This window comes from Pogonomyrmex barbatus, unplaced genomic scaffold, assembly GCF_055798465.1.
Source record: "Pogonomyrmex barbatus isolate J1 unplaced genomic scaffold, ASM5579846v1 scaffold2, whole genome shotgun sequence".
NCBI lineage: Eukaryota > Metazoa > Arthropoda > Insecta > Hymenoptera > Formicidae > Pogonomyrmex > Pogonomyrmex barbatus.
The window spans coordinates 21,956,827-22,244,276 of NW_028297116.1; the positions used below are offsets into that span (position 1 = coordinate 21,956,827).

The 287,450-nt window shown below is 37.6% G+C and overlaps 21 protein-coding genes, 5 long non-coding RNA genes and 1 pseudogene across 70 annotated transcripts in view; 16 read left to right on the forward strand and 11 right to left on the reverse strand.

The window, feature by feature from the left end:
* Positions 1–29,036: 29,036 nt before the first annotated feature.
* LOC148936753 (uncharacterized) lies at positions 29,037–30,618 on the forward strand (annotated as a pseudogene).
* Positions 30,619–39,339: 8,721 nt separating this feature from the next.
* Positions 39,340–60,331, reverse strand: LOC105430212 (uncharacterized). 4 transcript variants are annotated; one of them, XM_011643654.3, is made up of 9 exons: positions 60,201–60,331; positions 59,501–59,857; positions 54,287–54,447; positions 50,814–50,971; positions 45,426–45,582; positions 45,055–45,351; positions 44,650–44,963; positions 44,228–44,586; positions 39,340–44,149 (listed from the first exon to the last, which is right to left on the reverse strand). In XM_011643654.3, the coding sequence occupies exons 3-9, from the start codon at positions 54,438–54,440 to the stop codon at positions 43,369–43,371; spliced, it is 2,220 nt and encodes a 739-aa protein (XP_011641956.2). In that variant the 5' UTR covers positions 54,441–54,447; positions 59,501–59,857; positions 60,201–60,331; the 3' UTR covers positions 39,340–43,368. The 4 variants fall into 4 exon arrangements, with proteins under 4 accessions (XP_011641956.2, XP_011641958.2, XP_011641957.2 ...); XM_011643656.2 differs by lacking the exons at positions 59,501–59,857; positions 60,201–60,331 and adding an exon at positions 58,683–59,492 and having other exon boundaries at positions 44,228–44,550; XM_011643655.2 differs by lacking the exons at positions 59,501–59,857; positions 60,201–60,331 and adding an exon at positions 58,683–59,492 and having other exon boundaries at positions 44,228–44,574.
* Positions 60,332–62,694: 2,363 nt separating this feature from the next.
* On the forward strand, positions 62,695–64,843 carry LOC105430213 (uncharacterized). Its single transcript, XM_089077064.1, has 7 exons — positions 62,695–62,986; positions 63,124–63,249; positions 63,312–63,422; positions 63,687–63,945; positions 64,039–64,230; positions 64,309–64,457; positions 64,537–64,843. The coding sequence occupies exons 1-7, from the start codon at positions 62,733–62,735 to the stop codon at positions 64,667–64,669; spliced, it is 1,224 nt and encodes a 407-aa protein (XP_088933190.1). The 5' UTR covers positions 62,695–62,732; the 3' UTR covers positions 64,670–64,843.
* A 126-nt stretch (positions 64,844–64,969) lies between these two features.
* Positions 64,970–68,369, forward strand: LOC105430211 (acetyl-coenzyme A transporter 1). The gene is made up of 8 exons (XM_011643651.3): positions 64,970–65,754; positions 66,330–66,619; positions 66,707–66,861; positions 66,930–67,117; positions 67,193–67,377; positions 67,456–67,573; positions 67,664–67,879; positions 67,963–68,369. Exons 1-8 carry the CDS (start codon positions 65,536–65,538, stop codon positions 68,140–68,142), a joined length of 1,551 nt encoding a protein of 516 aa, XP_011641953.2. The 5' UTR covers positions 64,970–65,535; the 3' UTR covers positions 68,143–68,369.
* Positions 68,370–69,240: 871 nt separating this feature from the next.
* LOC105430208 (cationic amino acid transporter 4) lies at positions 69,241–76,780 on the reverse strand. 3 transcript variants are annotated; one of them, XM_011643649.2, is made up of 9 exons: positions 76,646–76,780; positions 75,112–75,264; positions 73,899–74,147; positions 73,380–73,712; positions 72,893–73,139; positions 72,158–72,545; positions 71,688–71,910; positions 71,448–71,609; positions 69,241–71,330 (listed from the first exon to the last, which is right to left on the reverse strand). In XM_011643649.2, the coding sequence occupies exons 2-9, from the start codon at positions 75,251–75,253 to the stop codon at positions 71,146–71,148; spliced, it is 1,929 nt and encodes a 642-aa protein (XP_011641951.2). In that variant the 5' UTR covers positions 75,254–75,264; positions 76,646–76,780; the 3' UTR covers positions 69,241–71,145. The 3 variants fall into 3 exon arrangements, with proteins under 3 accessions (XP_011641951.2, XP_011641949.2, XP_088933187.1); XM_011643647.3 differs by lacking the exon at positions 76,646–76,780 and adding an exon at positions 75,682–75,842; XM_089077061.1 differs by lacking the exon at positions 76,646–76,780 and adding an exon at positions 75,682–75,816 and having other exon boundaries at positions 75,112–75,236.
* Positions 76,781–77,265: 485 nt separating this feature from the next.
* LOC105430210 (armadillo repeat-containing protein 1) lies at positions 77,266–82,068 on the forward strand. Its single transcript, XM_025219069.2, has 4 exons — positions 77,266–77,405; positions 77,874–78,209; positions 78,325–78,534; positions 78,679–82,068. The coding sequence occupies exons 1-4, from the start codon at positions 77,274–77,276 to the stop codon at positions 78,844–78,846; spliced, it is 846 nt and encodes a 281-aa protein (XP_025074854.2). The 5' UTR covers positions 77,266–77,273; the 3' UTR covers positions 78,847–82,068.
* Positions 79,660–102,127, reverse strand: wnd (Mitogen-activated protein kinase kinase kinase 13 wallenda). 9 transcript variants are annotated; one of them, XM_089077053.1, is made up of 12 exons: positions 101,656–102,127; positions 94,670–94,839; positions 86,361–86,635; positions 85,808–86,012; positions 85,530–85,721; positions 84,694–85,120; positions 84,305–84,531; positions 83,743–84,178; positions 83,127–83,521; positions 82,638–82,811; positions 82,090–82,288; positions 79,660–81,851 (listed from the first exon to the last, which is right to left on the reverse strand). In XM_089077053.1, the coding sequence occupies exons 2-12, from the start codon at positions 94,807–94,809 to the stop codon at positions 81,732–81,734; spliced, it is 2,790 nt and encodes a 929-aa protein (XP_088933179.1). In that variant the 5' UTR covers positions 94,810–94,839; positions 101,656–102,127; the 3' UTR covers positions 79,660–81,731. The 9 variants fall into 9 exon arrangements, with proteins under 9 accessions (XP_088933179.1, XP_088933183.1, XP_088933185.1 ...); XM_089077057.1 differs by having other exon boundaries at positions 82,638–82,814; positions 85,808–85,991; positions 101,656–102,125; XM_089077059.1 differs by having other exon boundaries at positions 82,638–82,814; positions 83,743–84,073; positions 101,656–102,125.
* Positions 102,128–102,245: 118 nt separating this feature from the next.
* Positions 102,246–104,471, forward strand: LOC148936754 (uncharacterized). 5 transcript variants are annotated; one of them, XR_016139314.1, is made up of 3 exons: positions 102,246–102,347; positions 102,709–102,794; positions 103,286–104,471. It is a non-coding gene; the product is annotated as an uncharacterized LOC148936754 (long non-coding RNA). The 5 variants fall into 5 exon arrangements; XR_016139318.1 differs by having other exon boundaries at positions 102,271–102,494; positions 102,709–103,090; XR_016139317.1 differs by having other exon boundaries at positions 102,271–102,494.
* On the reverse strand, positions 104,404–106,687 carry LOC105430205 (tubulin delta chain). 3 transcript variants are annotated; one of them, XM_089077063.1, is made up of 3 exons: positions 106,227–106,687; positions 105,845–106,147; positions 104,404–105,775 (listed from the first exon to the last, which is right to left on the reverse strand). In XM_089077063.1, the coding sequence occupies exons 2-3, from the start codon at positions 106,052–106,054 to the stop codon at positions 104,711–104,713; spliced, it is 1,275 nt and encodes a 424-aa protein (XP_088933189.1). In that variant the 5' UTR covers positions 106,055–106,147; positions 106,227–106,687; the 3' UTR covers positions 104,404–104,710. The 3 variants fall into 3 exon arrangements, with proteins under 3 accessions (XP_088933189.1, XP_088933188.1, XP_011641940.2); XM_089077062.1 differs by having other exon boundaries at positions 104,404–106,147; positions 106,227–106,310; positions 106,391–106,686; XM_011643638.3 differs by having other exon boundaries at positions 104,404–106,147; positions 106,227–106,310; positions 106,387–106,686.
* A 1,247-nt stretch (positions 106,688–107,934) lies between these two features.
* LOC105430204 (mitochondrial ribonuclease P protein 1 homolog) lies at positions 107,935–109,562 on the forward strand. The gene is made up of 3 exons (XM_011643636.3): positions 107,935–108,380; positions 108,472–109,036; positions 109,191–109,562. Exons 1-3 carry the CDS (start codon positions 108,004–108,006, stop codon positions 109,509–109,511), a joined length of 1,263 nt encoding a protein of 420 aa, XP_011641938.2. The 5' UTR covers positions 107,935–108,003; the 3' UTR covers positions 109,512–109,562.
* An 829-nt stretch (positions 109,563–110,391) lies between these two features.
* On the forward strand, positions 110,392–111,691 carry Pfdn4 (prefoldin subunit 4). The gene is made up of 5 exons (XM_089077359.1): positions 110,392–110,519; positions 110,667–110,819; positions 110,920–111,024; positions 111,137–111,253; positions 111,398–111,691. Exons 2-5 carry the CDS (start codon positions 110,781–110,783, stop codon positions 111,551–111,553), a joined length of 417 nt encoding a protein of 138 aa, XP_088933485.1. The 5' UTR covers positions 110,392–110,519; positions 110,667–110,780; the 3' UTR covers positions 111,554–111,691.
* A 1,346-nt stretch (positions 111,692–113,037) lies between these two features.
* LOC105430202 (protein-lysine N-methyltransferase SMYD4) lies at positions 113,038–117,645 on the forward strand. 3 transcript variants are annotated; one of them, XM_089077355.1, is made up of 6 exons: positions 113,038–113,107; positions 113,370–113,662; positions 113,780–114,422; positions 114,913–115,199; positions 115,277–115,563; positions 115,662–116,328. In XM_089077355.1, exons 2-6 carry the CDS (start codon positions 113,476–113,478, stop codon positions 116,154–116,156), a joined length of 1,899 nt encoding a protein of 632 aa, XP_088933481.1. In that variant the 5' UTR covers positions 113,038–113,107; positions 113,370–113,475; the 3' UTR covers positions 116,157–116,328. The 3 variants fall into 3 exon arrangements, with proteins under 3 accessions (XP_088933481.1, XP_088933482.1, XP_011641936.2); XM_089077356.1 differs by having other exon boundaries at positions 113,052–113,107; positions 113,459–113,662; XM_011643634.3 differs by lacking the exon at positions 113,038–113,107 and adding an exon at positions 116,441–117,645 and having other exon boundaries at positions 113,332–113,662; positions 115,662–116,142.
* On the reverse strand, positions 116,880–140,223 carry l(2)gl (LLGL domain-containing protein l(2)gl). Of its 6 annotated transcripts, none has more exons than XM_089077351.1 (16): positions 139,358–140,223; positions 129,813–129,910; positions 127,174–127,264; positions 124,856–125,097; positions 124,411–124,549; positions 123,617–123,804; positions 123,255–123,543; positions 122,421–123,180; positions 122,015–122,171; positions 121,818–121,957; positions 121,231–121,747; positions 120,861–121,144; positions 120,287–120,422; positions 119,841–120,058; positions 119,333–119,415; positions 116,880–119,016 (listed from the first exon to the last, which is right to left on the reverse strand). In XM_089077351.1, exons 1-16 carry the CDS (start codon positions 139,439–139,441, stop codon positions 118,909–118,911), a joined length of 3,534 nt encoding a protein of 1,177 aa, XP_088933477.1. In that variant the 5' UTR covers positions 139,442–140,223; the 3' UTR covers positions 116,880–118,908. The 6 variants fall into 6 exon arrangements, with proteins under 6 accessions (XP_088933477.1, XP_088933476.1, XP_088933475.1 ...); XM_089077350.1 differs by having other exon boundaries at positions 119,841–120,040; positions 123,617–123,831; XM_089077349.1 differs by having other exon boundaries at positions 123,617–123,831.
* Positions 140,224–140,250: 27 nt separating this feature from the next.
* LOC148936755 (uncharacterized) lies at positions 140,251–145,433 on the forward strand. The gene is made up of 2 exons (XR_016139374.1): positions 140,251–140,390; positions 143,682–145,433. It is a non-coding gene; the product is annotated as an uncharacterized LOC148936755 (long non-coding RNA).
* On the reverse strand, positions 141,828–144,372 carry LOC105430201 (glutaminyl-peptide cyclotransferase). Its single transcript, XM_011643633.3, has 6 exons — positions 144,130–144,372; positions 143,790–143,933; positions 143,051–143,314; positions 142,808–142,969; positions 142,426–142,651; positions 141,828–142,346 (listed from the first exon to the last, which is right to left on the reverse strand). The coding sequence occupies exons 1-6, from the start codon at positions 144,370–144,372 to the stop codon at positions 142,192–142,194; spliced, it is 1,194 nt and encodes a 397-aa protein (XP_011641935.2). The 3' UTR covers positions 141,828–142,191.
* LOC105430200 (uncharacterized) lies at positions 145,420–171,185 on the reverse strand. 2 transcript variants are annotated; one of them, XM_089077358.1, is made up of 7 exons: positions 170,566–171,185; positions 160,269–160,392; positions 152,484–152,594; positions 151,821–151,958; positions 151,379–151,476; positions 150,624–150,789; positions 145,420–147,574 (listed from the first exon to the last, which is right to left on the reverse strand). In XM_089077358.1, exons 1-7 carry the CDS (start codon positions 170,689–170,691, stop codon positions 147,471–147,473), a joined length of 867 nt encoding a protein of 288 aa, XP_088933484.1. In that variant the 5' UTR covers positions 170,692–171,185; the 3' UTR covers positions 145,420–147,470. The 2 variants fall into 2 exon arrangements, with proteins under 2 accessions (XP_088933484.1, XP_088933483.1); XM_089077357.1 differs by lacking the exon at positions 150,624–150,789 and adding an exon at positions 150,325–150,490 and having other exon boundaries at positions 170,566–171,181.
* A 1,454-nt stretch (positions 171,186–172,639) lies between these two features.
* Positions 172,640–174,704, reverse strand: LOC105430199 (nudC domain-containing protein 3). 5 transcript variants are annotated; one of them, XM_089075925.1, is made up of 6 exons: positions 174,532–174,702; positions 174,349–174,454; positions 174,068–174,180; positions 173,283–173,853; positions 173,001–173,189; positions 172,640–172,866 (listed from the first exon to the last, which is right to left on the reverse strand). In XM_089075925.1, exons 3-6 carry the CDS (start codon positions 174,163–174,165, stop codon positions 172,774–172,776), a joined length of 951 nt encoding a protein of 316 aa, XP_088932051.1. In that variant the 5' UTR covers positions 174,166–174,180; positions 174,349–174,454; positions 174,532–174,702; the 3' UTR covers positions 172,640–172,773. The 5 variants fall into 5 exon arrangements, with proteins under 5 accessions (XP_088932051.1, XP_088932054.1, XP_088932053.1 ...); XM_089075928.1 differs by lacking the exon at positions 174,349–174,454 and having other exon boundaries at positions 173,283–173,848; positions 174,068–174,182; positions 174,532–174,704; XM_089075927.1 differs by having other exon boundaries at positions 173,283–173,848; positions 174,068–174,182; positions 174,349–174,703.
* A 133-nt stretch (positions 174,705–174,837) lies between these two features.
* Positions 174,838–176,283, forward strand: LOC105430198 (protein C10). The gene is made up of 3 exons (XM_011643628.3): positions 174,838–175,265; positions 175,385–175,561; positions 175,655–176,283. The coding sequence occupies exons 1-3, from the start codon at positions 175,226–175,228 to the stop codon at positions 175,786–175,788; spliced, it is 351 nt and encodes a 116-aa protein (XP_011641930.1). The 5' UTR covers positions 174,838–175,225; the 3' UTR covers positions 175,789–176,283.
* Positions 176,251–186,422, reverse strand: lqf (epsin homolog lqf). Of its 5 annotated transcripts, none has more exons than XM_089075922.1 (15): positions 186,274–186,422; positions 184,784–184,838; positions 183,825–183,950; positions 182,332–182,424; positions 181,915–182,173; positions 181,548–181,747; positions 181,434–181,485; positions 181,071–181,233; positions 180,841–180,970; positions 180,511–180,598; positions 180,094–180,224; positions 179,720–180,014; positions 179,443–179,625; positions 179,209–179,229; positions 176,251–178,626 (listed from the first exon to the last, which is right to left on the reverse strand). In XM_089075922.1, exons 3-14 carry the CDS (start codon positions 183,837–183,839, stop codon positions 179,213–179,215), a joined length of 1,626 nt encoding a protein of 541 aa, XP_088932048.1. In that variant the 5' UTR covers positions 183,840–183,950; positions 184,784–184,838; positions 186,274–186,422; the 3' UTR covers positions 176,251–178,626; positions 179,209–179,212. The 5 variants fall into 5 exon arrangements, with proteins under 5 accessions (XP_088932048.1, XP_011641924.2, XP_011641927.2 ...); XM_011643622.2 differs by lacking the exon at positions 179,209–179,229 and adding an exon at positions 180,386–180,394; XM_011643625.2 differs by lacking the exon at positions 179,209–179,229.
* On the forward strand, positions 186,225–186,663 carry LOC148936756 (uncharacterized). Its single transcript, XR_016139007.1, has 2 exons — positions 186,225–186,366; positions 186,422–186,663. It is a non-coding gene; the product is annotated as an uncharacterized LOC148936756 (long non-coding RNA).
* Positions 186,664–187,061: 398 nt separating this feature from the next.
* CDC50 (cell cycle control protein 50A) lies at positions 187,062–192,100 on the reverse strand. Of its 3 annotated transcripts, XM_011643615.3 has the most exons (5): positions 191,805–191,945; positions 190,310–191,146; positions 190,003–190,168; positions 189,617–189,674; positions 187,062–188,703 (listed from the first exon to the last, which is right to left on the reverse strand). In XM_011643615.3, exons 1-4 carry the CDS (start codon positions 191,857–191,859, stop codon positions 189,662–189,664), a joined length of 1,071 nt encoding a protein of 356 aa, XP_011641917.2. In that variant the 5' UTR covers positions 191,860–191,945; the 3' UTR covers positions 187,062–188,703; positions 189,617–189,661. The 3 variants fall into 3 exon arrangements, with proteins under 3 accessions (XP_011641917.2, XP_011641918.2, XP_011641916.2); XM_011643616.3 differs by lacking the exon at positions 189,617–189,674 and having other exon boundaries at positions 191,939–192,100; XM_011643614.3 differs by lacking the exon at positions 189,617–189,674.
* Positions 192,101–193,505: 1,405 nt separating this feature from the next.
* Swt1 (Swt1 RNA endoribonuclease) lies at positions 193,506–198,283 on the forward strand. 2 transcript variants are annotated; one of them, XM_011643619.3, is made up of 12 exons: positions 193,506–193,909; positions 194,021–194,540; positions 194,618–194,785; positions 194,910–195,163; positions 195,594–195,836; positions 195,925–196,146; positions 196,225–196,452; positions 196,531–196,726; positions 196,798–196,916; positions 196,992–197,149; positions 197,284–197,424; positions 197,558–198,283. In XM_011643619.3, the coding sequence occupies exons 1-12, from the start codon at positions 193,769–193,771 to the stop codon at positions 197,775–197,777; spliced, it is 2,610 nt and encodes an 869-aa protein (XP_011641921.2). In that variant the 5' UTR covers positions 193,506–193,768; the 3' UTR covers positions 197,778–198,283. The 2 variants fall into 2 exon arrangements, with proteins under 2 accessions (XP_011641921.2, XP_011641920.2); XM_011643618.3 differs by having other exon boundaries at positions 193,508–193,909; positions 194,615–194,785.
* On the reverse strand, positions 197,144–206,427 carry Phyhd1 (Phytanoyl-CoA dioxygenase domain containing 1). 2 transcript variants are annotated; one of them, XM_011643620.3, is made up of 5 exons: positions 206,389–206,427; positions 199,477–199,620; positions 199,127–199,240; positions 198,886–199,036; positions 197,144–198,718 (listed from the first exon to the last, which is right to left on the reverse strand). In XM_011643620.3, exons 1-5 carry the CDS (start codon positions 206,410–206,412, stop codon positions 198,300–198,302), a joined length of 852 nt encoding a protein of 283 aa, XP_011641922.1. In that variant the 5' UTR covers positions 206,413–206,427; the 3' UTR covers positions 197,144–198,299. The 2 variants fall into 2 exon arrangements, with proteins under 2 accessions (XP_011641922.1, XP_011641923.1); XM_011643621.3 differs by lacking the exon at positions 206,389–206,427 and adding an exon at positions 205,376–205,664.
* Positions 206,428–212,547: 6,120 nt separating this feature from the next.
* LOC105430192 (uncharacterized) lies at positions 212,548–219,719 on the forward strand. 5 transcript variants are annotated; one of them, XM_089076056.1, is made up of 5 exons: positions 212,548–213,077; positions 216,506–216,736; positions 217,961–218,212; positions 218,650–218,829; positions 219,014–219,719. In XM_089076056.1, exons 3-5 carry the CDS (start codon positions 218,004–218,006, stop codon positions 219,213–219,215), a joined length of 591 nt encoding a protein of 196 aa, XP_088932182.1. In that variant the 5' UTR covers positions 212,548–213,077; positions 216,506–216,736; positions 217,961–218,003; the 3' UTR covers positions 219,216–219,719. The 5 variants fall into 5 exon arrangements, with proteins under 5 accessions (XP_088932182.1, XP_088932183.1, XP_088932184.1 ...); XM_089076058.1 differs by lacking the exon at positions 212,548–213,077 and adding an exon at positions 214,251–214,390 and having other exon boundaries at positions 216,688–216,736; XM_089076055.1 differs by lacking the exon at positions 212,548–213,077 and adding an exon at positions 214,293–214,390.
* Positions 219,720–223,934: 4,215 nt separating this feature from the next.
* On the forward strand, positions 223,935–243,430 carry LOC105430191 (uncharacterized). The gene is made up of 10 exons (XM_011643605.2): positions 223,935–224,361; positions 225,224–225,620; positions 232,850–232,911; positions 237,854–238,056; positions 238,749–239,029; positions 239,826–240,269; positions 240,560–240,763; positions 241,099–241,349; positions 241,433–241,563; positions 242,140–243,430. Exons 2-10 carry the CDS (start codon positions 225,531–225,533, stop codon positions 243,249–243,251), a joined length of 2,778 nt encoding a protein of 925 aa, XP_011641907.2. The 5' UTR covers positions 223,935–224,361; positions 225,224–225,530; the 3' UTR covers positions 243,252–243,430.
* A 2,242-nt stretch (positions 243,431–245,672) lies between these two features.
* LOC148936757 (uncharacterized) lies at positions 245,673–259,287 on the forward strand. The gene is made up of 2 exons (XR_016139178.1): positions 245,673–245,781; positions 256,792–259,287. It is a non-coding gene; the product is annotated as an uncharacterized LOC148936757 (long non-coding RNA).
* Positions 259,288–275,050: 15,763 nt separating this feature from the next.
* The window catches only part of LOC148936758 (uncharacterized), a 103,142-nt gene continuing 90,742 nt past the window's right edge, over positions 275,051–287,450 (forward strand). For both annotated transcript variants that reach the window (XR_016139098.1, XR_016139099.1), the window contains exon 1: positions 275,051–275,833. This is a non-coding gene — a long non-coding RNA (uncharacterized LOC148936758). The remainder of the gene's footprint in view (positions 275,834–287,450) is intronic.

Sequence of the window (287,450 nt, forward strand, 5' to 3'; positions counted from 1 at the left end):
ATAACTTTCTATACGTCCTCACCGAGATACGGTGCGCGTATTATTATACCGGGATAGCTTTATTACAGCTGAGAAACCGGATTTTTGTAAGAGAGACTTCGGTGATGGAGAAAGCCTGAGCACCACGGCCGCGAGCGGAACAAAGCGACCTAGTTGGCGAAGTGTCCGAAGGGTCTGACACATGGCAATGGCTCTCGGACTAATGCCCACTTACAACCGAAAGTCCGCTCAGAATCCGGATCAGAATTCACGTCTCTGTGGGATCACTATGTAAGAGACGATCAACATACGTGCGTCGGAATTGATATCGTACTTTACGCGTAGATCGCCGCGAGTTTCGAGTTGGAACGGCGGTCGTCTTCCTCGTTTTTGACGTGTGTCCCGTAATGCACCCTCTGAGATATTATAATTTCGTTCCCGTTGCCAGAATCCCATTTTGAAAAGTTGGCAACGTCGGTGCCATTGGGGGTCGGCGAGGGGTGGCTCGGGCGCGTTGTCGTGCGAGGGTGTACGTGTAGGCGAGTATGCGCGGGTAAAATGTACAGAGAGAGAGAGAGAGGTGCGGCGCGGCGCGGCGCGATGCGCCCGGTAAGAGGAAGACGTGATCGATGCCCGTGGGATGCGAGGGCGTTCCTGGTGCGGGAGGCGCTCGAGACAAATGGACGTCGCGCGTCTACCGACCACGCCTTCCCGCGGGAGAAGAAACTCCGTTGCGTGTATGTACTCTCCCGCTTCGCCACGGATTCTCCCGGCGCGGCGTCTTCGACGAGGTTCCGCGGCTGGCCGGTCGGTCGATCGGTCGGTCGGTCGGTCGGCCGACCGACCGACCGACCGACCGCTCCACTCGCCTCGCGGTGATGACCGCCGCGCGGAGAGGGGGGTTTTTCCCCTTGAAGGTTCTTCCGACCCTATCTCACTTCACGCGTCCTGGCGAACTTCGCGCCGTATCTCGCCAATCGGGAATCAGATAATTCGCGCCGATTGTGTTCCGGTAATTAATGTCAATCACGCAATGAATGAAAGGATCGTTCTCGCGAGATGATAATAATAGTTCCACTCGCGGAAATATTCCGCGGAGTTATTTTATACACATACTGAAGACGAATGTAATTAGTAAATTAAAAGAAGAACAGTTTAGGTAGAACAGACTACTTCGCGAGTTGATTATCGTAGTGTACGATACGTTGTTAAAATGCGCTTAGTTATTAATAGATGGAATCGCTTCGAAAGATGCACGATGTCGGGTGTAACAGGACGCTCGTCTTCTATAGATAGGAGAAAAGAGATCGCGTCGCGATGAGCCCGCGTGATGATGACTTCGCGAATGCACGTGCGAGCCGCTCGTTTCACGGCTTTTCGCTCGACGCGCGAGAGAAGCAACAAGACAACCGGCCGCGCGCTCCCGTCACCTTTCTATAAATAATCCCGCGCGAGGCGAGAAAGAATCGTTGCTTGTGCGAGGAGGGAAACGCACGAGCGGAGGTACGAAAGGCACGGTATTTAAATTCAAGCGAGGCAGAACGGCGTACAAACAAGGCGAACGGCGATAAATATTCAACGAGCCTCGGGAAGTTACGTCAATCCCGGTCTACGGGCCCCTCTCGTTACTCCGTTGCTGCGTTCGTTCGCCACTACTCGTCCCGCCGGACGTTGCGACCGTCACGAAACGGTGCCTTGGAGGAAGACAGCTCGTGCATATGAGAGAGAGAGAGAGAGAGAGAGAGAGAGAGATCTTGGCTCTTACAACGCGAGGTATCGGTATGCCGCGCGGGGAAGTTTCGAAAATGACACGCTATCGAGTGGCAGGTATTTAAAAGCCGCACACGCGGAAACCGCATACGTCAGCTTGGTGCTCGGTGGATCGGAGGCGAAGTCACGATCGGATCGTTGGTGGTGATGGAAAACGACGCGCGGGAGGCGTCAAGAATTGCGTCAAGATTATCGGCGATGTAGGACCACCCAAAGCGCTCAAGAACTATCGAGCATGCGCGGGGAAGGGCTAACGATAGCGAAAACCTGTCCTAACAGCGGGATCCGCGAGATAAGGTGGTGAATGCAGGTGTTTAGCGGCCGTCCAGTCATCGTATTGTCATTACTTACGACTGACACGAAGCGGTGGAGCGGTCAACGTCGTTGAACGCGCCGCGGGGGTCGGACACTCTTTTAAATTTCGAGAACACGCGCCCTCGGCCAGCGTCGTTTTTGTCACGTCATCGACAGCCAAAGCCGAAGTGTCTCTCTCGCCCGTAGCGGCGGCGTGATCGACTATCGTCGAGACCGTGCTATATCGCGGATGGGCAGGTAGACCTTGTAAGGGTGAATGAATTATCGCTCGAAAGGGGTAATATAGTAAATACGATCAGGAGAGAAAGCAAAAGCTTCCATGATCATAAGACATGTAAAACATACAAGTCATTTTATTATTATACGAATACTAGTTATATAAACTAATTTTCAGGTTCAGCTATTCAAGTAGAACAACTTAATTTTCATATTTTTTTTAATTCTACTTACTTTTTTGGATTTTATTGAGAAGCAGAGAATATATCACGTCGGTAGAATATATACTTTCTAAACCTCCGAGACAATCACAATGCACAGATTGCTGGCGTAAGTTATGAGAATCATCTTTTTCGACATCGATGAAATTTGTATGGACATTAGACGTGTCGCGCGACACCTGTGCGTCGAGATGCCGTTGATGATTGATGTCGGTGCATACACAATGCGCATACACAGTTGTTCGACAACATGGATCGTGCCCAACCCAGCTGGAGGTGGGCCCACGATAACATAACGCGGGCCTTTATGACCCGTCAAAGATGTTCATCCGACAAGGATCTCGATTCTGTCGCTTATTTAAAGATTATTCGAGTAGATAACGCAATATTAGCCTCATCTGTTTTAAATTATATCGCGATTGCACCATCATAATCGTTGCATTATTCCAAAAAAAAATTCCTCTTTAAAATAATGAGATAAAAAATCGATCGGTTATCGTAGCAGCTACTTATGCTAATCATTGCTCTTCTTTTTGCTGCGGCTGATTCATATCACGGTAATTTTGCAAGATATAATTGTCAAAGACATAAATCAACAATTTACAATCCTTATAAAATGTCACTTCTCTAAACATCGCATTCTTTAAAGTAAATATTTTTTTCTAATAAAGTATGCAATTCTTGTTTATTTAACATTGAGACAGTTTAGGAAGAAGAATCGATGCGAAACGATGAGTCAAATCGGAGATAGATTTGGGATGTTTAAAATCTTTGCAACTTCATATGTATCATTTTGTTACATTTTATCTCTATAATATTTTTTATTCGATACACAACGCAAACACCGTGCAAAAGATAAATATCGTAGAGTATATCCGCTTCTCGATAGGACGATGATTTATTAACACTAATCAACGTGTTTGCGGTATCATACGGTCAGAGTGCTAATGCAAACGAATGATTAAAAATCAATTTCTCTAAATCAAACTTTATTATCAGCGAAGCGTGTCTCGTGTCACGCGCTGGTTCGCGCGCGCGCGCGCGCGCGCATACACACGCGTAAATAAACGCACGCTCGATGCGTTGCGATCCTCTGATGCCGGACTACCACGCCCATTGCGACCACGTTCGTCCGTCCGTGACGCGTAGCAAAGACGGGACGCTCTGCGGCGCGAGCACAGAAAGATAACGTATAGTAGTTTTTTCATAGCGTTCCGTCACCAAAAATAGCGTCCGCGTTATGAAAGATAAGACAGCACCACGCAGAACGGCAAAAGAAGAGGTGTTGGTGTAAAACATGAAAGGACGCGCCTTGTAAAATAAACGATTATGATAAAGCGAGTCTCATAAAGGCAACGTACAACCACGAGCACGTTCCTTACGATCTCCCATCACGACAGTGATTCGACGATGTATCGCGATGTCGCATACGTTCTCGGCCAGTGTAATTCGTATCTCTCAAAAATCAGACGTAAACTTGTTAATTAACCGCAAAAAGGTGATGGTGTGCGAACAAACGGTTCCGCAAGACATGCACACGAACGGAAAGAGAGAATGGTTGCGACATAGGATTTTTTCTTGGAGCACGCTTTTCGAGTCGCTCGTTTTCAGGTCCTGGTTTTTCACGCGTCGGCACGCGCGCGCGGGAAATCCGAGTGCTACCGAGTGCGAGCGAGGGAGATAATATCGGGGGCGCGCGTAACGATCGAACACCGGGAGCCTCTTCGGGGCATCCGCGCGAAGCGCGCGCGGTGTACACGCTATATCGAGGAGGGGAGGGCAGGGGCGGAGGGGCAGGGAACGCGGAATCGGAGATCCCGGCGCCGGATGGCGATGGGGAATAATTGCGCGTTTGCGCTCGTTGCGGGAGGAGGATTCCGTGGGCCGCCTCCACGACTCCCGGTAGTAATTATCGAATCCCTCCTCCCTCCCCCGGTCGACCCCATCGAGCCTCCCTCCCCCTCCGTCCCTCTCCCGTCCGTATCCCCGCGACTCGCCCCGTGTTACTTGGATGTCTTACGAGCAGAGCGGAACGGCTCTTCTCTCCTCGGTCTCGTGTGTTATTATTCGGTGCGCTCTCGCTTAGATCGGCTCCTTCCGTCTATCGCGCCAGCATCCAGGCAGCGGCGGCGCATCGCCGTTCGCGGCGCGCACCGCCGCCGCGGCATCGGAAGCAGCTCTGACGCGAAGATTACTGGAATTAAGGCCGTAGCCTCCGCGAGATTCCGTGCCGACGAATCGCTGTAACCTCGCGCTCCGGGGCGACATCCGTCGTCCCGTCCGTCCGCCTCGTTTCCCCTCCCCCTCCCCCTTTCTCCCCCCCTCGCGACGCGATAATCATCGAATTGCAGCGCGTATTATACCGTTACGCGTCTTGTCCCGCGTCCCGGAACATTTTATTATTCAGAAAAATGTACCAGAAGTAGATCTCGATCTACTTAACGATTACCACACGAAGGAGGAGTAGGAGGAGGAGGGCGAAATTTATTAGCCGCTAACGGCGACGCCGCGATACAGATTGGTCCGGTGAGGTTTCGTAATGCGTTAGCGCGGTTAATGCATTCGAATCATTCTTAATTTTCTGACGACGATTGAATCGCACGTCGAGATAACCGTCGCTGGTTATCGCAAAGGCTCCTCCGTCGGGGTCGCCTGGATGGACAGGAGAACGCATGACGTTTTAATTGCTTAATTAAGGGGTGCGCGGCTCGGGTGGCGGAGAGTCGCCCATCGATTCCGCCGTAGCGACAAAGGAGCGTACTGTCCTTCTCGCCGCGAGGCTACCAGAGGCTGCCTATGTAGATCGAAATCGCCGACGAACGACTCAATCGAGATGAGCGCGCGCGTTCTTTGCCGATAGCATCGCCTTTCCGGCTGGTGGCATCGAGGTTTCTACCGCGAGGACGACGGCCGTAAGCTCTTTTTTCCAGCCGCGATCGCGACTCCTCGATTAATTCGCGCCGAATTACATTCGGCGTCCGCTACGACGGCCGTACGTCGACCTCGTAAAACGTCGAACATTTACTCGCGCAGACATTTACGTATGCGCCCGCGTTCGCTCGCGTTCCTTTGTGAGAGCGATGTGTCGCGGCGGGAACGAATATCGCTTCCGAATCGCATTAGAAACGAGATCTAGGCCCCCGAGGCGCATTAGGGAGCGTGTAACCCCCCCGAGAACTCGCGCACGTACGCTGTATCCCCTAATCGTGGTTGGGAGTCAATATCGTCGCCGCGATCAACCTCGTTGGCCGACGCTCGCTACCGCAAATGGAGTCCCTGTAAATAACGACGCCACCCCGATGTTGTCATTATATTACTTACTCGGGATGGAGAGCGAAGGAGAGAATGAGATACGCGAGTTGTGGAACGGGAGAAGAAATAAAGAAAGAGAGGGACGGAAAGAGACAGAGAGGCACAGAGAGGGTGGTCTCTCGAGGGAGTCCGCGGTAGATTAAATCTTCGCCGGTTAGCGTTTGATTAAACCCGGGATCGGGCTGGATGTTAATGTTCGTACTAAGGCCGATTGCGTACCAACGAGATTGTCGGCTCGAGAGTCACAACATCGTAACAGCGGCACGCATGCGATTTATTTCTTCCCCCGGATGAGATTCGTGTTTAATCTGCTTTTAAATTTAGGGAAGACAAGGCGTATCCGTCACCGTCACTTTTAATCGAGATAGCAGTTTTCAATATCTAATATAAATATGTTGAATATCTCAATATTACTTTACATATTCATAACATAATATCAGATTATTGCGAAAGCTTTGTTAAATAAATCTGAAAACAATATTTTAAAAAAATTTAAGCAAAGTGCATTACGCTTTTTGCTATCTAACAAAAAAATTTCCAATATCCTATTCATAGTACTTTAATTTTTTAACTATATATATATATATATATATATATATATATATTTAATACAAAGTCTATATATAGTTTTAAGGGCAAGTCTTAATATTAATTAAGAAAAACAATTAGTCATTCTCTTACGTTTTATTTAGCAAAACGGGTGCAGATATGATGTCGCGAATAAAAAGTATGTTGAAGTATACATACATTCTCGACACAGTATTTCATACCTCTATACTTTATATTACTTATATTAATCACCGGTTAATAATTACGTATGAATATCCAACGGGACTTTTGAGTAATACGATCATACGTCTTTGGCAACGACTTTACTCCCTTCGTGTATTACGAGTGATCGTGAGGCGTGCACGAACTCATTCGTAACACCTTCGACAGATTTGTTTAATTACTTAATTGCCATGCCGCGGGCAATCGATGCATCGTGCATGTACCGACGTCGCAGATGTCGAAACCCTTCAGGCAAGGTGGAGATGAAATAACCGTCTTATCTGCCGTTCCTTAGAATTAATCGTACGATTCTCATCTCTCGCAGCCCTTTTCAGATTTCGCAACACCTTCAACCGTCATATTCCTGTAGATTAAGAAAGCGAAGAGATGATGTTCTTTCTTGTTTTAAACGTTTTATTAAGGAGTTTATCTTACAGACAATGATAACATTACAGTGATACGAATCGGATCGGATACCTCAACAATTATTCTCCAATTTGCAATTAATTTACATTACTTCCTTGCACCTTCAGCGCGGTAAGGAAACTCATTTTGCGTCACTCATCGCCGGTTACTTTATTATTACCGCGTAATAATAGCTTTAATTCACGAATGCACGTTGCACTCGCAGAGCGGACGATTTCGCAAAACGTTTCCCGGCGGAGAGGAACTCGGAATATTGAATAAAAATTCTTGTCCGCGGCAAAAACCGGGCGAGTGCGCGAAGGAGGCATATCCCCGATGAGGCACGTATACGAAGAAAGAAAAAGACACGCGAGGCGGTTGCGCGCGGAGCGGCGCGGAGGGGGCGAGGAAACGGAGGAGACTGGGTCTTCGAAGCGAAGAGGGGCCTCACAATTAGCGCATACATCACCGCTTGAGAGGCCGCGAGAGGGGTAAGAGAGGGCCCGGGGTACCCTGGCAACCTGTTATTATATACGCGGCCCGAAATACGCATGTATCATTCACGTACACACGTGGGCGCGCGCGAGCGCGAGCGCACCAACGGCCGCTGTCGTTGGATTAATTCACACGGGCGGCGGGCCCGATCGACGAAAACGACGACGGAAAGCTCGTACGTACGACGAAAGTCGATTTACGATCGATCCGACCGGCTCCGACGCTCGTCGCTCTTTTACCCATCTCGGCGCACCACCGCGAGCGGCACCGAATCGAAAAGACGCTTCGCGGACGCTCGCGTGGAAAGTCCCGATGGTGGACTGTGACGAATCGCACGACGGGACCTAATGTCCCGACGCGGGCCGATTACCCGATGACTTACGGCCCGAATAACCGGCCGACTAATGGCGAGACGAGACGGGTTTCCCTAAGGATCCGCGTAATTGATAGCTTCGTACAAACGAGCGGATGCGTGTGCGATAAGTGCGAAAGATAACTGCGAAATAGTTATTAACGCACGCCCGCCGCGAAGTAAATAATCGGTGATGCAATCGCCGCGTCCGATAGATTCGCCGGGCTCGTCCGGGCCTTTCGATCGTTAACCCCCGCGCAACGAGTTCCGAATTAAACGCGCGATTGGCCGCGTCGTCGTCACCGCGAGCGATTACGATAGATAGGGGATAGATAACGCGCGAACGGATAGTCCTTAGGCCCCGTACTTTAATAATTAACCGTTAGAAACGTTTTTATGTGGCGCGAAGTGCCGATCTCCTCTGTCGGAGTCGCGTTCCGTATCCTCCGCGCGTCGTTACGTCGATGACGAGATAAAAGTTCACGCTGGTCGCGAAACTGATAAATAACCGATCCGTGGTATTAATAACGGCAACAGCATCGAAGTACCCGGGCTCGTGTCAAGGACCACCCGCGGCGAGTCGTCCCGACACTGCAGGGGACAGACGACACGACACAATCAGGAGCTCCCCTTCCGCCGCTTGAGCTCGCTAATAAATTATTAAAGGACAGCTTCTGGAACTGACTGTTCTAGCGGGAACGAGCAACGACCAGTTTCTCGCATTGTCGCTCGATTCACCTCTTCGACTCCACTTTGCAGCGAAGAAACGCATAAAGAGTTTTAGCCGCACGATGAAAAAAAAAGAAGAGAAAGGTAGGTCATTTCGCAAGTTGATTAAATCGTAGGGCGAAAGAGATTTTGTTTCTCTTTATTGTAATTTAGCTTGAAATTAGCCTTTTGGAGACAGTTTTCATGTGCACAGCTGCGGTATTATTTACTTTACACTAGTCGCGATATAAAAATCGAATCGAAATATTGCGCGTGGAACGCGACGTATGGCGAGTTAGTTTAATGGACGGTTTAAGAAAATTGCCGGGAATGTCGGTGTATCAACGTTTCACGATCGGAATGATACGAGCGAGTTTCGGATCGCGAGTCGCTTGCATCCAGCTAGTTCTCTAGATTTGCCTCGACGACGCAATGCGTGTGGTTCCGAATTCAAAACTCGGTACTCACTCCGCAGGATCCACGAGAGAGAGAGAGAGAGAGAGAGAGAGAGAGAGAGAGAGAGAGAGAGAGAGAGAGAGCACGCACATAGTGCTCCCCTCTCTCGCAAACTATAAACTCCGTCACTATTTTGATTCCCAGCATTCGGCATGATCGTACGCGCGTTCGGCGGTCCCCTCATGCAATATTGATGACCCGCCGCGGATCAAATGCCCTATGATAGCCCCCTCACCCATCCCGTCACCCTAACCGGTATCCTGATTGCGAAGCGGGTCAGAGCCACTGATTTTCAATGGATGGGATCCGAATTTAAACTATGATTATACCCCCGCGTCGCCTAAGTACCGGGCACGATGTCGGGTTAATGAAGCTTTGCCGAATTAGTGCCGTGAAAATTACCGCTCGAACGCTCACTCCACGACCAAACTCGAATGGGATACGTCATTGTTGCGAGCGTTATTTGCCGCGACTCGTGATCCGCCGACATATACGTACGTCTCCATCCTGCGAGAAGCGGACTGGAGAGACGGAGTACGGAATAAAATATCGACCCCCTCCCCCCCCCCCCGCCCTTCCTCCGTCGATATCCTAAGATACGAACAATGCAATTTATATTTGATGGCTAATAACTAATTTCCCATCTGTACCTTCCTACGTCCGTGTATTTTAATGAGGTACAGATAACGTCATTGTGTAAGTCATAGATAGAAATTATTCCGAGAAAGCCGTAACTCACTCGCGATTTGCCGCGAGGGTGAAGATGCCTCGGATATAGCGCGTTAAGCCCGAGAAGATCTCCGACGATGTCCGGAGATGGCGATCTCCGCGTCGGCCGTGGTGGTGCGCGAGCTGGAGGAGATGAATGACGGCCCTCGAGAGCACGTTCCACTAGCGCTACGATAGCTTCGTGTAAGCGCTTTGGTCGGCCACCAAAGTGGAGGATCGGTAATACGGAGACGGAGAGGGAGGGGGGGGGGGGGATGGTGAGAAAGATGAGGAGGAAGACTTCGCGGCAGACGGTGAAAAATTCGGAAGGAGAGGAAGACCGCGAAGGAAGATGAAAGAAAATTAATAGCGAGCGAGGAAACGAAGCGGAGGGTTATTCGGAACCAAGTGACCGGAAAGGGGTGACATGCAACGAGGCTGGAATTACGAATTTGTCGCGACGAAATGCGGAATGCGCCTCGGTCTCTTTTATCTTTCGGAATCTTTTATTTCTCTAAATCTCTGAATCTCCCTCTCTCGTCCATTCACAACACATCAACGGCGCATATCCTCGATTCGTTTCCTTCTCACTCTCTTCGTCCTCCTTCTCCCCCCCTCCGCATCTCCGCCGCGTCCACTCATCGACGCAATGGCGCGGCCAGCGTGGTATCCGTTCCCTCTTAATGGCAAATAAACCAGGTGGAGCGCAGTTCAGAACCGCTCGTGATTGCCGGATTAATTGGCTGTAGCGTGGCTGCAGCGGTAACGGAGAGGAGATGTACACGGCACGGATTATTATCCGGCCGTTCGACGGAGAGCTATCCTAAACGTTCTTTCCGTGCCCCCTAACGGCCACCCTCCCGCCTCGTCCCGTCGACCCCTTTTCGCTCTGTGCTCCGTGGCATCGATCCTCCGTAAATTCTCGAGTCGGGAGAGAAGACGCGGGAGCGCGAAGGATGGCTCGATCGATTATCCGCGAGCATGTCGCTCGTTTCTTCGGAACGGCCTCGTCTCGCCAGACAAATTTTCGGTACACGAGAGAGGGTAACAACGGGTGTCCTGACATTTTGCGCAACCGTAAAAGATTCTGACGAGGATTCTGAAATTAAATCTCTCTATGCTTCGAAATTACTTCGGGTTATAGCTAGAAAAGCGAGATGGGATAAACGCGATGTCCGAGTTGGTAATTATCGCTTTATCAAAAAGCGTAAGGAAGAAGAATTACTTAATCGCTTGTTCTTCTCTATGATTTTCTCGAAAGAAGCGCAGGTTTGCGCTTCTAAATTAATAAATAAGGATCGAACAAGCATGCCGCGTATACATCAAGATCTCGTCTTTTTTTTCTTTTTCTCTCGAAGAAATTTTCTCGAGAACGGAAAGGCGCGTCGCTTGTCGCAACGAAATTGCAAGCAAATAGGGTTAGTCCGAGATCGTCTCGGCGTATATCGCCGCCGGGTGGATACATCGAAACGATCCTCGAGAACTCAAAGTGCTGACGCGGGTAACCATCTTGGTTTCCCTGAGTGGCACTGTCGGCGAATGCCGTTGGGTGTCACGGGGTGGATTTTCATTCCGTTTGGATGGTGGCGGTGGAGGACTCGATTTCGGTGCGGTTACAGCTCGAGAAAGGGAGCCGCGCGGGGGGGGGGGGAGGAAAGCGTGACGAGAGGAGAGGCGGAAGAGGTCTCTGAGCGACGTGACCGCAGGAATCGATGCGGACATTCCGGTAAATTGTGCGCGCCGTTGCTGATGCGGTGTTTTCGTAATTCCCCGCCGCATTGGCCGATCGGCTCATACCGCGGCCTCGTTCGCGAGGATATAAAGAAATTGCGAAACAAACGCGTAAGGTATAATGCAAAGCTTTTCACTTCATTAAGTTTTAAACATTCCCCGACATGGTCTCCCGCCGAGTTTTCCAGTCCAGAAATCGATTCTCTCGCGAGTCCGTACCAAGCGAGGCGAGCTCACGAGCTTCAACAGCCAGTTTTTCGTAAAATGTGTCTCGTCATCCGATGAAAATTTAAGGCAGGGGTTCTCCTCATTCATGGCGACGGCGGGAGAGTGGTTTCGACGAAGATTGAGTCAATGGAATTCATGAGGGCGGGACAGACGCGTGCGCGGAAATCGAGAACACCGTATATCACTTCGGGATTCGAGTGGACTTTTATTTTTTGCCTCAGCAGCATCTTCCCCCTTTGCGGCGGCTTCACTTCGCCATGACGCAGAGTTGAGTTTTTATTACTCTGTTTGCGCTTTTTTTTCCCCTCCCTTCCTACTTCCGCAGGAAGTTTTTCACGGAGTCGTAGATACTCTGTGCATGTCTTTTTAAACGGTATAGGCTTCGTATTGTATTAGAATGTACCATGTTTTATTAGAGCTGCTTTCAGGAGTATCAACTAGCCACTCCTCTCACGTTAATATTGCATATCGGCTAATTGGTGTATCAAACGCGAGCAGAGTAATTGCGCTCGCGTTCACGAACCTTGTCACCTTGTTTTGCCACATTCCTGCGATGCAATTAGAAAACGTGTCGAGGGAACGCGATACCGAAACTCGCAATAGTCCGCTGATAATCAAACATAATTATCCGCGATCGCGTTTCATAATCGCGATCGGTTTAGTAACCGTATCGAATTATAACAACGATTATGCTAATCGCCTCTGTCTCTAGGCAATCGCGTATGATTGGCCTATTATATACGAGGATCAGAAAAACGCGTTATCGGCTGTAACACGCACCGATAACTAACTCGTCGGGTGTGTGTTCCCCATTCGAATTTTTCCATGGGAGCCTTTACACCTTTCATTTGCGAGACTTTGAATTCTCCGTCCGAGAGAACGCGCGTCCTCTCGAACTCGCATCCGCGGGAATGCGAGTTCTCGATTTTCTTCCTCGTCGGCCTCGTCGCTTTGTCGCACGCTACAGGTCGGGGGCATTCATAACGGCAATCACGCAACGGCGTGCGTGTGCGTCACTCAAAAGCCGACGAATCTCCTTCACGCGCGACCTACCTTCTCACCCGGGCAACTTACAAGATCGTGCCGGTATGCATCGACTTGTGCATCCACGATCAGAATTCTCCGTATTTTTTTCAGGCTCGATATTCTTAGCCTGAAAACACAATCTGGCTGGATGCTACGTCTCGCTGGATTAAGCAGTCCCCTCGTCTCGAGATACCGAGAAATCCAACGACATCATTATGAGAATGACGTCACGCGTTCCTCCTCCCGCGCTTCTTCGCTCACGACCGATGTTGCGTAAGTCGGAAGTAGAAAAATGCTCACGAAGATAATTTCAATTCTGAGAAGTGCTGCTAAGCGACAATACAGGAAGAACTGTAAGACACAGAGAGAGAGAGAGAGAGAGAGAGAGAGAGAGAGAGAGAGAGAGAGAGAGAAAGGAAAAAAGAAAAAATACGTCGATACGTTTCCGACATATAGATCGACACTGAGGGTGGGAATTAGTTCTGTTTCAAGGACGCCATAGGAGAGATTCGTAGATTGCGTGCTTGTCGTAAGTTTTCGCTCGTCGATATACACACACGAGGCCTCAAGGCATATAATGACGACGTTTTCTGTCGGCCCCTTTCAAAGCGTCACGATCGGACAGCGGCTATGTTACGCGGAAGCCACGTTCGACAAATATCCCGGTAGTCCCCTTTCTTTCCCGAATTCACGCCACCTCGCAATCACGCGCGCGTTTAACCGTTTATCTTGCCGAGATAACAACACAGAAAAAAAAAAAAGAAGAAAATTTTTCTCCAAAACAAATTGATTTACGATCGCAAATTATAATATAATTTGTTATTTAATTTAGTATTATAATAAGCAGATAAATCATTGTACTTATCCGATTTCGTTATCGCCTTAATTAGCACGAGTGCAAAAATTGTGGAGTTTTCATTCTTACCGAGCAAAAAGCAGGTCTTTATGAATATTGAAAATAGGCCGTTCAAGATCAACCTCTTGCTACCTATGTTAATATCTCGTTCCTACTGCGCGTTTAATCGCACCACGTCATTGTTAATCAAAGTCTCGGCGTTGTCGCTCGGCGTCGCGAAGCGATCGGAATTGCAGAGTTGCGGAACAAAAGCGCGCAGTTTTTTCGCGATACCGCGAGAATTTTTGCTCGGAAATTAGGTTCGACACAGCGACGTTCGCCGCTGGCGTCGCTTATCGTTTTGCATTACCCGCTGTAATCGGTCAACAAAGTTGCAGAGCGAGAGATAATGGGCAATTACCAGCGCAAGAAGGGGGAACGGTGTGCGTACCTTCCTATGCGTTCGGAGGAAACCGGTCACGATAATCGCGGGACCCGACGCAATCACGGAAATTGAACTTTACTTTTTTTCTTCCACTGATAAATCGTATCACTCGACCCAGATGCTCCGCCGTAGGAGTTCCGCCGCCGCTCGAGTCGCTACATTTCCCTTTTCACATTTGCAGAAAGGATTTCGGATTTCGGATCGCTGAATTTAATAGAAAATATCGTTTCTCGTGCGTGAAAATATCGCGTTGAATTATTAATGAAACTGGTTGTTTTTATTTTTCCCTTTCGAAGAAAACGTTGCAGTGACAAACTGGAACATACGATTATCCAGAGTTTCTGGAAAGAGAGAAAAAGGAGAACGAACTCTCTCGCCCTGCAACTCGTTGCGGTCTACATTGCGGAAAATCGACGAAGGAACGTTGACTGTGATATCGAGATATCGGAGTGTTTGCTAGATCGTTAGTGGAGTACGTTCTACTACGTCGATTAATCGCATCAAGTCCGGCCGACTGGTACGCAAAAAACTATCTCGACTACGATTGTTACATAAATCTAGCTCGCAGTTCGATTTATTGGTAATTTCCGATGCATCGCGCACGCGTGACGTCGTTCAACGTAGATTAAAATCACATCTCTCTCTCTCTCTCTCTCTCTCTCTCTCTCTCTCTCTTTCTGATCTTCGATATCGCCACATTGGATCGGATTAAATGAGCATAATTTTTCTAATTACTCTAATTAGTGCCAGACACGATATTGATTATCCGTTTCCGGTGGCGGTATCTGTTATTTATCCTATTAAAGATGTATATTTCAAAAGAGTGAACATTAATTTCTCCTATAACCCAGACAAAATATTTTCTTCAAATATTACGGTTTACAGCTTTCTTTCGTGATACTAAAAACTGCGGATGGTTTCTCATCCGGTTCTCTCGTTCGTTCGTCTAAGTCGCCGCGCGCGCATCGTCTCGAGGTTCGCCTCGAGAGCACGAGAGAGTCGTCCTGGCGTTCTACCTGAAAATTTCGCCGTCCCGATCGCGTGTCCATCCGCGCCGCGACCTTGGAGCGATTAAGTCGACGGGAAGGTCTAAATTCGCTCGTGCGACCGTGCTTCAACCTCTCCGTCGTTCAACCGCCTCGCGCGATCCGCTTCGTTCGGAATTCCGCGAACCTTCCGTTACCTCCCACACGCAGATCGCGATGCCGAGGAAAAGCCACGAAGGGTATCTCAGGTACGACCCGGTAAGGCACGATAATTGCGCACTTCGCACCGATAACGGCAACCAAGGTGGCAATGACGGAAAAGTCAGCGAGTGGGCGAGCTCGCGCGCGGCCGTTCCGAGAGAGAGAGAGAGAGAGAGAGAGAGAGAGAGAGAGAGAGAGAGAGAGAGAGAGAGAGAGACGAGTTTCCCACGTAGTCAAAGTCCGAGTCCGCGCGCTTGCCGAGCCGAGGGATCATCGGCATGAAAACGGGGATAATTGTGGCTCCGTAAATACCGCTACTTAATACCCGGCCGTGGCTCTCCCGTAACTCGTATAGCGTATATGCACCTTGTTGCGCCGCGCCGCGTATTAGCCTCCCTTCTCGCGTTCGTGCTACCGTCAATCTCCTTTAGAAAACGCTTCTCTCCTCGCGCGGCGCGGCGTGTAAGAAAACAAGGTAATTGTACGCGGCGGTTGCATACCCGGCCGCCGATATGCACTTCCGCCGCGGATCTAGCCCCGTGTAATTTCGCGCGATCTCGGCCGCCGATTTCGTTTCTCGAGCCCGCTCGCCGACGCCGCGCCGCGCGCGATCCGCTCTTTGCGCGCTCTTCGGTGGCGGCGTTCGAGCTACCCGATGACCGTTTACGGACACGTTTACGATGCACTTCAATAATATTGAATAAAACGGTCTCGCGATACCCCAACAAGGAGTCTACCGGGCAATGCTGATATTCAGGTTTATCGCGAGTAAAAATGAGCGGGAATGTCGCGGATTGGGATCGTCCTTCGACATATCCAGAAGAGACACCGAACACATAGTCGATCGATTATCGATGTTGTTATCACCGTCGCCGCTCGCCTCTCGAGCGACGAGTCTTATTTGCGTTTGATCGTGATTAAGAGCGAACTGGAAAAGCGTGCTCTTTTACGTGCGGGTCAATGCACCGCCTGCAGTCGCGTCCTTCCTTTGCCAGCGCGCCGGCCCGCCCGGTCATCTTGATGTCATTCTGCATTCTGTCCAATGCGAGGAGTAATTAAAATGTAGTCAGCGCTATCTTAGATCCCTTGGCGATGATTAAGCTCCATCTGATGAGCGCACGCTCGGTCCGGCTGTACCGCATCAACGTGTCCCCATCATAACGTCCGGCACGCTGCGAGATGGGAGGATGACTCTCCCACGAAATTACGGTGGAAATTCGACTCATTCATCGGGACGTTCGAGGTTGTGGTAGCGCATTTTTAATAACGTGTCGCTCGGCCGTCGACTCAAAACAAAGCCGCAGGACGCGAAACGCGAAACGCGCGCGGCGCGACGCGGCGCGGCACAATTAATTAATGTCGAGTGCCTTACTTTTTCGACGGCTCGACGATGCCGAGCGCCAAAGTCGTGTATTATTAGCTTAATGTCTTGTTACGAGAATGCATTCCGGGAAGGCCGATCCTGTCGTGGCAGAACCTCGGTCTCTGAATTTCTGGAATCCGGAGCTTGTCGCTTCGAGCTAATTCGTTAACGCGATGAATTTACTGAACAAAGCGGCGACATGTCCACGCCTCGTTCTCTCTCCCCCCCCTCTTTTTCCCCGCTCCTTTTCTCCGTCTCATGACATCTCTCAGCATCGTGGAAACGCGGGGAAACGTGGGAAACGATTCTCGAATGCGAGAAATGGCATAGTGGAACGAAACGTGGAGTGAGGAAACGTAATAAATGATCTGATTAGCAATCAAATCATACGCATATTGCTTCCCTTTCAAAGCGACAAGTCGCAGGTCCCACCAGGAATCGTGGCGACTGAGAAAGTCCGCGAGAAAAGTGACTTTTGCCAGCAAAGCGGGAAACTCGCGGGTGAATGCAGGGCTCTCGTAACGCGCTTACATTAAGCCGACGCATTTAGAAAATGGCGAATGGTGGATAGTGTGTGCCTTGGGCCTGGCGATTACTCAGGAATGAAGGGATACCGGTATTGCCGCACCAGGAACACGATCCGGCTGTACCAAGAACCGCTGGCGCCTTCCTCCACACCCCCACCCCTCTCTCCCGCCACCTCCACCTCCGCTGGCGTACGAGCGATCTCGTACGCTACGTATTCTTTCGGAAATTGCGTAAAGTTCGGCAATGCACCGGCGGTGCGCGCCGAAAGATGCCTGATAAAACCGGTAATTGTTATCCAGGCGCGTTCTAAAATGATACCCACATCGAGGCTCGACGGTATTTGCAAATCTGAAAATGATAGCTCCAAGAGCGCGCGGCCAGTATCTTGGACGTTATTCGCATTATTACACGCGCGAATACTTTACGCACGTATTACGCGCCGTGTAATGCGAGTTTTATTACCTCTGAACGCGGTGCCACTTTTCTCGTTGCGTGCCAACCAGGCGAGGCTCTTAACCGCACAAGCCTTGCCGTGCTGAACCCTATAAACCACCGGGTTTAAGAAATCGTCTTGTGTCTTTTCGCGCGTGCAGAGCCGCGCGGGGACATCGGTAGACGCAACGGCCTCGCAATTCGGCGTTGATCGAAATGTTTGATGTTAAAAACGGATGATGACGATGACGATGACGATCAAGCCGTCTGATCGTCCGATTCGCCCTCGTCATCCGTAAAAGCGATACGCAGGACGTCGGACAAATTGTTGCGGATTAGACGCAACGTTTGAAGGTGTGGGCGTCCATCGTTTATCGCGTGGCGCGTGATAAAGGAGCCTCGTTGCGGCTCGCGACGGCGTAACGCGGACTCGCGTTGACGATTTATTTGCTTTTTATGCCGCGCGTAGAGAGCCAATATTAATTAAGGCGCCGACGCCCCGTGCAAATTAACGACGTCATGCGAAATCGAGCGCGGCGATTCTACGCGATGCGCTGGAAAGTAATTATACCTCATTACCGGCCCGGTAACGGGTACATCACCCGTCGCCGGAGTCTGAATTCAGTTTGCGATGTGATTATGTTTATTGTCCCTTCCGGCCGACTTCTCGGAAATCTCGGAAACGACACGTAAGTTGGCCACGCGAGATCTGCCGATCGCCGCTCCCGTCCGCCCTTAACGTTTTCATTTCGTTCCGTTCCTACGAGGCTGATAAGAGCGCTAATTATCCTCCAGTTATTCCCAACAGATATTTTCTTTTTAACTTACTCAATTATATACTGTATTATGCTGTGTATTAAGTCGTGACCGAAAACTTTTGAAATTCGCATTTAGGAAGGTAGGAAGGCTCTTTATCATTGAATTATCAAGACAATGAGTTTCTCGGAAGTTTTTCTTCCACGCGAGACCAGGTTCTAATTCTTTTCGTGCGCACACCGTGCTGAAATGCAATTGTATATTTCGCGACTTTTAGAAATATCGACTACGAAGTAGTCTTCTTCGGCAGTGCGACGACTCGCTATCAACAAAATTGCCTTTTGCCGAGGCGAGCTACTCGTTCGCTACTCTCGGCGAGGTCGTGCTCTCACGACTTCGCGCGATACGCGAGCACTTAACTAACGGACTCTTCCACGAAGTGGAACGACGCTTGTCCGCAGTTTTTCGAGCTGACGCGACGGAAACTGGAAAGTTTCTTGAGATGAGCTTCAAATGTCGCAATAAGACGAAGGCGAACTAATAAATCGAGGAATTAAGGAAAGTAGATCCAATTCCCTTAAAAAAGAGATTTTTAAAAAAAAAAAAATCATTTTATACATAATTGCTACAGCAACATAAATATACTTCTGTGTTTAAAATAATTACTTGGAACGGTATAACGAGCTTCGATCGTTGTATCCAGTTTGCCTTTATTATTCCTACCGATATCGCCTAGTTGTTCTCCTATCAGACGGACTAATGCTGATAGGAAACACCAATATAACACAAACAATAGTTATCGAGTGACACGAAACTATAATGTCTTAAAACCAGGTTGTTTAAAAGTACGCGTGTAAAAATTCTAAGGTAGCACGATAATAATTTGTAGTATATTCTAGTTTATTCCATACAAAAATTTTTACCCATTTGAGATTGATATTATTCATTGCGATAATTCATATTTTTTTTTTTTTAATATTTTTTATAAAAGTACGTAAACGATGCGGATGTAATTTGCATTACGTCTTGCGTGTGTGAGTTTAAGTATTATTTAAATATTATTTAAACTTACATATTAATGATTGAAAATTACGGTAATAAAGAGGAATCATCGTTCTTCCATTGGCGCTCTTGATAGTAGTCATGCATTTCTCTGAAGAAACACAAGGTACAGGCCGACGCAATGTTCGTCGCCGCGAGAAAATGCGTCTTCCCTCATATGCCTTACATAACATTCTTCCGGTAAATGGTGCGAACGTGGCAACCGCAATTATAATGTACCGCAAACTCGTTCGATGATTATCAGCGATCGTTCTGTTCGCGTTGCTCACATTTTCTTTTCAGACAATCTATTTTAACGCCCGGTGTTGTCTGCCATTATCCCCAATTTGAGTAGTTAGTGAAAATCGCAGTCTCGATCAAGTTCACTTGAAACGCACTTAATCATCATATTGCAACGTAGATAAATTTGGAATGGGAGAGAGTATCTTTTAGCATGTCATAAATTTATTATCGAACTTTGATACACTCCTGTGCTAAAGAGAGAACTTCCTCCCGCTAGTCCTCTTCCTGCTCTTCGAACTTCCGTCGAGATGGATCTCGGAAGGCCTTGCGTAGAGTCGGAAACTGCTCTGACTGGCACACACGAAGTCGAAAGAGGCTTCGCAGGTAATTGCCAGGCCGGCGGGTCGATAATGAGCACTGGCTTCGGGGAACCGATTACGCTCGACCCGAACCAAAAGCAAAATCGGACCCCAAGAACCGGAGAAGAGCAGAAGAAAGATGAAGAAGAAGAAGAAGAAGACGAAGAAGTAGAAGAAGAAGAAGAAGAAGAAGAAGAAGATGGAGAAGACGGAGCAGAGGAAGGGCTGGAGGAAAGGATCCATTGGGAGGAGAGGATCAACTCGGCGAAAGGAAGGGAGGGGGAAGTGATGAAGGAGAGATTTTAAGTCGCTTATAATCCCCTGGACCGTAGCTCCGCGAGAGCGGCATTCATTGGGTCTCTTCGCGATCCGATAATTCAACGGGCTCGGAGTTCGATATTCCGACTAATCTCGTATGATGTGTGTGCAGAAGTTTCTCCGCGTGCGCCCTTTTCGGGCACCGATAATTGCGGTCGTATCTTCTTATTTTTGTTTCGTGCTGCAAACTGTCTGTATCCCGACAAATGCTCGCGAAGCTCGCTCGGACGTGCTTGTACGCCATTAATCGCAGCACTCCTCTACCTTCGTCGTGTGTATACGTACCGGGAAAAGTTTGCGGCACATTCATTATTTTACTTTACGAGACGTCTTTCCGCGTAATTTCGCAATCTGAAATTATTGTAGAAATTTGCGCAACGCTTCCTCCATTTCCGTTACGGAACGATTTTATTTAGCTTAAGGTATATATATATATATATATATATATATATAACTATTACATTATATGCCACTGGATCTATGTACTCTGTTTCATCAATAAGAGCATTGTGAGTTAGGCGTGTAAAATATCAAGCATTATTATCGATATTATTGACAGCGGATAACGGATTGCACATTAACGGTATTGCAAATTTATTGCAGAGAGAAATTGCGAGGTCCAACGAGGACGGTGGAGAAAAATCTGAAAAACGAGTCAACATCATGTCGATATGCATCAATACTATGAGAAATAAAAAAAAGAAACGTAACTAATTGCTAAATCGCCGGCAACAAGTTGTCGATGTCAGGCGATGTCGAACGGCCACCTGCGCGGCTGGAAGGAAGAGAGCATCGCAATGGAAAGTGGACGAAGTATTCTGCCGATGAAGAAGGGAAGGAGGAAGAGAGAGGATGGGAGGGGGAGGGGGGGGGGCGAGTCGAACGAACAAGAAGAAAATGAAGCGGAAAAATGGACGAAAGGAGAATAAGAAGTTCTTCCTGTATCGCGCGATGAAACCTGCCTAGATCTCGCTACCGGGATGAGGTAGAGGTAGGTCTGATCTAATTTCCCGGGCAGTCGTGCAGAAAATGATCCAGGCCGCGATTACGAAACGGCTTCCAGTCTTCGCCGGGGGCGACGAAGGCGCAGTTTTTGCCGCTCTCTTTTCGTTTCTATGTGCCGTGTGCTACGATCGCGGACACGATGTTGTCAGCCATACCTTTACTAAATGGAGAACGACATCCTGTGTGTGCGAGAAATTACTTCACAGTTAGGAGAAGAGAGTTTTTGAAGATCGTATCCCGCGATGATGAGAATATCGCAAGAGAAAAATGATATTGTCGCCGTTAAAGTGTCCTTTGCGCCCATTGAAATTACAGCCTCGGAGAAGAAGACCGATTGTAATTTCGGTATTCATCTTTTTAGCAAACGACTCGCTTCTTTCTGTAACTCGTATACAATATTTTGGAAGATAAGCGTAAAATACACGAAGCCTGCAGCTTCGTGGACCGGCAATGGTGGCGACGATGCGATGCTCCTTCGTGGCCTCGAGGGTCGCTGATCCCACAATTAACATAATGAGGCAGAAAACGTAGATATTAGCACGAGGCGTTAGTTAATAGTGCACTTATCCGGAGAATGTAAATAGTTGGTGATCGGCTGTAGCTTTCTCCCTCACATCTCGCGACAGTGAAAACAACATCTCTCACCTTCCTACGTTAATTTACAGTCCGCATTTTCCGTTCCTTTCTCACCGTTAAAACACCGCCGCGTCATTAATCTCGCGCGTCAAAAGTGACAAAATCGAATGCCCGTTTGCATAATGTGGTCGTTGTATTCCGCGCGCGTGTCGTCGGATCATAGTGCGAGGCTTACGAGGCCCAAAACAAATTATTAACTGACATCATTATTCATCATCAGATATTCCTAAATTTCAGCGGTGCAACATGCAGCTTGCGATCGATGATTCTTCGATCGATATGATCTTTCGATTAAAAAAGATGCCCCAGCGAGAAGATAACGGCGAATGACGACGACGAGCGATAAAAGCAAAAAAAAAAAAAAAAAAAATAAAGCGTAACAAGAGAATTCTGCGAAGAAGAAAAGATGCGGTCGATGATGACATTTTAATTAGTATCGCTATTGCCATTATCCTGCATGAATCAGAACTCAGAAGAGGTAACTAGCAGAAGTTGGAAAAATAAATACTAACTGCGAAATAAATTAATTTTTTTGTTAATGGCCACTGTAACGAGAGGCGTTATTACATTTTCAATGATATTTCCTACGTTATTGCCGTAGCTCGAATTTTCTTGTTCACTTCTCTGTATCATTTACTTCGTACTCTCTTCCTTTTTGCTCTTTAGTCTCGTTGCTTCTCGGTGTTTCTCCAGTGTCGTTATGTCGTTACATCGTGTCTCGTCCGTTCGAACGCACCGGGCGCATCTCTCCGCGGCCGATGATGGTATCTTCGTAATCTGCAACAGCTGCAACTGGGTTCTCGCGGCCACAAGACCATTTTATCCGTTGCACCCTGATTTCTAGACCTCCTCTACCCCTCCCCCTCCCTCCGCCGCGACTCTGCCTCTCCGCGCAACGCAAATGGCGGTGGCAATTTGCAGGTGCAAAGTTCACGATGGAGGGAAACCGCTAATGAGGGAGTGGTACCCGGGGTACCCGATGCGCAACGCAGGGCACGCGTGGATTTTCAGAGGGACGGGTTAATTACCGTCCGGCTCTCGGCCGATCGAAATTGTGGCTTACTCGCGCGCGCTTACCGCTTTCCGCAAGCTGTCGTGCGCTAGCAGAGTCGCTAACTTGTCTTTGACAGCGCTAATTCTCCCGTCGCGGTGGCCTTTTTGCAGTCCGGAGATCGAACTAGCCAATGTTATTTTGCCTTAGCCCGCCTCTTCGAGACCGTAACTGTCCGATGGCGCCTTTCACTAGCCATAAATTAATTAAACTAGCGCGGAGGTGTGCGGACGGGTGTCAGTGCGGCGTTCTTCATCTTTTGACCACCTTGCTCCCATGATCGAGTGGTCTAAACTCGAGTTGCGCTACGGTTTGTTTCATAATTGCCCAAGAGGGCAAATTCACATCGGATCCCCAATGTGAAATCAGAAGAATACTGTTCTCGCAATACACTTCTCTATCCCTGCGTGTAATTTTGATCCGTTTTACAAAGGCATTTGTCAATATAATTGCTCTATAGAGCGGCAATAATGGCATACATAACTTTGCGTTGTAGCTTATGTAATTTCTTTGGCACTGTGTCGTGCCACTAATTACACCCTGAACGGGTGCTAATCGCTTCCAAGTATATATGTACGTCGTTATTATAATTATCACTGTGCAGTTTATGGGAATGTATTGTCATAATAACGTCATTCGTCGTCTCTCCACGTGCACTTATCTTAAATAACTTCGTTTAACTTTAAAATACAACGGCGTTACGTATCGTGCTCGTTCTTTTAAACATATAGACATATGTATGTGAGCGAATAAGATTAAAACCCCGTCACCGAATCTGTTACGATTCAATTTTATTCTTGTCCGTCCCGACGTCCGTCTGAACTGGCGGTTCTCGGTCCTTCGTGCAATTAAAGCCACAAACGCAGGGGGACGGTCAGGATTTTTATCACACCCGCGCAAATTGTCTTAGGAACGGCTTATACGTCGGCGCATAGTTGTTCGCATAAATCGCTCTTCGGCCGACGCATGGCAGGGGGGCGTGAACGGGGCGTAGCAACATAGTAACGTTTATTACATTGGCTGGCAACTAGCGAGAACTGTGCGACCCTCGACGATTTCTCTCCGAAGGACCAGACGCGTTAAAACTTCGCGGGACCCCCATACACGGCCACTCATCGCGGCATTTATCGATGCCATTCCATCTCTCATAAGATACTGACGCCTGACCCTGGTCGCGAGACGGGAAGAAAGACATCTGGATGATGGAAGACGCTGTCGGTATATCGCTATTGTGTGTACTATTCTTAAACGAGCCTAGGACGGGATACGGGAAATGACGATAAAATGTTCGCAATGATACGGTCTAAAATAAAACACACGCCAGGGCTTCGTAGTCTCCCTCGTCGTAGATAATGGCGGTCGGTTCGATTTGACGTAAAAACGAGCGAGCGAGGTAGGTAAACGAGGTAGTCGATACGCTCACGACGAATGTTCCATTCCCATTGTTTCGCCGTGTGTGCAGGTCACTTCCACGGCTAAAGATCGATCGAGTGGCACGGGATGGCGAGTGCACGTCGTTTTTCGCATAAGCTCCTCGTCGCGTTTAACTAGAGGTGACTCCGCGATGGGGGAAAACCGGATGCGGTAAAGAGACACCACCACGTACGTCGGATGCCAACTCGCCGGCATTAATTTCTCACGACACGCCGTGCAATTCCCTTTTACGTATGTAGGGCCACCGATTATACGCACGCTCATGGTAGAAGTACGTGCATTCGACACATCGTACGTTCGAAAATCATTTAACGCGATTACTCACGTGCATGCGATCTGAATTGAGAAGGAAGGAATAGGAGGGAGTATTAATTCCCGATTTGACTACGTTTTCCATATGCCTCATGAATGACGAATTCTCATGGAGGAGAAACCGAGGTTGAAAACAATATTAGGAAGTCGTAACGGGATCGAAATTATTGGTGAGATTCTCACAAAGCAAGGAAACAATGAAGGTGGCGGCAAAGATTTATTTCAAGTCTCACAAAGCTCAGCTATCAGGAATAGAAACGCTTGTGGAATTCTCGCTCAGGTGGTGGAGAGATAAAGAAGAATTTCAAAATAATCTTCACGCTACTAAATCCGAGATCCCATTTAAAACAATCGTTAGATTCTTGTAATATCAAGATGATCGGTGTCGGAGCGAGATTAACCGCGATCACGGAAACTTGAGGAAATTACAGGGATTTTAAAGGCAACCGAGAGATTCTCGTAAAATCATGAGAGTAAAGGTGATCATGGAGAGTTCTCGTTAACTTAAGATGGCGCTATAAATGATGGCGAAATTCTCGTAAAAGCGAAATGTTATTAAAGCGATCGTCAAACTTATACACTATTCGTACAATAAAATTTATATCCGCGCAAATCGAAGCAATACTCGCGTCTCCAGAAATGTGATTACAAATGCAATTGGAAAAAAACGTAAAAAACGCAAAGTTTTAAAAATCTCCCGCATAGATAAAAAAAAAGTTGGATACCATACGATCGTCGGATTATGTGAAAATACTACGATCGAACGTTAAAACGCGATGATATTCGGGAACGGAATCTCTGTACGATCAGAACGAGACTGAGACTCACGTTTATACTGCTGAGGGGTGTCGGGCTGACACCCCTGCGGCCACTGCCGCCGCCGCTGCTGACCTCCGCGTCCAGTTTGCCGATTTGCCTAATCGCTGGCGATGCGGACGAGTCCCCGGACCCGAGTCGGTCCCACGATCCTGAAAAACGCGCGAAATCACGCGAAGGACGAGATACACGCACGAGTATCGGCCGCGAGGCGCGTGGACACCGAACCGGGTCTCCTTGGTGTCGGAGGGGCGCGACTTCGATCACGACTCCATCTCTCGAGTGTTTTCAATGATTTCGCGTATTCTCAAGACGGATCTTTTCTCTCGTGATCGCGAGATACTGTGTGTGTGTGTCTCTCTCTCTCTTTCTCTCTCTCTCTCTCTCCCTCTCTCCTTCCCTCTTTTTTTTCTCCAGAAAAACGCGTAATCGTATTCCTCGATCGGTAATGAACGAGCCAGCTACGACACGTCAACGTTGCATGCGAGTCGCGCGGAGTAGCCTCCTCTCGGGCAGCCGGCTACATTCATCGCGACGAGCGCACTGGCTGGCTGAATGGCACTCGTACGTAAGACGTTCGCACAGTACTCGCGACGCTCGTCGGGGCACAGAGCGTCGACGCGCGGCGGCCCGCGCGGCCGGCCGAAGCCGCGAGCTTCATATTCACTGATGCGCTCCAACAGCGTGAGCGGCGGAACGCAGTACGTGGCCAACACACGGTTGATCAGGCGCGTGCTGAAGCGCGAACGTTAATCTTCATAGACACTACACCGCCAACATGCGTACCCCCTTTTCGTTCGATCAATTCGTTCGCGCAAAGATGAAGCATCCGTGTATCCCCACTTGGGTTCCTCTCCGCGTGGATACTACCTGATTCCCTGGTAAAAGAAGAGCATTCGCGACGGCGACGACGACGACGATGACGACGACGATGACGACGACGATGACGACGACAATGACGATGATGATGAAGATAATGATGATGATGATGATGATGATGATGATGATGATAATGATAATGATGATAATGATGGTGATGCGCGCGCGCGCGATTAAGGTGGCAGCAGCGGTGACGGTGACGTCGACGGCGACGGCGACGGCGACGGCGACAGCGACGGTGACGACGTAGGCGATAACCGCGACGAAGGCGAGTCGGCGTGCTGCTCGTTCGCCTTAAGGGCCGTTCGTCGCAGACGCATGCTCGCGGCACGTCGCAGCCTCTCGCACTGACCGCACGTAACACGTAAGAGAGAGGTGCGTACTTGTGTGTCTACCCCCTCCTTCTGTCTTTCTCTCTCTTTCTCGCTCTCCTCGCTCCGCGTCTTCCCTCCCGTCGCGCGCGCGGCGCACTCGCCCTCCGAGCGCTATCTCTCCCTATCGTGCGCTCGCTCTCTTCGTCACTTTCTCGTCAATTACCGCGCGCGCGGAAGACGACCGAGGGAAGAAGAAAAAGAAGCGGGATTTTCACGCACATACGCGCGCGCGCGCGCGCGAACCCTCTTTGAATCTGCTTTGCGCGCGCCGGCCTCTCGCGGATATCCTCGTGCGGTAACTCCGTAGGAAACGTCGAACGCGAGTCCGGAACTGCCGTAGCGCTACCCCACCTCCCTTCCCGGTATCACCATTCTCTTCTTTCACCTCGTTCTCGTCCTCGTCCTCGTCCTCGTCCTCGTCGTTGTCGTTGTCGTCCTCCGCCGTGAGTGAACGAGTTGCCACCGCGCAGCCACAGAGCTGCCTCCTCTTCGGAACGCGGCGCCGCACCGCGCATCCCACCCCGTTTTTCCCTATAATTTGCTTGCCAGCCGGTCTTTTTTTTTCCTTTACTCCATTTTCGTATCTCCTCTCTACCCCGCCGCTCGTCGCGACTCAGCCGTTGCTACCCTTCACGTCTCTTTTCCACCCGTTCGCCTCCTCCACCATCACCTCTTCCATCGTTCATCCTCTGCGACGTCGCTCTTTTTCTCTGTCTTTGCCTCCGCTACTGCCACCGCCACCGCGACCGTCACTGCCTCTATCTCTGCCTCTGCCTCTGTCCGCCTGCATGTACCTCTTCCTCTCGATGCCAGCCATGAATTCTAGATCGGGCCGAGGGGTCGGGAGGGTTGCACGGCGCGCCGCCCCCTTAATAGCGCTACATCGACCTCTTCCATTCACCGTGCCTCCATCTAGTGGGAAAAATCGGAAAAGAATCATTGTAACAGTACTGTACGCGATTACATTGTCACCTTGAGCAAACAATATTCGTGAAAAAAATCACACATTTTTTATAAATTTTTATAAGAAGAAGATTATAATTATATTTTCTTTGATTAAAGTTTTATTAGATAATTTTAAGTTTTATAAGATAATTATAATAGAAAATACTTTACATAGCAATAATATTGTAAACAATAGACAATTTTGTAATTCATAAATAATATATTCTTATTTGTTTGTAATTTTTATTCAATTTTTACTAAAACATCGTAAAGCAAAAGCTGTTCGAAATTTTAATAGCAATGTTTTATTATATAGGACATTTCTATATTTATGATTTAACAATAGGTTGAATTATTTATCAGAAAGCGAACAGAAGAAAGATGTTCCAAAGATACTTATCATATCGATAAAATTTATTTGATCTTTCTCTTGAGCGAAACAAAGAGTGAACAACACATCAAGTGTTAGGAATATGTTAAGAGACAACTTGATATATGATATGTGAATAATTCTTATAAAAGAAATTTTTATAATGCTGTTCAATTCTTTTTGTTTAGCAATAAAAGTCTGTCATATAATTACAGATAGCATCTTAAATGTACCAACAGAGGAATACCAAATTGTTTGCACGAATTACTATATGTATCATAAGAAACAAATCATTTTATTCAACATAATTTTTAAAACTAATTTTACTTTCTATTTATCACATAAACTCATAAAGTTATTTGATGTATTATATTTATTATTACAAAATTATCTTTTTAAAAAAAGTAGAAAAGAGTACATACGTGCCCTATAAGCGGAGATATTGCTACGCAAAGTCCAATTCGTAAATTTTTAACTTTAAGAAACGTCGTCATTATTATTTGTATAAAAGATTTGATCAATAACTGGCGCCAAGTTATATCATACTATAAAAATTGCGTATTATAAGAAACATTTACTAAACCCAAGTGATATATAATAATATGTATTATTTGTATAAAATAAAATATCTGTATAAATAACTGTAAAAATAATTTAATATCTTTTCTTTCTTCTGTAATTGATATTCCGAAATATTTTTATATTAGAAATCTTTTTGAAAGAAAGCAATGCATTCTAAATTTTTGTAAAAACTGCATTTTAATATTAATCAAAATAACATAACAAACATAATAACATAATAACATATAATAATATAACAACAATAATAATAATTATATATAATAATTACATATAATAATTACATATAATAATATAACAACAATAATAATAATTACAAAATAATTTTAATATTAATCAAAATAACATTTTTTCAGATGCAAATATACTGTCCATACATTTAAGGTCTTTTTTATCTTCTTCCATAATGTTGTATGTACATTTGTTTCGTTATTTTTTAATATGAAACATGCAGTATATACTTGTTGCTAAGATATGAAAGACAAAATGATTAGTAAACAGTAACCGTGAAAATCGGTATAAAGATACATACAATTAATTTTTAATTTAATTTTATAAGAATTAACGCGCTTATGGTAACGCAATATTTTACAATATACAATAAATTAATATCTTATAATGAGAGACATTGTTAAGAAACAAAGACGTTTATTAATGCAAATGCGCGTGCAATGTTTTCGTAAATGGCGTAAATTTCAATTAAATACAAATTAAATTTAGAGAAAGTCGACGATACGAATATACATAAGTCTTCAAAAAAATTGATTTAAATACACACGATATAAACTGTAAAATTCAACTGTAAATTCATGAAGAATTATGTGATGATATCTTATCTATCAATGAAGACGAAGAATCTTATTCAAACTCTCTGAAAACATCTTTTGGAATATAAATAATTCTACTGAAATGTATATTGATGAAAATAATAGTAATGTAAAATATAATGAATTAAAACAATTAGCAATAAGCATTTACAGGAACAAATTATTGATATATCTTTATTACGACAATGGACTCTTAAAATATAAAATAAAATAAAATTATCTCGATGATTTGCTTAAAATATTATGAAAAAAGAGTTTGCCTGATTTTCCAAAGACATCAAAAATATATTTTTGAAAATAATGTTTGCAGAATATTATATTAAAAACATTTCTGAAGGAAATCAAGAAGATCAATTTGTCTATTTTGGAATAATTAGATATCTTCAAATCACAGTTATTATTAATATACAAAATAGAGCTATTAATATCGTCGGTGTTCCGCTTTTTAATTCTAATAGCAAACAATTATGGCCAATCTTATGCAAAATATATTTTCAACCTGATGTATATGAACCGTTGCTCGTAGCAATATATTGTGCCAATCACAAACCATCTGATATACATAAATATTTTGAATCTTTTATCGAAGAAATGATTAATCATGAAGGTATTTTAATCATGAAGATATTTTAATAAAATAAAAGGCATTTTCACGTTCGTATAAAAGCATTTATATGTGATAGATCAGCGCGTTCTGTAATTAAATGTATTAAGAACCATGAAGGATATCATGCTTACGAACACTGTAATGTTCCTGAAATAAGAATAAATAAACGTGTTATTTAGCCTTTAAATAATGACTGTCAGCGAGCTGATCAAGTATTTCGTAATAAAGAAGATCCTACAGGATCATACAGGAACATCAGGTTCATCTTATTATTTGAAATAAATATGGTGACGATGTTTGTACGTGATTTCATATATTTATGTTGTCTCGGTATACTGAAGAAGATGTTTATGGATTTTTGATTTAATAATAAATCAGCACAAAAGCTCAATAATGTTGCCAAATTTGCGCAAAATTTACTCAAACTACAAAATTAGGTAACCAGTTAGGGACCAGAAGAATTTCAAAGAAGTACTGCGATTATTGAAATAGCAAAATGGAAAGCTACCGAATTTCGTTTCTTTCTATTATATTGCGGACCAATTGTTATAAAAAAATGTTTGGCAGAAGACTTATATAAACATTTTTTACTATTGCATATAGCTTGCCGCATACCGTGTTCTCCAGAAATAGCTATAAAATATAATGAACATGCAAAACTGTTTCTTTATTATTTTGTTGCAGCATATCAGTTGTATGGCAAAGAAAGTCAGATATTACATATAATTTTGTTCATTTAACCGATATGCAATGTTAATATGCAATATTCTCTTAATGAAATTACTGCTTTTCCATTTGATAATACTCTTGAAAAAATAAAACCTTTAATAAGAAGTGATAATCGCTCATTGACACAACTGCGTCGCCGTATACATGAAAGATTTTTTATTTTTAAACAAAAAGTTATTATACCTTCATCTATTGAAATTTTGAGAAAAAAAGAAAAACAAGATAAATCAAGTGTTGATATAAAAAAGCTACGATACAAAAATGCTATTATTACCACAAAATCTCCAAATAATACTGTATTACTTTTGAATAGAAAAATTTTGCAAGTAAATAATATATATTGTTATTCAGATGAAAGCGAAATTTATTTAAATGGAATTATTTTAAAAATTATAAAATCAATTTATTAATATCCATGTAATTCATCAACATTAAAAATGTGGAAAATAAAAAATAGGATCGGATATAATATCGTAACACAATCTCTGACAAATGTGTTGCAGAAAATGGTCACATTTGTTATTAATGATAATGATGAAGAAAAAAACGCCTCTTCTTCACAATATGACGAAGAAACACACGATTTATTCACAAAATTTATTCTGGACAATTCTAAACAAAATCTTATTGAATTGAAAAATTGTGTGAAAGCTGAAAGCTGAGCCCCATTAAAATTTTGGGCCGCGGTTCCGTATGCAGGGAAAAATTACGCTGGTAAATAGAAAAATTAATTTAACATATATATTGTTTATTAATACATATTATTAATTAACAACTATTTTTCTTCAGAAATATACCATGCCGAAAATTATCAAAATTAGAAAATGTGACACATGCCTTCACCACGGATAATGATGAAGTAAAAAATATAAGAAAGGAACTTCAACAAAAAGAAGTATACAAATTAAAAGGAAAAAAAAGTAAAAGAAAATACATATAACATATTACAAATGCCTCAAAAAAATGTCTTAAAACAAATGTCTGTTATTGTGTATTGGCACATTAATAGACTACATAACGGCAGGTTACTAAACAAACAATTCCATAAATGATTATTAAAATTTGTCACCTAATAACGGAGATAAGCATGGCCATAATATCTATACGACTCAAAATATCATCTTTATCAAATTTATATAGTCTATTAATCAATATATATTAATTTTTTAAGCTGTTCTATTATATTTCTTTGTTAATAAAAATTGTTAATAAATGATATAATAAAAAAAAAGGAAAAATGTCTTCATTATAATAATTATTGATAAAAGCTGTCAAGAACCGTCTAAAAAAAGAAAAGTTGAAAACGAATGAAGTAAATATAATTATAAAGCTGTACATATACAGAAAACAAAAGGTAATAAAATAAAAATAATCCCAATAAACGGGAATGACAAAATAATTTCTTTTGATTAAAAAAATAGGAATCACTCGACAAAGAAAGTAATGTTCAATTAAATAAATATTTATTTAAACATCAATATATTAAATTCTCTAAAACGGATAAAGTTTAAAAAATAATATATAACACGTTAATAAACAAGTACATTGATAATAATAAAAATAATACTTTGTGTCTGGATGTGTAGCAAAGAATAAATTTATATATATGATTTTTACTCCTCTATCCCCAAAAATTTGGGCTTAGTATTTTAACCAATGATCCAAATTATTTGCACATTTTGATCCGATTCTTATATTTACGGCCATTGTTTACATTACACTGTATCTTCTGTTAAATAGAAACATTTTTTCTGAACAATTTTTTTAGCGTTTCAAAATTTTGTATTTATTGTTTAGAGAGAAATTGTTGACATTACAAAGAGGTATTGTAATGTCAGTTTGACAGAAAGTACATTTTCATTATCTTTATAATTCAATCACTTATAAAGTAGGATATCAAGAGCATAATTTCTTTTGGCGATCAAGACTCGAGTGTTAAAATGAAAAGTGAATGTTATCTGGATAGTTACAGATAAAGTAGTTACTGTGTACTGAACACCTCAGAATTTGACAAATACAGAATATAATTTTATTAAACCATCAAAATAATTATATTTCACGTTCAAATTGATTGCTAAAGAATACAAAAGTTTAGCAATATTATAATCATGTTTAAGCATTTTATTATTTTATATTTTATAATAATTTCAAAGATTCAACAAAATCATTTTCAGATTTGCGTCTGATATATATAAACTTTTAGATATATATTTCAACAAAATTTTCATGTACAATTTTCAATGATTAAAAGAAATTAAAGCAATGGAAAATAATAATGACTTATTTTTTGCTGTATTCTTTTATTGATGTTTTACTTAATGTAATATGTAAAATAGTAATTTCACAGATTTTGTTAACCATAATGCAAAATCGCTTTTCCTGACAATTATCTGCTAAAGACATTAGCAATATTCATATAAATAGCGCTCCAAACAATATCAAGATCATCGAGGCATAATTTCTTATGTCTATTTACAAAACATGTTTTTATATATACTATCTCTTTTCTTATTTATTTATATATATAACTATCTTGCGTCTTTGAATAATTTATATTGAGAATTATCTCTTTAATAATATTCTTTTTCATTTTCTCCAAAAAATAAAAATTTTTGTTTCGAACTTTTCATTTCTAATGGTAAAATTTCAAAAAAAAAAAAAAAATGCATTAATGACTTGAAGTCGTTCATAGAGTACGTCAGTTTAAACATTTCAGTTTGATTATCGTCAGAATCGACATATAAAGTTCTAATATAAGATAAATAAATAAAATATTTTCACGCAGCTTGTAAGATTCTTATGCGTGATGACAGTTATATATGTTTTATTAAATATAGCTTCAGTAAACCTTTTCTTTTCCTTTTGTCTCTCTTCATCGAAATTAACTGCTTAAAGTTAAGACTGCTCTTCCCCATCCTGTTCCCTCTCATTCTCGAAAATAATGAAATTTACGCACGTATCAAGTCTGAATAGCGATCAAACCGCAGGCGAAATCATTGCTTCGCATTTTGACCGCCCAAGATTCGAAGAGCGATCGTTCCGGTAGGTAATAATTATCGATAAAGGCGGCGAGGGAGGGGGGTAGTCGCACTGGTAGGGGAATAAGCTTAATCGTTTGGATTTAATTAGCGGATGAGGCTTTTCGGTTTAATTAGAGGTCCTGCGAGCCCAATGTCGCTTCGTTTAAAGACGCGACATGCCATCGCGCGAAGCTCGTATGTCGACGTAATTATACGATGGCCAATGATCGCCCGTAGCGTTGCTCTTTATTTCGCTCTCCGATCGCGTATGCTTGCGTGCGCATTTTTTATGCGTGCGTGAAATGCGGCGGGCCTCCGCAAGGCGTTACATTTTCATGGCCAGCCGATTTAAGTTTTCAGTTTGAGATGTTAATCTCTCGTACTGGACTCGTACCGGATACGTCAAAGACAATTATCTCCAAGTTGAAAAATAAAAATATTTGTTTATTCGTATGACATATTTTTTGACCGGGAGATTCAGGGAGATTGAAATATATAATTTTACGTGTATAATTTCGTAGAAGAAATCGCTTTGATCGCTTTTTCAGACTTTTTTCAACATTATTACGGATCTGTAATAATCATAAAAATGAAAAATACGTAATATTTTATATTAGAGACTATTAATAGGATTTTTTCGATTAATTGAACATAAGGATGTAATTAAGAAAGATTATGTATGATAAAAGGAATTTAATAGCATTTAATTTTATTTTTTCTAATATTCTATTTCTGATACTCTGGATACAGATAATTATTTTCCTATGTTCCACTAATATATTGAAACCTTTTATTTTTTCCTTCTTTTCTTTTCCTTTTCTAATTCATGTTAAACGTTTTTATTAAGAAGAATATTTATATAATTATCATGTTTTCGAATATAAAAATATTTAAATATATCATGGACATAGATTTTACTCATTCTTTACTCATTATTTTTCGAAACAAGTAGAAAGAAATAAACGTAATAAAATATCGAATAGGTACATTACGCAATATGAAATGTACTTTTCCATCGTTAAGGTGTAAATGTTTTTACAGGTAACTCTATTTGCAGATTCCAGATTTCTTTTTCTCTTCTTTTTTATTATAATAATGCTCACTGCGTGATGCTAAAAAGGGAACAGTTACGGATACCGTGTAAAATAATGCTTTTGTATTCTATTGCCTTTTTCCTGATCGGCGTCGTCTGATCTTCTTTTCCTGATATCTATTACAATAACAGATCATTTAACTTACAATAAATCACTAACATGAAATGTCATCAACTTGTTCTAACTATAACTATTTTAAGACGTGACAAATAAAATAATTAAATGTAATATGTAAATGTAATAAATATAAATGAAAAATCGACGAAAAAAGTGAGTACAAGAAATATGAGACACACATTTAAGCCCATTTTAAATTATCTAATTGGAATAGTATTTTGTTTATAGTTTTGTACGTAAAATATGCTTTGTAGTTTATACAAAGTATCTTCGATAATGATTAATTTTTCTTCATTTATATTACCCTAAAACTCTTTAGATTAATTTAAATTATTGAATTGTTGATATAAATCAAAATTTTGTTGCTATCAACAATTGCGTATCGATATCACTAACATTTATGAGCTTAACAAAAATAATTATACGAGTATATATATATATATATATAAGTGATTTATAATTCTGCAACTATAAAGATTGAGAAAATATATATTTCTCGGACAATTAATTACGATAATGAAATGGTGATATTCTTAAATTTTAAAGCGATTAAAAAAATCGATTAAATTCTGCTGGACGGTAATGGGACGTAAGTCATATTTATTTTGCGACAGATGTAGCGGAACGCATCATCGTGATCCTTCTTTCTGGCGATCAAGGATCGCGTTACCGCATTAATTGGAATCTTCTCGGACCGAAGATACAGGTGGGGACTCTTTTATATCCAACAAGTCGTAAAGCATGCAACCGCGGTTCTGGTGGTATTAAAACGATCTCCGAACGAACCGATTTCTGGCTAACTATAAACGCTTATAAGTTATGTGGCAAACTGTCGGAAAGTGCGCTTTTTCGGACGTATATCGGTTCTTCAAAAACCTCGCAACGCAATCGAAACCGACGGTCTTTCACAAAAGAGTGCCGAAAGACTGTTACTACCAGGAAGAAATATGTTACGGATTTCCCCCTCGTCCCCAACCTTCGGTCCTTTCGTTCATCCAACAGAGGGTCACTTTTAATTTCTGACCGGCTGCCACACCAAGGAAATGTGAGCGTTCGGCGGTATAATTAAATAATCAGTCGCTAATCAGTATTTATCGATTTGAGGATAAAGTAATATGCAATATAGATTATCGATAACTTCATTTAAACATATTTTGTTAGGAATAATTTCATTGATCTATTTAAATTTCACTGTTTTAAAATCTTTATAAATTGTTTATAAGACGTAAATATTAAAAGACGTAAATTTGTTTTAATTTACCATATAATTTTTTATAACAATGAATAACAATTTTATAATAATTTTTAATAATATAATTTTTTTTTTAATTTTTGTAATTTTTTTCTATAATTTACTATATCGTGTAATCATAATATTTGTTTAAATGTTGTATTTACAAAACATCTTATATTATTTATAGCGCATTCTTGTGTGACTGAGGTTGTGGCGGCTTCGTTAGATCTCTGCTTCCATCCAATTTTGACAAGTATTCTCCTACTCGATGATGACTAAGAATTTCTTATTCCCTTGATGGGTCGTTGTTACATTGAAGAATCTACAATAACAATAATTTTATATGCGATTTACCTGTCTTTGACAATATTCTAACTTAGGTGTGAAAAATCTTTAGGTATATGACTATGGATTAACCACTATTGAAAGAAAAATGAAGAAGAGAAGAGAGGCTGCCTGGAAAAAAGGACAAAGAGAAAAAAATGAAAGAAAATCAAGACAACTTTATTGTAATAGAATTTTTGACTCAATTTGTTCTAGTCAATCTATGTAAATCAAATTGATCAAACGATTCACTTATATCTTTCGTGAAGATGATGATGCGTGACATGACTTTGATACTGAGAAAAGATTAAAATAGGATTAGATTTTATTTGATAATAACTGTACCTTCAACAAATCATTTAAAGTGATTTGTGGACCAAATCTGACAAATCATTACATGGCCTAGTGAATGTATTATTTTTTTCATCATCAAAGGATCATCAAAGGAAGAAAGACTTTAAATTGTGCCACAAAACAAAATGAATAAAGCATGTCAAAGGGCTGTTACACGCAATCTCTCCGCTAAATTTTGTATTTTTTCTTGCCACTTATCAAAATTATAAAGTAGAACTTTGTAAGAAAAAAAAAAAAAAGAAAAAAAAAACAAAACAAGAGAGAGACTACATTTTGCGGGAACTTTTGGACCGCACGATGAACGGGTAGATCGTTTCGACCCGCCTGCATATTAAGAAACGTATAACGAACACATTAATCATGTCCGAACGAGAAACTAGAACGATATTGCTTGCGGAAGGAGAGACCGCTGTCGTGGACGGGTGGTACGGGTCACGATCCATTTGTTACGCGTCGTTTACAGACAAAAGATCGGCCGATCGGTGGCGCTAATAATCCGGGGAATACGATCTTTGTTCCCGATTCTATTACAACAAACGTTTGACGAAAACCCACACGGGGCGGCGACGTTTGGATCGAGATCTCTCGCGTAGCGAAACGACGGAGGTTTGACGGACGCGAGTTCTCGAGTCAAGCTGTCGCGCGCTCAGATCAAAGGAGTCGCCGTTCGTGATGCGATTCCGCAGATGGGAACGGGAATTGTACCTGACGCGAGGAGCAGGTGTCTAGAGATCTATAAATTTGTGGACCACGCGGCTCGAGGGTCCACACGAATTGTATATCCGCCGAAGAGGTGTCCCCGCGCGGCGCGGCGATTTTACTCGCAGAGAAACGATCACCCTCGTCATGTCAGTACGACCTGTTGCGTCGACATCGGCAAGAGGAGTGAAGAAAGAAGGTCCATCCATAGGTAGGATTAATGTTTCTCACCTTGGTACCCGAAAGCGCCTTGACTCTCCCCGGCCGTGAGAATGACCGCGGGTCAAAGCGTGCCGCCGCCATTGTGACGCGATTTCATTACGCAATTTGACTTTTGTGTATCCGAGTAAGAAAGAATATTTGCGCCCTATGAACCTATATGCGCCCTTTGCGCCCTAATGTCGACGGGTCTATCATCGGTTGATCTGCCAACGATGGGAACCGGCGATTTTTAGATCAATTCGAGGATATCACCCACTCTCTTTTTCCTAGGAGAAACTTTTCGAAATGTTTCCATAAGGATATTATTATAAAAATGACAAAAATGAACTTATTAGAGCTGCAATTTTTTTTAAATTGTAAATCTTACATATGAACGTGTTCTTTCTTTACATTTATATTTTATTATATTTATATCTTAAGTTATATTTTAATTAAATTTATATTTTGTACAATGTTTACACATAAATGAACATTTAAATTTCTTTTAATAATTGTTCAGTTAGTCCTTTTCTACTTCTTTCACCTTTTCTTTTTTTCTTTTTTCTGTATTGAATATCTGTGTCTAATTGGGATGTAGAATTAGATTTTTGGACCACTTCGCATCCCAATTCGATAGGTAAGCTTTGATCAATCTGCTAATATCTTATCTGCTCCCTTTTTTTTATTTTAAAAAAAGAAAAGTACATATGGTACCGGACTTCGCCATGAGATCATACAGCCCTTCTTAAAAATATAATAAGTAACTTAGTTCTAATAAAATATAGTGTAAAATGAACAGTGTCGAGTAACAGCCTAAAATATTAATTAAGATTATGCTCTAATTTACGAGTAATACTGATAATTAACAGAATTTATTTTATACTAAGGAATTATCTTATACTAAGGAACTTAAAAGAAATTGTATGCATCAAACAGACGGGAAAAAGGAAGAATACAAGATGAAACGAGAAGAATGAGAGAATGTGAATTAATCGAAATAAATTATACAGAGGGGAAGGTAAAAGACCTAATTATAGTAAGAAGTTTTGAAAGTAGTTTAGACTTCAAATCTACTTCCTTTACATCAGTAAGACTAGTGCTGCAATCTTACAATAATCCGTAGCATTACGCACTTAGTTGTGGCAAAAGTCGGTAACATCATTATCATCTTCTAATATATCTTCACTTTTGGAGTCTTCAGAAAATCAATAAATCGGTTAATCTTCTTTATATCCACATATAAGCAATTAAGAGTAACAATTCAAGACAACACTTATTTGACAATAAACTACGCGCTAATTGCACAATTATTTTTACACAAAAAAAAAACGAATGAATAATTTGTATAAAAAAATAAACGCTGTTTTGAACAATGTTTTTCTCAGATGTATTTTTACAAATTATATGTAATATGCTATATGTGAAATATAAGTAGTTACGTTTGAAATAGAACGTGTTAATTCACCGGGATACAAAAATGGAGTAGTGGGGAAAAATCAAATACAATTATAATAAGATCAGACATTGCGATCTGATATTATCGAATTATATATAGTATATTTTCTAATCATAGTAATACTGTTCCATTAATAACTGTTACATTAATTACAATGTGATAATGAACCAAACACGTTGATTACCAATCGAATTATACACGAACCAAAGAGCCGAGATTCATCAGGCGCGCACCTTCGCATCGACATTCAAATTGGAAAGGGTAATGAACACAACATTGATTACGCTCGCATTGCATTATGTATAAACGCATTCGTCCAATTCAGCAGGATAATTAATCTAACATAATGTTGTCCACATATAGAGAACTGTCTAAATTATACATGTATCAAGCATCGAAAATATCGACAGATAGCAGTCACGAAGTAATAAAATTCAGAATTTGCAAAGAATCTCGCTTAAAGAAATACACATTTATTTTGCTTATCTGAGACTTACTTAATATAATAATTTCTGCTTACACTTGTCACGAAACTACTAATTTTCAGTACGGGCAGTAATTTCAAATTTATGAAAAAGATACAAAGCTGAAGGAAATAAATATATAAAAATATGTATCTGCGCGGCTGGTCTCTGCCTGTATTTCCGGTGCTTCGCGCTATGATACACGTTCGCGTATATATTGTCTTGATGTTAAACATATAGAAATAATTAAGAACAAGAGTCATCTCTCTCTATCCGGGGAGGGTTTCTCTGAAAAAATATCGCGCTCTGTAAATATGGTACAGGAAGGATTTGCCTCTTTTAATTCGCACGGCGACGGCCCCGAATGGGCTCGTTCAAAGCTTACGAGAAAGAGTACGCTAGTTTACGCATTTATTTCCGCTTCTTTGATTCCTACACGCAGTGTAAAATTCGCCGCTTGTCCCTCTCTTCCGAGACTGGCGCATCATTATAACGCGTAATCGCTTTCGTTACGTGTCCGGATGATCGTGGGAAGGAAGGTGTATACGAAATCGTTGTTCGTGGCCGGGCGGTCATGGGAATGAAGATGTGCATTACAGAAATAGAAACAACTCTTGTCTAATGGTAAAAACGGCGGACGACTCGTTAAACATCGTGGAAAACGGAATATTGATGGAGGGCGGGATGGTGAGAAATGTCTATACGAGGGTAAATGCACAGTAAAGTAACGAGATGGTTGACGAAAACATTTAGCTTAAGTTTTTTTTTTTTTTTTGTACACTGAGATGTAATTGACTAGATCTACGAATGGAAAACATTGATTTTTCGGGTATTCGAGGCTCGAGACTAGATATCAGGAGACCCCTTGCTTAGAAAGAGACCCCTCCTTTGAGCAACCCTTTTCACGTTTACGGAACTTTCGTAATTAACAAGCAATGATTGCAAAGCTCGTCCCAAAGCTCGCAATATGTAACTCGCTCCTCCTTTAAACCAGCCAGAAGATGTTTGTAATAAATCTTAATTTTTGACCATTTGACAACCGACTCCCTCGATGTTATAAATAATATTCTAGTATTGCACTTGCCCACAATTGTTAAAAATTATTATATCTGCGTATTGCGTCCTATGGTAAATAAACGATAATTAACGTAACAGAGAGAGAGATCATTTTGAGTGTTTCCTTTTCAGAAGATCAATCGTACAAGCATCTCTCAATATCTAGCCCATTGAGAAGCCACGTCGACCTTAGCTACTTATGGATGGATTACATGTGTTGGGCCTTTACGGGCATAAAAATTCTACACGAACGAAGAGAGCTCCCATCGAACTTCGCCATTGTTTGTTCTACTTACAATATACGCTCACTAAAACTAACTTGCTACGACCATAGATACAATCACGGTAAAGACTTTCGATTTTATCGATTCGCGATTCTGCGGCGGTTCGACATGAGACCGCTGACATTAGCAAACTGTACTCTCCTCGAACACAATTGTCTTCCGTTGGACTTTTATGACGACTCCCAAATTCTTGCGCCTTGTGAAAGAGTGCTATTTTTAGAAAAAAATTTATATATACATATAAAAAAAAAAAAAAAGAAAAAAAAATAGAATTGTGCTTTGCTACGTTAATATCGTATTACGAAGTAAATAATAATTTAATTTATACAACTGTAAACATTAAAGTTTTGTCTTCGTATCTTAATATCATTAAATTACATCGAAACTAATAAGTGTCAAGGGCGAGTATTTGGGAGCGAACGATTTGTTGAATGTAGAGCATTGTTGGCATCTTAGAAACATTTTTTTTTTTCAAGTGTAAACTGGCGAATGGAGATTATTATTAAATTTCCGACATCCACATATACATAACGTTTTTTAGTTTTGAGATCAATAATTCTCTCGTATTTTCTTCGGTTACCTTCCAGTCATTCAGAACAATAAATTTGATTCGCTAAAGAATTACGGTCTACCGATTTGCCTCGCGAATAAGAGTAAGTTAAAATTTCTTTATAAAAATCTATCTATCTTGCAGAAGAATCGGTCGGTAGTAATCTCTAAAGTGGAACAATCACGAGTCGATCGTCTTTGAACACAGAGTGTCCCATAATTTACGCTCGCTAATTACACTATTGCCATTACTTCGTGAAAAAAACGAATCGAAAAATTGTAATTCCTTCTTTTTTCTTCAATGCTCAATGCAGACATCATTAAAGACATCATTAAGTAACGTCCGTCTAAAAATCAGCGCTTTACCCTCTAGCAAAGGAATAGTACGTAATTGTAAATGTTATGTAATTAGTAGGCGCAAATTGTGAAACATCCTATACATTTCCGAAACTATACTATTTTAAGCTTACGCATCTGACATTAATACTATTTCAAATTTCATATTGAATTTTCACATTCGACGGCAGTTAGAGCGCAGATCAGGCCAGTCGATTTTGCAGCTTTCTGACGTTTACCTGCAACTAACTCGAAGTTCTGGCGATATCGGGGAGCTTCGCATCTTAGCGTATCCTTATCATATCCTATATAAATAAATTACGTATCGTAAAGTGAAAGACGGATGCGGTAATATAGGATTGCGACGCGACATCTCAATAAAGCGCGTTTTTATAATTAATTATTAAAGATCAGTAGAATCGATCGTCGACTTGATCTGCGCTTCTATTTCGACATTCATCTTTTTACAAAACTCACATTGAGAATTCACTTGAATCGGCCGGTTCAATATGAACTCACGATTCGCAAATATCGTTTCGATTTTACTCAACACACACTTTTCACATACATTAATATTAATTTGACATTTTTTTCCAATTAAATAGAAGAATGTTAATTTTTTTATATTAAAGAAGGAAAATTTGAATGTAATAATAACTTCTTATATTTTTTTAATTGTGGATTAATAAATTCAAATTACAATTTCAAATGTTAAAAGTAAAGAAATGTAAGATGTATAATAAAATAATTTGTTAAAATAATTTCCTAAAAATTTATCATGGTTTTATGTAGATATTTTATTACCTATTTATTTATCTATATCGGCACATTAAATCAAAAGTGAAGATCTTTATATTTCTTCCCTAATCAGCGATTATATTATTATAGATTACTTTCCTGCACGATAAAATTTAATATATTTTAAAATGTACTTCTCTAAATATATATTGCGCGTTGATACATCGATGGCATTTTTCAGAAAGAATAGCTACGTTTTGCCGTGTTATACGATACTTCTTTCTTCGATTTCTTATCGTTTGGGCATTAATAATACAATGCAGAAAATGTAACGCAAGTATCAAGTAATAACAAATAACAAACATTAACGAACGAAAGAAGTCAACAATTACATTCAGTAATCATTTTTATAGACAGAAGACATATTCGCTCTATAACGAAGAACACATATAAAATTAACGACATTCAACTTTAATGTCGACAATCAAATAAAGAATAAACAAAAATTGATCCCCTCAAGTATCAACTTCATCATTAAGAAATATTAGTAAAATACCACAGCAACTTGGAAAAAAATTGGACTGCACGAACGCTTCCCTTAGTCGTCGATCCTCTCGTGCCTCTTCTTATCACTAACAGTGCGCGGATGACTCAACTAAAGTGGACCATCGATCATCCTTAAAAGATATGCGGCGCCAGCTGTAGCTTCCAAAGAGAGACCGGCCTGGCGAACACCGTGACTTGACCCTTTTCTTTGCCGCCGACTAAAAAAACGTACAAAGGTGCCGGCCCATAGGAAGGTGTTTTAGCGTCGGTCGCGTCCACCGCCGCCACCTTCGCCCTCTGCCTCTCAGCCCTCGACGCGCTCACCGCTCTTCTCGACGGCGAACCCAGCGGCAAACTCTTCGGTGGCGCTCGGGGCACCCTCCTGATCTCTTGAAGTTCCAACAACTCCGCAAATGTCTGCGAAGCCGATCTTCCAGGTTCATCCTCCAGTACACTATCGGGCGGACTGTTGAGCAACTTGGCATATTTCCCGTCTTGCTGTTGCTGCTGCTGCTGCTGCTGCTGCTGCTGCTGCTGCTGCTGATGATGATGATGATGGTGATGGTGATGGCCGGTTCTCGTCTCGTCCAAACCAAGGTAATTCGGATTACAGAAACCAAATTGGCCCTCTCGTATCGTCGATGAGGTGACGATCGGCCTGTGCGGCTTCGATCTTCTTCCGGACACCCAGTCGTCGTCCGCGAGCGGATCGCCCGGACTTCTCGCCTCGATACTCGCGTAGTCCGACGTCGATTCTTCGCCCTCCTCGAGATCGGCGAACCGAACGGAGGCGGAAGTCGGGATCTTTGTCGTCGTCGGAGTTTTCGGCGTTTGCAGAGCCGCTTCGTAAAGATGCGAGCTGTAACTCTCGCCGCGGGTGGGCTGGCAAGCTTGATGCACCGCTGCGAAATCTCTGCACGAACGCACAACGGATATAGGAAGCTTAACATCAAACAAATTACCGATTACGTCATCTCGTAAAGACAATTACCGTCTTTCCTCTTGAACTTCAATCAGTCTCGACGTGGGCGGCTCCTTGCGCTCTTCATTGTCGCTGTTCTCATCCGGATCAACGAAGACCAATCGAGCGGCCTCTACAGGCGTGAGTACAGGAGTTGGTAACGTCAAAGCACGAAAGTTTGGCACCGAAATAGGATCTCTGGTCATACCAGAAGTGGTAGTATTGCTAGTATTGCTAACGTCAACCGTCCTCGTCGTTCCCTCCGACACTTTCTGCCTTCGGCGAGCCAGCGTGTTGGCGCTGCGAGACTTTACCATCCCCGTGGAGGGTTCGATCACCTCGACGTCCACTTGCTGAAAAGGATAATACGTGTTTGCCTGCGTGCAGGCCTAATTGGCATATAAGGGCACATCTATTGAAAGCAATCGGGCAACTTGTGTGGACGTACGCACCTCCTGAAGGCTTTCTTCATTGTCGTCCTGTCCACTGAGAACCGAATAACTGCACTTTGTCGGATGACTGAGCCTCGACAGATTTATTTGCGACAATTTCGAAATCTCTCTGAGAAAGCTGGGTCTGGCGGAGGGAGCCTCGCTTGGCGATATTCTGTTGCTCGAAAGTCTAGGCCTCTGATTCTTCGGCCTCGGTTTCGAATTGTCTACGTTTGTTCCGCGAATCAGCAATTCGGATACCGCGAGAGCGACGCTTTCGGCTCTCGGTTGCGGTTTCGGTCCTGGTACCGACAACTTCTCCCAGGTCTCCGTGCCTGTTGAAATATATTTAAATAATAATCTAATTTATAAAAATTACATAACATTATATATTTGAAAATTTTCTACTACAACGATAGTGCGCACCGAAATGAAATCTCCAAAGCTCGTTCGTTGCCAAACCGCCGCTCTCGCCGCCAAAGATCAACATACAACTTGGCAATCTGCACGCCGCGTGGCCATGAAGAGGTCCGGGACCCGGTTTGTTTTTCAGCATCGACCATGAAGCACTATTAACGTCCCATCGCCAGCAATCGTTCCTCTCTTGAAGATCCGTCATTCCACCATAAATGTACATCGCATCGCCGTGCAGAACTGCCGAATGCTTGTGTCTCGCAGCCGGCCCGTTTTCACTCGATGAAAGCAGGTGCCAGGATTCAGTTTCTGTAATATCAGAACATCGAAGTCGCATATATCGTACTAATCGAATGACTTACGAGATACAAAATGACCATTACCAAAATGAAAAGCCCATAATTCAGAGGAGCTGCCTCGTAGATCTTGATAACCGCCGTATACGAGCATTTGTCCGCGATGTACCAGGGCGGTGTGGCCTCTTCGACCTCTAGGAACCACGCAACCTCGTTGAGCTCTCACCTTCCTCCATATATTCGTCTGAAAATCGTCGTATAATCATCGTATAATCATTTGTAATCAGATTATTTAGCCTTTCGGCCCTCGACAAATTATTCCTCTTTCTATTTTAAGAAATTGTTTTTCCGACCATAAACGTATTGGATTTCCACAATTTGCATATTTCGCGAGTACTTGCGAGGATAACATAAAATAAGGGCGGTCTGCAACAAGAGGGATAAAGACCTCTAATTTGCGGCCCTCCAATTCTGCCATCTGAATAGGTTCGGCTTTAATTCTTGGGGGGCTGTGATAATCGTCCTTGCCACCGCCACTGAATAGAGATGCGAAAATTATTCTCTCACTAGTTGCAACGCGAATTCTGGCAAATATTTCATTCGTCAAAACGTACACTTACAATAGTATAGCGTGTGTATGTGTGTGTGTGTGTAATACATTGACTATTCAAATATGCATTATTATGCATAATTTCTCTCTCTCTCCCCCCCCTCCCCCCCTCTCTCTTTCTCTGTCTCTCTTTCTCTCTCTTATTACCATATTCTTCACTAGCTTTTGTTAGTTTAACTTGTATATTAATAAAGAGAAAACAGAAAGAGCGTTTTTGCTAAAACTGTAAACTGTGTAAGCTTGAGAATATATATAAAATATTAAGTGATATCAATATTTCGCTCTATGTGAAAAATATTTGTTTACGCGAATTGAAACATTTTCACTGATATAACGTAGCAACATGCACAAAATTACTGCAGTCGCGAAGCGACTACCCGGTATTCACCGAATATGAATATTCGAGCTGAAACGCTTGATAACACATTTATAACTCGAGCTTTCATCCAGTCGCGAAAAGCACGCGGCTGGATGAAGGAATGTATGCAATATGTAAAGCTACCAGCGAGGTATTATAAAACGATAATGTGTAATATATTATGATAAAAAATATACGCGTTTTTAGAAAGAGAAGATAAACAAAAATGTATATAACATTTTATCAAAATAATTTTATATGCACATAAAATTAATCAATTTAATTCTTTAAACATTCCGCGACATTGGTAATGTTATGCAATAAAAATATTTTATTACTGGATTGCTGCGTACGAAAAAATTTTATTACTGCATTACTGCGTACGAAAAAATGTTTATGACGTCAATTCTTAATATGCACGAAAGCGAATATTCAGCATCGTTATATAGATAGGGTAAATCTAAGTAGACTTATTTTTACCATACCGTTACCTTGGAACAATTTCCATGAAAAGTGTGTCGCAGAAAAAAAAAAAAAAAAAAAAAAGAAAAACATTCTTCGCGTGTCCATTATATTTATACATATCGATGAAATCAATACACCGTGCCCTCTCCCCTCGGAGAGATTTATCGCTTGGTCTAGCAGAAAATTCGGGCGTGCGTATCAACCGGCATTTTAAAATCGCATTAGCCTTCTCCTTTCGAAATGCCATAGTTCACGGAATTGCAGCGTAAAGATGAACGAATGAACCGTGTAGTAACTGTCTCTGTGGAATATACACTCGAAAGGATCTCTTCCTTCAGCGCGAAAGACGCTACGAAAACGAGATACCCGAAGTTTCCCGTGCTGTCATCTTCGGACTCGTCTAAGAGATGACTCAACTCGCTTCAACCTATCGGCTTTAGTCGCGTACTTTATGTAATTACTTTCGACACTCTTAGCCGGCAACGACTATCTCTGTGTGTCGTTTCTCGACACGCTCTCGTCCCAATAGGGACGTGGAAGCCAGCACGCCTTGCGATAGGCACTACCCCGAGCGAGGTAAAAGACCTCATCGTGATTGCTGCTACACATCAAAAGAGGCTACTGGCGTCCGTTCCGCTCTCTGAGGGAGCTACAAATATCCATTTTATATAGCCGCTGGGTATTTAGAGCCATGCTTATGAATCTTGTCATATTTGAAAATAGCTGAATAGATGTTTCGAGATATAAATTTTAATTCGAAAATCGATAAAGAGATTGAATCCTAATTTTAATCTTATCACTCATTATCGGAAAGATGCAGAATAATCACTATCATTCACGAATCTCCCAAAGAATTCCTTGCCAAATTTTTGCCAGACAAAAATAAAAAAAAGATTCTACGGCGAACGCGCGCCTCCTCCTTCCATTTTCTATGCTATTTTCTACAACAAGTGTTTCTACTACAAGTATCGTTTCTACTACAAGTGTTTTAACGAAGTACAGAAAAGAAGCGAAAGAGATGGGGAGGTAAAAAAGATAGGGAGAGAACAAACGCGTCGAGCAACCCCTCGGCTTAGCCAATCAGGTTTGCCTGACGCATTCGTAACGCAGATTTCAATAATACACGGCGAACAGACAGAAACACTGGAGGGATACTCCCGTTTTTTCTCCATGGTCCAACGATTAAAAACAAATGGATCAGGAGTAGCCATGGTAACCCAAGTCAAAAAAATCTCGGGACACATGAAATAACTGGAAAAAAAAAAAAGCTGGCTGCGTTCTCCCGTTCGATACAGCTCTGTCTTGTCTATAAATTTCCTATTTAATCACGCATCACTTACAAAAAATGCATCAATTTGCATCATTAGTATCACAAAAAAGCAGGACATTTATAAATATATTCAGTGTTATCGAGTCCAATAATGCTGTTTACTTAAAGAGGAATACGATAGAGCGAAAAGATGAGCGTACGATGAATTGCTACGTAAAAGAGGATCGGAATAATGGATAGATGAAACCTATCGAGTGAAAGAGAGATAATCAGCGACTGCTGACGAAGGAAAATCAGTGTGACCAGCACATCTATCCGCTTCATACAATCGTATATATATATCAAGCCATACAACGCAAGTTCAGTTAAAACTTATAGATTTCTGCACAGATGTATTTACACGAACGAGATTAGACGCGATCTTGTTTGGTTGATAGCGTCAGAAATAAAAAAAACAATATCCTCTTACAAATTTAGGATTTCTCATGAAAAAGAAAGAATGTCGACAGTTCAACCTTTCCGATGTAATAAATGAAAAAGTGAGCGATACCACGCTGAATCGATGACGCGTGATATGTTTCGCATCCTACGCTTGATGCAGGCTTATTAATTTTTAATGCCTCGCACGTGAGTGGCAACTACCCCTTGGGAAAATGAAACCCTGTCTCGTTTTCAAGGGTACGAATCGGAGAGAAAGTCTGTTAACACCAGCTGCTGCCAAAAACCACCCTCGACTTAAATTGCCCTTGAAGATCCCGCGAAAGATGTAACTCCTCTGAATATTGTATGAAATTAGAGGGAATATCAGAAAATGTTAACACTGCCGCCAAGGAAAGTGAAATAAGAATGAAGAATAAAATTTTATAACGCTACATACGTATACATATAATATAATATTTTGTTTCAAACTTTTAAAAGCGCTTTTTAAATTAGATTCTCCGAAAAGTGTTTAATCTTCCTCGCGATGTTTTTATCATAAAGGAGACATAAATCAAAATCGCATTAAATTTGATTTACATGCGGTTATTACAAGATAACTTAAATTACATAGATTTATTGCATAAGCCACGATCCGTCAACCGTTGATTACTTGGGATATCAAGTTGAAATTAATTTGAAATATCCAATATTGCAGCTATATATTCTGAAGATTGATCACTATCTGATTGTATCTTCAAAACTGGAAGTAATGCCAGGTAAACCTTGAGCATGTTCTATCAGAACGAGAGCTCATTCGTCATTATCAATGTCGATGCTGTTGCTGTCATTCTCTCAATATGAATGAAGCATTACATAGATATTCTCTCGACAACGTAATACGTAAAATTATATCCAAGTCGAAACGGAAAATCCAATTTCCAGATAGGAAACGTAATATTCGATGTGCTACAACGAAATCATGAGATAATTTCCGATGACTTGTGTAAATTTGATCACGAGATGAATTATAATAATTGAATTGTAATTGATAATTATGTTACATATTAGTTAAGTTTTCTTATTTGAGAACACTTATAATATATTTACGGGAAAGTAGTACATTTCGAATAGAATTTGCTATCGGGATTGCAATTGAATTCGTTATCAAGATTTAGTTAAGAACAACCCATGCGGTTTGATTAGATGAAACGACAGGCAGCCTCCGGGTAGCCTCCGGGCAGTTACCATGGCTGTTTCAGAAGATGATCAGAAGGAAGGTTTGCACCCCGTCGATTTGGTAAACGAGATGAAGGGCAATATTGGACAACTGCGTCAAAGTTGATTGACAATATCTCGCACCGATGCCTTCCCTTTTCCCTTAAATTTAAGATATCTACGGGTTCTGGATTACAATTCCAATTAAACTTTCTAGATAAATAAAATATGTCATTACCTCAGGATTACGTTGATTACTTGGTTATTTAGTGAATTTCTCAAAATATCATAAGCGATGTAATATATATTACGACATATCAACATACCTGTGTACCTTCTGTCAAAAGTCTTTGTTAAAACAGCAGATTGAAGTCAACGTAATATTATCGGTAATAGCATCTTTTATAGTAGGAAAGGCAAATTATTATGACAAATGTTGTTTTCGTGAGCTCAGGTTGGTCGATGCCCGAGCTAGATCATTCTCGTTTGCGAGCTCCGCTCATTTCAGAGGATAAATTTTCCGCACGCGAGATATCTCCCTCCGTAACCGGAAGAGGCCAACCACCCCCGTGTCGCTGTTCGTTTCGCGTCGCGCTTATTATTCTCCCCAAGGAGAACGCTTGACACTCTGTTTGGAGCACAACGGGATGACAACGGTGAATTTCTACACGTGCTCAATTCGCGAGTTGCTATTGGCAGGATAAGCCGCGCTCGCCCTTGGTAGCTTGTCACCCGCTGCTGAAACCATCCCTCTGCGTCGTCACGCAGTAGGCGAGAGAAAGTGAAAGACACGCTACCACGTAAAACCTCGTAATCGATGACATCGCTATCGATTAAGCGACGTTTCTCGAGGGTGCGATTCTTCCGTCTCTCGCCTTCGCCGCCTCCTCGACGACGCTCCCCTCGTCGTGGGGAGGATCATTAGGAGTTTTCTCAACGGCGGCTTTCTCGACGCCGCCTGTCGCGATTGTTATCGAAAGTGTGGGAACACGCCGATGTTTTTATCGTCGTAAAAGTGTCCAAGTGTCCCCCGAGCGGCATTTAATACCCGCGCGAATTTAATTTCCCCCATACGCGACAGGCGGCGCATTACGTACGCCGGTGTATCGTATTTCGCGATGCATTTTGCGTAATTACCTTAACGTTGTAAACCCAGAGTGGCGTTTCCGTGCCGGCGGAGAAACCTAGTTCACCGCCGAAGACGTAGAGGCAATCCTTATACGCCACCGCGCTGTGTTCCTGGAGAGCCGGCGGCCTCTCGCCCCCCGGATGCAGTTCCTCCCATTTGCTCTCCGCTGAAAAAGGAACAAAGAGAGACTTGTCACGTAATCCGACATTCTTATCCCGAGTTATAGATGCTATGACGCGGCTATTACGGAAAGTGCACATGTCACAAATGCATGTGGGCGCAAGATGTCCATTTTTTTTCTGATGCACTCTCGTTGCATTTTCATAGCCAACTTTTGGCCGCAGCAGGATGCATATTGTATGCATCTCAATTTTTGATTAAAAACCGCGTCCGCTTCCAAGCATAACAAGATAACACGTGATATTTTTTCACGTGTCAATTATAAAATTCTGTACTTTGCATTTTAACTTAATATCAGATGAATATTGTATTATTATGAACACATGATTCATAATTAAGCTAAATATTTTTTGTTATACGTAACAAAACGAGAAGGAAGCGGAGAAAAGATTTTTGGATCTCGATAATGACGGTAATTTACGAGAAGAGAGTATTAAAAATCTTTTGCGTATCCGGTCACTTAATAAAACAGGCAGCTGAAGCGTCCTTCGAAACTATCGTGAAAAGGAAGGCGGAGCTCCCCCGGCGAAGATATAAAAGATATAAAAGCGAGAGAAAAGCTTGCTCAAGGAGCGCATAAATTTGCGTTTTTTTTTATAATGAATGAGACTAAATATTCTTCTGCCGGGTATCGGAGTGAATCTAGAGATATTACTGCATGGGCCAATCATTACTTCCTCTCGGGTTCGTGCATCGAATTGATTTTATGCCTCCTTCTCACGGTAATTTTATTCCCGTGTTCCAGACGATGGCGCAAAAAGCTTTCGATTAGATTTCTTTTTCTCATCTCGAAATCGTATTATCTATTTATTTTGTACTAAATTATTATTTGAATGATCATTTTGAATGATCAATGTCGTCTCCTTTATGATTTCACATCTTTCATACCGCATTCTTCTTTTCATCGCCCGACCCCCTCGTTCTGTCCCTTCCGTCTCGCGTCCTCTTTATTCATCCGGAACCACTTTGAGGGGGACTAAAGTATTCAAAAATAAATGAGAGGATGAAAATACGTGTGATTCGTGAAATGACATTCGTGACACTTTATCATCGTCCAATTCCGCAATATTCGCGAAAGTTTCAGCTTCCCGAAACGTGCTCGGAAACAAAGACCTACGTAAGAGCCATAACGGACCGGCTGAAGCATCTTCGCTGGAATGATACTAGATGCCCGACATTGATTACGTAGTACACGTGTCGTATCTAGTTTTGGCAGTGGAACAATACCTCCTTTTGTCTGAAAGCATGTTCTACGAAATTGCGACGTGTTCGAGACGCGCGAGAGATCCGGCATTTTCGAAACGAGTGGATATACGTGCTATGTGCAAACAGTTTATTAGCCACCAGAGCTACTTTTGCCTCGATAAGCAGCTTCACAACATGAATGCGAACATTAAAGATATTCTGCTTGGAATTTCATATGAAAAGGAAAATGTGAAACTTTGAAAGATAATTTAATTGATTTGAAGAAAAAAATGTATAATTAATCTAATAATAAAAGTAACACTATTAAACTAATTTTTTTAGCTTAAATTGAAACATTATTTGCCTTTGAGCTTCCTCAGATATCCAAAACATTCATTTCATTACAATAGTCTATTTGACTGTATTTTAATAATTATGCATTTTTTAAAAGTTATAGTATAAAATTTTACCGTTTACTAGATTTAGATTATATATACGATAATAATGATACTTAAATATGGGATCTACAGTTTTATGCCGGTTTTATGCCGAACGGCCAATATAGGGATCTTTCTCGGCAGAGTTACTCTAGGTGGTTTGGCAGACTCCATAGAGAAGCGTCGTAAATATTGTCGGCCAGGATCGGGATTCGAACCCTGGACTTCTGACTTATGAGTCTCGCGCAGAGCACAACGCGCTCGTAAGAAGCTAAAATATAGAAATAAAGAAGAAGAACAAGGTAAAAGTATATAAGCAGTGTATTATTTTTCTAAACTCCCTTCCCTTCATATCACAGTCAACTTATTAAGAATTTGATACTTAGAGTTTTGATTATAATTTATTATAAAAAATTATTAATATTTGCGTGTAATATTTTAAGCGAATATGCGTTATATATTTCATAACATAATTACATATATTTAATAAACCTAAAGTATTTTTATTTCTTTAAGAATAATAATAAGTGTGTTTTAAGAATGATAAAATAAAAATACGATTGTTAGATCAATTACACATTTTTTTTTCTTCTACCAATTAAATTTCAAAGTTTCACATTTCTCACGTCCCTTCAAGAATAATTTTCAAGATTGTCCTCCCGTTGATAAAAGACGGTGAAGCAATAAAACCAGGTTCCGTCGGAGTACTCTTGTAACTCTTCGGGATATCACAATATTTTTACAAGATCAAATAGAGCGACGGAGTGTTGGGCTTTCAAAACTGGGGGACAGAACGGGGAACATTGTTTGCTCCAGGGAACGAAGCGGTACTCGCCAACCCTTCCGCCCCCCTTGCTTCTTCAATATTCACCCGAGAACAAGCACGCTGCCGAACAATGCCCTCTGATTAAGAGGGTTCCCGTTCATGCGTTCAAGCGAATTCGCGCTACATCGATTACACTTGACTTCATGAATCACCGCTACTCTCGCGATCGCTTCAAGACGTTTCATAATCTTTCGTATCAGGGAACGTATCGATCCTTAATTCTGTTAATCGTAAGGTAATACGATACACGACAGAAAGAGTTATATAAGATTAATCGGTTCGGAAGCGAGATAAGACACTAGGTCCCCTCGTGTTCGGGATGAACGCGGCTAAAAGCAACGGAACATTATTTTAGTCCGAGGGAAATCTCTCCCTGTCACGTACCATAAGCCGCCGATTACGGCCGACGGATGCAATTAATTCACCGTATGTCTGATCTCCGTGGAAACACCACGTAATTGTGGAGTATCGTCTGCGGATTTAGCTGATGTACGTAGGCTTTAATAATGGTGCATTATTGATCAGGCTGAACCCCGTTCAAATTCCGTCGCGCACCCTCGTTCCATGGGGAGGGAGGGGGGGCGGGTGCGCTCTCGGTGGATGCGATGGGGTGGTCGAGAAACGACGCTCGTATCATTTCGTGCTCCTCGTGAACCACTCGAAATACTACCGCGTCGCCGTCTCGATAATTATTTTCTTCTTCTTACGTTTCTAATTACGAAGCAACGTGTATGTGAGGCTCTGAGGTTCTCAATGGTGCTTTAATAATCAAAGACACGGTGATTAACGCGGTATGTATGTAGTATTTCTGTACGATCTCCGATACATAAGCGCAACAATTCAAAGGGCTCACCGAGGCTGTATCGCCAGAGATCTTTGAGAGGTAGATTTCCATTTCGACCCCCGAGAAGGTATACGTGACCGGCAAGTAGGGTGGCACTGTGTTTGCTTCTCGAAGGTGGTGCTGGTCCATTTTCAGTGCCAGCCGCGGTAACCGAGCTCCACATTTTCTTCCTGAAAGCAAAGCAAAGCGGTGGAAATTATTTCACTTCGGATCTACGATCTCGCGCGGATTAAGAGACCATTTACCACGGTACTTATGGCAAGCCTTATTAAAACATTAGTAACAGCGGTAGAGCTTGATTTTATCTAAAGCCAATCGGGAACTCGAGAGAAAAAAACGGCATCCTGATAGATACAGATAGACCGGAATGGCATTGGTTTCCCCTAGCCATTCGTGATATCTTATTCTCCCGCCTTCCCGAATGTTTCCTTCGTCCACAGAATTACTGGCGAGAGGAGGAAGTCGTTCTCTCGGAAGCAGGATAAAAATACATTCGTTCATTCAGCTACCGCTTCTTATCAGTCTTGTACCTTCGTACATACGGCATCTCTTCTAATAGACGCCAACAGATTGAGAGAACAAACAAATTGATTTCGCTTTCCTTTCACCTTCACAGTAATCTCTTTTAACAGCTTTTAATCATTTCAATTAAGGGTTGACATTCATTTTTCGAGTTTTGTTATCTAAGCATGCACGTTGGAATAATCTAAGAGATACAAATCCTCACAAAGGGGACATAAAGAGAATCTAATCGTACACAATAATACTCTGATTTGCATTTGAACAAAATAGGCGAAAGTTTCTAAATAAAATTTTCCGAAAATGAGACATCGACTGGACTTTGAGGAGGTCAGGTGCGACGATTTTTAGGTTGCTCCCCCTAAAGCGAGGGTTGTCACTGACCATCATTGGCGGGCTCGTATTCCCTCGGCGCTGTTGCATTAGTAATACACCTCGCACATCTGTTTCGAGATAATCTATTTTCGCGTCCCTAGTTTCTTCACTCAATTTATCAACAACCTCCTCGAAAGCTACAAAAAGACTCTCTAACGTACTTTCTCGAGATTTCTAGCACATTTAGGGAGAAAGAATCGCTCCGTTATTATCACGTGTGTCATGTTTCTCAATCAATAATCAATCGAACGTAATCGCTGCGCTTTTTTTTTTCTAAGTGCACGTCTCGGTATCTAACGGTCGGTCCATCGCGTGTCACCCTGCAAAATCCAATTACTCGAAGAAGCCGAGCTCGGCCTTCGACATTGGCCTTATGAGTTCCCACCCGCGCCCATATCCGGCGCCGGCACTCGAAATTCAATTACGGCAGCTGTGAAATCGAGTTTCGAATAAACGAATGCACCCTCACGCGCGTCCCGAACACGTGTACACGCAAATACACGTCTCTTTCGCGAGGCAATACGTTTCGAGGTAGACGTCGCGAGAGATACAATCGAGTCGATCTTGCCCCAATGGTATTCGTCTCACACAATGAGCGAACCAATCGCCAGCGGTCGGGGAAGGGTGCACAAGGGAGGCATAAATTTTAAATCCTAGTTTGCAACGAGTTTCTCCAACTAACCCCCACCCGTTATCTTATTCTTTGAATATATAAAAAAATGGGGGTGATTTTTCTCCTTGTAGGATCAACATTTGAATGCATTAAAAAACGACACGAAAATTTAAATTTCTCGAAAAAGTCACAAATAATCATATTACAATTGTTGTTATCGTACTTTGCTTATCGGAATATAATAATACTGAGGATGTGAAGCCACTTGGATTACTTCGATCTCTATCGGTATGTAAGGATCAATTTTTATATCTCGTACTTCTCACGGATCGCTGAGTAAGACGCGCCATTTCCTCTCTGCAGCTTCCCCGGATAGATCTCCCGGATATGGAACGTATATGTGAAATGCGCGATCCCTGGCAAGGATTTTACAGCAGCTGCACACACGTGTACGGGCCGTGTCGACAGATTCCATTGGGGAGAGAGAATGCTGAGCGATAATGCCCCGTCCGCAGATTTCAGGGTACGAGCCGTATCGGCCTTTGCACCCTCTCGCTGCGAACATTCGGCCCAAAAGCTGGGATTAAACGTGCGCCGTGGCAATTTTTCAACGATTTCACGGGCTCGACTTCGGGATTTACGATACGCAAAACGCACGAAGATCCTCTTCCCCTTGGAAAAATTCCGAGCCGAGATATTCGAATGTCAAAATCTCAGTTTCAATTTTGCCTAACGTGACATTTCCCGAATCGTAAAGACATCTCTTGTCACAAGAATAATTGTATTTAAATTAATGCGTGCAATTAAAAATGAATTGTTGAAAAATTTGCCCGAGATATTCTAATACAACGTGAGCTAATTAAATTAAATGCGAAACGAGGGGGAAAGAAGAGAAATGAAGGCCACGATTTTTAATCCGCGACGCTACTCCGGAATTGCTTCTAAATACGACTATCTGACCTTTATCGCGAATTAAATGAAAATTATGCGGCACATTAAGTGATTAAAGGATTACACAAATAGAGTTACGTTAATACAATGTAACGTTAATACAAATGTTCTGATGTTTCCATAAATTTAAAATATCCTCAACCTACCTACTTTGCGAAACTATCTTGGAAGGCTAGTAAACACCAGTAAATATCTGGAAATATCGACAATTGTCACCGAAGGAACGCGTCCCTCGTCAGACGCATTGTCACCGTACACAATTGAGAATTGTCCTATCATCTCTGACGAGGGAACAACGCCGTAGCCGCGAAGAGAACAGCTCAGATTCAAGAACCGCGCGGATAGCAGCAGCATGGAAGACGCACGACTTGCTCCCTTTCCGACCTTCCGTTACCCTCGTGAGATTTAAGTTAAGGAGGCTGGCAGGGGGAGAGCCGGGGAGATCGAAATTTAGTCGGGCCTTTGCGCATCGAATATCGTGGAGATGAAGTCGGCGGCCGGTCGATACCACGAATTTTTTTTATCCGAGAGAGAGAGACGAGAAGAAACGCAATTGTAGCAATTGTAGGAGAGAATCCCAATAGATGCGAATTAATTGTAAAGTGTAAAAGAAAATTTAATATGCGCATTAATATAGGAAAATATGTAAAAGATCTATCTTATTTTTTTTGCAATATGCTTTGCAATATAAAACGTCATATAATCCAGAAGGTCTTTAATTTAAGTTTGTTAATTATTTAAACTCCCGTAGCTCCCGAAATTTTGTTACCAGCATTTTTCTCCGCGGCTTCGAATTTACTTTGGGAATTTAACATAAACTCTTTCGTTCTCTTTAAACAATTTGACAGGGCGAACACCCCTGCGTTACTGGCAACCCACGAAGGACCACGGGTAAAAGAAGCGCGATTCTTGTGCAAACACTGCGGTAGTTCTCATTACCGATCCCTTTGTGCGGGAAAGAACATCCTCTAATCCGTTGCATATCCTAAGGGACGTTCATCTGTTAGTGCTTTATTTAAATTTCAAGTAGCGAGTTCTTATAAAAATTATATAGAAATGACTATGTTGTAATTTCATTAATATGTAAAAATGACTCTTGTATAAAAACAAATTGTATATTCATTGTATTCGTTATTTTGTGTTTATTAAAATAAATTTTTTTAGTAGAACGTTACATTTCTTTCTATGCGAAAAGAGAAGAGAGTTCCAAGGAATTAGGAGTCCCTTGTTTATTTCATTTATTGCTCTAAGTACAGTTACTTAAACTGCATATAATAATATTGTAGAGAACATACAGTATTTGATGAGAGGTATATGAAGAACATTGATTTTCTACACGAGGTTAAGGACATGATAAATTACAGGCATCTACTATAGCCACGTGACTTTTACTTCTCTAATGAAAATTTGAAACTATATACAATGATTTTTTTCTTATTAAAATTCTTCATCGCTAATATCTGATTTATGTAATCAGTATACGATTAAAAAGAACACACATTTTTATTCAAAAAAGTAATTGTTTGAAACAAACTGTAATTTGACTATTAAATCAATCGTTTTACCTAAAATTAATTAAAAATTAATTCAAAATTGATTAGTGTATCCCCTTCGGCCAATAAAGTTTCTCGAAGGTATTTTCTTAAAAATACAATGAATTTGTAGAGTATAGAATAAATTTGGAATATTTAAAAAATTGTTTCGAATTTTATTAAATGCGATTATTATTTTTATAATTTTATATTTTTTTATTAAAGAATTAAATTGGAAATTTATAATTTTGAGCTGATTAACTTTTTTTCTAATTAGCTTCTTTTCTGTTAATAAGATTAATTAGCTCGCGCGTAAAGTTTTTTTTTTTATACATTAATCCTAATCCATCTCACTCTTCGAGTCGCTTTTGCATCAGCAACTTGTCCCATCAGCAACGTCAGTTAACGGGCTTACCTCTTAACTCGGAACCTTCTGTCTCATTAGCTGCGGCGAATACAACTCGTGACCCACATGCAATCGAGGATTTAAGAGCTGCCAAACACACTGCACCACACAAAAACCGACCACCACCCTCCTCCCCTTCCATCCACCCTCTTCTCCTCAAACGTGCATCCGTCGTGATCTTTCTCGGCGCCACATTCAGCCGCACCGGAGACAACACGACGCACGCAGGACGTGCGAACACACCGGACAGAGATTCTTAAAGATGATTTTTAGAGAGACCAGAAGAGGGACGTTCCAGTTCCAGAATATCACAACGCGACGATAACGCGATGCTCGCGCGCGGTAGTCGGCGCCGATTCGACGCATGCAACACAGAATCCGCGCGTAATCAGCCGACGCGCGTCATCATCCTCCGCAGCGGTGAGCCAACACGCTCTCTCGAGCGCATCCGAGTCACATCAGCCGCATCAGCATTTAGCTCCACAAAAGGGTTCAACGAACCTTACCGCGCTCCGTGTTATCGAACGTCAGCTTTTTTTTTTCGCGCTATTATATTCGCTCTGCGCTCGAGCCTCTCGTCACCATCGTTCGGTTCAGCCGCACCACCCTCCGAGCGACCACCAAGTGAACCTTCACTTTTGTACCATGATTATCGGGATAAACGCGCCGCGATTCTCGACTAGTTAGCCCCCCGTTTTCGCCGCGCCGGTTCTCTCTCTTTCTTTCACTCGCCGAAACTCGATCCACGGGAATAGTCCACGCTACGCGGGAACGACAGGCTGCCTACCGCTTGTTTTCTCCCAACTGCGTCCGGGTCGAGCACCTACCTAGCCAAGTCGTCATTGGGGACTCGACGCAGGCGCGCCGTCGCGAGCGATCCCCTTCCCCTTTGTCGCCAGCGATCCCTCGCGTAGCGAAAGGAAGGGTGACCGAGCGCAGGGCGAGAGGGGTTGAACGTACATCGGATGGACGCCGCGGCTGAACCCCCCCGAATGACGACGATAGAGAGACCAGAATGACCGTCACCGGGGGAACAATCCTATACGGTTCGCTTGATCGTGCTTTAGACTCCGGACAGGTCGATCGTTCCCAGAGTAGCTCTAGATTGATGCAACGATTGATGCTGAACATTTCCTCCCATAGAACTCCGTTTTTATAACGCTGGAAGAGCCGTTAGTTCATCTCTGTGAGGAAAATTAAAATAAAAAATATAATTAAATTAAAATAAAATATAGAATTAAAATATCATAAAATATAATATAATAAAATATAAAATATCAAACTTGTTGTTTCTTTTGAATATATTTTGTTGTCACATGAAATTTCTCTGTTATTCTTTATGTAGTGTCATGTTTCATTTATGAAGAAAATTATATTAAATTATATAAAATTTGTGGTTTCTTTAAATATCTTTTGTTGCTACATGAAAGTAAGATTTCTCTATTATTCTATGTGGATTCTTCATATCCTGCTCCTTTTCAACATTCTGTCGACAAAATGCTTCGTCAAATTATGAAATCAGGTTACAGGAAATTGCGAAATACAAAAACGTATTTCGAGAGCTGCGATAATCCATCGTATCGTCTCGAGATAACACAAAGTGATCTATTTCTATGCTTTCGCCGATCTCTATCACCGATCGGCAACGGCAGCGTCTCGCACACGGTCGGCGCGAGACTGATTCGGACCTCCAAACGATCTCGTTGATACAGCAGCATCGCTGGACCGACGCATGCGTGGGCGTCAGTTCCCATGGAAACGGGGAACGCGAGACACCGCGTGTGAATGCGTATTGATTACTCTGCTCTCGCTCTGTTTCGCGATCGCCCGTATCCTCTCCGGACCACCCCGGCTCCATCTTCTCTCTCTTTTTCTGCGTTTCGTCCCGTTTCTAGTCCAGAATGCTTCCACAGTCCTAGCGAGAGAAAGAGAGAGAGAGAGAGAGAGAGAGAGAGAGAAAGAGAGAGAGAGAGGAGAGGTGGTCACCCCCCTCTTTTCTTTAAATTAGACCCCTAATGTCCCGTCCCCAGCACCGTCGAATGGAATCAGGTTCTCTCTTTCATTGTAGCCTGCCGGCCCTCGCGGGGGTCGGCTTTGCTTAAATTAATGCCCGCGTCTCGTTCCGCTTCCTGCGGTTGATCGAATGCGAGCACTCGACGCAATCGCCGATATACGCTTTTCGCTTATGCTCGAGGGGTCGCGTACGGAGGGTCGGGGAAACGCCTCTTTTCATTCCACGCAGGATTACTTATTATATATATTATTATATATATAATGTTTTATATATATATATATATATTATTATAATTTTACAATTAGAGTTTTTTTTATCAATTTTATCAGGATTATGGATTAGGATTTTTTTTAGCGATCAAAAGGTAACTGATTAGCAGGAAACAACTTAGCGATTTGTCATATCAATAATGACAAATGCCGAAAAATAAATTGGGAAGCGACAGTTTGGGTAGCGACTATTATCGTTATTTTATAAGGACATCTTTGACATTTTGATATTCTCGAGGCTTTTTCTCTGTTATAAACTTTCTAGCATGATATATAATAAGGATTGAAGCAACATAGATACAGCATATTCGCATAATTTCGGTCGTCGGTCACACTGGCGGATATCCCAGCGGAACAAATTGTCCTGTTCACATTTCGTAACAATGCAATCCGTTAAAGGAACAAAATAGTAGGAAATTGTCAATCGTCAATTCAGCAAAATATTTCAAAAAAAGTCTGTAGCTATTATTTCATTATTGATTTATATGTTCTAGTTTGTTTTTCATGAATCACAGCTTCTTTTTGCACAAATTGCTTCAATTCTCTCTCGCTTAAAATATACGTTAGGGATTTAAAAAAATTAAAATTACATTTGGATTTGCACTGACAAAGAGAAACAGACTTTCGTGATGCGGAAAGGACGAGAACCGTAGCGAACGTGAAGGGAAAGTGAAAAAAAAAAATGACAGAAAAATTATTCAAGCTTTATTCGTCTTCCGCGAAGAATAGAATTAATTGGGTATTAATTATCGTAGGGAAAGTTGGCTGGATTACATGAGTTTCCTAGGGGATCAAAATGTAACATAAGGGATTAATAGTGTGAAGTCGACGGGACTTATTGGCGTAATCCCGCCTCATGGCGGAACTCGCCAAATTTCGCAAACAAATGAAGAACAATGACGATGAGAAATCTTAATTAATGTGCTGGCGTGACGATTGTTGACTCACTCGCGACACTTTTATTTTCGCTAGCACTCTTCTGCTTGACGTTTGGTCACACTTTGTTGCTTCAGGGACGCAGCTAGTCTAATATATTCTATTCCTGAAAATTACATGGTTCACACTTGTTTATGGAATATTTCTTTTAGAGAAGAAATTATCATCAATTAAAGTATAAATGTCTTATTATTATACCTTTATTTTATGCCTCTAATTGCTAAGCATCTATAACTCGTTACAATTATAAAAATATCTTTTAATATTAAAGCGTTTTTTCAAAGCTTGTTCACTGCAGTGATCGTTTTATTATTACATGTACCGCCGAATGTTTGTTCTTTTAGATTTTTAAATAGTAGCCATTTGTAGAATTTAATTGTTTAAACTAAAGAATTTAAATACGAGATAAACAACAAGCATATACAAGGCATTGCATAAAAAATGTCTGTAAAGATATTTTCAATTGTTTCAACAAAGTTTTACAATAAAAAAATCATTGTTTAATTTGCATTTGTAGAAAAAAAAAAAACATAAAATACAGATAAGAGTAATTCTGCTTCCTAATTTCTGTGCTCTTTGCAAATTTTATTGCAAGAAAGTTTCAAGTTCGTCCCTGAAGGGTGAATATGCGACAATATCCCATGCATGACCGCTATATAAATAGGTGAAACTTGGGAAATTAGAGAGTTACTTTTGTTTTACCTCTACGTTAGAGCGATCGCTTGTCGAACTTCTTGCAATACTGGAATTACTCGTGCAGTACTTCGTGCTGGAATTGCTCGATATTCGATCCCGTTCGAGTATCAAGTGCATGGAATAAGTCACACTAAAGTTGCGACGATGATGCGCGTTCTAATTATTTCCGTTGTCTTCGGTGTCTGTTGCGCGCTGGTGGAGAAAAGTGAATACGCGACGTCGACCGAACATCCGAAGAGACTTTCCAATTCGGAAGATCGGCTCTTGGCAAACATCATCCGCGCTAAAAACTCGTCTGAGGAGCTGGTTCTCGATAGCATCGATGAGGAGGAAACGAAGAAATCGGATAAGAAACCGAGAACCGTCCTACATCGCGATTCGAGTGTCGAAAGAGATAAGTCAATATTATTTCAACTCGTTCGTAAAGTTCGTAAATGTAAATTTTAAATCTAAAACAGATGTGGCAGAAGGACCGATATCAAGGATCCATATTTCGTCGACTATTTGAATTATGGGGGTATTTTTTATTTGCAAGTTCTAGTTGCTGCGGCTCTAAATATGGTTCGAACGGACTAGCACGACCGGATTATGATTACAATAAAATTCCTTTGGAAAGCGGACGGTATCCCTCCCAATACAGCGAACGACACCCTATTGACAGGTAACAATAAAAGCTTTGTTTTACATAACGAAAATGTTTTAGGACGCCAAGTTCCCTTTCAGATACGGATGGCAAACCCAAGGTCGACTCCCAGGTTCTTCCATCGGAAGTGGCGGTAGACCCGGCGGAGGAAGCGGAAGCGAAGTCTATGCAGGAAGTCAGTTGGGAGACAGGTAAATTTACCCAACTTCCTACGATCATAAATTTTCCGCTAATCTCCATCGGCCTATCTGTATTAATCCAGGAGAGCTAGAAAGAGGGAAAGAAAGAAAGAGAGAGAGAGAGAGAGAAAAGTTTTTTATGTGGAATTAAAAAAGATTGTGAAAAAAGATTCTCAAAATTTTGCAGAGTTTTTTAATCCACGAGAAAAGAAGGACACGTAATATTCCGATGTGTTAAACATTACAATTTTACTTTGTACATGATGAAAATAAAAGGTATCAACCGCGTCCAGTGTACGCAAGTGAAACTGCTAACAGACCCAGCGCTGTGGGATATGGCTTGGGGAACGGTGGAGGATATGGTTATGGTGCTAGTGGCTACGGAGGCTATGGCAGGCCGACTGGACATGGAGGTTCGTCCGGCAGCTATGGGGTTTCGGGAACATTGGCCGACGGCGACGAATTCAGTCCTGGCGAGCCGGCTTATCCGGATGGAGGCGTGTCGCAGCAACCGGGAAATCTCCAGGCACAAAAGGTAATTTATATTTAAGGGGACGGATATTTTTCACAAAAATACCTTGGCCTTGGTGGCAAGGAGGTAGATAAAAAATTATATTTATTCTTTAAGGCCATAGCGTTAAAAGCTCTAGCGGGTGTCGCGTTGATCGGAGCGGCAGCGGCGTTAGCTTCAAACCCGGTACTCCTGCCAATCGGCATCGTGAGTGGAAGGAAGAAAAGGTCGGAGACTTTCTCGGAGGAGGAACAAACAGAGTTCCGAATGGACTACATCCTGTACATGTTGAGGGAAAATTTAGCTAAGGTACAAAAGAAAATTTCTGTATAATCGATCTCTTCGCGCAGAAACTTTTATCGAACGATTGCCTTCTTTTACGAGCAGATACGAAAAGATGGCTCGAGCGACAGATTGATCGTTTCTCCGAGATGCGTCGCCAGATTGACCTGCGAGATCCAAAAGGATTACCTGTCCGACCTCGGGAAGGACGTCGAGATCCTGAGTACAAATCGGAAATATCATCTTACCAATCTGTACGTAGTCTCTCCTCGATATCCGGGCACTTCGCGACGCTGTATCGATCGACTGACTGACTAACTTGCATTCTTGCAGAATACGAAACAACGTACTTAACACCAATTCTGTGAGCGCAGACGTGAAGAATTTGATCAAGCTGGCGGTTGGCGTAGCGTCGGAAAATGAAAATTGCGATATATTTACTTGTAATTATGTGAGAAAAGGTTGATTAAGACTTTTCTATAATCACACGATTGTCCTCACTCATCCACCCGTCCAATAAGAATATGCATACACACACACACACACACACACACACACACACACACACACACACACACACACACACACACACATATATAAGATAAAAAATAAAATTTCTTCGTACGATTGTAGTGTCGCACTTCCCCCGGGTGAAAGCTTTCTTTGAATTTCCCTCCAAACCTTCTCCGTCCTATGAAACGTGCGCGAGATGGCGCCTCGGTCTTCTCATCTGACATACCTCCGTCTGCGGTCGCACGCACGTGACGTTGACGGAAGGAAAGAAAAACAAAGTACAACTGACGTGTCCTAATAAGAGGCCAACGTGGCAACGCGACAGTGTTTGGGATATTTGGTATGCAGATTCTACGACTGCTCCGAATCATCGCCGATCTTGTTGACTTGTGTTCCCCCGGTTATGTTTCCATGGTTGTGCGACGTGAGAGGTGAAGAAGAGAACCGTGTTTAACGTCGCGAATTGTCAGCGTCTGGCGTTTTATTCGTTCGGCGCAAAAGGTTATGTGTCCGCGATGATCGCGTCGTCAGCGACAACCCGACGTCGGTCAGCCCTGTGACTCGCTTCATACGACGTCGTCGCCCGAGCGAATTGGATCGCCAAATCGACGCGTCATTGTCCCCCGAGATCACGCGTCTCCGCCGCCTCGTCCACGATATGCGGTGACGAGCGGGGAATTCTAACCTAACTACGGCGCCCTTAACGATCCGGCGATAACCTTGAAGAATCTCATTGTGCGGTGTGTGTGTGTGTGTGTGTGTGTGTGTGAACGTGGCGCGAACGCAGAGTGCTCGGTGCGAGTTGCTGATTCGATTCGTATGGATGTCAATATGAGGAGGAAACAGGAAAAGGAAGATCGGGTGACGGAGGATGGCACCGTTGAGTCGGGCAACGTTCAGGAGCCGTCCGATCTGCGGGGCGACGAGAGGAACATAGCAATTCTGTTATTTCTGTACCTGTTACAGGGTATCCCGTTGGGATTGTGTGGATCGATCCCCATGTTATTACAAAATAGAGGGGTTTCTTATCGGCAACAGGTATACATGGAATCAAAATGAAAAATTAGTTACTTTTTAAAAAATTATAACTTTGACTTTTTAACATATTTCCAAGTTAAAATTTTTTGTTTCGTTTTGTCATTGTTTTATCGTTTAAAATAAATAATTTTAAAAGATTACGACATTTTATATAGTTAATATAAAATTTTATTTTTCTTATTTTTTAAATTTAATTTTTAATTTAACTGTGTGTATGTATGTGTGAAGTTAATCTAATTTTAATTTTACAAGTAATGTTGAGTTAAAAAATTAAAATTAAAATGACTTGATTTTAATTTCGTTTGTCATTGTTCTCCCTATTAAATAATTTGGCAATAAATATGTTAATAAATATGTATGTACCTAAAAGATAAAATTTTTTTATATTTTACAAAAGTAGTTGATAAGATGCAATTTTTTTACACTTATACTTTAACATCTAGAACTAATCAAATAGCATTAACAATGTATTCTATGATTAATATGAAATAATTGTAGACATGATGTAGAGATGATATAATAGATTAATTAAATATTCAGGAAATGACAAATCTTTTATATTCTTGTTAACACAGGCAGAATTTAGCTTCGTGCAATGGCCGTTTTCGTTGAAGCTCTTTTGGGCGCCTATGGTAGATTCTATTTTTTCCCAAAAGTTCGGAAGGAGAAAAACTTGGTTGATACCTACCCAATACTTGATGGGCATGTTTATGCTCCTTTTATCGAATTATGTGGACCACTGGCTCGGCAAGGAACATGAAAAACCCAATATCGAAATGTTGACTGTATTATTTTTTTCCTTGAACGTACTTGCCGCGACTCAGGATATCGTAGTAGACGGATGGGCGCTAACGATGCTCAAAAGGTACTCTTGCGAGTTATCTAAATGTGATATGTGTGTGTGTGTCCATCAGTGATATTTCCAATGCTTAATTATGATTTGTTCATCAAGGTGCAATGTTGGATATGCATCTACCTGTAACAGTGTCGGCCAAACGGCGGGCTACTTCATTGGTTACGTCCTGTTTATTTCACTAGAGTCCGCTGAATTTTGCAATAGCTATTTAAGATCAACTCCTTCTAAAGAAGGCATACTAACTCTGCCTGGTAAGAAGAGCCCAACAAGATTGTCGTTCATAGATATTTCGTCGAAACGTAACGAGTTTTATTTATAGGATTTTTATATTTCTGGGGCTGGACGTTCGTTGTTACGACAACATTTATCGCGATATTTAAACACGAGGACAGAATTTCAAAAAGCGAGGAACTAAATATGGACATTAAACATGCATACAAATTGTTGTGGGATATTGTTAAATTACCAGCTATAAAAACTACAATTATATTTCTCTTGACTGCAAAGGTCAAATATTACTAATTTATAATTATAATTTGTACAACGTAGATGTCATATTCACTTGGCTATTCCATTTTATAGATTGGATTCTCAGCGTGCGACGCTGTAACCAGTTTGAAGCTGATAGAAGGCGGTTTTCCCAAAGAAAAATTTGCTTTTATGGCTGTACCCATGATACCATTACAAATAATTTTACCATTAATAATCTCGAAGTATACCGCTGGACCCAGGCCTATGGATGTTTATATGAAAGCTATGCCTTATAGGTAATTAATGATATATGATTTATGAATGATGAATTATAAAAATTTTTATCAATACTTATGAATTGTTGTGTAATACAGATTAGCTTTCGGCTTAATAGCAGCATTTTTGGTGTGGGTTACACCGTTCATTGTAATCAATGGATATGTTCCAGCTTATTATTTTGTAGTATTGATAGGTCTCTATTTTATACATCAGGTAAATGCTAAATGCTAAATGAAATATAAATTTCTTCACAAATGTCTAATTTAAACTGAATGACTGTAGCATTTCATTTATATATTTTAGATTTCTGCGAGTAGTATGTTCGTCGCGTCGATGGCTTTCTTCGCGAAAGTGAGCGATCCGGCAGTCGGTGGCACTTACATGACATTGTTAAATACTTTATGCAATCTCGGTGGAAACTGGCCCGCCACGGCCGCGCTTTGGTTTGTCGATCCTCTAACGTTTCGGCAATGCAGTACTGATTATACAAACGATTGCAGCACAATCACAGAAAGAGAGGTTGGTTCCAATGCAGGTCGGCTAAATTTTATTATGTCATATAAAGAGATTATCGATGTAAGATATATTTATTGTGTTTTTAGCTCTGTGCGAATACCAAGAATGGTGTTTGCATTATGCAGTTTGACGGTTATTACATAGAGAGCATCCTCTGCTTAATCATAGGTTTCTCCTGGCTTAGGTGGGGCCGTAGAAAAATTAATATATTACAGGCGAAACCGATGTCTGCTTGGAAAATCATACTTACCCGTAACAACAGGTAACATATCAACACAGCGTTATAAATCCGTTAACACTGGTACCTGTAAAATTATTAGGAAATTTTCTTCAGTGCGTCAATATATATAGTGTATCTATTGTAATTCCTTTAGATCAAATCCAATTATCAAGGTAATTTATCATTTGCCTATAACAATTAATCATTGATGCTCAGTAGCTGGCTGTCATGACTGTCTATATTGAAGTAAATCAATAATTTTGTTGCTATAAATTGATAAGATTTAATCCAATCTATTTAACAGTCATATGACCAATATTCCTGCAGGAATTATATGGACACACTATATATATTTGCCCATATGTGGGGCATGTGCATGCATCATTTCCTGTACGTTTACCAAGTGTTCCAGTTTCGCGAGAATGCGCGCGAGGTGAATCGATAACGATCCATTCGCCTCGAGAAGCAATGTGCTATCCATTATAAAATATATATAGTACAGGCCCCACAACAAAAGGAAAACAATATAGTGCTATAATTTATAAATGAATAATATTCCGTGCGATAATATACGATTATATACGATAAAAGGATCTCTAATGGTTGTCATCTTTATTTCCTCAATTCAAATTATGCGGTATGATTTAGTGATACTTAAATATTTAAAAAATATATATAAGTATATATTAAACATTAGAGAAATGTTATTTATTACATATAAGAAAATACGTATCGTGACATACGTATTTTTTATTCCTTATGTATACATATATTTATTATATGATGCATATTTATTTGTATCAAATCAATCGAGTTGAATGTTTTCCGAAATGACGCATTACGAGATATGCGGAATATATTATTTTTTTACAGAGTTATTATATATCATTTGTATAAAATTTATATATGCGCGCATAAATTTGCGATTTGTTATCTCTCTGCGAGTAGTATATTGTTTCAAATAATAATATTTTGCACGGAATTATACTTACAGATATTTCATAGAAGTTTTGTAAAACAGACGAAAATATGACACGTCCGGCGCAGTTTCTATTGTAAATATATCTGAAAGTATTTTACGTATGCGTAAAGTGATGTGAATATTTAATGCAGGATGTTAATAAAAGTTTTTCATATAAAAACGTTGGAGCTGACGTACGTGTTTTTATTTCAACTTTGTTATATATCTTTCTGACGACAATATAGAGATAAACGCACAGTCACAGCCATGAAAATGAATTATCAGGTATGAATACCAGTAATTAAGTATAGTCACAACTTTCTGTGGAATATCGTGTCCTTGGATCCATTGTGACAATTAATGTATTACACGAGAACTATTGTACTGAGAATTAATCGCACGAGTGTACTGCATGTATTTGTATTGTTGCATTATAATGAGTTCATAATTTTGATACATAATTTCTTTATATCTAGATGCAAGAATCGATTTTCAGTAATTGATGATAAGAGCGGAAATCACTCTTTAGAAAATACTTTTGTAAATAAATATATGGACATTTTTAATCTCTTGAGATGATTCCCATGCAAGACATGTCTCTGAACCACGATACTAATAACGATCATAGCGGAATATAACATCTATATGTTGCTTTGGAGAATTGCATTATTAATCTATATTTGTCATTTGTTTTTACATTAAAAGGATATAAATGACTCTTAATAAATAAATTTAACTCGCATACTAAACTATACGTCGTTTAAGCATGCCTTTTGTAGCGTCTTAACGATATCTATCGTTGACACATTGATATATTATTGTATGAATACTTTCCACGTAACACCATGCGATTATATTTGTCACGCACAGTACGTATGTACATAATACACGTAAATTATAGATTGTAAACGATAATACACATTATCTCACGCAAATCGTATATATTATATATAGATATAATATTCTCGGTATCAGAATAAATTTTTTTTTCGCGAAGAGTGTGGCGCTCTAATTTTATCTTCACGACTTTACTGTTAATTCTATTGTAAATCGATTGGTGAATCAAAAACAGATAATACACACTTTTATTTATAGATTATCTTGATTTAAATGCTTACAGTAATGTGAGTAAGTTTATTGTGAGATTCTGAATCTTTCACTATTTTTGCGATAAATCTATCCATTTCCGTGACATAATTTTAGATTCAACTGAACGAATACAAATTTATGTTGGAATATAAATTATTAACAAATTTTAATATGATCAATGACGTTAGTTGGTCATTTTACCATGACAGAATATTTTTCATTGCTATCGTATCCTTGATCAATGTCTAGCCTAAAATGAAACTACGTAAAATGAGAGAAATGATGAATCTCGTGATTAATTTGTGCGTAATAAAATATACAATGAATAAAATAAGTTACATTTCTTTCCGAGTTCGTTAAATACATATTAACAACGCTAAACACAATGTTTTAATATGACGTAATAATGTGACAATAATAGTCACGTAAAAAAGGAAGAACGATAATGTTTTATTGATCGTGATAAGAAATAAAAGCACGATCTTTAAAATTATAGAAATTGTAGACAAGATAAAGCTAAGTACCAAAAATAGTTGTTTGTACCAGACAAAACTTTCTCAAGGAAATTCTAAGAGATGCACGAGCTAAAATGTTCTAAGATCGGTATTTACAAAATATAATTCACGTTCAAACTTTGGATGTCAAGCAACGTGTGTATAACGTGGAGCCGCCGAAATAGGAAATGTGGCAGAAAATTAATATAAATAAAATACACGCAGAATATAGATTTTATGTATAAAATATTAACACATTGCGGCATTTGAATAGCCGAGAGCATTGATCATGCATTAACATTAGAATTAATAAAAAATTGTTAAATATTAAACGCACATTGTCCTGTATTTTTTATGCGTTGCATGCAGTCTTACGTTACGTATGATCTTTCGTTGTTAATAGCTTATATAAATGTTATTTCAGTTATTAAAATTTAATTTATTTCCGCGGCTCCACTGGCAAGTTGGATAATGAAAACAATTGATAAAAATATATATTTTGTTTCTAGTCAACGAGATCTCTTTCGCTTAAAATAGGTGTTTTGTCATTTTTCGGACTAACTCGCAACGTAGATCCCCATTTCGTACCTTTTTCAGCTTCGGACGTGGCCATTAAAACGGAATATGAGTTTGGAATAGTGGTGGCTTCTTTGCTATAATGAATGCCGTACAGAAAGTAAATCATCATTCCTGAGAAAGAGGAGAGATCGGATTAGAAATCGAATAGAGAATAGTGTACAGTTCGCTATAGTGTACAATTCTGCATTTGGAATTCGCATTTATTAGATGTCATAATAATCAACTTACCGACTATCATCCAAACGACAAATCGTAGCCACGTCATTGGTGATAAGTGCATTATCAGACTCACATTGAAGAGAATACTTAATGCCGGTATCAGCGGCACCAGCGGTACTCGAAACTTCCCGTTGGGTGGATTTTGCCTGTGAGCGCTAATCACGAAAATACCTACCGAATAAACAAACAAATACAGTTAAGAGCAATATTCCTTCCGAAAATGAAAAAAAAATTAAAGATTAAACTTACTCGCGATGAGTACCGGAAGATAACTCGCCGCAAGGAGATAATCGCTCTTCGTGAACGGGACTGACGATTCGAACACTATTATCATAAAAGTACTGAGGAAAGCGCAGGTCGTCGTGTAGATAAGTAGACAAGCAATTATGACATTTCGTGTATCGCAGTCCTCTAGCCACTCTTCCAACCAGGCGTATCGTGACTTGAATCTGCCAGGTCCCTCGCACAACAGCTGCAATTCATTTTAATAATTAATCATCAATCGATAATTTACAAGAGTTGGAAATCGCCTGATGTAACATTTACAGAATATTTCTTCGAGATTGATGTTTTACAAGAACAAAATATTTCCAAGTTGTAATTTTTTATTACAAAATGAGCAGGTAATAAACGAGCAGAACAATGACAATATTCTCTCCAAAATTAATGAAATTTGGACGTAATATCAGGTATTTTAATAAAGGAAGTGGTGCACTTACTTCCGATTTGATGGACGCGATGCTGCTGGAATCCGCTTCTTCCGTAGGTGGCGAGGAACAACTGCTCGGCGTACCGACGTTGGACCGATCGGCTGGCTGTTGCTCGGGTAAATACCTCAGCAGGATAACGCTGACCGCGACGATGGTGTACGCGAGCAGAGTCCCGATCGACATGAACTCCACCAGGTGTTGGAGATCGAACACTAGAGCGATTAAGGCACTGAGCAGTCCACTTATGATGAGATTGCACACCGGCACTTGCGTACGCTCGCTAATACGGCCGAGGAAGCCGAACAACAGACCGTCATTCGCCATGGAGTACATCGTCCTCGGGAGGGAGAACAGAGATCCGAAAAGGGTAGTCGTCATGCCGCAAAGGGCGCCCACGCTACAAAATCCATCTTCAATTAATACGCCGTGAAATTAATTCAATTATCATTTACTGTGATACGACATCTTTTCTTCTTTTTTTTTTTTTTTTAACAAAAGTATTGTCAGCGGCGAGATTAATAATAATTTTTGAAGCTAACGTGTTACATTCTTTTTTAATTCGATTTCTCTCGATACCGATTTATGAGATAAAAATGAAATGAAAAAGAAAAAACGCGATATCTATAGCGCTTTCATTTTTATTGATATCATAAAGGGATTCCAGTGGAAGACAGTCTGTGCTATAAGTTTATTATAAACTATTATAAATTCTTTGAAAGAAGCGTAGGAAATGTGTTCGTCCACCTTATTACATATTTCGCCCACGGGATGCCCTTGGACGAAAAGGCTTCCGGAAGTGCGGCGGTGGGATTGATCGCCCAATACGGCACGACCAACGTCAGGGCGCCACTGACCAACATGTATCCGATAATTACTATCGCCATCGAGAGTAACGTCGCCAGCGGGATGCTGCGTCCTGGATCGCGAGCCTCCTCCCCAGAAGTCGCGATCGAATCGAAGCCGACGTAGGCATAGAAACACGTCGCCGCGCCTGAGATCAATACGTCAAAGAGGTTTCAATTGGCTTGTTTTTTTGCAGCTGAATTTTTAGCTAGCGCAAACAGCGTACATTTTAAATGAAATTAGATATATATTTGAAATTTTTGAAAACGAGATGGAAAGTTTTCAGTGCAGGAACGGAAAATAAATCTAATATCTCTTCGTTAGAGTGATCGCGAGGCTACTTCAGGGATCGTTTCCGCGTTTGCTTAAACGAGACGATGAGACTCACCCGTGATTATACCGCCGAAACCGTAAGGCAAAAAGCCACACTGGCTGCTCCAGTTCTCAATGTCCGCGTAGTAAATACCCAGAACGACGACCAGTCCCATCACCGCGAGATTAATGAGGGTCAGCAACGAGTTGACCGTCGCCGAGGTCTTCACTCCTAATCCCAAAAGCATCGCGTAAGCCAGGCATAATCCGCTAGCCAGGACATCCGGGATGGTGCACAGCGGCTCTCCTATGATCCATCCGCTTATCATATCGCGAGTATAGTTGCTGATCGCACCACCTACCAAGGAATCTACATATCCACTCCAAGCCCTCGCCACGGATGCCGCGCCTAATTAACACGAGAAAAAGTTGATAAACTTATCTTTAATCCGAGCTTATCTTTGATCTCTCCTCTTCGATCTCCTTATTGCTAATTAAATATTTGACCCGTTGACATCAATCCTAGTTGGACTTTCTCATTTCCTCATTCTCGCCGGTTTCTTCTTGAGGGATTTTTTTCTACAGAAATCCGTACCTATCATGTGCTCCAGGATGAGGTTCCATCCTACGATGAAGGCCCAGAATTCGCCGACGCAGACGTAAGTGTAGACGTACGCGCTGCCCGCCTTTGGTACGCGGGCGGCGAGCTCGGCGTAACAAAGCGCCGCTAAAATGGAGGCAAAACCGGCCACGAGGAAGCTGAAGATTACCCCAGGTCCAGCGATGTCACGCGCGACCGTTCCCGTCAGCACGTAAATCCCGGCGCCGACCATATGACCCACGCCTGAAAATCCGATTCGCGATTTATATAAGATTGTGATTGCTTAGACCGGGGATTCGGGGAGCGCGCTATTAGCGCTATTAGCGCTATCACATCATTTCATTTTTTATTGCTCATTATATGTAAATTAAGGATAGAATGATGAATGCGACAGTTGTAATAGCGCGCTCCCCGAACTCCTTAAGCCTTAATATTTACATTCCAGAGAACATTATATGTCCCGATTTAATTTGCTTTTTTTTATCTTTTTCTAATTTGTACAATTAAAAAAAAAAGAAAAAGATAAAAAATAAATTAAGTCGAAATTAACATCAATCTATCGATCGATCCTACGAGTATCGAGCGGTCCATCCTGACTTTCTAAAATTTGTAAAATAATATATTTTTTTCTCATTAAAAATAATTCTCTTAAAATTAAGAACGCGATTTGAATGAATCTCAACTTGTTAATTATTTTTTATCCCGAATATGGAATATCAAAGTCAGAAAATTTGAAAATCCTGATTCTGATGGACAAAAATATTAATTTAAAAAAAATGGCCCAAAAAAAATATATATATATGTCATATAATATAAATATATATAAATATATAACTACTTGGTACTTCTTCTATTAAAGATATCTTCGAGACGTTTTTTATGCGTGTTGTCTGGATATTAATTATCGCATTACATTAATTTCGATCTAAGACGTAATGCCCGACTCTACTGTTATTTCTTATTGATAATCCATTGACTAACACAGCATATCTCACTCAAGGCTATTATTATTCCGGATTATTACGCTTATCAACGTCGCGATAATGCGCGCGTGTAACGTGCAAGTTGCATTATCGCTCACGCGCATCGTACATAAAAAAACAATCACACCGCAGTAAAATGCGTCGAAATATTTATTTTCTTCTTTTATGATTCCATTCCCCTTGATTTGTTCGAGTCGCCGTAATAATCGGAAAAGTATATTCACCGAGCAACGTGATGTCGAAGGTGGAGAGACATCTCTTCATCGGAGTCTCCAGCATGTCACCCTCCAGCTTCTTCCGACGGTTCATCTTGCTGTACAAGCCGGATATAACGTGGCCGAGGATCATCCTGCGAACCGACGGCATAACGACGGATTCTGAAACGGAATTGCAATTCTCGGCTCATCGATATCTTCTTAAACCACGAGAAAATCCTCCTGCCCGGCCGAAGGAGGAGACGATCGTCCAACTGACGCTCTTTAAGTCGTCACGAGTATATACTTTCATTCGAATCGAGAGAATCCAAGAGCTGGATAAGACGCACGATAAATCTCGCGTGAAGCAAATGTTAAGTAAAAATAAATGAAAATCGATAATGCAAAAATTTGTCATATGGTGTGCCGACACAATATGTCACGGCGGGTGACAGGTAGCCGCGGCGCTCGTCGAACATCACGCGCACGCACACGCACTTTCGCGTCGGACGATCGATAAAAAAAAACGATCCTGGAGTATCCCCAAGGACACGTCGAGACGTAGCGGAACGTATTCGCGGCGTGGTCGTGCGTACTTACGTTGTAATTACACGGACATTCGAGGACGAAATCGTCGACTGCGTGCTCTACCCGTGATGAACCCGTGCACCCGCGATAGATGCCGAGGGGGTGTATGGCTCGCGATATAAAAGGATAAGGGATGTAATGTTGCGCCGCGAATGCGCAATGGACGACCAATCAGAAATCGGTCCCAGATATTAAAAAGCAATATTGCAGCTAATATTAATATAGCTAAAAATAGAATAAGAGAATTAAATGAGGGGCCGGAAGTAAATGGAGAATCTTTCCCAAATCTTTTTTTTTTTTTTTATTTTCATTTTTGATAATTGAAGGATTTTTATTTCTGGATATATTTGTTTCTTGATTGGTTTTTTTTTAAACATTTATCTCACATTTTTAACCCGTATCTTTTATATCATTTTTTACCACGTTTCGATCTGAAATTAAAATCTCGGAAATTGATAACGTAACAGAGAAATATAAATAGAAAGTAAAGAGATAACACGAAATACGATATTAAAAATTTTTAGAATTTCATATGGGTTATTTAAAATTAAAAATTTAGAATACAAGAAAATACAGATAATATATGAACATTTCTTGGTCAAGCAGGATCACTTAATCTTATTCTTTTAATTTTTATAAACGTAAGCCTACCTTTGCTAGAAGTAAGACGTATCATAACTTTTACTTTTATCACTTTTACTCTCCTGCTGTTTTTAAAAATGTGGATGTGTTCGAAAATCGGCAAAAGTAGGAGGCAGGAACTGGGGATGCAGGGCAGGAAAAACCAAGAGGCCGAGCATTACAGTTTCAAAAAAAAAATTCGATAAATTTTATAAATCTTATCTTTTTATCGTCTGTATTGTAATATGAAAAAAAAAGAAACTATGGTCCTTACGATTAATACAGTCGTGTGATATTCGCGAATATATGTTTTGACACGACGCGCACGCCCCGCGAGTATCGCGCTCTCACACACCTATCACTTGCTCCGATATTGACGCGGTTGTTCCTTTGGCGCCTTGTTTACTATTCCGGCAAATACCGCGATCGTAAATCTCTCCAGCGAGAAACGCGTGACAGTTTTCTGGAAGGGAGTCCCCGAAGGTCCAAAGACCAGAAAATCAAGAACGAGACGACGGAAGAATTTCCCCCTCCCTGTCCCCCTCCCCTGTCTCCCTTGGCGCCGATAAAGGGGACCGATACTGACCGATAACTGACCAGCGTCTCGTGCGTATGTGTGTGTGTGTGTGTGTGTGTGCGCGCGTGTATGTGTGCGAGCAACGTGTGTTTCGATCGATTTTGATCAAATGCCAAATGTAACATTCTGAGCTCCCGTTCGTGTCGCGACACATTCCGATGTTGGTCTCCCGAAATTTTGCGTAGGTTGAGGTTAGAGCGAGCGACTCAGGTCGGCGCCGTTGCGACGTAATATTGCGCCTCGGGGAAAGTCAGTGGATCAGTTTCGTCTTCCATCACTTTCATTTCATCGGAAAGAAATGGCGAGAATGCCTGGAATCTGATCTGCAGACGAGATCGGAGTAAGTCGTGTCTAGTCACACACGAGGTTCAGGCTGGATTTAATGTCAACGTAACGCTCGTGGACAATGGACGGAGAGGATTCCGTGGACGTGGACGTGGACGTGGACGTGGACGTGGACCCACGGGAGCTACAGGAGACCCTCCAGACGTACAGGAAGCTCGCAGACGACTTCGCGAACCACGACACGATTCTCAAGGTAGATGCTCGGATTCATCAAGCACATTTCCAAACAGATTTTGCAGTGTAGAGTTTGCCAGCAACAATCTGTTAACGGATACATATGATAGATCGTTTGCATGAATCATAGAGAATCTGTTGTCATCACAATAATTTGATAATATGGCAGAAATACTAATAATAATAACTGTTTAAATAATCATAGATTCAGTGCTGCTTGGTTTCGTAATCTCAGATTATAAGTCTGTTTTATTATAACTAAACTAGTATACATTTGCAGTATTTAAAGTAAAATATTTGTAGTTTGGCGAAAGTGAGAAAAAAATTCCAGTGCAGTCTAATACGGCGTTAAAAAATAAACTTAAATTTAATGCCAATGCGGTTGATGTTATAATATTGTGTTTTGAATGTCTGCTGGCAAACTGCTAACACACTGCTAATATTTTATTGTTATATTATCATTGGCTGATTGCTTTATCTGTTGCAGGACAAAACGGTCTTATCATACATAGCGTATGTTTTGGAAGTACCTGACTTAGATGTGGTTACCTTAGCTCTAGACATCCTGGAGATATTTGTAAAGAATGTAGATAATTATATACATATAACATCTACATTCGGCATACGTGAATCCTTAGAGGCGATTATTAATAAATACAGCTTGAGCGAACCAAAGATAGCCAGTCATGCACAGCACATCAAAGATGATATAGAACGCATGAAACCACCTATATATAACTTACGCAGTCGTTGCAGACGAGTTATAGAGCCTAAAAAGTTGAAGACGCATGTAATAGTTTTACATGTTCAAGGTTTATTACCAGTAAGCTATAGATTGTTTTTTGATTTATTTCAATCGCTATCACATGAGAAAGTAATTTATAAAAATAATTGTATATTTCATTGAAAGAGTATAATAATGTAATCAAAATAATTAGGAAACTCGCGCCGAGTTGGAACGGATATTAATAAGAATTGATGGTCTCGTTTCGCTTGTTGTCGATGTAGAGCATCAGCGTGTAACTATGCGCACCTTGAATTACGTCACTGCGAAACAGATCGCGGAAGCGATTGATAAAAATACAGATAATATGGAAGCGAGATTGGTTACAAGAAATAAACTTAATCAAGAGTTTCTCGTGAAATTGGTATGGAAGAATTCTTATCTATCTTTTAAACCGATTTATAAATCGAGTTTGTTTTTTTTTAATTTTTGAAAAGACTAATTTTATTAAATTAGTCATAATACATTAGTGTTTTATAAAATTACGAGTATGGTGAACTTCTTCCAGATACAAACAGGCGATAGCGACGGTGAAGAAATGCCTGATTATTTGCCCGAGGAGGAGGAAGAAGATGACAAGGAGGGAGTTGTGTCACTATTCACTGGTTTAAAACAAAGCGCTTCATCTCTATATAAATCTACCGCAGAATTTTTAAGTAATTCATTCTACTGGTAGAATTTTTAACTGTAACGGAGATTGTTGTGATTGTTGTAATTACAATTTTATTTATTCGAAATCACAATTGTTTGTTTGTCTCTTCGAAGAAGGGTTAGAAACAATCCGTGTGTATAAATAGAATATATAATCTCAATAGATATATATCAAAGAGAAAGACTTATTAAGACATAAATAATTTTTTAATTTTTTAAGTAGCAATGATCGATCAGTTCTGATTGTTTAAGAATCTCACACTCATAATTGACAATAGTCAAAGAGAGTAACAGAGAATTGATTTTTAAAATTTATTATGAGTAACACTTTTTGTATTGACACTCTTTGTGTCTCGATAGAAAATTAACATGTACAAATAGATCTCCAAGTTTTTACGTCTATATTTGTAAAGAAGAGTATGTACGTTTTACATATACAAAATTAGCTTTCTTATTTTTCATATTTTAAGATGCATGCTTTATCCTATAATCTAATGTGTGTGCATAAAACAGTTATGTATACACATGCAGATCCTGTTTATTACGATCTCAAATTTCTAAACAAATTCTAATATGTACATAAGCAAATTCCAATATGTGCTACATACCGCACTAGAAATCTAATTACCAATCTTATACAAACGAGACATTTTATTGTAAAAGCTTGTAACGTAAAAAATGTCATTAGATATAGATATTATATATGCGATATGACATTTAAGCTTTTGCAATCAAATAAAAATAAAATATTCTAATAATTTAATTTTATCTTTTCTTACCGCTTAATAAGTTCGTTACATTGATTGAGAAATTGGGTAAGGAATTAAATTATAAAATGTCATGTAAATCAACTTTATTTTATGTATAACACAAATTTTGTGTACTGCTTCTATTATTATATAATAATAGAACTAGTCAGTTTTTTAGCTGCCACTGCACAAAAAGGAACAATTTATGCATCTACTCGCATAAGTATGATGGATACAATACGTATGATTACTACAAAGTACATCTTTCTCTCTATTTATAATATGCCTCGTAAATTATCTCGTTCAGATGAGCACATCAAAATTGTTACTCTATCTTAATTTTTACGCTTATCCGCTAAGTTCCCGTTGTATTGTCTATATTTACAGATACAGATGTATATAATTGTCATTAAGGCAATTTGAGTTTCAAAGCAGGTACAATAGATGGATGCAAAACATCATTTCTTTCCTGTAATTGAGTAAACGAAATAGTTCGTAGACATGTGTGTGAAAAAAATAGAGAGATAGAACTTATGATAATTATTAGTACCGGTAGTTCGTGGAATGAGTATGAGGCTCGCGTGCAGCCCAGTGCTATTATAGAGCTTCGTTTTGAAACTCGAGTAGCCTGCATCACGTTTGACTATTTCACGCAATACAACTCACTTCTTAAACTATATATGTATATATAAATGCTTAGGCTGAAATCAATAAGTACATAGTCACTATAAGCTTACGCTCTTTGACTCTTGTTGGCTGTGAAGTAAAAAAAATTAAGTTTCTTACGTATGAGCATATTTCTTGAAAAATACATACAATGGTACCCCGTACCGTCCTATTATAAATATAATAACTTCCGAGGAAGGGAGTTTTGCATTTTTATACTTTATCTTTTCTTTCATTTCTTTTTTGCCTAACATCTTCGTATCCATAATATATTGCAAATATAAAAGACCGTACAGGTACAACAATATCTTTCAATACATGCTTCAAAGACTAAATTGCATATTATTATAATTTTATATTATTCTAATTTTCACTAGACACTTCAACGCGGTCGATGCATGCAAATTGCCATAGGCACTTATGTCATAAAATTTATTTAATTCGTTATCGTTACGTTGTACATTCTATTTTGTTTCGAGAGATTTATTTAACTCTTTCTTTTTTTTCTTTAAGAGAATGCATTTAAACTGTGCATGTATTTAATATCATTAGCTAGATGCTTTCATAACTATGAAAGCATCTTACCTTTCACACCTGCCTTTCCATTTCGTCAAAGATAAACACATAAGCGGAGAAACGTGGACTTGAAGAGTTGTTGACTGCCTGCATTTTTCAATAAGAATTATTTCTATGGCAATGGGTATGCACAGTTTCAAATTTGTGACTTAGAGTACATAGAAAGAATTGTAAACGCGAGACATTAAATGTCACGAAAGAAATAAATACATGATTCTTATCTGTCGAGTACACTCGGCGTCATATACAATTTAACATTCTGGATGACAATGATTATAGCGAGTGTTAAGCGTATAAGAACCTCCGACATACGTAGCGATTCCGAATAATATTAATACAATCATAACTGCATCTGCAAATAATATCCTTCGAAGCAGTATTTAGATTTGTTGAACGAAAATTACATTATACATTTAGATTCACGATCTTACATTGTACATGCTATAAAACATGTTGCGCATAACTCAAATAAACTTGAGCAATATTAATGACTTTTCAGCAATTTATATATGCGACTGATTAAATATTGATTAAGAATATTTTCGAAAATTATTTGGCTTTAATAATCAATCGGGATATAAGTCGCAAATTTTCGAATTATTTCGAATTATTACCAAATCAATAATTTTCTAAATAATATTACATACCTTTTAATATATGTATGTATACATGTGTATATATGAAAATGTATGTGGATGCAAGTATACATGTATATATGTATGTATGTATGTATGTATGTATGTATGTATGTATGTATGCCATTATGTATGTGTATACATATACGAATAGACAAATATCTACAATATTTAACATAAGTTACAGAATGAAGGATGATGTGATTACTGAATTTCACTTAGGCAGTAACTCTATTTTATAAACCATTCATAAATCAGATATAAAAATTACACTAATAACTAAACTATACTCGACTCTCCATCTTCATAGATCCACTCGTTGGTTGAGATGCAATTGTAACTTCACTGACTTCATCCGTTTCCGATTGACTCGATGTGTCAGAAACGTCGTCTATTTCCTTTCTCTAAATATAGATTAAATGTATGTTTTTTTTTAATTTATGTGTCTTATGAAATATGTTATTATTTGTAAAATTTGATTATAATCCTCGAAAAGAGACGAACAAGTTAGAAAAAAAATTTTGAAAAACGTACTGTAAGATTGCTTAATATATTTATTTATATTTTCTTTTCAATATATTGTGATGTAACAAATTTAAAAATACATAGGATAGAAATAAATATATTGTTCGAGTTACTTACTTTTTGGGAATGATGTATATTACGAAGAACTCTTTGAACATCCGGATTACTCTCTAAGGTGGAAGTCTGACTGGACGGAGGATGAGAATATTCAGAAGTATTTTCCTCATCGGAAGCTAATGTTCCCTGTATTCTGCCGGATGTTGTTAATTTAGATCTTCGTAATCTGCATCCAGGACCAATTGGTCTCCTGGCAATACTATATAAAATTCGACAAAATATAGTCATAGTCAAATATAGTCAATATAAATTAATTATTTATTATTAGAAATGCAAATCGAAATATCTGTTAATGCTTCTGTTCAAATCTTTTTGCAGAAAGATATTCATATTATAAAATCTTGCAGCGATTTTTTTAAAAATTTGAAAAAATTATTATTCAAATTTTTTTGAATTTAAAATATATTTTTTTAATTTCTGGAATATTAGATTGTTGTAGTAACTCTTAATTCTAAATATATATAGATGACAAAGATGACTAAAGAATATAAAATACATATATTATGTTATATAAAATATTATGTTTACTATTCATGACTAAAACGTACCTTCTTCGTCTCAAAGAATAATTATAGGTATAGCTTGGATCCTCTCCCTCTTCATCTGACCAGCTTTCTTCACAAGCATCGTCTTCGCGATCATCTGTATTGTCTGAAGATCGTATTTTAATGTCTGATTGTTCCACATAGTGCCCAGATAATTTGCTCGAATCTTCTTTATTTCTACTGTAAAAGTTTAATTACAAATACTTTAATACAAATATATCTAACAATATTAATTCTTAAATGATGTAATATTATATAATATTAAAACATTCTAATTTTGTTAAATTATTTGAAATTACTATTTAACTAAAAACAGAATAAAATAGATTTTTAAAATAAAATAACTTTTATTTCAGGCTTAATTGTAAGTTATATTCTTTGAATTCTAAATGATATTGTCAAATTAGTATAAACGCTACTGACTTATTATAATACTTAAGAACAAATTATATGATAAAAATAGTTTATGTTTTTGCGGATATTATACAATACCTGTGGGAGATAATGACGTCATCGCCATTTCCATTGTCAATGATAAGACGATTCGCATTAATAATTTCGCTGACTTTTCTGCCCAGAGTCTCAAGATTATCGTCGTCGCTACAATCCTTTAAACGTTCGTTTCCATTGGTGTTATTTTCATTTAAATGTTCAGGACTAGAGCATGAACTAGTTTGCATCGGATAGTGCGTCTCCGGCAAAATTGGATTACCATTTAAGCATTCCGTCGCTTGCTTATTCAATGAGTGTCTTCTCACGAGATCCAAAGAAGACTTTTCTGGTAAAGAAAGTATTATATTCGCTACTGAGGTATGATCCGTTTCATTGATATCCATGATATCCGTTTGCGTATGACTATCAACGAATCTTGCAGGTACCTCTATACTCTACAATTAAAAACCATATATTATTATCATATATGTCCATATTATCGTTAATAGAGATAAATAATAAATATTACTAACATAAAATATTAATTATTCATTTATTTTTTCATCAAAAAATTTAAATTTTAAAAATAAAATACATATGACTAAAAAGAATTAATAGGAAGCTATGAAAATTATTCTTAATTATTTCTTTATTTATCATAGATTATTGTCTTTACCTTTCTTTCACGATGAGGACTCGATCTAGGACTGGAACTCAGACCACAACCTGAACCAACTCTACGATGCCTGTATTTACGCTGTTTGAAGCTATTGCTAGACGCTAGAATAGTTTCCGGTTGATTCGATTCGTTTAGCTGCGTATACATAGTAGCTTTGAGCACGGGGCTCTGTGGCGAATCCGTAGGCGATGGTGGAGTGGTAGGCGTCGAAGAAGTAGAGAACTGTACGGTGCCGTTCCGTCTGCGGTACAGCCTTTCCTGGGCTTTCAATAAAGGACGGACAAGACGTTTCTTGTACTGCTTATATCCTGTTGATTGCTGTTCTCTCCTGAGACAAACCAGACATTTATTTCCAAATGTGCGAATTTGGCTGCGGTCTTGTACTATCTGTCCCGTAAGTGCAAAGCGGTTATGCAAAGCGATACAGCGTCGTCTATTTAAAGAAATGCAGAATATAACACATTACATTTCTTAACATAATATATTCCAATATGCATATATAATACAAAATAAATCTTTTATTTTAACGATATATATTATAATATGGTATTTTTCTCACTTTATCACATCTCGCTCGCGTAATTCTAATTGCAGTAGAATGGCATTCAGTTCTAGGTATAAATTGTTAGTCCGTTCAAGTTTGCGCTCATAGTGTTCTCTGACATCTTGAGCATGTCGCAATTCATCCTTCCTCCGTTGGATTAATTCAGCCTCGAAACGTGGATCAGTATTAGTAAATAGCGGCATATGCTGCATATGTTCCTGTATTTCTTTTTTCCAAGATTGCTGCAGTCAAAAAAATTTCGTTTATAGATATGAAATAAAAATACTCTTCTGTATTGCTTATTTAACAGACATCTTGAATAGTGTTTATTATTCAAGCAATCAAGCTTAAATTTATAAAAATTTACATTGTGCTAATGTCGGAGAAATTAATAATGGTCTTACCTGTGCCTTAAAGTAATCGTCGGGTTCTGTGGAGAGTACATCGACAGCTGCGATGGCGAGATGCATCTCGATAAGTTTAAAGGAAGGCCTGTTACGCGGTTTAGCTGACCAACATTGCTTAACTAATAGTCCATAACCCTCGGGACAACTGGTGGGAATCGGCAAATGAAGAGAATTGCTGCCCACTCCCCACATAACAGCCGAGGAATCGACATCCTTGTAAGGAATTTCACCGCTCAGTAATTCCCATAGTACGACGCCATATGACCATATGTCCACCTTCTCCGAGCACGGTTCATTTCTAATTACCTCCGGCGCCATCCATGCCACCGTACCGGCAAAAGTCATTTTCGTGCTAATCTCGTTCCACTGTCTACTCGTGCCAAAATCACTGATTTTCACTATTTCTCCTTGTCCTATCAGAACACTATAAATATAATTTTCTCGTTATTCTATAATTATTTGTAAGTCTTGTAGATGTCTTTTTATTATAAAGGATTGTTTTATATCTGTATATATGTAATTTTTAAAATATCTGTGTAATTAATTCTAAATTTTTAGAAATATTTATATCTACTTGAAATTAATTTAAAAAATCTTTATCAAGTTTTATATATTTAAATTTATACATCTGAAATTTATTAAAGTAATTAAAACTTTTTACTTTAAGTTTATTTATAACTCAATTTATTTATAATTCAGTTTATTTATAACTCAAAAAATAATAGTCAAATAATAATCTCTAAAAATCGCAGAATATTTAAGATAGACATTAGATCATGATTTTATTTTTTTCATGATTTTATTATTTATCATTTATTTTATTTTTTGCTTACTTTGGGCTTTTGAGATCTCTGTGTATGATTTTGTGAGCATGAAGGTACGCCATCCCCGCAGCAATTTGTTTTGACCATGACACTAATCTAGCAGGAGGAACCGGTTCTCCAGCTCTCAGAAGGTCGTACAATGGTCCGAACGGACAAAACTCCATTATTATGCAATAGCAAGGAGGTTTTGTACACACTCCTCTGTAAACATCAGGTAAACATTTAATAATGAGCGTTTTATAATACAACCTGTATCGCAGTAGTGTAGAAGAAATAGAAAGTCTCACTTGAAGTGTACAATGTTCGGATGATTGAGCTTTCGCAAGTGGCGTATGTCAGTCTCTTTCGGTTCTTTCACCTTTTTTACAGCTACTATTTCTTTATTTAATTTCCCACTAAATACTGCACCTTGAGCCCCGGATCCGAGCCACTGTAGCTCACTAATTGCTTCGAAGGGTATCTCCCAATCGTCTGCTAAAAAAGGCAGTTCGTCTAAACAACGACTTATAGAAATCTCTTCGAAATTACGATTATTTCAGGCGGTCGAAGCAAGTAATCACATTCATAAATTCTATTTTAAGACACACGGTTAAGCATACACATGTGCAAAACTGATCTTGCAGATTTAAGCTTTAATTGCTTTGAACGCCTTTTGAAAAACAATCATAAGGAACAATAATTATCGACAACTGTTGACCGTTAACTTCTACTGCGCATAAAATACAAAAACAATTTATATATACAAAGTATTCAAGTTTCTCAACGCAATGTAACTTAATTTGAAAAAAAAAAAGGAAAAATAATAGGTAAAAAAGCCGTATGGAAACTTACATAACTTACTTGAAAGACCCTTGATCTTCTCGTTAATAGCAGCCTTCGACAGCATGGTCCAGACGGGACGCATGCACCCCAGTATGCCCTCGACCCAACTCGATCGTTGAGAATCGATGCTTTCCGATCCGGTGGCGCATTTCGTTGCGGCGTCGCTGGAGTTACTTGCGGAATTGAGATGATTACTATTAGGTAATTGGACCTCTCGCAGCTCGGTGATTAGCCGTTCGGGGCTTCCCGCGATTTCACTCAGTTGTGCCAGCTCCTCTTGGATGCAAAGCATGCTGAAATTTTACATATAGATTACTAGTTGGAAATTTTCGATGACGCTTATTACGCTCATACACGCTATCGCAATACATTACGGCAATGCCCGGAATGCGGAGGTGCAAACAACATCGGAGACAAAGGATTCAAATTAGCCGTGATAAAATTTCAATGTGTGCAGAAGGGCGTGTGTGTTCGCAAACAAACGATTGAAGCTCGCGATTCAGACAATGGGAACAGTATGCGGAATTAATTGCGAATTAATAAATTAGTTCCGTTTCCACGTGTTATGTGTGTTTGTTCCTCGGTTCGCGTTCTTTAAATGTTCGGGGATCGATTACAGTAAATATATTATTCGTAGCAATCCACGTTTATCTTTGTCATATACTACACTTATATTTATTTTATATGGAATCATATACCATTCACATATCTTATCAAGCACGCCTCAAGAAAAAAGATTTGATTTAATAAATGCTAAAAGTTATCCAATAAAAAAAAAAATAATGCAAAATATTAAGTGTTTATAAATTTCAATCAATTTATAATAAATTTTAAGAAATGTACTTTAAATCTCTTTTAAAAATTTATATATTTATTTTATTTTATTATATTATTATACCATATCTTGTAAAAATATATAAATCTCTTTTCTTCTCTATGCCTAATTTTTAAAAATCTTTTAATTTATTTTGTTAACGTCTCTCTTGCATGTTTTCTTTAACAAAACAGTTTTTAAACCGTGCAATATAATATAATCAAAGAGAGTTTATTTTTGCAAAACATATCGCAAATGAAAAAAATAATCAAGCCAAGAAAAAGAGAGCTTTATCTCGATGTAAATTACATTGAGAATTATTGACGAAAGGAGAAACCAAAAATTGCAAGTAATTTTATCTTTATATGGTCCAATGAACGATAAGAAACGTACGTCATGCCGGCGATATCAATTGCCAAATAGTCTTACGTTGAACATTCAGTGATGGATTTTCGATTAGATGCAAACGTGAGTCTAGATATCACAGGAAATTCCAAATTAAATCGCACCTATAAATTTCAAAATATCAAAACGGTTTTTATCAATACTCGATGCATTTAACGTTGTTCGATACGTAAACAGCTACATCCGTGTTTAATTAAAAATCGCAAGTCTTTAAATTATCAATGTAAAATGTAAGTATCGATCGGTATAGCTGTAGAATTATGACAATACCATTGTCTCTGAAGCCATAAAGAGCCATTTTAAATAAAAAAAAAGTGTATATATTACTCTTTGTGTATATATTACTTTATATTACTTTTTTATAATACGTTATTTTAATGTTACCCACTCAGTGTGTTGATGACATTTGTATCGAAAATATCGAATATATTTATCGGAATTCTGACATTTTTTACGAATCAGCTTATATCAATTATCACCTGACCGGCCTATGTCTTCATTCGCGATAACAAATAAAACGAGCAGTCTCATAACAATAACCTGCACTTAACACAGGCGATCAAAGTGAAACCTGATACCACGTGATATCATATTTTATAAATTCCAAAACATCTCTCGCGCCTAATATGTGATATCGTTTTTAAACAATTTTTTTTTCTTTTTAACAACAGAACAATGTTATTTCTCTTTGTATCGTTTGCTATCCCTAATTAATGTGATATCGTTCGCTTTTTCTCCGAAAATTCATTTTATTTGCTTCTTCTTTCTGCCTCGAAGACTGCCAAAAGATGATATTGTACCGATAACAATCGCAACGCGTCGCTCCCAGACATCTCTTCAAGGCTACACGTGGCAAAAGGTTTACGTTTGTGTCAATGACTTTCCACGGCTAACACACTAAGTGGACACATGTATCTGCGTCTCAGTGAATACGGACGCATCTGGCAAGTACGAGAAAGAGCTTTCATTATTCCCAATTCCCACGTCAATATCCACATATTTATAAAAGAAATTCAAAATATTTAACCAATAATATTATTACATATTTTTATATTTTTGACAAGAAAGAACAACTCTTCGACTGATTTCGACCTTTTTCCTTTACAGAGATAAGTTAAGACAGAGAGTAACTTTTTAATTATAGAGATTTAACTGAAGATAAAGACATTTTACAAAGAATTTATTTAAATAGTTATTTACTTGTAAATTTTTACAAAGTTTAATTAAGAAATAAAAAAAGTCCGGAAATTTTATCAATAATTTAATTACTTTTTATTTAAATACGATTAAATTCTATTGTTCCAGAATTTAATTATCTAAATATGTCATATATTAAAAATATGTTAAAAAAAAAAAAATCACAACACACAATAATCTTTCAAAAATATTTCTAAATAATCTTTTAAAAATATTTAAATATTTTTTTTCGAAAAAAATCATCGAAGAATTCTTTCTCTAAGAGAGACTAAACTTATCGAACACCATGTATATTCGAGGACACTCGATATCGCATTCGCATCGCGGAGATGACTCGAAATGTCACGCCCACTAGTAATTTCGATTAATACGACGATGCAACTTTTCATACCTATTGCGGAGATTTGTATTACCGGCTCTGATAACATGGTGCGCCGTTATCGGCCGTTTTATTCGTTATGAGAGCGCGCAACAAAAACCTTTAAGCGGAATTGCAACAATGTGGCATGCAACGCGAATATCGATCGTGCTCTTTACGTCGCGACTACGTTACACGTACAGATATACGTTTCTAAATTTAATTCTCAACTGATACTATTGGTTATGCTCTACTAAGTCTTCAGCATTTCTCACGGACAGATTCTTTCAGAATTAAATTTATTGCGACGTGTACTAGTATATTTTTGAAAAAAAGATCCATCTCAAGTAGCGCACTATCTTTCCTTATTATTAATTTTTATTAATTATATCCGGATATTGCATTCCTGTCACAATATAAAAATATAATAAAGAAGTATATAAATATATTCATACAGAATTTTGAACAATTTTCTAATAGTGACATTGCTTGACACAATTATTTGTACTATAAATGTATTTATTTATATAAAGTACAAATATTACATCTATCTTTATCTACTTCATACGTGTTTTGCGATAATGTACACGATAAACACATATTTAAATTCAGATAATTAATTGCTATTATTTAATAATAAATCTTTCTTTTTGGTTATATATTAAAGTATTAACAAAGCAATAACAAATAAAATAATGTTTATCAACTCTAAATAATTCCGATAATGAAAAATATCCATAATTTAAAGTTAATACTAAATAATACAGAGAACTTCGTTAATTAATTAATTAGTTTAAAGCATTTTTAGTCTCTTTTCCGGATCTAAAATTAAACAAAAGAATCTGAATAAAGTTCCATTTATAAAAAATATATAAAATTATTTAATAATAAAAACTTAAAAAGAGAAAACAACGGGGATTTCTTCTCTTTGTTATTTTTTTTTCCAAGTTAATTTTTGAAAATTTCACTGAGATTCCACAATGATTTACTTTAATGTAATGAAACGGAATTCTGCATGAATCTGAAAGGAAAAACAGGAATTTCGCTCGCGTGCGGAAGGAATTGCATAAACAAGCACGGACTGTTGTGTTTGAATTAGTTATCAGTTGTTGATTTTATTGATAACCAGTACAGCACGCGGGAGAACGTTCCGAATGTGTGCGTTAGTTTTATCCAAATTTATATACAAAAGATAGAGTCGACGTGTTTGTAAGTGGAACGGGCTCTCGACTGCGTCGTGAAAAATATCAAAACAGTGCGGATATATGGGCCGGCTGTATTTTCACGCCGACGTTATCATGCCCGCGTGCTCCAACGATGACAGTATCGCTTGTTATACATATCGTGGAATGTTAGGTCGTATTAGACGTCAATTCCGTTCCGAATACAAGTTCTGTTAAATAAAAAAATTTTTATCTTCTCATTATGAGCTCTCCGTACGAAAACTTCGGTTTTTCAGCTAGAAAGAAGAACGAAAGAATGCGTGAAACTAAGAGGAAAACGATGACTTTAATAAGAAAATTATATTTTCATTAAAATGATTTTAGATAAGGGACATACTTTTTGGAGAACATTAATAAATTAGTGATTTATTAAGAATAAAATTCGAATTTAATACAAATTTCTGTTTTTGTATTGATAAAAAAAAAAAAAAAAACAATAAGCTGTCAGAGAGTTTCGATAAGAAGAATTTCGTCAATATTTAAATATTTCAAAATGTTGACCTCAGAGACAAATCTTAATTTCCGAAAAAGTCAATTATACCACGATAATGCATTTCGTTTTCCCATTTTCCGTTCGAGCGTGAGGTATAAAAGTTTATAAAGAGGTATGAAAGATGGGCTCGGGGAGTGAAAGTGGCCTTGGAAGCGCAAGTGGCAGTGCCCTTGACAGCAGAATCACGGCAATCGCCGCGGCTTCGAGATAAAACGATTGTCTTCGGCACAGCCGTCTCCTCCTATCGTCCTTCTCTCGCGAATAAGAATACGCGAGTAAGAAGCCGAGCGTTAATGCACATGCAAGAGCCGCCATAACGAACGAGTCGAGTAAGTGCATAGTACGTGCATGCACGTTTACCCGTGGCCTTCGTATCAGCTGTCTAGCTGGCGTCATTCAATGAGGGCCGTGCTGATCGCCGTAAACAAATACGCTGACGGACTGACGGATATTCTTTATGTCAGCGTAAATTATATTGCGTTATACGGCGTCTATTCGTCTCCGTTTTCCATTTTTAAACATTTTCATATTTTCATATTTTATGGCTCATTTTTATCGATCTAAATCTATAAATTTTAATACATGTCATTCCACCACGTATCTAATATAAGGCAAGCGATCGCACGTACGACGTTATGATTACATCATGTAAATGCAAGTCGTTCATATGTTCCTCATCATACTTTTCCGATCTTTCCCGGAATTGCATATAATAAAAGCATAAATACAAATCACATGGACGCGCCCGTGGAAATGTTCTAAGACATAGATTAAAAGATACTTAGATTATTCATTTAAGACTATTTATTTATCTTCAAGATATTTACAAGATAATGTAACTTGGTTAGATCTCAAGAAAATGTTATCGTAACGTAATTACGTACTTTGTAATTACAAAGAAATAATGAAGAAGGAAAATCTAATTGTGATCGACACCAAGATATCACAATCTTAAACTTAGAAATGATAAAAAGAAAAATCACCGAAATGATATACGTATATAAAAAATGAAAATTGTAATATGTATTATATCGATACTTAAAACGCTGCTTTTCTTATTTTCTCTGATGTCTCTAAATTTGTTTTGTTCACAACCGATATTGTCTGTATTGACACGTGTCCGAAAGAGATTTATTATTGTAACATATTTGAGAGATACCATATAATTCTAATTATCAACAGCATTCGTCCATACAACAAGCATACATTTTGTAAAAAACACAGAATGTAACTATAATTAAAAACCATCAAATATTAAAACAAAAAGAAAAACAATTCCTTTGCGTGGTTCGTTGTTGTGCAAAAAAAAAAAAAAAGAAATAAAATAAAATCTGACTTTACCATTCTCTCGACGATGCGAGGCGAGGCACGATATTTGTATTTTTAACGCACAATCATATATACATACACATTGCACATTGTTTGTGCAAAAGCGACTCGTCTATATAGCATAATTGTGACTACGAGAAATGAAACATCACAGATATTAGCGTAGCATGAATCTCGTAGCGTGTCGGATCTCGATTTTTAATTAAAGGAAAACGCCATTTTCCCGCGTCTGATTATTTATTCCGCGAAATCACGGAGTTGGAATATTACGCAAATGAGATGCAAAAATCGAAAGAGAGAGAGAGAGAGAGAGAGAGAGAAAGAAAGAGAGAAAATTCTGTTTCACGACTAGCTACGCTTTTTCCAATATACAGTATCACTCCTCCGAGATTCGCATGTTGACAACAAAAGCGAGAATAAAATTTCGCGTTCTCAACATTTCGGGAAAAATCCGAGCCCCGAGAAGGAATGTGCTTGCTTAGAAGATCGTGAAACGCGCGGAAATGTTTTCTCCATTTTTGCGAGATTCACGCGATCCACGATCATACAATGTCGCACCTATGTATCTCACGACAGGAACGGGGAGGAAGATTCTATTGTTATTTTTCCTAACACGCTTACATCATTATCACCTTTAATCCCGCGTGCCGCCTCCTCGAGAGGCGAGGCGCTCCGATTACGCGCGTGCTCTCGGAATTCGACGACGGAGAGAATATCGCCTCGGAGGAGAGACGCTTTTTGACGGAGATGATCTCCGCTATCCGCGAAAACGCGCCCCGGAACTTCCACCTCGTGGATTTTTTTCTTGGAATTTCGCGGAAAATCCCCGTCACTTGGCTTGCTCACCTCTTCGTCGTAGCGCTGGCCACATCGCCGGGTACTATCGCGACGACGTCGCCGCCGGCGGCGACGTCGTCGTCGTTCTGCGCCGTTGGCTTCTTGAGGAAGAACCGCGCGAGGACCATCGCGTCGCGCACAGCATATGGACGTACTAACGTCGAGCACAGCAGCAGCTACACCGAGAGCGGCAGCTCGGCCGACGAGGCGAGTATCGCCGTTAACACGTCGCACCACCGATCACGCACCACCGCACGGTCGTCGCGAGAGTCGAGAATCCGGAGCGCGATGCACGCACCGCATGCACGCACGCACGCACGCACGCACGCACGCACGCACGCATGAAATGTATCCCACTTAGTGGCGAGCGTGTTGAAGCACAGAGACTACAGACAGGATTTCAAGAAAGCTACCTTTGTCGTCTCTTCCGTCTCGCTCCTTCTCTTTTCCTCTGTCTTTTTCTTTTCCTTTCCCCCCTCTCTTCTCTCTCTCTCTCTCTCTCTCTCTCTCTCTCTCTCTCTCTCTCTCTCTCTCTCTCCCTAGAGTTATCTGCTGCCATTCTGATATCGGCACATGCTATCGACAGCGCTTGCTCGCTCGGTCGCTCGCTCGCTCGCTCGCGCGACGCAAATGCTCGAGCCAGATAACGCGACGCGCGCTATTTTGAATCCGTATAAATGTATAATTTCTATATCCCTATTTCTTTATTCCTTGTTGTTAATTGTTAGATCTATAGACTTTTAATAAATGTAACGTATACATCCCAAATTGGTAAACTCAATTCTATGTCTACAGACTTGACTTCAGTACCACTTACTCTAATTTATATTTTTCCAAATAAAAAAAAAAACCATACATTTAATATACGTTTATACTTGTTAATTAAAATATTCATATTGAATATTAAAGAGTTAATAATCAATAATTAATTTAAATGTAATAATTAATAATTGGGTAATAATAATTGATTAATGTTTTGCGCATAACATGCTGCTTCGAATCCGTAGAAGATAGGATCAAAGAAGCGATAAAAACGCTTGAAATCTTATTTCAGATGTAGAAATATTATTAGAGTTGATAACAGAGTTATCATAGTTGTAATTTATCTTATTTTGTTGTTGTTAAATTATCGTGTCACAGTATCGATGATGAAATATTATCGACAATTAACGCATTTCATGTCGCATTAATTTAATATTTGATGTAAAATATTAATCTTGCACTAACAATGATAATAATAATATATCAATTTATGTCAGGAAACTATTTCATGTTTACATTCTTCTTTTACAAAATATGACTTGACTTTTACATAATTTAACTTGTTAAAATGTTTTGTTTCACATTAAGTTTTTTAAATATTACATAAATGATTTCTCTCCACAAGAGCCAAATTTTGCAAGTGTAATAAAAACTTGTGTTTCAGATATTAAGACTTTTGTTTAACATATAATTATATTATGTATTATAATAAAAATATAATGTCAATTAGTTCAAATTATAACACTGGTCTATTTCAGAATCAAATTTGCACAGATATATCAATATTTAATATAAAAATATTAAATAAAATTTCATATGTATATTTTTTTTTTACAAAATGTGAAGTAACCTGAAGAGAGATCCCACGCAGCACGGACCATGTTAACAATAAGGAAATAGAGAAGTAACCTGTTAGTAAATATGTGAGCCTCCGGATGAGGAGACGACAGGACCACTCCGCTCACGTCCGCGGATGTTCCCGTTTCCTCGGTTTCTAAGTTGTACATCTCGGGTTGGGCCAGGGTCTCGGTCTCAGCAGGGGTGCGCATTCTCGTCCAAGTGCCAGATTACCAAAGGATCTGAAATAAAAATGCATTTTGTTATCCTTGACCATTAACTCTTAATGCAAATCGCAATTCTCCGCGGGAATTGTTTGCCGAAATTAATAAGTGGAAAACAATTATATTATGTAAATACATTAGCTTATATAAAAAAGTAGAATGAAGCGTTTTTTCTTAATTGAGAATTATGCTCAATCAATTTGACTGTGATTGAAAAAAAAATTTACGAAAAGATTCTATATATTTTTATTAACGATTTGGAAAGTGTTATATCAAAATTTATAATTTAAAGAAATAAATAATTATATTCCGCTGTCGACACTGTCAAATAGCCATTATTAAAAGCTCAAATACCAAAAACTTAATAATTCTAATTAAATTTTAATTTTATAAAAATATTTTTTTTATTTGATCGTTACGTATGATGATTAAAAATTTAGTTAGGATCCAATTATGCCGATTGTTTCATTCAATACTCGATACGTTATACAGTATCTGCATGTTATATCTGCATGTTATCACATTGGAATGAACAAAAATGAAAAGAGAGGAGTAAGAAATCACCTTCGGCGTAATAACTACTCGAGGGAAGTAACAGGAGGTTCGACGGAATGCCAATCTAGTAAGAGGTGTGGTATTTGTCCGCATACCGAACCTCAGCACTCGTTTTATTTTATGTTCAAATTCTTTAAGCCTCAGGCCTGACCCTCTTACTCAGGAATTTTTTGCAACAGTTAAGATAACCATCCTCAAAGCAACAATAAAAGATTCTATGAGGATAAATCGAATACAATAGATAAATCAAGTTGAAAGATGCATGAAAAATTATTGTTAAATATATTGTTACAAAGCAAAAAAATTTATCATATTATATTTTCCCTTTAGTATGAATCGGACAAAAGACTCGAAACATCATTCAACAGTTTCAGTTTGAAAATTCAAATTTCAAATTCGGATAAAAATAAACAATCGCGAACTTCAATTTCTAAAGTTCGAATTCAATTATTGAAGTAAGTTACATTAATTAAATTAAACTAATATTAATTTGGAATAACTTAATTAATAAATCTTGCATATTATTTCTTATAGTATTCGTTATAAGAAAACGTTAGCCTTTATTTATTTCGTGAATTATGATTGAAATTGAAAAAAAGATATGTTTTTTAAACTTAGGATTACCGATATGATGAGCAGGAGAATGAATTATATGTAATATTCGACGCACGTCCCTTATGCAAAAGAAGAAAAAAAGAAACCAGGAACTCTTCTAGAATGAGTCACTCGTAGGTGCGCCCTCGATTAATCCTGCGCACCTGGATCGAAGTCTTGCCAAGTTACTTGAACCTGGCAACCCCTGAAACCGCTGTTGACTCTAGCACGCAATATCCGCGAATATCCGTTTTCAATATTACCATAAAAAAATGTATTCTTTTTAAATTATTTGATTTTTACATAGTTCAACTAATGTTTTGTTTCATATTAAGTTTCTTAAATATATAAATGATTTCTCTCTACAAGAATCAAATTTTGCAAGTATAATAAAAACTTGTTTCAGAAATTAAACTTTTGTTTAACATATATTATTATATTATGTATTATATTATGTTTAACATATAATTATATTATGTATTATAATAAATATATAAATCGTTATCAAATTATACACACATCTACTTCAGAATTAAATTTGCACAGATACACAAATATTTAATATAAAAATATTAAATAAAATTTTTATAAGAAATTTTTAGGATGAAAAAGAACTTTAATCTGCATGCAGATTCATTTCATTTAGAAAGAATAAATAAAACCTGGTTATATTTCGAAGGGTTGCCAATTTTTCCTGAGAAACATAAATTTTAATGAGAAGGGTGTACACCCTCCGGTCTAATTCTATGCACCCTGTACGTAAATTGCGACTTTAATCAGATATAACTCATATGTCATCTGACAAAAATAACAAATAGTGGTATCGCATATGTTAGTCCGTTACTTGTCTATAATTATGTTATACCTTTTTTAAAAAAAGGAATGGAAATTAGAGATGTCAATATATTTTTCGCGTATAAATTTTATATTTTAATTAATTACAAAATAATTAACTTTATTGTTTATATTAATGAAATGATGATAAAAAACTGATGATAACTTAAAAATAACGATAATAAGAAAGAGCATAAAAAAATTAGTGTATTAAATTTTTATGAAAAATAAAATGATAATTATAATCCGCAATTTTATTTTGAGAATCACTGACTGTCTGCTGTCGAGGATCAGAACTATTTGGGTAAAGATAAAATACAATAGATAATTTTTCAATAAATGCGTTCAATAAGATACGTACCTTTTCAGAAGCTAAACTACACTATACAAATACGGAAAGTTAACAAACCTTTATTTAACTTAGAATATATCTTATACAAATCTGACAATTTGGAGGTTCAAGCTTATTTAACATGAAAAAGCGAAAATTAGTTTTACAGATAAAGATAACTTTCCAAAGATTATTTCTAAAGAAAATCCTATCCAAAGAATTCATAAAGGAAAAATACATCGCTGCCTGCGACATTCTGTGTGACAACGTTCTTTACGAGATCCCGCATAAATATCCGAATCCATTTTCTCCATTCTCTACCTCACGGTCTATCCTGCAAACATTACCTTTATGGGTAACACGACGTAAAAACGATTAGGAGACACTATCCGAGAAGAAGTGCAGGCTCGTGCAAAACGTCGCATGTGCGGATTGACCTGCGCATACAAAAGGGAGTCTATTCTCACCGGGACCGCACCAGCCCGGCTCCTCAGGGCTGACAAAAGTGACGAGGGTGGAGAAAATGAAAATCCATTTCCAATGTCGTTAAATAGATGTAATGCCGCGAGCGTGAACGGTTGCTCGCCGAAACCGCTTTCGTGCGTCATTCGCACGAACACGCAGTAGGCCGGTTTGTTACTACGGTTCTTGATCGACCAAGCAAGTTTTCTTTTTCTTTTCTTTACTCTGTTAATTACAGTCCGTTTTCTTTTATGGGTAAAACCTGATTAGAAATTTCATACACGTAGCTTTGTTGAATGATTTTTGACGTCACGGGATTTTCAGAAAGTATTTTTAAAAAATATCAAAAAGAAAATTAGATATTTTATATTACTGGATTTGTACTCATTTCGCTTCAAATAAATATCGTTTTGATATTGATTCGTTAATAATTGAATTTATCGACGGACATCGGATATTGATAAGAATAATAAATAAAATAGAAACCGAAACCAAAAAGATATTATCATAGTGAGCGTATTAAAAAGAATTTAAAAAGTATTTTTTAGAAAAGAAATGTTGAATTCATTGCACGTACAATCGTGCTCCGATCTTGCATTGACCTTGACTTATCGCGTTATCTTTGACTATATCGACTTATCTATTCTAAATTCTAATAAATCGAAAATAAATTTAAAATAAATTGAAATTAAATATATATTTAATAATTAGATAGAGCTATTTAATAAGATTTAACAAGATTATACATTTATTCTTTTCTATAAGAAATAAAATAAACGTAATATTACAAGAAAGATTAAAATATTTTTCGTTTTGATAAATATTTATTTAAAAAAAAATAAATATTTATACATAATATGTAGAAGTAAAACGTTACATTGCATTGGCTTCTCGAATCTCGAATTCATATAGCTTTAAGTATTTGTCAAATTTCCCAGTTGAATAAGCAGTAAAATAAGCATGCACATCGATCGAGCGAAAAATTCTAAATATGGAATTATATAGTGCCGTCCTGAATACACGTATAAATAGAAAGAAAAAGGGAGTAAATTCTAAAAATATACAGTCGGGCTTATTCGAAGATTGTGCATTTCGCGGTGTTTGTCTCGTGTGTATTATCGATTGCACGTAGTTGCCATGTATGAATGAAGCCGTCCCTTCAGGCCTCGTAAATAAACACATGAATCGTGACGCCGGATCTTTAAAGGATAGTTTACGCACGCTTATACCATCGCGCATCCTGGCATTGAAATCACCACTCGATAATGGCCAGTGATTGCAACGCAGTACGCGGTGCCCCGCGGCTAATCACCTACAACGAACCGATCCATACATTTTTTGAAAATTTTTTGAAAAATACCTTGCAAACATCATTATTTATTATTATTGATTACAATCATTATCACTTCTCGCAGTTTCATTGTATAATTTTTTTGTGTATATTTAAACAATTATAATCGTATAGAAAAACAATTGTTCGATATGCAAAGTAATTAAATTGTAATTAAATCCACCATGTATATTAAATTCTCTTCCACGTCCGAAGTACAAATTACGATCTAACAAAAGAGGTCCCCGATAATGAGAGACACTTTTCGTGTCATCTGATAACATTAACGCGCATTTCCGAAGTGTGACACTAACGCAGTTAAGCAATTCCTTCTTAAAGAATTCACACTTTATTTTCCTGATTTAACAATAATTCTATTTCGTTATCAGTATTCTTTATTTGTCAAAGATTTCGCTGGGTTAATGTCTATTTCTTAACTTTAAGAGTAAGTTAACTTTAATCTGAGTTTAACTTACTTTTTATCTGTTCTTAGTTCTAAGAATTAGAAAAAGATAAAAAGTAAATTAAATCAAGATTAAAATAGATAAAAATACGTGCTGATAAAAATACGCATCCTAAATCTTAAGTTATTTCTTCCGTTTGTTAAAGATTGTCATTTAAATATTTGAATTAGAGATAATTAGTGATTTAATCATATCATTGAATTTAATGCTGTCAGTGCTTTTGAAATTTATACTGGCATTAAATGCAATGACACAATACTTTTGAATGTCCCATAATGTTTCCTTTAACAAGATTAATCTCTTTTGTATGATCCAGTAAAGCATTTTATTACTCGAATAAACCTAATTTTTTTAAATCTAATTAAATTCCTCTTTCTGTCGTAGAATTACAGACTACTAGAACATTCCAGTATAAAATGTTTTCCTGATCTATAATTTACATAAATTATGCTGTTATTATAATTCCGCCACGGTTGAGATATATCAATAGCACATTTCTCAAGAATTTTGATTTATTTGTTACGCCGTCACTTAGATCTTAAATCACACGAGTGGAATTATTCCCGCAGTGGTGAAAGGGTTGATTAACGTATCAAATCCGACTATGTATTACACAAGAAAATAGAATATAGATGTATAAAATAGTTACAAAGAGCGCGATCTATTAAAATGTAGATTTTAATTTTATCATTATCCAAAACATAAAATTTTTCAACGATAAAATTCAGCAAATGTTTATGTCATAATAATGTGCGGTGAGGTGTAAAATTTTCAAATGTTACATTCATTGAAAAGAAAATTTGAATTCTGTAAGATTATAAACTATTTACATAATACAAACAAAAGCACTTTTATTGCGTCATTTTACGAAGAATTTTAAGTGAAAGCAAGAAAAAAAAAAAAGAAAAAGAGATTGGCTGGAGAGTCAGAAGAATCATGATAAAGATTGGATTCTTTTGAACAAGAGAGCAAAAACGACGAGAGAAGCGACAGGAATCTTCCTAAAAAAAAAAATCCGATTGATATTCATTTCCATCAATGTAGATTAACTTTAAGCTTTAAGTTTAATTTACTCTTATCTTTATCCTTTTCTAATTCTTAAATCTAAAGCGAGATGAAAAGTAAATTAAATTAAAAGATTAAAATTAATGATTAACATTAATCTACAATGGTAGAAATGAACGTTACTCGGTCATGTCAATCGTCACGCGAGGACGACGTGTCCTTTCGCATCTAAGCCCGTTCGTTTTAATTGCACTCCGTGCACCTTCGGCGAATCGGTTGCACGCACCAGTGCGCACCAAAGGTCATCGCACATAAATCGACGTAAAAGCGTATCGTTTACTATACAAGGCATACGAGTGACCCACGAGCGGAGCGCCCGAATTTAAGGTGCAAATATCCATTTCCAGCGATGTAAATTAACTTCAATCTCTCACTTTTATTTCTTTTTTACTTTTCAAAATTAGATATAAAAATAAAGAACAAATCGAGAGTAATAGAAATAAACGTAAATCATCTTGATTATTAATCAAGTTTGGCAAACGAGCCGAAATTCGCTTCCGCGCTACTCTCCTGCCCTTTGACCTTTAACCATCGCGTTAAGTCGAACGCGTCAAACGTCACTCTTTAAAAAGAAAAAAAGTGAAACTATGTACCAGAGAGATTTCGTATAAAAGTAACAAACTTTGCGAAATGTTCAGACATTGTCGGAAAGCCGTGTGTGAGAAACTGGGCGAGAAAATCGCGATGCGAAGGAAGATAAAATGATGCGCGATACCTGCGAAAGTTTCTCAATATCGATATCGCGCAAAAATCCAATTAGGAATCTCCTTGCCTGTACCTCTCCAGCTCGCCTCGGGGATGCATAAATATTACGTCTATCTAGTTATTACGTCAAGTAGTGGAAGCAAAGGATGAGAACACGACAGGTCAGAAAAACGAGCAGTCCTTCGTGGCCGATCGCGGCTGCAAGGCGAGCTTTCACTTTTCTCGATTTGCACAAGCGCGAACGAACGCACGCGCACGCGTTCGCTCGTTCGTTCGTTCGCGCGAATCCGTTCGGTTATTCTCGTCGTCGTCGACGTACGGACGATGCGGAAGCTCTCCTCGCGGGAGATGGGGGATGAACGTGCGCTCGTTCCTCCTACGCGGGAGACGAACCGGGAAGGAGACAGACGTATATATGTGTATGCGGGCGGGCGGGCGCGCGCGCGCGCGCATCTCTTATCGATCAGAGCGCTTGCTACCCTTTTGACGCTCACCTGAACGTCGCTCTCCGGCGCGACAACGGAAGCGATGGCTGCTATTATTAGTATTGCTGGTGTTGCTATTGTTGCTATCGTTGCCATCCACGCTCACCGCTCGGCGACGTAGGGAGGCTCTGTCTCTCTCTCTCTTCTTTCTTCTTCTGCCGAGAGCGTCGTCGCGACGCTACATTCGCCGTCGCAGCGGCTCGCCGCGAGCGCGACTCGAGGGCTGGCTGTTCTTCCTCGCCGCGCGGGAAGTCTCCTTCGTTGTCGTCGTCCTCGTCGCCGCAGGCACAAGCCGGGGAAACACGCAATACATATTACATCCGGTCTGTCGAGGAGCGAAATCCGAGGTGCGCTCGGTCGCACGCGCGCGTACTCGTGTTTATATCGTTGGCGACGTTCCCGGTTTACCCGCTCCGCTTCGCGCAGCGAACAACCCCGTGGCGATAACACCCCAACGCGAGACGCGTTCGACGGACACTGGACAAAATGGCGCGCGTCATTGTCCCGCGACTCCGACGCCAGAGCGCGCCCGGTCGCTACGACGGACCGGGCCGACTTGTGACGGGACGCGACGGGACGGGCGGGTAGGATGAGGAGGGGAGGGGTTGGCTGCGACGTCACACCGCACCGCGATGAGGTGCGGAGAGAATAGTGGCGAAGAACGGACAGGTTCCTGTCGGCCCCGAAACCACGCCTCCTCGGTATTCAAGTCGCGTCGATAGCGATCACGGCGCTACGAAAATTATCTCTCTCGGGAGGACCTAGCCTCGGAGGCGTTTTTTTTCAAAACTATCGCATCGAAAATAACTGTACTGTTTTTCGCTTCCCCGACGATCTCGGGCAAACTGGTATTCCCATTGATGTGTTCAGGAGGGAGGGCCAAATTCATCAAAATTAAAAAAAGAAAAAAATTAAAAAAATAAAAGTTAAAAATAAAATTATGATTTACAAAATCTAATATTTTTCTCATTCAAAATTAGGAAACGAAGAGATGTTCTAAGCTCTAAAATATTCAAAATAATAATTCATTAATGCAAAAAATTGCTATTTATGTGTTAACAGATTGATATTCGCCCTCCGAAAATCTTGGATACATTCATGATATCTCACAAGGATTTCTGCGTCCCCATCAATTTGGAAGAACAAAAGTGAATCGAAAATTGCAATTGTTGTAAAAAAGATATTAAAAAAATTAGAAAAATTGTTCTCGTTTCTAATCTATTATCTTTTAAAATACGCTTTAAAATACGTTATTTGTAAAAAAACGTCTCGAAGATATGATAATTAGAAGCGAGATATTTTTCGTGCGAATCCTGAGAATTGCAAAATCTAATAATTGCTAAATGAAATAATTGCTAAATGAGTTACATTAAAACTCGATTTTTTTGTGTCAGTGACTATAAATATTTTTTATTGTGTTCGAATAAAAGGTATTATATAAAAGGTATTATGACTCAGGATAGAAAATTATAAATTAATTTAAATTTCATTATAATTTTATTTAAATTGTTATCATAAAAAGAGACAAACGATTAATTTAATCTTTATCTTAATTTTACTACGAAAATGTGAAAAGAAGTTTCTTGATTGTAAAATCGATATCAGTTGATGAATGTAATACGTATGTCTATTTTTACAGGACAAAAAAGCAGCAGATATATCTCGAGATAAGAGATCAAATTCTAGCTCATTTGTCGCCGAGATTCCGTCGTTCTTTGGATCGTTTCCGAGTCGGCGTCGAGGGAGGATAGCGGGGTGACGAGTACTGCTTCCTGGAAACGTTCTTTTCTTTTCCAAGAAATGGGGTGGTCAGGCTCCGGATTCTGCGTCTCTTTAAAAGGCGCGCGCAGAAGCTATACATCTTTTTTGTGTATAATATATGATGTTTCTAAATATCTTTGTATCCAATTTTATCTTATTACCAAAATGAATCCATATCATGATAAATGAAAAGTTCATATATGTTTGTATCCAAAAAAATACACAAAATAAGAAAAATTGTTGAAAAATTAGAGAATCAATGCCAAGTTACAATTTTCAAAAAAATCACAAAAAAGTTATAAATAATTTTACGATGGTATGATTTGGTTTATATAAACTTCTTTGTGACGTGCATTACTGTAGAAATTTATTAAACACAAAATAAAAAATGAATGAAAATCTATAAAAATCTATAAAGATAAATATCTATTACGATATGATAAGAAAAATTAAATTACGCATTAAAAGAGCTCTGTAGGGCCTAGGAATCATGTCATCGTACTACATAACTGACTTCGTCTCATTTCGCTTCTTCTTCGATAAGCATAATCGTTCGTTCGTCTATTGACGCTCATCCGTCCTCCTCCCTCTACTACTTCCTTGTACTCGAAAGTTTCTTTCTGGTCTGTAGCCGCAACCTGGTCGATTCTCAAGTGACGTCACATTCGCTCATCCATCCCTTTTCATCTCGTAGTAACCGTGACCGTGATACTCAAGGTCTCGCGTAAGCGCCTACACGTTACTTGGAAAAAGTGTAGGAGTGATGAGAGAGAGAGAGAGAGAGAGAGAGAGAGAGAGAGAGAGAGAATTCAAAAATAAATCTGCATTTGAGAAAAATAGGAATATATCAAACTTATCATTTATAGGCGAAACTTAAGAATTTTCAAGATAACATAAATATGTAAATCAGAGAAAAATATATTAAAATTTAGTTTAATATATTGCTAAGCGATATTAAAATTTGTATATAAATTTGATCTATTAATAAATATCATCTTATTATCTAAAACAATCTTTATTTTAAAAATACATATTCATAGAAAATTAGATTTTTTTACTAATAAATTATTGCATGTCATATTCTGTAATAATAAGTTTTTAAAAGTTCTGTAGTTGTATCTGATTCATTTTGTAAAATTTTTATAGTTTGTTTTTCTATAAAAATATAAACGTAATAAATTAATTACTAGGTAAGACTTCATCTCTTCTATTTCTTAAATTCTAAAAATATATACATTGAACGAAAATCTTTCTTAAATATAAAGCTAGGTGAATAATGATGCTCACTGAAAGCTAAGAAAACTTAGTTTCCATTGTCGCTTTTTAAGTTTTTGTATTCACGTACTACATTTTCAACTTTTGCAAAAGCTTGTAAAAAATCGTCTTCCTCCAAACCAAACTGTTTATATTGATGCAAAAAAGCCGCAGATTTGTAAGAGTTCCATGCTTTGTCTAGATATATGTCCAATGGTCGATATATCTTGGAATTATTGCTAACCAACGCTAGGAATTTGTCCCTATTTAAAAATCTACGTTCCTGATGCAAATGAGTAAACGAATTCAGAGTAATCCATTCTGGATACAGATGTCTTTTCTGTAGATTTTCTGGGTTTATAACATCATTCTTCAATGATTTGCCACGTGTTACAAGAATATTGGACACACAAGGGCTGTACATATGAGATATTATTGTTTTGCTTAATGTAGGGTTTGGTGCCTTTAGTTGTACGTTCGTTAATTCCGCTTGTAAATTTGAAACTCGAAGCGTTTGCTTCAGATGTTGTACATATATCTCCCACTTGTGCGTAGATTCATATTGCAAAGATGTCGCAGGAGTATGTGGTGTACTCTTGATGGTTACAAATCTAAAATTGGGATATGCAGCTATTTTGGACAATAAAAAATTCATGTTACACTTCACATTGTGGATAGGTTGAAAAACAGCAAGCAGATTTTCAGAAATGATATTGTTCATGTCATGCAATGTCGTATTAGAATTTTTCAACAAATTGGTACACATGGAATGCATCTGCTCGTTCTCGAGTAACACAGAAAGATCGGCTCTATCTGAAAACTTGGCTAGAGTCAGCATAGTATTGTAATTCTGGGTACAAACTTCCCCAAATGTAAACGGTAACACAATTGCAGCAATGATGGGTTTGGTCTCATATTCCTCACGTAAAAGTTCTACCATGTAGCTTCCGATACCAGATCCTGTGCCACCGGCTGAACTAAGAAGCAGGAGAAATCCCTGGGAATGATCCAACTTCTCAATCTCTTGTCGTGTAACATTCAGCACCGCATTTGACAGATGTAGACCGTTCACCATGTAGCCATAAGCCCAGTTGTTGGCAGAACCACCATCAGACTGACAAATAATATTACTCGTTTGATAGACCCATGACGCATTTACATTCTTGCATATCTTGTTCACAACCTTGTCTTCAGTATCGATGAGAATCGCTTTTGCAACATGCTGTCCGTACTCCGTGACGCCGTCGAACCATCTTTCGATTGTGCTTTCCGTATACTCGTAATTCGCACCATAAGAGACGCCGGTATTCGAGCATTCGATATCAGAAATTACCTTTGAGAACAGATTGTGTCCCAGTTGATTCCCGCATTGTCCGAATTGCAACGTGAGCATTTCCCACGATGCATATGATTCAATGCTATTAACATTAACAAGTCCTTCCACGAAAAATATGATCTATCTGTCAATATGTATAAATTTCTTAACCTGCAAAATATTTTTAATACAAAAAAATTTTTAATATGTCCTGTTTTTATTTCGATCTTATTTGCTTTTCAAACCTTACAGAAGATAATCATGCTGTCTTCAAATCTGCTATTAAAAAGCTGTAGCTTATTAAAAAATCAAATTGCTTGAGGCGAAACACTTTCTGAAAAATTAATTAAAAAGAAATTACGATTAAAACGAAAATCCTTTATAAAAAAAGGAGACGTTAAGTCGATTACTCGCATTTCTCGAAGTTATTGTTGCCGCTTTTCCGCGATGCTGATTGGTTCTTTTGCTGCGCTAATTCGTGAGTTACTGTCAATTTATGACAATTTGTAAAAGGCGGGCGAGGTTAGTAGTGAATGAAATTTTCGATTTTGAACAAGGACAAAGATAAGATGAACAAGGATGAATGAGTTTCTATTTTTCATCACGACGGTACATCGCTACCATCACGAATAATATAAAAATATATAATATGAAAAGCTTAGTGACGCGTAGCGCGCGCCTGTATGTCTAGTTATAAATAAAAGAGCACATATGGGTGGTGTGTGTGTGTGTGTGTGTGTGTATTATATATATTATATATAGTGTGTATGTGGTGTGTGCCATAGGCTGGAGCATGAATTTCATTTATATTTATTTACTCCACGTGACTTTAAGCGGTGTCTACAATGAAACTTGAGAAATTGGCCAACAATCGATTATTCTTCTATAAATCCATTATGATTGGCCAATTTCTTAAAGGTTCGGCAGGAGAGATTATGGAGACTTCTATCGGAGATGAATTCTTTTTCATCCATATTACGGCCAAAATACTGCGAAAAAAGCTATATAATTATGATATTTATAATCAGAATATTTGCCTGACGAAAGCTACAGAGCGATTTTTCTAAGAAAATGTGTGAAAATAAATAATTTATTTTATGCGTAAATAGATTTGCACTATAGGACAATAAGATGCAAATATTTTCATCTATTGTAAATTTTTTTTTTAAAGTCAAATTGCAAAATCCCGCTCTGTAGCAAGAGTCATAATTTTATAAAAAATACGTAGAAAAAGGCTCATGGCAAAATATTACTTCTATGAGATGATATATGGGTGTACTCAAATATATATCTGCACTGTAAATAAAGAGATAGTTACATTTATTTTAATTATTTAAGAGCTAAATTGCAAAATTGGCTCTGTAGGTACCTTCGTAATTGTAAAAGAAATTATCTTAGCAAAGTTTCATGACGAAACATCGTTTCTATAAGACAAAATATAATTGAGTACAGATACATCTGCACTGTAAATAAGAAGTAGATAATCATTTTAGATCAAGTCGGAGTTAAGGCCATTGCACGTGAAAAAATTTTAGTGGTAGGTAATCGTAAAGTCGTAAGCGAATTGACGAACTACAATCGATTATTTTTAGACTGTAAGGAGAATAATTAATTCTGATTGATCAATTTGTTTATGATCTTACGATTAAAATTTTTTTAGTGTCAGTCCACAATAAGTATTTAATCTTTAAGTTGTAAAAAATTGCCAATCATAATCGACTATAATATAATCGACACTATTGTAGACGCACAATGCGAACAAACCTAAGTATCGGTCCACAATAAGTATTTAATCTTTAAGCCGTAAGAAATTGACCAATCATAGTCGATTATTCTTTTCATATTCGATTATAATTGGTCAATTTCTTACTTCTTAAAGCTTAAATCACCTATTGTGGACCGACACTTATGTTGATTCTCAAGCCATAAATGTGATTTGTCTTTGATTGCAGGTTAGGAACTCGCGTGGTTTCCGACGAAACGACGATTCTTACTTATGTCTGATTGCACGATAATTAAACTATAAAATGTTTAATAGTGTGAGGCGAAGACTGCTCATCTCGGTTGGGAATTTCTTAGTGCGGTCTGTTCATGAGGAAGCTCTGTCATCATCCAAACTCCGTTTCAGTGCGAAAGCACATTTGAATAACGCATATAGACGACTTTACTCTCAGATAGCAATCAAGGACCAAAATGTAACGAGTGCCGACCTGAAAAACTGGAATGATAAATTGAACGAGGAGAAGCTGCACGCATTTCTGGCCGACCCCGAGAACAACAAACGCTTTCAAATATTAGAACTAGAGGTTGACGTTTTGCGGCATAATGCCGAGAAAGTTCCAAATAATATTACAGCAACAGATTGGTTGATGCTATTAGACATGAAGAGCAAGACAAAGAGAAAGTAGGTTTTTTATTTTTCCATTTTCATTTCAGGTGTTTCTAAATTAAACATTGATTTCCTCTGATTAAGATGCGTTTCTCTTTTCATACAGAAAATATCTTGACTTTTTGTGGACTAAAGAGACATTAAAAGAAAAGAATAAAGCGAAGAAAGAGTTGAAAAAAGCCGAGTTTGCTAGAAAAAAGGAGATGGAATCTGAGGACACGGGTGAAATGAAATATGGACTCCTATATAATACATTATTTATGCGTATCTATGAATCAACTATTAACCGTTTCTACAATGGCAAATTAATTCAGAATATAATGTTTGAACCAAAGATAGTATTTGATTGTGGTTATGATGATTACATGAACCAACGGGAGATACATAATTGCGCCAAACAAATATCCATAGCATTTGCCGATAATCGTATTCATGTTAATCCTCTGTGCCTTTATCTATGCAACTTCAACTACAACGGATTACTTAAGCAGTACCTTCATCAGAATATACCTACTTTGTTAAACGATGATTTTCCAGTGGTTATAACATCACAGTCTTATTTAGATATATTTCCAAAAAATCAGTTGGTATATCTTACTCCACATTGTCGGACGGAACTAACTGAATATGATCCAGATATGACCTATATTATAGGTGCATACATAGACAAGGTAAATTGAAGAGATAACAAATTTTTTTTATAATTAAACTGATACACTTGTATTTAAAATAAAATAAATATATGTTTGAAGTGTGATGAAAGAGACTCTTGATGCAAAATAAGAAAGAACAGATGAATATATTAAATCAAATTTTTGTTTATAGGCTGATTCACAACCATTATCTTTGGCAAAAGCCAAAAAGGAAGGCATTTGCATGGCCAAATTTCCTATAGATAAGTATCTTAAGTGGGGTAGTAGTTCGTCAAAGAATCTCACGATCAATCAGTCGTTGAAAATAATGTTGGACCTGAGACACACGAGAGATTGGAACGAGGCATTGAAAAATGTGCCAAATAGAAAATTAAAGTCCACTAGAGTATTAATGTTAAAAAGAAAAGTGGAGAAATGTTTATTCCAATCATCCACTCAGTCTAAACCTAATGTTTTAAAGGATTTTACGTTCCAGAATAAAAAAAAATATTAATCTTTAATTATTGTACATATTAGATTGCAATAAATTATATAAAGAATTTAATTATAGACCTGTTAATTATATTATGTTCCTTGTATTTTATTTTTAAGATTAAAATTAAAAGCTTCATAGGATTTCATAATATAAATTAGATTAATAAATAAATAGAATCAAAATCAATTCCTCAGCAAGCAGGATCTTGGTTGCTAAATTTCTATGTATGAAATAAAATTCAAATTATTTTTTTTTATTACCAATTACGTGCCACTATTTTTAGCAGACTTACAACGTGGTTTTCTGTAGTCAATAATCAAATATCTATATCTAATATCCTTTTAATATCTCTTATATCCTAATAAAAATCATTTTTATTATTCCCCCCCCCCCCCACAGGAAATATATATTGCGAATTGTAAATTAGATTTATATGAGATTATTTGCTTTCTTGAATTTATCGAATTCAATAATGAATTGTCTGAACTATGTATTGCATGATTTTTACAGACTTTTATGTTCATCCTGTTGTTTTGTTATCAAATGCAATTATGATAAAAATCTCATCTAAAAGATAAAAAGAACTAACTTGTCTACTCTTTGTTATTTTTGAGTTTTAACAGAGAGAAGCTTAAGAGCCTATTCAGACAAACTTGCATAGCAGCATAACCATATGTATAAGGAAAATTACCCAATCGCATTTCTATCATAAAGATACATGTAAAATGCGATTGGATAGACCCTGAAGCCTAGTCTACAATGACATAACATAAGGCTATAAGGCTATAAGGCGTGGTTGTAAGACTCTACTTAAATGAATTATTTTCATTTCTTATGCTTAACAATTTTTATGTATAACTGTGCTGTATACTGTGACGTAAGAGGTTGTTAAGCATAAGAAATGAAAATAATTCATTTAGGTTCTTACAACCACGCCTTACAGCCTTACAGCCTTATGTTATGTCATTGTAGACTAGGCTTGAGAGTGGTCATGGCCGCGTTTTAGCTGGAACTTTATTCGCGTAGGTAAGGTACACGATTTTGTGGTTCTCTTCCGTGCTAGACACAAGAGTGATAAAGACGGACGATATGGACACGACTGTCCGTCTTGATCACTCTTGCATCCTCTCTGCTGCTTTCGATTATTTGAAATTGATTATACTGAAATTCCAGATGGCGTTACCAACGCTCGTGGGTCCTTTTGTGAAACAAGGTTAAGTTCCGACCTCCCGCTTGGATTTAAACAATTTAATGCAACAATTTAATTAATTGTAAAAAAACTTAACTATGGCGGGAGGAAAAAATAGTCAGACTGGATTTCAACCGGTAAGATAATAATACATAAACTACCAGAAATTAATAGAGCATAATATGTCAAAGCACTTGTGATCTAATCTGTTTCCTGCTTTTTGCCTTGTTTTGCAAGGATTCTGATGTTCATATTACTTATGAAGAGCAACAAAAAATTAATAAATTCGCCAGGCAAAACGCGAAGTTAGAAGATTATAAAGAAGAACTTAGAGTAAAGCAGGTAATTAAATTAAAAGAATCAAAGATTCATTTTTTATGACTATTGACCTTATTTGGTCAAGAAAAAGTTTTATGTAATTTATGGGCAATAATCGGTCATTTGCAATCAATAGAACGAATTGAAGAATTTGGAGGATGCTTCCGATGAACTGGCTCTTATGGATGATGATGTAAAAATACCTTATTATATTGGAGAAGTATTTGTCTATCATTGTCTTGAAAAGACACAGGTGATCATATAATAATTATAATTTTTAACAATATTTATGTCAGAAATCTCAAATAGTTTAATTCTTACTTTTATTCAATTTTATGCTGTTAATATTTTTATTTCTGTATCCAATCAATACTTAATAGATATCTTTTTTTCTTAGAATTCTTTGGAGGAAGCTAAAACTAAGAAAAAAGAAGAGATTGTGAAATTAGAAAACAAATGTGCAGATTTGAAAACCATCATGAGTGAATTAAAAACACAATTGTACGCAAAGTTTGGTAGCCGTATTAACTTGGAATCTGAAGAATCAGAATAATATTTTTTTTTTCATTTTTCTTTTTTCTTCTTTCACATGTTTACAACCATTATGTATTGAAAATTTTATATTATTCGCCGATAAAATTTTGTTCATTTAAATTATAGTTAATAAATAATATGTACATACAGTCACATATTTATGAAGTGCTAATATATTAACTGTTTGAGTATCGCGATGCGATTAGTTTCTGCCAGTGTACTGTTAACTGTACAATTACAAACAGAATTTATTTCTTTTGCTTGAAACTTTTGCTTTCTAATTATAATAATTCTTGATATAATATCCATATAAAATATGAATAAAAAATCAGAATGATCATGCCGCTTGACACTTTTCGGTCATATTTATCACAAATAGCTATGGTACTCGGGCAATTAATATGAATTCCCGAAATGCTTTACCTAAATACCTCATATGTTTACTTGCAACCATATGTTTCATAAAAATTAGTTTTGACAAACTTGTATACCAAGTAATCTTGGCCTTGTAAAATTTTTCCTATCAAAGCTAATCCTAATTTCTTCACAAAATGAGTTACCACAATTACCTTTCACTTATAAATCGATATCTCGTAATGTAATAAAAAATAAAAATAAAATAAATCTATTCAATTTATTATTTATTTTTTTTAATTCTTTCTTTAACCTATGCAAATGTTCGATATTAAAAATAACTAAATTTATAAAAATATTGATCGATAATAAAACGGATTAGAGCATTGCCAAAGGTAATTAACTAAAATTACCAATGGAACTGAGCCTAAAGATTAAGTAACACAGACTAAATATTGCATAGGATAGAACTGATATTTGGATAATTGCCAATTTGATCTCATTAGCATAGCAGTACAAAAACAATTAAGAATATTCAATAATGTTTTATTTATGTATTTTAAAACTGAACTAACTTTATAAATTTCGAATAATTAAACATTATATATACATTATTTAAAATATTGTATTATAATTATTTGTTAATTAAAGTAGACATTACAGACAGAGTAACTATCATAATTTGAACATGATAATGCTGTGTAAATAAACATGTATATAAGTAAACATGATATATTATTGAATAATATAGTATAATTAAATTTAAAAAATTAAAGATATGTAAAATAAATAATCATTCATATTAATATTTATATTAACAAACGTTATAAATGAATATGGATTTACAAGGAAAGTAAATTCAAAAATTTTAAGACTGTCAATAAATAGTCTTTATTTAATCACATAAATATATTTTTATAGATAAATTCTATAAAATGAATTCAAGCAACCATAGAAAATGGGTGCAGTGATATTATATATAGAGATATACATAGTACAATGCTCACTTACAGGAGAATTTGTTGTCTACGTTTTTACTTTTGGTCAATCGTTTGTGCATAATGAATGCTCAAGTAATTCCTGCACCGCATAGTCTTTTTCTGTCATCCGGCTTGAGATAAATTTAGTTTCACCGGCTTCAATGTTCTCAGTACATGTTCTACCATAGCTTATTCTGTTACTGTCTAAGGGCAACTTTTTGAATATCGTGATCCATAACGTAATCATTATAGTGTTTACATAAAACATATATTAATAAAGTTTTAATATATTATACATAAAAATAAAATCTTTAAAGTCTTAATAATAAGCATAAAACTCGAACATTATACAAATAAAAATAGTGAATAAGTTTTTGAAGGACGCTTCAAATCTTTTCTTTATTATTTTATATATATATATATATATATATATATATATATATATAAAAATTTATTATTTTTATAATTTATATATTGTGTGTGTATATGTATTTTGCATAGTATTAATAATACGTGACAAATTTAAAATATAAAAAAAAAAGAGGGAAGATTCTATCTAACATTTTTCAAGTATAACAAAATATCTTAAGAATTGTCGACAAAAGAGATGGAGATAGCGAAGGAGCTTGTACTCACTCTCAAACAGAATAATAAATCGCATGTTGGATACGGATTACAAAAAGAGTGCGAAGCTCTCGTTGGGCATATCCTACAAAATATGGTCAGATCCCAGATGCCTCCTCTGCACGCTATAATGAAGAATGAAGAAGACTCTATTAGATATAGAGAAGAAGGTAAATATTTTTCTATTTCCTATTATGATATTAATATATATCAATAATATATATATATATATATATATATATATATATATATTATAATATATTTATCTAATTCGAACAAATTTTCAGGTAATCAACACTTCGTGATGGGCGATGACCTGGAAGCTATCGAGTGTTACACCATGAGTTTGGCATACGCTGACAGCGACGAACTCATGGCATACGCACACGCGAATCGATCCGCCGCTTTATATAGGAAACAATTGTACAAGGAATGCCTGATAGACATTGACGCGGCTTTGTCTCATGGATATCCAAAAGAGAAGCAAAGAAACCTAAAGGACAGAGGTGACAAGGCGATAATGGAGATAAAGAAGTTGCTGCAAACAGACTCGATGGATATCGATCGTACAAGTTTATGCGATGGAATTGAAAAGTCTGCGGTAAAACTAGAAAACACTGAGTATATAGAAAATGCATCAACAATGGAAAACAATGGTCAAGGGACGCTGAAGAAGCGAGACGCGATGACCAGCGAAAGTTATCTTCATTGCGCAACGAAAATTCCACCGCAGAAACCGAGGTATTTGCAAGAGGAGGATTTTTCCAAGTTAACGTACGGCCCAAGCCGTGAAGTTCCTGCCGTCAGTGACGGTGTCACGGTATCCTTCTCCGAAAGATACGGTAGACACTACATGGCAACACGGGAATTTAAACCCGGCGATATAGTTAGCATCGAAGATCCCTATGCACACGTTATCTATGAAGAACGGTGAGTCGCTAATTATCATATCTACTTTCTATTAGGGATCACTGTCCGCAGATTAACGACAAGAGCGCGCTTGAAAATGATGGAGATATCAATTTTCCTTTTTTTTTTTTGTTTTTACTTTAAAACTAAATTATTTGCTGCACATTTAAAGATATAAAATTTTTCGATATATTTAAATGTCTAAGTAAAAGATGAAAATGAACATAATCGTCTCGCAATTAAGAGCGGATCGGACGTCTTTTGAATTTTACTTTTTCTTTGATTTGTCATCTGTTGAAATTGAAGCAGAAAAACAAGATAAATTATTGTAAGTTAATGATTAATGTGATTAAAAATTTCAAAAAGAGTAGGAAAAAAAGTTTCCATCCAAATGTAATTTAATCAATTATATAAAATAAAAAAAGCAAAAAGTTTGGGATATGTATTGAGCCAGTAATAAGAAAGACACTCTCTCGATTAAAGTAATGTAATGTACTTTCGCGTTTTACAGGTATTACACGCATTGCCATTATTGCCTATCCAGAAGTTACAATCTAATACCATGCCCAAAGTGCCCGGTGGCTCAATATTGCTCCGAGAATTGCAGAAAACTGGCGTGGGAAGCATGCCACGAGACGGAATGTCCCATTCTAAAGCTGTTAACAAACTTGCTCAATGTCGACAAGGATAAAATAAGAATGATCTCGAAGATCATTCGATTGCTGATCGTAGTGACCGAGAATGGAACTCGAATCGAGGAACTGCAGCAAGATGTGAAAATTGCAGAGTCTAATCCAGGTATACCGATACATGGCGTTTAAATACTAATTAAATGCTATGATCATGCGATGATCCTTTAATTCTTTCTGTTGTAGACGATAGAACGGCGGGCTTTACAGACACCGGAATATTAGACAGTTTTAGCGGCCGTTCCGCACTGAGCCTGGCGACCAACATGACCACGAGACCACTGATCGGAATCAGCGCGTTCGCCTGTATCTCAGCGCTCGCGGTAATCCTTTTAGCTACGCAAACCAAATTTTTCCAAAAAAAAAAATACGAGATTGACGATCTGAGGGACATCAGCGAATTTTCCGAGCTGAAATTTGGCGCCAGCATAATGTTCCGTGCCTGCGTGATAATGTCTTCTAACTGTTTCTCGGTGAGCACGCGCTTTCCCTTTCTCTTTCTCAGGCTCGTTTCAAAAATCCAAGAGATCTTCTTTAAGATGTTCAATTGCGCATTACGTTTATCTCGTAGATACAGCAGGAACCAGGGATCGTGTCGGGCTCAGGCCTGTACGTGGCTCACAGTCTGTACAATCACTCCTGCGCGCCGAATACCTTTCGGCATTTCGAGGGGCTGACGATGATCACGCGTGCCTTGACACCTATACACCCCGGAGAACAGATATTCACCAGCTATGGCGGCGTTTATGCGCACATGTCGCGACCTGAGAGGAAGCAGAAGATCCTGCAGGATTACTTCCTCGACTGTGATTGTCCGGCGTGCGAGAACGATTGGCCGACGTACAACGAGATTCTGCGGGATCACATTGGGTCCATCGCCAAGAACAAACAGCTAGTGGAAAAATTGAGGCCTTTCAGGGAGAGATTACTCGCAAATATGTACGATATCGAGGCGGTGAAAGTCATTCTCGATATATTATACAAGGAAGTCAGTAAACATCCATGCGAGGAAATACTCCATGCGGAGCAATATTTGAAGAGCTATTATTTGGGTAAATTTAAATGAATATTGCAAATGCTTCGTGCTTCAGCGTAGACTTATATCTAGCCCTGCTTATTGCTTTTCGCTTTGACAATGATCGCTTGCTTATTTTCTTGATACCTGCAAAATGTAATCATCTAATGTAATCATGTGCTTTGTTTCCTCAACGCAGTCAATAAAACTACTTTTGACAGCATCACCGAAGCAATTTTTTATGAGCTTTATTTTCTGCTTTCTTAATTTGCTTAATCAAAACAATAATTGGATCATGTATAGTTAATATAAGACATATTCTTTTTGGATTTCAGATCCATGAATCATAAAAAAAATATGATGGTAAGTTGATAATCGTTTGGAGCATTCTTTTCCTTAAAATATTATAGATTTTAACCATATATTTTAATTGTAAAATATCTTGTATTTAAATTGTATATATAAAATATCTTTTAGAATATTTATAGATTTTAAGATTATATTTAAGATTATTTATATATAAAACATCTCATATATGATTCATAATTAATTAAGATAATTTACAACATAATTTTACTTAACTAAGCATATAATATCGAAAATAAACCCGTTATATTTTTATCGTTGACGAGACGACATTTGGATAAAATAGGATTTTGTTTTATTTGCATTAAATTATAACAGTATTCTATCATAAATAAATTTTCAAGCATATAAAAAGAATTATATTATATAAGGAAAGTCAGACAATCTAGGAAAATAAAAAATGCCGCATTGTTTGAAATAGAAAATACATCAATAATTATACTTATATATTTCATCGTAATAGGCATTCAATATATGACATGTTACAATCGATATTTAACAGTGTCGGATAGGAAAAAGTTTCGGGGGCAGTGTTTCATCAATTTCATTCTGTGTACACTATACATTACTTTATCAAAGTAAAAAACAATTTACAATGTTACGAATGCGCGTATCTCAGCAAGCTCGGCATCGACTCAATAAAATAAAAAACTATCTCAATAGCACGCATTTTACAGTTATGAAGATTGAAATCCTCTTCAAATGTAAATGCATATTTTTCTTTTTTTTTTCAAGCACGAATAAAATACGTGCGAGACGTGACATTATGCTTCAAAGTATAAAAACAAACTGGATATATATTCGTTAATAAAATAGCGAAACAAATTTAGAGGAGAAGATTAAAACTTATCTGTAAAGATTAAAATCTATCGCACTAAGAAGATATAGAATAATCGTTTAGAATGTGTAAAATATTTATCAATTTAAATTTTGATCAGTAAAGAAAAGCAAATTAAATGCAAAGATGCGTAAGGAGGGCATATTTCCATCAGTCTGTTGCATTTTCAGATTTCTTTTTTGTACAATATTATAAGATTATTGACGCACGTGTACGGTCAAAAGAAAAAGCAGTTTTTAAATATGAACTACCATTCCCGTGACAATTCTATTGAGATCAAAATCATAAGATATTCGATATACTCTGTACTCCTACGAAAAAAAAAAAAAAAAACAAGCTACAAAATATATCAGTTTGCTGTGCAAAAAAGCTGTGATATATGTATGCATGTAGTATACTTTTAAAATCTGGTAGAAATATCAAGAAATGCACTTTGCAACAATCGTCCGTCGCTGAAGATTACTCAACAATTCTGTCTGGAAAAAAGAGACTGCGGATAAATGCAACAATAAAATAACTATGTCGGTATCGTGTACGTTAAGCGCTCCCGAGTATTCGAGGATTCCCTCGAAAATTCGGCAATACACATTCTTAGCTAATGCGAAGAGAGAGGAAACTTAACGATTAAGCAACATTGATAAAAAATATATTTTTCAACGCGTTCTCCCTACATCACGTCGACGGATGTTCCTCCTCAAATTTGCCACGCTTAATCTCGCTTGTTCGTCACAATATATAACTCTACTTAAGTAGCTATGGTTTTTTTTATTTTGTTCGGAGCATCTCTATATCGCATCACATTTCCGCTCATAAAAAATAAAAAATCGTAACAAGAAACGCTCAAAAACATATCAAATACTGCGAATACTGCGGGCGTCTTTTCGATAATTAAAAATACATAAGGTAATAGTAGATTTAAGGCTGCCATAATTCACGGTTTGTGATGTTTCTCGTCATTCTCTATCTCTCAGTAAACTATAATCTTCCTTAAAAGCCTATGATTATACTGATTACATGCACCAGACTCATCATTAAGATTAATGAACGAATTAAAAACGGCCGTGCAAAATAACATATCAATCCTCGTGATAAAAATCTAAATTTATTTTAAAATTGAATTTTTTTTTTATACGATATTCTTTTATAAAATTTTCTTATCTTGATCTCTATCAATAATCAAATTTTTAAAATTTTCTCTATAAAGAAAAGCACAATGAGGATTTATCTTATACTCTCTCTCTCTTATTTCGATATGATAAATAAAATATTTCTCTAGGCCTATTTTCGTTAAAAATCATTGATTCCCTGTGTCAATTCCAAATTCGTTTGGAACACTTTCATATAGAATACAATGATATAGATGTCAATGAAATGCATAAAGTTTATATTAAAAATTGATCACTCGTCGTTTACGCGTGATCATTGCTGAATGTTTGCATAAAAATCTAAATTTCTTACAAAAATCTACGTTATATAAATGCTATCTATATCGCCGCTGTGTACACGTTTAATCAGTAAGAATAACTAATTATTGATGGCTCTGTAAATGGAGCGCGAAATCGATGCACGTTCAGCATGGAGAAACGATATGGAACTGGTTTACGAACCGACCTCTTCTGGCCTAGCCAATGGCGCCTTGGACCTTTCTGTAGTAGTGGTCACTGTGGTCGTAGTGACCTCCAAGTTGGCCAAATCCGCGGCACTAATCTGTAATATTTAAATATTTATTTGTCGATCAACGTCTCTCGACAGACGTCTCTTGAAAATAGCGAAATCTATCCGATTAGTAATTAAAAGCTTTATATGTACTTTAATTCTGTTAATCAGTTTGTTAATGAATATCGCACGGAAGAAAGGAAAGAGCGAGGGATTAATGAATAAAACTAAACGAATGGAAAGCTGGTGCAGCGGGAAACCAATCGCTAATGTAGCGCACGAGAAGGTATTAAAGCATCAACATGAAATTAATATCGAGGTAACGGCCGACACTAATTAATTATCATATTCAGTGCCGTTTGCTGACCTCGACGTTCGGGGGCAGAGTGATGGTAGCATGTGTCGTTGTTGTCTCGATACCGCTGCGTATCTCTCGCTCTACTGTAGTGCCTGCGCAATAAAACAAATGCCACAAACAAAATGATGATAAAAGAAAAATATAATACAGGCAAATAACGTAGGGATGAAAAAAAAAAAAAAAAAAAAAAAAAAAAAAAAAAAAAAAAAATCAAAAACAGAATAAAAATGATCAAAGCATTCGGAAGACAAGGATGAAATGTTGATCGATTGTAACATCACGATAAGGTAAATCACATAATCCGTCAAGTCTGTCGATTAGTGATCTTGAAAGATCAATTTGTAAGACATGACGGTCTAGAAAATTTTATTCATTCCCGCATTAAATCGATTCACGAGAAAAAGAATCCAATCTAGGCTCAATCTTTTTACGAATCTGACAGTCCAATGATCAGACGGTAGATCTAAATTGCGTAATAGTCGCTTCGCAGGTCTAGATCGATTGTGATTTCACTCACTGTTTACATGTTGCGTTTCGTTTGCCTGATTTGTCTCGACTTCGCCATTAGCGGTTGTGCTGTTCGTAGTTTGCGTAACCACAGTGGTTGTTTTCACTACTAGCGACTGATTCTGCGTGGATATCTCGGAAGTTCGTGAGGTCACCTCCATCTTAAGTCCTGCCAAACGATTGTGGAGCTCTTCGGAAGACGTCGCGTTTCTGAAAAGTGGACTGTTACTGCCAAAAAATGGCAAGTACATGGGATACTAGCGTTAATTAACATAGCGGCGAAATAAATTATTAAGCCACATAAGACGTTTAATATGTTTCTATAGAAATTAAATATATATGTATACGAAGTGATGTTAACTGAAAAGTACAATTGAATCGAAAGCAAATTTCTCGTACATAAGCGGATAATAAATTAGATAAAATTCTTTAATAAAATGTTTCAACTAAACTTACAGCAAATGATCTTTAACACTGTCGATCGTAATATCTCCGATAGAACTTAAATCCTGACGGTCATCTTCCCCGTTTACATCTATACTACTCGTAGCCGGTCGCAGTGATGGTTCCTTCGGAGATTCTTCCTCTCCAGCTAAAAGACATGCGTTCACATCGACACTAAACGGCACTATTACGTATAAGAACATTCCCTACTATCTCGTTAATAGACACAAAATGATAATAATGATTCAGATGTGATTAGGATCAGAGCACGTGGGTAAGCACACATGTATATGCGGATTATACAAAGTACGTCAAGCAGTTGGTTACACATATACGCAATCGCGCTTACACAAAAGCCGGAGGTATATTCTATTGCGATGTATATAAAAAAATGTATCTATTGCTTTAGATCAGTGCTCGGATTTAGTTGTATCTCTCGATTTTTCTGATTTTTACTGTTCCTACTCGCATCTTAATGACGCTCCATTTCGTCAAGCGTCAAAAAATCAGGCTGAAAGTTGCAACTAAATCCACCTACTGTTTTAAATTATTCGCGCCATAAAATGTAGAAGCCTGTGATACTCACTGGTATCCACTACGCCATTTTCCGTGATCACTCTGGGCGCTGCCGTCGGTGGTTGACTTCCCTGTGTCTCTCCTTCGGTCTCGGGTGCACCTTCAACGACGCCTTGTTCCTGCGCGACTTCGTTAGTAGTATTTTCCACATATGTTCTAGCGTGTGGTGGTAAATTAAGCGCGCAATGCGCCTTTGTCATTTTTGCAGCTGACAAGGAAATTCGTTGGAGTTCCGAACTCGAGTGAAGATACAATGCTTCTCCGGCTTTCGTAAATATTAAGGAAGAAATGCCACTAGAAAGCGAAAGATACATATCAGTTTGTAAACATTTAAGATTCGTTAACACTTACATACGTGATATAAAGATATAAATACTGACTTAATATCCTCTCTCTTGATCGCAGCCGCGTTCAATTGCCTTCTCAATTCCGGTATACTCAATATCAGACAATCGCCAAGATTCGTCAGGCAAAGCAAACAAGTTTCCTCGTGAGTTCCCGATGGCTCAACAAGACATGAGAACTTAGCGAAACCTGTTTTTCGTACTCTGGATCCTTCGTGGGCGGTCAGCTTGTACTTGCAATACGGCTTCAGGGACGGAAGATTGAAAATCTTGAATTGCTCCTCGCTGGCGATTACAACTCTATGCGTAGAAGTCATGTCAGGCCCGGGTGTCACGCCTTTCTCGGCCTCGTAGGGTTCCGGTAACGGCACGCTAGATCCATCGAGGATCGTGATGGCGATTACAGGCGCTCGATGTTTCAATTGTATCTCTTTGCCCAAGGTACAGTTGACGTCTTCTTCTGTTCTTCTCACGCCGGCCGGTATGGCCAATGTAAAAACGTAAACCGTGCCGTTGTTGGTGCCCGCCCAAAGTGTAGGTGTTGTATTTTGTACTACAAACAAATATTTTAGGTCACTTTCGTTGATCTGTCGTTGACATTATATCTACAGAAAGATACTAACAGCTAATAATGTAACTTCTGGCAAAATACAAGCACCGAACCATAGAGCCTAAAGCGTCGTCAACGGGTCTCGCTTCCACTTGTCTCTCTACCGGCTTTAATTCTGTCGGTGACAGATCCCCGCTCGGTGAAGAAGCAACGCTGAAATTAAAGTTTAACAATTAAGATCATTTTCCTATTTTGATTTAACGGACTCACCTATCCTTTTTTTTCTCCGATGCAGTATTTCTCGTAGGACTATTGGCATTCGTTCGACGTTGCGAACGTCCCTTTCTCAATCTTCTAAAGGATTCCCTAAGAGACTTTTTGAAAGACTTCCGTCGAGAGATAGGAGTGTCGCCAGCACCGGAAAGATCTGTAAAATATAAAATAGCCGTATTTATAATATTGATATAAAAACAATTTTAAACAGAAATATAAGAAATATATTAGATAATCTATAAATATTTGAATCTTTTATTCTTCAGATTTTATTTTTAACTTTACAAAATTATATGAAAAAACTATATTTTAAAAAATGAAATTTGCAAAATATTCTATCAACATCTAAAGTGCATTGGCTATTGAAGAAGTAATTATTTCGTTTTACTGCAACATTACATACCGTTTGGATTAAGCGTGCATTTGACACTGACGGCCTTCGATCTGGTGTAATCAAAGACTGCGAGTCCGTGCGCTGTGCCAGCGGCAAGTAATCCCCATTCGCTATGCAATGCTAAAGCCGTAATGGCAGCCGGCGGATATAATTGCAACAGGCTTTGCGATTGAAATCCGACTGCGAATGATATACTCGTCGTTCTCGGTGGCAAATGATCGTGACCCTTCCACACAAACCCGTCACGATCGTTAACAATATTCATTGTTACAGCCTTTATCTCCTTATTGCTTGGTTCTGAGGAGATCGTTGCAGTGATAACGTGTCCAGCTGTGCCGGCGATTACCAACGTCGAAGACAACGGGCAAAGAAGAACCTTCTTAACGGCGAGTCGCGGATCATCGGAATATGGATCAAAGATTCCCACTTTTTTAAACGGCGGCCATTCATCATCATCATCCTCTGGCGGCTGTTCGAGGACATCTAAGTGTTCACCAGTAAACAGAATCGATGAGTTGTACTTGTATAGAGGCGTCAGAGCAACGTCGGACGCATTCCAGAATCTGACAGTGCCGTCCTCGTGCCCGGTGAGTAGTAGTTCTCTGTGTTTAGGTTTGTCAGGATTCGCTGGTTTCTGACAGAGGATATTGCCGCCGTCGATGGGCCACGGCTTATCTGAATAAAGATGTTCGGTTTGTGCTTTACCGGCCGCTACGATCGCCTCCCAAAGTTCCTCGGGGACATTAGGCACATGTTGAGAACAAGTTACCTGCAAGAGATATATATATAAAGAATCAATATTCATTGCAATGTAGTTTGTTGTTTTTATCTCAGAATACTCACCGCGCTCGCATGGAGGGATACTAGATAAGGCAGAGCCATCATCTTCCAATCGGGATTAGTTAAATCGATAGCTACTAATTCTTCTTCAGCCAGCACTATAAGTGCTTCCGGACTGATAGGGCTCTCATTGTTCTCTTCGTCTTCCTTAGGGAAGACGGTGAAGAAATCGATGATTTTAGATGTAAAATCGAAAACTAAATGTTTCTCCTTGGTCATGACAGTAATCGTGTGTCGATCTCCGTAACTGGCACGTTGCATACCACCGGAGAACAGTACAAGTTCGCCGTGTCTGTAAAAAGATTCAAATTGAGTTCGCGAAAAAACGAGAAAGAGATATATTGTACAATCACGAAGTGACTTACTCTGCGGTAGGATATACGAGGATCTTAGTGACGGCCTTGCATGGGAATGGTCCATAAAGTGTTGTGGGATCTGGCACAGCATCGTTACCCGGACTCCAAAACGCATAGGAACCGTCATTGTGCGACGAAACGAAGCGATTCTCGGAGATCCAGTGGACCGATTCCAACTGTTGCGTGGAGACGAATGTCTGCGCACGCGAAAACAAACCCATCAGCTGCGCGTACACGTTCCACCAAAGACCACCAAAGACACAAACGACAATCAGAACAAGCGATACCATCTCACAATTCGTTCTTAACCCTGCTGTTCCATTCAATTCCATTTTAATCAATTATCAATTTATCATTTTTTAAAACTTCATAGTTTTTTGATAGAGAGACTAAAATTATTAGATTAAGACTAATTATATTCTCAATCCACTCTTTAAAATAAAACTTTCCAGAGTAAAAAAAGAAATATGTATTAAAGATGTATCTATAAGAAATTAAAATAAATTAAAAAATGTACAATCTAACGTTTTGATTTCATAAATCCATCAATTTTTCATTTTTAAAATTCATAAAATGATATAAAGAGATTTGTTTAATAGCAACTACATAGAAAAATGTACCATCACAATTTATTTAAACTCGAATCAAATGTCTATCAGAAATAAATGGGCTGGCAGGGTTAAACATTGACCCACACTATGTTGTTTCAAGAAAAGCATGTAAGCGTCATGACATGTAACTATTGCATTTGCCAAATTGTAATTGTGTATATGTAGAGATATACAAACGAATATAAAGCTTACCTGTTGAGCTCCCGGAGTAGCTTTGTTCCACAATACCATCAAACCTCTATTGTAACCGATTAGAATATTATCTGGATGCCCTGGCTGCTCGGCTATGGCTTCGACTGCTCCTGGATTTTTTTTATAATCTTCCGGGACACTGTGCGACAAAAATTTAAATAATGATCTTATATAGAATTCTTTCTTTTTTTCTGATCTTGAATAATTTTTCAAAATTTAAAATTATTATTCTCTTTTATTCATTTAATTTTTTTTCAAAATTTAATCAGAATAATGAAATGTTATGGTTTATCAATTATAAAATTGCAATAATAAAATCTTTTATATAAGTGAAGCAATAAATTTACAAATAATTACAAATAATTTTGTTTGTATTTAGATCAAAATAAACAATATATATATATATATATATATATATATATATATGAGACATCTAATTATTTACTTTTGCATTACAACGTCTTGATAAATGATATTCTCCGGTGTGACAAAAGTCTTCAAGTTCAGCAGATAGATATTGCCTCCTTCAGTTCCTAGCAAAAGATGTTCCCCACTAGATTCGAGACACATCGCAGAGATCTTCTTCAATTTTCCTTCTAACGACAATGTCTTAGTTTCCACTACAGAATTTTCATTAATCTCCCACAAATGTAACGAATTATCGTCACACAGGGATACCACGCGACCCTGAAAATTACAACACATCGAACTAATTATAAAATGACTGTCAAAATAAAATAATATTATGTTGCACATTACATATGCTTGTATTACTTAATATATAATTTTTATATTTTATATAAAGTATTATCAAAGAAAAAGTTTTTACCAAACTTTGAGAAACATTTTTTTATACATTTTTTTAACATTTTAAAAATGTTTCGACTTTTCCGTATATTACTACTTTCTTTTTCTATATGTTTCTATTTAATATTTCATCCAACAGGAAGTTCTAACAACGGGTTTTATCGTAGAAAGTTAGCGTGTGCTTCTGATGGATACAGCGGAAGTAATAAAATACCTCACAACAAGATCAACGGCGGCTCTTCTATCACTATTATTACATGGAGAAAATGCTCGCATAATTTCTCGACTTCTCAAGTCTTATATCTTTCTTATTTTGCAGCTGTCACTCGCCATACGCAAAATAAAAATTTACAATAAACACAAAATCAAGCAAGTTTATTCGCATTCGCAGTTTTTAAACTTGTTTATCCAAAATCTACAGCAATATCTTATATTTAGAATATTAACTCACCACTGGTGAGTTTTCATGAATCATAGATTTGAGTTATTCTTTTGATAAATATTTCATGAATTAAATGTCGAAATTTCGATTAAAAGAGATATATCATAATTAAATTCCAATATATAAAAAAATATCATCTTTCAGATTTCTTGCATATTGATCGGTCCTAACATTGTCAAACATTATATTATGTATATTTTTCAATTTTGTTGGTTTTATGACATTGCAATTAAACAGTTTATTTTTAAAATAAATTTTCGTGAACTTGAATCATTTTTTCAAACACTGTCACACTTCCTGTTGAATTTAAAAATATTTTATTACTGCATACAAAAACAGTTCAAAGTCAATTGTGAAAAATCTGAAAATAAACAGAAAGTCGAATTTAAACTCGGATAAAAAGTAATATTAGATTTTTATCATAGGCTAGCTCTTATCTAATCGGTCTCAAGATTAACTTGGAACTGCTTATCGTGATAACGAACGTTCGTGCTTAGGCTGTTGTGCAATCGTAAGAACGAAAAAGCGATTCAATTGAGAGAATCACACCCGATTCAGAAAATATTATGAAAAATAATATACAGGAATTACTACTTATTACTATTATTACTACTATTATTACTTCTACTACTACTACTATTACTATTACCACTACCACCATCACTACTACTACTATTACTACTACTACTAATACTACTATTTACTATTATTACTACTAATATACAGGTAATTTATATAAAACTTGGATAAATTTTGAAAACTTGTAGATTCAATAAAATATAAATATAAATAAATATATATATATATATATATATATATATATATATATGATTATTTCAATGTAATTATCTCTTATAACAAGGCTCTTAAATGAAATCTTCAAGAAATACTTGATTAGAAGCGAATACTTGATTGAGATAATTCTATTAAGGCTATCATCATTGATTGAACGTTTATCACGCGCGTCTACTGGTAAACGGTTAATTGGGTATCCCGAGGCGCGAAGAAAGTCTTTTTCCCACGTTTTCACGTCACTTTAATTGCATTCCGCATTAATTGCGACGCACCGACGTGATGTCGTTGCACCCGTGTATTATTTATCAGTACACGCGTGCGTGAGCACATTGTACAGTGTCGTGTTGGATTATACAACTCGCTGGCGACCATATAAGCGGAACACGGTGTCGCATTACTGTCGATGCGCACGATTTTTGCGGAAACCACGAGTTAGACACCTTTCTACGTGTAATAAATCGCGAGATGCGATATATTATGTAAATATAATCGTAACAAATGGTAACAAGAGAACGCATATTGAAAATTGAGTCTGATGACGCATTCGCATTTTTCAGACTAATAGCACCAGAATTATCTATATGTTCTCGATATAAATAAAAAAAAAAATAAAAAAAAAAAAATAAAAAAAAAAGAAGCGGTTATTCGTGACAGCTGTAGGACACAGAATTTTAAAAATCAGTCTCTACTGTGAGACAACTGAGCATCAATCATCTTACCTCATTGGGCAGGGCGACGATCTTCGTGACGGCATTCTCACCGCTCTCGACGGAATGTTGTCCATAGAACTCCACACCTGGCCTTCCAAAACTGATGCTCGAGTCAAGGAATTCCAAAAGAAAAGAAGGATTATATAATATTGTGTAAATGTGCGAAAGGCTGATGCAGAGACAACACAGTGTTGGACACATGATAGATCCTCGGACTTCGGATTTGAGAGTGACCGATTTAATGTGCCGATAGAGAATCGTCACTGAAGGAAATAATGTGAACACACGTAAGTGCAAACATTATCGTGAACTTTGCAAATTTTATGATAAATTTCATATGAACAAAGTTATGCCAGTTATTGAGCCGTAATGCTTGTGTACTTACAAATAATTTGGAATAATTCCAAAGGAGGATTAACCATTTAACGTTCTTTTAAAAGATTCAAATTAATATTAATGATCCGTTTATACTTTATAATATTGTTCATTTACTTTCAACACTTTTCACATATCTGTATATAAATTATAAAAAAAAATTTATAAAATTTAATAAAAACAATTCTATAAAATGTTTGCTAAATTATTTTTAATCTTTGTATTTATTATCTAAATAAAAGAAATAAAAGAATTTTCATTCTCACGACCTACAATTTTAGCATTATTGTGGCATTCTATTTAGTACCACCTACTTTTTACTTTCGATCAATATCTTCTACGACTGCAACGGTGTTAACTTGCAAGCAAAACTTATTTTTTTTTTTTGAAGATAACTTTATATCGATTTTTTCTAATCTATCTAAGCCTATTACAGCAACACATTCATTGCCTGCTGGTTCGTAGAAAGCCGACGTGTCTAAAAACGGAAACTAGATAAAGTATCATTCAGGCCGCTTCAAGTTACGGAAAGAGTTCAAGAGGCTCGTGATTAGGTTCAAATATAGTTGAACGTACGCTTGTAAAAATGCGCGTACGCTCATCCGAAGGTTTCACCGATGCGACAACGAGGTGTGCCGCACAGATAATCGCGTGCACGTATATCTATTGCGAAATAATAACGATTATCTAGCGATTACGTAGTCCTTGGAAGCATCTGCCGACGGTGCGCACGCGGTATTAAACCTGCATTAAATTGCCGACTCGCTGACGTGTTGATTATTTCGCCACTATCTAACGTCCCGTTTAATAGCATCTACGAACGAAGTAAACGCACGTAAATTTCCGCGAATCGACGATGTAATTCTCGAATCATATGTTATTTTTACACGCTCAGCTCTTGCTACACTTTTCGCACTAAATCAATTTTCGATTATGCGTTGAAAAAAATAATTTTTGTAAAATTTAAGCAAAGCATAATGTATAAATTTATAATTAATATTTTATATATATATATATATAAAATTATAATTATTAATATCAATATATTGATAAAAGAAAAATTATTATTACTATGAAAAATAAAATATAAAAAGCTTCTAAAAATAAAAATTTATAAATTATGTTGTTTATTTTATTTATAAATTTAATTTAAAAAAACTGCAAATTAATAATGATTTCACACAATATGACTCGATGCAATTTCTAGTTAATATTGGATTTTCGAAGCTCGATATTCCTGCGTGTACGTGTATATAAATTAAGTGAGTGTTGATAATGCAAGGTCGGGAAACGAGAGCAGCGAAATATTGCAGAACCAAATACGTGTTGACCTTAATATTGTAAATTGTCGAAAACTTCAACATTTTGCCGTTCGACAGTGGCCTTCTTAACGTAAAGCGGTTACGAAATATCGTCTCCGAATAAACACGTAATAAAATTGGTCAGAGCGTCAGCAGTTTGTCAAAGTCGTACATTTCGCGATCGAACGCTGCATGTGCACTTTCGCGAACAATCGATTCCTTTGATTGCGTCCTGCATGATGCAAACAAGGTTGCTCTTAATCGACAAATTCAGCGCGACTAATTTAGCTTAAAAAAAAAAAGGAAAAAAAAAATTAAAATCGTAAGAACCTAAATACGGATTTTCCTCATGTTGTGAAAGAAAATAAAGTAGAGCGGCTATTGTTTGCGAATACTTTAATTAAAAACAACCGCGCTCGCGTAATGAGATTGTTACACGCGAAAACCGTGATTGCGCGTGATTTAATGTTTCTTCCATAATGCCCCACTCTAAACAGAGCGCAAGTTTATAAAATATACCGCAAGTGATTTATGGAGTCTTTGTTAAGTAATCGCTCGCGGCACCACGAAACAGATTTTCCTATTGCGACAATAAAAAGGTCGTAACAAGTATTTACGACCGAGTGATATTTATGACAGTAATATTTTGACAATAATATTAACTTTTCATTTTATAAAGAATATTTATCTCCCGCTTAGTGACTCTAACTAACTAAAAAATAATTTCTTTCTAATCCAATAAAAGAAAGCTCAGATCGTATTTAATAAACAAAATTTTTCGAATAATATGTACTATTTGAACTTCGGCATTTTCGTTTCATCGAAATGGAACCCTGGAGGCCTCGAGGATTAATAGATCGATACGCGCGTCATCGAGTCCTGGCGGTTGCGCCTCGGGACCAGATTATAAATACCAAACGGGAAGAGAGCGAGGTAGACGGAGGTGAGGAGGCAAGAAAAGCAAAAGGATACACCTTGATGGCGCCGGATGCCGTGCCGATGATCATCAGCCGCAGACTCGGGTCCCAGGCAAGAGCGGTTGGCTTGTTCGGGAAACCATGCTGTACCGTCTGCAACGAATAAGAGCGGATCCATTAGCGATGTTGATTTCGATTAATTTCCTGGCAGAATTATATTTCTAAAGGTCTTTATTGCTTATTGCATTTATTGCAAAATGGGAGTCTTTTGAGCTCAGAGCAAACCGAGATCAAAGTAATTTTATCATACGTTAGGTTCAACTAAAGAAATTCTGTAATAAAACATAATGCAATGCTTTTTTACGTACGGTAATTATTGCAAGAATATTAATCTTAGAATTATAATAGATAAAAAAAAAAGTGATCGTTACAAATTATAGCAAAATCGTTACAATTATAAAAAAAATGTTATTAAATTTTTTTATATAACATCATGTAGAGCGTTATTCTATCTAAAAGAGTTTATTATTTCGTTGTCTTGTGATTTACATTATATCATATAATTGTTTCGAAGCGATAAAAATATTCATAAAATTGGTATAAACCTATATAGATTAAAAAATTACGTAATATTTTTTTTTTAAATAATACAACTTTACGTATTGAATATAAATGTCACGATCAAGCAGGAAAAAACGATTGCGAAATTAATTACATTAACTTGAGGAAAAAGTAGCTCCGTTCCGCATTATCACACATTAACATAAAGTTATCCGATATAATTTTCTAATTGATGCTCATTATCATCTTTTCGTATCGTCCGATTCCGAATTCTTGTTTACTTCAAAATTCCGAGAATGCAAATAACATTCTCCTGCTTTCAGCTACCTCCATCCATTTTCGCTCGTTCAACATTCTCGCAGAACATAATTAGGAACGACGTTGAAGAGTCTTCACCCGCTTGATTTGGGTGAAAATTGCTACGAGAGAGAGAGAGAGAGAGAGAGAGAGAGAGAGAGAGAGAGAGAGAGAGAGAGAGAGAGTTAATCCGCACTCTCTCGCTGACTCTCGCGATGAGTCAGATTTTGACAGTGCCCGTTAATCGTGGCTTATCGTGCTCCTTCATACCTCCACGTGCGCGTACGTCAGCGATATACGTTCCGGCTGCGGTTAAACATGCCTTCAAAAAACAGCCAGCAGTTAATAAAGTCCCGCACGAGCGGTGCCGATGAAATATCGTTGTTGCGCGATGCCGGTAAATTTCGCGTTTGGACCACGATCATTTATTTCCGCTCCTTCCCACGGCCAATTATAACATCCGCGAGATACACAAAATCACATACATCCTGCAGCCATAAAATATGCACGTGTTTTCGCAAAAGCCAAAATTATTCTTCAAATAAGCTCGACAGCCTTCATCGGAGCAAGTTTTTTTTATCCGAAATTATCCTCAATCTCTCTCGAGACGTAATAATTTTATTTTGAATCATTAACAACGCGTAGCAAATGAAATTAATAGTGACACAGAGAATTGTCTTTGGATGAAGAAAAATTGCATCTCAAAGCTAAATGTTAAAGATTAACAGATAAACGGAGATACTGTAAATATTCTGTAAATTAATTTTGCGAAATTTTGTATTTAACAAATTTTTCAAATTATTGTAAACTTTATTTTCTCAGATATTTAATTCCAAACCTATAGACATTTAAAGTTATTCGTTAGAAAATTGTAAAAAAATGCCTGTTCAATTTTCCATTTTCTTCGCAACTGAGATGCTTTATATAAAAAAGCTCTCTAAACTCTATTTCAAAAAATAGAGTTTAAAATTAAGATTATTCTATTATTTACATTTTATTTTATCTGAAATTTTTATCATAGATATTTCTGTATAATATTCAATATAAGAAAAAACATAATCTCACGAATCAAGATTCTGGAGATGTATTAAAATGTATAAGTTGTTTGCGAGAAGAAACTATATTATTCAGAGCTTTGATGTAACAAGGTTTTTTCCAAATCAAGATTGCGATGGAAAACCTGTCGCGTTATCGCCGTGAATTTACTTAATAGATGACGTCATCTCTATAATCTACTCGATAAGCAGATGGTCAATCAGGAAAAACCTCCCTACCTCCCGAGAATCAATTTCGCTTTTCAACGTTTTTCAAAGATTTCTTTTTCATCTTTTCTGAACCTATCGAACTGGAACTATATCATTTAGAAAAATCGATGGCCCCGGATGTTCTGTAGAACATTTCCATGAGAAAAGATGACACTAACTGTAAATTGTGCCAAACACGATCCTTATGAAAGATACATCTTAACGAGAGTTAAGACGAGATGCTGCGTTGGTATTTTGTACAACAAAGAAGCGCGTGTCCATCTCCCCACTCCTTTCACGTTAGCTTCGCAATAAAACGCAAGCATCAAACGAGGCAAGAAGGATTAGAAACGTTTAGAAAAATGTATTAAATTTCTCGTAGGCAATATTTAACAAACAAGTACGATTAAATTTATTAATTTTTTTAAATCTGAAAAAAAAAAACTATGCCAGTCCAAATTTAATTTTTATATTTTAAATATATCATACGTTTTTTACATATTTTTTGGATTTGTTTCGATGCAAAAGGATAAAGGGATCGATTTTGGTGGAGTTTTCGAGGAAAATAAAAATGTGAAAGCAACTTTGTATCAGTCGCGAGATATTGATGAGTTGTTTACGAACTTCAATGGAATGGGGCTACGGTTCATGATCACGTCCGCAGCGCGAGATATGCAAATTGACGAACGCTTCTTCCCTTCGTCGCGATACGAAAGTACGATCCCTTCTTTTCATCTGCACCTTCTAAGCCGGTTTCTTTCTTCTTTCTGTCTCCTCAAATAGCATACGCCGATGAATGGATACTATTCGCGTGTCGCTATTTTCGAACTGCTCATTTGCATACCGGGGGAAGGGAAAAAAATCGTTCAGACAAATATCAAGGTGATTGAACTCTGTGGTTTTGCTCAGTAGCGATATTAAATTGTCAAATATCCGTTGACAGACGCATTTACGTCAAATCCCAATAACCAATAAAAAATTCGATCTAATCTCATTTTTTAACTAAGAAATGTACGTATAATATTTACTGTAAATCAGAAAAATTACTGTTTAAGAATTGATTTTTCCGACAACGTTATCATGACAAGTACAAGATCGATTCAATGATGCAGTTATGAGAACGCACCCAAGCAAATACGAAAAAAGGGAAGGTCCCGAGAGTCTTATCATATTTTATTTACACGTAACGTCGATACAATCATATCGCTATCTACGATATGTATTTAAGTTTATCGTTTAGCATCGCGGAATTAAGCGTTAGGTAAGATATATCATGCACTCTAAGAATCATATCACATCAATTTGTTGAATAAGACTGCATGGCGTGTTAACGATATCTCACGCTGTTTTCTACATAATCAGCAGTAATATTTTTTAAAATTAACAATAACGTAAAATACTGCATGCGATTTTAATTTTAAAATATAAAAAAACAAATTTCTAGAACTTTACATAAATATTGAAAGAATTTTTCAATCAAATTACGCAGGAATCGACAGATCAATATTGTATTTGCGCTTGAAAAAATACAAAATTGCAAAGTAAATAATCGGCAAATAAATAAAAGATGCTTTTTTTCATCAATAAAAGACCGAACTGTGATCAATGTAGCAGGAACATCAAATTTTGATGCATTTATCATCAAATGCAAGGTAAGAAAATTAATGGAAGAAATATTCCAAGATGTAATATATATATATATATATATATATATATATATATATATATAATATTACATATTATATATATATAGATATATTCGCTTATAAAAAAAATAAAAACGATAACGCGCGCCAGCCAACTTAGATAAGTTGCGTTTGCTGCTGATTTTGCTGTTGCAGTTGCGATCTGAATTTATTCTCGCATTTTCTCTCCCTGCACTTCGTGGAACTTCTTCGAGAATCCACAGCGCAGAGAATTAAATCGCTATAAGGTTTCGCGATAATGCACTATGGCGTCATCACGTCAGGCAAATGCATATACATCGGGAATCCCTGCGGTGGAAAGTATCAAAAATTCCTTTTCGCTCATTTAAATATATTGAGTGTTGCTCATTACTTATTATAAGCGACATCGATATATTAGAACCGAAATGAATTTTACATTCTCTAAAAATCTCATTTACTAATAATTTGAATATTTTTTTATCGTTCAACTAAATTCTCATTAATTTGTCTTTTTGTTCACAATCAATAGATTAAATATTCAACTATGATAAGAAAAACAGCTATATCATCTATATATTCTAGTTTTAGTTTTAATTATTAACATCGTATTAATTAGCTTTCTATCGACACAGTCAACCGTCAATATCTTTTCTTTTTTTTTTTTTACATTAATAAAGTGATTAAATGTTAAATGTTTCGAACCTGCAAGCTCTAACGCAATATTGTATATAATAATAATAATGTTTTAATGTACTTTTGTAATGTGTTTTCCCGGTGCAGGTGCGATATTAACTTGTTGATTTCCGCGTAATTCGTTCGAAAAAAAAAAAAAAAAAACCGTTCCCAGTCACTTGCGCGATAGATAAGAGGTTTCGACGTTTCCTGCAGATTGCACAGACCCAACGGCAGGAAATTATCTGTTGCAGGGGCTTTCGCATGCGTGCACCTTGGATAGAACATGCTCGTCTTGCCGAATGATTGTTCGATCGCGCGTCTAATGGAGCATAATGAAAAACGCAATGCCGCATTCAACAAAGGCCACGACTGCGTAACACTTGAACGGTTATTGTCAGCCGAATGCCGTCTGGTTCACCGTTAACTAACTTGTTGAGTAATGGCCATTCTTTCGCCGCTTCTCTAGAGTATCTTATCTGCAAGCTTGCAAGCAGCTTGCCAAGTCGAGGAATGTGAATTCCGAATGTTTTTTTTACTACTCTTCTTATTGAAATACATTCTACGCATTCTTATTAAAACAATTTTCGCGATATTAACGATTCTATGGAACTTGTTACAGAGATTGGTACCGCATGGTGGATTATAATTTTCAATTTTAGACTTTCGATTTTGAACTTTAATTTAATTTAAATGAAGAATTCCTAACATTTTAAAATTTTCTGTTATAATAATACAAGATATATTACTATCGTAATATTTTTATTAAAGAGATATATTCGAAGTTGATCTTTTATATAATCTCTCAAAGATAAATTAAAAGAATCACCAATAAAAAATATTAATCTATGAGAAATGTAATTATACCGAGGGAGATAAGCGACCAATGCGATTATTAACAATCAAAATGTGTTGATAAAGTGTACGGTGACAAAAAATTATCAATTTTTCAAATTTCTGTTAGTAAAGTCGATAAAATTCTGGACATTCATCTAATCTCCACAAGATCATCGAAATCCTTTATGTAAGCAGCTACAACAGGGGGAAAAAAAAAAAAAACGGGGGCGCCCGTTGCACCTCCGTAGCAAGGTTAAAAGGAAAATATGCGACAAAGTTATTTTAAAACAATCGCGTAACGTTATGACATTTCTTTCCGCGACACCTTTCAAGTCGCATTCTTGCCGTGGAAATTCATGGCATTTCGTAAGTAAGCGAACAGCACTCTGATACATCAGGCACGATACGCTTTGAAGCGTAGCCCCCCCCCCCCCGCCCCGACTGAATTACGGGTCGTTTACGATCGATGCACGGAATACCTGCGGCCGCGAAGCGGAATCGGCGCGAAATGTGTCGGCGAATAAATAACGCGAGAATTAACGAGCCGGTGCAGCGCGCGTCTGGGCCGAGGCGCAAATAATTTCGTGATTAACCCCGCCTGTAGCCGATTATTGAAATAACGCGCGTTACGCAAATACACCTCCCCCCCCCCCCCCCGCCGCGACATTTCTCATAAAACGCGAAACTTCGAACCGTCGTCCCCGTTTATCTCGACGTGATAATCGACGCCGAAATGACACAAAAGATATATTTGCGACGAGATAGCGGGATGCGCGTGCACAGTTAAAATGTAAGACGCCTTTACCCGTCGCCGTACGTCGCGCAAAATGGAGTTGCGTGAGAGATGCAGCATTTTCGATAAACCTATCATGCTCCGTTTTGCAGAGACTAAAATATTCTACGCGTGTATATATATATATATATATATAGATGAATATTTTATGATATCGCGAAACGAGAGAACGATAAACGGCTTTTGTATATGAAAAATGCATTCGTGTCTGCCATCGTCGGAAGGAGGAACAAACACGCGGTGGCGCGTGTTTGGCTAATGTCAGATTTCGGTCGGATTTGTCGTTACGAGAATGTAATGATACGGATGTAATAATTTCATTATACGGCACGACGGACCATCTTGGAAAATTGGCGGAAAATTGACTTCCCAGTATTATCCTCTGTGAAATCCAGAGTCAATCTTTGTTGGCGGAAATGTCAGGCTCATTGAAAATAAACAGATAACTTACAAAACCTTAAGAGATATAAACAAATAATGTAATCGTATTATCTTTCGCTTTGAAACAAATTTCGTTAGAATCACATTTTAATTCTCGATTCGATTATTTACTTAGACTACTAAGATTAAAATATGCAATCCAATTACTAAATTTAATGAAACGTCGCCAAGAATTTCAATCACAATTGTTTTAGAAATTTTTAGAATATTTTAAGAAAGATAAGAATATCTTAATCTCTCGAGTTTAACAGGGTGTGTACTCAAATTTTGTAAATAAATTCCCTGAGAATTCCCGGATTTTCCAGGAATTTAATCAAAATTCCAGGAAATTTATAAAATTTTTTAAGACAGTTTTAAAATAAATTTATTTTATCACACAAACCTTTTAATATTTTTTAATCATATAATTATAAAGAAAAACTACTTGAGATTTGAATATTAAATTAAAGAATACTATAAAAAAAAAAAATATATATATATATATATATATATATATATAATCATAATTTATCTACAATATATGGATTTAGCTTATCGGAGACATAAATTTAAAAAAATTGTTAAATACGACGTATAATGACAAGAAATATTATTATAAATTATATTAATTAAATAACTATATATTATGGAATACACTATACACTAAAAAATTAATATTGATGACGGTTTCTCTTTAGTGCAAGTATGCCCTCTATGTATCCTTCGATACGGGACCGCGTTAACAGAAAATATAAGAAATAATTTTGTCAAAAAGAAATAAAATTTAAATTTGAAAATAAAATTTCAAAAATTTCCACGAATACTAATGATTTTCAAGGAAAAAAACTAAATTCCCTGAGAATTCCAGATTTTTCCGGTTTTTCTCGGTAGTACCCACTCTGTTTAAGTCCTAAATTTGAATTATATCAATACAATATTATTGTATAATTCCAAAATCATTTTAAAACTTCTTTAATTATGACAGGCACAGAACCGATGGTAAAAAATAACAATTTTTATAGCACTTGAGATTTATCAGACTTCGTCTTAATAACGCTAAATTAAGATATGTTGCTATTGTGTCAAATGTGAATTCTTCACAATATTTTTGAGGAAGAATAATCTTCAAATTTCCTTAAGCTGTAGCATTTCCGGCACATCCCAAAACATATTTTTCAAAGTTATCCAACTAGTAAAGTTATCGTTGACAAATAAATTCCAAGGTAATCTATGGACTTAAAGTCCAATGAATCACGGAAACGCATTTGAGGAAAAACATTTTAGAAAATGCATTTTAAGAATTGACGCATAATCGCGAATCAAACGCGGAAAAGATCTTTTCACGAGTCTCATGTTGCGAAAATTGTTGCGCTGCGGACGAATAAATAAATCATACGTTGTAGCATACGTTGTAGGCATACGAGCAGAAGAAAGAGAAGAATATACGGACAGACATTAAAAAGATGGCCATTGGTACAGACGGTAACCTGATATACCTGGCGAAACGAATCGCTCGAACCTGTCTGCACGAGGAGACTCACCGCTGTTTCCGCCGGCCAGAAACTGCAAAATTTTTCGCGACATGAATTACGTTTTGATTCACAAAGTGTCTTGAAAGCGTAAAAAATTTTATTCTCTCTCTCTCTCTCTCATTCACTTCCCCTTATAAGTTTCTATAAACGTGTTTCCGAGGCATTGAGGAATGCTCGTACGGGTCCCCACGGGTAGGCATGCAGGATGACAATCGGGAAGTTGCTGAAACTAAATAACTGTCATTTTGTAACGAGCGCGGACGGAATGAGACAAATTGAATACTATACTCTAGAAGGAACTTCGTTTCATTTTTATTGGCATGCAGTGCAAGAGAAAAATATGTATTTATACTTTGTAAAAATAAATCAGTGTTGATTTTTCAGATAATCGCGTCTAAGATTCCAGATAAAAAAATTAGAGAATAAAATGCAATTTTGTTCACCTTTTAATATCTTCTTAATCAAGTAGGAAAGTCGCTCATATATATTTATATAATAATATTATATATGGTAAGTCCGTTTGTATAATTCGGATGTTATTGAAAAACTATTCAATATACTTTTTGACATTAAATAACTGTGTCTTAAAGAATTTCAGGTAAATTTTTTTACGGAAATGACTTCTATTCTATCGAAATCTTCCGAGTATATCTACATCACTGATTATGATATTCACACACAACTCAAGTTTCAATTAAACTTTCAGCCCTTTTGTACTTATTTTTATAAATTTTATAAATGTATATTTTGCACAATGTGTGTGATAATAAAAATAACAACGTTTCTATATAATATTGTTCAATCTATCTATTTCAACACTTTTCCTTTTGTCATTTAACATAATTTTTTGTAATTTTTTGATTTTGATTTAATTTTACATTCAACAGTTCGTTAAACGTTATTAAAATTCAATAATATCTCACATATTCTTACATGAAAAGTCAAGGTGGAGAATAGCACGATAAAAATTATAAATCGGTTACAGCGTTTACGATTTGAGAAAGAATTCTATTAAAAAAAATATATATATTTAAGAATAGTTTATTTCTGGCTGACAAATTTAAGATTGGTTCATTCGATTGTCAGAAACAAGGTCGTCATTCATCATGTTACGACCTAACGCGGATTGTGAATTCATCACCGGTGGGAATATCGAAGGAGCGGGACAAATTTTGTCGATTCAGTACATCCAAAATGGATTTTTTTGATTGAAAAATAGGTTGAATTTTTAAAAAGGCACGTCGCGGATTAGATGAACGCACGTGTTTGCCGCGTCTCCCGTCAGGATTTCCGTGGCACAATGCACTTTCTCGCGGAGGTACAAAAATCCTTCGGCGAAGCAATTCCGCTCGGAGCCTCTCTCGGACGACCAAGTCGAATCATTTTGATCAGATTGGCCTGGCAACATCGCCTCCAACGGTTGCGTTTCTGCGCCCATTCGCGGCGTGTTTCGCACCGCGGGTGTGGGCGAGAACCTTCTTGCCGGGTACAGCGTCCGTCTCACACGCACACACAAGTATACATTCTATCTTTCTCTCCTCTCTATCTCTTTCTCTCTCCCGCTCACTTTCACTCACCTTTCGAAAAGCAAAGAGGTCCTTCTGCAGCTTCTGCCGCTCGGCCGTGGGCTGCTGGCCCTTCCCCCTGATGAATTTGAGCATCTCGACTCGCCGTTAACCCAACTCAATGTTGCACGTTCTCTCCCTCTATCTTCTCTCTCTCTCTCTCTCTCTCTTGCGCAAGCACCACTCGAGAGCGAATCTCGTTCGTCGCACGTCACACGCAGGTACCGACACGCACGTTAACCGGCGGCCGCGTGTAATTAACGCATTCTTGAATGAACGCCGCGGTGGATTGCGATGTCGCGTCTTTTTATCGTTCGATCCGGCGCTGTGTTCACGGTGGACGCGCGCGCCCGCGCGCTTCGATATAACACCGCCCGCGCACGTCAGTGTCCCTTGTCTCTCTCGGTATTATCCACCCGCGCGTCCGGTCGCTTCCCGTCCCGCGCCGCCACCGCCGTTACGATCGCACCGCTCGCTCTCACTCTCGCGTTCTTCCTTCCTCCTCGCACACCCGCGGCACTGCCGGACCTCGTTGCGCTCGAGGTGCTGCGATGTGTCAGCCTGAAAATCGCGTGTATGTATCACCGCTCGCCGACGATACGCACCGCGCGCGCCGGGATACACCCTCTCACGGGACGTACGGGTACCGCGGCGTCGTCGAGCACGAACCGGCAGGTACGATGCAGGGGCGGCGCCCAGGTATCACGAAGCGCCGGGCGAAAACGTGCAACGACACGCGCAACGGAACGCGCAACGGAACGCAAAATCATCGAACACCGCACTCGAACGAAGGGCACACGGAGACGTGCGCGCGCGCGGTCACTCCACGTCGCTCTCGCTATCGCGTCTCTCTTTCGCGATCGTGTGGCGTCGACTTTCCCACCGAACTTTTCGCCGCATTCGAGCGCGTTCCCTCGGCCGCGCTCGACTGTTTCCGAGCATCCTCGGCCGAACTCGGTGCGCCGGTGGCGGGCGCGCCCGAACGAACAATGACCTCGAGATCCCCGACGGCCGGCGGCCATTACCAACCGAGGAAAAATCAGAGGTAAATGTCGGAACCGCGCTCGTCTCGATCTTCTCGCCCTCTCGTCTTCTCCACTCTCATCGTCGGTTGGATCGGCGCTTCGGCTTGACGTCGATTCTATCTGCGCGTCTCTCGCGTGCTTTACGTTTCACGATGATATCGATTCTATGTATACGAGTATGACGAAAGCGTGACGTAGTACGTCGCTCCGTTAGATATTAGACGCGCGTTCTTTTCATCTTGTCATGCTTGCGAATTTTTTGCCGTTACAAAAAATACATTACTCTCGCGCGTTTATGTAACAAAGCGATGTTACATTTGCGACGTATGACGTATCTGTCATATATCGGATGTTCGCAGCTGAGAGCTACATTACATGATTATACAGATTCATTTTACAGATTTTCGCTTCTCACTGAAACATTCAACGACTTCGTATCAAACTCTCTCCCGCCATAATTCCGGTTTTTTTCTTCATTCTCTGATGATAGCAAAATTTTCTGAAATCTGACGATTTTTGTTCTTATACGACGCGTACGAAGTAAAGGTTCGAATATGAATAGGAATAAAGAATAAATTAAATTTAAAAAAATTAGAAAATTTTTGACCAATGAAAAAGCGTTTTGTTATTCTTTCTGTACTGAAGCGTGGCTTCCCACATGTCGAAAAATTTAGCTCTTTATTCCTAATTCCTAATATTTAACTTCTTATTTATATTTTATCCGAGTAAGGCCTTGCGCATAATGGGAGGAACTATTAAATTTTGAAAAAATAAAAATTTGCGAATTTACAGCATGAAGATAAATAAAGATTAGAAATGTATAATGCACTTGTGTTCGTTGTGCGTTACATTTAACCTTTATTTCCAAAATTTAATATTTATTCCTATTCCTAATATTTCCTTCATTATGCGCAGAATCTAATAGGAAGGATGGATGTCGACTATATGTCATTAAATATATCAATAAGAAAACATATAAAAAAAATCCGATGTGGCAGATTTTGTTTCTAGACAAAGCGCCATTCTCGACATTCGTGCTGGAGTGTATCGATGTGCGGGCACGCGTGAACACGTGTACGTGTTATATTTATTCTGAGCATGTAGCAGGACGTCACGCATTCAAGTTTCCGCGATTTTCTGCCCACCTGATATTATCATTGCGCGGCGATGAAGAAAAGACGCGCGACGCTCAATTTTTTCGCATTCGTGCACATCACCGAGTGACATGAAGTAGATTCTTGAAATTACGGAAAGTTTCGTAAGATAACGAACAGAAATATGTTGCGTGTTTTCTCAAGTGTACTTCGCAGATTGTTTATATATATATATATATATATATATATATGTATGTATATATATATATATATATATATATATATATAGAATATTACTTCAGATCTGATCAATTTATACAAAATATAGAAATATAGAATTATAAAAATTATAAAAATATAGAATTTTCCTTATTTATAATAATATATATATAGAACTATACAACTGCGTAATAAATTAGTAATTACATATGATACAAAATTATACAAATATATCACGCTTTTATAAAAAAAGACCTCAGGATATTTTAAAGTAGACGTAAAGTGTCAAAAAAGCCTGATATGAAAGTTTCTTGTTGAATATTGTCCGAAATTGAAAATGTTTCTTGTTTTTGTTTCGCATAGATATGTAATACTCCTGAACTTAGTGTTATTTTAAGCATTTTTCTTGATGCTGTTGAGTGTATATTTATCTTCTCTTTAAAATTACGTTGATGGAGCACCATTGTGAATTATTTCTTCGGGATATACGTGACTTCTCTCAACTTTGTTAAACATTCGACAAATGCAAATAAGAAGCAACGAATATCCTGAGTATCTTGTTAATATTCTCCGTAGTTTTCAAGTCAATATTGTGCCGATTGTCGCCAGGTTTATGCCAGAATGACGGGAATGGGGACGGTATTATATGCAAAATGGACACGTCTGAAAAACAGAAAATGCAGTTTACAGCATGAAATGATCTTTATGCTTCTTCTATCGTGTCTTACAACTACCTACTCACCTTTTCTCAGAAAAGGAATGTGATCGTCTTCGATATGCGCCTCGAACGAGTACGGTTGAAAATATCTTTGTTCCGGTTTCCCGTACGAATATGATTCTAATTTTCTCATTTGAGCTAATTTCTTTTCGATGCTAACTAGTAAAGAGTACCATTTCTCAGTTTTCTTAAAATAATTGTAGAAAGTCGGATCAGGTGCGCCCAATAAATCCAAAAGAACCAAGAGGTCCTGTGACAAAATATATAAATATTAAATATTTCCTATAATAATTAACGATTCTAATAATAATCGTATAAAGTAATAATTAACGATTCTAATAATAATCAAGTATAAGATGTGTCTGTATTTTTAATAATGTATCTGTATCGATGATGTAACATGTACCATTTTGTCCAATTCGGAATAATGGTTTTCTCTACCGTAAGAAGTCTTTTTGTTATGCCATTCTCTGGCTAAATGTTTGGCGCCGTAAATCGAATCATTTGGACCCCATTCCTCAAACGCTTCTTCTCCATCAAAGAAGATAAACATCAAACTGATATCTTGCTGAAAAATACAAACGTAATATAAATATAGATTTTGCAAGATTTTACACACACATTTAAATTGTAATACTCGATGACTTACATTTTTATCCAAATGCGTATTCATGACGGTTGCCAAATTAATTAATTGAGAGCATGGTACGGCACTGTCTGTGGCTCCGATGAAGTCCCTCTCTCTTGTATACTTGGAATCAAAATGGCAAGCGAGTGCTAAATATCTTTTTGCATTAGGATTTAATTTCGCTATTATGTTTTCAAATTGCAATTTGCCAAATATAGGCGTCTCAGATTCGAATGTATCTGATTCGATTGTCCAACCTAGACCTTTCATCGTCCTTTTGATATACTGAAAAAAATATACATTTTTGCTTTTGTCGCAGAGAATTAGATGTTATGTAACGTTGAAGTATTGGTTTACTTAAGTATTTATCATTATCGTTATAAATTTAGTTGAACGTTCTAAAATAAAAATTCTTATCTAATCACATTACGAATAATATTTAACTTTTATTTTTTACTTATGCACATATATGAACTTTGTAAACAAAATGACTTTGTCCAATATGATGATATTGGAGTAAAATATTTATTTATCATTGTATTTTTATTTATTATTGTTAAGTTTTTAACTTAAGTTTGCTGTTTTTTTATTTAATACACTCGGGTATTTTTACGTTTTTTCACGAATTAAAATTCTATGTATTATTTCACAGGAGAAAAAGCTCCGAGTTAACCATTTCTCTTCGAGACTCGGTTCTTCGGAGATTGGAAATTCCCGCGCGCGCGCGCGTGTGTGCTGCGTCTGTTTTCCTGCTCCTTACCTCCTTCACTCTCGCGTGCTCGGGGGTCCCCACGATCCTCACCACACATATGTTATCCAAGACCTCGTTCATGTGAGTAACATTCGTGAGGCCGGCCAACGTGGCGATCTGCTCGTTCGTCAGTGAGCCGGGCACATGATAGAACTGGAAATCAGGTAACAATAATGACATTCGTCAAAAGTCGCCGTCAGCCGGTGACGATGGGCAACGTGACAATGAACTGCAGGAAAGAGAGAGAAAGAGAAAGATGAAAATAACGTGAGAGGGGATCCCTCCTCCTCCGCGAAGGAGGAAGGATGAGCAACGAGAGGAGTGCGACGTTCGTTTATACATTACGTACTTTCTGCCTTGGGAACGGGATCTCCCTCGAGCCATCCTGCTCTGCCGCGTGCGGCGATACAACGGCGGCTAGCAAAAAGATGCATAACGCGAACATATCCATGCTCCGTGGCAGCCGCGCGTCGACTGAGCGCGGCCTTCGAGCATCGCGATGTAAGAAGACTTCGTTCCTCGCGGCTGAACTCTCCGTACTTTCCTTATTCTTCCTCCCTCTCTCGCACCGACGCTTTGCTGTACTGTCCATCTCGCTCTGAGGACAGAAGGGGTGACATACCGTGGACACCACGCGGATGCGCGGTAGGATATTCAATAAAATGTGTTGGCCTCGACATGCCGTGAGAGGCAGTTGCTAACGTCGCACTCTGCGTCCGATGGTAGAAGTACAAGCGCAACTTTTGCGCTGCACTGCCGACGGTGCCAAAGGTCATCTGCCAAACGACATCTCACAACATCGAGATACTAAATATAAAGAATTTTGTAACGAGATTGTATCTCTCGCGTGCAGCGAGACCTATTAGAAGTAACGAACGAAATAATAAACTATGTGTAATGCTCAATAATGGATGATGGTGCACATATAGATAATTTAATAAAATATCAGAGGAATTGAGCCATTATTAGATAAGTAGACACTAGATAAAAAATAATAATGTGAAAAACAAGTGCATAACACGAAAAAGAAGCGCGTAATATTGTAAAAGATGTTTTAATTTTTAAATTAATTGAGTAGCATATTAAATCTTCCATTCATCAATTTCAGTAATTCGCTCAAAATCAAATATAAAAACACAAGTTAAATTTAGACAATATAATTTAAAAAGTTTGAGCAACAATTTTTAATATTTATTTTATATTTGTATGATTATTTTCTATATTTTCTTTCGGATTTGTGGATTGAGTTTAATTAGCAAAGTTGAAACCGACTGTTGGTCAAGTAACAATCATCATTATAAAGTTATAAGTTTCGATTAGTTCTCATGTAATTTGTGATAATCTGATAATTTTAACGGTGCCTACAAATCAAGGTTAATTACTTATCATGGTAATTTTAGGTTTAACGATCTGGTACGTTCTGAAAATTAAACTTTGCATTATATTTTACGAAACTGTTTCCTAGTTTAAAGTCTTAACGATTATGATTATGCACGCAATTAATCAGAAAGCTAGTATGCAAACTGCTGTTCTCCTCTTATGTATAGCTTATAATTTTCTGGATTTTACCTGGATTATAATATAATTATATGTTTCACAGTATAATACGTTTCATCAAGATACAGAAAGAATTAAAAAATTTGAATTGTATAATATATGTATATTTATTTTGTTATTTACCTTATTATCTAAGATCTTATAAATTTTCCCTAGTTTTACTTTTTATTTGCTTAGTCTTACATGTTCGCATTCGTTCCTAAATTTTATTTAACTTCATCACGCAATACAAAATATAACTACATTTAACTTAATTACATTTAAAATTTTGTATAATTCTATAATAATGACATAATTTATATTTTTTTTATGAAGTATTGCTGTTTGCCTACAAGAAGCTGATGAAAGGTAAACTACGACGAGAGATAAATTAAAAGAGAAAGTTTTGTGTGTGTTTGTCTATGTGTTTGTGTACATGTGTGTTTGTGTATAAAGTAATCTATTTTATTTGCATATGGAAATGAAATATGTAAAAAATAAAAAGAGAGGAAAAGAGAGAGCAATTCCAATTCATAAAAAATATTATATATAAATCGAAATACTTTTCATATTACTTCCTAAATGTCTTACATAGAGATATCGATAGTGAATCTTACAAAAATCAACATTATCAAAAGAGCTACGTATTAGACAAACTCCGCGAATCGTTATCGCGTAATGATCCTGGTGGCACCATATATTATATAAATGTTCACGTTTCGCGTTACGTATATCGTATACGTCCGAGAAAGTAGCTTTAACCTTTCCAAGAATTTTTAATTCATTTGATTGAACTTCTTGCATATCGTGCACGCACATCAATGGCCTGGAACGATGGATTTTCAGATCTGAGAATACAACTAATACATATCATTATTAAGATGATTTGAGAGAAACTGAAAATATCCTGGTAGTGTTTCCCTTCAAATCCATCTTTCTAATCGCGATATTCCCTCAACTGAAATCTATCGTTCCGTTAGAGTCGAAAGTGTTAAAACTAAATTCTCAGTACATAGAAATATTTTCGCCCAATTGCGGTGGTCTTGTTTTTGTGGTCAGGATATTTATTTAATATTTGATACCACCGAGGAGGCGAGAGCGTTCATGAGCGTGGTGCCGTACTCGCGTCGCTTTCTACTTTGCTCGCGCGACTCGACATCGGTCCTCTCCTCGAGAGAGAAACTTGAGCTTCGATCGCGCTAAATAAATAAATGGTAAACGCGCGGCGTGTCGACGCGAGCCAAGCTTCGCAGACCTAAAATTCGATCGACACGATCGATCAAAATCAATTGCACGACTCGCGATTGTTTTCATCGAGGCGAGTAACGTCCGTCGCGTTGAATCCGCGGCGGTGATCGCATTTTCGACTGCATTTTCCGTCGGATCCCTCTCTTTTTGCGGGTACCGTTACCGTGATGAACGGTCTAAAACGTTCGTTAAATGAGAATTCGAGAAAGCATCGGTGAAACTGATCATCGGCGACGACGTGCGATGGGAACGCGATATTTCTCGCGAATGCAAATTCACGCCCTCGCGAATTAGCACGCGCCGAATGGAATTCGGAGTGAGGAAATGGTCGATATCTTATCGAAACTGGAAAGATACAAAGTAATCTCGCTTCTAAAGTATAAGTACGCGTATTTTGAGCAACCGTCTCGCGCAAGTCGGGTTTCCGGGGCAATACGAACGTTCGAAAGACACGGCGGAGGAACGTTTCAAGGGATGTCCAAAATCTTCCTAATTTTTTGGAATCCCTCTTGGACCTCGCTCCGACATCTTTCAGACTTTCGTCCTGCCTGGAATTCTTGCTTCCGGTCGGATGGAATCAAACGATCGGTCTATCGCGGGGAGAGCTTGTTGTGCTTTTGGCGAATCTCGTGGCGCCCACGTCTCGACGTGATGTCCGGAGCCACGGGGGGGGGGGGTTTGAAATACGATTCAAATCTATACAGGCCCGAGGTCGGTGGTGTGCGATCGTTGCGAATCCTTCTTCACACCGCGTTGAACGGATCGACCTCTCGGCGAATTGTCTCTCGGATTTCGTGTTGAATGTTTTTGATCCTCGTCCTAGGTGCGACGTGAATTTTCGTTGTCGACGAGCATCGGCGCGCTCGCGTTACTCTCTTTCCATCGATGCCGACCGGCCGAGTTCCTTCAGTAGTTGTATGGCCCATATTGGGAACCGTGATAATACGGCCCCGGATACGCCGCCGGTGCCGGATATCCGGCGTACGCATACTGCTGCTTCTGCGGGTACACTGGAAAAACAAAAAGGAGATTAGGACTCGACCGGATCGGATTTCGCTCGCGTTTTCCTGCGGTGGAAAAAAGGGTCGGTTATCGAATAAACGAGGCAGTTGACATAATTCTTAAATGATACAGATAATTGCTATAGTTAGTTTCGCGAAAGTCAAAGGATGAGATACCCGATATTCACTACTTTATGAATGACTTTATTTTTCCGATTTTTTTCTTAAAAATATATTTATGATACGAAGTCTTGTAGAAAATTGTCGATACTATCAAGAAAATAATTATTTTTTCATCTTGTATTCTTCTTTTATTTTTATTTTAATAATATCACTTTTTTACTATTTTTTTTTTCGAGTAATTGATTTCCTGTCTGAAATGTATTTTTGTACAATTCTAAGCAACCGATTCTTGACGAGAAAGGCTCTGTCCGACATTGGAAGTCGAGACACATTTGCTCTTCATCCTACGTATAAATTGAATTCCGGCATCGATCAGTCAATGTACCGGGGCTGAATGCTCAAACACGGAAATTCTTTTGCAGCAAGAGATCGATGGGTGTGCGGAACGGAAAATTAGGCAAGTGTGTCGCTTTCGAGCGACTACTTCTAGATATCACTGACTTTTCCGTTCTTTTTCTCCAAGAAAAGAACAATTATCGTACACGAACGCTTATTTTGATATGACCAATTTTCCAAAGTTATTTGTAATATCAGACCGAAAGTCACATTATACAGTTTATATTTAAGATAAGATTTAGATATTTTGCATAAAGGAAGCGATAAGAAAAAGTTGAAAAAAAAGAAAGAAATTTTATTGTTGATTGAATTTAGTTTTTTTCGTATTTTATTTTCATGAAATAGAATTCATGGAAAAAAATTAAAAAAAATTTCATTTATTTGATTGTATAATATATCATATAATATATGACAATAGTTCTGTTATTAGAATGTTGCATAAATCTCATAAAATGAAACAAAACTTCTCGCGATGACATTGATTTTAAGTAACGGAAAACAGTGAAACGTCTTTGTCAAGAATTTTTACAATCCGTAAATTATCTAGCGGAAGGAAATGTATATATCAACGAAAATACAAATCACGTGGCTTTGTGTTTGCTTGGTAAAAATTTCGAGATGCATTTTCATGACACGCGCTACGTGTGCAAGTGCATTCTGCAACCCGGCCGATCATCCGGAGGAGAACTAGAAAGTTTCCTTCAGGATTAGAGCGTGACAGTGCTCCGATCCGTGGCGGAAACAGAGCGTGAGGCGAACAAGTAAAAGTCTCGCGAGAATGAATATTCGCCGTTACCTTCCACACGACAGAATTATCAGTGCGATTTCGATAATCTTGACTAATCCGTTGAGAGAAGTCGATCTTATCGACTTCGAAGTCGTTTTATTATCCTCCATGATTACTTATTCCTGATGGAACACAATTGCTTGACAATCGCAGTATTGCTTTTCGTATTGCATTCGTGTATTCGTTTCCGATCTAATTTCCGATCAAAAATGCGGCCTTGGCAATATTAAGACATCGAGAGCGTAGAGGCGAATTTAAATACTAACAATCGCTAGCAATTTTCCGCACGGCTTCGCTCCTCCGATCAATTTAACTGCGAAAATTGCGCAAAAACTAAATCTAGAATCACGCGGCATGCAATCCGCTGCGATTTCGAGTTAATATTCATCGAACTAGTTTCGCGCGGCCTCCTTTTTCGCGTTCGCAAATTCGCGCGGCGAAAACTAAATATCTTTGAAAAATCACCGGAAAAATCACTCTCTCATATGTAGGATTAATTTTACATTTTATTCTACATAGTACGTAGAGAATGTAAGAGAGAAGGATCGAAATCTTTTTATATATACAAGGCGTTATTGGGATTGAATCCTTCGGTTTGGTTATGTTAAATGATTAAACAAGCAATTAGATTAATCGCGCCTACGTACGTATTGTTGTTGTTGTTTCATTAGTTTATGAAATTTTCTTTAATTTCGTATATTACACCCGTATACTTTACCGATGTGTATTCGCAATATCGAATAAGCTGAAATCCTGAAATAATGGTTATTACCTACGTATCGTTTCTTCATAGATAACAGTATCTATAAAATAATGTATATTTGATCGTGCTAATAATAATTGGTATGCGTTAATACGGAAGCACTTGAGAGTAAACCGTATAACGTGTTATTATGTACAAAAAGTAAGTATGACTAGAAACTCGTTTAATGACATATCGTCTGCTTCCGTGTTGACGCTTCTTCTTCGAGTGAATCCAGTTAGTATAATGACGAGATGATCGTTATCCTTGTATCAAGGAACATGTTCCTTGCGATCAAGCCCGATGATCATAAACTAATATTAGTAGAATACTCGGTGCACGCGGAATCCGATTGGTCTCTATTGCGACTTTTATTGATATAGTTATTTTAAAAAATATATGACACGGTCTCAATATTTTTTAAAGCTGTTGATATCAGCCGCTATTCGAAGCTGAGGCTGAAAATACCGATTTTAAATAATTTCCTTACATTTTTGTAAATAAACAATATTTATATATAATATACATTTAATGAGATCGTGAACAGAGAGTCCACAGTAGAACCGTCAGACTTTTCGGATGTCGCTAGGAGTGGATGCGACGAATCGCCTCCAGAGACCAAGAATTGTAATAATCGCCGAATAGCAGGCCAATTCGGATATTATACCGCGTGCGCGTAATGGGCAAAAGCAATAGGTGTTAAATATGTACCAGGCATGAGGTACTGCATGTTCATCGCCTCCTCGCGCATTCTCTCGCCCCTCAAGCAAATCGCCGCGGCGCTAAACAAGATCGCGCTGACCAACGACCAACCGACGCCGACCCAAGCGACCACGTACGACCAGTCGTACGAGATTAGCGAGTTGTCCTTCAGGACCTAGACAGTTTTGCCCCCGCGTGCCGTGCCGTGCCGTGCCGTGCCGTGCCGCGTCCGCGCCGGGCGTATATAACAAACAAAAAGAAGAAATACGGGGCGAGTTAGTCCGGCCATTTCATGGTTATCGTGTCACCTGGCATGATGTACTGAACGTTCTGGGCCTGTTCGCGGGCACGCTCCCTTCTCAGGCAGGATGCCGCGATCAGGAATAGCGTCATCGTGCCCAGACACGTAGCCACCCCCAGCCAGGCGAGGTAAAACGACCAGTCATACCACTGCGCCGTGTTGTCCCTTAAAACCTGCGAGCAAAATTCAGTCAAAATCCGTTGTGTACGGTTACGTCTGCCACCGGCTTCTCAATCACGTGGAGATTTCGATATTCGATGCGAGGTGCCTGGAAGAATCTCGTTATGATGCAAGATAAGTGAAAAGTTTCCTTCCTATTATTATTGTATTTATTGCAATTATAAGTTCAATTGAGTACTACGATCGATTTTAATTATAACAACATTTCGAAAATTTTATTTCTCTATGTAAAAAAAAACAAAATGTAATTTTATGTAGAAAATTAATAAATGTGCTTTTGTAAAAATGAGATTAAAGTACTAAATTTTTAAAAATATTAAAAATTTCACTTATCTTGCCTAACAATGGCATGTACGCCAAATATTGATCAATTGCAATTGACATTTAGACAATCGCGCGGATAATTTAGGTGACTTAGGAAAACCAATTATCAAACTGAAACAATTTAAATTAACATATCGTACAGATCCTAGCTTTCTGATGCGATTGATGTAATAGTCAATGGCAAATTTTAACATATTGCAGAAAATTTTCATCATATTAATAATCAAAAATTTCAAGAAAGTAGAATTGAGAACTTACATTGCTCCATTGTTGATAATACTCTTCTCCGACGATTTTCTCTTTCTCATAATACTCGACGCCGTGCCAGAGGCCCATACCGCCAGCACTTAGTAGGCCTACATAATATAAATGAATATATTCTAGTTATGTACATAGAATATTTTCAAAATTCTTTTACGAATATTCATTAATTTAATCTTTTCGAGAAGTCGACATCTACAATTCTTACTCTCGGATTTATATTTGAAGTATCATCCTTTTCTGATAAGGGGTCTTTACTTTTCTCGACCAATTTTTAATCAATATATTAAATATAATAAAACATATAATTAAAGACGCATTTGTTAAAATTAATTAAAATTAATTAAAATGTCAACTGTCGAAATTCATTCATAAATTCGCGAAAAGTAAAACAAAAAATTATGGAGTATTTCTGAAATATCACGGGAAGTATACTGACAGGCGAATAGCATTAGAATTGCCGTGGCTGTGATATTTCCTGGTGATCTTCTCCAGCAACCCACTACTCCTGTCCAGAATGCCGAAAATATCGCGAGAAAGCCAACCATGAATAAGGCTATCACGGATCTCCCCATATCTACGACAATAATAAAAAATTCAGGTATCTTACACGTTACACATACATTTTGATAACGGAGAAAATATTTGCGTGTTTTTTTTTTTACACGGATGAGAAATTTATTATAAAATATTTTTAATATTTTTAAAACTATTTTTACTCGATTGTTATTATGGATGCACTCGCTGTCACATCGCGATCGTCAGCGATCGAACTCTCCATTTTCCATTCACGCCATGTCGTGAATGGCGCTACGTGACTGAATTCTAAAGCCTACAATATTATTTGTATGTGCAAGAGAGATGTAATCATACTGTGTCTTCGTATACAACTCTAGCGATATCGCTTTATTGTGTGATATAAAAAAAGTTTACATAAGCCTCCTATTAAATGTACTAAAAGATTACTTTAATTTTTTTATATACATATTTTTATATTATTATTGAACGTACATAAATTCTTTTTGGTGAAAAATGTGAAAAATACACCAACCTTCCATTAATGCAACGAAGGATAAAATTTGTTTAACTGTACTATACTTACGTAATCGTGCCATCGCGTCGTCAGAGAAACCTCTCGTTTGATTGTCCTCATCAGGAATGAAATAATCGATATTCATGCAGTGCGTCTCCACGGGGCTCAAATAAGTCTCAACTGTAATAAAAAGATATTTATATGACAGAATAATATAAGTACACATTATATAGGCAAATAAAATTGGCTGTAAGTTACATGAATAATTTTTTTTTTATTTTCTGAAGACATTTTTATTTTTCTAACAGCAAGCAAACTTGTATTTTACGGTGCTTGCGAGAGATTTAGTATTTCTTATCCAAATAGTAATAATCCTTCCAAAATATTAGGCGTTCCCGAATTGCTTTTACTAATTAGAGAAGTAAAAAACGTTTTACCAAGAGGCAAATATCTACACTTAATTGGCTAATCATCACCGACGTTCTCATTTCACCGACCGCAAGACACGTTAATCAACGTTCATTTAATGGCTGATTACGACATTCAGAATCAAGGCGCATTCTAGAAAAGAAATAAATGCCGGATTTTAGCGAATTGCGAAATAACATTTTGCACCTGCAAAGATGGCGACGGTGTAATTAACACCGTTTATCAGAGAAATTCATGTTACATTAAAGAGAATACTCCGTCGAGAATAGAATGTTACTTGATGTGATTTGTTATTTTAGCATTCGAGAAGGGCGCTCTCTGTCAGCATTGTTGCATCATTCTATCGTTCATTTATGTCTAATAAATTATAAGGATAGAATGATGCGATAGCGCTAATAGCACGTTTCTCGATGCATAACTATGGTGACTGTACATCTTTTATTCTAAAGGATGGTTTTTTATTTCAGACAGCTTTGTTCTTTAGTTTTTCTATTTTTTCAAGACTCAATTTTGTCAGTTTTATTTTTATCTTTTATCCTTTTTCTTTTATTGTACGGGAAATTCTTTTCTAATTAGCATTTTAAGTTAGCGTTACCTAATTTCATATTAATGAGTAAATTTTTAAAATAAATTATAAAAAATATAATTTATCTTGTGTTAATTATATTTTTAATTCTTTTAATTAAAATTATTCAGATTAGATCCATTTTTATTTTTTATTATTTCGAATTCATTCCAGATTTAAATCAAGGGTTTCCAACACAATCGAAATGTCATCAGTTTCTGCATTTTGATATACGTAAGAAAGTTTTTTAATGTGCAGATTTTTGACATTCTGGCACAAAGTAGTTTGGAAATATGTGAGACAAAAACTTTAAAATTTTCAGATTTGTCCTTTATTTTCTCGAAGAAGATACGGTATGTATAATAAAAAAACAGAAATTAATTAGATTGATCATGCTTACTTCAGTTTTCGTATACAATTAATAAAAAATTTAGTGAGAAAAATTTACGGAAAAAAATAGCCGAAAAAAAAAAATAGAAGGTTTTAACGTAAGATATCTTTCTAATCAAACTGCTTTGAGAATTCGCAGCGTCCTTTTGTTCGTCAACTTCTTTCGCAAACACTTCGGAGATATTTTGAGAATATATCTTAAAGATCTCTCAATACACATTTCCCGTAAACGTGAATATTTAACAAGCGGCCATATGATGTCGATCATATTCTCCGTTCATTATCCGGTTGCGCGTGGAGGAGGTGCGAAAGATTCTTGAATACGCGCTCATTAGATGTCCTCGGGGGATCGTGTCTCGTGGGGAAATTTACTACTGGGATTTATCAGCGTTCCGTAATCCCACAGCCCCGGCCGCGACAACGAGCGGGCGCCTCGAGAAGCACGCGACCCAGAATGCAGCGCTATCGCCGGACGCGAAGTGTGCGGCGGTATGCTTTTACCAACGTAAACCCCTCCCCCTTCCCCCCTCCACCCTACCAGAGGGCCACGCGGCTCGGTCTTTCGTCTCTCTCGCAACGGTACTCCCCCTCGGTGAGTCCTAATCCGCAAAATGCCACTTTCGAAGACGAATTACTGAAAATATTATGGGACAACCCTGATTTTTCAAAGGGAGTCTCCTCCTGTCTAGCAAACGTGCCCCTCATCTGATAAGTCGAAAAAGAAATAATCATAATGATAATTGTCCGCTGTCCCGAAAAGCCCCGTGAATCTTTCATCGATCGTTGAAGAGAATTATTATTTAATTATCTGAGATTTAAGCAGGATGTGATCTCAATAAAAAATTTTTTTGAAATTTTATCGAATGAAATCAAGCCAGACGAAATTTCACAACAATTTTATACTAAATATTATTTTTTTTTTTCTTTGTTTGAATTGTGTATTTTTTTCAACAAGAGGATAGGACTCATCTTTCTCCTTCAATCGCTGGTTATTTTGTTAATTTCTGTTTCGTCTTTTAATTATAATTGAGTGAAAGTCTTTTCTTGGAAGAAATTGGAGTTAACGGAACAGAATGTTTTTTTTTCTGTTAATTACAACACGTATAACGTGCTAACTAGAAAAATTACTCTACCAATTCGTAACACAAAATTCCGTTACTGCCTAGGATTGGAAATAAGTTTTTCCGAACGAAGCTTCATGGCCGGTCTCTATAAGGAAACGTACCGTTCGAGATACTTAAGTGTGGGCGTATCCAGGATTTTTTTTCGAGGGAGGGGGGGATATCAATCAATGTTAAACAGCAATTTTTTTCGTGTTAATGAATTGCTTTTTTAGATACTTTAGAGCTTAGAATATCTCCTCGTTTCTGATTTTGAATGAGAAAAATATTGGATTTTGTAAATTAGATTTTCTAACTTTAACTTTTTTTCAGGGAGGATTTGAACTCCCCCAACCCTTACTCTGGATACGCCCCATGTATTTGAGATTCAGGCGATGGCCGGCGACAGCCGTTTCCTCGACCCTCTTCGAATCTAGTTTCGTCTAAACGAAACAAGGCGCCATGCCAAGATCGTTGACTCGCGCGCCTAACTGTACTGTACGCGTTACACTCCTCGCCATTCCGGAAGGAGTCGTCGGCGACGCTCGACGGGATCCTCCTCGTACTTTTCATCGCGCATCGCCGCGCGATACGAGCGATACCGGGAGGCAGATAAAAGCCACCGGACCGGTCGTTGACTGGTTTCTTCGAATTTTTCACGTGTGCATTCGCGACTACATGCGCTGACCCCGATTTTTGGCGCTGGCCGACGCACGCGACGCCGGTCACGGTGTATATAAGAACGTGATGCAAAATCACATCCATAAAAATCTCGTGTAACGAAATCTCATCTGGCATGTATCCCCGGGGATTTTTTCTTTTTTAAGTTTGGCTTTTGTTCCAAAGACGTACGAAGAAAAGGAGAGATAAAGTATATCTTTAAGATACAGAGCATGCTTGATATAATTTATCTACTCATTAGTAAACTAGTAAAAAAAGTAGATAATTTTCTGAAGTAACAGAGAATAGCAGAAGAGAAAAAATTTTTGAAAGATATCAGATATATTTCTAAAATATATTTAATATTTTACAGTCTTTCTTACGAAATATAAGACATATCTCCGCATTTCTAAAATCTTAAAACACACACACATATACTGAATATGTTTACATATATATTGAATAAAAATTAAATTAAAATTTTATATGATCCTTTCTAATTTTATTTGTAACAATAGATATTTCCGCTTTTTCAAAAGAAAACCGGTACATGTAGATTTTCTTGTAACGATCTAAAACAAATTACAAATATCAAAAATATATATAGAACATTAGACCTTTTCATTTAACATTTGCGCATGCGATTGCGGATTTATGGGATTTTATTTATTTATTTAGGTTTCTCCGCTGCAGAGGCAAAGGCAAAGGTCAGCGCTCGATCACGCGTCCCTAATAAATCGAAGCCGCCGGAAGCGGGTCGCCGGAAGAAAACGGCATGCCGAAACCGATAAGGCGTCGCGTGGCGAACACCACGGTCGACGAACGGTATCGTGGTGATACGAGCGACGCATCGATCATTTCGATTGTTTTCCGGCCGACGAGAGAACAAACGTGGAAGATCCTCGCACGCGCGTTCTTTGCCCGGCGATTTCTTCGGATTGGCCGCCGGCCGATAGAATCGATTCTCACCGATCCCGGCCACCGATACGCTCGCCTTTCCTCGCCATTTCTTCTGCTCCCACGATTACTTGGCGAACAGGTACACGTCACCGGCGCGGCGCGAGGATTTTCGTTCACGAACCCGGTGAGAAAGCATTGTCTCCGGCACTTTCAGCGTCCGCTCCGTCAGATCGTTCGTGTTTCTATTCGAATCGGATCGTGTAGTTTCGATCGTTAATCCTGGTATCGTCTATTGGGACTATTAATCTGGGATCTGGAATTAATTCGGCTCTCTCGAGACACGTGCAAGTGTTATGTGGAGTAATGAAGGAAATTACTCTCATGTTGATCCAACTAATGGAGTTAGCCGAAATGGTTTGTTGCACATGGAAAAAATTAATCTTAAATCAAGATAGATAAATATTCTCATGAGCAAGAATATTATAATCTTCTTAGAAAAATTTGTCTTGATTTAATTGAAATTTGTATTGGTGCAAATACTTTTACATAAGCAAGAATGTTATAATCTTCATATGGAAGATTTTTTAGTCTTGAGCAAATATTTGCTCAACTCAAGACTAATCAATATAAATTCAATCAAATCAAAATTTAAAGTTTTTAAGAAGATTATAATATTCTTGCTTATGTATGAGAATGTCTTGATGAGACGAGATCTCATGAAGCAGATCTCGTTCGTAACGTGCGACAACGGCACACTTTTCTTCCTCGCGTTCGCCTCGGAATTTACCGAACGCCAGCTACCCCTTCCTCCCTACGATGGTTCGCCATTGTGCGGTTAACAATGGATTTTATATGAGCTCCCTAATGTATGCACGGCCCGCATCCACAGTTAGCAGCTCGCCATGGGTACGTTTTCACTTTGTGCCGCGGCACGTTTTCCCTTCCCGCTCGAAGAATGCGCAACCTGAAACTTCCGGGAGAACTGGAATCACCTGTAGCGCGTACCGGATTTGCACGAAAAGTATACTCGGACGTATACCTTTTTCTCTTCTCTCGTTTTCCTTTTCCCTCCTTCAATTCCCTCGGTCGCCGTATCGAAAGTCAAACGTGATTCCCCATGCGCTGCGCTCTTGAAAATCCCACAAGTCCTGAATCACGGATTTCGCGAATAATCGAACGAGATACAGTCGAGATTTAAAAAAGCCAATCTTGGAATGTGTGCGTATGCACGAGTTTAAAAATAGAAATTGCTTCAGATAACTTGCATAACTCGTGAGACCGAAGAGCAAATTCACGGTTGTTCACGGTTATACATTTTTTTTTTTTTTTTATTAGAGCGTGATCTAAAATTGGGTTTTGTTACGTCACGTTACACCTTCTGCTTTCCGTTCTTCGCGTGACACGGCGCACAAGCACGAGAATTTGTTTATTGTTTATTTAGGATATTCTTTTTTTCAGCCGAACCGATCTGCGATTACGACACGCTGCGATCGTACGCAAATCACGTCTTTCGCGGCGCTGACGTTCGCACAGTAATCTCCGATTATTACGGAATGAACACTGCGTAATCATCGAGGCATGCAAAAGTCGATTTTGCGATTCGTGTGACGTAATAAAATGACGTCCATATTATTTCATATTTTAAGACTTTCCTGACATCCAAGGGACAATGCGGTAGATTTTGAATGTGAAACGTCGCTTATTACAATTATATGAGTTTTTACAAACAATTTTTCCAACATCCATTAACTTTAATCCGGATTTAATTATTTTTTTATTTGGAAGTAGAATTTAAAAGACAATAGAACTCATTAAACTATATTTAAATTTAATGGATACTGAAGGAATTGATGATTAGAAACTATTTGGAATAAACAGCTTTAATATCTTAATTTATACTCGTGACCTAGACTGATATCGGAATTCGCTTAATCGGCACATATTTCCTGTGATGAACGGAACCATTACATAAGATTAAGTCTATAATTGAGTTAGTTACGTTGATTACGGATTCAGTTAGTTACGTTGACATCATAATTGTAAGCTATGTATCATCGTTTGATTACGTATGACTGCATTTATGTATCATTGCGGTTACGAATTATTCCTAATTGGTTTAATTGTCTACAAAGATATAAGCGTCGTCGATTTTCTTTGCTCATTGCCTTAAAAATACAATCGCTATACGTCGCTGAGCTTCAGCGTACGCACACCGTGCGTCATTACTGTAGAAAGTTTCTAATTGGAAAGGCGTTCCAAACCATAGAGCGTTATACACGATGCGAAATTACGCACGGGGAATAAGATTTGATCGCATCCTTATGCGTAACGTGCGTACTTTTATTCCGGATTTAAACGCTGGATTTATGACGTGAGATTTAACGCATCGCAGGGCTCACTTTTAAAAGCGACGCTGCTCGAACATATTATTTTGTGTTGTATTATAACATTAGAATATTTAAATTTTTATCTTCTTACGCAAACTTCAAAAAGGTGCTTTTGATTTTAAGAAAATTTTTATTTTCTTTTTTTTAAATGCTATAAAAATAGATTTGAGTTCATATCAGTTTCTAGTCAACTTTTGAGAAAACCTCGTCCTCCTTGCTGACAAACGCAAGCAGCTCGAACACGGATTGTGTTTTCAAGGCATTAGCGATCGATTGGCACGTCGACTGTTTCGCAACGACCGCGATCGCAACGGTCCACTTATGACGTGCGTTCTGAAGAAAAAAAAAAATATCAGCAGTCCTCGAATCCGAGTCTTAAGTCTATTAAGTAATTTAAGACAAGGAGTCTCGCGGTTGATATCCGATGTAAAAACTTGGCATTACTCGGGCACTTCGTTTGAAATTGTGCTTGGCAAATCACACGATCACATTTTTGTTGTTGTTGTAAATAGCTAGCGGATGTACTCGACAGCCAGCATTGACTCTGAATTGACTCGCATTAATTTCTTCGCTTTCCTGTACATACGTCATAAAAATTCGCACTATTTCAGGATAATTTCTACATACATTTTTCCGCCGAAAGATTTGCTTTTATCTACATATGAGGCAAACGCTTCAGCTTCGAAGAATATTAAAATTTTTTTAATTTGTTTCTGTATTTGTTTCTCGATATAAAAGAAGGAAAATTGCGGATGATTTTACGATTCATTATATTGATATTTATCATATTGGAAACACATAACGCCCAGCTGTGCGCAGTGATGAATCCTGGGATGAGAAAGCGCCGCGATAAACCGTGCCGGAGAGCTATCCGGAGAAAATACCTTTCTCCAAAGTTTGTGCGCGCATATGTGGCCGATTATAAACTGTTAACCTATTACGTGGGATCGGATAACCTACGACATTACGAGATCGTAACGTAGAAAGTTTTGTAAAGGCCGCGTAAGGGATGTCGTTGAACGAGGAACTCGGATCGTCGATCTTAAGATAGTATCGTGGATGTTGATCAAAAAGATGGATAAAGCGGTCAATCGCGATGCTTTGCAATTATTTAACTATGTATCTGTCTACGATTGTGTATTATAAAGATGATAACATAAATAATTATACGCTACAATTTCAAAACTTTTCTTCTCCTGTGATTATTGATGAGAGAGAGAGAGAGAGAGAGAGAGAGAGAGAGAGAGAGAGAGCGAGCTAAATATTTTCCAGTTAGAAAAGACGCTTATAAAAAAATGGTTAAACTATAAATTATTTTTAAATATTTCCAGAAATTAACACGCTAAGTTTCTGATAGATTTTACATGTTAAATCCCGTAGATGTTTAATTATTAAATGCTTAATTTTGCTTGAGAAGTCTTACCTCTTGGTGGTCTCTCTTTGGGATAACATATCCTGAATAGACCCTGAGTCCTCGTATAATAATAATATTTCGAGTTTATCTGATCCACCAAATGTTTCTGCTCGGCATGCTTGGTCATGTATTGCTGTAACAGAGACAACAAATTCATACAGCACCAAATGTCGACTTTTAATATTCATACGAAAGTTGCAACGCGCGTTATTAACGATGATAAAGTGAAAGGGCAAGAACAAAGTCGCAGCGAATAATTCGCTTTGGCGGAGAGAGAGCTACCGGACGCTACGTGTGTGCGTTTTCGAATGCAGATGAAGTATACGGCGCTCTTCCTTTCGCGAAAATGTTATTATCGTTAGAAAGTAAGAATGCCGCGTTCTTGTGCGATAGAACATCTGTCAGCATCTCTCTCTCTCTTTTTAAGTGAAAGAGAGACCGCGAGCGACTTTACCTTCCTAGAACTCGTATTCTAAATTCAAGAGCTTGTTGACTCGCGCGAAACCAGGGTCAAGGCTTAACTATAAAAAAAAAAGAAGAAAAGAAAAAAAGAAAGAAAGAAAATTCAGGACGTCGAAAATTATCGATTTAGAGTTCGATCGGCGGCGCAAAAATCATCGTTTAGATCACCGCGCGAGTTTCACAGCCCGGTTAAGGTATCGTCGACTGGCGATGGATGAAATTACGAGTAGAGAAAACGACGCCCGCTTCATTTCACGTCGCGGGACGTGGATATTCCGCGAAGAGCCCGCCCATGATGCCCATAAGAACCGATGGACAGCGTCTACTCGTGCGTGTCGACGCAGGTTCCGTGTGCTTTCTTGCGTTTGGAGTTGTGTATGTGTACCCTCGCCAATACCGTCCTCGAAATTTAATGCAATTTCAGATCGTGCGGTAGAGGCGTGTCTCAACGTGCCCCGTCCCCGGCAGCGATCTCACTTTGCCGTTGATTGATAATCCCTCATCGATCCGCGGATCGTCCGCGATCCACGGATCGTTACGATCTATTTTCTAGAAAGTTCGTCTCTGATTTCCCGATTCGACGTCTCGTAGAAAGTATAATGATACCCCGCGTCGTATACACGCGGGAAATCTTAACGCATGAATCGCGACCGTCGTCGCCGACGGAAAGGAGGAACATTTCCGCGCGGCGAAAATGTGAAACACACGTGCTCGGTGTTCCCTTTGCGTATACGAATCGCTTCCCACGAAGCATTTCGCTCGATCCGCTGCCCGCGAGTCGATCGCTGATAAAGTGTACAACTACTTTCGAAAGCGTTTCCTTCAACACTCCGTTCATTTTCGTAAACAATACCAACGACTCCGCGCAATCGTCACGTTAATCCCGATGCGCGATTGATTATGCCATTTAATCCATTTCGGAGGAAAGCCAGTTTGCAATCAAGCTCCTTTTATTTCTTAGTGATTTAGAAATTATTAGAACCTAAATTATTTTAGCTGAGGAAAAAACTCAATTCCGAATTAAGGGAATTATCGAATGTTAATGAGGACATGTTAATATAATTGGCAATCTTATGGCGAAATGCAATTTTTATACGCAATATGCGTCTAACGTAAGCTTCGTACTTATTTCGTTTTACAATAACATTAAGAAATATTACATTTATATAAGCAGGGAATGTTGATTGGGGGCTTTATCGCTCTCAAAGTGATTAGTCTAGATGATGGACACGTGGCTTTGTGCGAGAAAGCAGAAACACGTTCGTGCAGCGTCTGTCAACAATAACGTGATGATCGGTGGTGTTTCTGAAATTCCACGGCCTACGTTCTTCCTCGATTACCAATCGATAATCGTACGAGCGTGACGTACGACGCTGATGCAAGCTTCGGTGTTCAACCTTGGCGAACGCCCATGCGTTCCGAGCAGTTTCTCTCGAAAGAAAGAATGCGCAAGGTGAACGATGCACGTTCGCCGGAACGACTTTGTTTTGTCGCGTTACGCAGACCAAGTAACTTTATATTTTATAAAAAAGAAGTCGGATAATAAATTTTATCGCATCGGCAAAGGCAATCGATAAACTTGCGTCTCTATGAAATAAACGGGAGAGAAAGGAGGTTCGGTCCAGTTTTATCGTTACTCGCAAGCACTCAGGAATTCTGATAAAACTTCAAAGAAACATTGATTTTTTTGTAAAATTCAGTTCAGCTATTTAAAGAGAAAGTTCCTGCGAGCGAACAAATGTTGTCCGAAAACGCGACATGTAAATCCTCTCCGGATGACGTAGCGTATTTACGCAAAATTGTCACTCGTAGTTGGCGAGAAAAGGGGAAAAAGGAGGACTCCGACGAATTCCCGGTCTCGTCTAGGCCACGCCATTCTGCTTTCACGTTGTTGTTTCGCCATTGCTCGTCTCAAGCGCGGGAATATCGTCGAGCCCAACTGATTTCTTTGACATAGAAAGGAAAACCTGTCGTGGGGGTTCGATGAATATATAATTGCATTATTGATGAAGATAATTACATTATTATCGAGTAAAGAATCCCATCTTTCATGCAGCCTTCGAGAGTCAGCCTTTCTGAATCCTACGATACTTTGCATCGTGTAACTTTCCGCAAAATTTGTACGTATTTTCTCTACGTTAATCTTCTTGTTGTAATTTTAGAACTAGTTCCGTGATGACAGCACGGGTTTCTTTGCCGTGATATTTTAACTCCGCGTTGTAGCCATGTGTAGTAGTATATTCACATAACGGTTTCATTTGCGGAACAAAGTGTGATAATTATCGCGGCAGGCTAGAGGCGATTATGCAAAATATTTGCGTTCGCTCGTGGAAACGACAGGACGATAGCTTTCACTGAGCCTGTCGTTCTCGTTGTCGTTTCCAGTACCGGACGGATTATTATCGACGCCGTTTACGTCGGTGTAAATTGTCGGCGTTATCGGCTCGATTGCGGATTCGCGTTCAAAAGGATTGAGTCCCCCCCTTCACCTCATACGCGAGCAGCGAGATTTTTAGCTAACGAGCCGAGTTAGTTGTGTTGCGTACGGCAACTTTCATTTGAATTTTTCCTCGACTGGCCGATCATGTCGCGATCGTTTTTCCGTGCATGTGATTTATAATTTCACAACCGGATGATTTCCCCGAATCTGAATAATTCGTCGTGCATCGATCACATTTCGAGGAACCGATTGTGAGCAATACAGGCCTGTCCGACGTTGATTTGGAAGATAATTGACATAATTTAATCCATTTCCAGTTACGTTTAAAAATTTCTTGCATTAATCTGTCACGCCGGACGACGACTGGATTGTCCAATTGGCAAATGCAATTTCGTGTATCCGTCAACATCGTGCACCATTAAACAGCATAATCGAGTTTAAAACCTTCCCTTTTGTAAATTATTTTCCTAAATATTGAGAAATAGATTCTTAAATACTTCAGTACTTATACGATTGATATAATTGATATAATTGATTCTTTTTATTTAATTTCAGAATTATTTTATGAATTGTTCAGCTTAAATCATATCTCTTTTTTACAAGTAATGATAGAAAAAATCCTCCGGCTTATTAACAATCATTTATTTAAATATATTCATTTTTTACAATGTTCAAATTTAAATCAATAATTGCTAATTGTAACTTTCGTTAGATAAACAGAAATTGAAATAGCAGATTAATGCATTAAAATGTATCAGGTTTGTATCGAAAGAATATATTTATTATTTAAACACGAAAACTTGACTACCAGTTGCACAACTTGTCTCCGTTGAATACGATCAATATGACATACGGCAACATTTCTGCTTTCTACATCCATCTTCTTATATAAACTCACGCAGCGTGTTTGCTATCTAATTGCGATAAAAAATCGAATTCTTTTCTTAGATGTCGAAGAAAATTTACATAGCTTAATAAATGAATGATTAAATGAATTACATCGTGTTATTGCGTAAGATTATATCGAAAATTTAGAGACATGTGGACACGTTGCGCTCTCGAGCGACGATAAAAAAGTGCGTCGTGAAGATGATCTTCGTCCGATACATTCGGCAGGACAGGAAGAATACTCGTGCAATACTCGAGTTTCTCCGGATCGTTTCCGCGCACGAAATCGCGTTACGCCATTCAACGTCTTTAAAAAGCGCCGCGGATTGCGAGTCGCGGCCTTGAAGAGTCCTCCACGTGATTGGACGATTCCCTCGATTTGTCGGTAGCATTGCCGGCGTGTCGCAATTCGCGAATTTACAAAATAATCTGTGGTGACCGATAATTTTGAATACTTTACATTTCTTCCATTTGCTCTAATTTTCTTTCTCCCTCTTCCCTCCCTCATACACACACTTGTAATGTTTGTGTAATTCTAGATTTATAAATCGTCGCTGTTTGCCTGCTTTCCTCGATCGGATAAATCGCATTTTCAGATATAATCCGCAAAAGTCGTTTCCCGTGTTTGTCTCAACGTCCAACAAGAATATCAAAGCGAATTCAGGTGCGCACATTCCTTTCTTCGCGCGCCCAGGTCGCCACGTCACCGCGGTTCTCGAATGAAAGTACAGTGACTATATAGTTGATGAATATAATATCATGTAATAATACGCTACTGTGCACATGGATAAAATCCTGCGTACAATAGAGGAAATATATTTAGGAACGGGAATAAATAAATTTTGGAAATAAAAATTCAGAATAAAAAAAGATTAAACGTAACGCACAACGAACACACAAATAAATATAAGAGATAGTCATATTTTATACTTGAGTCCATTGTGCGTTTAATTTTTATTCCGAATTTTCATTCCCAAAATTTAATATTTATTCCTATTCCCAATATTTCCTGTATAGTCATATCTTAGTGCGTTTAATTTTTATTCCGAATTTTCATTTTCAAAATTTGATATGTACTCCAATTCCCAATATTTTCTCCATTGTGTGCCTAGATATTAAATGAATGTCTCTATGCCGATGAACAAGCAAGGATGTACACAAAGGATGTAATCGGCCATCGCGCGATCGAGCCTTCCTCTGCCGGCAGGATAACACACACATCACGTAAATAGGCGCGAGAATTCATTATGACTAATTCATTATTAAAGCGGGAGCGGTAAGGTGAAAATTACTGCGCAGTGGTAGCGTTGAATTTGCACGAGACCGAGAAAAATACAATCTCCTCGTAGATGCAAGATAAAAAAGAAAAAAAAAAGTACATTCGATCTCGCGCAAGTTCGCTTTTTCCCTCAGTTGGACGTAATAATGCAACGGTACGGAATTAATTTCCAAGATCGACTTTTTAACCTTATAGTTTACACCAGAAATGACATTAAAATTAAAATTCTCGAATGACGATCCTATCAATTAGACACCTTTCTCCCAAATCGGTAGCTCCCTTTTCCCGCCTCTCTCACTTTGAACCATCAAGAGGAAATAACAAAATATCTAGATAAAAAAAAGGAAAACGAGAATTAATTCACTGTCCTCGTAAAATATTCTCGAGTGGGTAACATCCGAAACTTATCTTCCATTGCGTGATTCAACACTGGACAGGATGTGCGAAACCGTTAAGGCGGCTACAAATCGTTATCCGTCTCGTCGAGTTTGTCCTTTGGAAAATCGCTACCTTCGCGTCTTCTCGATTTATAAGAATTGCCGGTTGTCACCGTCGGGGCCTCCTCATCGACGGGATTTGGTTAATGTCGGGAATTTACACGCGGAGTCTTCCCGTTAATCGTCGATTACTCGCGTGTTCGTCGAGGTCGCGTCCCGGCTGACTCGCGGGGGCTCGCGGGGGGCTGCGGGGCGACCGCGGGGGCCCGCGGAATTATCACCTCGCGAGGAGGCACGTCTGAGCGTGCGTTTGCTCGCGTCTGTTCCAGGATGCGCCGGCGCGAGCGACATAACTGTACGCGCGATTCTCCCGACGTCGATTCTTCTTGCCAACCGAGCGAGGAGGTGAGGCAGCCAACCGGCCGGTCGTCCAGGTCGACGAATCCGGGAACCGCACGGTTTCCTTCGTGCGAAAAAAAAAAAAAATAACAGAGCGTCACGCCGCGTCATGCGGCGTCGCGGCGCGATTCCGCGCTATGAGAAATCCTCTCGGATCCTCGCGACCGTCGCGCGTCCACCTCCGCTGAGAAGTGGATTAGTAGGTCTCCGCGCTAATCCGACTTCAAGTTTCAAACCGCAACGATCGTGGATCGAAAATTCAATGTCCAAATTTTAAATGGATGAGACTTTATTTATGTTAGAGAGAAGGCCCTCTAATAAAATTTCTCTTAAAATCAACAATAAGAGTGAAGAGGATCAGGCGCGAGATAAGATGCTAAATAAGAAAGAATAACTGAAAGAAAAAAGGATTTTGAGATGTAAAATTAATTCATTCTCGCGCGGCTTTTTTGTAATGGAGAACAAGAATGAGGGCGGATTCTCGTCGCGCGCAATCCATTTACGCGCAATCCATCCGCTCTCGGAGGAACTTGCGATCGAACGGAAATCCATCTCTCGTCTGAATCCAGCGTAAAAGGACATATGTCGCGCGGCGCGATCGGGTGCACCGAACAAACGCAAAACTCGTTGAGAGAAGCAACGCGCCGAGAATGGGCGCGGCTCGGAATGTCGATCGTTCCGAAGGCACGGGGACGAGATGTCGGGAGATCGAGACGAGAGAGAGAGAGAGAGAGAGAGAGAGAGAGAGAGAGAGAGAGAGAGAGAGAGAGAGAGAGAGAGAAAGAAGCGGAGCGAAGAGGAGAGAAAGAGAGAGAAAGGCGCCTCGCGACCGGCCGAAGGAAAGAGGAAGGCCCAATGAGGAACGGGATACTCGCGAAATGAGATTCCGCTAATGACGAGATAATCCGATTTAATCGACGTCAGGCTCCGGACTGCCTGGAATAACCGACCTCGGTGCTAATGTCAAACGGAGAAATGCATGAATGACGAGTTTCCTCGCGATAAATGGAAAACGTCACGCGGGACGTGTTGCGTCTCCGAAGATGTGATCATTGATCGCGAAGCGACATGACGAATTCTCTAATAATTTTAATGTTGAATAATGACGGTATTGAATGGATATGCGCGGCACCCACATGCTGAATGACGCGTGGGGACATCCGCGCGTTTGTCATTTAATAATTTCTACTCTTGTATTTGTATTCGTAGATTCGTGATTTTTTTTCATTGCTCAGGAAATTACATCAACATTGGAATATTTCGCGTGCATCGAGTTGCATCGTGCGTCAAATCGTGACGTAACTCGCAACGCCTGCGCTGGATCGATTTATTATATGTGCGAAATATCCCGTTAAAAAAAAATCTTTCCGCGAAATCGGAAGTAAAAATTGTGACGGGAAGGAAAAATCTAAATCAACGATTTTGATTATCCGAGAGAGAGAGAGAGAGAGACACGAGTTCGAAATCTCATTATTCTAAATTTTATAATCCTTTCAATTTATTTGATAAAAAATTATTTAAATATACGAAAGAGAGAAGAGTGATCACTGCCTTTAATAAACAAATATAACATTGTTACATTTGACAACTTATAGGAGACAACAACAATAAATTCTGACAGTTTTAACCCTATTTTCACCAAGATTAGTAGATTAATTTTGATTTCGATTAAATTCACCTTCTATTTTTATATAATTCTAGTGGAATTAAAAGGAGATAAAAGAATAAAATAAACCGAGATTAAAGTTCTATATTGAATAGATAGAAATAGGGATTAATTATTGAATCGATGCCTCTCGATTAAAATGTATCATTGATTTCATATATTGTTTCAAAAGTGATAATCGATCTACTTCTTTATTTAGATAATCGACTTTCTTAGCGTCGACTTAAATATTCAAAAGAGTCTGCCACGATGTTGATTGAAATTTCTCGTTGAAAAAAATCAAATAAAAATAACTCGAATATTTCTCATTAGTATTCATTGGCGTAGCCTTTAAAAAGTACTGCTGACAACTTCTTGTTTTTTCACGGAAAGTTCGTGAGAACAACGTCCGACTTTCAACGATCCTAGAGGGTAAACTTGACCTTCGACCCGTACGTTCACCCACAACAAGGACGGCGGAAGTCACGGAGAATTCCATTTCCTACCTTCCCCATTTTAAGGAAGAACGCATTTCTCTTGAACCTTTTAATAAAGATTATGCAATCTCTCCGCTAATTAATGTTACTTTTCGTACTAGCTTCGCTAATTAATAGTAATTTTTATTGACCGTACTTCTAATTATTCAGTCGTAATATATTTTAATTAAGAAAATCTACACAAAATCTACACATCGTATTGAATTCGTTGGACTAATTTTTCATATTTCTTCTTTTACTGTAGGAATTAACATTTTGAAAAAAACAGCGAAATTTCGAAAAAATTTATATCCGTAATGTATATTTTATCAACTTTTAATAGGTAAGCATGAAGACTTTCCTGATAATTTTTTCCTTCTGAGATTCTTCTGAGAAAACATTATTCTCGTGAATGAAATACGCAACATATGAATCGTTTAATTTGAATTCAAATAAGAGACTATTCTCCAGATGGTATGAATAATTACGTATTTTGACGTATGCGTTTATTTTAAATATAACTTGTAGTTTAAACAGATTGTTTATGATTGCTCAAAAATATATAATAGTACGATAATACTTAATCATAGAGATTACTATAATGAACCGTTGACTCGTTATGTATCAGTAAATACCTGTTGTACGATCAAAAATGGGATTATAACTATGTCGGAAATTGTACTCATTAGTATGACACAATCACGTGTCGCTGCATGAACACACGAAAAAAGAAGATACGAGACCATCGTTATCAATAACAACGAGGAGGAAGAACGGAGAGAAGGACGAGGGACTTTGTGTGAAGCTCCAGCGACCATCTGGCGCCGCGGTTGAGTTCCTCAAGTCCAGCATGCTCGCATCCTTAAGGATCAGCGATGCGGAGGAAATAGAAGAGATTAGATTCACGACCGCACGGGCGGTTGATGACAGCCTCGGCCTCCAGGAATAACGAGATCCGGATGCGATTTAACTCGGAAGGTGCAGGAAGGTGTCCATTTTCCATAAATGAACGAAGGGCTTCGGGGATTATCCAGCGGTTCAATTTAATCGCAATCTGAGCAAAGACGACTGCGCGACGATCCTCCGGAGGGGCAGATTCGCAGCCAAATCGAATTAGCTTGAACAACGACATCGCGACGACGACGAAGCTGTGCAGCATTTCGAAGATCCGTCGTCCCACGCGTTCACAATCAACTTTGACTTTTTTTTTTTTTTCCTTCAATGCTTCAGATTGCATACATTAACGCGCAACGTGAGTCCTTGCACACGGGCAAACAATTTCCATTGTGTGACGTTCTCTTCTCAGAAGAGATTCTTCGTAAAGCGTCTCACGACAAAAGTCACGTGTCTTATCTATTCGCCGTCGAAATTCTTTCCTGAAGACTCAAGATTTTGATCGAACGCTGCATTTTCGAAATTTTCCGTGTTCTCACAAAAAATCTCGAAGCACTTGCTTCTATTGAATGTTCTTCTCAAATGCAGATAGACACGATTGAGAAAAACTTATTCCAAATCTTGAATTCTCTAGAAAAATCGATGCTACTTTGCTACTTTGGGATGCTGCCTTTCGAAATTTAAAAAAAATTGGTCATAACGGCATCCAATCGATGTATTTTAAATTTAAAACGCAAAAATATGCGGTCGTGCAAAAAAAAATTTAGTGGATAAAAAGATTCCGTGAGAAAAATAGAAAGGTGGAAGAAACAGCTTTAAAATAAAAATATCAAATAGAAATATATTTTATGCAATGCAATTCGGTGCTATATATAAATTTATTTTATTTTACATTTATTAAGAAAAGGGAAAAGCAAATTAAATTGACCGCTTTTATCAATGTTTCTATTTGCGAATTCTATTAGCGTATATTTATTTTTACTCAAGTATTTTTAAAATGGTCCACATTGTCTGTTTCAAGATAAATCGGCCAAAGGCAAAATTAACCAATATTTGATTAATTTTTTATCTAACGATTCGAAAGATACAGAGAGCAAACCTTGAAACCTTGAAACCGATTCAGCTAAGACGTATGAGGATTCGACGCAAAAATAAACACTTGAACTCCGACCACGAGGCATTCATCATCCGACATCTTTATCGACGTTTTCCCAAGTATTCTTTTCTATAAATAAGGGAGTAAAAAAGTAAATCCGCGATATATCTCCGTCGTACTCTCTTCCACCTTCAACGTTTCGCATTCACCCTCTTTCTCGCGGTACCAAGAACGATCTCGGCAAACGAAATCGTGATCGAGACGAATGTTCTTCAGAATCGAATACGAACCTGGATCTGAGCGCGCTTGACCTCGGTGTAGAGCCAGTTGTCCGTGGAGAAGGCGATCGCCAGGAGAGCAGTGGCGATGATACCGGTTATGGTGGCAAGGGACAGCGTCACCGCGGAGCACGGCATCTTGATATTTTATCTCCGGTATTCTCTCTCTCTCTCTCTCTCTCTCTCTCTCTCTCTCTCTTCCTCTTCTTCGTCGTGCCTTCGGCCTCGCTCTTTCTCTCTTTTTCTCTCCCGTCTCTTCCGTTAGCTTCACCTCGCACTCACCGCGATTACGTGGTGGTTACTGCTACCGACTGTACGCGGGCATCCGCGCACGAGGAAGGAGAGACTGCCACGAAGCGCGCGACGAAGAGGAAGGCTGGACCGCGCTCCGGAGGTTTTGGAGAACGCGAAAACGTCTATTTCTCTTTCTCTCTCTCTCTCTCTCTCTCGACCCTACGGTTGGATCGGCGGGGGATCGGAGGGGGATTCGGCTGGCCTCCGGATGATATATCCGCGTATCTGGCCGTCCTTCAGGATGCGCGCTCCGCCGCGATGCACATCACACCACCATTCCTGTCGCAACGGCAACGATACTAACGGCTCGACTCCCGACTCGCCTCGAAGGAAAGCCAGCCGGAGAGCCGGCCGAGAGAGCAAGGAGAGAGAATCGGATCCCAGGTGGGGATGGACTCGTAGCCTCGGGCAGGTATATTACCTGTGTTTTACCCAGGCAGCGGTGCTCAACACGAGCGACCTGTTGCCGCGTTGCACCTGGCGCCGACGGGAGAGAGGGAAGGAGTCCCGCCGAGTCTCGTCCCGTAGGAATTCCTGAGGATGATATCGCTTGTACCGATCTCGGACGTGCCCCCGCCCGACGTCGCCGCGGAGACACTTTTGTCATCCACACCGCGAATCCGAAACATACAGCAATTATTGCCGACGTGTTCCGATCACGATGCCCGACGTCCGAAAGCGATCGCACAGGAGAAACGCAACGCTCGATATCAAATTTCTATTAAACATCAGAGATTGGATTCCTTGAGATTATTTCTTGTTATCACGCCTCGCTGTTGAAAATCGAGTCATTAGCTTCACTCGGATTTCCTTAGGATCTCTTAGGAGATACATATTTCTACGATCGCAGTTTTGGTAACGGTATGATAGTTGTCGAATGTACACATTTCACGCGGAGATATGTGTTTATATGTTGATACCGTCGTGGCTACGTGTGAGAAAATCCGCTTGGGATCGGTCGAGGTAAAAGCTTAGGAAAGTCACGCATGCATTCAATGAAATGAGAACAGTTTCTTCGAGGCTATGTACCTGCTCCTGCCTCGTCCTCTGCCTCTGCGGCAAGCGATCCCACCACCATTGTGAGATAAAGTCGGCGTAAACGCCGAGGAAAAGCATAGAATTCCTTGCATTCTGCGTACTCTCGGATCGCTCGTGATTTCGCAGGGTGTCACCGCCGAGATCAGAAATGTTGCTCTCCGCTTTCGTAGACTCTATTAATTTCTTAAAAGGAAACGCAGATTTGTCACGCAGATTTGAATAGAAAAATATAGTCATGAAGTTGCATTTGCGGAGAAAATGAGCCGGTTGCGTCCATCACCGTAATGGAATTTCAAATTTCGGTCAAAATAGTTTTGTGATTTCCATGCGGACTTGGAAAAACATTCTAATGTAGATTTATAAATACATTTTCAGAACTGTGATTTAACCTGTATAGAATATTTAAAAGAATATTTAAGTTGCAAAATTTAATTAGGCAAAATTATAACGAATAATATTATAAATTTTATATCAAAGTATCAATCACCCGGCAAATAATTAAACGGAAATTTATAAATTTAATCTTGTATTTTTTGCGATTTTTATTACATCATACCTTTTGAATTGAAACTTTCTCTTTTTTAATACAATTATGAAAGTCCATATTATGACTTTAATTAATTTTATTTAAAATTTTATTTAAAATTTTATTTAAAAATATTTTTTTCTCCCTTGCAATTCTCATAAAACATTATAAAACATCCAAAATGTAGGAAAGATTTCTATAAGGCAATGAAATCGTTGCACATGGATATTTGAATAATATATATATATATTATAAAATTATTACATATAAATATTTTAATATAAATATATACATATATCATAACTTAATATTTAGTATCTAACGTATATAAATATCACAATTTAGAGAAACATTAAAATATGTTAATTGTACTTCAAAATAGAAGGATCGTAAGGCGTACCTTGGAAAGGTGATCCTTTTGCATTCCATGCTTGCTTCAAAGTAGCTTCCATTTTCTATAAATGTGATATTATTTATAAATTGTTAAAATAAATAATTTTCAATATGAACATACTGTGTGTGTGTGTGTGTGTGTACACACACACACACACACACATGTATATATTATGAACGAGATATAAATAATTACAATTTGTTCAGATGTTGGTTTGCCTAAGACTTTCTGTTGATGATTCCACATCAATTCTTGCACTTTCATTTGTTCTTCTGGCGCCATGTCATCAAAATGTTTCGAACAATCAATTTTGTTTAAATCAATTTTTGGTTCGTCGATTATTAAGGCTTCCCACCATCTCTCTGCAGTCTTTTCAAGATGAATCTATAAATATAAATGAATAAGTAGACATTAAAAATTAGATAAGTTTAAGGACATATTTCAAAACGTTATATAGCTTATATGTAATAAACACACATTAATATGTTTTCCTTCGATACTCCATATAGATTCATCTCTTCGAATTTTAAAACTAAGTTTGCCATTAAAAATGTTATCCCATTTAGAATCCACTGATGAAGTAGAAGACTTTACATCGATTTTAAGTTCATTTGAGCTTATGTTGATCTTGACCGTGTCTTTGGATGCTTTTACATGTTCCGGTATCTTTACAAGTACATCTAAATCATTGAGAGTCTGAGTCCAAATATAATTATCCCTCACAGCTCCATTATAACTGTCGGATATGTGATCTACTTTGGATGATTGTACACAGGATGATTTAATATTATCAAATTCGTTACACGAGCTAATTTCAATTTCTTGCTCAACTGGAGGAGTAAATTTGCATTCTTCATTTTGTATCAAAACTGATTGATTTGATTGTATGCTTTTTGTATTATCATTTACAGATAATGTCTTCTGTGAAGTCTTTTGTAAAATCGATTCATCTTTCCATTTATACATAGCATTTAAAACAAGTTTCTCCATTATTCCTGATGGAAAGCCTAATTTTTGCTCTGAGTTTGCTTCGACATAAAAATCTGTACTGTTGCAAAATGATATCATATAAAAAAGAAAATTTTATTATTATTTTATTATTCAAAATCTGCAGGATTCAGCAGAATGTTTATTTATATTAGATGTTTTCTAAGTTGAGGATTATTCTTCTAAATCTAAAAGAACAATCTTAGCACAAAACTTCTAATAGATGCAAAATAGACATTCTGCTGAATATGATCATTAATATCTTCAATACTCACCATCTATATAAAAATCCAAAAAAGGCATCCAAGAAGTTACTAATATTCTTCTCTTCACGAAGTATATGCAAAAATATTTGATCATGATTGGACCCCATAATTGGATAAAAAATCTCTACAAATGGTTTGTTTTTTGTAACTGAATTAGTGTATACTCATTATATTAAGATGAAAAATACATATATATATATATATATATATATATATATATATATATATATATATATATTGACAAAGGAAGCTAGAAGATTCTAGTGCAGTCCAATGAACAGAAAACAAACCTAAAATTCTATACGGCTATTTCGTCCGTCGTTAAATATATTTAGAAATAAATAATTCAATTGTTTAGTCAAAATTCAATTATCGTTTCTCGAGGCGGCCCAGCGTCTAAAAAATATTTGGAATAACCTCTGCAGTCCGATAATATGTGTTGTGCGTTGAAAGTAAAAAAGCAATTAACGCACTTGGACAAAAATCTTTCTCTAAACTTGCTGGAATTCAAATTTATGCAGAAAATCGCCGGTCAATTGTTTAGAAGATGCGGCTCTTCAAGAAGCATTAAGTGATAACTCCATCGAGGTCTTCAAAGTGCACTGATCACATGCATTTAAAATGAAATAGACCTAATTTAACATTGAAGAGAAGAAGAGAGAAAATGAAGAGTGCAAAAAGTACCTAGAACAGGACAAATTTGTTTCTTCTTACACTTTCTGCACTTTAAGCGTTGGAGAAAAAAGGAGAGAAGATGAGACGTGCAAAAGATCGAATTCTGAAGCTTTTATCTCTTTCAACAAGATGGCGCGCTGTATATTTTTATCATCTGATACTCTCGGAAATGTCAGACAGCTGACTTTTGCAAACAGCTGTCTTTAAACAAAATAGATCCAAGCTTCACACTGTTGTCAGTAACGTCATGAAAGAATTCTTGCCGCCTGTTATTGAATGAAATCAAGATTAGATTAGATGTGATTGAAAATAACATTTAAGTCTGCTGCTAAATATTATTTAAGAAATTGTGCAAAAATTCGTCAATTTAACTGTAGTAAGAAAGCATTAAACAATTCAATTCGCGATAATTCACGATATCTTGCTGTAATTGTGAATTATATCGAGGTAATCATTTCATTGAAAAACCTAACCTTCATTCGATAATATACCATGGCAAATGTTCCCGGTTTCACGTTGGAAACTGCAAAAGGTACATTCACATTTTCAGAAAAAAATATTTTTAAAGTTGTATATTATTATAATTCATTTTGTGTGTATATAATAAATCTAGAATTATATAAAATATACAAGTAGATATTTTTTCTTCAGCTATACTAACGGATATTTTGACTGCATTGAATACACCTGAGAATTTGCAAAAATTAGCAGAGGCAAAAGAAAATTCTGGCAACGAGATGTTAAAAATGATGCAGTTTGTTTTTCCACTGGTAACACAAATTCAAATGGATGTCATAAAAAATTATGGTTTTCCAGAGGGAAGAGAAGGTACATGGATTAAGAAAAATGATATTGTATATTTAATAAAAATGAGATCGTTAAATTATATAATGAATTAATCCTTGTATGTACATCAAACAGGGACTGTACAATTTGCACAGCTTATTCGAACTTTAGAAAGAGAGGATGCCGAAGTGGCGCAATTACACAGTCAGGTCCGTTCGTACTTTCTTCCACCAGTTAGGATAAATTCTTCAACTGAAGCGTCTCTTTAGATCGAAAGAGAAATTCATACGTAAACTTATTTTAAAAAATAATGTTCATACATCATACATCATCTTTACCTTAAGATTATATTAAGTTGGAATAAGGATTCATGCAAGTGAAGAAAAAGATTATTATAAAAATAAATAATAAGATATATATCTGTTTTTTTGTTATACATTTTTTTTAAATATTTTGATTAAAATTTTTCGTCATCTGAAGTCTACATATCCTAATAAGAGAATTTTTATGCAAAGATAAATGATATCTTTCTTTTATCGAAGAATTAGTGAAAATATCTTTCTACATTTTTTATAGAAAAATTTTGAATGTTTAAATATATAGATTCCGAATAGTGTAATCAAATCTGCATATACAAATCTTTTAGAAAAAAGGAATTTAAATGTTTAATTTGAGAAAACTTAAAAATTTTTATATTTATTTGTATAATATTAATAAGTATATCATTATAATCTACTAAAATATATAATATTTATTTATATAAATGTTCTTTGAATTCTTTTTTCTGCAATTACATCAGCTCTAAAAGCTAAACAAAAATATTCCACTGTTCGCACAGAGATGAAGTTACATACATCATGATTTATATGTTTATATTATAAATCATTACATAAATAAAATATAGGTAAAAAAGAAACAGATCTATGTAAATAAAATCAAAATATACAGGATGCTGTGGTATGTCATCCTATATTTAACAGGCACGATAACAAGCTAGTATAATCAGTTATATTTTCAAATCGTTCAAGACAATGATTGTATAATTAAATCTCTACGCGTTATCATACGTATTATACATTTTTTAACTTCATATCCTGGCGAACATTTGGACAAATACATATTAAATATACAATTTCACTCAAATAAGCAAGTATGTTAAAATTGCATAAAGCCAACAGAAATTATAAATTTAACGATAAATAATACATTGGAATTATTTGCTCGACGTTTACTTAGAATAGCTTGAATCGTGCAACTTCTGATTTGGATTAGAGACAAGCAAATATATGGTTCCCCCTTTGTCAATACTCGGTATATACTGACAGAATTCTCCTTGTATAAAACTATAAAATCCGTCACTATCTTGAAGAAAAAGATGCTGAGATGCAGAACTTCAATGAAGTTATTTAAAACAATTTTCTTTTTAATTTATGCCAATATCATTTATAAGTGGACATGTATCAAAATAAATAATATCATCATACAATATCAAAACACTATGCATGATATAGGTAATAGCAAGTCTAAAATTAAAAAATTGAAAAAGATAACTCAGCAAATTTTTCCACAAACACATACGAGAAAGACGAGCTTTTAAAGTCCTATGTGTCCAAGACTACAAGTGGGGAACGATATGCTTTAATGTATATACATTTCTTATATGAATCAAGATACGTTTTGTCTTTATATGTTAAAGAAATCTGATTTGTATTCTCGTCATGCGAATTTAAAAAACATGGGTAGGCAAAAACTTTTCTTATAGACTCGTTATAAATTTATCCTACGAGCGATGGGCTCTTATATAACTGCGTTCGTTGACGCAGATATTAAAGTGGATTAGAAATAACGCGTTATTTCGATTTAAATATCGATCCTCGAATACGATAGATATAATTCTTATCGCTCTTGAGTTTGATTCTTTAGCTATGCCAAATCTCGCATGAGCGTGCTCACGGTCGATTGAAACCGAGAATTTAGGTGGTAAAAATAATTATGAATTAGTGTTCGTATCATTTAGCATGAATGCTACTTTCACAATTGCATTTTTAGAAGTGCCTCGGTGTGTGCCATAGGTCGCAGTATGTCATTTGTGAATGGCCAGCTATATAAGAATACAGCTATGCAAGAAATTCGTGTACATTTTGTAACACAGTAGCTGCCCGCATTACAGATTATGTATTAGAAAGCAAGCCACAACATCGAATTTTTTTTACAGACCATAATCGACACATCTCTAAGCGTACAACGGCGAACGAAACTCTGTTCATTGAAATGATGCTTTTGCAAATTACACGATTACAGTCTCACGATCTCGTTTTTCCCTTTTTTTTTTTTACTATAGAAAACGCGTGTGTACAAAAAACGCATAAAATGATCTCGACGCCAGCATTACATTTACATTCTTTCCCAATGATGTGAAGCGGTATTGCTGAGCAATCTCTCCCTGAATTGATTCATACATAGAAAATAGATCATATAGAGAAAGGAGCGTGTATAAAATCTAGTCGTACTTTGGGATCGCTTAAGCTTTCAAAGTTAAAACATGATTTATGTGTTGTACCTTTTAACCACCCAACCGTCACTTAATTACAAATATTTCACACTTCTACTAGTTAATTGTTTAAGTGATTACCCCACAATAAACTTTAAAAAACGAGTAGTACATGCAAAGGAAAGTTAGAAAAAAAACCGAGAGAAGAAAAAGAACTTGTACAATGAGCATAAGTGCGCTGCAATATAATCCGTCGAAAAATAATGCTTTAAGCTACGAATAAAAATTCATTGATGGGGATTGTTTCCTCTGCCTTTCTATTGGTCTTACTCACGTATCTCCCTGCCCATAATTGCTATAAGTAAAATCATATCTTCCTTTTTTTATTATTAACCGAAATCTATACCGTAATAGAGTTACATGTAGCACTGCAGATCACGTTTCGCGGGATGCAGTAATTGCGAAGTTCTCTCGATTGATCGATCAGGCTACGAGAGGAATGGATTAGCCGTAGAAGTTGTATTCGCTGTCCATGGATCCTGTCGAATCTGATTAATTGTAGGACGGGGTGGTGGCGTCACAGTTGCGAATGGATTTGCTGAATATGACATGGTTGCTGCAAAATCATTCATGTACATTCGTTTGTTAGTATAAAACAATTCATATTGCTCGTAAAAACAGTTCGATCATTTAAACGCTTCATTAAATCAATATCAAAAACCTATATCAATATCTTGAATAAAAACAAAGAAATGTTTTTCTGTGATCTGGAAATAGAAAGAAATGATTACATATATAAAATATACATTTTGTCTTTTTTTTCTTTTATACGATAAGATTTGTTTTTATTTCAAGACGTTGATTTTAATTTTTAATTTATATGATTATTCGATATAGCTTAATATTTGTTGACTCATTCCACATAAACAAATGCACATTATATTAAAAAAAAAATAATAATAATAATCGCGAAAATTGAAAATATCTAAAGAATAACTTATTTGAAAAAAAAAAAGAAATACTGGAATATTGCGAGATATATATTCGGAGAAAGATTCAAATCACAGTACTCTTATATAAAAAATAACGCACTTGACACAATATATGAAAGACACTATTGTAACAAGCATAGTAATTACATTGCACATAATAGCCACCATGCATTCATGCCATACTCATCATTGTTCTTGATACTCACGAACTTATTTCCAATGAAACGCTATTTTGTAGACATAGAGTATGTTACAGCATAAAATATATTTTCTTTTTCCATGATATTTGATTTTCGCTGAATGTTAATTAGATTTTGTTTTTAATAATTTATAATACTATAGAAGATATATATCCAAGCGATATATGTGAAATATATCTTGAATACTGGACTTTTCTTTCTCGACACACATGTATCTTCTAATTGCAAGTGAAAGCTTACCTGCAGGCGCGGGAGCCGTTGGTTTAATTGCCGAAGCGCTGACAAGATTATCCAGATTGACGAGCGCAGAATTCTCTCCTAAAAAGGATTGCGGTGTCTTTTTCACGGCACCAGTGCTGGTAGGCAGAGTTTCAGCCATGCCTCCCAAATCGAATGGATCTCCTCCGGATGATGCCGTACCACCTATTTTATCATATCATAAATCATATAACTTCATTACATAACTTCATAAATTTATGTTGCATAAAAAGCTTGCACGATTCAATGATTCAAGTACCGTTATTCACTGTTTGTGGACTAGTTCCGAGTTTTCCTCTGTTGGTAATCACGTCAAATTCATCTAAATCGCTGAGAGGACTCGTCGCGGCGTTACCGTTATTTTGAGCGGGAAAGTTATTGAAGCCCGGTCCTGTGCCGTTGAAACCATTACTAGTGCTGAAATTGGTAGTGGCCGAAGTTACTGGCAAATTGAAACCTATAGTCTGAGGAGGCTGTATCGCAAAGCCAATGTTATGTGTCAAGTTTGAATTGTTGAAAGATGGTGATGAGGATGTCATGCCATCCTGGGCCGGCTATAAAAAGAGAATTTCAGATTAATCTTCTATGAACGTTGCAGAATTTGAAGAACTTTGAAGGACAAGTCTGTATTACCTGCACCTTGTTCGTTTCCGATTCAGTAGTAGTAGTTGACGGAACTGGTGACCAAGGATCATTTGTACGAGGAGGAGATACGACTGTAGCGGGAGATGGGGCAGGTGCACGCCACGGATCGATAGTGGCAGCTGTAATTAAATTGTAATTTGAGTCTAGTCAAAATATTCATTGAAATATTGCAATGAAGACTATTTAAATGAAAACCGAAAGTAAGTATATATTCTCTCTTGTTAAGAATCCAAATATTGTGCTTTGTGAGAAAAATGGTGAAAAAATTAATTGATTGTACCTGAGGAGTCTGAGAATTATCGGAAATCGTCAAAGACATAAGTACATGTAAAAAGAATATAAATATTGGAATTAAATGGGGGAAAGTGTAATCATGTAAGAGTATGTCAGAATAACGCAACTCACTTGGTCTTTGCGGAGGAACCGGTGTCCACGGGTCTACCGGGGGTGACGTAGTATTTGTTGTTGGAACACTCCACGGATCGTTCTGTGGCTGTAAAACAAGCACGCTATTATTTTTTTCCATTATTTCGTTAATTACTCCATTAAGATGATATTCCATGCTATTTGCGCTCTTTTAAATGCATATTTAACGTCCTCTTAACATTCGTCGGGGACATACCTTATACATATGAAATTCAGATAACTCCAAAGACTGCAGTGCATCATGCAAAAATTTCGTGTTATCATGCAAAATGCAATTTATCGAATTAGAACGGTAGAATTAGCAAGTACCTGTGGTCTAGGCGGTGGTGCTGTTATTGGAATGCCCCAAGGATCGGTTTGTACAGAAGAGCCGCTGGCTTCTCCCAAATTCACATCGAGTAAATCCAGCATATGGCTTTGCTTCTCAGATTGCGGGGCTCTGAAATTCATACATGTGGCATTGTCCCCGTAAACGCAAGGTCGGATATTTTTTTCTATATCAAATTACTAGATTACACTGGATTCCGCTGACCACTCACTTAAAGTCTTGCTGACTCTGACTAAGAGCTAACTGTAATCTGACATCATCGCTGCGTCTTCTTTGTTCTTCCTGCTCCGCTTCTTCTCTAGACATAGCCAAGGCCAACTGCAGTTGTAATTCTTCCTCTCCTACCGTCTGTGGTCTTGCGGCTTCCAATTCCGCTGGAAAATACATTTGTTGTCTTAATTCTTACGTTAAATGATTAACGTATGAAAAAAAATAAACAAGATATGATAAGAAAATTTAGATTAAGCATATAAGAATTATCTCTCGTCCTAATTGAAGCGATTTTAATTTGCAAAATTCCGATTAAAAGAAGCTACAAAATACTAGTGCTTATATATTATGAAAAGAAACTCACTCGCACGTCTAGCTGTTGATTCGGATAAGTGACAAGGTTCCCAATCTTGAAACTGAAATAGAATAATTCATAAATAAATAGCATTTAATGATCGATCAATAACTCACTACTCACATCACTGCTGACAGGTGACATCGTGTCCAGACCATCACTTCCAAAACCACTAACTGACTGTGCAAATCTTTCTTTTGCTTTCAATGCTCTAGCTCGCTCATTTCTCAATCTCTCGTCGTCTTTTAATAAGGCCACTAATTGTTTTGCTTTTTCTCGCACGTTAATTCCTTGATCTTTATGTCCATCCATGTATTGAAAATCTATACAAAAATATAATAGGACTGTTAAAAAAATTTATAAAAAAATTCATATTGATATATTATTTTTATATTCTATTAATGTACAGAGTATTAATTTTAATAATATATAACAAATATGAATGCTTAATTTCATGTATATTATGAAATAAAATTTCAATTATTTTTACCTTTCAAGGTTTGGATGGCAAATATATTTTCTTTGCACTGTTGCGCTACCTTTTCGCTTCCCGTCTTGATAAGATATTCTAAGAGAACTAAGGCTTTGTATACATGTCGCCAATTTTTCCCATGATCGTTCAATCTTTTCCATAGCATTTGCATAATTTCCGTAAATGCTACAACATTGTATGTTAAGTCGGCAATTTCTGCCATAAGTGTACTACTTGGACCCCAGGGATCATTGCTGGTAGCTTTTCGTACAGCTTTCTGTATGTGAGAAAAGATATCAATTATCTTAAATAAGTGAATTTAAAATTTTCAAACGTGTACTTTTATCAACTCTTTTTTATAATGTCTTTAAATACTTTTATCATTTTATTAATGATGAAAAGCAATATCAAAAATTTCTAAGAAAGTATAATCACCTGAGCATTACTGTAGTTATGGGCGAGATTCATAATATCTCGCCTAATACCTGCTAAATTCACCTGCATGACGTCTTGCCCTTGTCTTCTCATCTAAAATATCATTGCTATATATTACTCAATTGTAGTATTGTGTATCTTAATTGTAGAAACCCATATTTATTATCTCATTTAATCCAAATGCAAAAGAAAAAAATGTATTATATCGTTCTGTAATGTAATTATATCGTTCTATATAAAAACGAAATGAAGGTTACAGGATCTATATTCTGTAAAAACTTATAGTCTTTCAAAAATCTATAAATCGTTTAACCTTAATTAATCTTTAACATAGTCTATAATTGCTATATAAAAATAATAGCAGGTCAATCATGACGCAAGTGGCGTCTGATAATAAATATGGGTATTTTGCTTACATGGAAGCCATGCAATTATAAGTATGCATTATTTTAATCATTACAAATCTAATGACATTAGTACCAAATTTCAGTAAAGTACAATTGCAAATTAGTTATAGAGAAGGTTTAGATCTAAAACTAAGGCATGCACGTTAATTAAATTATTTATAACAAATAACACAAAGAAAAAATAATTTGCTAAAAAGGGATTATTATATATATTATATAAAATAAAGATTAAAATAAAAGATAAATACAATTATATTACATACATATTTTTATAATTACATTATAAAGTTATAAATATCGTAATATAGTATTCAAATATTTAACAATTGTACATAATCAAATACAAAATTATATCATATCACTAAGCGAAAAAAAGATATCATTTATATTTATCATAGTTTTACTTTAAAATTTGCTCTTTTTAACACACAGTTCGCTTCATTTGATTATTCAATTTTTTTTAAAATACGCCTTGATAATACGGCCTTTACATAAACATAAAAAGTCATTAAGTTTTAAATTAAAAAAATATTTATCTATATATTTTTTAACGCTATGTACAAATTTATTTTTTGAGATGTGCCTATATAAATTTACGATTAAATTACCGTCTGTTTCTCTTCCTCTCTATCTTATCTCTGAGATAAGTATTATTTATAGGGCTACATGGAATAAAGTAGCAAAATTTAAAACGTATTTCACGTTTAGGTAACATAAAATATAGTATTTAATGCAATACTGACTTGCATAATGTACATTTGTTCATTATCAGCTTTACTAACTATTATTGTCGCGTCATTTTTTTTCGGTAAAAATTGCAAATCAACAAAGGGGCATCATGACAAAAAAATTGGAAAAATAATGAAAATAATCCGAATATATGTATAAATATCACATAACACACATAACAATAAAACTCCTTGTAAAAAGTATTCATCAGATTATTTTTACAAAGATTGGCACAGGTATTATTTACTGTGGGACACAGAAATTCTTCTAAATGGTACGTTCTGACATCGAGTATCGTGTTATTGCGAGTGGGTACAGCTGTTAATTCAACAGTCGTGAAACATTATTGAAATTTACCTTCTGCATCGCCATTCTTCGACTAATGAAATATGTCGTTGGGGTTGTTGATGAAGAGCTCTATAGGTATTGCCCAGAAATATAGAAAACTTCCGAATACTCCGAATCACACAACAAAAGGCTGGACTATCAGACGGCACGGTAAATAAATACGTGAAATTGTTATATAAGAAAGAAAAACACTATCACACACCTTAAATGCATGATATGTTATTCTGCGCGCGCAAATGATAATGACGCATTAATTTGTTAAAATATCATGGTGGTATTATGCAAATGAATATTACATGAATTTTTTTTTCTGGTAAGTCATCTCAAACGGATTCTCCGTGATTGATTATGTGCATATGTGCGAAAAAAAAGAGAAGAGTAATGCATACGTGTTTGATACGCTTGTGAATTGCTGGTATGACAAAAGGTTATAACAATGACAGTAATTGAAAATTAAAAAAAAAATAAAAAAATAAAAAAATATTGCGTTTTGTTTTTAATAGGCACAGCTCATTAATTTCCTAAAACTTTCATGTATAATAATAATAATAAATTTCCTACAATCTTCAAGTTATATATTATAACGCGATTAGTGTATTGCCAAAAATATATCGCTATAAAAAAATCTTGTTTTAACAGTTTATTATTAGTTTATTCATCTCGTCATTGAGAGAACGTCGAGGGTAATTTCACGTACACACAATCAAATATCGATTTAAATAAAATGATACTGACTTATGGTCTTTTACCGTTTGAACGAGATTTCAATTTAAGAGCACGAAAATTACTATTCACTCTTCCCGTGTTCCTTGAAATCTTCGACAAGCAAATCGTTAAATCGGGAGAGAGCAAGGACTGAAATTAGCCTCCTGGTATGTATGTTCGACCTACAGGGAAGGGACCTATTGTCAACTGACTACCCCCTATTTACATGAGTGCATGCGAAAAGCTGGTAGGGAATCACTTACACTGACGGAGGTAAAGATGCACACCTTCCTTTAACGAGAATCGTGAACTGCTCCTCTGGAAAAAAAAAAAAAAAAAAAAGAAGAAGAGTTCCTGTTGTATGTCGACCGCTTATCTTATCGCGGCGCTGTAATTTTATGCCTCATCGGCGCATTGTTATCAATCTTCTGCCACGATAATTAGTATGCAAGAAAAAAGAGAGTTCTCTTCCTGTGCCTTGAGATTTCTAACTTGAGAACTCCAGGGAAACATTTCACGGTGTCATTGCCCCTTTCTTTCCGAGATGACGGTCTGAGATCCTCGACAGCATCCGTTATGTCTAACAGATGATATCGGCGTCGTGTCGTTTAAATATCCTATCGCTCTATTAATCACCGCTCGCTTTCACGACGGCAACACGTCTTCTCCCGAGCGTCGAGCGTGACTACGCAAGTAACGTCATTCACAATCGCGTTTGCGGAAAAGTATGGAATGTAAACAGCCCGCGATGAGAGCCAGGGAGCGTTATTTCTACCACCACGGAACTATAGCGAGCACCCAGATTTTCTTTGTCGGGCTTCCTTCCGTCATGTGTTAAGAGCATTATACATATAATTGGCCGTGAAAGTATCGATCATTGTCTTCGCCGACTTGGCTGACGGCTGATTTTTCTATCTCCTGCACAGTGAGCTCACTTTCTTTATTTATCCAGAGTATAAACAATCCGCGATCGACGTACCGCGGAAAATCTCTCGCTCAAATCTCAAGGCACAACTCGAGAGCCGAGATTCGCGGGAAGCGCGATTCACAGACGTCATCGGGATCTAAATCGTCGAAATCCTGGACACTCCCCGCTTCGATGATCGGATCCGAAGCGAGGATCTAAAAAGCGTAAAGTGAAGACGCGAGGTGCGCGTGTGCGGAGGAGAGCCGACGGGGGGATGGCGCAGGCAGGAAATTATTGCTATTGTACAATTGTTGCTAAATCTAGACGTCGAGTGTCGAACGGCTTTGCCGAGTCGGAGCTCGGGACCGCGTCGACGATCCTCCTCGACCTCCTCGCACGCGCGCGCATGAGGGGGAGCGAGCGGTCGGGTCGGGACGACGCGGCGAGCGGCACGACGGGGACGACGGACGCGTGCTCGTCCGTTCCACTCCGGCCGCGACTGGCGGAGCGCGTTGTCGCGCGCCGCGCATCCGCCCGCACCGAGGGGTCCTTCCTCGCCGCGCGTAGCAGCAGAACCGAATGGACGTATATGTGTGCGTGACACGTCAATCTCGCGAGGTGTCGTATCCCCCGTTCACGGCCTGAGTTCAAGTCAAACCGATGACAATGACGACAATGACGATAATAACGACGATAATGACGACGGCGGGTGCGGGCGCGGCTCCCGTTTTCCTCGCGGATATATTGTCGCGTTCACTAGTCCGAACGACACGACGATGATGATGATGACGATGACGACGACGATGACAGCGATGACGGTGACGACGGCAGGACTCTCGTACTCACCTTCCGGATGCACGGATGATATCACTCGGGAATTTGGAAACGCGGGGCTCCCTCGAGAGCGAAAACGGGAAACGGGGACAGAGATGAAATAATGTAAGACACTTATGACAAGTCCATTCACAGGCACTGACGAATTGTACGATTGCAGAGCAAGATGGCGCTCGAAAATATTTCCGCTTACGAGCCCGCCGCGCCCGCGCAGAGCGTCTCCGTTCCCCTCCGATGTCCACTGATTTCTACGAATGTAAATTAACTTTAATCTCTCAGCTTAACTTATTTTTCATCTTGTTTTTAGTTCTAAAAATTAGAAAGAGATAAAAAATAAATTGAACTGTGATTCAAGTTAACTTACATACATTAAAAATAAACATGAATCTCGTTTCTCTAGTATCCATTTTTATTAGTGTTTCATTTCAATCCCAGTAAAAAATTTTTATGCGAGAACATGCGAATAGAATGAAGTCGAGGAGAAAAGAACATGTATAAATATACATAAATATATAAATATATACAATATATATTCCATATATATTCTTATATGAAAAATTTTTCACCAGAATCTTGATTGAATTTATTTTTTTTCTAACTTTTAAAATTAAAAGAAGATAAATTGTTATCAATTGAATTGAGATTAAAATTAATCGATGACAACGAAGCTTGTCGATTACAGTCCATTCAAACTTTCAATTCGAATTCTCTGGGAATCCTGCTACAGATTTTATATAATTTTAATTTCTTTTCTCATCGACTTCATTCTATACACATAATTAATGCTGAAAAATATAAGATTATATAGTAGAGAACAATTATTATTATTTCTTCGTTTTATATGTAAAAGTAGAAGTTTCTACATTGATTAGCGAAGGTCTCTGTAGTTGAAAGTATCATCACAAATGAAGAGAACACGATTGTTTCTCTTTATTCATCGTTACATTTATAGTAGACTAGATCGAGTTAACAATATTCGAGTGCTTTGTTTATGTCGCAATCCAATTTTGCCGTTACAAAGTAATCACAACTTACGCTACACCGCCTGAATCGTTGCCTGATCGTGCACTGCGCGGTATGCATATATGTCTAAGTTAAGGCACGATAAATTAAAATTGCACTCAGAAAAAAGATTCCGAGGGCAACGTTGTCTCCGCGGTGAAGTCCAAATTAATGAACAATTTACACATATAATATCTTAGGACAATATTCAAACATTTTCATTCAATTTGAAGATACGTCGTTTAAAGTTTAAAAATATTTTCATGAGCCATTGTATGTGAGACATCGTCATAATGTGATCATTAATCAATTTCAACACCATCAGCCGCTTCAATAAGCTAAACTTCGTAAAAGAAACGATATATTGAAAACATATATATATGTCATTATCTACATTTTTGTAATGCAATCAATTTCCGAGAACTTTTCCGCAACTTTTCCTCATACATCTCATACTTTTAAACACTTAGAATTACAAATGCACGTGACAGATATATATATATATATATATTCTATTTATATAATCTACATCATTGCAATAAATATTAATTTTCAAGTAATCGCGCTAATAATGGTTCCATTCATAAAATACGACAGTTCAAAAAGGATTTCACGTGTGCTATTTATCTCGACAACTGAATGTTAAAATTCTGTATCGATACGTCATAATTCATAAGCAAATAATTCGACAGAAAAAAGAAGGTGACTTCGTGACTGTCATATCATATGAAAGCGTAAATTTTCCTCGCGAGGAAACGTTCAATTTACGCTCAATTTCTACATTATTTTATATCATATAGTTTCAAGATTTAAAATAGAAAGCGTAATTAGCTTTAAATCAATATAAATATAAGTGCATCAATCAAATGCAATCAAAGTGCATTTTTTATAATCCAAAAGAATATCTTACAAAATATAACTATCTACAAATATAATATTTTAACAAACATTTGGTTTCAGCATTATGTCATTTCTTGTGTAATACTTTCATTCATTATGCTGATACAGCACTCCACGATGAAATATACATAACTTAATTATGTCGAGCGATAGTTACTTGATTGTAAGCTTCAAATATCTTTAATCGAACTGGTCCTATTTCAAATTTAGGCACAGTTTAATTTCAAGAAAATATAATTATGAAAATCCTATCGTGTGTGTTGTGCGTGTATGATACACATAACAATACTGAAACTTAGTTAAAAACTATTAAAAGATGACTATCCTTTAATAAGAAACTTTCGATTTTTTACTCTATCATATTTATCCGTATTTTAATTTATGACTAACAAAAATCAGCGTTGTTGGCCAGAAAAATATTCACTCGTCCTGTATGATCGATAAAATTATCCGTATTGATGGAATTATACTCATTTCGAACAGAAAAATCATTCCTAGTGATATTCCGTAGTTGGAGTCACATTGATCATGTCAGCGGTGCTAAAAAAAAAAAAGAGAGATATGAATAATTGTGAAAGAAAATTTGCAAGTGATTTTCTTTTTTCGGCTTGCTAATGAAATAAAACCCAATAATAAAAAAAGCACAGGGAAAATCAAGAAGTTCCGAAATGTGATCAAACATGTAAATCAGAAATATATACTTTAGCAAATTTAAATAAATGTTTTCCTTTAGGACATGCGACATGCTTTTTACAATATACATTAAATTCGAATTGGATTGGAGTCAGCATTATTTTTTGACGGAAAAAAATTTCCGTAATGCTGATTTTTTAAAGCTATTGCAAAACTTGTATCTCAATTTTCACTCAATTTTATATATCAATATCATACACAAAAATGTGAACAAGCGCATTGCTTATTTCAAAATTTGATGTCTAAAATTCATATACGTATAAATATACATAAAACACAGAAATACACAAAATAAGCACATAACAAAATCTATTTGAACAAACAATTTATTACAATTATATAACAATTATATAAATTGTTTTATCTTTCTATTATTTATATACCTATTACAGTTATATAAATAAATCAACAACGTTGTATTAAAATTACTTCTATTATTTAATAAAAAAAATTGAGAAATAGAGCAGGAAAAATGCAGACAAAGCATACAATACACGAAATATGACCAGTCGCACCATTAGCAATTTTAGCGATCGATTATTAGCAGAATTTCTGCTTGAAATCTCTTTGTATTATTTTGTTAAAAAAAAAAAAACAAAAACAAAACAAAAAAAAACTATATTCAATTACACTGACAATTTCTTGACATTCTATATTGGAAAAATGCTAAAACTTTGTTCGATTGATCATATTTCATCAAGGCAACATTTCACATATCAATTATAAAGGCTAGACATAAGACAATATCACAAACACTTACAAGAACATACATTGGTGCTCTAAGAATATTTTCTTGTAGTCGTCTTTACATTAGTTTGCTGTATAACATATATCAGATGTTATATTATGACTCACATTACGAAAAGAATATATTAATTATATATCTCTGTGTCGATCTAATTCCAGAGATTATCTTAGCTAAATCACAAGTGATTACATCATTGCCACATATTAGATTGTGCATTCTTGGTATTATACAAAATTTTGTGAACATATATCTTAATTCTTTATATGATTGTATTTATTACTTTGCATTAATGTTTCCCTTCACCATATAGAGGATGTTATTAAATAAGTTATTAAATAAGTTTTGTTATTTAGACGGACAAGTGAAAGGGATAAAAAAATGTGTTAAAATATTTTTACCTCTTAGAACATTTAATATGTATAATAAGTAGTGCTACACCTAGTAGTAAGCACAAACTTCCCACAACAATGTAAGCGATACCAAGGAAAGGATTCTTCCCTCCTAGAAGTGAGGTCGTACTTAAAATCATCTTTTTCTTCCCATGGAAAGAGGATACTGAAAATGCTGAAAAAAATATCAGATCATTACTTTCAATTTTCTCGTTTTACATTTTAGATTAAATATATGCGAAAGATATTAACTTTTAATTCTTAAATTTACAATCATAAATAATTTATCATGTTTCAATTTGTTTAGATCACTTACAATATACAACATTAAGGGAATAGTTTCCTGCAAGTAGACCATTTATAAAACCATCTTCAGTATGATCAACTCTACGATAGAGTTTTCTAAAAGTAGGCAATGCAGCAGTTCTCATCCATACAATTAAATCCTCATTTTGGAAACCATTGTTACTCTCATCATATTTATCCAATTCGTAAATGGATTTAGTCCAATTTTTAGGCTTAGCAAAACCTTTGAATGCTTCTTTTAAATTTGGATATCCTTGTGGATTTTTGAATTTGATATTTTTATCAGATGGCCAAGCAATGCCAGTTTTTAATAACGGTACAGGCTTATTATGCTTTGAGGAGTACAGCGTCAACTCATCACTAAAAAGTGAATTTGCGATAGCACCACACGGAGCAATGGGAATTTTAGTATCATTCACTTCTTCATAGGCGAATGGTTCACAATCACTCGAAACAGTTTCACTTAGCTCTCCCAACAGCTGACTGTCGTCTCGAGATTTCACATATCTACGATGATTCTGATAGAAATTTGTCAGGCCATAATACATGTAAACTTTGCCACCAAATTCTACAGGCAGCTCAAAATTTATCTCGCACTTGCATGTTCTAGTTGGATTCATCGCAATCACATCTGCACATTTCATAGGCAACCCATTTACATCAGTAATATTAGTAGAATTGCAATTGGTATAATCGATGATGTGTTCCTTAACTTCATCAGAAAAATAAAGCAATCCTATACCAACTGGTATAAATGCAACTCCTATCACAAAGAAAGTCGGTAGAACTGTACCAGCTGTAAGTATTGGTTGCCAGGCTGGTAAACGCTGCTGCTTAAATGCACTGTCTGTATATAGATAAATTAAATCACATATTAATATTCAGGTGTTATGAATATACTAAAAAAATATATATATAATATCAACATGAAATAAATGTTTCTTTTTCTAATTTTTTCGGATACTGTCTATAACTATATGCTAGCAATTCCTTGATAATGATAATAAAATTGCTTAGATAATAAGAAGAGTTTAAGATAATTTTCTATAGATCAATATATCCTTGCATTATCTTTTGGAGATTTTTATTCTCTCTTCTATAATAAAATACTTAAATTATGATCGACAAAAAAATAAATGAAAGAAATGAAATATTATACAAATATATCTTCGCATCATCTCAGAGATTTTTATTCATTCTTTCGTGAAACATTTTTCATAATGAAATACCCAAATTGTTTCACAAAAAATAAATCAAAGAAATGAAATAATATATTATTTACAATAACTATATAGTTAATGCATTTTATAAGTGAACTATACATAGAAGCATTTTCATAAATGTTGATTGGTTGACTAATATATGATTTTGCAATTCTCTTCTGTTAACTTTAAAAATATATAAAATTAAAAATTTTATAATTTTAACGAAAATAACTAAATAATCAAACTAGTTCGCAATGTATTGTTTAAAGGAGTCAGAGGATGATAAAATTGTATTCGAACTTGTCTCGTTGTCATCGTTCATCGAGTAAAATATAGGATGTCTCGGGGAATCCATCGGAGGGGAATTCGTCGACGTGGTTGCTAAATCAAGATCTTTTAGCTTCTTGCTCTTTAACGATCGCTGAAATGCTCACCCGATGGTTTTTTTGATTTAGGCACCGCATCGACTTCGCTGATGGACGTCATGATTCAATGACACCACCAACACTTGACAGATCTCAATAAATTGTGTCGAAATGAACACATCAATTACTGCGAAATCCAATCATTAGTGCTCGTTTTCATTGGACGAGCAAAGGTCAGTACGTATGTATGTCTGATACATAAGGTCAATAGGTACGTTCAGCAGACTGTTGTACAACTGTTGAATAAAACCGGCGGCACACGATGCTTTTTTGGCTGCTGAATTGCTTGTGTGCTCCTGTGCTGGCTATTTTGCTGGCTATTATGCTGGAAATTGTATAGCCTGCTGGCTGGTCTGCTGGATTTTTATGATAAATCCGGTGTTATTTTCTTGCGTGGTCTTGTGCTGGCTCATTTTGAAAACCAATCAAGAAACAGTTTTAGATCACGTGATCAAAAATTCCGTTTGAATATCATATATTCTATCATTCCTTTGCTGCAATTTGTCAAAGTAGAAGAAAATAAATATGAAATATACGAAAGAAAAGAATAAATAAATAAATAAATAAGTAAATAGATAAATATATCAAGTGCCTTCTACAAAATTCTAGCTGCTCAGCCAGCACGAAAACTTGCACTGTATGAAGCTAAACTAGCGAGCAGCATCACTGTCAGCAGCACTGCCATCATGACAGCAAGCAATGTAAAACCAACAAGAAATCCAGCAGCCAAAAAAGCATCGCCGTGTGCCATCGGCTTAATTCGTCAATGTAATTGGTCCAAATTTAAGGATCTAACTAGGTAAAAACTAATAATTACTGACAGCTCATTGATCACTTTGTTCTGCTGAATACGTCCCAACATATATAATGAATTAAGTATTCGCATTAAATAAACACACATCTGTTGTGGAATGATAGGAACTATTGGCGCCCAATTGCCGATTGATCGATAAATATTAGATCTTTTGATAGATGATTCACTAAAAAATTCTTAAGGTAGGTTTTCAGCTATTCTATACAAATCCGCGATAAACGTTAAATTTAGAGGCGTTACTTTCAATTTCGATAAAATTAGACTCATTCGATGTGTTTTTACACGAAAGATTCTAGCAAAGAAAGTGTTGCTCTACCCCGCAATCCGAGATATTAATCGTTAAAAACTTAGCGCTGCTGGATCACATAAAGAAAACAAAACAATTTAAAGTAATATATTTAATCTGAATAACATTCTGAGTTACATTGAATGCTGTTCAATTCAATTAGAATTGAATTGAATTAAGTATCCAAATTTTAATTTCAAGTTTTTGTCCAAAATAATTAATATACAAACAAAATTTAAAAAATATGCAAAAATTAACAAACGATTAGCAATCCAATAGCGTTGATGAGAGATCCGATAACGCACAACGCTGATTGGTCAATTAAATATAAAATTTTCTGATTGGTGGTCCATTGGAAAATTCCTAAGCAGCAGCTAATGTGAGTGGATGTGTGCTATCGCACTATGCGCTAACGGGACCCACCTCACGCGATTTCTCATATTCCATTTCTGTTATTATTACGCATCAGTGTGACGTATAACATTATAAAGCGACGTCTACAATGAGACTTTAGAGGCGTAGACTTAGAAATTGACCAATCGCAATCGATTATTCTTCTATAAATCGATTATGATTGGCCAATTTCTTAAGCCTTACGTCTTAAAATCTCGTTGTAGACGCCGCTTAAGTGATAGTGTTTGTTTGGTTAAGGATAAATAGATCAATCTTCTTCTTTTCTTTGAAGGACAATTTCAGCGAGATCGTCTTTTCAAATTTGTCGTTATAACACATTTCCAACATGATAAAGCATAAATTACCGAAAGATTGGATTGTTGTTAATTCTAAAAGTCATCCGGACAGAATATATTACTTCAATGTGAAAACAAATAAATCTTCGTGGACTCAGCCAACATTGGATTCAGCTAACGACACTGATGAGGTATTTCATTTTATAATCTACTTTTCTACTATAAAATATATCGAATTTTTTTTTTATAATCTTGTTCTAATGTTTAAAAGTTTCCAATTCGCTAAAACATTTGTTACATAGACATTGCCAGCAAAAAAACGTAAAATTGACGAAGGAAAAGCACATTGCAGTGCTATAACACCTGAACATAGTATTGAGAAAGGAAAATCAATTTCTCATGAATCAAATGACAAAGTTGTAGAAACACCACAGATGAAATTAATTAGAGCAAAAATGCTGCAAAGAGTATCTGCCAAAAATAAATCTTCTGTCTTATCATCAGATGTGTTGAATGTAAAGTTGGCAAGAAAAAACTCTTCCTTAAAATTAAAGGATAGCAAATCAGTATCAAAGGATGATGAGTCAGTATCTCAAAATAAAAAAGATAAAGAAACACCACAAATGCGTTTTTTTTATGAAAAAATTCAGTGGAAAAAGAAAAATTTACCTATTTCAAATAAAAATCTATTATCAAAGCAAAATGTTAAACAGCAAGATTCAAACATCACAAGTCAAAAAGCGATGAAGACATGGGAAAAAGATGTACGACGCCGAGAAAATATTGATCGGAATAAGAACAATATTGAGTGCCATGTTTCAAGTAAATATATAGTTATATATGTTCAAGTATTATATATTATTGCTATAAAGAATTAAAATGAATTTTGAATTTAGAAGGAAGAGAACAGAAGTCTTTCTTAAAGAAAAATTTGGCCATGGAACGTATGCACAAATTAAGAAGGAATATGAATTTTGACAAGGAAAAATTAAAAGAAATATGTCATTCTAATTTGGTCATCACAAAACCTCCACAAAAATCTAGTAAAAGTTCATCCAATATATCTGGTAGGCATATAAAATTTTATATTTTTTGTATTTTTATTTTCTATAAAGAGAGTTTTCTTTGAGAATTTAAGATATATGTTTATATTTTTTAATATTTTTATATTCACATATATATTACTTATAGGTAATGACAGTTTAGGAACATCTTGTCTTTATAGAAATGTTGAATTTAGACTTAAAAGATTACATAATAGAATTATAAAAAATACAATATGTGAAAAAAATGTATTAAATGATGAGAAATCACAAGATCGACAAGACAGCAGACCAAATATTGATAATACAACAAAAGATAAATTATTAAAACAAGCTAAACAAGAAATTTTAGATGAAGAAATGGATTGGGAACCAATAAAGGATGAGCAAATTGCACTGGAGGTAATGTCAGTATAATTGAAATATATATGTATACATACGTGTGGTATGTGTGTGTGTATATATATATATATATATATATATATATATATATATATATATATATATATATATATAGTGTGTGTGTGTGTATGTGTGTGTGTGTGTGTGTGTGTGTGTGTGTGTGTGTGTGTGATGCATGTATGTATCTACTATTTTATATATATATATATATATATCTTATATATGTATATACATATATGTATTATAAATAAAATCCGAGCAATGAATTGCTTCACCATTTCCATTGCGTGACTGTATTTTTTCGACATTGATGATTTTTATTTTATATGAAAGAATTATGAAAAATATTATGAAAAAAATATTTTTTATAGTAATAAAATAATTTTTTAATATTCTTATAATATTTTTATATATTTTTCATTTTTTATAGGTGGAAGTTGCCAGAACACAACTCAATGGTAGAGGAAATCCAAATGAAAAGAATTATATATTGGATAATAATAATATAGAATTGACACAATCTAATAAAATGGAATTACAGAAAAGTCCACTTTACATTGTTGTAGACACAAATGTATTCTTGTCGAATCTCGAAGTTATAGAAGAAGTAAGAGATGCGACATTTAAAAATTACCCGCGTCCTTTTATTGTGATACCATGGACAGTTATATGTGTAAGTATAAGACAATATAGCAAAAAATCTGTTCTATCTATGAAGTTTTTTTTAAATGCATTTCATTCTATACTATTTTTTACAACAGGAATTAGATTATTTTAAGGATAACAAATCTAAATGTGAATTATCGACAAGAGCCAGGAAAGCTATAAGCTTCATCCATGATCAATTTTCTTCTAAACATCCTCGTATCATAGGACAAACGCGAGAACAAGCGGCAAAAAATAAGGAAGACTTTTCTTTGAATTGTCCAGATGATGAAATTTTACAATGTTGTTTACAGATTTGTCAGTTACAAAAATCAGTGGTAAGTTTTCTTTTTATCATACAATAAGTATGCATAATATTAATGAATAAAAATGCTTAATTTTTTTTGTGTATATAGGTACTGTTATCATATGATAAAAATCTTTGTACTAAAGCCATGATATATAATATATTGTCATTAGGGCGTGAAGATCCTCTTGAAAAAATAGACTTTTTTAATGTTAATAATACAGTAACCAATGATTTGAATGGTCCTATTAAAAACTCTATCTTTACTGAAGAGTTACGCTTAACAGATGATATTTTTGAAAATATAAAGACGATTATGAAAAATTTCTTGTCAACAGTATGTATTGTATATTGGATTATATAAATTGTTAACTTTTGTGAGTCTATGTTTTATGAATAAATGTTTTCATTTTAGATTGTAACAAAACAAATGTCGGAAATTTATGGAGAGGAAGAGTGGAAGATATATGTTATTATAAAGCCACCTTGGACCATAGTAACTGTGTTAAAGTGCGCTATAAAACACTGGATTGCTGCTATAAATGAATCGTTTCAAAGATGTGCTGAATATGTACTGAAAGAATTACTTGACGCTTTTGTACATTTGCCAGGTATATCCATAATTGTAATTCTGCATAAAGACATTCTGCAATTAGTTAGATTAATCTGGCGTTATTTTCAGTTGGTGGCAGGAAATTGCAAGATGTAGAATATATTCTAGAAAAATGTAGCTATTTGGTACAAATGGTTAATATGGATAAGTACAGTGATCTAATGACGCAAACGTTCAATGATATTACGGTAATATTCCTTATATATTTGAATATTTTATAATTATAGAAGAGTTGATAAACTTTATAAAATTGATATTTTTAGGAATTGAAGAAGAAATGTATGAAGTGTATTGCTGATATTGATTTGAAAAAATTACATGACAAAATAGGTATCGTGGAAAATGATCAGGAACAAGAAATGAGAGCGGGAAAGGCGTTTCAATGTTTCCAGCATATCTATAATTATGCACGTGATTTCTGGTAAAATTTCTTTTATATATTTACACATACTCGCAAAAAATACTAAATATAATGTAAATATATATATTAATAAGAATACTGTCATTTCTTTTTTTGTGATACATGCATATCGTTTTATTTTTATTTCATAACAGTGGCTTGGCATGCAGCAATGCAGGAACGGTACTTTCTTTTACTTTTAAATCTATCGAGCCACCGTTATCAAATGCACTTGTCCAAACTTTGCAACCGGAAATTACAAGAAAAGTGATTGATTTAACACAGAGTTTAAACAAGTAAGTTATTTCTTAATAGTGTCTATCAATACTGCGTATATATAGTTTTCACATCAAACTGTTTTATATTGTGTGTTTTATATTATGTTTTATATTTTATATATATATTTATGCAACATTTTTTTGTAAACAGATTATTGGTGCAGACTGAAGATTCTATAAAGTATCAGACATTACTTAATTTGCAGCAAAATATGAACACATTTTTGCTTGACGTAGATAAAACAATATTTGATGTGACACCTTTGGATATATATTATTGTGTAAAATTGAAAGAAGAAGCATTAAAGACTGGATTAAGGCAGCTGCAGGAATTAACTTCGCATCTTTGTGCATTAGCAACGCGTACATAATTGTACTTAACTGTATATATTTTGTAAATTATATTCCTAGTGTTTAAGAATATGAATATTTACAAACATGTACATATACATTTATTAACGGTAATAATAATAATGAAAAATGTTAAGATAATATCAATTTTATAACTTGACTGTGATATTAACGGTATCAATGGAACTTACTATAGCATTTACAATAATCAACTAATAATTTTTGGATTTTTGGAAAAATATTATATAGCATTGCTTTTGATTGTATTGCACATACAATGACTATATCATTTCAGAAAGAAAAATTGTCACGCAGTTTTTATACATCACGTATTGATATAAATTTATTAATATAAATATATCTGAAATTTTAATTTTGCATCTTTCATTGGTGCCATTGATATTCTATTTTAGATATGTAAACTGTAAAAAATTATTTCGTTTATTTTTTTCTAAGTTGTATATGTGGATCGATTTTGTTTTATTAAAAAAAAATGCGAAATAAAAAATTGACATTGTAGATAATACTTAATGTGGATACATCTAATTTTTATAAAGATTTGCAAAACCTTCAGGAGGTGGTTGAAGCCAATTTTCTTTCGAATAAGACACATGTTTCGTGTCAATCACGTGAAAAGTATAAGCATGTCTCGATGTTTCGCTTTTGTTTGGATAAGAAAAATGAACCACCTGGCCGTGAATAAGAATGCAAGTTCCTTTGCATACTGGTACTGCTCTGAAATTACTTAATGGATAGCAGGGTGCGGCTCTGTCATAAATTAATAGTTCCTGAGAATTTGGATCTTTGTTTCTTATATAACGCCTATGCACTCCGCTTTGATGTGAACCCGGGGCAATCCATAGACATCCGTTCTCCAATGTAGCATCCTCCAATGCGATCCAGAAACCTACGAGTTTCATCGGTTCGACATATAGATATGATGCGTCCTGATGCATCGTAACTGTAAGAAAGTAACAATTGTTATGTTTGATTCGAGGGCATATTGCTCGCACACATTTTATGCATTATCTTATATGAATATTGTTTATTGTAATTTTTTCATTTATTCATAGAGACAAATTATTATGTAAGTAATTAATTTTACACTTTTTTAAAGTAATTAATTACCTTCCGAGCCTATTCCGGGATTTTTGTAAATGTACATTGATTGACATACCACTGGTTCCTGATATTCTAATTGGAAAGCAACCTCTTTGACTCTCTCATCAAACGTATACTTTTTGAAGGTAGGATGTAACCAATGAAGAGCATGACCTACCTAGATAGTTATAAAATAATTGAAATTACTTGAAAATACGCTCGTAGGAATTAATTTAGTTAGAGAAACAACTCTTTTAAGATAGCTTACTTTGTTTAACGACACTCTTGGATGAACCTTCAATTTCCCATCCTCTTCTAGAGCTTCAGTTTCGAAAAAAACACTTATTTTATTAGCGCTATCCAGAAAATATTTATCTTTATTCTGAAACGAGATTATATACTCGTTACTTATTAATATTAGCTGAGTTATATCTACACAAAGTTTTTTTATAGAGAATTATGTCTTAAAATTAACGAAAAATACTATGTTTTACTAAGCTTTACTCATATTAGTTTCTTGACAAAAATTCTCAAGTATTTTCAATAACATTAAACAACCATTCGATGAATATTACATTTTAATAATTAAAGTTTCATGATTGTTTAGTTTTATATTACCTGTTGTAACTGTATCGTATTGAATATTTTTCGTTCCGATTCAGGTGGCAATTTATTCGTGAATTCTTCTCCGCAAGCTTTTAATTCTTCAATCTCCTCTGGTTGAAAGAAATCTTCCAAAATGACATAACCATTTTTCTGAAACTGTTAATTTCACAATTGATATATAAACTTGATTTTTTTTGTAAATTATATGAATTAGGAAAATAAGTATATAATAAATATAATAATATAAAATAAATTTATATTTTATTAGAGTTCTTTCTTTCGAGTCACAAGCGTGGAAAAAAAAACCAAAGAGATAGAGAAGTAAGGTCTCTCCCCTTTTTTATATATTGTACATAGATCTCATCAGAAATAAAAAGAAGAACAAGGACAAAAAATGAATCTTCAGAATAATTCGATATTTTTCTATCGTTTGAAACTCGCTACATCTTATTAACGTTGCATGTGGTGAAATGGATGAATCTAGAAATAAGGAAGTGCTCGTTCGATTTATTGCCGGGATAAGATAAACAACCGAAGAAGGTCGGTTCAAAGTCCCAAGAAAATACTTTCTTTCCGATCCACTGGTCGATTGATCATTTGATTCGTCGTAGTTTCGTCTCACCGATGTTTTGAATGATAGACCGCGACTCTATAAATAAACCGCGGCCGATAAAGGCATCTAAGAATAACCACGAGCATTGCTCGCTTCAAAGGGCAGAGAAGGAGTATCCGGAGCTTGTTCTGCATTTTTTTCCATTTAAGCCCATCGTACTCCGTGCCTTGTGTTAGAGTCGATCATGCAATCAGATGACGTCATTAAGAAAGCGGCAAATTACTTTGTTATCGGTTGTCAAGTGCAACACGCGCATTCAGCTAAACGTTAGATTAATTTGCGACATGAAGAGAGAAGAAAAAAATATTAGGCGGCTGAATAAAAAAATATTAGTCAGCTATTCGTGAAAAAAAAGCTTGCTTTTTTTTTCCTCAATTGTTCCTATCGTAATCGCCTTGTTTTTCATTCAATACTGTTTGTGTTGCGAGCTTTTAAAAAAAAAATATATATCTCCTTTAATAATTACACAATCGCAGTTGTTTTACTTTCGTATTATTTTACATTCTCCCCTTTGGCGTGTCGCGGTCGTATCTAATTTTTGGAAATTTATTTTTAAATTAATAATAAGTTATCAGACCGCGTGCACGGTACGTGCGACGACGATATCGTTAGTACTTGTAGTCTAAATAAATATGTATAAATAAAGCGTCTCGTTTGCGCAACATCGAGAGGGTATATCGTGTAGTTTCGTGTGATTCATGTATCGGCGTATATAATCCCGCGATGCTAGTTGGCAGGTTTCCCCGCGTTATCTCACACGCGAGTGCATTTCGAAACGTTCGGACGTTGCAAAACGCCGCGAAACGTCATTTCGAGCGGCGTTTAATTTGCAAAACGAATTTTACGAGCGACCTATCGAGAGATCGTGCGCCGCGGGACGCGTCCGTTCGAGTCTTCTCAGCGCTTGATTCACGAATTACGAATGGACATTCGGGGGGGGTCAACGACAGAGATCGCATTCGAGAGAAAGGAGGACGATGCGTTTTTCGCGAAAAATCCCAAAACTCGCACGCCGGAGGCGAGACGACACCTTCGGCATGTTGCATATTCATGATAAATAGGTGCGCCCGGGGAAAAAAATGCCGTCGAGAGTCGCACGGTATATTTTTAGCGTCGGAAACGCCACGGAGTATCGGCGTTCTACGCCGTAAACATCACCCGAAAGTCACGTCTCGCGATCGCAAGAAGCTTGTGATTCGACCGGAAATACGACGTCTTCCTACAAACGCGAACGCTCCTCCGCAATAAAAGACGACAGAGGGATCACGCGCGTTTGCCGATCCGCTCGGGCTATCTTCGAAAAATCGTGCGATTTATGCGCGCAATTTTTACGTTTCGATTAACGGGGAAACACATTATTGCGGGTATTTCCTACGATAACCGAGGGGGGGGGGAGGGGAGAATATTGCTTCGCGCAGCAGCAATTTTATTGAAGACAATGATATCTGCAATCTTCTCCGCTGCTTTGTGTTGCCCTCATGTCTGAGCTTTGGCCTTCGAATTGTCACAAAGTGTCTACAGTAATCGCTCGAACAAAGAGAGATTGCATATTGATCTTTTTAACGACAGCCGTACATCAATCATTTTTTTTTTCTCGAGACGATAGCCGATATTGAAGACGCGAGATACGATGGATTTATCAAATATTTCCATTTTTTTTGTAATAATTCCTCATCTCATCCTCGAGCTTTCACAGATAGATTGAGAATTAATAATTCTTCTTACTGTATGAAATATTTCTAAAAATTGTGTGTCTAATACTTATTAAAACATCAGAGCTGTAACAAAGTAATTTCTTGAAAAGATAAATTATCAAGTTTCATGAGGTCCACGAAGTATTTTATGTATATTTTACTCGCTTATATCGAACAGTATAAAGCTTTGAGCAATTATCGAAAAAATTAAAATTGATTTTAATTTAAAGTTTTATCTTGAAAGTTTTAAAAGGAAAAGTCCCGTTTATGACAATGAAAGACTTCATTTAATTACGAAACCGACATTTAATCATTAAATGACGTTTGGATATATTAAATAAATTATTAATTACTTTTTAAAATTATAACTATTTAATGAAAGAGAAAATACATATACATATCTAAAATAAATAAAATTTGTAAAATAATTAAAATTATTAATAATAATTAATAATAAAATAAATAAAATTTCTAAAATAATAAAATTATACAATGCGTACAATTTTAATTTTATTATTTTATTGTGTCTAATGAGAGAGAATACAAAATTGACTGTGACTTGCGGTGTCGATTCTTTCGCATTCGATGGTTCGGTGACACGCGGCTCAGGAATTTTAAAGCTGTGCATAAACAGATTGCAAGCGCGAATTTGGTAGCCAATTTGGTAGCCGCGTGCATTAGCGCAAAGTTATGCGCGCGAAGCGCATCCCGAAAATAGCGCGTGGCCGTCGACAGGTGGGTGGTTGGGCTACGTCATCCCCCTTGTCGTCGTCGTCATCGTCGTCGTCGACTTTTTCTGAAATTTCGTCCGTATATACGAGTGACTCAAGTCGCCCGTGGAAAGTGTTGAATCGCGCGGATAGGAATAGAATTGAAACGCGGTGATGAGGCGTTCGTGGGCGTTCATTCCTCGTTGCTCGCCCTCGTCTCTTCGGCGGAATCGCGAAGAATCAATGGGCAAGGTCGCCCCCATTATTTCGGGTTAATTCGAATGTGTATCGCGCCTCCGATCCTGCTATTTTGTTTTTATCGGGATGTTTCAGCTGCTCTAGCAAAAAACTTCAAAGAAAACAAAAGGCTTTTTTAATACAAAATTAAAAAAAATGATAAAAAAAAACACTCAATCCTTTGGCGTGAGAATTATTTCAATTGATTCACAACTATGAGTTTTAAATATGTGAAACGATAATTGCCGACGATGATGACGAAATTATCATCTATAGTGTATGCTGAAAACAACACTTAATTAGGCATTAAAATAGCAATAGAATGATGATAGATTAATGTAGGTCATAGAGCGAATAGAATGTTCCACGCGATAAATTATCAATGGCTTTCAGAGTAAACACGTTTTTTTCCCTTGTTATTTTCCTAAAACGCTTTCCCTTCTTCGTTCATTATGGATTAATTAAAATCGTTGCTTGTGAATTATATTTCTCAAGGAAAACTGATTTAAAAAAAAGACAATTGTCTTTAAGCTTTTGTGTTCCACTTACATCCAGGGAAAATGTCGCGATTGAGAACATGAAAATAAAGACTCTGCGACATCTTAATGCACGACCGAAGAATCGTTCACTTCTGTTCGTAATTATGCAAATATCATCAAACACGTTGAAGCCACTACAGTATCAGAAAAAAATCGCATTCCGAGATTGATTTCATTATTACGATCAAATTCTTAGGCAACATTTACTATCTTTTTCATTTTTCGTTCACTATCTGTTTCATTTTTCGAAACTTCTTTAAAAAATTTAGATTTTGGTTTACGATAGTTTTCTTTTATAAAAATATAGAATGTTCGAAATGCCTTACAATTTTTCATCTTCCACTATTTTTTTATATCTTTTGATATAAAAAATGTTTATTGAAGGGATATATTTGATTATTTAAAACATTGATTCTTTTTATGATATAAAACGCGTTTGTCGCATAACGCAATGAAAATAAAAAGAGAAGAGTGAACATGTATAACGTTTTTCTTTTGCAACATTTTTATTCTATCGCAACAAATGTTGCAATTCTTTTCTATTGGTTTCGAACACACGAAGTATAGCGATAATACGTTGCCCTCTTGGTCAACGTCAAAATAGCTTCCAAAATTTCCAGAATCACGAGGAAGATATCTTCGGATCACAATGGTCAAGTATGATATGATCCGATAAAAACCTAATGTCTTTCCAAGAAATCTTCGGCTTTCTCGAATTATAAATTCCAATTTCGTTTTTATTCGTTTTTAAGATAATAATTAATAAAAATTTTCTTCGAACCTGCACAGATGCGAGGAGGCCAATCACAAAGCTTGAAATTTTTTAAAATTGTCATAAATTATTGAAATATTATCTTTCGTTATTACAAAAGAACTGAGAGAAAAAGAAAAAAAAATGCAAAGGAAGAGTGTTTAATTAATTTAAATGATGCATACATTATTAATTGTATATCATCGATGAAAATATAATTGTGAAATATGGGGAAAGATCGAGAGCAAAAGTAAGTTAGAAATTTTAAGACGCCAGCTGGTTAACTATGTTTCGATGGAACGACAGATTACTCAAGTATGAGGATGCTGACCTCCGAACCGAGAGATCCGGTTGATTATGTCATTTGTGTGGCACGAAGTGACGTTGTTAAACGATTGTAGGAGTACATTGTATACCCCCGTTTCTCGGTTCGTTGATGCAATCGTATATAGAGGCTCGTTACATTGTCGAGAATTTCAATCGTAGCGATTCTCCTTGAGAATACCAGACGCAGAGAATAAAAAAAAAAATTATAGCAATCTTTGTAAAGAAACGCTATGTGAATATTTCTTATAGCGCGACAATAATAATCTTGAAGCTGCTTAGGATTTTCGCTTAAAATTGGAACTTGTATATGAATCTTTCTATATGTTAATATTTTCTATATATAAATTGATTGATTGAAATTTAGCGATATAAACTTTCCATATCAATAAATGTACAATGGAATTTTTTAATGTTTCAAGTATTTAAAAAGGTATTACTAGTAAAGTGGAATATATATAATTTTTTTATGTGGATATAGGATTCGATTTTCATTAAAATCAGGTGTATAAGAAAATGTACAAGAAAATAAAAAATATATATGTCCAATTTCAATGTGAAAAGATAATACTATATTATAATACTTGTATTATTATTATTATTATTTAATTAATAGAAATGGAATGATTCATATTTTATAACCATTAAAAGATTTAAAAAAATTAAACTTAAGGATGACAAGTTATGTAATTAGAAATTTTAATAAAGTTTAATAAAATTAATTGCCAATTAGGTCAATTAACTATAATTTCTATCTTTTCTCACACAAAAAATCCCTCGTCTATTTATTTATATCTAATGTACAAATTCATGTACAATCGTCTCGTCGTATTGCCGAAAGAATTCATTACTGCGCGGCTCGATCAGCAGACTCGACAAAAAAATGATATATTCCATCAGTTTTCCACCAAACGTCATCGATTTAAATCGTCCACGTGTGTCTCGATGACACTCTCGGGAGTCTCTCCTTCTATTGCAGAAGAACGCAATATGGAAAGATTGTTCTCACGAATGCTCGGATTCCATCCAGGGAGGGGACTCACCTGCGCGCGAATGTCCTTCATCCTGGTTCAGTCGCTGTTATCGAAAAAGGAATGTCCCGCGAATCTCGAACCTGTTTCGCTGAACACGAGGCAGAGTGAGGCCTGAACACGTCCGCGGCCGAGTGCTCGCACCAAATGACTAGGTGAGCCGGCGGATATGCGAAGTCGAACCGGCGGCTCCGGTTGTTGCGAGGCGAGACGACGAGAGTCGCCTCGTCTCGCCGAACTCCCGGCGAAATTATACTCGTGTCTCCGATTTTCCGAAAGGTCCGGATAATCTATCACCTATATCCCGAAAACCCATAGCTACGATACGAGGCTGGTAGAAACGTATGCACTTCGTGCACTTTGCGCGTTATCTTTCTACAGATAACTCTGTATCTTCCTCATGAAAATATTGCGCACGCGAGAAGATAATCTCGCGCTGAGAAGTACGGTTTATTATTAGTATGCTAATTATTTTTTTTACGCACAAGTTTTACTGATACCAAGCTGGGGGTCGGTTAAATTAACGATTCAAATATCTTCCGAATTGAAGATATCGTGGCAGGATAAAAGATTCATTAAAATATTTCTTGCGTTAATTATTAAAATGCTAAATATATTCGGTACGTCTTTTCCTTAATTCTTAATTAATGTAAAAAAAAAACAGCTTTAATTATCGTGATTGTTATTATAAATATTAATTGAAAACACAATTATATTTTATGGAGTTTTTTTGCCGTTATAAAAATACAATTTGTATATATGTAATATATTTGTTTAATTTTTATGATAATTAGAAATTTGTTAAATTTTTATGATAATTAAAAAAGTTGTTTGTAAAGTAATATAGTTATTAAGGTGAGATAACATAACACTACAATTGCGGAATGAATTATTAAAATAAGATAACTAATATTTAAAGCAGTGTTAAGATAATTAATACTTAAAGCAATATCTTCACTATGTTATTTTAGTTTTAATAATATACAAATTATAGAGAACTCTCTTTGTATACAATATAAATATACCTTGAGCACGTTTCTGTTATGCATAAACTTCTTCTATGATAATAATCTAGCTGATCTAATGAACGTAGCGTTAATTATACAGTCCTTTGCTTATTTCGTAAGCTTCTGCTTGTAAGCCCGGTTGAGTTTCAGCACGATGTGCACTTCTTCGCTGGGCATTGACGGTCAGTTGGACAAACTCGGTCATTCGCAACGAACGTCCAGGAAGCGAAGTTTCGAGAGTCGATTTTTACAGGCTGTCTCAAAATTGGCGTATCATTAAAAGCGGATGCATTCCTTTAGAGATAAGCAAATCAGCATTACAAAGATAGATGTCTTTTATCTCCTAACTTCACCTTTATCTTCTGTTTTTTTCTTCCTTTTACTTTATCTTCGTGTCGAAATTTACTTCATTTAATTTGATTAATTCTCTCATTAAGATGTTGATATTAAATTAAAATAATGCCCTATGAAAGAATATTTCTATTTTTAACAAATCTCCAATATATAAATACATATTTACTGAACGCGTTAAACAGAAAATAAAGTAGTCTAGAAAATAAAATCTTGTACAAATTATAAAAACTAATCATAAATATATAAATATATAATATATATTTAATATTACGATGTATAAAAAGATAGTCGTATTTTCAAAAAATTTATATTTTTGTATTTATTTTTATAGAATGAAAGAAAAACAATTGAAAAAATAATAAAATAATTATTTTTAGATTTATATAATTTTTTTTATATAATTTCTTATCTTGTTACGTCATCTTGTTCTGCCTTATTATCGCATTAATTGCCGAGTTGTCAATAATTTACACATAATATGCAGTTTTCGTTTGAACGATCCTGTAGACCGAACTAACGGCGAATAATTCCGCGCGTTTCGCTTGCGTGGGCTCGCTAATTTATGTGAGCAGACAACACAGATTTATTAAAGACGAATTTCTCTGAATTCTAAAGAAAATTTTCTTTCCGGTGGAAAGCGCAGAAATTTACGTTTTTATTCCTGCGCGTGTCTAGCCTTAATAAATAATATACATCTAGGTTCATCCACAAATTGGCCCTATCCTTTTGATTTGTCTTACGAACGGATTTCTCAAGGATTTTCATTCCTTGTTTTTTTTTTTTGTAATCCTTTTATTTTATATTTCAAAGAAAATTCATAAATACGTTGCAAATATTGCTTTTACATATAATATTAATGCTTTTCAGATCTAAAGAGTCGCAGAATCCGCATTTTACAAAGCGGAAAGATATTTTATTAACAAATTCCAAATTGAGATAAATGTATGAATGCATTTGTCTTTTATTAACAATAAAAAAATAGAAATAAAAATTTACATAAATTATCGGAAAAACTGTCGTACATTATTCTCGATAATTTTCCGATTTCTCTAACAATCCGATATTCTTTACGGACAAGAATCGGCAAAGAGGCGACACGATGTAAATCGACTTATTCGTGACCCTTTCGAATGCACGATCGAAGAGAGAAAACGAGCCATTTCGTCGGGGATTAAAAAGTCTGACGTCGTCGACCATTTCGCCGGGGGGATGAAGTCCGGTGGATATTCAGGAGGAATAACGCGAGTGCCATTTGATTGTGAGCCAAGCCGGCGCTGTTGACTCGGTTTCTTTTTATACCGTACGCTTTAGCTACGGCATTATTGCGCTATTACTGCCGGGTGTTGGGCATTGTTGGAGCAGTTTGGCGGGCAAGGGAAAGGTAACTCCGAACAAATGAGACCCGTTGTCCACCGGGTCCGCTGTACGGTAACTCGGTCCGCACGGCGGACCTCGCCGGATGAAAATCCGAATAACTTTGTCGCGTGTATACAGTATAACATCTTGGTTCGCTGCCAGGTATGTACTCTTTGCAGCCTTAACTCGACTCGAATTAATTGTAGCCGCCGCGCGGCTCCGCGTCGTAAACATTTGCCGCCGAGAGTAGCGAGGTGTGATGTTTAATTGTGTGCTCGCGTATTGTGTTCACGTATATACGCATAACAAACGCATACGCAAATCGCCTTGCCCTCTGATCGATATGTGAAAACGGACGACACCACACGCACACCAAGACGCACTTTTAAAATTAGCCCTTCTTTAAGGGACGATCCGCAGATTATTTTTTTCCTATCTCTTATATATCATTTATCTTTACCGATTATTTAAAGCAAGCTGTGACTCTGTCGCTTATTTATTTGTCATGTATGTTTTTGGATCTCGTTCTTTCTTGTACGGATGTAGTCAAAAGTTTTCTTTTTTTGTAATTTTTGTATTTTTATTGTGTAATTATGATTCTAATTTTCACGAGAAGAAAGAGATGTAATATTTTTGTTGTTATATGCCCCTATGGAAAGATCACCATATATACGTTTGCGCATTAAACTGCTGTAGAACAATTTACAGGCGCGAACATTATTTCTTGACTGTGAAATAAATAAAAATAATTTCTGAACGTAAATTGTACAGTTTGGGATTTAACATTTTATTTGTTACATTTAAAATTTCTATGGAGTAGTAAGGCTAATGAGAAAGCGCTATAAACAATGCGCAATCGTATGTTTAATTTTAATTTATTGATTAAATTTTAATTTATTGACAAAAAGTTTGGTATTCATATCGAGAATATTTTTTCCTTTTAATATTTAAAATTTCTGCTACTTAACTCACATATTGTTCGAATAAAATTTTTTCAACTTTTCAACTTTTAATCAACTTTCATATTTTAATTTACTAACTAAATGCATCCAGCATTGATTTTTTTTCTCGTGTTATTCTTGGAAAAATATGTAAAAACTTTGTATGTATTAATAATATGCAAATATATATTAAATGAATAAAGTTGAATAAAAAAAGAGGAAAGAAAGAAAAGGAAATAAAATAGATGTAAATTAAAAGTATAGACAGAAAATATTAATATGAAAGTTAATATCAAAAAGATGAGAGTTAAAATATGAAAAGAGGATGTAACTCAAGACTAATTATAAATCTAGATAAATAATAGGTCGACAAAGTCGACTTGTGGGTTAACTAATTTATCTGTTTTGTGTCTTAATTTTCTTTCTCTCTCTTTCTGTCTCTTTCATTTCAAGTCACCGGTTTTCTCTCGTATCACAGCTCCTCATTACATAATTTTATCTATAAATGATCCATTTATAGCTCATACAGCAATCCTTTTTCATCGTAATTTTTTATTTGGGGCAATTTGTTTGAACCCTTATATCTCGAGATTCTCTTCAATCACATGAATGGGATGTAATAAGGTTATTAAATATTTACTTAATTTATGGATAATTTATCATCGTGTTTGGTAATGAGCATGTTTGGCAAACAGAGCAATTTTTTTCTTGTTAAAAACCAAAATAATTATCTTCTAATAAAAATGATAGGTCGATAATGATTCTTGAATTATAATGCAACGAAGAGAAAAGGAAGGTCCTACAATATAATCGAACCACATATGTAAAATAAAACATCAACGTGACATGAATTGTAGGAATTTGTATAGAAAAGTTTCGGATTATCAAAATATATCTTTCGCAATATCAAAATATATTTTATACAAAATTAGATTTAATTCACCTGAAATTATATAATAATTTTTAAGTTAATCAAATTAAGTTAAATCGCTTTTTCTATTCTCGGACAAAAAAAAATAGATCAGATTTTTCTCTTTTCCCGTTACACCAAAACTCAATCCGAGGAGAATAATTACCGTCATTCATATCACCATTAATCTGAGCGCAAGATATCTGATAACGATTCTTATACTTCGGTATAGAAACACAGACAACTAAGATTTAATCGAGACCCAGTCCCACTCTGTTGCACCCTCAAAAAAGTTCAATATTCCACTCTTCTGATCGAAATGTCGAAATTCATTTCGATCAGTGACGTAACATTTCTCGCGAACATTTTGCTAATGAAGATATCATCGGGTTCTCACGGCAGTGATTGGCACGTTTGGTGGCGACAATGGTGGCGAGGATTAATCACGATCGAGTCACAGCCGACTTTCCATTATCGAAATCGGATCGCGGGTACGTCGTCGCTTCCTAGGTGCCTTTGTAGGCACTCGACGCGACGCGCACCGTCGCGCCTCCCGGGTCACATGCGGGTCGTCCACGTGTAGGACGGTCTCGTCGGTCTCGCGCTCAAAGCGGGCTCGATTGTTCGCCATTTGCGCCCGGTTGAGCCGCCGGTGCGACTGTGCGGGATCGTGTCCGGGGTGTGCGCTATCCTCAGTGACATCCTCGAGATTCGCGTGCGCAGAACTCCCGGGGTCTCCGATCGGTTATTAGCGCTCCGACCGAATGACAATTACGATGCGCGATTGATCGCCGGTGCGCGCGTGACTGGCATGTCGCCTCGATGGCGGCTCGATATGCCGATATGCTACATGTCGACTTCTCACGCGATTACTTGATACCTCGATCGGTCGTTGTAACGTGCGCACGTGTCGCGAGTTCATTTGTACCCTCACCGACTGGCTGTCTAAAGAAATGTATCCGTCGTGCCTTATCTCATTAGTATCTATTTTTATCTATTACTCGTCTATTCTTATTATTAACTCATACAGCGAGTCTACTCGCGCCGTTACGATACAGGGTTATCTTAGTGCTTTTATCGGAATTTTTATAATTATGAATTTATTTTTCATTTTATAGAAAATACTTATCGTAATAATTAAAACTTTATTAATATAATCGTGATATTTTAGTACTTTTGTGGAATAGAAGCTAAAATAATAAAGAATTAAAGGACTACATTATTAATGTGTTAAAGCTCTTTTAAAAAGTATAATTCGATATAATATGACATTAAACTCTGCAATTGCAATTAAATTCATAAAATACGAATCTCATTGATCTACTAATTGAAATGTTGAAGTACTAAAGCTTCTTCTACACAAAACTATATAAATTTTATATAAATGGAGGTATTACCAATTTGCAGAACAAGCGTGATGATCATACGAAATTGGTACACTTTGTTGAAATTTTAGGCTTCTCTTCTCTTTTTTTTTTATTTAAAATATTTAGAAAATAGATAAAAATAACTAGCGTATCTTTTTCTAGATATAAAGATATTTTACGGAATCATTTTTCATACAAATTTTGTTACAAGGTAGGAATTTTTTATTTCACCGGCTGCAAGAACGCGGTGTCGTGCACCTATCCTAAAGAAAAATCGAATCTCGATCGTGATGTTTATTAATAGAAGCGAAAAATAATCGCACATGTGTTAATATTACATATAATATTATATATAATGCTGCCTGACCTTTAGATAAAATCAACGGTAGTCGACATTTGAGTGACCTCCGAGTTAGTTGAAGTGATAAGAAAGAATACGTATAACATATTTTATAATGTCATTATTTTTATATTATTTATATATATGTCATTATTTTTTAACTTGCAGCTCGGTGAGAAACTTCCGTTACAATGTTATGTCGAGTGTCATTGTTGCGAGTGGTTTCACCGAAAATCGCCCTTGTTCCTTTCAAATCAAAACGAAAACCCGGTTTTAAATTCTGAATAGATCTAAGTTGACGTAACTGTCATATCTAAATCGAACTGTAATCTGTTTAGTTAAAAAATAAAATAAATATGAAACTATATTACGTCGCTGGCTGTATATCTTACCAGTTATTATGTTTGTTCATCTGGATCTTTCCAAATGAAACGCACCGTGTTTTGAATTAGACCTGAATACTTACCTGAGCTTCTCATGTTTCACGGGCGCTCGAAACTTGGTCATGCCATACGCTCCTCCTATGATCCGCGATAACGTGAGAATAACGTCATGATCATGCGGGATGATGTAGCGATCGCAATTTGCTCATGTCCCTCCCTCGCACTGACGAAGCGTCCTATGTTGTCTATGGGTAATCGTGCGTTGCATGTATAAAAATCGCAAAATTGCGCGGATACGTCACGGAGGCCATTTCGGATTCGCTTCACTCGACGGCGTAAGACGGCGGTTCCCCGTGTCTTTCGGCCTGACCGACACCTTCGACGACGGCGACGACGGCGACGACGACGACGACGACGACGACGACGACGACATCGATTTCTCGATGCGAGACCTCGATGTGATCGTGACGTAGCCATGTAGCAAGAGAAGCGGAGAGAACTTTGTGGTAGGGACCTCAAAGTAGTTGTTTTGATCTCTTTCGACGGACATATCGCGGAGTTCTCCTGCCGTAGTAACACGGCCGACACTCTACGTGCCGCTCGTCTCCTTCGGCCACTCGGTCTTCCCTCAGTCCGGATCCGGATCCCGCACCTCTTCCCGTCCGCGTCTCCGTCACGGGAGACATCCGGCACGCCGCACCTGTCACCTTCGATCCTATTACCCAGAGATATTCCCAGAGTGAAAAATCGATATTCGCATCTCTGAGAATCTCTTCTGCTCCTCGCACGAGACGACTCTCGGGGCTTCTACGCGCCGCCATCGAAACGGGACGGTACTTCACAAGACGGTACCGAAATTCCGAGAGAATAATTTGATCCCATTCGAGTGGCCGAAGCTTCACCGCTGTCGTTACTTCGCAGAAACGTCGTTACTTTACGAAAACTTGCGGAGAACGATCGTCGTCCGGAAAGGAAAAGTAATCGTTCCCGAGCACGAGGCTATCCACGACAGATAGCATCGTCCCTCCCTCGAAGAGAAATTCAAAGATTTACAGGGTGAGTTTCGTCGATCTTTGCCAGATTTGCCATTACATTTTGAATCGATTGAATCGATTGATATATAACTTTTGTTCCTTATGACATTTTCAAAAAAAATTTGTATTTTTTTTTTAATAACAGTACAATTTTAAATTATCCAGTAATAATGAGAAACGACTGCATAATTATGATGAAGTTCAAATGGGTTTAAAAATTCGTTAATTTCACGAAAAAATTATGATGTTTTCATCATAAGATCATCTTTTTCTACCCCTTGATTGGGAATATCGAGATTTCACGAAGATTGGGTCTCAGATGATATTAGAAACGCTTCTCATCAAGTTCAATGATAATTTTTAAGGGCACAGAAAAATATTGGACGCGAATTATGGATTTATTTTTAAAAAATGTAGAGGGAGAAGACGCATTTATGAATAATGTATTAAATAGTGATAACAAATTCTGTAATCCTTTTGTCCTAAATGAATAGATTGATCCTATTCAGTCATCGGCGATATTATTGGTAAGCGCGCGGTTTGTATCAATGATTCCCCTAATTTTCTTCTTTCTTTCCTTATCTAAATACTTTCATTGAATTATTATTAATATATTTTATCCCTTATACAAAGTTGCAAATGTCAGATTAAAATATTACTTCTTTGAACAATATTGTTAGGTTCAATCAAATGCCATTAATTAAGAATATTAAAATACTATATTTAAATAATTTGATTATTGAAATATCAAACTTTTGATATTCGAAAAAAAATTTCAATATACCGAATGAATCTAATTAATGACGTTAATTACAATTAAAGAAGCAATCCCTTAATTATTTTCAACAATGCAGCATCCATATCTAAAAGCTCATTTTCTTGAGCAAGATATTTCTTTTATCTTATATATAAATATATTATATATATATATATATATACATATGCATATAAATATAAAACTCATTTCCTTGATATTCCTTTATCTACGGTTTTTTTTAAATTTATTTATTACAACCTTATTCTTATCTCACGAAAATTTTGCGTTAAAGGTTATCACAGTACACGATAAAAATTCACACGTGCGGCAGATATAAAATTTGGACATGACATAATCTACTCGCTAAGATAAATTATTGTTATTAGTTACCAGCCATATGCGTATACTTTACCGATTACGCTTTCCATTACAATATTCATTATGATAACGGCATCCCCCCAGTTAATTGCTCCTGCAGTTTGGCACTCCCGGCGATGAAGTATATAAAACGACGTAGCGCAGTCCGAGAGCCCAAAAGATACGCGTTTCCACACTGTGGAATCTTTAAACGAGCATAGGTAAGCGCGTGTGTGTGTGTATGGGCGTGTATGTGTATGTGTGTATAGATTTGTTTGTATGTTTAGACTAGAGTCTTTATTTTCTTCAGTGTCATATCAAGAAGCGGACTTTACAATTAATTATTTAACCCACATTCAATTCTTACACTCTCTATTTCTCTTTATCACCACCTACTCCCAATCTTATTACTTTATGCCGATATAATCCTCATCAATTCCGCGAAACACCTTTCCATCCTACTATCGTATGTTCTGTCCAATCCCCTTCAGTATCCGGTCAAGAAGAGGAATTGGTTTACAATTAAATATTATGCATTATATATATTATACATATATATTATACATATATATATTATACATTATACATATACCTCTCAGTCTATTTTTTTCTATTACCATCTACCAAATTTGTTATATTATTTTCCGACATTTTCCCTCAAGTTTATTCCTATTTAAATCTGCTAAACATATTTCTTCATTATCCTTCTATCGGTAATCCGTCTAATCTCTTGCCTTTTCGTCTTCATTCTTTTACTCCCTTTCTTATTTCTTACTTCTTTCTTTATTTATCATCCCTCGATGCAACTTTCTTGCTTTCCTTCATTTTTCCTCTCTTCTTTAATCTTCCTCTTCTACTTTATCTCATTTTGCCTCAGTGCAACTTCCTTCTTTTTCTCCATCTCTTCCTTCCTCTATTTTATCCAGGAGCCTCATCTTCTGTTCTCCTTTTACTAATTTTTTCCCACATATAACTTCCTCTTTGCCTATTTATATATTTCCATATTTCTCCCTTTTCTTTCCTTCTTCTTTTTCTCCTACATTTTCATCTTCATATTTTACCTCCTTCCTTTCTTCTTCCTTCTCCTCTTCCTTCGGTGCAACTTCCTTTCCTTCCTCTCTTCCCTCCTCTATTCTATCTAGAATCCTCATAAATTACTTTCTCCGTTTTCCTTTTTTTATATTAATTTTCATAATCAACTTCCTCTCTTTTTATTCCTACATATTCATATTTCTATTTCCCTCTTCATCTTCTGTTCTTCTTCTACTTTTTCTTCTTATTTTCTCCTTTTATATTCTTCCTTTTAATTCTCTTTATATATTTTTCCTTATCCTCCTAGATTTATTTGTATGTATGTGTATAATGCGTACGTGCACAGGAGTGACGAATTGCTGTCAGATATTTATGCGATTAAACGCTAATTTCTTGTGGCGTATACGGAAGCACGTTTCGACCGCGACGGCGAGACGGTGAGGGTCGTTCTCGAATTAAAGGGACGCCTCTGACACCAAACGACGATATTTGGGAAAACGGAACCTTTCTCCATTCCCTTCCTTCTCGTGTGAAATGTCCGTAATTTTCATTCGGCCGAGTTTGTCGAGCGGCTTAATTTAATGCGGCGGGGGTGGAGGAGAGAGAAATCCTGTTGATTTTGCCTGTCGGAATAGCGTAGGACGACGACGACGACGACGACGACGACGACGACGACGACGACGACGACGACGACGACGACGACGACGACGACGACGACGACGACGACGACGACGACGACGACGACGACGACGACGACGACGACGACGACGACGACGACGACGACGACGACGACGACGACGACGACTTCGCGGTTTATTTCTTTTATCTTTCTAACGACAGACGGAGTCACGGCGCGACAAAGTTTTCCTTCCCCCGTTCGCGGAACGATCCTCCCGTGAAAACACGGGGTTGTTGTTCGAGGAATATCCCCCGAGGGATGCAGAGCGAGGCACAGAAATGAACGTCGCTCACAAACGATCACATTGCCGTTGATTTTTACGTGTTCCCGATCCACCCGCGACGACTTCGGGGCCAGGATCAACTCGTTTCGGTTCCTCGAAAAATGATCCCCTCCCCTCTCTTCCCGATGCAATTAGTAAACAATTGGGCGGAGACGCGCGCGTTCGACGCCAATCGCCAGCCGCAAACCGATCGAAACGCGCGATCGGTCATATGTTGGCTGCTTATAAATAACAAATGGAGAACGGAAAGGGGGAAGAGGGGCGTGGGGGTTACCATGGCTGACATTGGCGCGAGATTAGGTCTCTCAATCAAAAATCTCAGTGGGATTATCGCGGTTGAAGGATCCGCGCGAGCGACGACGGCGCGTGCGACGCGACACGAGACTCGGACCATCGGAAATCGGAAGCACAAGGACCGAAATAGAGTTGCGCCGGATCGATTGGCAAATAGAGCGATTATACCGTCTGGAACTGTCTAGTGCGTCGTTATTAATTCTGTGATGATCATCCCATTCTCCCGCCAGGTGCGACTTCCGTGACGTCATCATTGTACCAGTACTTCCATTGGCAATCGTAAGTGCATGCTGTTAGCGAGAATCGTTTTGTCAATAAATCCAGACATCTTCTAATATTCTATTCTAAATTCTCCTAAAATTCTATAAATATAAAGATACCACTTGCGACTTCGACGGATTGGTAAATTTTTTGGTTTGTGAATAATAATTATTTTTCATGTGAAAAGTGAACTTTACGAACGTGAAATATCTCTTCAAGGATAAAACTTACTTTTACGTATTAATATCAGCATGATATTTGATTTTTGATTCTTTAAATTGAATTTTCGATTTTTTTTTAAATTATATAAATACAGTTACGTAAAGGAAGAATCTTTCATTAAAATTGTCTAACGATTCGCGATAAGTGAATTGCATTCGTTTGCTTAAAGATAAATTTAATTACGAAACTAAGGTATCTCGATGCGCTCCTTTAATGCGCCTGAAGAAGACAATTTTCCAGTCTGCATAATTGCGATCTTCACTTAATACCATCGCATTATCAGGAATTATCTTCCGACAGTACAGTTTGCATTAATAATTTCGCGCGTAAACAACGAACAGAATGCGTAATGAAAGAGAGGGCGTTCACGCGTTTACAAAATAGATGGGATGTAACGAGAATGGCGGAGAGGAGATTCCTCTCGCTTTTCGTAAAACTCTCAGGTCATTTTCGTGAACGATGGACTCGCGGGGGTCCACCTTGTTTTCCCCGAGTCTCTTCCTTCCAAGTTTTCCAACTCTCGCGTATTACACGGCGTCCGATAACGGCCGGTTATCGTCGCTAGGAATTCTATTTCCATTCCGGCTTCGCGCCGTTATTACGTTATTCGTAGCGCGCGTCGCCTTTTTATTTAACCGGGACACGGCGCGTACACCGGTTTAATTGCCGGAATTAATAACACCCATTACAATGCGGTGGGTATATTTATTTATCATACCTGACGAGTTACGTGACACACAACTCCCGCCCGTAGGCGAACATTCGAGATGGATTTTATATATTCCTCTTCGACATACTCGCTTTTATGATGAACAGAAATCGCGAGCGACGTGTAGGTAGCGATAGCTACGCAAATTAACTGGAAATACGTGCACCATGGATCGCAAGAATCGGAATGATACGATACACAACGCAGGATTTAATCTATCGATATTAAATTCATTCTTGCATTCGAAATTGAAATGACGAAATTTTCATAAAACATTCACGATCGAATTTTGTTTTGATATAATTTTTCAGTATTGCGATAGATATTTACGACCTAGGACTACAGCTGGTAACCATGAGGGGCGCTTCGTTGGAACCTTTTTTATTTTTCTTTACCTTCGTCATTGTGGGAAACGCATATCCGACGTATGTCTTTGTTCCGGATGTAAACGACTCTTCAAAAGATAATAGCATAATGACGTCCATGAGCGACTCAGCCGCCTCAGTTACGCCTTATAAGTGTGTTTACATACCATCGAATTTAGATTATTGTAGATTCCCTAGGTAAGTCACGAAAAGAGGAATTCGCGTAATATCATTTTATAATTCACGGTTTTTTTTGTTTTTTTTTTTTTTTTATATTGCCAGACGTACCGACAAATTACTTTTTTCCTGTTCTTGATTTAAAAAGAAATATCATCAATAATTATAATTTTTTAAATTAAATTTGAAAATGGATATAATTAAATATTCTGTTACTGCAAATATTTTGTAATTTATGCAAAAATGTCACAAAATTGCTTAATGATGATTATATTACAAAAAATTAATTATTAATGTAGAAAATTAACAAATCTTGGAAAATAATGGAAAGTAAGAAAAAAATAATGGAAAGTAAGTTAAAAAATATTGGAAAGTAAGTTAAAAAGCTTATTGTTAGGAAGAATTGTATATTTATTTTGAAATCATTTATATTCAAATCCAGGAAATTTTGATTTTAGTTATAAATCCGAAAAAATTCTTCAAGAGCATAAATTACCAGAAAGTAAGCGCAAGCTATCAAAGAGTAATAAAATGTATTTCTTGAAACAATCAATGTATGCTCTAGAAACGAAAAAATTCCAAAGACAATCATTCGTAAAGACTATAATATATGAGATACAGGGATGTGTACCACTGAGGTAAGAATAAATTAAAATGCAGTGAACAAGTAATAGCAGATTCTGTAAATAATTATTTTGTGCATTATATCTTAATAACAAACGTGATAAAGTATAGAAACATAATGAATTTCGTAACGTTAAATATACGAAAGGATGCAGAAAAATAAATTGTATTGAAGATGTTTGTTTGTCTATTCCGTAGATTGCCATTTATTCTACCTTGGTGCACCGATGAAGATCTCTCCAGTAAGAAGAAAGAAATCCAACAGCTTTATCCGTTCATGATAGACGACTTAAAAACAATTGATGAATTTCCTAAGTACAATTTTTCTCAGAAAATTGCCTGTATCTCAAAAACTGCGAACGATACCGAAATCGATATACCTTGTGACATACACAAGTGAGCTGTGAGTTAATTGACGAATTTAAATGGCTATTAAAAGTCATATCTATAACAATATTGAAAACATTTATTCAATTTCATAATTTCTCATTATCATTAATACGTTGCCGATTCTTTGCCGACAAATCTGTATTAATATAAGTCACAAAAAAGAAAAGAAAGAAAAAAATACAAAAAATTTCTTACATACTTTTATATTTAAATTCAAAAGCACATGCATGTTTTTTGCAAAGATTGACATTTGTAAAAATAAACAAAAAAATATCGAGCGTACACAACAGAAGACTGCAAAATAAAAACATAGATAAAAATAAAAAATTCTTTAGCATTAAGCAATGAACAATACTTCATACTAATAAATTGTAATAGCGATGGTGATATATTATCATGAACTCATATTATCATGTACTAATGTAAACATTGACATATATTGATATATTTCTACCGTCTTTTAACATAATGATATTCTTTTGATAACAAAATTAATAAAAATGAAAAAAATCAATATTATACATCGTATTTTATTAGAATAATAAAATAATCCTGTCGTAATATATAAAATTATCTTGTGTCATTATTGCATTAAAAAAAAGTGGAAAGTGATTGAGACAAATGCATGTCTTACAATACCATTTTTGCTTGTTCATGTGCGAATTAACGCTGTGTGTTAAAAAAAAAAAAGAAATAAAAAAGCATGCCTGTAAAAAGTATCTCTTGTAGCTGTAGAATTGTACATGTAATCGTTGTGTCCTGAACTATCTTTTAATTCCATCGAATAATGCTACCGAAAATAATAATAGCAAGGGAACGAGGCGATACGCGACGCTTTAAAAAAAGTAATACGAGTACACGAAGAAGCGAAATCGAAAATTCTATGAGAAGGAGCGACGAGAGAGAGAGAGAGAGACAGATCGACCGAGGGAATTCGCGGTGATCTGTGGAGCAACGGCCATCAGGAAGGGAAACGTACATCGGATAATCCTGAGAAATATAAGGCCATTTACGTTCACAGGAGAGTCGATGAAGGCGAGAATGACCGACGAATGCGCAATAAAGGAAACGTGAGATATCTTACGGTGCATCCCTGATTCGAGCACGGGGAGCATCGCCCGTTATAAACGACACACGTGCTGAGAAAACCGCTGTTACATAAAGCAGCCGAACGTGGCAGGAATTTTGGCTAATGTTATGAAAGAATATTCGCTATTCGTTCAGATTAGTTTCCTGTTATTGCAGCTAAATTGACTATGCTAATACATGGTAATTAAGTTAAACGGAACTATAACTGCCGTGCAAGGAGGATATATAGAAATATGAGATTTTGTAACGGAAGATTTATATTTAAATTTGCATTCCCATTTGCGTTTTTAGATATATCTTCGTACGTTATATCGCAAAATATAATCGGCGTATTAAATTAATGCATATCGCAATGCATATTAAATTACTTGTATGTTATACATGTTACGATAATTTCACATACTACTTGATCGCTTACTTTGCATACAATTCAATAAATAGCAGATTTCTTTAAATATACATTTTCATTAGTAATAAATGGTTTCTTGGGTTGTGCTTGATAGCACGACTGAATCACTCGACTTCTGAACTTCTGGCGAAGGATTCGAATATTATATTCTACATTGTGATTAATATGTTTTCATATAGTTGAAGTTTAACTTCTCATCTGAAAAAGATAATGTAAACAGCGTTAATTGGCAAATTGCAAAAGAGGCTCCAATTAAAACTGACCTTTTATCTGGCGTACGTTATCGTGCGTTTTAGCTACAACTAAATTACACTTTACGAAGAAATAGAAATACACGCTTTCTTGAATATAATAAAAATTTATGAGTTAATTACTTTTATGCTAAAAAGACGATTGTTACACAATTTCACATATATAGAAACGTAAGAAACATTGATTATATGGGAGCGCTGGCTTAAACATTTGTTAGAGAAACTAACGAGAAAATGAAGAATGTGGAATGTCATCAATTCTTCTTTAGCTCCGACAGACATTCCATCATCTAATTAAAGATTCGGATAGTTTTTCACGTATCAACTGGAATATCAACTGGAATTCTCTGATGTTTTCATTGTTTGGGATGTCTCGAATGGAATTGCCATTCGATTTGATATAAATCTTTCAGTCACATTCGTTGTTTGAGATGATGTCACTCTCATTTTCAGATTTAATTTTCGGGAACATCCAGATTATTTTCCGATGTGCTGATTTCTTGATCAAATTTAGATTTTGTAATCACGTCTGCCACAGTGTCCAACATTACTTGATTAATATAATTATTCAGTTTTGTCAAGCATACTTTTATATCTTCCAATTTCTTTTCATTACTAAAATAACCGAGCAAAATCTCAAAAACGCTATATTTTTTCATTTTATTGCAAGCCGCAAATTCCCCCAAAATTTCAAGATACGTTGAATTTTCTTTCCTTGAGAAATTATTATGCAAATTAATTTTCTTTAGGATTTTTAAGGGAATATTCATAATAGTGATGTACATGTTTCTTAATCCAGATATTGATTTCATTTTGTCCAAAAATGTCCGAAGATTTATATAAGTCTTATTTATTATTTCAACTTTGAACGTCAAATTATAATTTATAATTGATGATCTCAAATCTTTTGTAAAAAGATATTGGTCTTCCGGTTTCTCTGTTGTCGACTTTTCAGATCCATTCGTTGTAGTTCTAATTTATTGTGATTCTTGTTTGTTGAAGTTTTCGTACTCTGTGATGTAATTTTTGTATAAATAATAATTTTGCTAAAAGGACCTATTAACTAATTTTCGTTCATTAGAGATTTTCGAATTTCTCAATTTTAGAGACCGTTTTTGTAAATGCAATGCTGAATTTCTGTTACAATTTTTTGTGTCATCGATTGTCAACTTTGAAAATTCGTATGGAATTCATCGAGAAATGTGAACAATATTCATAAATTGGTCAAAAACAACTTTGCGTTTTCTCATTCCTATTTTAGGTGCACTCCTTTCATCGGACTTATCCTCGTCGAGCGTCTCCGTGTACCGATGCTTATGTTCAACCTGAAATTTTCTCCAATTAGAATATCCTATTTCATATATCACACAGACTTGGCTGATGTTATCTCCTTTTTCTTCTGGAAAGATTCGATTTTCATGATATTGTAAGAAGGCAAACCTTTCCCGAATGCATTCGATATTACTGTCAGGTATAACACCATCAAGAACCATTTCGTTGCTGACTTTTTGCGATCGTCTTTGACGAATAAAAGAAACGAAAACACTATTCTTTCAATTTCCCGATCACGAGACACTTCATGCAGAGCAACTTTTACCAACTGAGTTACTTTTAGGGTTCGCAAGGACTTTTATATCTTAGAGATGTCTGTGCGAAGGAATACATGAGACCTTTGAACTCAGGTATGAGATTCTTATGATTTATCTTGTTAAAATCACAAGAAAATGGGTCCCTCAACAAAATAAAAGTTGATTAAGTGAGTTTGTTGCATTAACGATGGCTTAACGTCATCTAACGTTAATTTTCTGAAAGGAATTCACTTTTGTATCTCGAAATTTTTCCACGTTTATTGCCTATGTACGTCGAATGCTTGAAATTTCTTTCGTTTCTAGATTGTACCTGAGTAAGAAATCTGGATACGATTCATAACTAATTGTCTTTGAATAGAAAAAATTATGTTACGGAAATATGCATAATATTGACAAGGTTTTAATTTCAATAATAATTTATAATAAAATTTCTGCGTGAAATATTATTAAAAATAAAAATATTTTTTAGTTACATTTTAATATTTGAAAACGTACGTGTGTTTAATATATAAATGATTACAGTATTTTTTATACTAATATATTTTTTAATACTTTATTTAGTATATTTTCTAACAAGCACGGAGCAAAGTCAGAAGCACCTATAAGAATGCAACCATAAACGTAGTTATGCAACGAAATGATATATATTCAGGCAATAGAGAGATCATTTTATACTTTTATACCGTACAGTTTATAAGCGCAAGAAGTATATTGAAAAATTTCTGTATACCTTTTTCAATAATAAACGCGATAATGTTCATATATATCGCAAATTTCGCAAATTCTCGCAAATTTCTCTTGCAGTATGTAATTAATATGGTCTTATGCAGACCCCAAGAGCTCTAACTTTCATCGTTCTCGTGCGCGATTTCTACTGATTAAAAGAAGCTGTTGAATAATACGCAGCAGAATCGCGTATATATTCTTGTGTAATTCATAGAATCGATTAACATACAAATATACAAAATCGCTTTGCGGTAAAAGCGGATAATTCTCGATCGTATCAAGTTCGCGTGTCAAGTTTCCCGGGAGAATGCGCTCTCGAAAAGCGAGACACGGTGAACGGGGGAAACACAATGTCCCGGAGCGGGACAAAGAACCGATTGTCGAGAGGGTATCGCGAGAGACGGAGGTACAAGAGGAGGAAAAGGAAACCGTGGAATCTCCCGAGTGCACCTGGGAGCGCGCGGGGAAAGAAACTCGCCAAAGAGTAGGAGGTCGGATTCTCGGCAGAGAATCTGTCGGACGCGGGCCGGGGGAGGGGGAGGGGAGGAGAGAGGAGAGGAGAGACGGACGCGGGAGTCGAGGTGTGTGTGTGTGTGAGGACCGTGCGAAGGACGAGGAAGGTGCGGAGGAGGTGGAGGAAGAACCTCCGCCGGTCTCGGGCCCCGTCGCGAGAGCGGAGGCTGCGGTTTAGAAAGCGTTCATTCCGAGGCCGCGGCGCCTCGCCTGCATGCCATCTTCGGGTTGTCCGTTCGCGCACGGTTGCCGTCCGAGTACGCGCGGTGTTCCGGGGCGTGTTGCCGCGGCTCTGACCGACCGGTACCAGACTCGCGTGGTACCGGTGCACCGCGGGTGTTTCGCAGCCGCAGCCGCAGCCGCAGCCGCGGTCGCAGTCGCAGTCGCGGTCGCGGTCGCGCTGCGCTCGCACGACTCGCGCGTCTCGTGCCGCGCTCGCGTCAATCATTGACTCATCGCTCGTGCTCGCAGGTGATCGATTCATCCGTGGTCGCGTTGACGGACGTCGAGATTGGTTTCCTCCTCTGGTGAGACGTTGAACGGACCACGCGCGGAAGCGAGCGCCTCCGAGAAGAATAGGTACGTCAGCGCGCGAAAGCGCCGCGCGAGGACACAAAGACGTCGAAAAAAGACGTAGTTGACATTTTTTTAGACGTCGTTCGGATGGACTTTCATCTAGTATCTCGGATCTCGTATCGTTCGGATGAATCATCTCATCCGTTTATTGAAATTCTGAGGCTTAAAGCGGCGATACGCAGTAGGCGCACGCGCGCGCGCGCGCGCGGTCGTGATTGCTTGAACAGGTGTACGCTTCGCTGCAGTTTAGAAAGTGCTTTGAACCGTTTCCCCCTTTTTCGTGATTTCTGTGTGGCACTTAATGCGCATACTCGCGTACGAGGATGTTCGAGGGCGAGTGCGTATATATGACGCGTCGTAAGAAGGCGGTCCGTGTGACCGTGTCGCAGCTTCCATGCCAACGCGACTCGTACGTCCATTCATGGAAAGAGCAGGAAACGCAAGCGTCCCGTCCGTTGCGAATCATTCCTAATTTCGAAAATCAAGGCTTTCATACTTCAACGATGATTCAATCCATTTTTTTTTTAGTCGTATAAGAAAATAAATTTAATTTAATTTCGCCAAGCACATGCATCTTCATTAGACTGAATTTTCTTCGTCGATCAACAATCGCGGAAATATTGAGCAAAATTAGCCAAAGATTTACATAATTTTTATCGTTATTGCACTTTTTCGAAATCGTTTAGAAGAATTGATATGGCTTTACTAACTGTTAAACAAATTTAAATTCCCAGACGGTAATCTGTCCTAAGCTCAAACATTTGCATAATTATAATTAGGAGGATAATCTCGCGAGGATTATCTTGCGAAAAATGAGTGGAGATCAGAACGGAATAGATCAACGGGATATTTCGTTGTCTTCCAGACCGGCGAGAGGAGGTCACGGGTATCTCCGGCGTGCGTCTCCGACGCACACATCGGCGTCTTCTTTTCATCTCCCTCGAGGGGCCACGCCGGCCCTCTTTTCACATTCGAGGAGATTCAGACGAGATCCGATCCGATCGTACGGCCGAAACACGCAGGAAACACGCCGATTGCGGCAGGTCACGAGGAACGGGTCTGGAGATGGCCTACATTATCTGGTCCTATCGGTGAGAGGAGCCGCTCCGTGCCACCGTGCGAGTGATTTGACTAGACGAAAGGAAGGAAGGAAGGAAGAGAGAGAGAATAAAATGGGGCAAGCGTGGTGCAAGGAGAAGACCTCCAAGGCCCAGGATTCCAAGTCCCCGTTGGATCGGGTTTTTGTGCGATGCGCGCATCGGGTATGTACAGAAACACGTTCACACCTCTCGCTCAGGCATGAGCGAGTGAATCGATGATTAATCGAGGTATACCCGAGGTATGATCGATGACGTGCGAGCGATTTGCTAACAAGCGTCGCGCATGTGAAAATAATTTATGTAAATATTCGCGTTATGAACATTTTGCCCCGGTTTGAAAATCGCTTCAATCCTTGCGAATTGAATTTATGTCAAACGCAACATACTTTTTCCACGCGATGACATTTATAACGTGTATCGACATATTTTATATGTATAAATACAATGTGAAATTAATTAATTGTTCAAAATTTCAGATTAATCCTCTCATCTTTTTCAAAGTTTCGGAGTACAGTTAAATAATCGTTGTCGGTTAATAATAAGCTGAGACAGCTAAATATTTCAGCTCCTTCGGTATGTTGAATTTCATAGGAAAATAGTCCGTGATAAATAATTGTGATAAATAATCTCACTTGCATGACTGTGCAATGACTATCGCATGTCACGAGAAACATCTGTTTGCAATATAATTTTGCACGATCGTTATGCCGGCCGGTCGTTCCCGGTGTAAGCGACGAGAAGCGTCGGGAGGCTGGCATGAAAATGAAAAGAGCACACCGAGATGAGGCCGCTTGATTTCCACGTGCACTTGAAACGAGGATACGGAGACGCGCGTCCTCGTTATTATATAACGTAATATACACACCATGCGTTCTCCACGCATGGATCGCTCACGAATCTGCGAACGCGTGCTACGCGTGCGTGCCACGCTAATTTGGAATCTCTCGAATATGCGGATGCGATCCGTAATTACTAGCTACACGCTCGCTTTTACTCACGATAATGGAAACGATGGCATAATGGAAACGATGGATTATATTAAATCGACTAAAATATATACGCGCGGATGGTTTCCCTAGCGAAAAGTTGCGGTTTCACGCGAGCTGCCTTGCACTTGCCGAGAAACGATGCGCGACCGCAGCCGGACTTGAGAGATGCGATTGATATATAAATTTAATATTTTTTCCTGAATAGTAATTTGCATCTTGCTTCGTTATATTATTATTATTATCGCTTTCATTAATCTTGCGCGGTTCGATATGCGATCTCTGCGGTATTTACTTGAGAACTACACTCCGATGATGTTTTCGCTTCCGCTCAACGGTAAAGGGCAATATATTTAGCGTGTCAAAAGATGATCGCTTTAAAACGGCACACAGATGGCTGTCGGTAGACTGTGATATTCGCGAGAGAGACGCATATAACTCTCACGTGTAATGAGCAGCCAATTAGATGTGGTGTGGTAAGTTCGGCGAGTTGAGCGAGAAAATGCGTCAAGGATTCCTTGTGTAAGAAACAGGCGCGAGAAGAAAAATCAAGTCGCGAGGTCGTCGCTGATTCGCTTCTTATAGATTTTTTTTTTTTTACTTTATTCCTATCGGAAAAACAATTAGCTAGAAAATTACCGCGGCCTTCGCGGCAAAAATGGAAATGAGGAAAAATTCGTTCGTTATGCAAGAGTGCTACTGTCTTCTACGAATATACTTCTTCTCTTTTTCGGACTCTTTCGCGTGACGTAATTTTCTATTGTAAAAAAGAAAAAAGAATTAAAATTACGTAAATTCCATAAACCGATGAAACAATCGCGCTCGACAATTGTGCGGATTATTTATTGCGGATACACGCACTGGTGGATAATGTATTTTTCTTCCTGACACGCCCACGCTCGAAATCGGCGATTGACGAACAATCGGAGATGAAATCGCGACTCACCGCTGATATTTTTAGACCCGATTAAATTGTGCGCCTTATATTATGACGTGGGTCGCGAATGCGCGTATTATTCATCCCGTGTACCAATCGCGATAGAGATACCTCGTCGCGTGTCACACCGCGGCATTCCGGATTTCGCGTCGTGTGTACGCGGTATTATTCACGATAAAATCGCAGAATTGACATGATATCTATATTTGCACAATTATGTGTGTCGCTCTTGCGTATGTACGTACGTACGTCTTAGTCGGGAAACCTAGAAATTAGATAGATCTCAAAGCGCTATACAACGAGAAACGGTCTTTTCGCGGATTATCTAAACGTGAAGCTTCAACGACGCGGCAGTTTAGACCGAAAAGTACTTGCAACGGAAACGTTGTCTCGACCGCTTTCAGTTTTTTCTGTTATCTTTATCGAGGGTGAGTTAAGGTTACTGCGGAAATATGATTGTTTCCACCGTTTTCCAGAGTGGGGTCGGGGACCAACCCTAGCTTTCTCGGTCCTCGCCACCTTATCGCGCTCGACGCTCCCACCTCGCGGGCATGACGGCTTAAAAAATATGCTACGCTGATTCATATGCATGTACATACCTTTATGTATCTAGAAAAATAGGCAATCTCGAGTCGCAATATTGTAAAGATAAAAAAAGAAGGAAGATAAAATCCTACGTTAACACACATTCTATTTCCGACGAATTGTTTGCAAACAAATGATTTTTTTTTTTTTTTTTTTACGTCGTAATTGAAGATACGTGCGTATCTTTTCATATCGTCGTCTTACGTTCACGAAACTTTTCACTGACAAAATTCGCCTTCCGCGAGTGACGAGAGCGACGGTTTAACGGCTTTCCATTTTTCCATATCAATTCATCCCGTCGGCTTGTTTATGTAATTAGATTTACGTCAGATTTTGATGAATACACATCGGCTCGAAGAAACCTCGAACGAACCGGCCTGGTTTGAATTGTTAATGAGACGTTACTAATATCACTGTTATGCATGAGCCCGTCGAAATGGAAAACGCAACGAGTTCTTAGCGGGGCATGCTCGTCGCAGAGTTGCGTATGTGTGCGTGCATGCACCATATTCGCGAGAGCTCATAGAACCATACGAATGCAATTACGGTCGCGTGATATACACGGTGTACTTGCAATTGAAGCACTGGTACCTAGTACTACTAGTTCCGGCTGCAGAATAAGGATTACGTAAATCGTAGAATCGTGCACGTATTTATACGGCAATGCCATCGTTGGTTTCTTTTTGTATTCTGGCGAAACAAGTGGTATTTGCATATCAGTAGATTTTTCTGATATTTTACGAATTCGTATGAATAACCGATAAATCCAGAATTCTAAATATAGGTTTTTTTTCAGAAACAAACAACTTCTCAGCGATACACAAAGTTGGCTGAAATATAATAAAAAAATTCTTAATTTATTTTTATACACATGTTTTAATGAGACAGTAATAATTTTACGGTATGTCGTCTAATTAACTTAAAAGTTGAAGGCCATAAATCTTCTTACAGAAATTTACATACGGTGACGAAGTATGTAAATATTTGCATCATTAATTCTAAAACGCTAAGTTCAATCAACGCAAATAAAACTGCCGTTTTTCATTTGGCATCTTTAATTCAAGAAAATTTCGTTTGTTATCAGATGATAGTTTATATTAGGCAGCAAAGTAGATTACATAATACCAATGTTAATCAGTATTTTCTCTTACTACATTAGTAAAAAATTTTGAATAAATTTGTATTTTTAGATTATGCAAAAAATATAATATAAACTATATTTGATCGTTAAATTATAATCGAGCTGATCAAGTTGATTCGCGATATTAGACATACATATTTTAATCTTGAAAATTTCACAATCGTGCGTTTCGTTAATAAATAATTCTAAGACCGAAAAAGACAATCACACCTCAACGACGCAATCGCAGCTTTACGGAGGTAGACGTTGGTCGATCAACCTACGCTACTGTATTATTAATAAATAGTGAAAGTTACATTAGATATTTGTGCAGGAACCCAGAAAATTGCCTACTGTCACGAAGGTATATAAAACTTTGGTAATAACAGGTAGTGTAATGCACACAGATTTCACGCTAGGTCTCAACTTGCCGCATTGACATTTGCCAAAACAGTTGTCGTGCAAAATGCAAATGACCTTTCTCTAGCGTGACCTAAACTAGTTCATTTTGTTTCGTAGAAGATCTACATTTTCTCATGTACGCGTGATTCGATTCCCGTAAAAAAAAAAAATTACGAGACACTTCTCGAATTCTTGCGAATATACAGTTCTTCTGGATCGGAAATTTAATGACGGATATTTATTTGACGATGACAGAGACGAGAGAGAGAGAGAGAGAGAGAGAGAGAGAGAGAGAGAGAGAGAGAGAGAGAGAGAGAGAGAGAGAGAGAGAGAGAGAGAGAGAGAGAGAGAGAGAGAGAGAGAAAGTACGAGGTTGTGACTCTATGACAAAGTATAAAATAAACTTTGAGCGTTAAATTTATTGTCTTACTTTTGAAGGAACTTTTGCAAAACGAATCATCGGTATCATTGGCGAGTAGGAACGGATATTCCCGGGAGATCTGGCAAGCGCGTTTCTCGCGAACAACGTCATCGAAACAATGCTGCCGGACAATGGCGACTCGGGTCGGTCCTGGTTCGGGGGGGGCGTAATTTAATCGGCAAAATAACTTTTGCCCGCGTCGACTCCGCCCGCGCGACGTGTCGCGCGCGAGAAGTTTCCCGACAAATTTGCAATGTAAACCGCGCCCGGAGGAACGGCCGCGCGACACGTGTACGATTTCCAAAGGGCTGTTTCGGCACACGTGAACGTATCTGCATACGGCGAAAGGTAACATCGCCGCTTGCGTTTTCGCCGTGCCGCGCGGGATCGATGCGAGGGATCCTCTCCTCCTCCTCTCATCCCGCTAATCTCCGTTAACGCCCTATTATTTGCCGTGGCACATACAACGTATCTATATTACGCCAGCTAAGCCATATCCTTCCTCCCCTTCCTCCGCCCTCCCCACCCCTCTCCGCCCTGCTTCTGGCTTGTTTACTCGCGATTAACCTGTTATGACCGAGTTTTAATTCGTTGCTCGAATTCGCTGCAACAGAACGCTGCGGAGTTTCGCGCGGTCTCGAATAACTCGGAAAGCAGTAAAGTTCGAATTATGCGAGCGAGCTGGACGTTCGAAAGTAAGAGAAGAGGGTCTCAGGGTTTCTTGATCTAACAATCTCTTGGTCTCTTGGTAGCGTACGAAAGGAAAAGTTTGTTTCTTCTTCTTCGTCTTCTTCTTCTTCTTTTTTTTTTTTTTTTTTATTTCGGGAAGATGGAAACGTATTTGATGTGACAGCTGTAAATAAAAAGGGAAAATCATACATGTCCGCTGACTCGCGTCGTTCTCGAATGCGAACAGAATTGGCGAAAAATGACGTTTGCTCAGAGTTCGTCTGACGCGTTCGAATTGCCAAAATCATTGTGGCGTGAAGCGAACGACCTTCCCCGCTATGCACCAATTCCGATCGATGTTTTGTCCGTTCGCTCTTTTTTTTTTTTTTTTTCCTCCGGACATATCGAACAAATTGGCCTGGCGTTCGAAATGTCATTATCCTATCCACGCCCGATAACGTATCCCACTTTTGTCAGAAACTCAGAGAGAGAGTTACTAAAAGCCTAAATATATCCTTCTGCGAGATTTTGTTAAAAAAAAAAAAGAAAGAAAAAAGATAAAGCTCTTTTTTTTTCTTCGCACGAAGCCGAGCGAATCTCGCGCGTATATTCGCGACTATGTATCGTTGATACATAGAGGAAATAATTGTTCAACGTGCCGAGAACGACGGACACGTCACACATGGGCGAGCCATCTGAGATATCTCGTAGCCGATCGAAGGCCGATCGTAAAGACGACGAAACGGTATTGAGCTCGCCGGTGCTTACTCACATCTCCTGCACGCCATCGTGTTTTCGCGTCCCGCGAGGATACAAAGGGTATTATGCAACGTGATTCGCACAGGATGGCCGCCGATTGTGTAATCCTTCGACAAGAGTGTCAGGGACCAAGTCGTGTTTCTGTTAAGCTTATTGGTCGTATCGTCTTCCCGAGGCATATTCCAGTAAATTGAAAGATAACACGATCATTTAACTATTATTATTATTATTAGCCAAAACACCTAGCCAGCATATTCTCAGATATAAAATGTGTTTTAGTTTGTCCATTAAACGGACGCTCTTAATTCCATTAACGCTTCTAATTTTGTTAATGATTTCTAATTTCATTAAGGAATAAATGTAGCTGTAACAGGCTGACACTAATTGAATATAGAGTGTTAATTGGATTACTAATTGCGCTCGATTTGGATTCTAATTTTCAAATCGTAACGCGTATTTACGTCAATTACGTACGTACGTCATTGAGAGATACTTCTAAAATTGTGCACGTCTAAAATTCTCTTAGAGAAATATCTCTTATTTCTAAGCAAATTTTACGCATATTTTAATGAAAACGTCATTTTTCACAGTCCTTTTCACAAACCTCTTCTAAGCAATATCTTGCAAGGAGGAATTCTGTTTCTTCCGAAAGAATTATGACAGTCATCCACCAACACTCTAGAGTGCCGAGATTTCAGAATTGTAAGAGTAAGCTGAAAGAATAAAAAAAAAAAAAAAAAGAAAAAGAATTGATGCGGCTACTTTATCTACAAAATTTACGAGCGATCTTTAATCCGCCGGTCGCGAAAGTGGATTTTTGCGGTGGCAAACTTTTCGGAAAGGTTCTTCCGACGAAAACGGCACAATCGGTTGCGTCTATGGTTCTCGGTCGGGTAAACGAGCCGATGAGGCAGGTAATACGAATTAGCTTAATCGGCTCCCCATGCGATCGATTCGACGATCCTTCATCTACCTCGCGTCTCAACGCCTGCCCGGAGAATTGCCCTCGCATTCTCCCGACCTAAGGGCGCGTCGAAGTAATTATACTTCGTAATGACTTATTAATCCTCGATGGTGCTACCTTTAAGCCATCGACGAAATAAAATCAATGGGATCACCTGGTTTAATCGCACGTAATTATTTCATGCTGCATTATTGTCGCTGTTCTAAAGTGACATTTTTCGCTATAAAATATATAATCGTTCGTCCTGTAAAGCTGAATACGTGGTATTTTAAATTTTCCTTGTCGTATTTTACATCGTCAAGATATTAATTGGTAAATATCAAAATGATGAGAAAAGCGTGGTGAGCTTTGTTTGTTTTTTTTTTTTTATGTAAAACTATTTTTTTGTAAAAATACTTTATATCTCAATTTTTTCTTCGTGATGTTCTATATATGTTAGATATGGAAGTACATATTCGTTTGGTTACTAATGAAAATCACATTTTTCTTTCAGTCTAAACTTTCGTAGGGAACGACGAGCACAACATTCACGCTTACTTCTGTTGCAGATTTATCCAAGTTTAAAGGAGGAAGGCTCGGTCTTAGGCGGTGCCACGCAGAGAGTTACGAGGTACGCGTTTTCTTTTTTTTTCCCCTTTTCCGCTCTCCTCTTCTTCAAACTTTACTCGCGCGTTCCGCGATTACGAGTCATGGAAAGCAACACGCGAGCTTTATCGGCCACGATATAACAGGATTTCAATCGTCGTTTTTAAGAGTCACGTCGCTCTGTAATTTTCGCTCACGGTTTATCGCCAAGAGCGCACATCATCGTAGCTGTTAATCGCGCGAGAACGTGGGTCGGGGATAATCACTTAGAGACGGTTGGGGAATATAATCCGTGCGACTATATTAATTCCGGAGAGATACCTGAATTAATAGAAAGTGACGTGGTGGCCTGCTCCTCCGTGACCCATGAAAAATTGCGTTATACCGTTAATGCGATTAAATCGTACGTGCGCCGTCGTTGCGCAGGCAGGAAGCATGTTACAAAAGAATTTATGAAAGGAGCTCCGCTAATTTGAGATGGACAATGGACTTGATGGCTTATTGGCTTAATGGACAAGTAATCGCGTTACACGTCCACTTTCCGCCAATCTTGGATCGGCTCGGTATGAAAGCTGCTCTATGGATTCCAATTGGACGTCGTCGTTATACGTCGAGCAATTACTTCCCCCTGGACGATATAAACATTAAACAGCCGCGGTGTAGACGCAGCAAATAATTAAAGCAAACGATCCTGTCTCATCGGAAACGCAATAGAGGCGCGTTACATGTTACAGCGATATCGCGATTACGATCCTCCGTCGATCGTGCAATAAATCGCGATGTATCGCGCGTGAGGAGAGGAAAGAAACGCAATTTCCTGATGCGACGGTAACAGCTCCGAAGTGAAATCTAAACGACCTAGAGCGTAAGCGTCACCGTCACCGAAGGTGAACTCGACACTTTACTATGAATTGAGAGAAGGTGGCGGGCTCGATCTTAAATGGTCACATTCTCGTGTCGGCGAATGGCGAAACGCTGCTGGTCGCGCCCGATAACGCAATTTTATTTCTGCCTCGCCACTTTTCGCAATTGAATCATACGACGCTTACGAGCGGTACAATCAGCGATTGTCGATCTTGAAAGAAATCGAAGGCTAATATTTAAGCAATCAACGGACTTTTGCCTTGAAGACCGCGGAGTTTGGTTGTTTTTTTATTCCTCATTATCGCTCGTCAGTCTACAATTTGAAATGAAGAAAAGATCAATCAATGTAGTTCGATAAACGTGACGTCATATATGGATTAATCTCGTTTTACTTGATTTTTTTTTATAACGTTACCATGTGGAATGTTTTTAAAGTGGGATTAATAGGATTGAAAATATTTTAAAGTGGAATCACATCGTATTAATAGAATATAAATAATTAATACAATAAAAACATCGCTGTGCGATATAATTTATCTCATTTCCTTGAGTGATGTATCCATGGAAAATTGTTAATAATGCATGAAATATGATTCGGCTGAACTTTGGATTATCGCGTTGATTGTGAAGGAGAGGAATCGAATTTCGATAGACGAATATTTTTGGAGCTCGAACACCGACGTTACATGTAAAATGTGCGACGCATTGCGGGCAGGACGGTGGTCCCATGGTTCTCTCGTTATCGTGGAAAAGGATCTACGCCGTGTGACAGGTTTATCCTATATTCAGACAGCTTTTAGGCCATGTGACAGTGAATCCACACAGCGATGATCGAGCGTGGGTCGGCCGCTTTAGCTTGCTCTCATCCTACGCCTCGTTCCACCAATTCCTTTTTAGGGTCAGCGGAACGTCTCTGGAACTCGTTCGCAGGTGCGAAAGTCTAAAAACTACTGTGTGTATTTACGAAAACAGACAGCAAAAAATTAACGATTTTACGATGTGTATTTGTGCCGTTGATGGACAAGACTAACCGATCTATAATTTTATACAATACGATCAGTCGAAATATCTTATCGAGGATCTTTTCTATATTATACATAACATTTTTGTTTGTTTGAGACAGATTTTTGTCTAGTCTTGTTTATATAACTTATGTTTATATATTTACTTTCACATTCAATTTTAAATTTACATTACGCTACTTTTGAAAAAAAGAATTTTTACATACTTTTGCTTTTTAAACATGTAACGCAATTTCAACAACGATTGCCATAACGCACGGCAATATTTTAAAAATCCTTCGATAACGAATATCACATACATTTAATCTCAATAATCTGTCTAGAAATCTGAAAAGTGACAAGTGACCTGCCTGTTATGCATATTTTTTATGACAACTATATTACTATACTAAACTCTGCTATTGCTCAATTATAACTGTTCGGAAGAATTTACTTTCTCTTCGATCTTCTTTTTTTTTTTCCTATTTTTTCCGCGCATACCGCAATTGGCAACGTCTATTAAATTCTTTTACCTGACTGGGGGGGAACGATTAAACCGATCGATAACTTTGCCGCGAGAGAGTAACGATCAGGTGATTAGCTACTTCGCACATGGCAAGTTAATATTTCTAATTTATTGTCGTCAAACATATGTTTCATGTACACAAGCATTCCACTCGTATCGTGTTATGATCAACAGTACGTGAATATCTGTACTCATGTAGATGTATATCACGTAAAAGCGAGCTTCCCAAAGACAGATTTTAGAGATTTTACCGATTTTAGACACATACAGATTTTCACGAAACGCTCTTCAAAACCGTTGACATTTTTTTCAATGTTAAGTGAACTCATTCTTTAAAGTACTTTCACTCGAATTGATACATACGTTTCGTACATTTATTTTTGTATAATTGATAATTTCTACCGACACGAATGGAACGTTTCAGTTGATTAACGTGATTAATTGAGTAATAGTAAAGTAATTTATATAACAATTAGTAACTAAAAAAATATGTTTCCAAACTTACGTGACGTAGCGCGACGGCGATGTCGATTGTCAATTTCTATCTGTACGTGTTATCGATAACGAAAGTTTATTTTGTCGATAAAATTTATTAATTGCACGTCCCCTATAACGAGTGAAACGAGCACATGTTGTAAAATTACGTAATAATTCCACAAAAGTTTCGTAACCGACGAGATATTCTTCATAGCGCACCGTTAGGCCAGCTGACGTTGCACCAGCGTTTATATCGTCGGACCGTAATTAACGATAGCGTATAGCACTGTTTATTTTCACATTAAAGCACAGGAAAGGTGAAATTAAACAAGCGAAAAACTAAATATTTAACGTAATAACGCATTACCGTTAATCATCCCGCCAATTATTGGCAAAAAAATTGCAGTGGGATGCATCCCGTTAAGGACCCGTTAAATCCGTATTTGGCGAGTCTCTTGACATAATGCGAACGTGAACGTTAAAAATAATCGATTAAAACGTGTACTGATAATAAACACGTTTACAATATACGCATATTTTATCTACTCGCGATAAAACGCGCGCGCAATATACGGAGATACGCTTGTATTAATCCGCTCGTCGGCACGGATTGTTCCAGTGCAATGTGAATTTTAATTCACTTGAGCCCACAAGAACAACGAGGATGATCATTTCGCGTAAATTATTCGCGCACGCCGAGGCATAAATTACGATACATCGATCCGTGTATATGTACGTGCGCGGGTCAACATAGTAAATAAATTGCACATGTCACGCGCTGTTACGACCTCTCGTTGGTGCCGATCCAGCAATTGTGCTCACATATTGATATATCCATTATGCGAAGGATAAAACGGTCGATCGGTGAATTATTAAATATTTTTTAAATGTTAAAGTAAAAATAAAAATTTGCTCTTTGTTCCTATTAATTTTAAAAGGTGATCGTATCAGAAGAAAAAAATTAATTGTTCGCTTTGACGAATATAATTTATTAGTATTTCTTGTACCGTAATAATAAATTATGTAAAGAGCGAGGTAAAAATTTATTATTAATTTCCCGAAGAAAAAATTTCTCGTATTTCTCGTATTCCCCACTTTAGTGATTACGTGGAATTTACCATTTTTGTCGTGTCACTCTATTTTGATGCTAGATCAATGTGCGAGTAAATCACTGATAAGAGATGCTCCGGCGAGGTGAACGGAATTCTTTCTTCTTTGTGGATATTTCGAAATCGTTCGCGTGCGCCGGGGGTATTTTGTACGGAGTTGAAAGGCACTCTCGTGCACGCGGAGAAGACTGTATGAGAGAAATTCCGGTAATGTTTCGCGTCCCGAAAGAGTTATAGCTCAGGGGACGCGAAGAAACACGGAATGCATTTGCGATAAATCGTATAAGCTACGTAGCGCCGTAGCGATTCCGAATTATTTCGATGCACCGGGTGCTGCAGGTTTTGATGGACACAAATTGTTTCGAAAGTGGCACGAAATTAACAGTCCAGTCGCGCTTGCGTATCCATGACACAAAGAATGACACAATTTATCTCGTATTCTATCCGCTTTTCTTTCTCCGCGGAAGCGCGCGCTTTGTACTGTTCTAAAAAAAAATGCATTCTTTCGAGAAAAAGAACTTATCTTTTCAAAATTCTATCTACTAAAAGCTAATTCACATTGATACTTTAATTTTAAAAGATTTATTTCGGTTTAATAAGGAATATAGTTACAAAAGTACACTAAAATTATATTGAATATTTATAAATGTATCCAATATGCGTTTTCTCTTGATTACACATATCACATATTTATGAGTCGCTAAGAGGAAGCATAGCCGCATAGAGATATCAATGATTGAATGTACACACACACACACATACACACACGCGCGCGCGCGCGCGCGCGCACACACACACACACACACACACACACACACACACGATTTCGTATAAACTTAACATAGTATGCTCGCATATGGTGATCGATTACATGTATTATCGATTGTATGTATGTATACAAATTCGATGTCCTTGGCTGCCATATATTGATATTCCAAGCTATAGAGCGCGTCAACGGGAAAGTGAGTCAATTTAATCTTTTCTGCGTAGTTCTGAAATAGGATACGCCGGTTCACCACCGAGAGAGGTGCTTACAAGAGGACGGAGCATAGACTCCGTGGACAGGCCCTTTCATCCCAGTGACTGGGTGGACGTCAATCTGGAAGTGCCCAGTCCGCCTAGAGCGAGCTCGACTTTCACGAATTCGAGCATCGACGCTAGTCCACGTACCGCAGCTACACCTACGTTCGGCTGTAAGCTCACAATTTATCAGATTGTACTACGATCGACGGATCGTTATCAGGCAAGAGCCGAGAGCGCGTGACTCGAATTGAAACGAAACGAAACGAAACGAAATTTACCGCCGCGCCGCGCCGCGTCGCGGCGCGGCGGAATCTAAAACGGATTAAGTAGCGTGAAAGTAGCGTCTAATTAAAAATTTTTAATGAACGCGACTCTCGCAACAAAAAAGTAGCACAGTTAAGAGAATTAAAGACACGGTGAGATTGAATATATAGAAATTACGGGCGCTGCGGACGTCGCGTAAAATTGCTGGTCGCCCGTGACGAATAGCAGCGGCTGCCTCTCCGTCGTCTCGTACGGAACGGCAATTTCAAGTGCCCGGTTATGAAGCTATAACAGGCAGGAGTGCACGCCGCACGAGCAAGACTGGCTCTCGCAAATTTAACCGTCAGCGTGGCGGTCCCCTCTTCCGTTTCTTGTCCGAGCGTAAGCCCGGCATAATTTATCGCTACGCCGCCATAGATCTTTAACGAGACGCGTTAACGCCGCGACGACGACGCGGGTAATGACGCACCGATTTTCGTTGGGCATTATTAAAGTCGTTAAAGCCGTTCAATCTGCGCCGCTGTATCGAATAGAGCGGACACGTGATTGAGCACGCAGATTAGAAACAAACGTTTAGATAAACGCTATATCGCTACAGGTGCCAATCCGAAGGACATCACGCCTGTGCCGCCTCCGAGACGAAAAAAAAGAAACAGGGGCAGACCCTTGCCGCCGAAACCGGACGAGATTCCTGAGAACGTGACCAATAATTTGAGACGCGGCGATACGTGCGAGGAACCGTTATATCTGTCGGTCAGGTCGCCGCAGACGAGCAGCAATGATCAGAATGGTGACGTCGAGTTGCGGGGAACGGGAAAAACCAGCACGGAAGATCCGAAGCATGACGGTCGAAAGACGAAGGAGATTTACGAACATAAGGCGAGTTAGATCTCAATTGTAATAGAGAGATTCTTCAAATTCTTTAAAAGCCGAATCAATGCCACATCATTATCGGACACTCACTTGGCCCTTTCTCATTGTTTAATAATTTATTTTCATAAATAATATATATCACGTATATTATACATATTGCGTGACGTTAATGAATGTATCAGACTTTTAATGATGAAACTTGCCTGTGCACTTAATCGGTATAGAATGAATTAAATAATATATATATATATATATATTTTAATATTATTAAATATTATCATGCAAATTTAATCATGTTATTAAAAGGGTTAAGAAAAAATTTAAGAAATTTATCTATAAAAAAATGTAAAGAAACAAAAAAATTCATTTAAAAAAAAAAGACATTTCAAGAAATAAATATAAAAAATTTTAAATAAAGTGTGTTGTATAATTTAAGTTTTTTTTTTTTGAGGGTAAATAAAACAATCAAATATTATTCAGATAATTTAATATATATTTCACTTGTTTTATTTTTTATCTGGGAAATTAAAATAAATTAAAATAAATTAAAATAAATAAAAAATAAAATAATATTTGTATACACTGCAATGTGTATGTGAAGCTTTTTATTTTCAACTTAATTTATTCAAAATTATTGTTAGACTAATTTGTTTCGGCACCGCACTACTTCGCTATTACACTTTAATCTATGCAAGGAAAATAAAGAGCGGAAAATATATGCAACGCACTAAAGAACTATGCTAATTTCGAATTCCTCGTTTTATTCGACTTCGATAACGAAAGTAATGACTTCCCTCGGCAGGTTAACGGCACCGGAAGGATAATATCCAGCGAGATGGTTTCCGGCAAGAGGACCTCCGCCGACAAGAAAACTTCAAGAACTTCGGAGTCGGGCCACCATCACCGGAAAGTTCTTGAGAACCAGGAATACGAGAGATTTGCCCGGAATCAGTCGATCAAGGACTCTTCGACTCCTAATCGCCAGGACAGACGGAAGTCGAAGGAGCTCGAAAAGCGGATCAGGGATTCCTCGAGGGACGACGACAGACCGGAAGCAAATACAAGGATGAAGAACTATAGCACCGTTAGCTTGCCGAATTACGACGAGCTGGACGTGTCTAGGCACCCTGTGAAAAGCACGGCAAATGACGAGGGAGATGCAGGGGAGAAAATGAAGTTGAAAAGACCCGTCAGAAGCAGCACTGTCTCGCTTCCGGCCGAATCTTTCCTGTCGCCCTTTTCCGAGGTTCCGATATAATCATTCTCTGCTATTCTATTTCACCGATCAAACACAGGAATTTCAAAACGTTGAATTATAAAAAAAAAAAAAAATGTAGTGATTGAACAAAGACTGTTATCACCGTTCAAATGTTTTAGATTATTACACAATTGTATAATAACATAAGTAATTTTTCCTTTGAGCTTTAGTAATGTTTTTCGTGACATTAATTTGATGTATACTCGCTGGGTCGACGTACCAAGAGAGGATTATAGGACTAAGGCATAGATTACACTCGTGTTACTTCTTGATTGTAGAAAACCAGCGTATGTCTGGAGGACTACATCCCACGACGTGGAAGCATCGAGCACCTGTCGCTGTATCAGGTGCTGGGGAAGCTGGGCTCGAGCGAGAACGAGGTCACCGGCGGCGGATTCATGAAGTACGATCCGAGTAAATTGGAGGATTGGGACCTCAGTGACATCAGTAATTGCGATTCGAATCAGCGACTCTCCGTCGAGGTAACGTTTACAAAGCGAGCCGCGTTGAAATCGATATTAAGCTGACGTCCGTTAGCGCTGGTACTTCGAACGGACGAAGAAACTAATCGCATCAAGAAACGTATATTTACTTTCGAAAGCGGAGTAGATTTCAAATGCTCTGCTAATCCATTCTCATCGCGGAACGTCGCGCCATTTTAATTAGGAGATAATTAACTTTTCTGCTTTTCCGCATTTTCTCGTAACCTGACTAGTACACTGGTTTCCCTATGTAATCGATTCGAACATTTCCATATAAAGGAAAGAAAAGAAAAATACGTGCGCATTGATTCGTATATTTTCAACGTGGATTCTAGAACACGCCGCGGATTGAAATCCACGACGATGAGTCTGCGGAGAATGGACTTTCCGAGAGTGTAGATGTTGTCGACTACCCGCGAAATGCCGGGGTCGGGGATGCTGAGACGACTGAGATGAAGATTTCATGTGTTCGAGATATCTCTCCGTCGTTGCAGAAACCCGAATCGTTCGGCAAGGTAGCATCATCGACGGTTGATTCCGATAGAGAATCAAAGTATCCTGAGGATTGGATAACAGATGAAAACAGGTAGGTATCTAGATTGATGTATCTCTTGCGTGAAATTGTACATTTTTAGAGGATTGGTACGTAATGCGACGAATTTATTTCAGATCACTAAGGCATTTTGATCCGCCTAAAATGTCAGAAATCTGTCAAGTATCACCGACTTGCGAGTTAGCGAGCTCACCGGTTCGTAGGGAGCCATTTTTTCTAAACGAGGAACTTCATTGCTCAGCTTTTGGTAAAAATCAATAATAATTAAACATGTATACCATCTATAACACGCCTATTAAAAGATTTCAATCATTAATACGTTAAATGTCATATTTTATAATTTACTGACTTAAAATTAATTTATATTGTGTATTAATATTCTAAAAATTTTTGCGATAAGATAATCAAATTAAATAATTTAATTCCAACTTTTGGAAATCGTTAAATGCCTTTGATCAAAAAGATTCTCCTATTAATTAAATTCTCTTTCCAAAAATTTCATCGCAATTTCCCTGGTCTAAAGTTCCATAAGATCCGCAAGAAACGAGAGTAATCGTTCCGTCTAGAAACGAATCTCGGTAAGCGGAAAAAGTGACGATGAGTGAAATTCCTCTCCCTATTTACAAGAAATCGTCGGCTATGTAAACCGAATATATGTCCGACCGCAACTTCCGCGCGCCCACCCTCTCTCCATGCACTTATTCGCTCTTGGATTCTATCTTGGATTCTATCCCGGTCGGTTGGGTAATCGTCTGGAGTGTCTAGAAGGTACCCAACTATTCGCGTACGTGACTAGTTAAACCGCGGACGTTCCATTTGGCAGATACGATCGAAGGGTCCTGCAGGAACGGCGCCATCGTCCGGGAATCCAATCGATCCGACCAATCGAGGCTGATCTTTGGCCGTAGCCTGTCGAACGAGAGCGAGCCATACGACGATCCGTACGAGGCGAAGGAGTTGCGTGCACACTCCGACGTAACGAACAAGTTAATCAGAACGATATCGGAGGAGTCGCTGCCGCAGGAGATGCTGGAGGGGGTCGACGAAGAGATCGTCGATTTCTTCGACGAGAAGCTGGCCAAGGACGCGACGAACAAATTGAAGAAGGATTGCCAGGATCAGCGAGTGAAGACGCCGCCGCCGAGCCCGGAGCCAATAATCAAAGCCCAGATTTTGGACAACGATCATTCGACCTTGCTGATGGTTCTGAACGATGAGGTGGCTGACGGAAGTAATCTCAGTTCGATGACGCCGAGCCTCACCGAGCTCGAGGCAGCGCTTTCGGATATGCTGGAGAAGGAGGATCAACCTGACGAAATTACCAGGCGAGAGAACACGAACGAGGAATGCAAACAGAGCCCCGTGGAGAAACTTCTCGAGCCGGAAATCGTACCTGTGGAGAAGCGCAACGCGATCGACAAAAGTATGTCGGATCAATGTCGTTCAATTAATGATGACATTCTAGTCGATAGTACGCTTGAGAATAAGACAGATCGGTCGTCCGTGTCTTCGGAGCAGCTCCTTGGAGATTCGACGGAGGCACCGAAGAAGAGAAAAGTGTCCTTCTGTACATGGGAAGAGAAGGTGATGATGGACGTCGATTTGAAAAATGACGAGAAATCGGAAACGTCACAGAATTTAAACGAGAGTTCTGATTTCAAGGGCTCTGTCGTTAAGTCGGAGCTAGGATCGAGCTCTGACTTTTTCAAAGGTACCGAGATCGATATGAAGGATAGCACGAGCTCTGTGGGGGAAGCGCATGAAAAACCTGATACTCTGTTTCAAAGTATAGAAGACGCGATGGAAGATTTGGAGCAAATGCCTACGCCGCCACGAAGGAAAAATAAAAATTTAGGTGTTACGAAGGAGTCGGTTAGGACTATAGACAATTTTCCCGAAGATCCTGATTCTCGTCCTAATGACAGGCTGATTTGATCATTACAGATTGCGTGATCTCGTAATCTTTTCGCTGTTGTGTGATCGTATGCGATAATATGAACCTAAAATTTGTGTGCCACATGAGTTGTTAATATGTTTAATATATTAATTTGTAATCGCTGTAAGCTAATAACCATGTAATTAATAACCAAAAATAAAGAGAAAAATATAACGTATATATTATGTTGAGTGTTTTTATATAGATAGTAAAAATTTGAAGATTGTATTGAAATAAATAGTATAAATGTAATTATATATGCAAATTAATTTTTAGAACAAGTAGATAGATAAATTCTTATTTTTATTTAACATCTGAAGAACTTTTCTTAAACAGAATTTGAATACATAATATTTTTTTTTTATTCAATGTTTGATATTAATGTAATAAAAAGATATAAAAAAGAAAAATCTTAATTACTTAGTTGCTAAGAAGATTTTGAATTACTTTAAAAATACAAACGTTTTGTAATTTTGATTTTGTGACATATATGAAACATAATATCATATTTTGACGCAATAAGAACTATGTACTACAATACGATGAAGATAAATTACGTTTCGAAAACAAGCAGTATACTCTACCTGATAATACAAAAGTCGAGTATAGGAGATAGGAAGATTTTCTTCATTGATGATAAGCAATGCTTTTATTTTCCCTCCGGTGCAGGAAAACTTGGATTTGAAAAATATTTTTCATGTAGCATAAAAGAAATCGAGTTGTTCCGTTAGATCACATGAAGAAGCCAATATTTTCCTATGCGAACATAACAGAGAGAACAAATAGCCAGATCTCTACGAATTCTTGGCATATGTACGTGTATTGTATGTATACTGAATGCCTTCTCGATCATTTTTTTTTAACACAATAATTAAATGCATTTAGATAATTTTATTATCGCAAATAGTTTTCATACTTCTCTATTTGCTTCGTTGCTATTCTATTCTAAAAAAAAAGTTTGTAATGTCAATGAATAAAAATATTTAGTTAATAAATAAAATAACAAAACAGAAGCGATCTATCATACTGGACGTTTAAAGATTTGAAAATTTTATTTTTAATCTTTTGTTTTGTTGCATTTCCGATGTTATTAGCGTTGTTGCACACCTGATACGAGTTAGCATCGAGTTAGTTCGAGCTTCTTCCAGTATCAGAGAAACTCTATCTGCAGAGAAGATTGATTTTTCGTCTGCGTCATTATTTTATCGGTCGCCTGTCGAACCGCGTTTAAGTCGTACCGTTCTCTCTTCTCTTACGAGTAGATATCCGCTTACTCATTACCTTTTTAATTATCTCTGGCCGACGGAGTGCGTTTAACGGACCGTTCTTAATCGTTTTAAAGGTCCGTAATGTTACCAAGAACACGGAAAGCTCTCCAGATCACGATACAAGATTATATGCGTAATGTATAGTTTTACAAAGTTAAAAGCAGTTTTTGATGATGTTATTTTTGTATACTTTATTAATCAATAGTTGGAAAATGTTTGATGAAAATCTTAACAAAGAAGATAATTTTCATATACTAATTTTTCAAAATCTTCAAAAATTTTTTTTGTTTATGTGTACCTCCAAATACCTTCAAATATTCACTTAATGTATGAAAATTCAGCTCGCATAAATATCCTTTCCTTTTTAATATACATTAAAATTATTACGAGCATATGCTATGTAATAAATATGGAGGAGAAAATAAAAGGTATTTGATTATCGAATTGTTGGTGACAAGTCGAGGTAAAAGTCGAGATGTCCTAATCTGTAGTTTTAGGAATTTCGTGCGACGAGCTTCACGAACGGTTTGAAAAGTTTAAAACTTCCGAGAGACGACAAAATCTGGGAAAATTGTGGTCCGATCGCTCTTCGTGTTCTCGGGTATTCCCGATGCGGTTTGAAATTAGCACGAACGGATTATAAGATCCGGCTCTGTTCGTGACACTTCTATTAGTGGCATGGAAAGAAAATTCAGCTCTCTCTCTCTTTTTCCTCTCCCCCCACCCTCGTTTATTCCTCTTTTTCTTTCATCACAAAGTCGGTACGCGTGCGGCCCGTTCCCTTCTGACATGATGCATCTTGCAGGAACTTATTTTCTTCTCTAGATTCGTGTTCCGCGGGATAACGCAACAAGCCACTAATCCAAATTCCTTTTTTATATTTTCATTCACATTAGGGATAAGTAAGGAAGATACGGAAGGGAAAAAAATCTCGGCGATAAAAGCTCGTGACGAAGGTCTCTTTGCAAACTAGCCAAAAAATATATTCGCAAAGACAGATTAAAGCGTCATACCTCGTCCGAGATCGACGCAGTAACAGACAGAAGGAATAGCAAACATCCACATCGGAGTTTATGCAAACGACTTAGCGAGGAAACCGCTCTCGCGCAGTTTGCAAGTCGTCGTAAAGTGTTTTTTTTTTTTTGCAGCGGCTTACAGACGAACGCACAGCCGACGCGATACGCGCCAAAGTCAATTGCCATGATAAGGACGAGACAATGTGACACTTTGTCGGAAGGACTTAAGCTTAATCTCTAACGAGGTAAGTCCGTCTTAGAATGTACTTAGAGTGAGATGCGCGGTGGTCCAGCACTAGAGATTCTCTGAGAGTAGATATCTTCTCCGAGGTATATAATGTCATGACGCTTCCCTAATAGCCCATGTTTTCAAATATGTCAAAATAACAAATGGAAGAATTTACAATTTTTAATCTTCGTAGTCGTCGGCATACAGAGCAGAACTTGCTGGAGAACGAAGGGAAAAACGAAGTTTCTTATTATGGAAAGGCTTACTGCAGAGACTCCATTCGCATCTTAATCTCGTTCACATTCGAGGAATTAAGTTCTATTTAACAAACTGTATGTATAACGAATATCGGCTACATTTCGCCGAAATTGTAATTAATTGTCATTGTACAGATACCGTGCGTGGATTTAGGTCTAAACAAGAAGATTCGAAAAATCCGAAGAATTAATCTCGTTATATTCCAAATATCTATAAAAATGGCAGATCGCTCGTCGGCACCGCTCGTATGTCAGAAATCATTTATTAGAATCAATAAGAAATTTATTTATCAATAAGAATATTATTTTTTTTAACTGTAGCCAAGTTCAATATAATCAAGAGCATGAATTTAAGGTATTAAAACTTGGCGATCGGGAATCTTCGGAATACCGGCTGCGAGCGGATGTTCCTCCCACCTTCCGGTTATCACGACGTGCTCGATAGGACTTTGAATCTTCGTGCGCTCTGCCGTGGTATACGTCGCGCATAAAAGGGGTTAAGCGAGTCGGATTTAAGCAGCCCGATTTATGGACTCCGACAACTATTTAGATAGGCAGGATGGAGAGAGAAAGAGAAAGAGGGAGGGGGGAGAGAGAGAATCCTGGCGAATCTCGGTTTTTGTCCCGGTAATAGGCGTCGGTGATCCTCCTACCTTGGCTCGTATATTTGGTACACGAACGAATCGCGGAGATGAACGCGGGAATATTCCGCGACTCCGGAAAATATTCCGTCGGCATGGAGGCCGACGGAATCCGCTCGATCCACGCCGAGTTTCGGTCGGCGCGACGTCGCCGCGGTATTTCGGCTTAATTAGTTTTTCGTCCGCGGATAATCCGCGACCACGGCGATTTGTCATCCGGGCCCTGAAGTTTACGCTCACGGGGAATTAAGGCACAAGAAATTGGGAGAAGAGGGAAGAGAGAGAGAGAGAGAGAGAGAGAGAGAGAGAGGGGGGGAGGGAAGAGAGGCCATGGTGGGTTCCGGCCAACGAGATTAGGGCGATATTTAAACGAGAAGAAGCAGTCCCGGCACCCCCGGAGGCTTCTGTTCTAAGACCCGACTCAGGAGAAGTTCGCGGAGGATTCGTTTTATCGTTCGCCGTATAATTTGAGGATGTCGCCGGCCAAGAAACTACCGAAGTGGCTTAAATCTTTAGGCCGCGTGTTGGATCCCTCGATAAGAGAACTTTTGGGCTCCTGTTTACCGGTCACTCGAATAGAACGCTACTTCATTTGCCTATTCCTGATGATGTAAAATACAATTTAAAGGCAAAACAATCACTCAATTGATCGCCAATTAAATAACGATCTCGTAGCAATCCACTGAATAACATGATTTAATTATAATTATCGCCATGATTGCGCGCGCGCAATTGTTATTATCGACTGATCGATTAACGAGATTTCAGAGATTAAAGAGCTCAAAGACGCTGGATTAGCTGAGTTCGATATGTGCAATTCGTATATTCTGCTAATTTATTGAACAATTTGCTAAGATTTTTACTATTTAATAAACATTTAATGGCATAATATATTATACATCATACAAATCGTGGAGATATAAAAACTCGATACAAGTTTAGAGTCTACATATCAGTAGCGAAGAAAAGGAAAAGCGCGAATGCGCCTTTAGTAGCTTCCAAGTATTAAACTGCTCGTAAAAGAGCTTTTACGCGATCAGACTTTTGCAACGAAACTTTGAGTCTCGAAATCGATCGAGCCGCTGTAAAGGGCCCTCGTAAAGTTTTCTCCAAATAATTTCGTAAAATAGTAGATCCCTTTTTTCATAACGAAAATCTCGTTTACGAGAGACTGCAAAGGGCTTGCCAATGGACAAAGTTCGTTTCGAAACATCATCCGAAATTTTTTTCATAAAAGGCTTTCTTTATGTAATTCTCAAATAAATTTTGCAATGACTACATTATTATTTTGACTTTGCCTTTGTACGTTGATTGGAACGTAAATATATAATAGCGTTTTATTGAGAAAAGGTAGGAATATAATAAATTGTTTTCTAACAACATCACGTTGCAGCAGAAGCGTAAAATGTGATATGATATTTAATACTTGAGTGAATACTTGAGAACTATCTTAAAATTGAAATAAACCATCGGCATTAATCGTCGAACGTATCGATCGTCCACAAGTAACATCTTACGAACGAATTGGCTGATTCTGAATCTTATAAGCGGGCGATTTACATAACTGCGGGTGCGCAATAAATTTATAAGGCAGCGAGAGAGAGAGAGAGAGAGAGAGAGAGAGAGAGAGAGAGAGAGAGAGAGAGAGAGGAAGAGAGCGACCTATACCTTACTTAACGGAGCATTGCAGAAAAGTCTGGAAAGCTCAACGACGACAGAGAGCTTTGGAAAAATCTAACCCGGTTCGCGGAGATGGAGTGGAGCGCGAGTAGAAAAAGGGAGAGAGATGTGAAAGGAGCTGGAAGAAGAAGCAGCAAGCGGAACGGGCTGCCGTGAACCAAGGCAGTTATGAGACTTTTTTCTCAAGTCGACCCTCGGCGCGGCGACCACCCTCTCCTCCCCAGGGTTTCCTCCTATGCGAATACCACATTAAGGGACGCACTCAAACTTTTATGGCGGCTCATGGTGACTGACTTCCCGATGTATGCCCGGCAATGTTGCTCCTCGCGTTTTACCGTTTTCTCTCTCTCTCTCTCTCTCTCTCTCTCTCTCTCCTCGATTACGAGCAACACTTTAATTAGACAATATCCACCCCCGCGAGAGAGTGGCTCACTCGCGGCACTCGAAGAAATAACGAGCACAAGCCCGTGTTAATTAGAATATTACTTTAATTTCGTGGACGACGGATAGACGATGCGTTTTCGTAACACAAAAAGCAACGGCATAGAGAAAGAGAAACATATTTATGCATAATAATATATTTTACGTACTTGTATAATGTAGACATTTAATTAAGTATATTTACGATTTGATTTCTTTTTCTGTTACGGATATCGTACAAAGTGTTGAAAGATATATTTTGCCAAAACATAAAATGATTAATTGTTTATAGAAATACCAAGGTATAGATTGTTATGATGATCAAATAAAACATGAGTTTCGGTGAACATAGCTTTATAAATACCAATAAATAATAACAATCCATTTTTCAACTAATTTCAGACGATCTTTCATTTCACAAAATGTTCACTTGAATTAAATATAATAAGAGTAGCGATAAAAATAAAATTTTTAAATTTTAAGAATTACAAAGTGGGAATAATGTCCAATTAAATTTTGATGAAGAAAAAACAGTTTCAGTTTTCAAGGAGTATTGTCTCGTTCACCAAATGTATTTATTATCGAGCAACCTACAATATTTCATTAGCATTATAAGCTTGCTCGAAGTGCGGTATTTTGTTTACCATTAAAGCTTCGTGTTTAAAAGCAAAATTAAATGGCATGTTTTGCTTATACAACGCTTTAATCAGCAGGCAGAGTGTTGTGGCTTCCTTCAATATATTCAGCGAATCGTATTCAACGATATATGTGTCGCATTTCATCAAGCGTCGCTTAAATTAAACGTGTGTCGGAACGCATTTCTATGTTATCGCGTTACCCCGAAAAAAAACCTCTCTCCGTCTCGTTCAACCCCGCAATAATCCTCGCAATAGGTCTCCTAATCATTATAATAAACGAAGCGGAGGTGTAGAGCGTCGACTCTGATTGTTTCAGATCATTGATTTAAATGTAGAAAATTGTTGGTTCGGAGGCACGTACCTCCCTCGGGCTATGTGCCGATATTAAAGGGCGAGGGGGCGGGGGAGTGGAGGGGGAGGGGGGGAGGGACGCAGCGCAAGTGTCAAATTAATCACCTCGTAATACGCACTTAATACCGGTACGATCGATCGGAACGGATGAAAAGTGGGACAAGAACCTTATCCCCCTGCGAGAGCTCCTGTCAATGTGCAAACACTGTAGCTACTATTAAATCGCCTCGTAACACCGTACTCGCTCATATCGCACCTCTATACATCTTTGTTTATTAAATTTATCGAAATCATCGCGGTGATTTTAATTGGAGCACTTTGTTCGCTATCAGCATATCCACGTATGCATCTTTCTCGCTCCCGTCGACGTCACGAACGAATAACCGAACATTTCGTTCGTAGTAACTGCGAACTGCTATTTCTCTTCCTTGTGTATATCTACTTCTGGTACTTGTTGGATGCAACATATATATTTGTAGATATTATCTAGTTACGTATGTATTAATATTATGGCTGTAGCGTGTTAATCGATAAATAGCTAGCTCAAAATGACGTAGCTCGTAAGCCGTATAGCGGGATTGCGCCGCGACTCTAATTTCACACTCTGTCGATCAATTTACATGCGTGTACGCGTGTATCTCATTCGACCGTATAAAATAAGCACAATAAACATCACGATAAATTTAAATGAGACGAGATATTTATATTCAAGCGGTTTGTTTATTTATTTATTTTCTCGAGGCGACGCATTTTCTCGGAACGCCGTTTAAACATGCTTTATGAACACGGCCGCGGATTTTATCTCCGCGTTACGAGAAAGTGTGCACCACGGGCTTTCGCGGTAATTGCAGAAAATTTTCTGCTGTTACCGGTGCAAAACGATAAAATGGTATCGCGTGGAATAAAGTTCGCGCGCGGCGTCTGGCGGTGACATTACAAACGTACGTTCACATTGCCTTCTCAACACGCAGTTAGCCGACACCCCCCCGAGTGAAAAAGATTTTCATATGTGATTATATATAAATATATTATTATTATATATTATTTATATATAATTATGTTTTATCATATATTATATCATGCATAAGCTGATATGAAGTAATATTTGTCCGTATATGTAAATATATTACTTTATATTCGATTTTAAATGATTATGTATATTAGTATGTTTTAAATATGAAATCATATATAGTCATATATAGTATTGTGTATAAACGTACATGATTTGATATATAATAATATATGATCCTATATGGATTTCGTACTTATGTAGACCAATCGAATAATAATTTTATACGTAATCAGATAGTAACTACAATATCAGTTATGACTTCAATATTCAATCTTATATGGTTATCTATATTATTATATTGAAAATATCAATTCTATATAGTCATACGTGATTTCAAATTCAATTATCATATAATCATTATTTTCATACACGAGTTGATATACAGTAATATATAAACACATATGATGACTCATACTTAAATATTATTGTTTTTCAGTTTATTTATATATGATTAAATATAATTAGATGATGTATAAAAATGAAAATATTGAATCATATTACTCAATATCAAGCATGCATGTACATCTAATACAAAGATTGTATTTAATGGTATATTTAATCGTACATGATTATCAATTTTTAATTTTGAATAATAGTTTTATTAAAATTATCTTAAAATGATACATATAAATAAAAATAATACATATAATACATATAATACAAATAATACATATAAAAAAATGATGAGATGTATCTATATATCGAATTTATACTTATACTTTAACAATGTATTTAACATATTATTTATAATTATGTAAATTTTACCAAATTTGTTTTGTTGTATTTAGTTGTTTGCATATATAATTATTAATTTTGATAACATGTTCTATATTAATTTTACTTGCCCTAAGTCAATTATAATAAGTCTTTTATTTTCCTTAATATATATTACATGCTCAATTTTTATTTGCATTTTTATGTGATAAAATTTTGCTATGATCAACAATAAAACAATTAATTACAAAGAATAAGGAATAAAATGATCCATTTTAGTAAAAAAGAATGGATCCAAATTTTTTCTATCGATAACACTTACTTGTAAAACTATTTGTTTTTGTACTTTTATACATTGTCAATGTGAATATTTTATCGTTAATTGACTCGAGTATAAATATATAAACTTGTCAAATCTAAACCATTAGAATTTAATAATTCATTTTCAGCCTTGTTTAATCCAATATTTATTTTTCTACCCATTGTTTCAATTTTTTTTTTTAATTAAATATCATGTTAGTATTATTCTTCATAACTCAACTTTTAAGTACTTCCATACTTTGAATAATACGTAAATTATTAATGATTTCCTGACCGACTGAAGTGCTTTTTACTATATAATACTATATAATTTACTATATAATTTACTATATAAATATTATTGACTAAGAATCTATTAAAATTTTCAAAAGAAAACGCAAATGTAGCCCATAAAGGATCCCATCGCTTAATAATAAGAGGAAGAAAGCTGATGCATATTAAATGTTAATTGACGATCATCATACAAAAACTTAATTCCTTTGACAAATAATTTTAAATACTTTTGTGCTTTTTCAAGATCCAGTTGTTGAATAGAACTTTTAAGTAAAAGAAATAATGCTTTAACAAAAAGTCAATGTTGAGAATATTTATCTGACGAGTAATCCACTAATATTGAAAGCAAATAAAATAACATTCGATTATAATATTCCGATGCTTTGTAAAATTTAGCGAGCGTTATAGATCGTGTCATTCTATGAAAAAAATTCGGTGGTCGAATATCCAACAAGAATTTATCAATTTCTTTAATATATTTTCTTATATTCCATGGCCATAGAATATAAGAATATTTTCATTAAATCACAAGTACATAAATTGTCATGTGATTCCTAATAATACAGAATACATGTATTAAACATATTTCTAAGTCAATAAAAGGTAAAGAGATAATAAAATTTTCTTTTACGCCTTTTATTATTTCTATCTGAATTACGTGCTTTTTCAGCTTGTTTATGCATTGTGCAACTACTTTTTAATTTATTATTTTTTTGATTAAAAAGATATATATGAAAGCATTTTTCTGCACTGATTTTTTCACACTTTTTCACTTTAATTTCGCATATATTGCAATTGTATCTACCATTAAAATTTACAATATTCTGTAGTTGAGCTCTTGCAGCTATAATTAAAGGTGCTACAATTTTAAAAATAATCTTTTCACTTGTCTCAGGATGAATTCAACAAACATTTTTGCAGCTTTGAACAGAATGATTGCATAAATATGTTTATCAATGGTTTATGATTTTCATCATACCAAAGACCTATCATAATTATAAATGTCTCTTTAAGATATATTTGGCAATTCGGCAATTACAAAAATCAATGGCCAACAGTGATTCTTAGTACTTTTAATCAAGGAAAGATCATTCGTGTTTAATATTAATATTAAATCGTATTTTTTCCTATTATCTTGAGAATTGACTTTGATATATTCAAAGCCATCAGTTATATCAAATATTATATTTTTATCACAATCTAATGACGATAAATTTATTTTTGCATATAAGCCAAGATTCTCAAACATAAATTTTATTTGTTCACAGATATCTATTTAAAAAAAAAAAATGAAATGTTGTTTCTATCAGTATTGCATAAAAAACACTTGTCAATTTTAAATTCAATACCATTATAATATAAACAATTTTTACAACAGAAGTATTTAATAACATTAAATAAAGATATATAGTCTCTAATGTAAATAACTAAAATAACTTATAAGCCGAATTAGGCAATTAATCACCTTTAGGAAAAATTTTTCGCAGCACTAAAGTATTACATAAACTTGTTTTTGTCCATTTATGACGTACATATAACTCCAGAAGATTTAAAACAATTTTGTCAATATTTTTCGACCTGCTTTCATGTCATTTAGAGATTAACTCTCTCTTTTTTTAAAGTAAACTCATCTTCATTATAATAATATAATAATATTACTGTCATCAACGTAATTATCATTATTACATTTAATACTATTTTCATTGCTATTTATATCTATATTAATTACGAAATTAGTTTCATTATCTATATTACAATTTAGCATATTTATATTCCTTAAATCTAGATTATGTCACTGTCATTACTAACAGTACTTCTTATCTTCAGTTTTTGAAGTCTCAAAATAACTGCAAATTTCATTATTATGGCTATATTCCGTATAAATATCATTTGATATATTCTCCTCCCATCTTTACCTTGTTTTTAACGGGATCTATAATAAAAATCAAAAAATATAAATATATATTTTAAAAAGTTAATAATAAACAAATATAATAGACTGCTTTTAAGACTTCCATTTATTATTTTCAAAAAAGTTAATACTTTTACGATATTATCTGTGTCATTATACATTGTTGAATGCCAACGTTTCGTGAACATTGCAGTTCACTTCATCAGGGCGAGGAGCAACCTAATACCAGTATTATGGAATATGATTAACAGTGTGACTAACGTATGAAATGTCTTATTTAGTCAAAATGCTCGTATTGCTATCAGTTAAAAGCTATCTTATAAAATAGTTGATATTTGTAAAATTAAGCTCGTGTATATTTGCAATATAAATATAAAAATTACAGACATAGTGGGATAAAGATGTTTCTTATAAAATATGAAGACGGTAAACGACGATTCTTATTGTATAGTAGACAATCATGATATTATTTGTGATAAAAATGTAGTAGAAAATGATAAAAATTGTATCTTTTTTTGGCACAAAAAGAAGTTTTCTGGAGAAATAATTATACGCGCTTTTAGATAAAATAAATATTCTAACATTAACTTACAATTACATTTTGTATCACTAACATGTTGGTATATAAATATATTCATATATTTTAAAAAACGTTGAGTTATTAAATAAAGAAATTTGCAAATTAAAGAAAGTTGATATATATATATATATATATATATATATATATATATATATATAATACGAATGTAATCGCTTCTGGTAAAAGAAAAATTGTAGTAAACAAGGCATGGCCCAACAACCAACAAGTACTACTTAGCTTCTATTAAAAAGTTGAAACTGAGCAACATACTGAAAAGATATTATAATTTTTTATTAATAATGATATATATATTAATTATTGAAAAATATATATAATAATACAAAGACTTTATGAAATTTATATATATATATATATATACATATATATATTAATTCTTAATATATTATAAGCATGAGATTATCAATATTATCAAATTTCAAATTCAAATATAGTATATTCATATTCAAGACCAAGCTCAAGATCATACAATCCAAGCAAGCGGTTGTAGACACTTTGACTCTATTTAACGTTGTCTGGTACATAACAATTGATTGAATCATGCATGATGTATTTTGAATGCAAATAATATATTACATTTAAAATAGATAACGTTAATAATTTTATATTGTGTAAGAATAAAATATCTAAGTTTACATAACAATTCAAGCAATTATAATAATAAAAATAATTTTCAGAAAAAGACATTAACAAAAAGTGAAAAAGAATACAAAATGTGATTCAAATAGAATCATTTGACATTTTTGAAGATAATGAAGATAATAAAGAAAATGTAAATTTATAATATAAATATTTTGTATATATATTATATATATTATATTATACATTATATTGTTTGCGTGTGTATGTGCGCGCGCGCACACACACACACACACACACACATACTCCCTAATCTTATAGAATGAAATTGTCATTCTAAAATAGTAAAACTTGAATCTGTATAATTATTCAACTTATTTACACTCTAATAAGAATAAAAAATTATTTCTATAGAAGAATTATTTCTATTTTTTTAACATTTATTTATGCTGTAGGAGTGATTCTAAACTCTTATAGAGTGGTAAATAACTCGAATAATTGAATAAGCTCAATTTTCATTGTAGGAGATAGAAAATACTATATGAATTAACAAAAAATTAATTAATATTTATTTTTAGTAGCTTAATATTTTATTTTGCGGTAAAGACAGTAAAGATGTTAAAAATAATATTGAACAAAATGAAATTACCAATGATCCTACAAAAAAGGAATTAAAGGAAAGAAAATTATAAAGTATTATAAATTATTAAATAAACAATCTACAAAAAATTTTAATATTTCATTTATTGATGCAATGAATTGTGAATTATCTAAAAAATGAAGAAGATTTACAAAATATTGGACAAAAGAAAATGAAACAAATGAAAAAAATAATTCAATGATTGATTTACATCAAGCTAATTTCAACGAAATTATTAACGATTTAATTAATAATAGTCAACTTTTAGGACATAATTATACTGGTGACAAAGTATACAGTAGTTATTGTAATTTACAATTTTATTTTTAATTTGGAATGCATATCTACTGCGCATACATTATTCATTGGATGATAAATGGATCGATCATCAAAATTTTAATATAAAATTATTAATATTATTAATAATTTTATTACTTGAATCATCTGTTTTTTGTCATTTTAATTTGCCAGTTAGAAATGTGATGTATTAAGCCAGTAATGTTTATGTTTTTTTTCGCTGGATTTCTAAAATTTCGTGATACGTCTTTAATCCTTTAACTTCCTTTAACTATTCTTCCTCTTTAACAACTCGCCATTTTGTTTTGTTATTATTTGTCATCCATAATGCATTACTCAATACTTGATGCTTGTTTCATTTTGTCACTTCTGAGGCCAGTTTTATGATTTATCTAAATTATTATATCGCTATAATAAGTTGTTTCAAATCGATTAAATAAACAATGTAATTTTTTGTATTTTTTCTAAATTTTTTTATGATTACTCATTTTTTCTGCTTTTTATGCTTTAAAAATTGATTTGATCAAATAAATTATAAACTATGAATACATACGGTTTCTAATGTTAAGCATCATTTACATCGAGTGATTCGTGTGAGAGCCCTTTACGAAACAGTATGCATTGTTCTTGCAGATTATTGAGTATCCATTGATTACATAGTAATTTGATACTTACGAGAAGAATCTGATAAAATAGATGGAGAAGAGGAACTTGTTGGAATAAGCCGACGATATAGGAGGTTCTCGGTTCTACTACTGCTCCAATTAACCTCTGTCTGTCCGAATGAAAAGGAAAGAAAGAAGGATGTAATGCGCAAGAAGCGGAGAGAAAGGCGACATAATGGTGAGCAAAGAGCAGAAAGACGTCAAGAAGAGAAAGAGAAAGAGAGAAGAATAACGCGAAGGAGTGTTAGCAGTTATCCGGCAGAAGTGCATTAGCTTTTGTTTGTCTCCCGAAAGGGACCGACCGTGAGTAGACTGGAACTAGATCTTGTGTGCCGTGAATGGGGTTGTCCTTGCTTCCTTTTGCCGTCTACCCTTATCCATTTTATCCTTCGTTTTCCGTCGCGCCGTCGCGTGTTGATTCCTCGAAAGCGAGCGAAGACATCTATATAACCTGTCGCCTTGGACAATCTGTCCCGTCCTTTTCTCAACTTTGCACCTTACATACCGTTATTACACATCACTCGTGATACTTCCCAATAAAGCTTATTATTCGTTCCAAAATATTGCGATCTGTTAATAGTTCACGTCGACTAAATTCCGAATGTGGAATGGAATCTTCATTTTAAGGAGATTTAATTATAACACTGAAGAAAAAGAAACAATAATTAAAGAGAGTGTGCGCGGGACCAAAAATTAAAAATAACATACTTTTGCGCATGCGCCCTTTAATCGTAATATTCGCTTCGAACGTTGCGTCATATTTATGTTGTTTTATTAATTCACTCCTATTACACTTGTATCCCATTACCATTTCCAACAGTTTGGTGTCGTTTTCATTATAAAATGAATCATCATATATCCGCGACTCTGACGAGTTGCGGCCGAATAATTAGCTTTGTTGGTTGTAACGTTGTTGTTCGTAAACACGTGGCCGCGAATAGCACGCATGCGACACGTTCACCGGTCGTAGACGTCCCGCGCCCGACGCTCTCGCATTCGGGCGAAGGGGAGAAGGGGAGGAGGGGAGGGGGAACGTATTCGGGAAAACGGAACTTGGAAATTCCGCGTCCTCCGCATACTTGGTCCTAAGTTATGCCCTCATAAACTCGAGCAGGGACATACCTACGCGTCTCCAACAGTTCGTGTGTGCGCCTCGCCAAGTCGTATCTGTTGCCGTCCGACATGAAACCGGAGGAGGAAACGCTATGCGGGTTACAGTGAAGCTGTAGATGCATCTATCGTGGAACTTTGCATGAACGCGATCGAGAGAGATATATATATATATATATATATGCTACTTATGCACATCGATGCCGCGATGCCGCGCGAGTTGCGCTCGATGCGCCATCGACAGAATCCGCTTAATGCGTCGTGAATATACACTATCGGCATAGACGCGTACATTGGAGAGCTCCGTATAAATCTGATTTTTTTTTCTCTCGTATAAGATAAATATTAATACACTGAAAGAAAGTTGATTGCCTTGGATAAATCTGCAAAGTAACTGCAAAAGTTGATTTTGTAAACTTTTCACCTCCGCAGTGCTAAATTAAATTATATTTGTTTATTCTTCTGTCATATCGAAAAGTTCTAAACTAAAGAAAAATTTTTAAATATCAAACTTTATTAAATAGATGATGGAAATTAAATCCCTCTTGTTTGTCGAATAATACAAAAAAGAATTGTCAAAGAATTGTCGAATATTTAAATTATTTAATGTTTAATTTTTTAACGACATTTTCTGCATATTCAATGTCACGTCGTTTTCACATATTTTGGCGAAACAGAAAATTAATTCATTTTGCGTATTTCACTATATATAAAGTATAAAAGAATTTATTATGCGACGTATGCTATAATGTGAAATTAGCGAATGCCCTAGTGTGCGTTTTCTGTATATTTTAAGATATAATTATGCAATTCCGTATTGAGATATAAACACGACTCGTTTACAGAGTGACGTGCTTTATTCATCTAACCACGTAAGTGCATCCGTTTACGCGAATACGAGAGATTTGTGAGACATAAAGACCTACTTCTGGTGAGAATTTTTATCGTGGGAACGTACGTGTTACTTTGCCATATGGCTGCAAATCCTGTACATTTCTTGTCACTTTAGCATGGGGAAGAAGGGTGGATATCTCTTTATGACGAAAGTATATGTATTTTTCCGCACGAACTCGACAGCGCTTAAGGAATATTATTATCAACGCACGATGAAGGGAGATACGATCTAGCTAGGTCGTAATTTACATATTAACTTTAATTTTACAATGTTATTATCAAATAAATTTGAAAAAATATCTATTTTTAAATATAATGGAAAAAAAAGAGAAAATCAAATCACAATGTTAGAGATGATGTTGGAAAATATCGTTTTAATATTATTTTTACGAAACACATGTTTAATGTATAAATAAAAATGTGTTTGTGTAGTAATCAAATAAAAATATACTATATCGTATCATATTGTTGTTGTTTGGCACGTATTATAAAAATTACGTTACAGATTCGCAAGTTAACATGGTCATTACAAAGATTTTCAAAGAAATTATTGATACTACGATATTTCCACGGGAAGGAGAGAGAATCTACCGAAAAATTCGACAAACGAAAAGAAGGATATGGATTTTCTGCGTGACAAAATAAAAACGTGCAGAAAAAGAAACAAGAACGATCCTGTGTATATGATGGCGTAACAACGAAGGGGGATTCTCGGGTTTTCCCAGGAGAAAACCTGGCATTTTCAGAGAACTGTTGGACTATCACGGAGTTAATACGCAATTATTACAGCATGTCTATATATATATATATATATATATATATATATGTTTTCGATAGTCTCGGAACTATTTTTCCGACTGTAGTCAATAAATATCCCTTTCCTTTTTTTTCGCTTGGCGATTCCTCGTTCTCCTTTGCCGGTCCTCTCGAGAAAACATCGGCGGGAGAATACTTTCTCCGGGGGAGAACGTTACGCCAGGAATGCGGAATATTTCCCCGCGTTCGCGCCGCACGGAGTACGTCGAGTCAGTCAGGTGGAGGAAGGTAGGAAATTATTGGCACGGTCTGGAGTTGACTGGATGTTAATTACTCTATCACTCCACCCGCCGGTCTAGTCCCCTCTCTCTCACCCCCGGTCGGTACTCTCCTCCTCTATCCGTTCCTGTCGTAGTAGTGATTTCTCTCTCTCTCTCTCTCTCTCTCTCTCTCTCTCTCTCTCTCTCTCTCTCTCGCTACTTCAGCTCTATGTAGCGCGCGCTCATAATTATGACGGCCCTATCTCATAATAAGGTAATTTAAACGCATGACTTAGGAAGCAGAACATGGATATTGGTTTGCCATGTTTCTACCGCCAGTTTCGTAGGACTGAGCTTACGCATGAATTCGCACTCTTACGGTCTGTAATTATTACAATAACTCGCTAACGTCAACTATAAATTTCTTTGAAATAACGTTTATGTATACGTCCATGTTTAGACAATGATATCTGTCATAAACCTTACCAAAATGATACCTTAAGAAAATGATACACTTATATCTCTCAAAAATAAGAAGGTGACATACATAAAAGATATTAAATTTGGTTAAGGAAAATGATTTAATGAAATATTGTTTCGTTTATTAAATGGATGTTATTTATAAATATATAATATAATAATAAAAATAAATGTATGAGAGTTTTGATCAGTGTAAAGATATTCTCGATATTTCCATGATAGGAAAGCTTTTATTAATTTTCGATATTATTTTTATAAGAAGAGAAAAGAAAAATATAGAAATTACATATTATGGAACAAGATGTGATGGCGATTTCTCATCTTTCAGAAGTTGATTCTTGTCGCGATCGATCGTGGTGCTTCTATTGTTTCTTAAAGATTCCTGGATCTAGAAAGAAAAATGTTTGGTTTACGTAATCAAAACTCACTCGGCAAGGATGATCAGTTAATTATGCAGATGTAAAAAGTATTATTGAAATGTCAACGTTTGATTTGATACGATAAAATTTTATAATTTTTACAATTAAAAAAAATTTTTGTAAGTATTGATGTAGAAAATATGACTAAGCAAGTCAATTATTTGAAGATATAAAAATATATAATAAAAAGTTTGAGATCAATAAAAAATTCTTTGGTATTTAAAAAACAAAAGAATATATCTTTCTTAAAGAGAAAAATTAATGTTAACTTTAAATATAAAAAAATTCTTATATGTTCTTTATATTACTATTGTTGCAAGAATTATTGTTTCTTTCCTTCCTAATATACATATAATTACATTGTTAATTATTTACATTGTTCAGTTTACAGTGGAAGTTTATTATTTCTGTAATGCAGGTTGCGTTTTCCTTGAAAATTTAATTTTCAATAATTATTCGCAAATATTAAAATGTCTAACAATGTATGTATGTATATATATATATATATATATATATATAAACTTTTACTTAACTTTTAATTGCAGGCAACAAGGACATAATGGGCACAATGAATTTTAAAACTTGAGAGACTTCGTCGCGTCGTTTTTTCGAATAGCTTCTAAATAACGAGCAAAGTCGTACACAATTGCACGTTATCCGAGCGTGGCTGTGTACGAAGAGCGAGAAAGAAATAGGAGGAGATGCGCAGTGAACACAGGGACGTGGAAACGCGCCCTTTTTCCTTTGCGCGAAAAACGCACCTCGGCCCCGTGGAGAGAGAGAGTCACTCCGGAAATTGTGAAACGAGCGACTGGTCCCTTCGTCCTTCGTTTTCACCTCGCACCTCCCCTCTCCTCGTCCCTCGTCGCCCCTTCCCCCCTCGTTCGCGTCCTCGTTTTCTCGTCGCTTCCGTCTATCATCTGGCGCTCGTTGCACGCGCAGTTTGGCGCTCTTTACGATCAATTACGAGGCCGTAGATTCTCAGACACCTAGCTAAGTGTACAGAGACGATATTTCGAAATGGAAGGGAAACGTCGAGATTGCCGGCTACGGGCTCTTTCGTTTTATACTATCTTTCACTGCGAATACCCACCCCTTCGCGCCGCCATCGCCGCCACCGCCCCCGCCTTCATACTGCGCGTCTCACTCCACGACGTTTCGTTCTTTATCTCCTATCCTCCCTTTTTCTCTCCCTAGTCTCGTGGGTATACTCTTTACGAGAAGACGTGTGCACGATGAGAAAAGTAGGGTCCGACCGTATATTAGATGGGAACGGGACGGTCGATCGGTTATCGGCGAAAAATATTGCGGATCGACGGCCCGGTGGCCATTTCTCTGTCACCGAATCGACATTCGCGCTGTAATTCGCGAAACGCAGGACGGAGTAATCGCTTTCTTGTTTTCATCCCTTTCCTCTCATCCTTTCGAACGTAATTTCTGACGCTCGCGACTAACAGCGAGGATTCGCGTCTGAAGGAAGTGTTGTTAAATAAATCGATAAATCGGACGATGACGCGCGAAAGGCAACCATGTAATTTCGATTTACACCGGTGGGTTTTTTTTTCATTCGAGATAGATCGTGAAGGAAACTACACAGGCAATTTGAATTGGCGAGGTGGAAATCGAAAAAGGAACATTCACCGCGAAACGCTTGCACAACGGCGTTCGCTGATCGGTTTCTCGTCGGCCTTAATTATACAGCCGCAAATATTCCGTCCACGATACGATCTGCGGCATTCTCAGAAGGAACCGCAAGATATTTTACATCCTGACGTTACCTCGTCCAACCAGCCCCGTTAACGAGCTCTCCTCTCCTCCTCCCCGTCGTCACACCATCCTCCACGCATCCTTCTCTCGTGTCTTTGCGCGGAAGTTTCGGAGCGGTTGCACAACTCGGTTTAGTAATTAACGTAGTCAATGCGCCAAACGAATTATCATACGCGAGATCGGAACCCAGGCATGAATAATCGCTCTAAAGATGAGTAATTGCGAGCACACTTCAATTAACTCCCCGTGACTGCCATTAAAGGTATCTAACCGCTCTATTAGAGACACACGCTGAACTCGACATCGACCCACGAGGTATCAAAATGCTTTAAGCTATTTCGCATCGGAAATTACCAGTTTGCACGTGGTGTCCGATGAATTATACAATACGTTGACGCGCGTGTAGAAAAACCGTTTCGCGTTTTCAATGAACGCGAGGGGACACGTCTCTCAACTTTTTCCACGCGGCGTCTTGTAATTTATTATTTTTCCCTTCAGTCGCGGCGTTTAACAGAACGAGTCAGGCGAGAGCACCGTCAGTTTTATCGGTTACATCGCAAAATCTGAAATCCGTATCCCTCGGTATTCGTGGTACTTCTTAAATACATGAGCCGGTGAGAAGTAAACCGTCGTACATCCCGGGGAAGATAAAGTCGGTCATTTTTTTTCTCGCTCGCGCTGGCGCTTTTCCTCCGGCGGGCCGCGCGAAACCGAGGGATGATCGGGGGCGGGTGCGGTGAAACGCAGGGAGGAAAGTGGACCGCCACTGTTGGTCAAACTAATAAAAGACGGCTTACCGTTCTGCGAAACTAACCATCCTGCACAGCTTGCGGGAACCTGCGACTTTTGCCCCCAGGGTCGGAGAGACAAGAAAAAGAGAGAGAGAGAGAGAGAGAGAGAGAGAGAGAGAGAGAGAGAGAGAGAGAGAGAGCCATGGTACCGCTGTCGAGGATGGACACTGGAGAGAAGCCACGCGGAGAATATTTAGAAAGAGATCACGTGCGTGAACCAGATGGACGACAAGTGTCAGACGACAGACAGGGAATTGTGTGACACGATTGAAAATTATGTTTCGCACAGTTTCGATAGATCAAGAAGAGCCTTTACTCATGTTCCAAGTTAAAAATTAAATTTATAGTTTAAACATTCAAATTATCCAGTCGATCAAAATTTTTTACCGTCATCAATAGATGGCTTTTATCAGGATGATTAAAAATGATTGAAACATTTGTGTACTAAAATTTATTCAGGACGGCAACAAGGTATGAATGTATTTTTATATCGCAATATATTGTCATATAAAAATGTCGCAAGGAACTGGACATAGGGAAACGTGCAAAGGGTCGCGCGCGATCCGTTTATCGGATGCAATTGTCGTTATTTATGTTTGTAAAGGTAATTAACTTATCTGAATGTTCGCCACGGATATATCGCGCAAATTATAGCTCTACTGTCGGATGTTTTTTGTGCTTTCCGTAGAATGCTCAATTCGCGAATATTCGTAGTTCTAGTATTATCGTGTGCGTTACGCTTTACAGCGGAAATAAGCACTTTTTAGAGTCATCGTTTTGCGTTTAAATTTGTGTTAATAATAAAAGCATAGGTTTTTTTTCAACAGTAATTAATACTAAATTGCTGATATATAATTTGGCTTTTAAATTAATAAAATGTATCATAAAATATCCTTTCTTTAGATATAAAATATTAAATTTATAAAACTTATAAAAATTTTTGATATATTTGATATATTTGAAACACTAATAAATTCCATGATAAATTAATATTATACGTGCAGAATTTCTTTAATGAAAAAGACAAGACTTACGCATAATATTCCATTACGACTTTTATCTCTTACGATTATATACTTCCAGCGGATGATGACCGAACTTTCCGTTAAAGGGCGGAAAAGTGTTCAGGAAAATAGCCGCTTGTTACGACCGAAACCGGGGCTAACAGGCGAGCATAACTTAGCGGACCTTAACAAAGCGCAGCCGACGAACGCGTCGCTGAATCTAATAAAAGTTGGTCAGCGTGAAACCGCGGCTTTAACGAGAGTCAGGGATCTCCTGTGTGTCCACCGAAGGTGGCCGGTTCCAGCTTATTAAAAACGAAACGGCCTTAATAAACAAGCCGGCAATAGGTCCGTCGCACGTCGGTCGAAACTGGCTTCTACTTTGCTCCGAAACGAGCTCCGAAAAGCACTCGATAACGTCGACAATTACATCCCGCTGACTTTCATCCCCGTCCCGCGCCCCTTTTAGCACTCCAAGACCAACATAGATTAATGAATCGAATCAATAATGTTCTACTTAAATAAATACGAAGTTTACTAATTTTAACGCGTGACGTTTACTAATTTTAAGCAGCGACGTTGTTTCACACTGTTACGTCGTTACGAATATGATTTGCGTATAATGCTTTATTATAATCGAAAAAAGTAGAATAAATTACCAAACTAAAAAGCAGAAGAGCCAGCCCGTTCGATCGCCCAGTATTATTATTATTCCTTCAGCTCGACGACAGAAGAGGTAATATCGTCTTCCTAGAGTATTTCACATTGGCTCCGGTCCAGCTTGTTAATAAATCAGAACAGGTCGACGCGGGGAGAAGTGCAGTTAGCAATTTTATCCATGCATAAAATGTTCTACTCTCCAAGCGGTCTCCCGCTTTTTCCGGCGCATCCCCGCAAGAACCGACATCCGAGGCACCGTAATTCCTCCCGGAGCAGATTCGCCCCTCGCGCGGCAATAGGCGCCATCCGCAAAGTCCGTCTATATCCGCGTGTTGGTTAGATATTATTTTTTCGCCGGCGGCAAGGCGAGATAATAGTGGCCACCGAAGCGAACGAAAGCATAACTCTGCCCGATAAAAAGCTTTTATTACCGGCAATTAGGATAAGCTCACAGCTATACCCGCTTCGTTTCCCTCGCGACGCCGCGCCGCGACCTTTCCTCTCTTCGTCCCTACCACCCACTTCCCGTCAACGTTCTTTTGAAATTCAGGGAAGGTCGAAGATCGTCTCACCCGACGTAACGACGTCTTTCAAAATGGCCAAGTAAATTAACGGCGTTGTATGCGCGACGATAATGCGAGCTGCTTGGAATAAACGTATAAAACTAACGTACATATTGAAAGCTATTAATTTTGGAAAAGGTTACATGTAAAAGTTGGCAGTATTGGTATTATCGTGGCCTATCCAATGATCTAACGATATGAAATATCTTATTAAAAAGTATCACGGCGGTCTTTTCATTTCCTCCACCATCCGGATCCAAAGGAGAGGCGTTGGCGCGATTTTGCGAAGTTGGCTCGCTAATCTACAAAGTGCAGCCATATTATAATCGTTCCACGAAATAGCTACTCCTCATCTAGTGCGATGAACTGTAAAAGGAGGACCACATGCTTGGACAAGGTGCTTGAAGACGGCGATGCCTGTTTGCGTTTCTCGTTCTTTGCGATCATGTGCATTTCCGAAATAATACTTTTGGCTACGTTCCCGTAGACCACGAATTGCCAACGGATTTGCGGCCTCTTTTGTTTGTCGTATAGGAACACAAGGTTGCTCCAGTCGGAAAAGAAAAGTAGTTGAAATTTTATTGGTCCTATCTAGCTAATTATAAGATGGAGGATATATATAAGAACTCTAGGCTACGTACAGCGGCTTACTCATCTCGAAAAACTTCGTCTAACTTTGACTTCAGATCCTCACATTTAATCCTTAGATTTTAGTTCTATTTCAAAGCCTTAGTTCTGTTCAATCGTTATCGTAATTATCATTAAATGGCTTTCTAGAATTGTTTATAATTATTCATTACAAGATCAATTAACAAAAAAAAAAAAAAATAGCCAGAATTGAAAAGTGGAAAATTATTCTTCTTCCTCTGCAAAAGTTTTATTATAATAAACCCGATTGCATTTCTCGTACTTTGCTAAACGATCGAGAGCCGACTCCGTTGAAGACCCGGTAGTAGATCTGCTCGTTTGATAAGCAACGTGCTAATTTCGTCTCTGTGGAAATTAAACAGGATTTCTCGGGTGATGAGGATGACTAGCATAGTTTCAAACGAATTCTCTACAAATGACGCTACTTACCTCCACCGTACGTTCTTTCAGCCTTATTACGCACCTCTCCACCCCTCATTGTTCAGCGTCGGGTCCGGGTCACTGGAGGGAGAGAGAGAGAGAGAGAGGGGGGGGGGGAGTAAGAGGGTGAGATGCAGTTATCGTTTGGCAAGGGCGCCAACCGCATCGCCATTTTGACACGATAGCTACGTGCAGGCCTAATGGGTAAGCGAGTATGATAGCGGCGTTAGGCGAGGGTTGAACCGCGAGGGGATGAAACACGACCGCGAAGCGGAAGATCCTTCGTCAGGATTCGTGCGTCGCGGGAGGAGGAGGAGGTAACACCGTCGCCAGCAATCTCGTGTTTTAGAAAAGGCGAATAATCCTCATTGTCCTCTTTTGCATATCGCGACTTGTGCCACGCCACGCGGATGTCGCCGGGAGGAAGAGTCTCGACCCTTTTCTCGAGAAAGATGCGTTTGTAAACCGCCGGCAGTGTTGGACGCTTAAGTACGTCTAATAACGCGGGAAATTGTCGTACACCGAGGCGCTGGATGATTATTCGCCGCGTTTGACGAGCTTCCCAGCCATTTTCGACACGCTCTCGGTAGAAGTTTTCGGTAGGAGTAAACGCGTTTAAAATTGTCAGATATGAGCGTAAGAGAAAACGCGAGGAATGCCCGTGGTGGAGAAAAACGGCTACTTGTACTTTTCGTACAGGTTTGAACCGAGCAGTTTGTTCGATCTTTTGTTTATTAAATGTCGAAGACAAACCTGGCATTTTTAGCTGGAAATTCCTGCAAAAAGATCGAAAGAAGTTGCTATTTAACGTAACTTTTTACTTCTCAATATCCTCTCGATTGTATTTTACGGTAAGCTCGGAATTAAAATCCCATTAAAATAAAGACCACCTCGATATTAAATAAAGAATAAAGTTTGATTCCCTATTTGCATTTCTTCAATTTCTTTAATTCGCCGGGAGATCTTGATTGTTCATCCTCTAATTATAAAAGCTATTCACGCCTCACGACACTCGCTATCGGCGGACTATTTCAGCGGTGAATTCTCGCGGTTTTTCTTTATTCGATTCTACGGAAAGTATTAATGAACGGTTAATTTATTCGCGACATTGGTCTTACGGCGCAACGTCGCGTCGCGCAATATCGGCCCGCACGCGGAGTAGCCGGATCCACTTTCGGCAAAGCGATTCTCGTTGCATTCGGAATGGGCTTAATGCGGATATGAGCGGGTAAACGACGCGAAGGTATTCGTCGTTATAGCGAACGGCACGGACCCGGAGCAAACCGCAACCTCGTAACTTCATTTACCCCCGTAATACCGTGGCCACCGTTGTAACTCCCGCAGTCCCCAGTGATGGCCGAATATATTCGCGCCCTCACGTATCTTAAGCTGGTTTAGAGAGGCAGCTAAGCTATTCATGCATTGTTCCCCGCTGATGGTTTATTGATATTACGTAGTAATAGTACGCGGCCGATTATACGGAGGGGGATTAAGAAGCGGAGGATTCGTTCGCGTAACTCGCGTTAATCGGACACTCCTGAAATTAGCTCTCGTTAACAGAGCCGACCGATTTAGCTGAGAGTAAAACTAAAGGCAAGAGTATGCTAGAATCCTAGGCAATCTGATAAGATATATAATCTGACGCGAGCGACGAGCGCTTTCGGCGGCAATAGTTTTCGTTCCGGGCGTTCGCCAAGTCCTATATATTAATCCTGAAAACTCCCGGCGAAAGGGTGGCGATCCATCTCCTAGGAGTTAAATTTCGATAATGCAAGGAGATTTCAGATTACTTTATCCGGATCCCGAGCATCTGCTCGGAATTAGGACACATTCGGCTGCGCAGCTGAAGCGTGATTTATTTCTCGGTTCAAGATTCTTCTGGAGAGTGTCGTTCTATCCGCATTACGTTGCCGCGACAACGCGTTTAAAGGGGACATTTTGCAGCGTTTGTCTGCGACGAGGGGCTGACCGTTTTTCCGAAACGAAAAGATATCGCTATACTGATCTTGAGAATGGATACATATCTTCTTCAAATTTCTCAGCGACATCCCTACGGAAATCCCTCTGTTTTTCCAAAAGCTAACGTTTCGTTCGCTTTCGAGATGACATTTTTTTACAGAAGGATTTGCATTAATTCCAATAATAAGCCATCGCTGAATGGGGTTTGGTTAAAAAATTAATTACGTTAGTAAATTTTTCAGTAAGGCATTTCATTAAAAATTATCTTGAGATTGGTTAATAAACTTCATTTATATCTGAATAGTACTTAAACATAAAAAGGAGATATACTAAATGCTTTCTTTGAAATTAATTTGAATAACATAATATTTGTAACAATATATATTTAAACAGACACTGTGGTTACTGTCCGTATTAATTAAGTTTTTTTAAATAATAAAACATTGAAAATAAAACATAAAACATAAAAAAATAAAACATAAAAAAAATATAACATTGGCAAAGGAGAGTCCTTAAGAGACTCAAGAGCGATATAATTAATCGAGATATAAAGTCGTTATGTAAAGAGTGTGACGCGATACGAAGTAACTAGATCTATATATATATTTTAAGGAGAAAAAAAGAGATACGAAACTTGCCTGAGACGTAGATACCAAGTCGAAGAGTGGAGTAATACGATAACCAGTGCGCAATCAAACCGTTCCGAAAACGAAGCGCTGCTCTCACGCCATAAAGCCGAAGATACACTTTCCCTATGCCGGAGAATTTATACTCAAACTTGGATTCGTTCCTATTCTATCTGCTTCCGCGTCGCGCTATTCGTTTACAGTTTTCAGTCGGACACTAAATCTATCCGCGCGGTTGGATTCTGCTGAGCGCATGAAGACTTTGTTTGTTACAGATTCGGTGCAATTGCAGCGAGATGTTATCGCGAGATACCGAGATTCCTCCTCCGGAGGAATAATAGAATCCTCCGTGTTCTCCGTTCACTGAATAGAAACGCCACGTTAGTGAATCATACGGGAGGGAAACGGAGCGACCGCTTTTGATCCTTATACTTATAACAGAAATTTTGGAAGATTCTAAACCTGCGAAGCAACATGCGAAACCCGAAGAGACAATAGCTGTAGCTCGCGCGTTCGAGCACTGAATCAAATAAGAAGAACGGCGAAATTAATCGATCGAGTTACCGAGAATACATTTGCGAATACTTTCGCGATCGCATCAAATCGTTTGTGAGGAAGAAAAAGAAGACCGCACGTCGACCGTTAATTACCACTCGCGTAATAATGCGTAGGACTGTGCGACTTCGAAGCAAGCGTTTACTAGCTTTTGTAATTTTCGAGATAGATTTTTGATGGGAACGCATTAAAATCCCAAGGCAGGCCAGGCGGCGATCGCGCGAATACTTCGATCGCCGCGGCATTCCGTCCGTTTTCATCCCGTGCATTCACGTCGCTGCTCCAGCTGAAAAATCCCTTGAAACAATCGACGCGTGAAAAATCTGCGGGCGCTTTCCCAATGGCTCGTGAAAAACGAAGTGACCGTATGACCGAGTAGTTCGTGCAAACGAATTGAAAAAGAAAAAAAAAGATACGCCGAAGGAATCTGGAATCAATCCATTAATGAAGATCTATCGTAGGAATTATTTAATACCGTATTATATCGTTTTATTCGCATTATCGCGAGAGGGGAAGGGAGGGAGGGAAGGGAGGCACGGAAGAGGGGAAACGAGCGGTGCGAAATCCGATTTGGAGTATGCAGTTAAAAATAATCCGATAACACGGATAATGACGGATCGCAAACGCATCGCGACTCGATATAGCCGCGAATCGATTACAATGACGCGCGCGTGCGCGGAATGATCATTATAAACATAACTCGGTCGTCATCGTCACCATCGCGATATATTCCTAAACATATTTGCCCGTGTACACGCTAGTGGCATCGATTACGCCATGACCGCCCGTCATAGCGGCCCGTTCGAGGAGAGGGGGAGGAGATCCGCGGGAAGGGCGGGCACTTTCATTAATTCGACATCGGCCCCGTTAATTGTGCGGCGACGTAATAAGCGGCGACGGTGAAAAACGAAATGTAGACAATCCGACATTTATTCCGACCGCCTCGCCGTTTACTTAGCGAATCCGAAGGATCGTTACCGATCGTTAACGTATTGCGCGGACAACAGGCACGTTCCGCTGGATGTCGGTGCACGTGCGGCTACACGTGCGTTTCGCATTATTGGAAAATCATTGTTGATTAAGGTGGACACCCCGAGATATTATTATGTTATTCTTTATGTATTCGCACGTCGCCGGCACGTCTTTACGGCACGCCTCGGGATGTACGGCGGATGATCGATCAATCTTCTCTTCCCCACCTCTCGACCCTCCGTTCGAGCCACGCGCACTCGAAAAAGTCGTGCGGATGTAACATTAAAATTCCGTAATCCGCTGGCGGCGCGTTCGCGTTGACGACCGTTGCATTAGATGGTTACGCGGAGTACCTGTCGCGTTGCAAACTGCATAAGCGCGCGTTGCAATTTATGCAATTGTGTTCCATCCCCGGCGGTTCCCGCCATTGAAAGCGCAAGCGCTTTAAATTTCAACGCGGCTTTCAACCCTCGAGGGGAAAAGAGAGGGAGGAGGAAGAGGAGGAGGAGGAGGAGGAGGAGGAAGAAGAGGAGGAGGAGGAGGAGGAAAAAGTGAACAGCCGAGCGGGTTAGCATAAAAAATTAAATATAAATTCGACCGCAATCGTACAGTTGTGCTTTTATGATTCTAATTACCATATTGACATTACGTGCAATCACGTAGTATCGGAAAGAAATAGCGCTTCCCCGCATTGGCTGTTGTACGATGTACGTTATATCGCGGGAGAAACGATACATTATAACGTACATACGTTTAGACCAGACGAGATTAATGCCCGCCGCCACAATAGAATGCAAAATTTACTATTCGCGCCGAAGTATCACGTCAAACTCGACGTAATTTGCATTCGGCCGCGGCTAGATCCCGCGCGATACCGAGGCCAAAAAATGGAAACGTCACGACATTAATTTTCATTTTCTCGCGCAAAAAGCGGGATTGCAGATAACGCACTGTGTGTATGTGCGTGTGTGTGTGTGTGTGTGTGTGTGCTCTTCAATTAAACGGCGGCGTATAACAACGCATCGAATACATTCGAGAAAACCTTTTATCCGCATTAGAGTTGCGTGGGAACGTTTCGCGAGAGAGAAAGAGAGAGAGAGAGAGAGAGAGAGAGAGGGGGGGGAGGGGAGAATAGAAAGAAAAAAGTAGAGAAATCTGTCTTTTGTCGTCGATACGCACGAACGTCATGCGTGCCGACGTCGGTCCAAAGGGAAAATTCGGGGCGTCCTTTATCCCTCGATTAATTACGAATGCACCAAGAGAATGTCGAGAAAACACAATCATTAATTCCATTTGAAAATGCAACGGAACGTACTGAAAATAATTCATCTTCCTTCTCCGCCGTTCGCTCCTCCTCCTTCGTCGGCCTGATGTTTTACGAGATATACTCGTCGTATACCTCCACCGCGGCACATATTTATCGTTGCGAATGTCCTTAACCCTTATCCGGACAGCCTATTTCCCAAACTTGTACGCGCGGCATCGGCTCTTTCTAGAACGATGTCGTGTCGCAGGAGAATATTGCACGTACGTCTCGACATATTTTCCTACTATAAAATTGAATAGAAATATCGATACATGAAAGGTATGTTTATGCGACAAGTATGCTACTTCTTATTTTATTTAAAATTATTACCGAGAACAAGTTTCTGCCCCGATAAAAATTCTCAAGCACGCATAGCGAATAATAAAAAGGAAAAGTTTACGTTTTTTTGGAAACATTAAAACTTTTCTAAAATTTTCTCTATTGTGACAGTATGGATGTACAATATATTGTAACACATTCACAGATTCCTTGATGTAGGATCTGTGTTACTCGGATAAGATTTATGTTTTCACTACACTACATGTAATTTTTTTTATCTATGTACACTTAATGTTTTGTAATTTATGTCTAGTCTGAGTCCTGAACGGAATGAAAAGCGTCTCGATATTTTTGTTTTTTCCGTTGGATTTTTTTAACAATATATCGCCGTGCACGACGCGGACGTGATTGCGGAATTGTCGAAAGCCGTGGAAAGATTAAGCGTAAAACACTCCGCGCAAAGTTCGGCCGGAAGTCCCTCCCGCGCTCCTCAATTAATTACCGTGCGGGGAATCGAAAATGCAGAAAGCCAGATCGTTTGCTCGGCTTCATCCGTCAAACGTTCCGAAAAGTTTTATTATCAAGACCGTAGTTAATGCAGTTTAAACCTCGCTCGTTCCACCGGGGTGCCGCGAAAGTTTCACCATCAAGCTAACTATTACAAGCTAGAAAACGAGATCCTCCGAGGAGCCGCTTGCGGTGGATAGAAGAGCGCGAGAGGGAGGGAGGGAGGGAGGGAGGGAGGGGGGGAGGGCCGGGGATGAAGCAGCGTCGTTGTTGATTCCTTTACTTAGGAGGAGGACTTTTATCACACCCGCGACGACTCGAATCGCGAACAATTATATTAAAGTCCTCGTTCACGGGCGCGCAATTTGCGCGGATGTAAGAGAGAGAGAGAGAGAGAAAGAAAGAGAAGGGATCGTAGATTTTACTTAAAACGCGCTCGCGTCTCGCTTGCACACGCTTTAGCGACACTTCGATAGAACGGAGATTACTTTTCGTTCGTGCTGAAGTCAAGAAAGCCGGATATACCGCGGCTTCCCATCCGCGGCACCGATATTTGCGTCGCCGATGCGCCCCTAAATCAATATCGCATTACCGAAACGAATGTTATATACAAGTAAATGGTAATATTGTGGTACGTCAATCAAATTACTTGTGGATCGCGTTACGCGAGCCGATCGAGCGGAGACTGCATAGCATCGAAATTATCGCGTCGCCGCCCGTGGATTTATCGAAATTTGTTGCACCGGCTGTGCTTTATTAATTTCGCGTTTTCAACGCTGAAGCGTGCCGGCGTTGCCGGTGCGAAATTACGATTTTCCTTGTTCATCCTTTTTTTTTTTTTTTTTAAGCTTTGTGAATCGCTGATTATTTCTATTGAAATCATGATGGAAATGAAAATCAAACGGGCGGAAAGCTGAAATCAGATATATAGGGCAGTTAGTCTCCATGTATTTTTCCGGTATATTGTTCTTCAAGTAATAATCGTATTATAATTAATAGCGATGTAATGTTTGACTTCTGAAGCAAAATTGTTTTATCTCTTGGTCTGCAGCCACAGGAAGAAAAACTGGAGTAAGATATAATATTAGTTCATTACTTACTACTAGTTGGGATTCTCGTAGTGTCATTAATTATAATTATATTATAATTAATGTATATTATAAGAATAAAGAGAAACTTGATTAAAATACCAATCGTGATTAAGACTTCTAATTGCCCTATTCGCGCGCTGGCTAATTTACATAATTACGAACATTTTCCGCACTGGTGTCAGATTAACGGAAATGAATATCAAAATTCGTCTAGATATTAATCGAAAAAATTAATCTAGGTATAAGGTAACGTAAATAATTATGAAGTGGATGAGAATATGCAAAGGTTGCCATCGCGTCAGCTGTCAGAAGTAACGTGTCAAGCCAACTCGACTTAATCATTAAGTAAATAAGCTTAGCGTTTAGCGCGTGAACTTGGCGCCAACTTTACTCAATAAATTAGAGTCTGTGTTCCAGATACGAGGCGTGAAGTTTCTACGCGAGACACCCTCAACGAGTAGTTCGTGTCCGGCCGATCGTCAATATTATATTCGTCCCACCCCCGGCGAGCAACAGACCGCGGGAGCATTTAAAGGATGCGACTCGATGAACTCGCACCCCTCCTTGGTCCACTCGATTTTTATTTCCATCGTCGTCGTCGGCGGTGGCGGTGGCGATGGCGGCGCACACGCAGCCTCCTCGAGCGGCGATTTATCGCACGCGTGTTTACCTCCGAAGCGCCCACACCCTCACTAACACACACACACACACCCTCACTAACACACACACACACCCTCACTAACACACACACACACACACACACACACACACACACGCGCGCGCGCGCGCGTGCGTGAACGCGTGTCTATGCACGCACGTCTGTGTCGCGCCAACTGCGCTCTCACGGATGTGGACACGCACGCACGTCCACCTATCCAATCACTCTATCCATGCACGCTTCCACGATATTCGAGTAGTGGCACGTACATTTATATATCTGTGTGTATGTGTGCGCGCACACACACACACACACACACACACACACACACACACACACACACATGTATATGTATATATATATTTATCGTATATATATATATATATATATATATATATATATATATATATATATATATACAAGGCAACGCCGAGATACGGCGAGGGTGGATTTTCTGCGGGCATGCGTACAACTCGCGGAATGACGGGCGGTAGGGTGGAAATCGCGGAGGTTCGAGGATACGAACGAGGGTGACACCCTGCAGTCTGACGCGGGACTTCGACCCCCGTGTTTCGGCGGGGATCAAGTGGCGACTCTCTCGATCTCTCGGACTCGCAATTGGAGAGCGATCGCACGGGCATTCGCGAGCGGAATTCGGTGCGGGAGTTTACGATGGAAATCCAGATGGAAAAATCGTGGCAAGCGCCAGATATATATCTCGCATTTCTCGCTGTTCGCGCATTTTCATTGGAATGATTGCGATCGGAATCGGGATATTGGTATGCACTCGATAAGAACATTTCGAGAAAGGGGACGACGGACTTTTGTGATCGAACAATTTTATTTCCGCAGAAAACTATAGAAAACTCACGTAACAGGATTTTTCGCGCGGAAAGAACGGCTTTACGAATTGATTTCGGCGGTTGAAACACGGTTTCCCTTGTCGCACAATCCTTCTGAGTTATCTGAGAAATTCACGAGAGACGCCAAGTAGAGGAGATGAAAAAAAGTAACGCCGCTCGAAAAGCCGTCGTATCTCTTTCCGTTTCGATTACGAGGTGTACGAAATTTCAATTTGCAGTGAAGCGCATCGTAGCGGAAAAGCCTGTCGATCGCATATAGCGGAGCTGTCGAAATATAAATTGGAGTATGTTGATGTCTCCGAAAGTGGTCATCGTGCGAGTGTTTCGTTAATTAACACGGAAGCGGGGGAGGAGGCAAGAGACCGATGCAGGAATGTCGCGGAAGGAAGAGCCGGCGGAGGGAGGAAGCGGAGTCAGTCACGGTAAGTCGATTACTTCGTGGTCGATGATCAAACGTCGCTTTCATTAGCCACGGTCTCGGTTGCTGCGGTTAAACATTCCCGACACTCTCGTCGACCAACCTTGAATCAAAGATTCCATTACACGGCAGAATTAAACGCTCGTTGATGTGCGATTTCGTTTTTTTTTTACCTTACTTGATTAATCCTGTAAACCGGATATAAACGTATCTCGGTATTCCGTAACGTGACAGTTGATGCGGTTGACAAAAAGTAAAGGCTTGGCAAATAACATTTTAACTGAAATTAAATTATAGAGAAAATTATAATACATTTCTTTTGTTTAGTATTATTGTTTGCAATAAAGAGACATTATAATGTTAGAAAAGAAACAAATCGTTGCGGAATCGGCAATTGTAAATTAATTTCTCTCGCGCTGCGAGAATTCTCTTCACTAATGCGTTTTCAAACGAACGATATCGCGGCAGAAATGTTCGCATAATCGCTTAAATCCGATGGAATTTTAGACGTCAAAGACGTCGAAGACGTCGTCACGTCGTCGCTTCGTTCCGCATTATTGATTTAACGCGCAATTTTGCGCAGTTTCCAAGGGATTGCAACTCAAATCGCCTCGATCACTCGTCGTCCCGAATACTTGGGCAAATAACGGCGGCGACAGTCAAACGCAGGGTGGAATCCGGTCGACTCTCCGACGTCCGCCGTCGGCGTCGAGGCGACTCGTATCGACTTCCATCCCCGAGAGAAAGAAAAAGCGCGTCCTTTCTCCAATCTGCAACTTCCTCTGTCTCTCCCGCCGGCACTTTATTCGGGATCAAAGCCTTCTATTCGACGATTGCGAGCGCTCGGGCGGGTGTAACTTTACGTCTCACCGAGCTTTCACCGTGCGCCGAGTCCCAAACGTAATTTCGGTCGTCTTACGGCGCTTACGAACTATATCCCGATCCGTATTACGTAACGACTCTTAACCTGCGCCGTTACTTGCGACTAACGCATAGGATTCCGGCGAGGATTTATGGAAGATGAAGAACTTTCAGGTAATTTGTGACATTACGTGCGAATACGAGTTACGTGCTTGCTCGATAATCTTGATCTTTGCGCGTTCAAATTCCTTCCTTTTTACAAAATACCAATCGAGATCAGAGGAGATTAATTCTTTCTTTAACTATTAATGTTCGTACAAGAAACGAATGTCTAATTATTAAGATTACATCATGTTAGAACGGAAAACGAACAATTAGATGACAATATTTGTTGGCGTTTCAAAATTCATAGCTTCTACTGCTTGATATACTGATGATTGCAGAATACGTAACAACATTCATATTTTATCTGAACTTGCGTATATAAAGATAAATTAAGAGTGAAATTATCCTAATAATAATATGTAATAACATAAAATTATATGTAACATAAAATATGTTGAAAATAGTATGTAACATAAAATTATATGTAACATAAAGTTAAATAATATGTAACATAAAATTATATGACTGAAGTCATATACATTATTTGACTAGAACTGAAACTAGATCCTTAATTATTCAATTATCTAAAAAATTTACTTCAATTGTAAATATTATTTGAATCTGAGAGTATTTGACTAATTCCTCGAATAAATAAATAAAATTTTCATTAATAATTAGATTATTAATAAATAGATGGCAATACATTGAAATTATCTTGTTTTAACATAAATTTAACTAAACATAGTTATTTAACGTAAATATTTATGACACATAATATGACGTATAATGTACAATTGCTTAATATTAAACATCATCTTCCCAAATTTTTTGATAAACAAGATATCTATTAGATATCTATTAGATATCTAAATCTTGATGAATTCATGTTTATATGAGCAGCTTGAGAATGATGAGATACTGATAGTGGTATCGATTATCTTGTCCTCCTTCATCGTCTGCGACTCACGAGTCTGGACCAATCTGTTGGCAACTTGCATTTGTATTTTCTTCTACTGTTGAATGTGAATATTCAACTTATCATTATAATCACTTCTTAACAAATTTAATTTTTGGATGAATCTTCGGCGTTCTGACAAACGAAAGGAATTTACAATTAATTCTAAAACTTGTTGACTCTTTTTGAGGAATGTAAACATTTACGCGCATATAATTCTTTCCCGGCAAAAAAAGTTTATCTTTTTATGACGTTTTAGATTATGGGAATGGTAAAAAAATATATATATTGTGTTTATATCTTTCAAATATATACAATATATAAATGAATGAATTGATTTTTTGCTAGATAAATGTTCTAAAAATGTTGACGTTGAATATGAAAGTAAAAAGTCGATATTTATTTTGTAAAATCGTTTTATAATCGTTTTATAACGCTAAACGAACGATTAATTTTTATTACTAGATATCATATTAATGATTCTATAAGAATTGTATTTGACAAAATCCCTACATTAAAATCATCCATATTTGTATCTATATATACGAAACAATTAAATAAAAAGTATCATAATTAATATAAAAAATACTGAATGAATCGCATTATTCATATCTTGCAAAATTAGTACTTTTAATATGCAAATATCTGTAAATTGAATATTTTAAAACTGAAAAATTTTAAACATCGAATGTAGTTAATATTAAACATGTTTTCGTAATTTTTATAATAAATAAATAAAAAAAAATACCTAACATTCTTAATGTGTTAATGTTAAATATGAAAATGTATGTACGACTTAAGAAAGATAAGACACTAATACTCGTAACGTTTACCTTGTCATTCTTTTTCATTTTCTGCGACTTACAAGTTCCATTTTCTTCTAACAAATTGTTTATTTTTTTTGTACGTAAATATTTTTAATATGCTCTGCTGTAAATAATTAATAATAAAAAAGTTTTTTTTTTTTAGTTTCAACATTCTGTTTTTAGAGGAAATACAAATAAATTGAGCTATTGTGAACTGGGATATATTATTATACGTTAGTCAAATCTAATAACGTCCGTTTGTCGTCCTACAAAAAGAAGAGTTTTTGTTATCAAATATCAAATATCGAGACGCGTGTATTACGTAACAACGTCCTAACACAATCCCACGTCCAAAACTAATGCAAGCGATAGACTTCGAAGCAAGCGATAGTTTGACGAAATTTCTGACTATTACGAGGTTGTACAAGCCACTCGGTCAAAAGCTTAATTCGATTCTCGCAGCCCGAAGAACCCGTTCTCTGCGAGATGCGCCTCCCTCCATCTTCTCATCGATCGTTTCGCGGAGAGAACGTCTTTGTCGTCCTCTCGTCCATCTCCGAGCGGCGAAACGCTCGCGGAAGCACTTTCTCGCGCCATCGAATTTCGAGGACTACGATTTACGACAGTAATTCCGATCGCTCCGCACGCGCCGCGTTATAACTTCGTACCATGACGTAATATCGCAGGCGAACAGTTTCATTTCGAAATTTGTGAAACTCTTGTCAGCTATCTCAGTTTTACGATTGCATTTTACCAGTATCCTTTATCGGACTTTATTCTTAAATAAAACTTTTCTTCTTTCTTCGTCGTTAAGTATCGAAAAAAATCCTCGGAAAGAATTTAAAAAAATAGTTTGTGAAAAGTCATCCTATATATATATTTCTTTAATAAGTAATCTAAGGCTGTGTCCCCCATTGCGTTTTATGTGATTTTAATTAATTTCTCGAAATAAATTTCTTCCATCGTGATTTATGCAATTCTTCATTATGTTCGCAACGCGCATCCCACGATTAATGGCGGCGCGTTAACATTTTTCCAGTTGATTTTACCAAGTTTCTCACTAAAGGACTCGGTCTTTCGATATGCCTGGCAAAAGTAGCTGGGGATGCGACATCACGCCTCAACGGGTTTCCATTCCGGCGTAAATCGTCAAGCACAATTTAACTTGATGAAAGTCGCCGCTAAATGCGTGACAGGAGGTAATTTTTAACGCGAGGAAGCCATTACAACGAGCGATTTTGTTCCGTAACGTAAAGTCCCCTTGTGTACAGGTATACTATTTCGTTGGAAATTTCATTCACGTGAAGAGAGATGTGACGATTTGACCGTTTTTTTTTTATATACAAGGTGATAAAACGATTTTAAAAATATTTTTGGAAACCAAATATTGAGTTAAAATGCAAATTTGAATTTCAAATGTCATATTGATTGAATGTTTGGGAGTTGAGCTGTTCCTTTTATCAACAATTTATGTTTGCAAAAATATAACGTTATTGATAAAAGAAGATATAACGCATTAGACGGAAGGAATGATCTATTTATAAAAATATGTCATAATATATTTCCATATTTATGAGTTCGCGTAATTTTTAGCTTTTTTAGTTCACTAATGTAAATAAAACCGAGTGTTATTACGTGAAAAATAGACGTATTATCCATCACAGTAAATTTCTACCGACATTATAAGGTGAAGATAAAAGAAAAAAATACAAGCGCAAAATATATCGTGTATTATTCCTACGTAAATTATAAGTTTAACGAAGACATAAAATTACTATGCCGATTACTAATGACGATTTCGCAAGAAATATGGCACTTTAGCGTGTATGGTATATTTAAAGTACGAAAAAATATTTAATGTCGTAAAGCTGAAGTTAGAACGTTAAATACAATCGTCTACGAGCAGTTGCTACCCACTTCGCTTCAGTCGCACAAATTTGGTTAGTTCACCGCAAAATGGTTAAATTCCTCGCTTAAAAGTCTCCCGTGCGCATTTCCTTGCTGCCTGGCTGTTGGGCAAAGGGTTGTTATCGTACCCTCTCGATCTACCCTGCAAAACTAGCTGCGGATGTAACTTCACGCTTCATCGAACTTTCTCCAAAGGGCACAAATCCCCGACGTAATTTCAGCCGGAAACGACCACATCTTAATACGTATTATATAGTGACTTTTAATGCTAGAGAAACGTATAACCACGATAGAAACTTTCAGTCAATATGTAAAGTGGCATCGGTACAGGAAACTACGATCTGTGTAACCGAGAAGTTAAATTGAACTACATCATAGCGTGTTATAGAAAGACTTGCTTGTTTTTCGACTTTTTGACCTGACATTTAAATTGGCTTTTAATAAAAAGGCGTTTTAGATTCCACTCTGACTCGACAATCACAATCTAGATCAATTATCACAAATTTGTATTTTTAGAAATTAAATAAAAATTATATTCTAACATCATATCTAAATAAAAAATATGTAAGATTTGTATAAAACGTGGTTGTTTATCACTTTTGCCTTTTTCATCCTGTTTACATTTTTTTGCATTTATCAAATAAATCAAATAAAACTTTCATTCGCGCTATTTTGATTTTTCAAATTCAAATTCAATTATTCTCCGATATATCTTTAAATAAAAATTTAATCAATAAAATTGGAAGGAAAACGTGACTCGACAGATTTGAAAAATCCCGCATAGGGATTTTCACATTTTACAGCAATAAAGCAGAATGCTGAAAGTGATAAAGATCTTAAAATTATGCTCTAACTAGAACATTATCGTACCGCTGGGAATTACACACAGGCAAATATATAAATGATGAATGGATAATTTAACATGGTCGGAGGAAGTACTAACTGTTTGAAACATTGAATTTAACCTGTAACCATCATAAACATTTGTGTGAATGTCTAATGTTCTCCGTCATAATACCCACGTTGGTTAATTGCCGTTGGTATTTTAACCTTTCGTGACCGTGCAATTTATCGTTGTTTCTCTTTAAAAGTTCTCCACGTAAGCTTTATTTGACGTAAAACGCGAGATGTATTTGCACGTAGAATACATAAGGACGCAGGGACTTCACGCAACTTCGTACTTCAACAAAGACATAGTTTGATGCATAACGATAGAAATACAAGAGATGAGACAAGAACTAAAAAAAGTCCTGAATATTTCAATATTTCGAGTAGAATATTTTAAAACAGAACGCTCTTAAATCTTACATCCTCTGGAATAAATACGAGAGATATCATGTCCCAATTTTGTCTAAGTCTAAAAAATGCGCGAAGATACTAAAAAAAAAAGAAAAAAAAAAGAAGCATTAACAGTGCTCACGCTGAATGTCGTACTTTATCTGTTTTAAAAATGCATAACAGAAAAATGTGGATCAGAAACTTAAAAATTATCCCTTGGAAATTGGACGTAATACGACTGACTTCACAAAGCCATTATTCACGAATAAGAACTCCGCCAAGTACAAACTTCGTCCACACAATACTTCCTAAGAAGCGTCACGGAAATTTATTCCTTAAAATCATAGCCAGCAGACTCTCTCTCTCTCTCTCTCTCTCTCTCTCTCTCTCTCTCTCTCTCTCTTTCTATATGACTGCTGATCCCAACAGTTTAATATAGATCGTTGGCCCACTTTTTATACCTCGCTTCGAGACTTGGTGCGCGTGGCGGATCAAAGATTGCGATAAGAGCGAAGTTTCGTGACTTCTTGTTTGTGTAATTTATATATTCGTATACGCTTGCAATTTTGCCCGGGGAAGTTTTCACGGAGCACGGAGGGCGGATTTGTAGGAGTTTGCAATAAGGTGGTAACATCCGGATCGCAGTTAATTCAGGGAAGATTTCCGCAAAAATTCCCTCTCACCGTGTATTACACACACACACACACACACACACACACACACACACACACACACACACACACACACACACACACACACACACACACACACACACACCGGATTCGTAACGAGAGCACTTTGCGCGCTCTCAAGTTAAAAGTTAATTGTTAATTTAAAATTATATAAACAGTCTTCACAAATCCAATATTTATTTCCTTCGACGGCAGTGCTTGCGAGAATTTCGAATATACATTCGACTTCCCAAGAAAAATATATAAGAAAAAGTTGATTACTCACTAGAAACTGTTTAGGTCTGTTGTCTAATTTTTATTCTTTTGAATTTACTGGACAGTAACTATTCAATAACTGATAAACAAATTTTTATTAAATAATACTAGTCAGCAACTAGCCAGAAACTATCTAGAAACTGACTAGTAAATGCTAGTCAGTTTCCGGCTAATAAGACTCGAAATATTCTGAATAGCATTTTTTGATTAATAACTAGTCAGAAATTAGCCAGATAACTGATCAATAAATGTTAATTAGTTTTTGACCAGTAAAACTCTAAATATTTTGACTAATATTTTTTGCCTAACAATTAGTCAAAAACTAACCAGATTAAGCTGACCCGTAAATATTAATTAATTTCTATCAAGTAAACTTAAATTTTTCTAGTTGCTATTTTCTGATCAATAACTAGTCAAAAATACATCAGCAATTAATCAGCATCACGGAAAAAAAGCTTCAAAATAACTATATTTACTGACCAGTCATATCTGGCTAGTTATTAACCAGAAAATGCTAATCAGAATATTTCGAATTTTATTGGCCAGAAACTGGCTAGCATTTACTGATTAGTTTGACTTGGCTAGTTTCTGGATGATTTCTAGCTAGTTACTAATCAGTATTATCTAATAAAAATTTTCTTCATATATAATATATATATATATAAGATAGTTCTTCATCTTCTTCATATATAGGATAGTTCTTCATCTTCTTCAGTCTCATTGCTCGTGTTCGAGCGTGATGATCTCTCTCATATATCTATGGTGCGCACGATGATTATACACAGGTATATGGGATCTACAATTTAATGTCGGTTCCGAACAGCAAATTTTTGATAGAGAAACGTTCATGGCAAAGTTACTTCTCGATGGATTGCTGCTGTCTTCCGAGAGGAGACGAGCGTAAATATTCTACCGGGAAGCGAACTCGGGACCTCTAGAATAGTAGATCAGTATCGCTGCCTACTATGCCATGCTCATACTTAAAGTAGATATTAATATTGTTTATTAATTAAACGAGTCACGATTGAATTCGTCTCGTGTTCGTTTTGCATTTCGTTGATGATGATATATTCATATTGATATTCATGTTGCGCCGCCTGCTCAAGTGTTTTTTTTTTTTTTTCATGAATGTTGCGTAACGCTTCGTTTAAATTATCTTCGTAATTAATTCGTATTTAATTTTGTCTTCTATATTTTGCGATGACTGACAAATTAAGTATTATATTTTCTGACATTAACTTCTGTCTTTTTTTCAAAGAAATCCATTTTTCAGCATATCATTGGATATTTTCCGATATGCTATTTGTTCCAATGATTTTCTTTTCGTATTCATATTGTGTAATGCATTGTCTTTATCTTTATTAATTTCTTCTACATTTTGTGATATCTCAGAAATTAAATCCTGAAATCTTATTATATCATAATTAAGCTGATTAGAGAATATCAAAAAATAAATATTAAAAAGTAAATTTCTCTTTAGGCGTAGGCGATAATCTTACCGTAATCTCTGTATATTTCCCTGATGCTTTTTCTAATCTATATTTATTACTTGTATCTTTTTGTGTCTGTCCTGAACTCTGACACGAGCGTAAATATTTTGGCTCTGCCGAGAATCGAACCCGGGACCTTTAGCATAGTAGACCAGTGCACTATGCTAAAGGTCCCTCTATGCCACGCTCGACTCTTTGGATAGTCACTATCCAGTAAATTCAAAAGAAAATAAAAATTAACCAGTGAGTAATCTTTCTAGTGAGTAATCAGTTTTTCTTATATATTTTTCTACTTGGGTAATATCTTTTCTATAAGTGAATAAAGAAAAAGTTAAAAGTTAACAGCTAAATTTAATACAGTTAAAAATTGGCCAAAAAAGGCCAGAAACAGGTTAATAATTGATTAAAAATTGACTGAAATTTATTATCCAGTTACTAATCAAACAGACATCGCCCAAATTGATCAGAATCTAACCAGTCAATACTGACCAGATACTGGCTAGTAACCAGAATTTTTGGTTTCTGATTTGTTTTCTACTTAGGTTCGTGAGAAGTCAGACGTTTGGGAAAAAAAAAATCTTTTGATAGGACAGCTTATTGCAAATTAGCAATGTAAACTAAGAACGCTTTCGGTCATACAGAGACATATTTCCTGTAATCACAGCTTCCAGAGAAACAGCGCGTCTCTTTTGGAGAGAGGAGAGGAGGGGGATCGGATCTTTTCTAAATCTTTGCACAATGCGGAGTGCGCGAAGAGTTGAAAAAGATGCAGATCTCCCGCGTTATCATATTTCTCTCGCGGATGTTATTTGTTGCGCGGGGGCCGCGTGTGTGCGAGACGCGGTCTCATAAAATATCTGTGACACGTTAAAATAACGACTGCACTCTTGCAGGTCATTGTGTGAGCGTTTACGACTGGCTGACGCGGATACTTTTTGCCCACGAGTGTTTTGTATCTAGTGCCCATTGCACCCAGCCCCATCGGACGACGGATTCATACGAGTCGTTAAATTGCTACCCGCGCTTACAAAAAGTAAGAAACTTGCACGACCATTATGTCGAACATCCCTATTTCCGCGGTGCTTCCGAAAGTTTTATTGTCGACACTTTTTATCCGGAAAAACACTCCATTGTCTATTGTCTAAAAAATATGATTTGTTAGAAAAATCGCAAATTTGCGGATATTCCATTTTAGAAATTATCGAAGGAGTACGTCTTTGAACGATCAGACCTCTTACTCTTTTAATTTATATTCCTATTAACAAGTGTAAGCAGACTTAAATTAATTTCTGTGAAAGCAGTATCATTTTCATATTTCGGGTTAAAAATAAACTCGTAAAAATAAACGCGCAAAGTTGAAAAACTTGCGTAGCTTTTTAACGGAAACGGAACGGAAGATTGATGTCCGAATCTCTATACGAACAAGGAAAAGCGCTTATCGTTTACTTTCGGCATTTTGAATTCTACTTCTAACTTAGCGATCTCTCGATGAGATGCGGAAGAGGATTTCGAATTTATCAAAGTGAGCAATGAGATAATTGCGGCGAATTCATCGTAGCTAACGCACGAAGATGGACGACCGGAGAGCGAACGAGACGCTGTCGAATCGCACTTGACCCGCGAAATCAGATTTTCGCAAATTCGCTCCGTAATACCTACCAGACGGAGATCTACCTGACGTGGAAGAGCCCACGAAATTCGATTTTCGAGATTTGTGTACAGGTCACCCGAGCTAAAAGCGTGAGCTGCTGAGTTAGCGCTATATAAGCGCTCGAAAGGAATGACAATTGGGAGGGATATCTCTCATCGTGAGTCCTACCTATCATCCCCTGGAGGAGAACAAATATGTATCTGCTGAAACTGTAGTGTTACAGATCCAAGAGCCAATAAGTTAAAACGCATGGTAAACTGTTAGAGAAAACCTTTTTTTTCTTATCAGCTAATAATAGCATATTTATATTTTGAATCGTTTGACATTACGTATTTAGTTGCTTGGCATTGTATGTATAATTCGCATTTAAATGATTATATTTGAATACAAAAAAAGTATCAAGTGAGAGATAAAAGGGAGCAGACGATCTCGTCGTTTCTAAAATATTCCATGTGTGTGTGATAAAGTAGAGAGTGTAAAATACTTAGACATTCATTAATTATTTTTTATTTAGTGCGTTATTGAATGCGTATTCGATGCGGCATGCCTGAATGGTTTGTGTTCGAAGCCGAAGTTATTGTTTAATCTAAAATGAATATTATATATCATGCCCCCTTGCCGAAAGTTCGCAACTCACTTTAAACTGTAATTTTCAGACTGACAGACATTGTAGCGTAAACTATACGTGACATACGTTGCAGCCACCTGGTTAATACCTGAAATTAAATACGAATTTGCTAGGAGTTTAATTATGCGAACACTACTAAACACTCTACGCCGACTCTCTACCGACCCCGTCGCGCTCGTGCACACGTCACTAAATCGTCCGCCATACGAAGCCATATTAATTTACACGAGCGGGGGGGAGGGGGGAGGGAGGAGGAGGATCGACCGTCCGATTTTGATCCAGCAATTACGTAGATTCATCTCGTCATTCGCATCGCCGATTCTCGGGAAACGTTAACCACTCCGAAAGTACGAGTATACGTAAAATTCACCGCCGCGCGCGTCCTCTTAACATTTTCTCTCTCCGTTCATTTTCTCCCTTTCCCGCAGAAATTCTTGTCGAGGCTCCCGAGGATGCTCGACTCCGCCACTGAAAAATGGGCCAATTAAGGCAGAATGGGAATAGAAAGGATTGTATGCCATTAGCGTATAATATCCTTCAGAATTTACCGCGTTAATGAAGCACGGTTTTATTCGTAGTTTATGTTCGATTACGTTTATTATATAGTCAACTTGCTTTGCGCGAAAGAAAGAGGGAGTCTTCTTAAACGAATAATGATAATTAGCCGTGATATAAATTAGAGCTAACGAAGAAATTAAAGTTAAAATTACCACGGCTGTATTATTGGCTCTCATTCGGTGCAAAGTTTTCAGCAGAAATTTCCATTTAAAAAAGGCACACAAAGATATCAGGAAATATCATACCGCAACGATTACGAAGCGGAGGCGTAAATAAAAAGCAAATATGGCGATGTGCGACTGGCGAAATCCAATCGACAGAGGTCCCTTGTCGATTCCAATAATTCGGTTTGCTACCACATATATCCATGTATATATCGTTTCATGTGGCCAATATAATTGCCAAAATCCATGTTATATGTCTTAATATGAAAC

What these genes read in the sequence shown, in the direction of transcription:
- LOC105430212 (XM_011643654.3), bottom strand. Translation starts at nt 54,440, where the DNA reads ATGTGGAGCTCGGTTACCGCGGCTGGCACTGAAAATGGACCAGCACCA. An exon ending in TCTGGGTTTACAACGTTAAG is followed by an intron (nt 45,583 to 50,813) that starts GTAATTACGCAA and finishes GACGATTTTCAG; the next exon opens with ACGAATATATGGAGGAAGGT. An exon ending in GAAGTTCAAGAGGAAAGACG is followed by an intron (nt 44,150 to 44,227) that starts GTAATTGTCTTT and finishes GCGTTCGTGCAG; the next exon opens with AGATTTCGCAGCGGTGCATC.
- LOC105430213 (XM_089077064.1), top strand. Translation starts at nt 62,733, where the DNA reads ATGATGCGCGTTCTAATTATTTCCGTTGTCTTCGGTGTCTGTTGCGCG. An exon ending in TCGAGTGTCGAAAGAGATAA is followed by an intron (nt 62,987 to 63,123) that starts GTCAATATTATT and finishes TTTATTTGCAAG; the next exon opens with TTCTAGTTGCTGCGGCTCTA. An exon ending in TGAGGGAAAATTTAGCTAAG is followed by an intron (nt 64,231 to 64,308) that starts GTACAAAAGAAA and finishes TTTTACGAGCAG; the next exon opens with ATACGAAAAGATGGCTCGAG.
- LOC105430211 (XM_011643651.3), top strand. Translation starts at nt 65,536, where the DNA reads ATGGATGTCAATATGAGGAGGAAACAGGAAAAGGAAGATCGGGTGACG. An exon ending in GGGTTTCTTATCGGCAACAG is followed by an intron (nt 65,755 to 66,329) that starts GTATACATGGAA and finishes TTGTTAACACAG; the next exon opens with GCAGAATTTAGCTTCGTGCA. An exon ending in GCGCTAACGATGCTCAAAAG is followed by an intron (nt 66,620 to 66,706) that starts GTACTCTTGCGA and finishes TTGTTCATCAAG; the next exon opens with GTGCAATGTTGGATATGCAT.
- LOC105430208 (XM_011643649.2), bottom strand. Translation starts at nt 75,253, where the DNA reads ATGCCGTCGGTTCGCAGGATGATCCTCGGCCACGTTATATCCGGCTTG. An exon ending in CATCCTGGAGCACATGATAG is followed by an intron (nt 73,713 to 73,898) that starts GTACGGATTTCT and finishes CGTGTTAATTAG; the next exon opens with GCGCGGCATCCGTGGCGAGG. An exon ending in TCGCGTCCATCAAATCGGAA is followed by an intron (nt 71,911 to 72,157) that starts GTAAGTGCACCA and finishes AATGAATTGCAG; the next exon opens with CTGTTGTGCGAGGGACCTGG.
- LOC105430210 (XM_025219069.2), top strand. Translation starts at nt 77,274, where the DNA reads ATGGACGGAGAGGATTCCGTGGACGTGGACGTGGACGTGGACGTGGAC. An exon ending in ACCACGACACGATTCTCAAG is followed by an intron (nt 77,406 to 77,873) that starts GTAGATGCTCGG and finishes TATCTGTTGCAG; the next exon opens with GACAAAACGGTCTTATCATA. An exon ending in ATGTTCAAGGTTTATTACCA is followed by an intron (nt 78,210 to 78,324) that starts GTAAGCTATAGA and finishes CAAAATAATTAG; the next exon opens with GAAACTCGCGCCGAGTTGGA.
- wnd (XM_089077052.1), bottom strand. Translation starts at nt 94,809, where the DNA reads ATGCGCACCCCTGCTGAGACCGAGACCCTGGCCCAACCCGAGATGTAC. An exon ending in GTCCTCATCGTGAAAGAAAG is followed by an intron (nt 83,522 to 83,742) that starts GTAAAGACAATA and finishes TTTTAATTGTAG; the next exon opens with AGTATAGAGGTACCTGCAAG. An exon ending in GACGTCATTATCTCCCACAG is followed by an intron (nt 82,815 to 83,126) that starts GTATTGTATAAT and finishes AAACTTTTACAG; the next exon opens with TAGAAATAAAGAAGATTCGA.
- LOC105430205 (XM_089077062.1), bottom strand. Translation starts at nt 106,054, where the DNA reads ATGCTCACGTTGCAATTCGGACAATGCGGGAATCAACTGGGACACAAT.
- LOC105430204 (XM_011643636.3), top strand. Translation starts at nt 108,004, where the DNA reads ATGTTTAATAGTGTGAGGCGAAGACTGCTCATCTCGGTTGGGAATTTC. An exon ending in AAGAGCAAGACAAAGAGAAA is followed by an intron (nt 108,381 to 108,471) that starts GTAGGTTTTTTA and finishes CTTTTCATACAG; the next exon opens with AAAATATCTTGACTTTTTGT. An exon ending in TAGGTGCATACATAGACAAG is followed by an intron (nt 109,037 to 109,190) that starts GTAAATTGAAGA and finishes TTTTGTTTATAG; the next exon opens with GCTGATTCACAACCATTATC.
- Pfdn4 (XM_089077359.1), top strand. Translation starts at nt 110,781, where the DNA reads ATGGCGGGAGGAAAAAATAGTCAGACTGGATTTCAACCG. An exon ending in GTCAGACTGGATTTCAACCG is followed by an intron (nt 110,820 to 110,919) that starts GTAAGATAATAA and finishes TTGTTTTGCAAG; the next exon opens with GATTCTGATGTTCATATTAC. An exon ending in ATTGTCTTGAAAAGACACAG is followed by an intron (nt 111,254 to 111,397) that starts GTGATCATATAA and finishes TTTTTTTCTTAG; the next exon opens with AATTCTTTGGAGGAAGCTAA.
- LOC105430202 (XM_089077355.1), top strand. Translation starts at nt 113,476, where the DNA reads ATGGAGATAGCGAAGGAGCTTGTACTCACTCTCAAACAGAATAATAAA. An exon ending in CACGTTATCTATGAAGAACG is followed by an intron (nt 114,423 to 114,912) that starts GTGAGTCGCTAA and finishes CGCGTTTTACAG; the next exon opens with GTATTACACGCATTGCCATT. An exon ending in TGTCTTCTAACTGTTTCTCG is followed by an intron (nt 115,564 to 115,661) that starts GTGAGCACGCGC and finishes TTTATCTCGTAG; the next exon opens with ATACAGCAGGAACCAGGGAT.
- LOC105430201 (XM_011643633.3), bottom strand. Translation starts at nt 144,372, where the DNA reads ATGGACAGTACAGCAAAGCGTCGGTGCGAGAGAGGGAGGAAGAATAAG. An exon ending in TCCCGTTCCCAAGGCAGAAA is followed by an intron (nt 143,934 to 144,129) that starts GTACGTAATGTA and finishes CCTGATTTCCAG; the next exon opens with TTCTATCATGTGCCCGGCTC. An exon ending in AGCACGCGAGAGTGAAGGAG is followed by an intron (nt 143,315 to 143,789) that starts GTAAGGAGCAGG and finishes TATTTTTTTCAG; the next exon opens with TATATCAAAAGGACGATGAA.
- LOC105430200 (XM_089077358.1), bottom strand. Translation starts at nt 170,691, where the DNA reads ATGCCGTGCTCCGCGGTGACGCTGTCCCTTGCCACCATAACCGGTATC. An exon ending in TCAAGCGCGCTCAGATCCAG is followed by an intron (nt 160,393 to 170,565) that starts GTTCGTATTCGA and finishes TCTCTGTTACAG; the next exon opens with CAATACATGACCAAGCATGC. An exon ending in ATTATCAACAATGGAGCAAT is followed by an intron (nt 150,790 to 151,378) that starts GTAAGTTCTCAA and finishes TTTTGCTCGCAG; the next exon opens with GTTTTAAGGGACAACACGGC.
- LOC105430199 (XM_089075926.1), bottom strand. Translation starts at nt 174,165, where the DNA reads ATGGGGTCCAATCATGATCAAATATTTTTGCATATACTTCGTGAAGAG. An exon ending in TTTGGATTTTTATATAGATG is followed by an intron (nt 173,854 to 174,067) that starts GTGAGTATTGAA and finishes ATTTTGCAACAG; the next exon opens with TACAGATTTTTATGTCGAAG. An exon ending in AACCAACATCTGAACAAATT is followed by an intron (nt 172,867 to 173,000) that starts GTAATTATTTAT and finishes TCACATTTATAG; the next exon opens with AAAATGGAAGCTACTTTGAA.
- LOC105430198 (XM_011643628.3), top strand. Translation starts at nt 175,226, where the DNA reads ATGGCAAATGTTCCCGGTTTCACGTTGGAAACTGCAAAAG. An exon ending in CACGTTGGAAACTGCAAAAG is followed by an intron (nt 175,266 to 175,384) that starts GTACATTCACAT and finishes TTTTTTCTTCAG; the next exon opens with CTATACTAACGGATATTTTG. An exon ending in TTTTCCAGAGGGAAGAGAAG is followed by an intron (nt 175,562 to 175,654) that starts GTACATGGATTA and finishes TACATCAAACAG; the next exon opens with GGACTGTACAATTTGCACAG.
- lqf (XM_011643622.2), bottom strand. An exon ending in TGTCACCTGTCAGCAGTGAT is followed by an intron (nt 181,486 to 181,547) that starts GTGAGTAGTGAG and finishes ATTCTATTTCAG; the next exon opens with TTTCAAGATTGGGAACCTTG. An exon ending in CACCACCGCCTAGACCACAG is followed by an intron (nt 180,599 to 180,840) that starts GTACTTGCTAAT and finishes CTTGTTTTACAG; the next exon opens with CCACAGAACGATCCGTGGAG.
- CDC50 (XM_011643614.3), bottom strand. Translation starts at nt 191,859, where the DNA reads ATGGATTCCCCGAGACATCCTATATTTTACTCGATGAACGATGACAAC. An exon ending in GAACGATGACAACGAGACAA is followed by an intron (nt 191,147 to 191,804) that starts GTTCGAATACAA and finishes ATCTATATACAG; the next exon opens with ACAGTGCATTTAAGCAGCAG. An exon ending in CATATTAAATGTTCTAAGAG is followed by an intron (nt 188,704 to 190,002) that starts GTAAAAATATTT and finishes TTTTTTTTTTAG; the next exon opens with CACCGCTGACATGATCAATG.
- Swt1 (XM_011643618.3), top strand. Translation starts at nt 193,769, where the DNA reads ATGATAAAGCATAAATTACCGAAAGATTGGATTGTTGTTAATTCTAAA. An exon ending in CAGCTAACGACACTGATGAG is followed by an intron (nt 193,910 to 194,020) that starts GTATTTCATTTT and finishes TTTGTTACATAG; the next exon opens with ACATTGCCAGCAAAAAAACG. An exon ending in TTAACACAGAGTTTAAACAA is followed by an intron (nt 197,425 to 197,557) that starts GTAAGTTATTTC and finishes TTTTGTAAACAG; the next exon opens with ATTATTGGTGCAGACTGAAG.
- Phyhd1 (XM_011643620.3), bottom strand. Translation starts at nt 206,412, where the DNA reads ATGCATAACAGAAACGTGCTCAAG. An exon ending in ATACGATACAGTTACAACAG is followed by an intron (nt 199,241 to 199,476) that starts GTAATATAAAAC and finishes ATCTCGTTTCAG; the next exon opens with AATAAAGATAAATATTTTCT. An exon ending in TCCCGGAATAGGCTCGGAAG is followed by an intron (nt 198,719 to 198,885) that starts GTAATTAATTAC and finishes ACTTTCTTACAG; the next exon opens with TTACGATGCATCAGGACGCA.
- LOC105430192 (XM_089076056.1), top strand. Translation starts at nt 218,004, where the DNA reads ATGAGGGGCGCTTCGTTGGAACCTTTTTTATTTTTCTTTACCTTCGTC. An exon ending in GATTATTGTAGATTCCCTAG is followed by an intron (nt 218,213 to 218,649) that starts GTAAGTCACGAA and finishes TTTTGATTTTAG; the next exon opens with TTATAAATCCGAAAAAATTC. An exon ending in CAGGGATGTGTACCACTGAG is followed by an intron (nt 218,830 to 219,013) that starts GTAAGAATAAAT and finishes TCTATTCCGTAG; the next exon opens with ATTGCCATTTATTCTACCTT.
- LOC105430191 (XM_011643605.2), top strand. Translation starts at nt 225,531, where the DNA reads ATGGGGCAAGCGTGGTGCAAGGAGAAGACCTCCAAGGCCCAGGATTCC. An exon ending in TTGTGCGATGCGCGCATCGG is followed by an intron (nt 225,621 to 232,849) that starts GTATGTACAGAA and finishes CTTCTGTTGCAG; the next exon opens with ATTTATCCAAGTTTAAAGGA. An exon ending in GCCACGCAGAGAGTTACGAG is followed by an intron (nt 232,912 to 237,853) that starts GTACGCGTTTTC and finishes TTTTCTGCGTAG; the next exon opens with TTCTGAAATAGGATACGCCG.